The sequence below is a fragment of the Canis lupus genome, chromosome 19 (assembly GCF_003254725.2).
Source record: "Canis lupus dingo isolate Sandy chromosome 19, ASM325472v2, whole genome shotgun sequence".
NCBI classification, from domain to species: Eukaryota; Metazoa; Chordata; class Mammalia; order Carnivora; family Canidae; genus Canis; species Canis lupus.
In genome coordinates this window covers 33,962,533-34,250,890 of record NC_064261.1, presented here as the reverse complement: position 1 = coordinate 34,250,890, position 288,358 = coordinate 33,962,533, and the positions used below count along the sequence as shown (strand labels likewise).

Genomic DNA, 288,358 nt, shown 5'->3' with positions numbered 1-288,358 from the left:
GCAATCCCAATACGAATTCCGAAATTGGGGTATGTATGTGTGTGTGTATTTAAGTTGACAGTCTGAATTGCGACATTTTTATGGAAATGGAAAGGGCCGCTACTATCAAAATATATTTGAAAGAGGAAAAATGGGAGAATTTAGTAGTTGCAAAAGCTATAGTAATTAAGATGAAACAAAATTATGAAAGAACATAAATAGAAAAAAAACAGAAAAGAAACTAGAAACTGTATAAATATGACAACAAACACTTATTTAGAAAAGACAAAAAATAGAACATATAAAATTCACTAGTCTGTAGCAGTTCTAATACCTTGTTGAGCAGACATTACAAGGGATCTCATACCTTGAGATTAGTGGTTAGGAATAACCTCTTAAGATCCGAACTTGACTCCATAGATACTTACACAGTTCACACACACTCATAAATATCTTGTGTGTGTGTGTGTGTATGTGTGTGAATGTGAGTAGCCTTGACATCATCATCATAAGAAAAACTGAGGAAGGCCTGAGGCCTGAGTGTCTACCATTCTTGTAACTTGCCAAGTTAGCCTGCCACAGTTTCACAAATATTGGCAGAAAACATGAGACTCCTGTGACAGAGACAAAAATTCTTATTATCGTAGCAATGGTGCCAGCTTGGAACATCAGCATTTTCTTGTGCCTGTCCCCTGAGCCCCCGTTCCCTCAGGGAGACATAAAGAGGTTCAGATGATACTCGAACACACAGTGGGCTGCATGATAGGGAAAAACAAACAAACAAACAAACAAACAAACAAAATCCATGAACTTTGAGAACTCATATTAAAAATGAGCGGTAAGAGTACCTAATTCAGAGGGATACACTACCCTTATTATACTGGACAGTAAACATTCCACACTTTTGCCTGAATAGACATTATTTCTGTTCTCCAAAGCCGCACTATACAAACACATTTGAAAAGATTATCCAGAACAAAACCAGTAATGCTTCTGCTAGCAAGGCAGACAGAAACCTGAGAAGTCCCTGGAGAATTGTCTCCTAACACTTGCATTTTCATCCTCTTCCTTGGCCACTTCTAAAGTAGGCATTGGAGAGTAAGTTCTCCCAAGAGGGTGGGACCAGGAGTTGGGGAGATGTTTTAGCTTGTTTCCTGTTTATAAGGATTTAAGTTCCTAAGGATTTTTGCACATTTTATAGTGTCAAACATATTTTCAGTCCAGGATATTGTGTCTTTGGGAGACAAACTCTTTCAGAGCTTCTTACCTATTTGGATTTATACAGTTCCACATGTTACTAGCCATATGCGTAAATCTAGACATTTCTCTATCTTTAGATTTAAACGTGGATATGCAGAGCCTATCAGTTTAGTGGGAGAGCAGTCTCCTTACCCTGAAAAAATGTGTTTAACTGTTAAGATTCCCAGGTATCTCAACTTATTCAGCCATTTCGACCACTGATGCCTCAATTTACCCTAGATTTGCCATTTGCCATTATGCTGAGTTCTAACTGAACTTTCTTGCTCATAGCATTTCTCAATTTTATCGTTTACTGTTTAGGATTATCAATAAATTGCCATTCCCAGTTCTTCATGTCCACAATCCCTATACTCTTCATTTCCTCTAATTCCTTCTTGCAAATGGAGATTATTTTCTTAAAGCAACTCTATTAAATGCAACCTAAAAGAAGCCAATGCACACATAATATTACCATTCTATTTTTTAACATCTAGCTCTAGCTCTAAAGTCATATATGTAATAGCTGTATTATCTGCTTTTCAAATCACAGGCAGAATTATTATCTAGTTTTTTGCCTGTCCATTGCACGGATTACCATATGTCCAATTCTCAATATTAGTTTTCTCTCTGTTTGTAGCCAGTCACATATTTTAGTTTTCCTTTTTTTTTAATGATAGTACTCTAATTCTAGGAACCAGTTACTATAACACATTCTGTAACAGCTACTATAGTAGATAATCCTCAAAATTCCAAGTTGTTGAAAGCAAAGATTTCTTTCCTACGGTCACATATGTCTACTGAGTGTTTTTAGGAGTGCTCTGTTTCCAATAGTCTTTTAGCAACTTAAGCAGACAAATCAGCTAGGAATTTGAATGTTACTGGGCACTGAGTTTGAAGTAAAAAATTGGAGGTGTGGCCGGAGAGTCTTGCATTGGCAATTAAATGTTCTAACCAGAGGAATCACTAACCAAATGCTGTGATTCTTACAAGTCATGGTCATAACTGGTCACATACCTCACTCTACCACATGGGGTCATCAAGTAGGGTTGGCCCACGTATCTAAATGATGGTATTTCTGAAATATCTGGTCAGCAAAATTAATGATGGTCATAATACCCTGAAGATAGTTTTGGTTTTCACAGTGGAAGGAACTGACTAAATGTTTAGCTGAGTCCTCCTGCCAGAATATTGCTGCTTCCGCCACAGACACTAGAGGGAATATGAAGGCATGCATCACGCCCATAGGCCTGAGCAGAATCTTTAAACAGAGATGAATAATCAGATAGAGGTTTGGGAATGGAGAGAGAGAAACTGAGGTGCAAGTAGTTGATGATTGCCAGGGGGCTTAGGAGTTGATTTGTGAAAAAACAAAACAAAACAAAACAAAACAAAAAAACGTTCTGTGCCTCCTTCAAATAGGTCCCTGAGCAATTTGGGACAATGGGGAGATGGGACTGCTACAAACTCTTCTCTCCAACTGTGTGGCAGGGATAATCTCTACAACACGATTTGTCATTTGACTAGCAGTATAGCATGGCAAAAAGATGACTTTGAGATTACAAAACCCTGTACCGCAATACCAATTTTTCTGTTGACTATATACGTGACCTCAGGAAAGTAATTTAATAATATCTGAATCTTTATTTTGTCTTTATAAACTAATACTGATAACTGATATTAATATTGATATTCACATACTAGGGCTTTATACATTAAAGATTAGGAAACACATGGAATGATGCCAGCACAAAATAACTATTTAATAAATAGCAGCATCTGCCATTATTATCATTAATAGTAGTAGTAGTAGTAGTAGTAGTAGTAGTAGTAGCGGCAGCTGCCTAAATGCCTGATGTTGTTTACTAATACATTCCCTGGAGAAGTCCCTAAATTCTTTGGGTTACTGTTTGATCTGATATAGTGTGTATTTTATCCTTATCTTCACCTTGTTATTTTCTTTTCATCTACATGGTTGAAAGCAGGAGAAATAAAGAGGAAATTATACTTTTTGTAGAAGACACCACAGACAATTATTTAATTGTACAAAAGTACTCTGATGATAAAATTCAGCAGTAAGAAAACAATTGAGATACCATGACACAACTATTAGAATGGCCAAAATCCAGAACACCGACAACACCAAATATTGGCAAAGATGTGAAACAATTCGAAGTCTCAGTTGTTTTTGTGGAGATGCAAAATAATACATCTCCTTTGAAAGACACTGGCAGCTTCTTAACAAACTCTTGCCATGCAACCCAGCAGTCACAGTCTCTGGTTTTTATGTAAATGGGTTGAAAACTTCTGCCCACACAGAAATCTTTCCGCAAATGTTTTTTATAACAGCTTTATTCATAATTACCAAAAGCTTGGAAGCAACCAAGATGTTCTTCAGTAGGTAACTGTATAAATAAACTGTGGAATATTATTCAGAAGTAAAAATAAATGAACTTTCAAGCCATGAAAAGACATGGAGGAAAGTTAAATGTATATTACTAGGGAAAGCCAATCTGAGAATTCAGCACACTGTGTGATTCCAACTATGTGAAATTCTGGAACAAGCCAAACTATGTAGTAAATAAAAAGATCAGTGGTTTCCTGTGGCTAGAGAGGAAGGAGGGAAGGGATAGGCAGAGCACAGGGAATTTTTAGGGCAGAGAAAATACTCTGTATGATACCATAAAGGTAGATAAATGTCATTATACATTTGTCCAAACCTAAGAATGTAGAGCACCAAGTGCAAACCCTAATGTAAACTATGGACTTTGGATGATAATGATGTGTCAAGGTAGGTCTATAGATTGAAACAAATGTACCCCTGGTGAGGCATGCCCATAGTGGGCAAGGTTTTATATGTGTAGGAACAGGGGGTACATCAAATTCTCTGTACTTGATGCCAAGTTTTGCTAAAACTAAAACTGCTCTAAAAAAACAAAGTTTTTTAATATGAAGGAAAAAGAAGAAAAGTATTTTTGTTGAGCTGACCTGCATTTGAAAAAAAAAAAAAAAAAAAGCAAACCTAACTTATGAAAGAGTATTTGTCACCTTGATTAGTCGGATATCTTTATTGATTCTTCTGGCATGATATATAGGTTAAACTGTTCTGGTGAAGAATCACACAATACAATTAATCATAGGGAAATGAGGCAAAGATAATCTGACATTAAATTATCTGAAATGTCCTGTATTGCATAAAAGCAAGCTGAAGAACATTGACACATACTCCATCTCTCTTCATTCATTTTGTTTCTTTATAGAGAGATGTGCATAATTAAAGTGTCAGTGTTTCTAGGAACATGTGGCTAAATAAGACATTCATGTCATTTTGTCTTTCTGATAACTTGATGGGAAGTTATTCAATTAATTCGACTAACACCCCAGTATAAGGGGAGACATCTCTATGTAAGTTGTTATGAAGCAGGAGTGACTTGATCAGACTACTGGAGTTGCCTTTGAGCCAAGTTTTGACAGGATTTTTGACTTCTCTCTCTCTTTTGTATTTTCCCCCCATGGAATTTTGACTTGTTCAAAATGTGACAGTGAAACAGAATAGGCTATATTTGACTGTTTTCTAAAAAAAAAAAGAAAAAGAAAAGAAAGGAAAATATCTGGAAGTGGGATACATGCTACATCACCTAAATGCATTGCCTCTCAGTTCCAAATCTCTCTTCTTTTATTCTCCTTTGAGATACTGAAACTGTGCGCTCTAGACATTTCTCCCCTTGCTGCTGTCTCAGTGTTAGGATTTGTCACTAGAAGGAGCTGGAGGGATATTGTAAGAGGAAGGGGTTCCCTGCTTCTATGTGCTGTTTCCACGCACAGGACAGCCAGTGAATCAGCATATAGGAGGTCTGACGTACCCTCTTCAGGAACCTTCATATACTATGTATAGATGTTACTCTCCTGCAGGTTTTTCTAATCTGGCAGGCCACTCTTGCATATGAGCTCTGGCCTGCTCACTCTGGCAAATTTCTTCATCTCTGGAAGGCTGTATTCCCTGTATTCATGTAGCAGCAACATACTCTCCAAAGAGGTCTGAATTTAAGATGGGAATGGGGGGATACTCTAAGTCTGTTCCTTCCTTATTCACGTGGGTTAGTAGTAGCTGAGTTAAGCCTTATCTGCTTCTCTACACCTTATAGTTTCCTTTTATCCTTCTACCATCCATTTGATAATTTGGTACATAAAATTTACCCCCCTCGAATCCCCAGGATGATTTATGTCTTCTGAATGATATACATGTATTAAGTATGTACCTTTGCTTGGCAATAGGAAGTTCAAACATGACGGTGTGAGTCTAATCATTTTTATTAGTAAAGGCTAGGGCAAAAAGCTACTTCTTCTGTAATGTTGCTTAGTAAGAATGCAACTATTTAAATTGAGCATCCATCCCATCAGTAAGGACTAATAAAAATTTCAGTATATCCAAGATTTATCCCAGCAGTTAATGATGTGTGTGTGTGTGTGTGTGTGTGTGTATTGTTAGTATATGGTCTATGAAGATAAACCCATTAACTCTTTAATTTCTTGAAACTATTATATTTTCTGCCATACATACTTGCATAATTCTACTGCTTTTAACACTAGTATGTGAAAAAGGAGATGATTTTGGCTTAATCCAGCCACTACTGCATGCATGCATTGTTTTATAATGGTCTATTTAATTGTTTCACTTTAATTAATTAATTAATTAATATATTTATTTATTACCAGAATGAAAATTGCATTGATATAAATTGCATATCCTCTCTGTTGGACAAGATAAATTACAGAATTCAAAATACTTTTGCTGCTGCTGCTTCTAGGTATAGATCCCCCAAGGTAAAATTTGAATATTCCTTAGAAGGATTTTTGTATATTGGAACAAGTTGTCAGAAAGAAGAGAATTTTCCAAATAATTTCTGCTTTATTTACCACAGTGAAGGGAATCCAGCACCTGCCTGCTGAATGGTTTATCTTCTTGACTTAGCACTCTAAAAGGAGGATCTTAGTGACACTTCAAAATTTGAATATCCTGAATTTTACTGATTATTTCTTTTTCTCTTAAAGATTTTATTTGCTTATTCACGAGAGACAGGGAGAGACAGAGACAGAGACAGAGATAGAGGCACAGGCAGAGGGGTAAGCAGGCTTCATGCAGGGAGCCCGATGTGGGACTTGATCTCGGGACTCCAGGACCACACCCCGGGCTGAAGGCAGGTGCTAAACCACCAAGCCACCCACGGATCCCCCTCCCCTGATTTCTTATAAATTATTCCATTCTTTTATTCTTCACTTTTAATCCTCACTTTCTCATTGTACTCCACTTTAAGTCACATACTACCTGAATTAATTTCTCTGTTACTGCCCTCACCCTATGGTATTCAATGATTTTACACATTTCAGGAAGACACTGATATGAAAAAAAAATCACTTTCCCATCTTTGTGTTCTGACTGCCTCTTCATTAATATATTATCTTGATCAAGTTACTTAAATCCTCGGATCCTTTAATTAAATAATGATAATAGTATGGTCCATGTGATACTTAATTATATAATTATATTATTCAGGTTCTGCTAAGATAATACTTTGTACTAAAAAGTTCCATAATCTCAATAAGCACTTATTTATTTGTCAGAGCTCTAGAGGCCTTCTGGGACAGTTCAGCTGAGGATATAGTTCAGGTTTATGTCAGCTTCATCTATGCCACTTTGGGAACTGCAGCTACAGAGGCATAATCTTATAAGAGATGCTAAAACTGAAGAGACTGTGCTAACCCAAAGTTTATATAAACATATTTAAGTGCTCTGTTTACATTACCTCCTCTAATATTCCATTGACCAAAACAAGTCATATGACTATCCTAAAGTCAGTGAAACAAGGATGTACATTGCACATATTCTTCAAGCAAATGCTACAAAGACACACAAGAAAATATGCAGATGTATTAATCTATTATTATTATTATTATGTATTGCAGGAAGGAGGTGAAAATTTGGAAACTGCCATCCAATTTACCATAGTCTTCCTCTTGTTTACAAGCATCTGCTTCCCTGTCACATGCAAATTCCCTATTCCAAACCAGTCACATCAATGTCAGTGTTATTGAATAACTTCATGAATTTCAATATTTAAAGTCTCATGTTCTGTATCATAGGTATATGTAGTTCTTCTTTTCTTATAAACCTATGAAGTAAAAGCATAAGCTCTTTGTCCCCCAAGCCCCAAGTAAAACAGGGATAGAAAAACCATTTAGCAGTCCCATTTGGAAAGGAGCAAAGAGGAACATAGAAGACTGGTTCATAACAATTCTACAATCCTTTTGGACAAATGTTGAAAAATTTCCTACTCAAAATGGTAGGAATGTTTCTGGATTGAGCTTCTATTTTGCTTGTGAATAGGTCCTAAAACATCATCTTTAACAATTCTTGGCACTGCCCTATGATACCATGCTTGTTATATGATACAGTTTTCTATTGCATATAGATTACTTGAGGTTGCTCACTTTTACCTCCAATTTTGCAAAAGGTCTTTCCTTGATAGCAGCTTTCTTTTCTTTTCTCTTTTTTCTTTTCTTTTCTTTTCTTTTCTTTTCTTTTCTTTTCTTTTCTTTTTTTCTTTTCTTTTTTTTCTTTTCTTTTCTTCTTTTCTTTCTTTTCTTTTCTTTTTTTCTTTTCTTTTCTTTTCTTTTCTTTTCTTTTCTTTTCTTTTCTTTTCTTATTTTAAGATTTTATTTATTTATTTGACAGAGAAAGACCACAAGCAGGGGGTGTGGCAGAGAGAGAGAGAGAAATATATCCCTGCTGAACAGGGAGCCCAATGTAGGGCTTGATCCCAGGATACTGAGATCATAATCTGAGTTGAAGGCAGAAGCTTAACCAGCTGACCATCCAGGTGGCCCAAAATGTAGACCCTGTAGCAGTTTTCTTTTAGAACATTGTTGCAGGGACACCTGGGTGGCTCAGTGGTTGAGCATCTGCCTTTGGCACAGGTCATAATCTTGGGTTTCTGGAATGGAGTCCCACATCAGGTACCCCTCAGGGAGCCTGCTTCTTGATCTGCCTGTCTCTGCCTCTCTCTGTGTCTCTCATGAATAAATAAATAAAATCTTTAAAAAAGGAGCATTGTTACAAAAGAGATTGTGTGCATTCCAATAAGCCTGTGAAAATATTTACTTTCTCATAAGTCATTAGGAAAATGCAAACAAAAAAAACAAAAACAAGAAATGTGATAACACTCTCGCCTATCCATTTGTCACAAATAGTTTATATTTGGTGTTCAAGAATTTGCAGGGAAACTGTCACACAGTTGATGAGAGTTGATGTCTAAATTGGTAAACCTCAGAGAGCAATATGTTAGTATCTAGGGAAAAAGTACACATCCTTTGAATACTTGCTGGGTGTTTAGCCACTGGACACATTGTCAAAAAATGTCAAGTTATTTATGTGAAGAGTTTACTGCAGCATACTTGCAATGATAAAAATTAAATGAAATACAGAAAAGGTATTTAATTAAAAGATTTAAAAATAATCTAAATTTCCGTAAATATATCACAGTTTAAGTATAATGTACTACCTGTGTACAACAAAAGGGTCTGCAGTTATTGAAAGGATTGAGTCAGATCAGTATTTGCAGACATGAGAATATGTCTGAGATCTATTCTTAAGTGGAAAAGAAAAAATAAGCCCTATATTTGTGTTTTAATGTGTATCAAAGCACTGATTTGTTGACAGATACACCCTCCCACTCTCCCCGGCTTACCTCCCACACATGCATGCTTTTATTTCATTAGAAGAATGCAAAAGAAAAGATATAAATAAACTTTGGTCTTGAGGAGAGTGACTATGATATTTTTAATAACTTTCAAATTATTTGAATTTTCTAAAATGAATGATATTACTTAAAAAATCAAAGGAAAAGTAGAAAAATTACTTTTCCTATAAAATGATTCAGAAAATATTTGATCTGTGGCAAATGAATCTAGAGATCAAATAAATCTATAGATCCTCAGACCTTCTAAGATAGTGTAGTGGTTGTAAAATAGGATGTCATGGGGAGAGCATGCTTTATTGGCTGCTACGTGGGAAGCAGAGTGATGTATCAGGTGAAGAGATGGAGGTGGCTGTTCCATTCAATGGGCTTTCTATAAATTCACAGTTTAGCATAGTGATTGGAGGAAATATTTATGGAGTCCATCCGTGTGAGCTTAGTTCTTAGCTCTAACATTTACTGTGTGACGACCTTGGGTGTGGTTTTTAGTGTTTCTGTGACTCAGTTTCCTCATCAGTAAAACACAGTCGAAAATAATGCCTACATCTGAGAGGATTTGTGATAATTAAACAAAATACTACTTAAAAAAGCTTTTAGGATAGTGATCGGCAAATAGTAAACTGTAAGTACATGTTAAGCAATATTTTAATTAAGATTTCAAAAGTATTAATTGTGGCAAAAATAGGCGGTCTTTTGATGAGTATCACTGACATGGTAAGGTGTCTGAATGAGGCTCAGCAGAACTCTGCTGCATTTCTGGTAGTGCTTTAAACCCTTTGTTTATAGCTCTTTTCTACTCAAAAGGAGCCTTTGTTTTTTCAGATATCAAGAAAATAGAAGCTGATCACCTCTGGCTGATAGGTCAAACTTTTTTTCATGTCTTTCTAATGGAAATTCAATAAAAGCACAGGATTCTTTTGGTCTCAATAGATCTGAAGAAAAATGTAAGAATTTGGCTAACTACATCCAATGAAAGATTTTTTCTCTGAACACGGAGCTTGTTCTCTCTAGATAAGTGAATGAATTTACTCATGAGAATTACTGTGTGAAAGCCCTCCTCATCTCCAATATTAACACTAATTTGGGACAATCATCCAAGTTTTCATATATGTTGATGGCACATCATCCCGGTTCCTGTCACCTAAAATTAAGCAAAGACAAACTCAGTAAATTCAGGTTCACATCATCCCCATAATCCCTGTTATTTTCCTTATTTTTCAAAGTATATGCTTCAACAGCATTGTAAGCCACATTCTTTGCTTCTTAAAATCATTGTGGTGGTGGTGTTTGGTCATTCACTTTGTGGCACCTTGCCACAACACCAAACGGAAACTATCTTATTCTCAGATAAAAATAAAAATTTAAACATAAATAAAATATACATCTAGTTCAGATACTTCTTCACAAATCCTTTGTCAAATAAAGCAAAGCAAAAACAAATCCAGACCTGATAAGAAGGGGCCTGATATGAAAGGATTATTGGGGGGGGGGGGAGGCGCTAATGCAATAGGGAGAACATTCTGACCAAAAGGATAAGCAGGTGTCTCAAAGGTTCCACAAAAGCAGTTTTTCCTTTACAGAGAGGAGTGAACAGGGCAGGGAGGAGCCGGGTACGGGAAGTAGGACAAAGGGTGTGCAGTGACAGGCAAAAGACACACTGTTTCACTCTGAGGCCACTTCTCAGGAGGGGCTTTTGGGTCACAAGCTTCACCAACGAAGCTTTCCCAGTGCTCCAACGTTCAGTTTTAACATATGGTCTGGCCATTGTTCATTTGTATGTTGCTTCTCTCAAAGTGTTTTGTTCTGATGAATTAGTAAGGACGAAACAATTCAGCTAATCACTGATAAGAATGGGAATTCAGAGGGTGTGATTTTGGTTTGGGGCCTTGTCATAGGTAAACAAGGGGCACATCTAACGTGGTTCTTTGCAGTAAGCCATTTCCAGGAATACAAAATGTCGGGGGGATTTCTCAGCTTTGCTATTTTCCAGGACCATAGGGCTTAGGTGAAATTCAACATTCTCTGACCCTTATTTATACAGCAATATACATATGTATGTATGTAAATAGTTATGTAAGTGTTAATTATGGACCAAATATCCCATAGAAGTTAATGTAAACATCTCTAGCACATCTCTTTCTATTTATCTATGTATATCTACATATAGATATAAATATGTCTTAAAATACTAAATATTTCATATTGAATCTTTTGGTTGTGTTTGTTTTTTGAAAAAGTGATGAATCTAAATATTTGGGAGCCTGCTGAGGACTTTTCAGTGTTCCTTCCTATGATATATTAATGAGGTATTTGAGGAAATTTAGAAAATGTTCCTCACCTACTGAGGTTTCCTGCATTTTAGGTTGAGAATGCACTTCATGCCATCACAAATACAAAGACTCCTTTCTCTGTTACTGAAATTAATAGATATCTTAGCCCAAGTTGGCCGTAGATGTGATTTCCTCAGGCTTTTCTTTCCTTACCCTTAGTGATAAAGACTCAGCCACTTTTTCATTTGACTCGAGTTCCATGATTGTCCTGCCACAGACTTTTACACCTTCAGGGAATGGTGCTTGGAACAGATATAATAGACACTATACTTTAGGATCTACCAAGATTGCATTATAATTCAGAGCTAAAAAGAAATGCAGAAAAGGTTCATGCATAGGATTGTTCATTATCACTCTCATCGATTTCCTTAAATTTAACTTCACGTGTCCATAATGATTCAGTAGAAGAGCCTCAGGAAATTTGAAAGGGCTGTTTAAAACAGCTTGATTGCTTTGTTTGTGTGGACATCTCTTTGATCATCTAAAAGTGAAATAAATTAGATGGTGGCATTTCCATTGTTGCTTTCTCACTGCTTAATCTATATCAGAGCAATATACATGTTATCAACCCATTTCAATCTTAACTCGATGTGAGGCTTTTAAAATTGAGCCATAAATCATTTTGAAAAAGGAACCCAAAAAAAGAAACAAAGATTTTCATATGGGAAGCAGCATTCTAAAATTTAATTTTGTAAGAATCTTATTTAGAAATGTGAGATATAAAATGAATGGCCTGGAACAACTGGTGGAAAGCACAGGGTCATGTGAAGACAAGTATGAGACCAATGGATCAAAGATGTATGTATACTCTGGTGTCCCTAAAGGGAAAGAGACCACTAACATAATATAAATGAGAAGATGCTAGAGAAGCTCCCTGTCTCCCAAGATATGTGAACATGCCAATTCAAGTGTTAAAATATATCATATACATATTAGAAACATCAAATATAACTGGGAGAAATAACTGTAAGCATATGTGAACCTTTAGCTTTTGCAATGTGAAGAGTTGTTGTTCTTTGCTGGATCAGTATTGCTCCATAAAATAAAGAATTTTAAGACAAAGAAAATTTTATAAAATTATTGTGGTAGATGATCAAATGCAAAATATGAACATTTTTAGAATGAGATCAGGGAGGGATGAAAGTAGCAGAATGGGTGAGAGATACCTGATAAATCCCACAAAATGTCACTCTGGCTTAAGTATTAAGAAAACTTTTCTATTAGTTTTGAATCAGATTCCAGATGAAATCAAGAGTTAATTAATTAGATCATGGAAAATTTGAGAACTTTTGTAGCAAAAAAGTGAACTTCTAAGCCATGTTTTCCATGTAAACAAGAAAGGGTAAGCAGAGATGAAATAAGTGGGAGTGTGAGTAAACTTGTCCTAAATTTCCCATATAGTAAATTTGATCATAAATGTGTAGCAACTAGATTGAACTAGTGTATTCTTTACAGTGGTCCCCTCCCCCTAGAAAAGATTCAGTTGTTCAATTAAAAGCAAAACTATCATCAGTATTGTATGTGTGCCACCTGCATCCCCTTATCTTTATCAATTTGGTACATGCTCACCTGACTTCCATCGCAGAATCTGCATTCCTTTCCCTGAGATCTTTCTCTAGTTTGTAAGCAAGATTCATCAGCCCAAGCATGGGCCAATTTTGCTGAGGATGTAGGACCTCATGGGAGCAGTGATTAACCAATGACTTTATAAAAAGGGAGGTGATGCAAAGAATGCATCACTCTTCTTGTCCCTTTTGTGGGGTAACCTGGAGGCATGATCTTCACACTGGGTCCTAGGACTTCCCCAGCAGAATTAAGCTTCAGCGATCCACAATGGTAGTGGGCTTGATTATGTACCTTCACTCCTGTGTTTCACTTCCCCTACTGTTTCCTTCATCTTTTAAACAAATGTTTGCAAGAGACCCTGGTCTCAAAGTCTGCCACAGGGGAACCCAAACTCAGGCAAAGTCAACTGAGCAGTATACTTTATATACTGTAAATGTATCACTGTTAAAATCCTCTTGTTTCAAGGATGTTACCTTAAAATAACCTGTTTGGTGAATGGATCTCTGAAATCTCTGCTTAGGGAGAGAGGATGAGAGAGAGAGCGCGAGTGAGCAGGTTTGGGTGTTTCAGTGGGTATAAGAAAATGAGATTCATTCTGGTGCAGCCGTTTTCAAGAAGTAAAGGATGCTGTGAGCAGCAGCTTGTGGTTGAAGTTAGTGATGTGGGCACAACTGCCGAGGCATAGATTTGGCCTGCACTCCATATGCACTGCACAGCTGGCTAGGCTGCTGGAGGAGCCTACTGTAGAAGGACAGCCTGCTGGGCTTGAGATAAAACACACCTGCTCCTCATTGCTTCCTTCTGGGACCTTCTTTGCTAAAAGGGATCATCTCTTTTTCAATAAACACTGGGCTCCGTTATGGGAATACATCATGCAGGACTGAAAAAAAGCCAGCATCCACAGAGAAAAGTTGGTAGAACATCATTCCAGGCAAAAAGAGAGTTGTATCTTCCAATTTATATTGGTCTCATACCCACTATCATTACTGAGACATCCATAATCCTAAAAAGACTTTCAGGAGAAAAATAAGCTCAATTGTCAAAGGACCACACAGATTTACAGTTGGTTTTGGCGGTCCATTGCCAGTTACATAGCTCGACATTTGAGATCTTCCAAGCAAAAATGTTCGGAAGACCTCCTGGAAACTATAATTGCTATGTAAATACATCATCAGTCTCCTTAAAATTAAAAGTATTCTTAAGCAATATTCTGACATATGAAAAATTAATATAATATAGCTAACAGTATATCTTCTGTGGTTCAAATTCTCCCAGACCCTTTTCCCTTGTGTGTTTGGTTTGTAGACTCAAGAATCAGAAACTGCTGCTCAAGAAAGCAAAATGGTTCTTTTTTTTTTTTTTTTTAGCAAAATGGTTCTTGAATAAATATGTAAATGTTGCCTGATGTAAGAATTTCTAATGAATGCATTATTTCATGGTGTCTTAGAAGCAGCTATTGAGAGTTATTATTACTCTTATGAGCCAGATCAATCTAAGAGTTAGGAGAAAGGACAGATCCACATGCTTATGATAGCTCTGGGCTAAGTGAGTCTGTCAATCTGTCTGTCTTTCTTTTTTCTTCTCTTTTTTCTGCCAGACCACCTTTCCAAAGGCTAGCTTACTATCCCTTCCCTAGTAGAGCAGTTACTTTTCCTAAGAAATGTGTGCTGTGGGGTTTATATTTTGCAGAAGATGAAACTTGAGTTTTCTTTCTATTTCCTATAGCTATTTCTTCTTGACTCCTAGCTATCCTGATTTTCATTTGATCCCCAAGCCTGGGTTATAATGAAGAAAACAGGAAACACATTTGAATAGAACACAGTTGCAGTTTATACAAGTTGGAAAACCAAATATAAAGAGGAGAGTCTTTCACAATTTTCTCTAGGCATGCTGTGTTAGTCTTCAAGACGTTGCTACATAACAATATTCCCTCTTCCAAATACTGAAGAAGTTAAGAGCAATTGGTTGAATTCAGACCAAGGGAGAAATGATAAACTCCAATAATTAGTGATGACCTAATGAACTCTTACCATTATGTAATTATGGAGCTTTTTGTAAATGATGCCAACTTCGATTTTGCCAGTGCCATATCATAGTCCTTCTGGTGATAGCTCCAACCAGGAGTTGTTTATAAATGTCAGTGTATATGATTCGAGAAAGAAAATCCTATGGAAGGATAGTTTAGTTTCTCTCAGCCATATTCAATAGAAATATAATGCAAAACACATGTAATCTCAAATGTTCCAATTGCCACATTATTTTTTTAAATTGGTAAATTGATGATACATTTACTTCAATACATCTAAACATTTTTTTTAAAGATTTTATTTATTTATTCATGAGACACAGAGAGAGAGAGACAGAGACAGAGGCAGAGGGACAAGCAGGCTCCATGCAGGGAGCCTGACATGGGGCTTGATCTTGGGTCTCCGGGATCACGCCCTAGGCTGAAGGCGGTGCTATACCTCTGAGCCACCGGGGCTGCCCACATCTAAACATTTTTATTTCAAGATCTAATAAATATAAAAATTATTAATGATATATTTTGCTTTTTTTGGTACTACGCCTTTGAAATTTGGTATGCTATTTACAATTATAGCATATTCCAATTTAGATTGGCTGTATTTCAGACTCAATAGCCACATGTGCCTAGAGCCTACAATGTTGGATAGCCAGTCTATAAAGTATCTGGATACAAAATCCAAGACAAAAAGTGCTGATACTTTAAAACCCAATAAAATGCTGCATTGTTCTGGTGGCATTTTTGAGAGAGAAGGGAGCTTCCATAATATAATGATAAAAATTCACAGCGGATAATGCCTTTTTCCAAAATAAATTGGTTATATTTAAGAATTAAGTCTACTGCTCAGCACTGTATATTTGGAATTGTTTCAGCTCATTTTCTGACATCGGAAGGAGGATGCAATGACTTTTATTGCTTCTAGGACATGATCTGTTTAACATTTGGTAGGTAAACTATGACAAAAAATATGGAAGGTATACATATTAAGGTATGCATATTAAGGGTGGTTTACGTTGTATATCTAGGAGTTTTTAGAATGAGTGTAGTCAGTTCTTCTCTCTCTCTCTCTCTCTACTATTATTAGTTTGTTGAGATAGCATCATGGTGACAAAGATTGCTGCAAAATTGATAGGGCATCCTCTCCTGAATCAAGTTGCCTTTCTAATCAGTAGAAAATGGAATAGAGACCATTTTTAATGGTGCTGTTTTTGTTGTGGTTTTCCAATCACTGTGGGCTGCAAAAGATGCAGAAGTGCACTGGCTCTAATTTGGATGCCCTAGGCATGAAACTGTTCTGTTCTACATACTGAGAAGAGACCATTTCCAGTTAATCCTACATGGCCATGAAATATCAACAAAACATTTGAAACTAAAATGCTTTTCCTATGATGCTTATAGAAACATAAAACATTTTACTTGTCAGAGAATTAATACTACTTATATATTTATGAATATTGGCAACAAAGATATGGAGCAAATATATGCTATTAAGATATTTTTCTCTTTTTTTTATTGGAGTAATCTAGTATTTCTTTCCAACCCCTTGCGTTCCCTCTTTATATTCCTTAAAGATTTTGCTGGAAAATGCAAAATGTATTATCCTGTCCAGAATGTTCCCACAATGAAGAATATAATTAGAGTTTTCCATTTGTCAATATTTACTTCTTAGGTCAACAAGAACTGTAAGAATCAATCAATAAAATCTCAACTACAGAAAACCATTTTATGATGACAGATAGCTTATATTAAGGTATCTCAGTTTTTCACAAATGTATATAATATTTTTTGCTAAGCCCTAAGTCAAATACCAAGGGAAGTTTTAATAACTCATGAAAAGTAAAAATACAAAAGAGTAAAAAAACCTTTTCTCTGTAAGAACTCTATGAAAATAGTACAGTTTACTTTTAATTGAAACATGACACTTTAAAAATAGAATCAACTCTAGAATTTTACCTGCTTCTATCACTAGACATGAGCTTTTAAGTTATGTATAAAGTATATTCAGAAATCTTTCTCAAACTACTGGATCTGCCTTTCACAAAGTTTTGGATCTATTGGAAGAATTTCAAAGCCAGAATAAATAATGTCAAATCACCTAGGGATTGTTAGAAACTTAGAAATATGATGTGGTAAAAAAAAGAATGGGAACCGAATGTTAAAAGTCAGTAAGGAGGAGCTGTTATTGAAAAATGTCTTAAAATCATTTTTAAAAGCTGGAGAACAGTTTAACCAGAACTTATATTGACTATTGTCAATAAAAAGAGTTAGGAAAAAAATTTGTACTTTTGGAAATGCTCTGAAAACCATTAGGGAAACATTTTTTTTCCAAAATGGAAAAAGGAATTTCATATTTGGATAAAAACCCACTCCAGAAATTTACCCACTGAAAATGCATATTATATAAGGGGAAAAAATCCTCCCCTTGAAACTGGCAGTAATGAGAATGTATGAGCATAAAATAAAAATTGACCAGGGTATCACAAATTTTAAGTAATTTTTAAAAATCTGTTGTCTTTATATTTGTTGATTCTTTTTGATCCAAGTGTGTGTGCATATGTGTGGCTTCAGTAGGTTCACAGGAAATCTGTTTTCCAAATGTATTTTCCTATAAGATCGTAAGTTTTTCAAAATGATTTTTTTTGTAACCGTAGGCAGTTTTATTTACTTCAACCAATTGGTTCTGTAGTGATTACTTATTTTGCACCATAGTTTCTAGTTGTCATCCATTATAACATAAGCAACTTTTTTTTTACAAAAATATTTGTAAATATGCTCATATTCACATGAGCATCTCAAAGTTCCTACCAATACATATCTTGCTTTCCATACTATGATGCATTTAATACTCCCATATTAATCCTACCGAGAAATCAACATTCAGTCTCCATTATTTTTGCACAGATATTCCAAGTGCATTCATATTTAAATGTATCACACAGCTAATTTCTGTTGCCTAGAAGTTCTGTTTGACTCTTTAGAACTTAATCTTTAAACAGTCTCACTTTTATGCCATTGTTACCTAATAATTTATTGCCAGGAGGCTAGTATTTGATTTGTTTTTCAAGTAATTCTATATGGGAAGGAATAGAGAAAGAGATATAAATATCTTGTAAAATAGAAGTACCTTTTTTTTCTAATACAAACATGCATCTCTATTCAGAGGATCTATTTTTGTTCATTAGTTAATTGAATTTATTAGCTAATCCAATATTCACTTATTTAAAATAGTTCAATAGCTAATTATCTAGAAGCTACTATTGACAAAGCCAATGAAAAGTGTTTATGGTGTGGGTTGTAGGGTAATATAAACATGAGTAAGTTTTGTGTTATCAAGGAAAGTTTAAGCTCTTAATGAAGACAAACTATACACACATAACAACAATATAAGGAAGAAAGTAATAAGGGCCATGAGAATGGGTAGAAGAATTTTATATTCAGAAGAGGGAGAATGCACTCAGCTGTGATAATTGGATATTTCATGCATTGGTGACCTATTAGAAAAATACAAAAGAGGAATGAGATTTAAATGGAGTGCCATATTCAATGAGAGTAACAGTTCAGATTTAGAAAGGCCCATATTGTATATTGGAAATGAGGCTCACTGTGAGGAGAAGTAGATGTCCCTTGAAGTAAGGTACAAAACCATTTTCTTAAGCCCTTGGAAAGACCAAGGAGTTAGTCTTTGATTGAGGTGTTCCATTCCCAGTGTTTGGGCAGGGAAATCATATTACAAGGTAGTGAACTTGGAAGTGCATGGTACTGTGTGATTAATGGGAGGAGACTGGTAGCAATCTTGTTAGGGCAGGGGAAAGCTTGTGAAGGATGCAAAACATATTGTGAAAAACAGTCAACCAAGTGTATGTCATAAAGGAATGGGAAAAATAAAAATCCACTGTAAAAGACTGGTGAAATTATTAGAAAGGGAATAAGAAGCTGAGAGAGGAGCTACTGTGTGAGAGCAAAGACAATTTAATGACAGTCGACACAGGGGTAGGGGTGTGCAGATGTCTAATGAGCTAGAAAACAGGAGAACTGGAACACCGGAGTGATCTGGGTCATTTGAGAGGCAAATCTTTATGTAGGCACTAAATTTGATGGGTAAATATTCACTTTATGTTGGAGCATCCCTTAAATATTGGGAGGGTTGTCCATGGGCATTATGACAAATATAAGAATATGAGACATTCAGAGGCACAAATCCCATCTATACTCTGGCTGGTCATGTGCATCACAGCAAAACAGGACAAATGAATGGATGTGTTAAAAATCAGAATGAGTTCTAACTCTTTAAAAATTCACATTAATTTCCTTGTGCCTTACTTATGTTGAGTTTTGGAATACCACAGAGTTTTGTTGAATATTTGTCAAAAAGTGATGTTGTGTCACATAGAACATGGAGATCAAAATGGAGAAAGCAGAGAAAGAGCTGGATATGGTAATCATGAAATACCCAAGGGATCAGATAATATGAGAGGTGAAGGAAGTCATGGGTAAGAATCAAGGCAGCAGAGCAGCCAGGGTGGCTCAGCAGTTTAGCGCCGCCTTCAGCCCAGGGCCTGATCCCAGAGACCCGGGATCGAGTCCCACGTCGGCCTCCCTGCATGGAGCCTGCTTCTTCCTCTGCTTGTGTCTCTGCCTCTCTCTTTCTCTCTCTCTCTCTGTGTGTGTGTCTCATGAATAAATAAATAAAATCTTAAAAAAAAAAAAAAGAATCAAGGCAGCAGGCCATGGTCAGATAATGATGTGCAAGGACCAGAGAAAGCAGCGTGTCAGGATCCATTTGAGAACAAAACTTTAGAAGTTCACATATTCTGGAGGGCAGAGTTAGAATGAGAAGTTCAAAGACCAATGAAACACACATGCACCAAAGAGCAGAGGAAGCCAAAAAGAGGTGCCTGGGATGAAGTAGTTACTTAATACTCAGGCAGTGTTTAGCCGGTATAAAAAATTTAGGCATGTATAAACTAATGACTGAAGTCACTTGTAGGGTTTAATTTATTTGCTCCTATTTTATTTTGTTGTTGTTTTATGGCAGGTAAAACTTCTCACAGAATCTCTATATGTCACTGACTTTCAACTTTGGCTACTCACTTGAATGACCTGAAGAGCTTTAAATTTTACTGATGACTTGGTAACTCCCCCCACATTCCAAATTACCTTTCCTGATTGTATTTTGGGAATCTGGAGTTTTTGACCCTCCCCACATAATTCTACTTGCCCACGTTCAGAAATTCTATGTATTTAAAGCTGGCCATAATGGAATTGATCACAGGGAAGGGGAGTGGAGACTAAAGGAAGCTGTATGCCATGAATTGTCTCTATACCAATTTTATATAGGTTATGAAGTAGACTACCTAGGGGATAATTCTAAAAATACAGAATCCTCAGTCCTACCCTCTTGCCCCCCCAGCCCCCCACAATTGAATGGAATCTTAGTTTTGAAGGCAGAACATAAGTGATTCTGATACATACCCCTGTTTAAAATTCCCTGTCATGGGTCTCCCTAACATATATTCTGTAAACTACTACCGATAAAGATTTTGACTTCTGCTGAGTTTCCAAGCTTTGTATGAAAGATAATGCTGTGGCCTGCTTAGAACTCATGATTCAGTACAATTAGTTTCCATCTCTATATTAAATAATAACTAATTACTATTAATTAAGAGCTATGTAACAAGGTACTGATAGTCTCTGAAGATTCACAGAGACGAGCCATAGTCCTTGTCTTTAAGAAGCCATCCACCTAGTGGAAGAAAAACAAGTAAATCACTATGGGTGTGGGGGCTGAATACTGTGCTAAAACTGGGTGGGGCATGGAAGGCTGGCATGAGCAGGGAGGAAGCCAACAGTTCTGCATAAAGAAACCAGGTGGGAATGTTTCACTGGTAGGAGAGATCGGGAGAAGACCTGGGTAGCTGAAGACAGAAAAGAAGTATATTAGAGAGATAGGAAAAGGGACAAACTAGGAAGTAGACAACACTCTAGTGCAAATTTCAAAGTTTAACCAAGATACAGGTAGCCTTCTCTTGGAGCTTCATGATGTCTCATGCCTTCCTCTTCCCCTTTGGCATTCAGACCAATAGAATATATGCACAAAGGTCTATTAGTTTGCCACAGGACAGATGAGAGGGTTCAAAAAGCAAGTCTGTATTTTTTAGGCCAACAACTCTGCCTATTATTAAAATTGGACAAAATTAGTTTTAACCTCTGATGAATCAGGTTGGCTAACTCTCCATTTTTGGGAACTGGATTGAACACAGGTGATGAAGTAGGGGAGAGGGAGAACAGAAATTCTCCTCTTGGTCCTTCTATGACAAAGACCATTAGCTGCTTATTAATATCCATTCTCTACTTCTTCCTTAACAAATAACCCAGGTTTCGTTGGGACAGACAATGCACCCAGTCTAGAAGCAAATTTACCAGTCCCAAGTTGGGTTACTGATATCTGTGGGACAGACAAATTTCTTAATTTACTCAAACCACTTTTTGTTGTTGTTGTTGTTGGAAGGAGTGGTGCTGTCCCTGCTGCTTACAGGAATGTTATAATTTCTAACTGATACTTTCTCTCACTAGGGAAGAATTGACTGAAGTAAGTCCCTGTCTCCATAAGGCGAGATTGAAAACTTTGGCATGTAACCAGTAAAATCCACTGACTTATAAATATGTATGCGACGCCAAATTGCAGAACAAGCACTTTTTATAATCTAAAGTAAGAAATAGCCTTAACGAAATCCCCCAAATCTGAATTGGATCTCTTAATAAGAGAAACATCTCATTCTTAAACAATACTAATAAGACTAGCTTACCATTTCATGTTAAATCAATTCTTACAACTATTTTGGAGAAAACTCTTTCCAGGTTTTTCCAATTATTAGGTGAGTAATTTGCAAAAGGCTGCCCCAGGAAGTGTCCGTGAGAGGATGTGCCAGTCCCTTAAATGGAAGTGACAGCTGCTGGATAATGCTGGAGTTCTGGCTTATGCCTTCTGCTCACTCACTGTGACAGAGTTGTGATGAGTCACCTTATGCTATGAGCATAGATGCATCCCTTATGAAGAATGAAAAAAAAATACCAACAATACTTCTTTTTTAAAAATGGACTGAGCAATTGTAAGAAATCTGCACAATTATTCTCTGATCTTTTTAAGGAGTTGATCATCACTGTGGACATTTCATGCTTTTAATGGCTTTGGTTTAAAATTAATGACAATCCTCAAGCTCTAATGATAAACTTTACAATAATGTTTTCCACAAGCATTTAGGGATGCAACATTAGCCACTGATCTGACATTACTCAACAGTAACAATATCCCTCCATAGAGTTTGAATGCTCAAGGAAAACAACATCAACAGAAAGCCATTTTTATTAATAAGAAAAAGGAATTAAACCTCAGAAGAAATGTTCTTTTTCCCATTGTTTCTTGTAATAGGAAATTTCATTTTATAGTGCCTCTGGTGTTCAGGTATAGCTTTAAGTCCCAGGAATAGCTGGAGACTGTGGGCACTGGGGTTTAGGGTTCTTAAATAAAGATACTTGGGGTGGGTCTGTAGTCCAGCTGTGGGATCCCAACATCACAGGATGCAATTTTCAAAAAAAATTTTTGTTAGAGGCAAATGTGTAAATTTGAGGTTGCAGCCAACACAGAATATTTTTTTTAATTTAGTGAAAAATCATTTGGATTATCTTTCTCTATACTTTGGGGTTCATATTTTCCAGATTATTATTCAGTCTTTAAAGAGCATTGTGACTAAAATACACTACTGAGCCCACATACTGGCTAAGTCCCCCAACTGAGAAGTGCACTAAAGAATTCTACAACAGCCTCCATGATATTTTGGATTAGAAGTAGACTTAATGTGCATGGTACTTTAACTTGGAAAACCACTGGGTAAACTTTATTACTGATAAATTCAGCATAGCTGGGAGCAGAGGAAGACCAGGAGTGCCAAGACTGGTTTTCCATACTCTACTCATTTAATGGGATAATGTGGCCTTTGTTTCATGCATAATAACCATGTGAATATCAACAAAGCAGAAAACTCCAATCTGGCTCTGTCAGCCCTTCTTACTCAAATATTAATTTCTCCTACACCAAGAGGCAAATTTTTATTTTTATTTTTACCAAAGTAAGTGCAACAAAAACTCTTCTCTCTTTTGTCATTCACATCTCTTTCTGGCTTATCATGACCAGCTTTACTATGCTGGAAACTGAGACACAGAGCCAGGACCAGGGCTCAGGAAAATGCCAGTGTGTCATAGATGATTTAGCTTTTACTAAGCCCATTTTCCAGACTTCTTTGTACTTAGATATGACACATTTTTCCCTTTCCATCAACCTGATGCACATGGGCTTAGTAACCTTGGGAGTCATGTGTTCAGATCATGAAGCCATTAGATAGAAGAAAAATGAATTTCTAAGTTATCAATTGGAGCAAAGCTTGCCTGTCAATTAAGAGCAATGGTTTTGGGGTGCCTAGGTGGCTCAGTGGTTGAGTGTCTGCTTTGGCTGAGGTTGTGATACTGGGGTTCTGGGTTTGAGTTCTACATCAGGCTCCCTGCAGAGAACCTGCTTCTCCCTCTGCCTGTCTCTGCCACTCTCTCTGTGTTTCTCATAAATAAATAAATAAAATCTTTTAAAACTGGGGAGGGGCAATGATTTTACTTAACATGTTCAAGAAATGAACTGTCATACTTGAGCCTTTATATTTCGGGGGAATCTGTTACACCAGCTAAAATTACTTTAAGTAAGCAAAGAAAAGATTATTAGTATTCTTTTATCTCAGTGATACCCTGCTTATTTTGAAGGTCTCTCTAGGAAACCTATCTCTTCATTTCTTACTTGTCTGTACTAAATCTGCCCCCAACCATGTCTGCCTATGATCAGGGTTTATACATATCTTCCTATAACCCCACCCTATTTCATCTTTCAAAACTGATTATCCCTATCTCATATCTTCATGGACTTTTTCCTCAAAAAACAATGAATGAATTCACTCAAATATATAAATACCTGAATGTGATTTAAAACATTGCCTCTCAAGTACTAACACCTTTGTATTTTAAGAGATTCACAATGCACTAATTCAAATGAATGACTAACGTGAGAAACATAAGCCACAGGATCAACTTTTTTTTAAGATTTTATTTATTTATTCATGAGAGACACACAGGGACAGAGAGAGAGACACACACAGGCAGAGGGAGAAACAGGCTCCACGCAGGGAGCCCCATGAGGGACTCGATCCTGGGTCTCCAGGATCACAGCCTGGGCTGAAGGCGGCACTGAACTGCTGAGCCACCTGGGCTGCCCCAGGACCAACTTTTTGAAGACCTACTTACTAGTTTAGGAAGATTGTTGGTTCTTCCTTTCACATCTCATAATGTGTTCCCTATCTAGCAGTACACAAGACAAACCCTCAGCCTGGTAATCAGTTGGTAGCTACAGATTAGGTGCCCCCACAATATCAGTCATATCCTCATCGCTACTGTCTTCGCATCTACCCCCCTCCTCTGCCTGCCCAGTCATGAAATTTGTATTCCCTGCAGATTTTGAAACTGGTAATTCTTCCAGTGTAGCCACTTACTCCCTATCTGTCTCCTCCTCCCTTCCTGATGCCCTGATGACCCAGGAAGCAGGAAGGGCGATTTCACTGAGGAGTATGGATTGATGTTTTGTGAATTTCCCAACTGGAAAATCAGCTGGGAAATGCTAATAGCTACATCAGGATAAACTAAAGTATGTGACTTTGTGGTGATTTACCAAATAATGCCCCTGCCCTTCCTATTTTACTAAAGTGTCCTTGATTTATTAGAGAGATACTCAGTGGAGAAAGTCCGGTCCATTTAACACAGTGGGTCAAAAGTGTTAACACACCCTTCAGAAAGTTTGCCCACACAGCTGCATGCAAAGTGGCTGTCATGCAGGTGATTCATTCCACATAGATGGCTGTTCTGGATAGCACAGTCTGAACAGAAAACAGTCTATAAACCTGGAAATGCCCAATGGCCTATATTATTCTGTTTGAATGCCTGCATGACTCTAAAAACCTGGAAGCATATTGGGTTGTATTAAATGAATGTTTTCTCTCTGTCCTTCTTAGAAGGTATCATTCTGCTTCACAGCGAGCTTGTGGAAATGCAGGGGCTGGGAATGCTTGCCAAATGGCCTCCTCTCATCAGGGCCTCTGATATCCAATTCATTTGTATTTGGCCCCCATGCATTAGAGCAAATTGCTAAAAATGCCATAAAAAGAGTTATTGTAGAGTTATTGAAGTTCTGATAGGTGACTGATGCCTTAATTAGGCCTGTTAATAGTCTTCTAGTAGTATGTAGTAATAACTAAACAGTCAGGTTGGGATTTAGGGTCACTATATTAGTTTGTTGAGTGCCACTAAATGAGCTTTTCTCTTCAGAACCAAATTATAATTTTATAGCTAACTCATAAACTTAACTCCGCTCAAATACTGTTTAAAAGGCTCAGAGAGGTGCTTATTTACCAAGCTTTGAGCCACTAAGTTCTAAGCTGTAAAACTTGAAGTCTAGCTATTGGAATCTTAATCTTTATTTGATTATAACTCCTTTTTAAATAAAGTTCTACATTTTGTAAAAGCAAAAAAGGTAAATTCTACTATACTGAAGAGAAGAAGAGTTGTAATTATACAAATAGTAGTATAAAGTTACATTCACTATTTCTGTCAAAGAGAAAAATTGATAAGTGCTCTCAGTATTAAGTGTTCCCATTGGATTAAGCCTAATTCCAATCAGTGAGAGGTACTAAAAAAATCTATGTAGTTTCAAAGGCTCCATAAGAAAAACAAATTCCTTGATAGTCGAAATTTAACACGGAAGAGTCTCTTTCACTGTTTTTAAGCTGTACTTATACTGCTATTCTTTTTAATTCTATATTTGCCCACAAAGACTTCAACATTCATCACATTATTAACAAAAGAAATGTTCTTCTCTGTGTATAAAAAAGATGAGCTTGCTTAAATTCTCATCTGTGAATAATATACTTCAATATTCTGACTTTATTTTTTACTTTGCTCCTAAAAGGTATTTTCAATAAGAAAATAGGTTATATCACTTGAACCAAACAATATCTGTGGATAGGCAGGACAGGCATCACTTGCTTCATTTGAGAGAGACAGACAAAAAAAGTCCATGCTTGTCTGAGTCAGCATGCAAATCAGTTGCAGAGTGCCTATTAAATCCAGATGCCTTCATTCCATGCACTAAACCTTTCTAAAACTAATTCTCATACCATAAATATAGAGTAAGTGAGCTAAACAGGAAGATATAATTAAAAACAAAGTTTTACAAATATGGTCCCTCTGCCATGGCAATGGAGAGAAGATGAAAACTAGCCCCTACCACCACCATCCCGGCCCCCTAAGACCTTAGAGCAGATTGACTGTGGAGTTCATCATACCTGTGGAGAACATGGGTATGGCTAGAGGGCTAGCATTTAATGGTATGATTCAGAGGCTGTGCTGGCTTCAAATGTAGATGTTGAATCCAAGTCAAACAGAGATCTAGAGAAAAGTGGAGGTACATAAATATGGAGGTAGATAAAGGTAAGTTAGAAATGCAGTCAAACAAGACAGGGAAAACTAAGAGAAAGAAGTTTCAGAGTCATCGAGTGATGGAGGAGGCTCATGAGTACTCTTAAGTCTGCTGCAGAATTTTACATGCTCCTAAGACATGCTTGAAGAGATAATCATGTACTCTAGGAAGAATCCTCTGTGATAGTACATGATCCCTATCACAGGATAGTATAGACCCCTCAGTGATAGTACAGACCAAGTTGGTGCTTTCAGGACTTGATGATTCATGTACTGTAAAACCAGGATGCACATAAGAAAAACCAAAGTCGGTGGTTAGAATATTCATTTGGTCTGGTTATTTGACAAACACAGGCTCAGACTCCATCCACAGTACTGTTTACATCTATTAAGCTCATTTTTACCAGCATTTAATTTAAATCATCTGTGTGTTTAGATACTGTGAAAATCTTATGAACAACTTTGTTTTGGAGAATGACTGCTTAAGAGTTGTTCATTTCCAAAATATGTTGAATTAATTAATTAATTAATTAAGTAAGTAGTTTCTTCATTCATTCATCAACAAATCATTACTGACTGCTTACCATGTGCCAAACAAAGTAAAATAAACATGATAGCGTGGTACAGATTCACACAGCCTGCAATCCAATCTGAATCCAGCACTTACTAATGAGTTACTTAGACAATTCTGAAACACTTGGTACCTTAGTTCCCTTATCTTTAAGATGGGAACAGGGATGCCTGGGTGACTCAGTGGTTTAGCACCTGCCTTCAGCCCAGGGTATGATCCTGGAGACCAGGGATCGGGTCCCACATCGGGCTCCCCGCATGGAGCCTGCTTCTCCCTCTGCCTATGTCTCTGCCTCTCCCTCTCTGTGTGTCTCTCATAAATGAATAAATAAAATCTTAAAAAAAATAAGATGGGAACAATACTTCACAGGTTTGAACTGAAAATTGGATTTTAAAGAACATGAACTACTTAGAACCTTGCCTCATATGGTGTAAATTATCACTTCCTCCCTCACATGACTCTATCATCTCTCCATGGCTTTTCTCATATGCTATTTATCCTGATGGGAGGGTCTTCTTGTCCCAAACATAGACTCATTCATAATTTATCTCTCCCAAGAAACTTTTGCTCTTGCACCTCTAAACAGAATAAGATGTGTGCCCTTCTCTCCTTCAAACCGCTTATGTTCATATTCCTCTTAATATGTTATTGCAGTTATTTCTCTACTTTTCTATTTTCTTGCCTGAAATTCCTTGAAATTTATCTCAAGACTGTCTTCCATACCTGCCTCTTAGAAACTTAGTTCTAAACTGGCCACATAGTGCTTACTCAATAAATGTTTATAGAATGAATGAATCAGTGAATCCTTGGGAAATGTAAAATGTGAAAGTAAGTAGAACCAGATTATGAATTTGAAAGGTCCTTTAAGGCACTCCAGGGATTTGACAAGAAGACTCTCCACCCTTAAGAATATTCTTATGACTTTGAGGAAAAAAAGAATATTATCATAGGTTTGAAAAATTTTGCATTCAGAAAGATTTGGCTAAAAATCCTAGCGTAAAGTGAGTGTCTCTTTGGCCCTGGGGAACAGAGGGGCTTCTGAGGTAGAAAGTGCGCATCTATAACCACCAAAAAGTCTTCATTTAGGTATTCTGGGATTTGGGTTTTATAAATATTCTCACTCATTGCAGACTCTTCTATTGTCAGAGAGATTTTATCTTAATGACAAATGAGATCTTTTCCAAATGTAGAATCTACTGCACTGCACATCTAAGGACTCTGATTTCCAAAGTTTTTATGAACTACTCTCCTCTGGGAAAATCAGATCTATACGTAGGCAATAGCCTGATTAATTAAACTTAGAAAAAGTCGTTTTCTTTCTATTCGTCTCTTTACTTCTGGCCCAAATAATTCAGCTGCTTTTTGGTGGAATTTCCCACACAATTACTTTTCCATTTTATTTTTCTGAGGAGGCCTGATCAGCAGGAATTACTATTTTACCCATTTCCTCCACTTGAAAAAATAGATGGTTTGTAGTTAAAGCTCTTCTGGTTAGGAACAACAAGAACTCACCCAGACTGGTGGTAGAAAAAAAAAAAAAAAAAGGAGGAATTGACTTCAGGCCTGGAAAACACTCTGGAAATAAAGCTGTGTCTATGTTTTATAAATGTATTATCTTTCATTCCTATTTATATATGGGCATTTCATTAATCCTTTTCTCAGCCAAATGCTTTCTTCTGCTTGTCATATGAATATCTTCTTAGTTCAACTATTCACAGAAACTAGCTACATATCATAGATATTTCAATCCCAGTTTTAAATGCTTGAGACCAAGAACCTAATTATCCCAAATGGGTCAGCTGTCCACCTCAATCATCTATAACAATAGAATAACCATGACCGTAGACATGACAGGGTTGATCCTGGTCAAGTCTGAAGGCACATTATGCATACTTCTTAAGATAGACCTAACTGGAAGAGCTGCCTAGCACACAGAACAGTGTTTCCATCCAACAGAAATTGGTAGTTTATTTGTGGTTTAGCACTAAAATTTAGAGGCAAAACAAATCCCCCCCCCCTTTTTTTAGCCAATGCTATAGCCTATCCCACTATGGTCTACTGAATAACATAACTTGATAACCAGCAATAAAAGTTAAAAAATAAGGCACAATCTCGGTACTTCCTCAATACTTCATTTGCACATATAGTCTGGAACTCTCAAGAGAAGCTCTTTTTGTTTTCCTCTTAAACTAACTTAAAAAAAATTATTTGAATATAGTTGTCACATAATGTTACATTAGTTTCAGGTGTACAACATAGCAATTCAACTTCTCTATGCCTTATGCTATGCTCACCACAAGTGTAGCTACCATCTGTCACCATGAAACTAACAATATCACTAAACTATATCCCCTGTGCTGTGCCTTTTATTCCCATGACTTATTCATTCCATAACTGGAAGTCTGTACCTTCCGCTACCCTATACCCATTTTGCCCATCCCTGCACCGCCATGCTCTGACAACTGTCAGTTTGTTCTCTGTATTTAATAGGTCTGCTTCTACTTTTTGTTTGTTTGATAAACTAACTTTTTTTGATCCCTAGAAATATGCATGGTTCTATGCATTTTACTTATAATCAACATATTTAATTCTTATAGAAATTTGAGTTAGGTATAATTTTATACCATTTATAGATGAGCAAACAAAGGCACAGAAAGGTTAAATAATTTATTAAAATCATACAACTAGCAAGGGGGAGCCAGAATTCAAATTAGGACTGGACTTTGGAGCTCAAACTAGCACCATTGCCTATCTTTCTACCTACTTGTATTTTATTAGTCATCTTCAATTTTCTAGCATCTTAACATTACTAATGCTAATTCAGTAAGTACAGTGTGTATGTTATAATTGAAATTCATCTCCTTTAGCCATTAACTAAGTTAAATATACTTTCCATGTCTTAGCAAAATAGACTGAGTGTATTTCTCCTCGCGTTATTTGATATGTTCCTTTTTAAGTCTGTTTGAACTCACAATTTCATTACATAATTTTATTTAGTAAGATATAGACTGATTAAATAGGATAAGGAAAATAGTTCTTTCTATAAAAAGCAAAACAAGTGTTATTAAGAACTTAAGAAAGATGAACTACCACAATAATAGTCTTTCTCAATAGGCTTAGAAAAGATAATATTAAAAAATTAAAAATAATAATTCCACAGAGTAATGGGCTAAGAATAATTGGCAAGAATCTTTAATGTACTGTTCCATTTAAATTTATGACCATAAATATATAATTGTGTATTATTGATATGATTATGCAACAAAGATGGTAATTTCAGTCAGTAGAGAAACGTTTAGGGCCTGCATCAAAATTGTCAAATGTAGATTTATATGTTATACAATAAAATAAGATATTTAAAGCAGACAAATGTCTATCTATCTATCTATCTATCTATCTATCTATCTATCTATCTATCTATTCCATCCTCTCATTTGTCTTATTTTTTTCATGGAAAAACCACTATAGAACACTTTGCCTTATATACATTATCTTTTTAAAAATTCTTAAAGTTTATTTTAAAGTGTACAACTCAGTGGGTATCACTGTCAATAGTCACCATGAAGTTCAGAACATTTTTAAACACCTCTGGGAGAAATCTTATACTCATCTGCAGTCACTCCTCTTTCCTGCTTCACCTACTCCCTGAGCCATTAATCTACTTTGTTTTCCTCTAAAGATTTGTTTAATCTGGACGTATAATGTAAATTAAGTCATATAACATGTGGACTTTTGTGTATCTGACTTCATTAAATTATAATATTTTCAAGGTTCATCCATTTTGTTGCATGTATCAGCATTCCATATATTCATTATATGGATATACCACATTTATTATTCTTTTATCAGTTGATGGATGTAAGAATTGCTTCTACTTTTTTTTTTTTTTTTTTTTTTTTTGCTACTCTGGATGAGTCTACTATAAAGACTTACATACAAGTTTTTGTGTAAATATACCTTCCACTTATGTTGAATGTATAAATGGGAGAGAAATTTCACAGTCATATGGTATAATGGTTAGTTTTATAAGTCAACTTAACTATCATGTCTAATTATTCAATCCAACATTAATATAGGTGTTGCTGTTACATCTACATTTTATAGATGTGCTTAATATCTAAAATCAGTAGATTTAAAGGAGATTATGCTTGATAATGTGAGTAGTCCTCATTCAGTCAATCCTTAAGAGAAACATTGAGATTTCTATAAGAAGAAATTTTTCCTGAAGACAAAAGCATCCGCTCCTGCCCAAGAGTTTACAGCCTGCCAAATTGGTTTACTGATTCAGATTGGACAGTCCACACAATCATGAAGTCAATTTCTTTAAGTAATATACCCATATATCTAAATGGTTGTGTTTCTATGGAGAAAATTGATTTATTCAGATTTTTATATTGAAAACTGTTTTGAGGAACAGCATCTTAAGGATGAGTTTTCTGCATTGGTTCTGGGCTTTTTGGAATTACCTAATCTGATCAGATTTTAAGGCAGTAATGACTATTTCCAGTGGTAAAGAGAACACTATTTGATACTCCTAATCAAATACTTCTAAAAGATACGTTTCTGGGTGACTGTATATTTGATACCTTAGGTATTTTTGTCAAACTGATGAGTATAATGAGATTAGTTGCTTCTAAAAGTGGGGGATATAGAGGATAAGTTTGGGACTTAAAATTCCCAGCTTAAGCTTTGCATAAATGACCTGAAAATTTCTGTGAACAGCAACAACAAAACAACAAAAAACACATCTTATCTCCTGTATCTGTAGGGTGGATATTTCTGAAAAGCATATTCAGATTCTTACCTTATTAGTGACTGAATCACACCAGGAATTGAATTCCCAACCTCTAAGGATTCCTGTTAAAGTAAAGACATTGATTGGGAGAAAAATGGGGTCAGGAACAAAGTATTTCATATGGGACTACTAAGGAGAGCATCTGGATTCAGTTTTGAAGCTCAAGGAGTTAGAAGGGGCTCTAACAATTTGATTGGTTGGGTGGGTGAAACATGGAGCAAAAGGTGGCATACACTAAATGAGGTTGAAATGCCAAAACAGTCTTGGAATACTTTTGAAAAGATCCGAAGGTTTAGGGAGATTGTAGTGATAGAGTGGATTTATCATGTAAGACCTGGTCTCTCATTCTGGAAGGATCCACAAGACCATACATACTTTCACCATTTTTGTGAAAAGTAAATTTGTGAAGGGTGCCCTAGCATTCTTGAAGACTACTGTAGTTGCTCTCCTCTGTCGGTCAGAAATTACAATGGAAAGTGTTCCTTCTGATTTGGGATTATTAAATGTGGTGAGAGACTGTTAGATGCCAATGGCAGCACTTAATTGCCAAAATCATTTAAATGCCAAAGGCAAGCATGATGGCCTTAAAAGACAGACAGTCAAAGCAACAACCAAAAGTCTGATTCACAGAGACCAAAAATGTTGTCCAGTTGATCTTGATGTTTCTAGAAGAAAAACAGATTTATAATCTAAAGCAATTCGTACTTGATCTTTATAGACAGAACAGAAGTCTAACTTGAATCACCGAAACAGTCACAGACTCAGTCAGTTCCTACACTGGATCCAGTTTACAGACCCAAAGCCCCTCGAGTAAAGGTAGGGGGAGGCTGAATACACTTCAGGAAGAATCCTACTTCCCTAAAATTAATATTGATAATTTATAATCCTGATCATACTGATAATCTTCGTCTCAGCATTCCCCAAAGGGACCTGCAACCTTTAATTAGGTAGGATTACTATTCATAAGGGAAGAAGAAACTGTCAGACTTTTTTGGGGATTACTGGACACTACATCTGAACTGACATTAATTTCAGGAGACCCAGAGCATAAGTATGATCTACCAATCAGTATTGGTTATTTCCACAGTCACCGTTTGCAGAATCCCTGTGTTGTTCATAGTAGCCTCTTATGATCCTCTGTATTTCTGTGTTATCAGCTGTAGAGTCTCCTCTTTCTAATTTTATTTATTTGAGCCTTTTTTTTTTTTTTTTGGTACACTCTAGGTAAAGGTTTGTCAATTTTATTTATCTTTTAAAAATATTTGTTTTGGGGTGTCTGGGTGGCTCAGTCATTAAGCATCTGTCTTTGGGGCTCAGGTCATGATCCAGGGTCCTGGGATGGAGCCCCAATCAGCAGGTTCCTTGCTCAGTGGGAAGTCTGCTTCTCTCTTTCTCTTTCCCTCTGCCCCTCCTCCCTGCTCATTCTCTCCCTCAAATAAATAAAATCTATAAAAAAAAAGTTTGTTTTGAAATCTTTTTTCTTTCTTTCTTTTCTTTCTTTCTTTCTTTCTTTCTTTCTTTCTTTCTTTCTTTCTTTCTTTCTTTTTTCTTTCCTTCTTTTCTCTATATTTTGTTTATTTCTATTCTGATCTTTGTTATTTCTTTCCTTGTGCCAACTTTGGGTCAATGTATTCTTTTTCTGTTTCTGTGAAGTGTAAAGGTGGGTTGTTTATTTGAGATCTTTCTTTTTCCTTAAAGTCGATGTTTATTGTTATAAACTTCTCTCTTAGAACTGCTTTTGCTGTATCCTGTAGGTTTTGGTATATTGTGCTTCCATTTTTATTTATCCCACAATATTTTTTGGGTTTCCTTTTGATTTCTTCTTTGATCCATTGGGTTATTCCAGGGTCTGGTTTGTTGTTGTTGTTGTTTTTTAATTTTCATATATTGTGAGTTTTCCTCCTGTTACTGATTTCTAGTTTCATGCTATTTAATTAAAAAAATACCTTTGTTTTTAATTTATTTAATTTTACTTTTTAAAATTTTTATTTCAATTCCAGTTAACATACAGTGTATTATTGGTTTCAGGTGTACAATATAGTGATTAAAAATGATATTTGATATGATTTCAGTGTTATTAAATTTGTTAAGATTTCTTTTGTGGCTTACCACGTGACCTTTCTAGAGAATTTTCTATTTGCGCTTAGGGATGTATATTCTGCTGCTGTGGAATAGAATGTTCTCAATGTCTCCTAGGTTGGTCTGGTCCTAAGTGTAGTTCAGCTCCAATGTTTTCCTATTTATATTTTGCCTGGATAATCTATGCATTATGAAATTAGGGTTTGTAAGTCCTCTATTATTGCATCTCTGTCTCTTTCCCTCTTCAGTTAACTTTTGACTTACATTATTTAGGTTCTGTGATTGGATACTATATATTTACAATTGTAAATTAAGATATATCTACGTTTATCTTTACAATACAACTTTTCTTGTCTTTTTATAGATTTTAACTTAATATCTATTTTGTCTGATATCAGTGTAGCTAGCCCTGCTCTCTTTTGGTTTCTACTTGTATGGTTTTTATCTTTTTTTCCATTCCTTTACTTTCAGTTTCTGTGTGTTCTTTTTTTCTTATCTTTTTTTTTTTTTTTAAGATTTTATTTATTTTTGAGAGACAGAGAGGCAGAGACATAGGCAGAGGGAGAAGCAGGCTCCCTGGGAGCCTACTGTGGGCCTCTATCCCAGGGCCCCAGGATCACAACCTGAGCCAATGACAGACACTCAACCACTGAGTCACCCAGGTGTCCCTTTTCTGTGTGTTCTTAAAGATAAAGTGAATTTCAGGCAGCATGTATATATAGCAGATAGTTGGGTCATGGGGTTTTTTTGTGTGTGTGGTTTTTGTTTGTTTGTTTGTTTTTATCTTCCTGGCCACTCTGTGTGTTTCAACTGCAGAAATTTATCCATTTACATGTAAAAAAAATATTGGTAGGTAAAAATTTACTATTGCCATTTTTTAAAAATTGATTTGCAGTTCTTTTGTTCCTTTCTTCCTCTCTTGCTGTCTTCCTTTTGATTTGATAATTTTTGGAGTCATATGCTTTGATTCCTTTCTTCTCTTTTGTGTATCTCCTATAGGTTTTTGCTTTGTGGTTATGAAGCTTACAAAAAACATCCTAATGTTCTAATAGTCTGTTTTAAATTGTTAACAACTTAGTTTTAATGATATACAAACACTATATTTTTGCTCCCCCCAATATTTTGTTTTTGATATCACAATTTATAGATTTTTATATTGTTTAACTATTAACAAAATACCATAGCTATAGTTATTTTAAATCATTTTGTCTTTTAGTCTTTCTAAAAGTAATTTTTATGATATCATTATAATATCAGTATTTTGAATTTGGATATATATTTACCTGCACCATTGAGTAATATACTTTCATATATTTTCACGTTACTACCTAGCATGCAGTTGTAGGCTTCTTACAGATATTCTTCATCAGGGTGATGATTTTCCCTTTAATTTCTTTTTCTGAGAATTTTTATCATAAATAGGTATTGGATTTTTAAATTGTTTTTCCTCTTAATTAACATAATTTTCAGTTTTTTTAAAGCTTTTTTGATATAGTAGATTATATTGTACAATTTTGAAATGTTTAACCAACCTTAAAACCTAAAATAATCTTACTTTATCATGGTATATAATTCTTTATAACATTTTTATTTTATTTGCTAATATTCTGTTTGCTATCTTGCATCTAGCATCATGAGAATTATTGGTCTATAGTCTATATGTTATGGATCACAGGGGAGAGTTGCCTTTGTTTACATTTGGTACCAGAGTAATAATAGTCTAATAAAAGGAGTTGGGTAGTGTTCCCTTATCTTCTGTTTTCTGGAAGAGGATATATAAATTTAGTTAATTTTTCTTTAAATGTTTGGTAAAACATATGGCTTTTGCTCTCTGGCAAAAACATATGTGCTTAGAGATTTATGTTTTGGGAATTTTTAAATTATTAATTTAATTTCTCTGGTGGATGTAGGGCCTTTTAGATAGTTTATTTCATTTTCTTTGAGTCTTGGTAGTTTGTGGTCTTTGAGGAATTGATCCATTTCTTCTAAGTTGTCAATTTATGAGTGCAAAGTTGTGTCACATATTCCTCTTTTTAATGGCTGCAGGATCTCTAGTGATGTTCTCCATTTTATCCTGATAGTTGCAATTTTTGTCTTTTCTCTTTTTATATCTGTCAGTCATGTTAGAAATTTATCAATTTTACTGATTTATTTCAAAGGACCAGCTTTGTGTTTTATGGATCTTTCTCTGTTGTTTCACTATTTTGAATTTTATTGATTTTTGTTCTTTTTTAATAATAAATTTATTTTTTATTGGTGTTCAGTTTGCCAACATACAGAATAACACCCAGTGCTCATCCCATCAAGTACCCCCCTCAGTGCCCGCCACCCAGTCACCCGCACCCCCTGCCCTCCTCCCCTTCCACCACCCCTAGTTTGTTTCCCAGAGTTAGGAGTCTTCCATATTCTGTCTCCCTTTCTGATACTTCCTACCCATTCATTCATTTGGGGAATATAAGTAATAGGGAAAGGGAATAGAGGGGAAGGGAGAAGAAATGACTTTTGTTCTTTGTTAATTCATTCCTCCTGCTGGTTTTGAGTTTATTTTTCTTTCTCTAAAGTGCCTTGTTGTAGGGAATAAGATTATTCATTTGGTAACTTTCTTTATTTATCATGTAAATATTTCCATAAATTTATTTCTCATCACTGCTTTAGAGCATACTCTATGTTTTGGTGTGCTTTTTTTTTTCCCCCATTCAATTTTTGTATTTTTAAATTTCTTTTGAGCCCCATGGATTATTTAGAAGTGTGTGGGTTTTTTTTTTTTAAAGATTTTATTCATTTATTCATGAGAGACACAGAGAAAGGCAGAGACATAGGCGGAGGGAAAAGCAGACTCCCTTGCAGGGACCTGGGATCATGCCCTGAGCCCAAGGCAGACAGACGCTCAACCACTGAGTCACCCAGGTGCCCTAGAAATGTGTTTTTTAAAGAAATTCCTACATTCTTATATTTTCCTGTTCTCATTCTATTATTTATTTCTAGCTTGATTTTGTTATGGCCAGAGAACACACTATGTAAGATTTAAATTCTTTTGAATTGATTGAAGTCTTTTTATGACCTAGGATATAGTTTATCTTGGTGAACATTCCATGGGTCCTTGAAAAATGTGTATTCTGCTATTGTTGGTTGGTGTGTTTTTATACATCAGTCTGTTTGTTGGCTATGTTGTTCCAGTCTATATTCTTGCCAATTTTCTGTCTAATAGTTTTATTATTTGCTAAGAGGTGAGTGTTGAAGTCACCAACTGTAATCATGCCTCTTTTTCATTATAGCATTATCAGTTGTCACCTCATGTATTTTGGGTCTCCATTTTTGGGTATATACACACTTAAGATTGTTATATTTTTTTGGTGTGGGGTGGATTAATCTATTTATCTTTTTATCTTTAGTAATGCTCCTTCTCCCCCAAGGTTACTTTATTAGGTATTGATACGTCTCCCCCTGCCCTTTTTTTTTCCCCCTGCCTTTTTTTAATTAATGTTTGCATGTATATCTTTTTCCATCCTTTTAAATTTAGTCTATCTATATCTTTGAATTTGAAGTGAATTAGTTTTAAGTAACGCTGAATGTGAGATTTGTCTTTTTCCCTCAGTTTATTAGAATGATATGCGGAGACTTTTAATAGTGACAAATGGATGTGGATGTGCTTTCCCTGTCCCTCTCTGCCAAATACAACTGAAAACCCTAATAAGACTAGGCTAGTAAGTTATGTTATATTTTGTTTATCAACCCCACCAATCTTTGTTATTTAATTGGTATATTTAGAACATTTACTTTTTGGGTAATTATTGCTTAAGTCTGGTACTTGATTATTTGCTTCTTGTGGTTCTTCTTCTTCTGTTTCACTTTTCTTGCCTTTTATGGGCTATTTATGTTGTCTAAATTGTGTGAATGTTAGCTGTTTTTAGATGTAAATCTTCATATAATTTTTGTGGTGGTTGCCATCTGTATTAAAATACACATATATGACTGTTTCATGTATAATTTTATCAGTTATAGAATTTGTGACAGTTTTTATCTTTCAGCACTTAAAAAAAATCAGCTTACTTTCTCTTGGCCTCCATGATTTTATATGAGAAGTCCACTATCATTTAAATTTGTGTTCTTCTATGGGCAATGTATTGCTTCTCTCTGGTTGCTTTCAAGATTCTCCTGTCTTTAAGCTTTTAAAAGTTTAGATATGATATATCCTGGCAAATATTTCCTTTAGTTTATCTTGATTAGTGTTTATTCAGCTTCTGGGATTTATAGGTTATGTCTTCCACCAAATTTGGAGGGTTTTTTTGTTATTTCTTCAAATCAACCAGCCCCAGTCTCTTACAAAATATCATGAAAATATGAACATTAGACCTTTTGTTTTTATACCACAAGTCCTGGAGGCTCCGTCCATTTTTTTTTCCAGTCCTTATTCTCTGTGATATTCAGATTGGGTGAATCCTATTGTTTTCATTTTTAAGCTGATTGAATCTATCTTTTGTCACCTCTATTATTCAGGCCATCCAGTTAGTTTCTTTCTATATTGTATTTTTCAATTCTAAAATTACTATTTAATTCCTTTTAGAAATAATTTCTAGTTCCTTGCAGAGGAACTAGAAAATTTGTTTAAAAAGAATTGTAATGGTTGAAAGAGTTTTATTAGGGATATTTAAAAATTCTTGTCAGATAATCCCAATATTTGATTTACCTTTGTGTTCATATCATTTGGTTGTCTTTTCATATTGAAGTTGTGATTTTCTTGGTTGTTGGTATAAGATGTGATTTTTGTTTTTGCTTTATTTTGTTTTTATTTTAATTTGCCCTGGACATTTTTACGTATCATGTTAGGAGACTGGATATCATGTCTTTTATTTTGTCAGTATTCTTCTGTTTAGGTTTAACATGCTGGTGTTCATCTATTTTATGGGCTGTGGTTCAATGTCAGTTTAATTTTCAGAGTCTTAATGGTGTTATTCTGGTCTGTTTAGTTAATCTACTGCCACTTCCCCAGGTCTGGCAGCAGAATGTCTTCAGTGAAGGAGCAAGTGTGGTAGGATCTAACCACTGTCCACTCCTCTTCTCACCCTCTACTGTTCTGGTGTTTCTGGAAGAGGAAGAAGAGTTTATAACCCTCAGAGAAAAAGAGGCTTCCCAACCCAGGTTACTCTCTTCAGTTAATTCTCTCATCTGTCTTCTTTTTACATCAGTATTTCTTATAGGAAAAGGAAATGTTTCATGCCCTACAAGGGAGAGTGCCTCCACTGGTAGCTTACTTCTCCAGAGATCTCAAATAGCTCTCCTTGTTGATGGTGTTTTCCAGCTCACTTGATGTTGTCAGAGGATCTCTCTCATGTCTAGGGGAAGAATGAACTACTTTTGGTTGCTAGGTCAGACATGAGTACATGCTGGGTCTGAATGGACTTCCTCCGTTGGGTAGGAAGATGCTAGATGCCTGCCACTGTGCTATTCGTCTCATTCTGGGGTCCCAAACCAGATCACGTTCTTCTTACCACCTCTCAGAGTTCTTTTTTATTGTTTCTTGAGCCATTTACAAGATTTTCAGTTGTGCTTAGCAGAGTAGGGCAGGGAAAGCAGATGAACACCTTTTCCCCCATCAGAAGCCTCTGGATATGATTTCTAATAAACTCAAGGGTAGAGGGCAAATCTCACATTCAGTGTGAATGAGTGCAATGTAAAGGAGTCTTTAATATCAAGCTTTTCTGTGATAGGAGAAATGTTTAAAATATTTTGTGTATGGTAGGATATTATTCCTGAGATATATTTATTAAATTTTCCACTTATTGAAAGCCTAGGGTAGTTTAAACATGGCTCTGATTTCAAGATTTCCATATATGGTGATGATGTAGGCTCTGGTGTTTATACCTTCACATAGAAGAGAAATTTGTATTGTTACTCTGCCTCAGGAATGTTGTCACTCTCATGCCAGAACTTAAGGACTTTCAGTGATATAGAACAGTAATGAAATTGGAATCAAAGAAAAATTATGAGGTGACTTTTAATTAATAATTGCACATTTGTTAAGGTATTAGAGAAAGAGAATGAAGCCATACCAACACTCTAAACTTAGAGGGTGAAAACCAGCCAAAGACAGGCAGACAGAAGAAAGAAATGTGTGTGATAAGGGAGCTGCTGGATAGCAAGGCTATCCATGCCCCTGGTAGCAAGGCTTTGGGATAGAGTACCAATCACCAGTTTTTCATGTGGTAGATTTTGATCAGGGCAAACAGTGAAAAATATCTCCACAACTGTTATCATAGTTAGGGCCACAATAAACAAGGTTGACTTAAAAAAAAATAACCTCTTTGGGTTCATGGAGAGCCACCTTAAATCATAAGAAAGTCCCGACCCTGAAAAATCAGAAAATTTGTCTATTTAAAATAGTTTCTCTATAGAATCAAGAAAATAATTAGGCTATTTCTGATTTGTATACTCACACATACAAAAAAACATGTACAAAATTGGCAGTAGCCATGAAGAAGCAATAGAATGAGATTTCTAGAAATGAATAAGTAAAGCTAAGTAAAATGAAAAATAGTTTGGATACTGTAGAAAATCAAATAATAACTATAGACTCTGGATTCTGAAGGCCTAAGATGCATGCATTTGCTCCAACACTCACATGTTGACTGATGTAGAAGCAAGAAAGGCAGGCAGAAGTGGAGGGAGAGATGGAGAGGACAGGCACAGAGACAGAAAGAGATATAATTGTGGTATAAATCTTAACAGGTTGGGAGAAGTTTTGTTTTGTTTGTTACATTCTTTTCTTTTTCACCTTCTACAAATGAGCTAACCCTAACAGTTTGTTGAATTAGGGCAATGAAGGTACTTGAAAGTGCAAGAGCAGGAAGAGGGCATGCCAGGATAAGTAGAGGAGGTCCAGAAAAAAAGGCTATAGGGAAAGAGATTATTCACTGAAATAATAAAGGAGAAAGATTTTGTGTCAGTCAGGGTCTAATCAGGAAAAGAAAATCCACTTTCAAAGTTTACAGCAGATGCAGTTTACTGCAAGAGTTGGTTGCACCTATGATAGAGAAGTTAAGGAGCAAAATAGATCACACTAATAACAGACTTCCAACATCAGGAAACACAGTGCTTTCAGGCAGAGAGACGGAGCAAGAAGGTGATTTCCCAGAACCCACATACCATATAGTAGAAGATGGAACAATTGCAAGCCTGCCCAGTAGGAGGTGAAGGAACTAAGGAGAGGTAGCCACTGAAAAAGAAAGTGCTTGAATCCAAATAATATCGTGGAGCAAAGAATGGCAACATGGACTGTATTTAGCATTGGCTAAGTGATGGAAGGATTCAAGGATGCTAATGAAGGTGCTGTTAAAAATTTGTCATCATTTATTCAGACTGCATAGAGAATTGGTTGACTTAAAAAATGAAAAAAAAAGATTAAAAGAGAAAGAGAAAAAAACAGTTAATGTATACATCATATCAAATGTGACTTTGGGTATAGTTCACTGGAGTGGCTCAGATAGGAATCAGATTCCTAGAGGTTCAAGTGGGTATAGGTTGCATCATATAGGCTGTAGATGACCACCAGTTGATCCAGAAATTAGAAATAAATGCAAGATGAGAATAAAGAGTGATTGGGAGTAGTTATAGGAAAGTGAGTTATTTTTTTGTTGTTCAGTATAGTAAAAGTTGTACCTACATTCAGAAAATTAAAGGAAAGGACAAGTTTCCACTGACAGGTAATTAAGATAATTATTTATAATTCTGTTTAAAAAGTGGTTTCAGTCACCTGTCTACACACCCTTTATTTTGAATCAGCTGATTTTAAATGCTAACATCAAATTAGTAGTATCGAAATCAAGATATTTTAAGACCTTATAGAAATTTTGCATGTATAGCCTTGACAACTTTATCTTTAAACATCCCACCAAGAACATCATGCTAATCCCTGGGAACATTTCCAAGCACAGTCTTACAATAGCAATTTTGAAAACTGGGAAACAAAATTTTCTACTCACGATGACGGCAATGTGTTGTCAAAGAGGATAAAAGCAAATGATGTACAGGTGACTTTAGCATAGACAACCATCTGGGAAATAGTCCAAAGGACAGGTCCTGAAAAGACACATAGCATTGGCAATGGACTGGGTAGATAATCATGTAAGCTTTGTGGTTCTATACCACTTACAATTTAGAGCAACTCAAGGGAGAAAACTCTAACAAGGAAACCACTGCAATAATTGAGCCATAATTATTAGCATTTTAAAGAGAACATTAAAATTAAACTCAGTGTACTGTATCTGTTCTCCTTAAAAATGGGATACCCTGTGGAGAGAAAGAACTCTGAGTAAAAGTCATCCCGATTATAATGAAAACAAAGTAATATTGGAAACCTGGAGGTCAGGTGAGGTGTAGGAAGGTCATCTTACTTCAATATTTTGATACAATTTAGAAGACTGGGCTATTTCTTGTCCAGAAACTCACTCACAACATTTGGAAAGAGTGAGTCATATTTAAATTTCTTGGGATGCATTCTGTATTAGTCAGCTTGGGCTGCCATAACAGAATACCATAGACTAGTGGCATAAACAGCAAACATTTATTTCTCACACATTAGAAGGCTGGAAGTCCAAGATCAAGATGCCAGTCAGTCTGGTTCCTGGTGAGAGCTTTCTTCCTGACTCGCTGATGGCCTTCTCACATGTCCTCACATGTCAGAGATAGAGACAGAGACAGAGACAGAGAGAGAGACAGAAACCTTCTTATAAGGTCGCCAATCCTATCAGATTAGGAGTCCACCCATATCATACTACTTAACCTAATTACAACCTAAAAGCCCTATCTCCAAATTTGGGTGTTAGAGCTTCAATATACCAATTTTGGGGTGATGCAATTAATTCCGTGGCACATTCTAGTAGTTTATTTGAGTCAAAGTCCTTAGCGTAGCCTTTGGAGCGTATTATGTATGGCCTGGGCTCTAGGCCAATTCTCTAACATTTCTGTCCACTTGATATAAGCATCCTAAGCACTTGCACTTTCTTGAAATGCTAAATATAGTCTTTCCTGGGGCCTATATATGCAGTGCTTCCTCTGCCTACTTACATACTACTTCTGTGCTTGGCTTCAACTCTTCAGTCAGATCTCTGCTCAAATGTTGCCACCTTCAATTTTTTAGGTATTTATTGTATACTTTCATCAATAGATTATAAATTCAGTAAGGAGAGACACTGTTTTGTACCTATTTATTGTATGGTGAGTACTAAATAAATGTTGAATAAGTAAATGGATCTTGAACCAAGTTAAGAATTTAAAAAAGCTTGGGAACCAACTCTATTTTCATTGCATGCCAAGAAGGAACTGAATATCTAGCCTTCTTCTCATTTGTTTATAAATAAGATATCTTGGACCTCGGCAGCCCGGGTGGCTCAGCAGTTTAGTGCTGCCTTCAGCCCAGGGCATGATGCTGGGGTCCTGGGATCGAGTCCCACATCAGGCTCCCTGCATGGAGCCTTCTTCTCCCTCTGCCTGTGTCTCTGCCTCTCTATGTCTCTCATAAATAAATAAATAAATGAAGTCGTTAAAAAAAAAAAAGATATCTTGGATCTGAGAGTCACTCATGAAGAAGGGTATCCTTTCTCCCTCTCTGGTTTTCCTATTCCAGCACACATTCATGAATACACATATCTAACTCCTTTTTAGATAACCAGTGTGATCAGTGAACCATTGGGATCCACATTACTACTGACTCACATTTCCAGTCTGGAGTATGCTTTCTCAAAAGCACTATGGGATGGCATTATAAAAGGAGTCTCTCAAAGGGAGTCAACACTTACAGTCTCATCTCAGGAAATCCAAAATTTATTATAACAGTTAAAAAACAAAAACAAAATGTTAAAAACAACTCAATAATCTTGGTTGTAAGAAAGCATAATTTGATTGTAGACTTGTTTAAGTAAAAAGTAATTTACTGGAAACCTGTTAGCAAAGTTGAATCCACTGATGATCCCTCCTATCCTCTTTGAATGGTATCAATATTCTCAATGACAGCAGAGAGCAGTAAGAACAATCAAGGTAGCAGGTTAACGTATTTATAGAAGCCCCAGGCAATTCACACCAGCCCTTCTACCAAAGGAATGGCTCTGTCTTCCCCAATCCTAGCATTCGTTTCCTATGCTACGGGGGCCACCAGATAGAACATGAGGCCATATACACAGGTGACACTATGCTATTTAAAGTATCAGAATACAGTAACTATTCTCTGTGTATGTGTGTGTGTGTGTGTGAGAGAGAGAGAGAGAGAGAGAGAGAGAAGCAAGAGAGAAGCAGACTTCCTGCTGGGCAGTGAGCCCAGTGCAGGGTTGATCCCTCAAGCCCAGGACCCTCTGAGATCATTACCTGAGCCAAAGCAGACACTTAGCTGATCGAGTCACTAGGTATCCCTGAATTCAGTAACCATTCTTAACTGGCAGATTCAGCATACTAACTTTTATTTACAATCTAAAGATCATCTCTTGTCATTTCTTGCTTCTCATTCTTCAAAACACACAAACAACTTTTCACAATCTCTTAAACCTCCATAATCATGAAATACAGGCAGCTGAACCCAAACATGCTGTTTATTTCAGTTGCATGTGGCATATCTTTTTATAATATATTTGGCATGAGAAGGCAGTTATAAAAATGCTCACTTGGAATATCCTTTTTCAATTTAACCAAGTTGAGTCCCATTTGAATAGAACTGAGACATCTTATTTATCTTAAATCTGTCAGCCAGCTATGTAAACTCATTTCTTTTCCTATTAGCCAAAGTAATTTCAATAGAGCATTTTAAATCATCCAAGTACTTATGTCCATAGGATCACCTCACATAATGTTGCCAATTTTTAAACAAATGACATTAACTTTTTAATTTACAAGATGACATATAAATTTCACTAAAAATCACCTTTAATTTTTTATATAAAAGGTTTTCTTATATGTTTTATATGATCTTATGAAGGATTGTGCAACGTGCATGGGAGGCAGAGAGACCAAACTTAGAAACGCTGGGAACTTAAAATGTCCCAGAAGGATATAAAAGGAAGAAACGGCATGGCCAGGAAGTTAATACTTTGGTGATTTCAGTGTTAATCCCAGCATATTTAACAATAGAACCGTTTTTCGGTCACAAAAGTATCCCAGTTTGAATATTAAATTATATTATTAATCTTGTAATGACATCAAGAGATATCGAACTATTGAATTATTCATTAACTGGGTAAATTGCACAAGATGAAAGACCTATATGTGAGTAGAGAGTGCAGGCCACAGCTGCGAGATGCTTCATAACATCTGAGTGACGTGTTAAAACAAGTGAGTATAACTTATGAATCTCTTTATTCTTTCTTCTGCGTTTTCTCTGGGAGAGAAATACACAGAGGGTAGAAACCATTGGGAATGGAAATTGAAAGTCTATCTGAAACTCACTTGGGAGAAATGTATGTCCAAAAACATCTACAGTATGACTGATAAAATATGTGAACAGAAAAAGGTTTAAAACCATTGGAAACTAAGGAAAAAATTAATACAGAAAATCACATGAAGTCTAAAAATGCCTCAGAAAATTTAATGAATAACAACACATTTATAACTGGCCTTGCTGGTTATCAAAATCTTTATCTAAAGAAAGTATTTTTTCATCTATATGGACATATAATTCTTTCCATTGATGAAATGATCCCCAGTGTTAGACCAAACCAAGGAGATACTATTTTCTGTTTTGCTCCCACACAGATATAAGGAGAGGTAACAGAAGCCTGTCCAGCTGCTGCTTCTCCCTCCCAGGTTAGCTTCAGAATGAGAACTGCTTCTTCAAATCTGAACCAGGATACTTCAGTTATTATTTTTAGTTTCACTATTGTTGTCATTATTCTGAAAGAAATGGTAATTTTAGTTCTGCAGATCTTTGAGAAAGAAATACCCATGTGTATTGCCTGGGTTCACTGTGAACAACTCTCTAGGCAAAAGTGAGATAAAGCTGAAACAAATTAGTTCGACAACAGGAAAATATGTACAATAGAAAGGATAATTGTTTCTTTTTCTCTTTCTAGTATTCCATTAGTTAGGATTGTTCTCTTTTGTGTTAAATTTCAGATTTTTCTACCAAGGCAAGAGAGTGTTCTGCACATAAAATAGAAAAAAAAAAAAAAAAGGACTAGAATTAGGTCTTTCTTAATGCTTTGAATAGGCTGGTTTTGCTTTAATAAATTAAATATGAATCATTCTTCTTTTATCTGAAAAGCTGTGTATGACTGCCTTGATACTGGCAAACAAAAGCTTATTATATACTAACATACACAATACGTGTATTTATTAAAGTATAAAATAATACAGGTGTGCAAATTGTGGCAGCTTAGTGTGTAAAAGATGTCTTTATTTATTGAAATATTATTACCATAGAGTGTTCTGTTAGTTACAGGTGTACAATATAGTGGTTTATCAGTTCTATACATTTCTCAGTGCTCAACAAATGTACTCTTAAGCCCTTTTGTCTATTTCACTCATCCCCCTCTTCCTCTTGCTAGCCATCTCTCTGTTCTCTCTATTTAAGGATCTGTTCTTTTGTTTGTCTTTCTCTTTTTTTAAGAGATGTTATCCATAATTATGTGACTTCCTTCAGGGGTCGGGACAGGCATGAAAATATTATTATGCTATAAAGGCAGCAAAGATTTCAGAACAGTTAGGCCAGAAAAAAATGAGAGAATGGAGGAGACAGAAAGAGAAACAGACAAGGAGAGACAGACAGACAGACAGAAAGGTTAAGAAGGAAAAGGAAAATCATTGAAGTCAAGGATTTTGAAAAGTTAATAATAGCAGAAGTAGAAGGACAGTGGAAAGATAGAATTAATAAAGAAAAGAACACATTTCAAACAAATGCAGTGACAATACATAAATCCAAACATGATTTATTTCAAAAACAGGAAAATCTAACTCAGTCAGGAAAAGATAAACAAGGAAGCATAGACACAAAAGATTAGAGAGAAAAATGGAAAAGAACCAAAGATACAGAGAAAATTAAATGAATTAAATAATTTATCACTTCTTCAAATCAATTTGAAAGCTGAATATAATAAATGAGATTCTGGGAATATGAGAGTTGCAAAAATCAAAAGTTGAAGTGACAGGAAACATAAACAGACCAATTTCATGAGGGAAACTAAACATGCTCCAAAAGAAAATAACCTCCTCCTAACCACTGCATCTCTAATATCCTGCAAAAGGCCAAGAACCAGAGGTTATTATAGGTGGATTTTATCGATACTCCAAGAAATTGATCACGGTGATGCTATTTAAACTTTTCCAGAGCACTGAGAGCAAAGGAAAAGTTCAAAACTATTTTTAAAAGTCAAATATAGCCTTGATACCAAAACCAGAGAAATCAGTTCAAAGAAAGAAAACTCATTTAAAAATATTGATTTATAAGTCTCTAATAAAATAGACTCCAGCAAAAAGCTAAATTAGGAAATACCATAGAAAACTAGGTTTTCCAAAATAAAAAAAGACTTAATGTTAAGAAACATATGTATGTAAGAAATGTATGTATATAACATAGTAAGAAACATATACTAATATAAAAACGTATGCAACATAGATTAGAATTAGTACAAAAACATATAAATATAATTGCTATAAAACATCTACAAAAGCTAGATTGATGGCCAGAAGACATATGATAAAATTTAAAATGTATTTTTCATTAAAATCACTTAGCTTTCAAGAAAATAGTAATCGATGGATACTTTCAGTGTAAAGTTTAAAATGGAACACTGAAAAAAAGCATTACACTCAGAAAACATAGAGTATGTGTATCACTACCAACACTATTATTTAACATTATTCCAGAAGTAATAGTCAATATAAATACCCCAGAAATGTGCATAAAACATACATAAAACGTCTTTGTTAAGGAAGATATGAAACTATCCTTATTTAAATATGATGAAATCATACAGCTGGTTATTCAGAATATTTAAATTTAAACTCTATTAGGAACTCAAAATAAATTCATCAGTGTGGGTACAAAAGTAATATACCGATATAGAGTTCATGTTTATCAACAACAACTTCTTGGAAATTAGAGATTCCATTTATAATGTAAACAGATGTAAATTATATAAAAAATAAACTTAAGTAAGATCTGGACCTAGAGGAAGAAACTTTACATACCCATCAGTTGTTCACTACTGTGTAATTAATCACCTCAAAACTTGGGACCCCTGGGTCTCTCAGCGGGTGAGCGTCTGCCTTCGGCTCAGGACATGATCCTGGAGTCCTGGGATCAAGTCCCACATTGGGCTCCACGCATGGGGCCTGCTTCTCCCTCTGCCTTTGTCTCTGCCTCTCTCCCTCTCTCTCTCTCATTAATAAAATCATTAAAAAAGATGATCTCAAAATTTAATGTGTTAAAGCACAATTATCTATTCACTTATGTTTCTCTTGGTCAGAAGTTTGGGCTGTGCTCAGCTGAAATGAATCCTCTCTGCTGCTCGTGGTGGTGTTGGCCTTACCTGTGTCTCCATGTGTCCCTCCATGTGTTCTCTCTTCCTCTAGGAGGATAGCCTAGGTTATTCACACATGGTAACAGCCTTTCATGTGAGAATATAAGCCACAAGATTATTTTAGGCTTAAATTTAGAATTTGTAGGGATCCACTCAGAAATTGAGAGCTGGTATAAAGATTATTTTTTTTAAAGATTATTTTATGCATTTGAGATTTCACAGATGCAGAAAGAAACCTTCTGAGAACTTCTCTGATCTGACTAAAAGCAAAAACTTCGGAGAAGTGAGGACTGCAATAAATTCCCTTTCCAGGGCACCATCTATTCCCAGGAGAAAGGCTGCAAATAAACGTACTAAAAATCTCCTCTCCAGGAGTTTTATGGTCCCGAAGAAGACCACTCATACCTAAATAGACAAACCGTATCACAAGCTTTATTATCTCCCATTTGTTCTAAAAACCATTGGTCTTTCCTTAAGAGACCTATTTGTACTTCCCACAGAAGCCATTTCTTTCCTTTCCCCTACTACTTTAAGTATATAAACCTTTACCTTTAACCATTTAACAAGCTAGCTACTTCTTTTATTGGCTTCTGTGTGCCATGAATAAACATGTTTCCCCTGTTAATCTGTTTTTTGCCAGTTTAATTTGCAGGTTCCAGGTACCAAATGTAAGGGAGTAGAGAAGCTTTTTCTTCCTGGCAAAGTCAAGTTACAAGATCAGCCTGGATTCAAGCCCGACCTGGGAAAATAGATTCCATCTCTTGATAGGAAGAACTACAAAGAATTTGTGACCACTTTTAATTTTCTATATTTACAAAGGGAAATTAAATGAGACACCTAAATGGCTTGTCATTAGTCAATAAGAATAAATGTTGTGGGGCACCTGGGTGGCTCAGTGGTTGAGCAGATATCTGCCTTTGGCTCAGGTCATGATCCCGGGGTCCAGGGATAGAGTCCCACATGAGGCTCCTTACAAGGAGCCTGCTTCTCCCTTTGCCTATGCCTCTGCCTCTCTCTCTGTGTCTCTAATGAATAAATACATAAAATCTTTAAAAAAAAGAATAAATGTTTAAGCATTCCAATTCCTTCAAAGTGCGTCTATAAAGTTAATGGGATTGATTAAATTTTGGCTAATTATTTTGTTTGACACTTAACTTGATGCTAAACATAATATGTGAAAACAGGTAACAGTTGGCATAAAAAGTGACAAAAATAGTTACGGTGATGAAAAGTTATGATAACAATTTTAATTGGCAGTAATATTTCTACAGATATTAAAACATATTACAAAAAGATAGTAATAGAAACTTTTGATGTTTTCACAGAAATCAGCAGGTAGATAAATGAAATGGATTGAAGATTTCATAAATATACTAAGCATATGATAAAGCTATTATTTAAAAACAATGAGAAAACTATTAGTTAGTGAATATGGAGTTCATATATAACTGATAAACCAAGTAAAAATAAAATGCTGCATCTGTACATTTTTTACACTATGCTCTTCTTGCAAAAACTAAAGCTAGAGGACAATAGAGAGGAATTTATTTTATAATCTCAGAGAGGAAAATGTTTTACTAAATAAAAAAGAATCCAGAGTCTTTAAGATAATCCTTATTATGTAAAAGTAAAAATATATGTATGGAGGGGCACTTGGCTGGCTCAGTTTGTGGAATATGCAACACTTGATCTTGGGGTTGTGAGTTTTAGCCTCACATTCAGTACAAAGATTATTTTTAAAAATCTTTAAAAAAAAATTTAAGTATGGAAAAGGAATACCAGAAGACAAAATACGAAAAGCAAACTGATAAATACATGGAGGACAATTAAGACTCAATAAGACAGCTATCACGAACCCAATAGGAAATAGAGTAGGCAAGGGATATGGGTAAGGGGTACAGTGGTTAATTCCATTTGTCAACTTGACTGGCCTACGGGATGCTCAGACAGCTTGCAAGACATTTCTGAGTATGTCTGTGAAGATGTTTCTGGAAGAGCTTAGCATTTGGTTTAGCTGAGTAAAGCAACTTGCCCTCACCAATGTGGATGAGCATCACCTAATCTGTTGGGTGCAAAATGGGATCAAAAGGAAAAGAAAGGGCAACTTTTCTCTCTCTTCTTGAGATGGGGCTTTCATTTTCTCCTGCCTTTGGACTTCAGATAAAGATCCTGGTTTTCCAGCTTTTGGACTCCAGGATTAACTGGCTGGAAATACATGAGCGATTATTACAACAAAACAAACAAACTCTAGAAAGGTATTTTAATTAAGTGCCCAGAATTGAAACCAACATACTTTCTGTTACTGTGCTAAAGTATTAAAGAATAGAGAGTATTGTTCTTTTAAACCAACTAAACAACACAACAGTTTCTTCATCAAGGTTCATTTTCAAGACCCTTGTTTTACTTTCTTATGACCATTAATCCAAAATTATTAGTTCGTATACTTTCCCTGCCTCATCTCAACCAGTTTTCCATTTGCAATACTTACCTCAAAAATCACCAACAAAGACTAAATCCCAATTTTTCCATTTTGAGACATTATTCAGAATTGGTTACGAAGGTGATTCTCTACTGCTCAGCTCTGAATAATAGATTTTACTGGGGGGTCTTTGGGGGAGTTGATAGTTGACTACATCAAGTAATCTCAAGAAATAGGTCATTTAACCAAATGTTGAAATGAAGTGTTCTTAGGTTGGCAGTTAACCTTCTGTCAGCTTCTACTCATCTCATCACCTTTACCTAAATGATAACCCTTTGTAGAGCCACAATCATCCAGTAAGCCCCTTTCTATATATGAGTACAGAAATGGACATCTAAGAATATTACTTGAATAGTCAACATTAATGCATGGAATTAAAGATGCAGGGCTAGAATCCCTGTTTCTGAACTTTCATACTTAAATGTTCTATTAAAATAATGCCTATTGCTGAGGAAATCAACATTTTTTAAAAGTAAAGCATAAGCCTCAGAATTATTCTATTAAATTTGAGGGGATCCCTGGGTGGCTCAGCGGTTTAGTGCCTGCCTTTGGCCCAGGGCGCGATCCTGGAGTCCCAGGATCGAGTCCCACGTCGGGCTCCCAGCATGGAGCCTGCTTCTCCCTCCTCCTGTCTCACTGCCTCTCTCTCTATCTCTCAGTGTCTATCATAAATAAATAAATAAATAAATCTTTTAAAAAAAAATAAATTTGAAATGTTGGCTGAGGCACTTCCAAGATGGTACTAATAATAAGTAAACATGTTACCAAAATGTAGTTCATTTATTTTAGGGATATAAGTGGAATTTTGAAGTAGGGTTTCTCTAACTTACCTGACAATAAGAATTGCATATAATTCTTGTTGAAACTGTGGTCCTTCCTTGATCTGTTGAATATTTTTTGGAGGTGCCTGAGAATTTGCTCTTTTGTCAATTTGTTAGATGTTTCTTGACCTAAGGCAAGTGTAGGGAAATGATGCATTCTCGGCCAGTGGCTCACAAACCTGTCTGTACTTTTGAGTAACCTGGGAAAACATTTTTTAAAACACTCACAACCACCTATGTCCTAGATCAATGAAATGAAAATTTTGGGAGGAGCGATTCAAGCATGTATGTTTTTATATCTTTCCAGGTTATGCTAATGTGCACCTAGCACTGAGATATAGTGTATCAAACCAGAACTTCTCATTTATGTGCATGCAAATCTTAATAAAATGCAGATTATGATTCAGTGGATGTGGGGTCTGGTCTATGATTTTGCAGTCCTAACAAGTTTCTAAGGGAGGCTGATGTTGCTGTTCAGCAGACCACACAATGAGTAGCAAGAAATTAGAACAGTAATTCTCTAAGTCTGATCCTCAGACCAGCAGCATCAGCCTCATCTGGGAACTTGTAAGAATACAAATTCTTGGGCTCCATCCTAGACCTATTTAATCAGAAACCCTGGGGCACAGATCTTGCCTTTACAATGCACCTCCACACCCTCAAAAAATAGCAGATTCATAGTCATTTGATACATTGAGATTCCAGCAATGATTTTGCTTAAGAACAATGATTAATAAATAAAAATGGGGATGTAGGTAGATAATTAGAAGCCCCACATTTGTAGGGAAATTCTGGATTTAGAATTAGACAACCAAATTCTTACTGTAGTTCAATCTTCTCTCAGTTATGGCAGCTTGGTGAGTCAGGTAACTCTGAGCCTTCAACTTCTTAAATTAAAAAACACTAAAAATGAATACCAATATCTTCCTTCCCTGCTTTACAGGTAGATGTGAGGAACCAAGCTGTTATAGGTAGTGGAAGTCTCTACTTGGTAATAACAAGTAGGATGCATAAAGAAATATATAATTAAACTTTTAAACTTGGTTCTAGCTGCACAAACTTTATTCAGAAACAGGATCGCGCCCTGGGCCAAAGGCAGGCGCCAAACCGCTGCGCCACCCAGGGATCCCCAGAAACAAAGTTCAGCCAACACTAAAGAAAGCAAAAAGTTGCTACAAGGAGAAAAAAAAAAGTATAGTACAATTTACTGAATTCCCATTCGGTGCTTTATATATGGTAATAATTCATTTTTCCAACATCCTAATAAATTACAAGTGAGGAAATTGGGATTTGCCTTTGGAGTTACATTAATGGGCTTTTGTATCAGAAGACCGAAGTTTAGTAATACCTGTCAGTAGCTATGCAACTGTTGATTAAAATTCTCTGTCTCAGTACGTCTTTAATGAAATGGATATAATATCTGCCTAACCAAAAACTTAGTACTCATGGATTTAAAAGATATGTGAAAAAAAAAAGATATGTGAAATTGCTATAAAAATTTCAAAGATTTTTAGTGATATGAGGCATTGTTGTGTAAAATAGCATGTAAAAAGTCTTATGATAAAAACTTTAATATTTTCACATTTTCCTAAATTTACTTCAATTTCTCTGACTTATACAAATATCATAGGTAATGTTGAGTTGTAGAATATACATATATCTTCAAACTTAATTTCCATATATTTTAATTTCATAAGTTATTTTTATGAATATTATTTATTCGCTAGTCAGGAGAGGACTCTGAGTATAATCATGTTGAAAATTTTGTCTGATTGTTATGTCATTTTCATTTTACTAGAAGGGAATTCATCTACTAGTGTTGGTTTTATTGGTAACTTCTATAGTTCCATTGTACTTTATATATTTAGAGCTTTGTTGTACCAGTGTTTAGGGACAGGCTCTCTCTCTCCATCAGATCCTCACTCGCTTGTGGTTTTGCAGGTGCTTTCATAAAGCCTCCCAGGACTCCCAGTTGAGATCCTCCCATGCAGGATGCATGGCTCAGTTCCTACTCCATGGTGACTATAGGAATTGCTTTTGATTCAATGACTGAGCTGGCAGGGGTGTCTCTATCTTGTTGCTGCTTAAGAAAACAGATGGATGTGAGCTATGTTGCCAGGCAAGGGTTGGCAGAAATATTTTTCAATTTTCTTACTTTCATAAGCAAAGGTCATTATCATACTCTGCTTTTAACACAGTGACCCTGACTCTATTTCCTCATCTTTTCTGGAGAATGTTCACTTTTTATAACCCTACATGAGTCAGATTCTCAGATGCTTCTACCTGCTTTGGGGCCTGTAGCCTGGAGTGCTCATGGCTTTAGCTCTGCTTTGAGCTTTGTTTTCTGATTTTTAGAGACATTTATTTTAGTTAATTTTATAGCAGGGTCATATCTTTTTTTTTATTTGCTGTTTAGAAATTATTATTATATCTTTAGAGATTAGGAAGGGCCTCATAGTATAACTTTCCATGCCAGCTTAATAGGACACAGTGCCAATTTTATGAACTGGATGTTAGAGATATGAGGATTAGAAGAGTGGAGAAGGCATCATGGAAAATGGCCCAATAGCGCTCACACAGGCAGAATCAATCATTACAGTAATTTCTGTGTGTTTACTCCATGGGTAATGAAGCAATACCTTTCCATACTCAGTGCTGTGGAGGCTGAGCCAATCCTTTGTTCCTCTTCTACTGTTTGTCACTTCATTGCTTTTCCTCATGTGTTGGCCCCTGGCCCCTGAGGGGGAGTGAGCTTGTTTGCTCTTTACAGAGGCCTGTAAATTGGCTATTTTTCAGTTGAAAGTGCCCCTAGATGACTGTGACTAATACAGATCAACCTTTTGCAACTTGATGGATTGTCCTATACTCTATGATAAAGAAGGCTGAGAAAAGAGTAACAGAAAAGTTGTGAATTTGTAGTCTTTTCCTAAGGACACATTCACTTGTCCCATGCTCTGTTTGCAAAAGTCACCTATCCAGCACAAAGTTATAAAATACATTAAAAAAAAAAAACATCAGTTATAAGCCTTGAACAGAGTTTTTGGTCCCCTTTTCAATTGAATGGGTTATATTAGCTTTGAGCCATAGTTGGGTGAAATCATAGTTGGGTAAAATCATAGTTGGGTAAAATCAATTACCTTGCGGTGTTGTCTCAAGAAAGATACAGAACTCCTTATTATTGGGACCTTATCCTGAGTAATATCCTAAAATGGCTCTATGTGAAAAATCACAGTATATATTTTTTAAAATCGTACTGGTTTATTCTCAGAATCATTACTGAGCTTCTGAATTTATCTTTGTGAGAGTGGGAAACGTGTAGATCTAGAGATTTTTACTGTATTAAAAGTTAAAAATTGCATATAGAAATCATTGCAATATAGTTTATCTAAACATAAAGAGAATATATAGAGAAAATAAATCTAGTAGTTTGAATACTTTTTTTCATTAGGATATACTTGTTTTAACTAGCAATCTGGAAATACAGTTATCTATCATTTATGCAAGGGGTGGATCAATCAGTGTGTAGACTAACAGTGATTAAAAACAGTAATAGTTGGGGCACCTGGGTGACTCAGTGGTTTAGAATCTGCCTTTGACTCAGGTCATGATCCTGGACTCCTGGGATTGAGTCCCATATCAGGCTCCCCGCAGGGAGCCTGCTTCTCCCTCTGCCTGTGCCTCTGCCTCTCTCTCTGTGTCTCTCATGAATAAATAAATAAAATCTAAAAAAAAAAAAAACAATTCTCAATAAAATAGTAATAATGTGTGTGTGATGTCAAGGAAAGGAACAATATTAAGTTAAACTTTTTACTTAAAAATATTAACAGATGCTAGACCATCTATGAAGAAGAGGCAAGGAATTGTTAAACAAGTTTCAGAAGCCTTATTTTATTCTTCTCTTGGATAGGTTCCAGCAATGAGAAATTCCTTGGAGAATACAATCAGTATGCAGTGTGTTTCCAGAAAAGATGGAGTTGAACTGGTTCATTCCCAGCCTGTTAAATTTGGGCTTCAGCATATGAACACAGGAACTTGCATTCAGCTCATTTCTGAAATAGCGTCTGATTGCAGAATGGGAGAAATAGGCCAAAGTGGAACCAATGTGTTCTTCTACCAAGACATGAGCTAACATCTTGTTTCTCATTGTTCAGGCATCACTCTATGAAAGGATCCCATCTTTGAAGGGCCTTCACTCAGGAAGATTACGTGAGGAGCGAGATACCCTCTAGTAGAGAATGTTCCCTGAGCCTTCCAGATGTGTTTAAAAGGATGTGTAGCAACATGGGAGCTGGATGGGAGCAAAGATTGAAAAGATATACATAAACCTTAAATTTTGTGGTTTAGTGACATGAACATAAAACCTGAAGCTTCAAGTTTCTTCCCTACCATTTTCTCTTTTGGAATCTTGGGTAAGTTAGTCTCTGGTACCTTAATCTGTAAAATGATGACAAATATATAAGCCACATACTATAGCTAATGATTATCAATTCAGGGGACTCTGTAGGGATAAGAAAAGAATATGAGGGTGGGAGATGAGAAAAGGAAGCTGCCCTTCCCTTCTTCAATTGAAGGGGCTCAGGATTCATCAGCTGTGTAGGTAAGATATACCAATGAGCTTTAATTTGAAGAGGAATTGACTAAGAAAATGAAAACTGGAGATGATGAATGTAAAATATAAAGGACAGGATAAGGTTATTTTTCATTTCAAGTTTTCAATTCCAGAAAATTTAGGATCATGAAATCATAACAGGAGAGATAGACCTGGGAATATGAGGTGGTCATAACGGAAATCTCAACAAACTGCATGGCTCTCAAAATGTTGGAGGGAACCTCCACACAGTTTTCCAGAGTGGCTGCACCAGTTCACATTCCCACCAACAGTGTAAGAGGGTTCCCTTTTCTCCGCATCCTCTCCAACATTTGTTGTTTCCTGCCTTGTTAATTTTCCCCATTCTCACTGGTGTGAGGTGGTATCTCATTGTAGTTTTGATTTGTATTTCCCTGATGGCAAGTGATGCAGAGCATTTTCTCATATGCATGTTGGCCATGTCTATGTCTTCCTCTGTGAGATTTCTGTTCATGTCTTTTGCCCATTTCATGATTGGATTGTTTGTTTCTTTGGTGTTGAGTTTAATAAGTTCTTTATAGATCTTGGAAACTAGCCCTTTATCTGATATGTCATTTGCAAATATCTTCTCCCATTCTGTAGGTTGTCTTTGAGTTTTGTTGACTGTATCCTTTGCAGTTAAACAGTTAAAAATATACCTGCCCTACGACCCAGCAATTGCACTGTTGGGGATTTACCCCAAAGATACAAATGCAATGAAACGCCGGGACACCTGCACCCCGATGTTTATAGCAGCAATGGCCACGATAGCCAAACTGTGGAAGGAGCCTCGGTGTCCAACGAAAGATGAATGGATAAAGAAGATGTGGTTTATGTATACAATGGAATATTACTCAGCTATTAGAAATGACAAATACCCACCATTTGCTTCAACGTGGATGGAACTGGAGGGTATTATGCTGAGTGAAGCTGTTCCCCAGTTTCTACCCACTGCCAATCCAGGAGTCCTTTTGGCCTAAGAACCACAGTTACAACGAATACACATGAATATGTAGTAAGTATCTTTGAATTAAGGTGCGACTGTTAAAAAGTTTAATGATTAAATGGAGAAAAGTTTCTGTGCACGTGTTCTCATAAATGGAAAATCATTTATATTCAAAAAAAAAAAATGTTGGAGGGAAGCAAGAGTGGAAGCCAAGTCAGGGCAGTGCTAAAAGTAGGTGTATAGAGAAAGTGTGGTATTTATTTATTTTTTAATATTTTATTTATTTATTCATGAGAGACACAGAGAGAGAGAGAGTGGCAGATACACAGACAGAGGAAAAAGCAGGATCCATGCAGGGAGCCCGACGTGGGACTCAATCCCACATCTCCAGGATCACGCCCTGGGCAGAAGGCAGCGCTAAACTGCTAGGCTGCCCTAGTGTGGTATTTCTAAAGAGTGTGGGTTTGACGTTAGGTGAGTTTGAGAAATGGCTTGGGTAGCCTTTGGCAAATCATTTAATCATTTTGGTCTCAGAATCTCATTTAGGAACAGCACTGAAGTCAGGCCCTTCTCTTTCATCTTCTCCTTCAGATTCTGTCCTGCATCCATGTTCTACTGTTTGTCATGTCTTTGAACACAGAAAGTTCACCCATGTCTACTGCCTGTGTGCTCATTACTCTGTCTTCCCAAAGTATTCCAAGGGGGCTTTGAATTCCAGGACAGCAGGGCTTAAATCCTCCTTTAGATCTCCAGAATGTAGCACAGTCATACATAGAAAAGCATAGATACTCGAGTGTTTTTTAATGCATAAAAGAATAAAAGAAGAAAGCAAGAAGAAAGGAATGAAATAAAATGGTATAGTATTGATTCATTCATACTCAAAGACCTGCTCAGCCCTATAATTAGGGCCACACATGTACATGTCTCATTAATACAGATTTCCAAATCAGTGAGCTAAGCAGCTTGCAGCCTGAGCAGGGTGGGGATTGAGAGAAAAAGAGCAAGAAGGTATATAGGGAATTGTGAATTTTAAGGCTATGAATCCCAGCTGTGCCCTCTGAAGTAGGCGATATCCACTACCAATCATTCTATATTGACTTTTTACCTACCATCTATGGCGATGAAGGTAGAAAAGATGAGCAGGATAAATAGCAGAGCCACCCAGGCATCAAGTATGCCAGTGCTTTTCATTTCTGCTGAAATAGTTTTCAGCCAGCCAGTTTACTTTTTGGACTCTTTGGCCTGCCATCTGGGTACCAAACTCCCTGCAGCCACTAACTCAGAGCTCAGCCCAAGTGTTGGAGATAATCCAGGAAATGTTCCCTTTTACTATCACTTGTCAAAGCTACAGTCTTGCACCTAATACAAAATTGTCTCCATGATTTGATTCCACATGTAAAAAATTTAATTGGGGCCTTCATAGATTTTCCCATTGTAAATGTCACCATTCTATCAAGCTACTCCTAACTGCCCAGAGCTATATACAAACTCTCTTTGCTATTATCCTTCAGCTCAGACTTTTGGCTTTTAGCAAAGGAACTATTTGTTGGTATTATAGTTCTTAATGCAGAATTTAATGTGGAGCATCAGTGTGATAGAATAACTCTTGCAGAATGAGCTGAGACACAAAGGATTTGGGTTCTATTTTGAGGCCTTTCTTATGCCAGTTTGACATTAGCCCATTGGGAAAAGAAAACAATGGATAGTGATCAGAAAATTAGGTTCCAATTTCAGTGTGAAAAAGCAGTGTGGATTTCAACTCAGCTTACCTTTCTCACATAATTTAATATACAAAACAAGGAGATGGAACAAGATGATTTCTGTGATGCCTTTCAGTCATAAAATTATTTAGAGTGAAACAATTTATTGTACTTGGAATCTTATTCTTGATACATTAAAAATGGTTTTCCACATCAAAGATAGGAAATTATCAACAAAAAATGTGTTAAGGAGCATGGATTCATATAGCTTAATATTGCACAAAGAGGCTGTGTTATTCATTAGGGGACTGATTAGTTATTGACTGGATGTAAGAGAAAAAAGATCTATGATAAATGAAGAAATAATGTGAAAGCTACATTCTTAAATTAAAAGTTCAAGCAGATTTCCATGTGCTGATGTCATTTCTCTACTTTATTGAACACAATTTGAACAAAACATTTCATTGTTATGCCCCAGACTACTCTGCTGGCTCAAATAAATATTGAATTCCCCAGATATAAAAAGATTTTTCACCTTTCAGAGGGACTTTGCAAGGTTCCAGTGACCTGCTCCTTAGGCAAACAAAATGTCTTTTTCTGCACATAATTTTGACTTGAGAGAAGGTAAATTGAAATGACATTTTAAAATTTAAAATTAGTTTTAGTAAATCCAATATTGACAGTATACTATTTGGGGGCACCTGATACTTGAAAGATCAGAAATCAGTCCTTCCTCAGAGAAATCCTGCTTTTCTGTATCAAGAATATTTATTTATTTTAGAAACATCAAATGTGAAATTGAGCATCAAAAATAGCAAGTTGACGAAAATTATATGCTTAATTTTTCTTTTTTTACTTTTTTAAAGTACTTCCATATGACTAAATTTAATTATCATATTTTTTTTTTTTTGAGAAAGAGAATGCACATAAACAGCAGAGGAGGGACAGAGGAAGAGGGAGAGAAACAATCTTAGGTAGGCTCCATACTCAGTACAGAGCTGTACACAAGGCTCAATCTCATGACCTGAGCCTAAATCAAGAGTTGGACCTTTACCCAACTGAGCTATCCAGGTGCCCCATAATTTTTGTAGATTTTAAAAGCAAGATATAATATAAAATTAAATGTATAAATCCTGTGTGTGATTTTTTTCAAATGTATAAACATCTGTAAGTATCACCCAAATAAAGGATATTACCAATTAGCAAACATATTAGCACATCAGAAACTTTGTTTGTGTCTTCTCGCATTTAAGCCCCACCCCATAGTTTTAACTTCTGCAACATTTATAACATAAATTGATGTCTATTTCTGAACTTTCCATGAAAACTATACAGTATATGATACTTTTTTCATCTCCCTTATATTTTATGTTTTATATATTTAATTTATCTAAATTATTGCTACCAGATTTATCTGTGTTGTGTGTAGAATTTCTTTTATTTTCAGATTTTTTTATTGCTGTTATATTCCATTAATAAATATGTCACGATTTATCAAATTTAACTTTGATGATAACACTGCTATCAACACTCATGTACTTACATTTTGGAAAATATAGCTTCTGTATATGGGTGAAATTGCTTGGTATTTAGCTTAATAGTTACTACCAAAAGTTTTCCAGAGTAGTCGTTGGAATACTAATTTACATGCCCACCAGCAGTGCCAACACTAATTTCCATTAACATATTATCAGTGTTTTTTAAATTAATGTTTTCAATTCGAAAATGAGCATAGTGATATCACACTTTTTCTTCATTTTAATTTCCCTAGTATAGAGTTGTATGAATATCTTTTTGTATTGCGATTCTATTAAACTTATCTCTTGAATTCTTAAGTTCCACTAATACAGCTTCTGTTGTAAAATTTCCAAAACATGTTTTCAGTTTCTGGCTAAAAATCTGTCTTTTCTGAATATATTAAGTATAGTTATCTTAAAATTTTTCCCTGATAGTTCCAGTATCTGGATCACTTTTAGGTATTTTCTTTTATTAATTTTTACTCTTGATTTTTTGGTCATTTGATTCTATTTCTTGGCATGCCTATTAATTTTTCACTAAAAATGGGATATTCTGTGCTTTGGATGATGCTTTTTCCAGAGAAGGTTTAATTCTACTCTGGCAGGTGGATAGCATACAGGTAAATTACCTTAGTCCAGTGGAAACTTTGTTTCCAGTGTTAACAGGGCTGCTCTATTTTAGGCTGCTTTTATCCTAGGGTGTGATTTGCACTCTTACAACATAGCTTTTTCAGTGTCTCACCTGAAACCACTTCCTTCCTTCCTTCCTTCCTTCCTTCCTTCCTTCCTTCCTTCCTTCCTTCCTTCCTTCCTTCCTTCCCTCTCTCTCTACCTCCATAGCCAGGCTTGAATTCTAACTTCTTTGTAGTAAGGCTGCCAAACTATTTTCTAAGCTCTCTAGCTCCTCAGATACTGCTCTCCACTTGCTTTTTAGGAGTCTCAGCCAAAAATAAAAAAATAAAAAATAATTTAAAAAAAAAGGAGTCTCAGCCTATACACATGAAGTATACGAATTGAACAGTGCCCAAAGAGGGAATGACCTATAAATTCCAGGCTCACTCTTTTTGGTTTCCTGCCTCTGGTCTTTTGCCTCTTAAATTTTTGTCACCCTAGGCACCCCACACTCTGCTCAGTCTTCAGGCTACCATGGCGTTGGTTTCTCTAAAATGTGATTGGCAAGTTTTCCGAGGCAACAACATAAGTGAATGAATGCTTATCTTTGTGTGCTTCCCTTCTCCTGCCTGCTTTCCTATTCTTTCCTACATCTTTGGACAACTGTTTGTGTATTTTATACATCTTGTATAGTTTCTCTTAGTAGTGGGATTAATTTTTTGCATGTCCTATTTTCATGGTTGCAAGTAAGAATATTTTGTTTTTAAGCAGTGTGATAAGCTTGGTAGTACAGATTTGAAAGATAGAGAAATAAAAAATAAAAAGTAAGCATTTCCTATGATCACAGAGCAAGGCTATTGTGGACTGGGAATTAGGATTTCAGTCTCAGGAACCTGTTATCGAACTTTTTTGTTTGTTTTTTACTTTACATGCTTCAAATTTCAGGTAAACTGAATTTCTATGGCTCAATTTTAGTTAGATTATATTGAGAAGAAAAATTAACAAGCCAACAATCCCAGTTTGTAATGGAATGCAATCTTGAGTGAATCCTTATTAATACTCACTTAATTACATATTACACTCAAAGAATGGGGAGAATTTTTCTTGAATTAGCAGCTACCGATGAAGTCCACAATTAGAAAGAGTATATGGAGAACTATAGAAATAAAAGGAATTTCTAACTTCCATTTACTGGAAATCTAACGCCATAACCTTATCCAGAAGTCATAAAACAATGATATTGACATTAATCATAAATCAATGATTCATAATATCCAAACCAGTGGCTGACAAGTGGACCCTTTAAATGGAAAATGACATTCATTTTATGACATCTTACAATGCTTATAGTGATTTTCACTTACTATCTCGTAAGTATTTTACGGTGATACAATAAGGTAGCTCTGTATGTTATAAAGATGAAAGAAAATGGATGCACAGATATAGTCACAGGAATTGACCTGAGGCAATGAGGAGTTTATGACATTCTCAAACTCAGCCTCAGTCTTCTTTTGCTATACTAGAAACCTTGAATGTATTATGGATACAGCCCAAGAGCTCTTCTTTACCCTACATCTCTTGAGCTACCCTCAGGCAATTGAAAATACAAAATAAACTCCATGGGGAAAGGTTTATAAGGCTTATGATAAAAATGTTGTGGAAAGCACCTGCGATTTAAAGTATAACTAGCACATTTCTCTTTTGCTTGCTATATGCTTCCATAGGAATGCCAGTGTTCTGTACAGATCCTCTCTTGCTTTAGAAACTTAGGACATTCTCAATGAGAATTTCACATGGGCATCATTGACACCATTTACATAGATCTCAACACGAATGATGTGTTAGTGGTTTGTCAGCCTTGGGATCAAATGTCCTTCCAAGATTCTCTTTCATGTTCTACCAATGAAGTTTCAGGCATTTCCCCTCCCTTATATTTGCCACTGCTTTGCCAGACACAATAAGTCCTGAAAATGTTTTACAGCTGTTTATGACATTCTCTTCAATGTAAAATATTTATGAGCTGATTGATCCCCCAATTAGAATTTTAAATTTTTACAAAAATCAGGAGAGATTGAGTCTTTCCCCTCTGTATCACACTCTGTCAGAGAAACCCCTATGAAATCATACTTGAAATTGAATGTGAGACAAAGTTTAATGAAAAAAAAAAAAAAAAACCTTGTCTTCCCAGTGGATATTAATTTCCTGATGCTTAGGTTAGGAAATTAATACTATTGACAAAAACGATGATGTACTCACATTTCACTTCCCCTCTGATGAACAAGCCATCATTAGGTATAAAACTCTGCTCAATTGACTTTCCAGTATCATTTCAAGAAATGACTATCAGAGTAGCTCAACATTTTTAAAAGAAGCTCAGAAATATCTGAATTTCTCAATATACAATTGGAAAATCCCACTATAGAAATTATAATTGATTTCATTTACAGATGGAAGAGCCTCGGTAGAAAGCAACTGTATAAAATAAATAAATTAAAATGCTATGTCAGCTCCAAATAGCAGATCATTAGTAATGATAGAAAGAGGTATTCATGGGTGATATAGCCCTTTTTGTAACTGGACTATGGTGATCCTCATTTTCTAATTAATGATTTATCTAGAGATAACATTGTAGTTCATAAATATGAGTCATTAGTTTTTGAATGGTCATAGTAATTTCTAATTTTTAAAGAACCTAGTCACATACTGTATAGAACTTGGTGAAAATTGAGCTCTCTCTCTCTTTTTAAAAATATTTTATTTATTTATTCATGAGTGAAACAGGGAAAGAAGCAGAGATGTAGGCAGAGGGAGAAGCCAGCTCCATGTGAGGAGCTTGATGTGGGACTCGATCCTGGGAACCCAGGATCATGACCTGAGCCAAGGCAGATGCTCAACCACTAAGCCACCCAGGCACCCCTGAGGTTCTCTCTTTTAATGAAAGCTTTCTTTCTGATTCTTAGTATAGAAAAGTAGATTAAATTGTCCTAGAAAGAACTTTTACAATGGTGGCCTATGAAAAATTATTTAACATTTTCCTTGAATCATATGAGTGTTCAAAGATTACCATTTCATAGGTTTGCTAATTTCCCAAAAAAAGAATGATTCAGGTAATTGCTATGATTTCTTTCCTTAGGTGTTATCACTTGTAGTATGCTATTATTCTGTCACAGAATAAAAGGTTAAAAAAAAAGCCTTTAGCAATTTCCTGAAATGAGCCTTCTTATTTGGTGTAAGAATTCAGAAAAGATCAGGATTTAATAAAATGCATTTTGTTCAGAAATAAAAATACTTAAGAAAAGAGAGTTATGGGGGAGGGGAAGAGATGCAATTGTAGTGTTAAGTTTTACCAGCAAATGCTCAATTTCAGTTAAGTAAATATAGTTACTTTTTGAGAAATAGATGCACAAATGAGTTTGCGCTTCAGTGCCAACTGCTTTAAATCTCATTGTTACCTAATTTTGAGACCTAAATCTGTAGATTCTCTTTTGTTTTTCAGCCAAGAAAAACACTGCTGCTTGATAAAACTACAACTGTGGCAGAGTGAACTCAAAATAATAAACTATATCATCCCAGTGACCATGTTCTATGGTGACAGCTAATCATAAATAGATTATTTTATATGCATAACAGGAAATAATGTTTAGTGTGATAGACATTAGATATATCTTCTTTTTTAATAAAACCAGTTCATCTAATAATACCATAATGAGTGAGGTCAGCATTGCCCTTGAATATCCAGCATTTCAAGGAAGAAAAAATGATAGCATCAGTCAAGACAATTATGAGCTTCTTGCAACATTCAGATGTGAACTGTGGTTCCTTTAAGAAATGTTGGCATATTTTCAAACATGAAGGCAAGTATTTCTTAAAATGCAGGAAGTGTTTATTTAAATCTTTGAGTGCAAGGCTGTGGCAAGAGTTAATTTGACCCTGATTTGAGATATAGCCCAAGTAACATGAAGATAGCCATCAGATGATAAATGTCATTTTTTTAAAAAAAGATTTATTTATTTATTTTAGAGAGAGATGGAAACAGCATACAGTGAGGAGAGTCAGAGGGAGAGGGAAAGAGACTCTTAAGCAGTCTTCCTACTGAGCACCAAGCTCCACTTGTTGCTGAATCTCAGGACCCTAAGATTACAACCTGAGTCAAAACCAAGAGTCGGATGCCTAACCAACTGTACCACCCAGGCGCCCCAATGAATGGTCATTTTTAAGTACACAACAACTTTTCTCTATATTTCCTATATAATCTGGTAGTCTCTGTTTTGCATGTATAAACTTTTTTGGTTTACTATGAAATAACTGCCATGCCTCTCACTGGCTAACTGTTAGAGTACAGTCACAACCATGACCTCTGTGCTTGTGTCTCTGTATGCCATCTAGCCCTTCAGGGATTTTTTTTTTTTATTATTAATATATCCCCCATAGCTCAACTTCTTCTTTACTGACATCTCAATATTTTTGTATTTTACTTCAATTATGTTAATATTTGCCTGTGTATGAATACTCTAGTTGGAGGGTTCTTAGCCCTCTTATTGTCAGTGAGTCCCATGGAGAAATTTTTTTAAAGATTTTATTTATTTATTCATGAGAGACAGAGAGAGAGAGAGAGAAAGAGAGGGAGAGAGAGAGTCAGAGACACAGGCAGAGGAAGAAGCAGGCTCCATGCAGGGAGCCCGATGTGGGACTTGATCTCCGGACTCTGGGATCACACCCTGAGCTGAAGGCAGATGCTCAACTGCTATGCCACCCGGGTGTCCCCATGGAGGAAGATTATTTTTCCATGGTTCATCAAGCTAAAAATTAGTGGTTCAAGTCTGGAAATAATGTCTTGCTTTCTGTCCTCAGCATTAAGCTGGAAATTTATTCACAATCTTTCTTTTAGACAATATGCATCATCATATCCATGTGTGAACTAGTTGCAGTCACTTCTGTCATCTTCCATTTCTTCTTGGAACCCAGTGAGAGAATTATATATTTTTATTTAGCATCACAATTAGCCAATGTGAGAGTATCATTGGAAAGCTTATAAAATGTTATTAGTCTCATGACCCATTAGCTAATACTGCTTCAATAATACACAATTCTATTTATTCTTTTGATAGCATTGATTTGAAATCATTATCACATTGTCTCACTTAGAATTTTTCCTGTTATTTTAAGTTATGAACTCTGAAATGCATGAGTTTATCAAGATTATCTTAATTCGGGTATTGTGACCAAGTTTTGGTGATCTGTGTTGTCTAATTGTGCAAATGTCAGATATTGGGATTAGAATATTCTCTTATGTTTGTACTACCTAATACCTACAATAAAACATTCATTGTTTTCTTTTTTTTTCTTTATCCACTTTGCTCCTTGCCTTCTTTCCTTTCTTGCAGCAGTTGTTTTTCAAAGGCTTGTTGTGTACTGAGGACAGACCATCTAAAAATGTCCTAACATAAATAAGGCTCAGGCTTTCAGGAAGCTCAGAAGGCAGTGGGGGAAGCAACCTGAGTCAAATGTGTAAAGCAGTGAAGATTTCTCTGGTGAATTGGTTTAGAGAAAGTTGGTCTACTTAATTCATTAGGGAAATGGGAGAGGATTCTTTTGAAAAGATGACATTGAAAATAGGTCTTGAAAGATGAGCAAGTTTATGTAGACTAGAGGAGGTATAGGTTGTCTGCTTGGGGCTGACCAAGTGCAAAGCCATGCAGTCATGAAAGAGCACAGGGTGTTTAAAAAGTGTGAATGGACTCATATGCAGCTGTGATCTTTTTGCTCTGTTACCACAGTGAGGGAGTGATAGGGGGATGACACAGAGGGGCATGCCTGCATGGGACAAATTAATCAAAGGTTACTTTTGTAATTGTGTTCTGAAACTGGTTGGTTGAAAATTATTTTTCCTACAAGTTGCTCTAGGAATATAAAAAACCCATTTAGATTACCAAGCAAATAATTTTGAGAATAAGAATAACACAACTAGGGCAGCCCAGGTGGCCTAGCGCTTTAGCACCTCCTTTGGCCCTGGGTGTAATCCTGAAGACCGGGGATGGAGTCCCACATCGGGCTCCCTACATGGAGCCTGCTTCTCCCTCTGCCTGTGTCTCTGCCTCTCTCTCTCTGCATGTCTCTCATGAATAAATAAATAAAATCTTTTAAAAAAGAAGAATAACACAACTACAAAATATACTTTTAGAAGTGACATGCATTCTTCCTGTTGAAAGCAATTCTTTAAAAACAGTATTTAAAACCAATCACTTAAAAAGTTAGAATATGGTTCCTGAGGCCTTTTAATTGAGGAAAGATGGCTCTCTACTCAACCTACCATTGGGCAGGATCAGTTAATCATATTTATGCTGTCTTGGTGAAACATTTTTTTTTTTTTAATTGATATCCTTGGGTGCCTGGGTAGCTCAGTGGTTGAGCATCTGCCTTCAGCTCAGCATGTGATTCTGGGGTCCCAGGATCAAGTCCTGCTTCTCCTTCTGCCTATGTCTCTGCCTCTCTGTGTCTCTCATGAATAAATAAATAAATAAAATCTTTAAAAATAAATAAATAAAATTGATATCCTTTCCCTTATGGGTATTTTTCTTTACTGTCAGTGACTGTTTCTAGTCAAAACAGATTGTTAGAAAAATCTCTTTCCTTGACAGCCTGATCCCCTTAGCATACTGAAGAACCTATGGACATCATCTGCCCATTAGGATTAAAAGTTAAGGGTCATTAATGGATTGCATGGACCGGTGTACATTTTATTTTCTTCCACTCTTGGCAGTAGAATCTAATTAGAGAACATCCTTTGAGCACTAAGAGGAGATCCACAACGGTACTCACTGAGATAAGAGCCTTATGGTGCTGAAAATTCCTGTTGCTACAGCGAATAAAACACAATTTGAGATATCACAGTGAGCATATGCATGTATGCTTCTCTCACTTCGAGAAGATTTAGATCAGTGTTTCTCACACTTAGGTAGTATACTTCAACTTTCTAAAGAGAGAAATACCTGTGTGTGTGTGTTTGCACGTGCGTGTATACAAATGCATGTGCATATGTTTATAAAACTAGCACTTGAGAATAAATATATAAAACCCAGGATGAGAAACACTTTAGTAAAAGGTAAATGTTAACTTCTGTTTCTGGCCATAATAAATAACAGATACTTCAGGGATCCCTGAGCATGTGATTCTTCATCTTGGGGATGTAGGTTTGGGCCCCATGTCAAGTGTAGAGATTACTTGAAAATAAAAAAAAAAAAATCTAAAAGAAAAATATATATTTTCTCCAGCTCATGGCTTTTCTGTCCATTCTCTTAACAGTTATTTTTATAATATAGTCATTCTTAATTTTGGTGAAGTTATTTTTGTTGGTTTTGTTCTATTTTTTAAACTATGGATCATACTTTTACTCTTCAACCTAAGAAGTCTTTATTTAGGCAACACAAATTTTCTGTTTAATTCTTAATGTGGTATAATTTTAAGTTTTACATGTACACCTATAATTAATTTTGAATTAATTTTTATATATGATGTGAAGTAGGAACAGGGTTTTGTTTTGTTGGTTTTTCTTCTCTTTTTTTTTCTTTTTTGTCTAGAGTACTATTTGTTTAAAACAATCCTTTTTCCTTCAACTGTCTTAATAATCAATTGACCACATACACTTTGGTCTATTTCTAGACTCAATTCTGATACATGGATATATACATAATTTTGTTATAAAATTACCATAAAGCTGAACAGTAAGATGGTATGGTCATCCATACCATAAGATTTTCCAAATTCATTTGTCTTTTTCTATCTTTAGCTACTTTAATTATTTTTGTTTTCTCAAGATTTAAAATTGGCTTGTTGACTTCTACAAAATATATATTTTTAAGACTTTTTATTTATTTGCGAGAGAGAGAGCAGAGCAAGTGAGAACACAAGTTGGGGAGGAGGGGCAGAAGGAGAGGGAGAAGCAGGCTCGCTTCTCAGTAGTTATCTGGGCTCAATCCCAGAACCCTAGGATCATGACCTAAGTGGAAGGCAGATGCTTAACCAACTGAGCCAACCATGCACTCTGATTTCTAAGAAAGTCTTTCTGCAATTTTTTAATTGAAATTGCATATTCAACTTCGGGAAAAGTTTTATTTTAACAACATTGAGTCTCCCAAACCATGCACATAACACATCTCACCATTTATGTGTATATTTTAAACTTTCTTTCATTAGTGTTTTTATAGTGTTGCTGTTTAGGTTTTGCACAGGTGTTCTAAGATGTACACCTAAGTATTTCATGGTTTTGGTGCAGTAATAAGTGGATCTTTCCAAATTACAATTTCTGGGTTTTTTTAATTGCTATTATATAGAAATACAATTGAATTGTGTTTGTATATTGATCTTGTATCCTGTAACCTTGCTAAAATCACCTTCATAGTTCCTATAATTTTGGTAGAGTCTTTGAAATTTTCCAGGTCAAAGATCTTGTTTGTGAATAAAAGCCATTTTACTTCTTTTCCAAAGTGTGTAATTTTTAATTATTTTCCTTGCCTGATTACCCTGTCTAGGTCCTTTAGTACAATGATGAATAGGTGTGATTAAAGAAAATACCCTTGCCTTGTTACCCATCATTTGGGGAGGTCATTCAGTCTTTTATTTTTACATAGGAATAGCTGTAGTTTATTTGGTTGTTGGAAGCTTCCTTTTTTTTTTTTTTTAATCAGTTGGAGGAAGTTCCTTTCTCATGCTAATTTTTGAAAGTTTGTCACCAGTAAATTTTGAATTATGTAAAAGGTTTATCCTTCACATTTTGAGATGTTTTTCTTAGCTTGTTGACATGGTGAATTGTAATGACTGATTTTTCAATGTTAACCGAGTCTTGCGTTCCTAGGATAAATTCCATATAATTATTTTTAGATTGTCCTGAAAAGATTTTAAAAAGTCATATGTAATTCCTAGACTATAAAAATGTATATATATAGTTCTATTTTAGAAATTTTTTTCCATTTTTAAAATATTTGTATTTATTTATTTATTTAGAGAGAGCATTAGTTGTTGGAGGAGCAGAGAGAAGGACAGATTCCATGCTGAGTGTGGAGCCCAACATGGGCCTTGATCCTACAGCCCTGAGATCATGACCCTGAGATCATGACCTGAGCTGAAACCAAGAGTTGGACCTTCAACTGACTGAGCCACCTGGTGCCCCCCCCATTCTATTTTTCTTTTTAAGATTTTATTTATTTATTCACAAGAGACACAGAGAGAAAGAGAGGCAGAGACACAGGCAGAGGAAGAAGCAGGCTCCATGCAGGGAGCCCAACGTGGGACTCGATCCCGGGACTCCAGGATCACACCCTGAGCTGAAGGCAGTGCTAAACCACTGAGCCACCCGGCTTGCCCATTTTTTTTTCTATTTTATCATACTTTAGATTCTAAAATTTTCATTTACATATTTAACTGGTGTTAAATTGATTAACCAATTAAGAAGTGTTATTTTTATTTTTCATATAAGACTGAGGGAGATCTTTGTTCCAGGCATCATTGGAAATTTAAAATAATATGGGTCAATAAATATTCAACAAGGTGGAAATTAATGTTGATTGAATGCAATGCTAACAATGGCAGCAATGTAACCATATTGGAATGTGAGTATAGAAGGATATCACTGACGAATATGATGGATGGCTGGGGAATACATGACTGAAACAGCTCAGGAGAAAAAGCAATTACCTCATCTTCTTCTGGGGGATGGAAAGGGCCTATGTGGCAGGTGACTTCACCAGAGCTTACTAGAAAATTTCTGACTGACTGATTAAGACTATATTCCTGGGGAATGTTGAAACTGTAATTACATTAGATATTAAGCTCTAGTTTGGTGATGTGAACATAGCACAAATGATTTCATTTGTCACCTATGATTTTTCTGCTTTCTTTTGTTTCTGTTTTTTTTTTAATGGCAGTTATTATTATTATTTTTGTACCCATTGATATTAAAGGTTAAGTAATTTGCTATGTCACACAGCTAATATTATGGGCAGAAATCAAACTTGAATGATAGTGATCACCATGCTAGAATTTGAGCACTGAGAAGGAAGGTGGGGCACATTGTTTGAGAACACCAGAAACACCTTTGAACCTAAGCAATAGCTAACTATCTCTATAGGAGTTTGAGCTTAATGGTCTTATGTGTGAAACAATGAGACAAAAAAAAAAAAAAAAAAAAAACAACAACAACAACAACAAAAAACAACTGTGAAGTTTATGTAAATCTCACGGAAACTCACATAAACAGAGCTTCTGTAAAGTTCTAAAAGAAGGAAAATAAATTCAAATGAGGCAAAACATTAGGATATTTAGTTCCAAGTTAATTTCTACTCACCTGAAAGGTATAATATATTGCTTTGGGTTGTTCCTAAAATAAAATTGGAAAATGTTGTAGATTAACATGGATATCATGTAAAGAACAACTTTTTGAAATAGATTGGTGGAGATAAATTTGTTTGCCTATATACATGGTCCTCAAATGTAAGAGTGCTTTAGAATCACCAGGAGGCTTGTTAAAATAGATCACTGGGTTTCTTCCTCAGAGTATGTGATTCACTAGGTCTGTGGTGTGATCTACAAAGTTCCTGATGATGCTGATGCCTCTGATCCTGAGATCAATGTTGACAACCACTGGCCTACCCTAGATCATTTCAGTTGCAATTTTCTATCAAGAGCTAGGAAACAGGACATCTAATTTCTAGTCATAGTTCCTTCCCTACCTACTTTTGTGGCCATGAGAGAGTTATTTAATCTCCCTAGATCTTATTTTCTTCATATCTAAACTGTGAGTATGGACTAAGTGACTTTTCACATTCCCTACAGATTTATAGATGATTTTTTTCATTTTATTTATTTTTAATTTTTTAAAATAATTTTTATTTCATTTTTCCCCATTTTTTCATGTCTGAGTCTTTCCTGTGGTTCCTTACTATTGTCTGATTTGAGAGAATCACTTTTTCATTAATTTATAAAATACCAAGGCCTGCTTCAATGCTGGGCATTGAGTTATAAGATGAATGAATTATTCTTGTTTTCTAGAAACTACATCTAATTTTACAGATCTCCAACTTTACCATACATCAGAATCACTTAGAATTAAACGCAACAATGCCTTTCCCTGAGAGATTCTTATTCATTAGGTATAGGTAGAGCTCTGGTACCTAATTAGTCTCTAAAATGATTAAGTAAACAGTGTTAGGAATTACTGATGTAGTGGAGGACATAAGCACAGGAAAGAGGGGACCATAACGCAGTATGACCAGCACTAAGGAAAAAAAAAAAAAAAAGGGCTGCATAAGGTTAGGAAGCCAAGAAAAACAGGTTTCTTCTCTTTCTTTCTCTCAGCAATTCAGTTACCCTTTGCTGGCTATAGAATCTTGAGGAAGCTATGTTCTCAGTCAGATAATAGTGATCACAGCAAACACATTGAAAGTATAAATAAGAAATTGGAGACCTTTATGGGGCCACTACTCTGACATTATTCTCCCTAGATTCTGGGCAAATTTTTCTACCTCTAGAGTCTCAGTTCCTCCATCTGTGAAATGAGGGCATTGGAATTGGCACCATCTGAAATGCCTTTCAGCTCTCAAAGCCTGGAAGTTTAGAGCTGAGCATATAGACATTGCAGATAGTTTCTAACAGTCAGCTCCAAGACAAGTTTCTGAAGTGGGCTTCTTTCCAATAATTTTCTTATTTCTCCCATAAGTGTATTCAGAGGGAGAGCTGATCCAGTGGCTTGCAGGTCTGGTTCCTTATATCCACCCATCAGTGCTTTTATTCTTTGAGAAGATGATTGTGTATGTCTCTTCTGTGTAGTTCAGTATCATTGCTTTCATGATGTAGACTTCCTTTACAGCAGTCAGAAATAATCAAATAATCACTTTCATTGCCATGCTTCCAGAGTATCCTTTTAACTAGTAAGTAAACTAAAAACAAGAGAAGCCAGTTAAGGAGCCACTTCCTTGTGAGAGCTAAAACTCAGGATAATGTCAATTGAAATGCAAATATTTCAGCTTAAACAGCCCAACAATTGCTCCCTCATTAAAAAAAAAATAATAAAATAAAATCTAGTCTACTCCAACAGAGCTCTCTGAAATATGTATTTCTCAGAGTGATTAATATCTCTGACACACCAGTCAGCAGGCAATATGCAAGGAGCCAAGAGGCTTCAGAGAGTAATGCAATTCTATTCAGCATGATTTTTCTCTTATAAAAATGAAGTTAATGTTATGCCATCCTGTTAAGTCTTTGCATGTTTTAATGCAAAGTGGTATTTTTTAATGTTACCCTTGTCTTTAAAAAGCCAGCCCATGTGTCTAGCTTAGAAAACGCTAATGACAATGATTTAATATGGGGGTGGAGGACGGCATTGGTTATGAAAAATATGGGAAAAAAAAACCAATTTACTATATGGTTAGAATGTCCAACAGAATTTTATTTTGATATATTAAGAGGTACATGGATAAATTACTGTATTGTTAGACACAGTATTTATTATTATTAATATTATTTTCACCATTGCAAATAATGCCGTGCAAGCACATATTACATAAGAGACCAGTACAGTGTTCATGCTGCTTAACCATCCTAACAACCTAAGAAATATAAATTATTGCACTTATCTTAAAGATGAAGAGAGGGACAACTGGGTGGCTCAGCAGTTGAGTGTCTGCCTTCGGCTCAGGTCGTGATCTCGGGATCCGGGATTGAGTCCCACATCAGGCTCCTTGTGGGGAGCCTGCTTCTCCCTCTGCCTTTGTCTCTGCCTCTCTCTCTCTCTGTCTCTCATGAATCATCAATCAATCAATCAATCTTTAAAAAAAAGATGAAGAGAATGAAGCACAGATAATTTACATTCTTCATTCAAGGTCATGAAGGTTTTAAGTGGGATTCGAATTTAATTCTATCTGCAACCACTTCACTCCATGTTCTCCTCTGCTCGTTTCCTGGGAAGTCTCCATCCTAGCAACATAACCAGGAAAAGATTAAAGTGGGCAGACCAGAGATGTATCTTTTTTTGCTGGGTGGTAAATTATGACAAAAAAGAACATGAATACTTCTGCTCATGCACTGATTCCAGCTTTTACTGTAGCTGTGATACACACCTGCCATTAGCAGGAGACCTAGCCTTGGCCTTATTGACAAAGAAAATTTTGCTGGTTGCTTTTCTAAGATCCCTGTGAGAGTCTGATGACTTGAGAGATAAGTGAAGACAAATCCATACCAAGAATCCCATAAAGGCAATTAATTGTCTGAAGTTGTAAACGTAATCCATGTTCAAATGTATTGTCAAAGTCATCATCTTAACTAGTTAAGTGTTTTCAGATGTCATCTTTCCCGTTGATAAGCATCACCTTTAGCACCCACAAACAGAAAAATTATAAAGGCTGGAAACAGCTCAGCAAGTCCTCTTGGTATTTATTTCTGGTGCTGTCTCTCACATGGAATATCTGTAGGCTCTGCAGACTGGGGCAGAACTCCTTTGCACACTAGCAATGAGAGTTCTTTCTTTTGTCTTTCTTCACTTCTACATTCATGCTGTCCAAGCTAAGCTACCACATGTGTGTTATGTTAATATATGTGAGAGCTTGCTGATTTCTATGAGCATACATATTAAATGCAATATATTCACTATGGCACTTATTCTATTTTTGTGCCAGGCTAATATAGGATTCTTTCTAGCATCAGCACCACTGCTGTTCATATGCCCTCCTTTCATGCTCACTGCTGGGCTCCGTGATGAGTTTAGTCATACACAATTTGATTCTTCATCCTATTCTAATGAGTTTCCTGAAGAGCCTAAAAAAGATAGCATTAACACAACACTATGGCATGCGGGTGGAGGTGATATTTGGGAAGCACCCAGTCAGCTTTTATCAAATGATAAAATAAGTCACGTCATGTCAACCTTCCTATCAGTAGGTACCCATTGCCTAGTAAAAGTCATGATCCTATAATTAGCCCATAAGCCCTATATAAATCCTAATAGCATTCTCACCTTAGACTCCTTGTCCTCTCCCTGTGTTCACTTTGTTTTCAGCCATGCTACCCTCCTTGATGCTCCTCAGGAGTCTTTTCTGCAATCTTTACGCTTGTTATTTATATCTGAACTGTTTGTCTCCTATTAATCTACAGCAGGTGATTCTTTCCCTTCCTTTATGTCTTTGCTTATATGATATTTGCACACTGAGAAATTGCTTAATAATCCTATCTGAACAGCAACACACACATAGAGACTTCACATCCCTTTATCCTTTCATCTACTGTTTTTTAATGTGTCACTTAACTCATTCTTTTCCTCTGTCTCCTCTCTCACTCAAATCAGGTTCCTCTGGATATAGATGTAAATGGAGATGTACACATCGAAAGAGGTGTAGACATAGACACAGACATAGATATTTGCATCTATATGTATATCTCATTTCTTTGTTTGCTACTATGTTCCTTTGTTATTTACTGAGTTCCCAGGGTCTTGATCAAATACCTGGCACATGATCTCCTCAATATATAGTTATTATATAAATAAACATATTTAGGCCGTTCTCTAAGTCAACTCAACCCAGTCATTTTTCTTTGTCAGGAATGAGGAACAAGATGAAGAAGAGGAGTTTCCAACAATCTGGATTAGGAAGCAATTTTTGGGGTAAGGTTTAAGTGACTCTCACATAATAGAAATAGATTCTGTTAACTGAGAAAGTGCATAGTAACAACAAAGCTATTTTTAATTTAGCAATTTAAATCAATCTTCACTTTATTTCTTTTTAAAAGACTTTATTTATGAGAGAAAACACAGAGTGAGAGAGAGAGCATGAGAGAGGGGAGGGGCAGAGGTAGAAGCAGACTCCCTACTAAGCGGGGAGGCTGATGCAGGGCTCCATCCTAGGACCTGAGCCGAAGGCAGACGCTTAACCGACTGAGCCACCCAGGTGCCCCCCTTTCTACTTTATTAATCACAAAAACAGGACATATAATATATTCTATTTGGTTGTACAAAAGATCTTTCAGAACCTTTCTGACTCAGAGGTACAACTGTGAGGCCAACAGTTCTCAACGTCTTGAAAACAGTTGGTTTCTTGGGCAAGCATGCCTGAATTTTGGTTCTAACACCGTCACCTCTCCAAGCCTATCCATGTGAAACTAATAATTCTCATCTCTTAGGGATTTTGAAAGGATTAAACATGATGGCATTTTAAATGATGGTATTCAATAGTGGCCTGTCAGGACCTGCACCTCATAAATTGGAATTCTGTCAAGAAATAATGGCAGGAGTGAAGATCAAAAGAATAGTGAGAAAGAGTGGCTTCTCCTTGAACATAGATGTTGGTTGAGCTGCTGCAAAGCAAGAGAGATGCACCAGCATTCCCAAATTGTACTTGATACTATACATTTAAGGCCAGTCTTCATTTAAAGGTGTTAGAAAAATAAAACAGTCATTTTTTAATCCTGTGTGTTTCCACACAGAAATAACTACTGAATTAAATATTGTTTTCCCATGAAGTGTTCTGCTCAATGTTTTATCTCTGAGACAATGAACAAGTATTATACTTGTTACTTATTATGTGCCTAGCATTGTTCTAGGCAGTGACAGGAACATGGTGCAACCCCTAGGGGTCAGGCATTGGGATCATTTAGACCTGGGAGTGAGCCTGGCTTTTGGTTCCCAGCCACGCTGTCCTCCTGAGGTCACTTATGCACAACTCAGTTTTCTCATTTTGGGTATAAGCATAATTCTTCATAGGTTATTTATGAGGGTCAAAAATTGGTATAAAGCAAATTGTGAAAAAATGTAATGAAATAATTATTACATGAAAAGCAGCTAGCAGTGGAGCTCATTAAAATCCAAAGTAGTTGTATAATTAATTGTAGAAAGATTACAAAAACTTTCTAAGCCAGAATGGTAAAAGGTACTACACGTAACCTTAACCAATTAAGGAAAACATCTTCAATAGTATGTTTTAATTTTGTCTGAGACCACAGGGAAAGTCTAAAAAGCAAGAATGTTATTATATATGTCATGCAACTTGTTTTTCCCACAAAATATAATTTTCAATTTCTAAAAATAATTTTTAAGTGCTACATGACCTTCATTTTAACTAAAGATTATGTCTTTAATCTTTAAAGATTAAATTGGTCATAATAAACCCAGTTTCTATTATTAAATTCCTAGGCTGCTTTCAAATAGTTTTCATTGTTATAAGCTAACACTTGATAAACAATTTTGTGTCTGTATGTGTCTTAAGATATATAAATTATTTTGCTAGAAAAAATTTTAAGAGTAAAATATATGAATTAAATGATATTAAAAGTTTTATGGATTTTAAAATATATTCCCAAATTTCCCTTCAGAAAAAAGTAGATATAATTTCACCAAATGATGTGGAAAATTCATGTTCATAACTTACTGATATTTGTAATTCTTTTTTTTTTTTAAGATTTTATTTATTCATGAGAGACACAGAGCGAGGCAAAAACATAGGCAGAGGGAAGAGAAGCAGGCTCCATGCAGGGAGCCCGATGCGGGACTCGATTCCAGGACTAGATCCCGGGACTCCAGGATCACGTCGCAAGCTGAAGGCAGACGCTCAACCACTGAGCCACCCGGCTGCTCCTAATATTTGTAATTCTTTCCCAACTTGATAGATAAAAAATATTTTATTGTGTAGTCTTGTAAAATTAAACACTAAGCATGCACAAAAAATTAATGTATGTATATAAGTCACCCTTTATTCTCCAATGATCATTATCAATTAGATATATTTTTTTAAGATCTTATTTATGTATTTGACAGAGAGAGAGAGAGAAAGCACAAGCAGGAAGAGCAGCAGAGGGAGAGGGAGAAGCAGGCTTTCTGCTGAGCAGGGAGCCTGATGTAAGGCTTGATCCCAGGACCCTTAAATCATGACTTGGACAGAAGGCAGCCGCTTAACTGATTGAGCCACCCAGGTGCCCTAGGTAATTATTTTCTATGGAACTTGATTACTTTGTTGTACATATGTGTGCATGCGTGTGTGTGTGCGTTGATACACACATGAAGATAATTTGATATAAATTTTAACTTAACAAAATGTTTTAGAAATTGGTGTGTGATTCTGTGGTATGTGTGTGTGTGTACATTTAGAGTAAATGGTCACATTGTTTTCCATACTAGACTTGGAGCGTATTTATTTCTTCTCTAATAATATATTTTAAAGTCGATTACAATGGTCTATTATTAAAACTAATGTAGTATTTATATATATATACATATATATGTGCAAACATAATACTATTATTAGTTCTGATGTCAACCTACTCTCCAATAAAACATTATGATATTAAACTTCAAAATTAGTATATAAAATTATCAATTTTTTCACATCTTCACAATAATTAGTTCAGTTTTATTTTGCATTTTTCTTATATCAGCTGAGGATGACATCTTTTCATTCATATATTTAGGGAACTGTACATATAATGATTTTAACTTGGTACCTTTTCTGCAAGGAATTTTTAATGTTTACATAAGTTGAATGTACTGTTTTTTCCTTACAGCTTCAATATTTTTAATAATATCTTCCCTATATACCTCCTAATATATAGTTTTATCTCATTAATCTACCATTTATATTTGTTAACTTTTTTGTTATAAAGTTATAGGTTTTCCAAGAACATAGTCATATGTTGATAAGCCATTATGTGTTGAACTTAAATTCCATTGTTATCAAGTACTAAAATGCAATATGTATTATATATGTCTTATTGAAATACTAAAATATTCACCAACATCATATGTTTTAATTATTATAATAGAGTTTAATATCTAATACTAAAGTTAAGCTTTCATTTTTCACCTTCTTCAAATATTTTCTTTCACAATTCTTAATAAACTAGTGGCTTGATGGTTATTCTTTCACTTACTAATTTCACATTGATATTCATAGATACATTTTATCTCCTGTACTTGACTAGTGTTGATCTCGTAATTGTTCTAGGCTTACAGAATTGGTTGTGATTTGGTTCATGCTTTTGTGCTGTAAAAGCATTCGTTTATGAGAATAATAAACTCTTTATTGAAGATATAGTAGACATTTTTCCATTATTTATTGTCAATGCTGTAAATCTTTGACTGCCCTTCTAGTTGCTTCAGTGACTTTTAGATTTGGTTTCCATTTTTCCTGTCATTTAAGTTCTATTTTCTTAGAAATATATCCTTTTGTCAATTTAAAAACATTTGTTACCAAAGAGTTCTACAGGTTACTAAATATTTTTAAAAACATTCTCTATCTTTAAGAATGTGCTCTTTTTGTGGGGTGCCTGCCTGGCTCATTTGGGAAAGCGTGTGACTTTTGATCTCAAGATAGTGAGTTCAAGCCATATGTTGGGTGTGACGCCTACTTAAAAAAAAGAAAAAAGGAATGTACTCTTTTTCAAATTATGCTCATTTGTGCCATATTTTTCATTTTTTGGGTGGGGTACACATTATATTGACTTCTACAAATTTATCTTTTATTAAAGATGTATTTTGAAGTACACTCACTATCATAATCCTGACATTATTTTTGTCTACTTTTCCCTTGGTAAATACTCATCTGTAGAAGCACATTCTATTACACAAGGTGAAAACAACTTCATCTTTCTCATCCCAGTTTCTTTCTTTCTCTGATGATAAGTGATGTTTAGCATTTTTTCATGGCTCCATTGGCCATCAAGATGTCTTCTATGGAAAAAATGTTTGTTCATGTCTTCTGTCCATTTTTTGATTGGATTCCTTGGGTTTTCTTTGGTGTTGAGTTGTATAAGGTCTTTATATATTTTAGATACTAATCTTTCATTGACTATGTCATTTGAAAATATCTTCTCCAATTCAGTAGGTTGTCTTTTAGTTTTGTTGATGGTTTCCTTCACTGTGCAGGAACTTTTTTAAAAAAGATCTATTTATTCATGAGAGACACAGACTGAAAGAGAGAGGCAGAGACATAGGCAGAGGGAGAAGCACGCTTCTCACAGGGAGCCTGATGTGAGACTCCATCCCACATCCCGGGATCAGACTTGAACTGAAGACAAGCGCCCAACTGCTGAACCACCCAGGTGTCCCTGCAGAAACTTATTATTCTGAGGTAATCTCAATAGCTTATTTTTACTTAAGTTGCCCTCATCTCAGGAGATATATCAAAAAATAAGTTTCTATGGCAATGTCAGAGAAGTTATTGCCTGGGCTCTCTTCTAGCATTTCTATGGTTTCAGGTCTTACATTTAGGTCTTTAATCCATTTTGATTTTATTTTTGTGTATGGTGTAAGAGCATGGTCCAGTTTCATTCTTTTGCTTGTAGCTATCTGGTGTTCCCAATAACATTTGTTGAAGAGACTGTCGTTTCTCCATTTCATATTCTTGCTTCCTTTGTCAAAGATTAATTGACTATATATTCATGGATTTCTGACCTCCTTATTCTGTTCCATTGACCTATGTGTCTGTTTTTGTACTAGTATCATACTGTTTTGATTACCACAACTTTGTATTTTGTCTTGAAATCTGGGATTATGATACCCCTAGTTTAGTTCCTTTTTTTAAAGATTGTTTTGTCTATTCAGGGTCTTCTATGGCTTCATGAAAATTTTAGATTTGTTTTAGTTCCATGAAAAATGCCATTAGTATTTTGATGGGAATTGCATTAAATCTGTAGATTACTTTGTGTGGTATGGATATTTTAACAATATTTGGTCTCCCAATCTACAAGCATGGAATATCTTTCCATTTGTTTCTGTCATCTCTGATTTCTTTCATCAGTGTTTTATAGTTTTCAGAGTACATGTCTTTCACCTCCTTGGTTAAGTTTACCCCTAGGTATTTTACCTTTTTTGGTACAATTGTAAATTAGATTGTTTTCTTAATTTTTCTTTCTGCTTCATTGTTAGTGCATAGAAGTGTAATAGGATTTATCTTATTGATTCAGTATCCAGCAACATTACTTGATTCATTATCAGTTATTCATTTATCATTTATCAGTTCTAGCAATTTTTTGATGTATTACTTAGGGGTTTCTATATATAGTATCATGTCATCTTCAAATAGCAAAAATTTTACTTCTTCACTTAACTGGATTATTTTTATTAGTTTTCCTTGTCTTGTTGCTGAAGCTAGGACTTCAGTACTATGTTGAATAGAAGTAGTGAGAACGGACATCTTTGTCTTGTCCTGATCTTAGAGGAAAAGCTCTCAGTTTTTCCCCATTGAATATGTGAACATAAGTTTTTCATATAGGCCTTTATTATGTTGTATGTTTTCTCTGAATGTATTTTGTTGAGGGTTTTTATTTTGAATGGGTGTTATATTTTGTCAAATGCTTTTTCTGCATCTATTGAAAGGATCATATGGGTTTTATTCTTCCTCATGTTGATGTGATGTGTGATGTTTGTTGATTTGCAAACATTGAATCCCTCTTATATCCCAGGATTAAATCCCACTTGATCGTGATGAATAATTTTCTTAGTGTATTGTTGAACTCAATTTTTTATTATTTTCTTGATGATTTTTGCATCTATATTCATCAGAGATATTTGTCTGTAGTTTTTTTTGTTTCTTTGTTTAGTGTCTTTATCTGTGTTTAGTATCAGGGTAATGGTGGCCTGATAGAATGATTTTGAAGCTGTCCTTTCTCTTCTATTCTTTTGGAATAGTTTGAGAATTTTAAGTATTAGCTCTTCTTTAAATGTTTGATAGAATTCACCTGTGAGTTTGTTTGGTCCTGGACTTTTATTTGCTGAGAGTTTTTTGATTACTGATTCAGTTCCATTGCTGATTAATTTGTTGAGACTTGTTTTGTGGCCTAACATGTGATCTATCCTGTGTAATGTTCCATGTGCAGAATGTGTATTCTGCTGATTTAAGATGGAATGTTTTGAATAGATCTTTCAGGTCTATCTGGTCCAATGTGTCATCCAAAGCTACACTTTCCTTTTGGGTCTTCAGACTGGATGACTCATCTGTTTATGTAAGCGGGTGTTAAAGTTTCCCACTATTATTGTATTAATGTAATTTTTTTTCTTTATTAATGGTTGCCTTATGGATTCAGGTGCTCCTGTATTTGTTGCATAAATATTTATAATTGTTTTATCTTCTTGTTGGATTGTTCCCTTTATCATTTTTTAGTGTCCTTCTTTTTCTCTTGTTATAGTCTTTGTTTTAAAGTTTATTTTGTCCAGTATAACTACTGCTAACCCAGTTTTCTTTTCACTTCCGTTTGTGTGACAAATGCTTTTCCTTCCCTTCACTTTTAATCTACATGTGTCTTTACGTCTGAAATGAGTCTCACGTAGGCAGCATACAGATTTCCTTCCCCAGATTAGGGAAGTTTATAGCTATTTATTTCTTCAAGTACATTCTCTGCCCCTTTTCTGTCTTCTCCAGAGATCCCCATAATGTCAATATTATTATGCTTGATGATGTTGTTATGTTTCCTTAATTTATTTTCATTTTTTTTATTATTATCTTTGTCTTTTCTGTTGTTTTTTTTAATTGCTGTCCATTACTTTGTCTTCCAGGTCACTGATCCATTCCTATGCTTCCTGTAGTCTGCTACCCATTACATCTAGTGTATTTTTAATTTTTTTTTGCTGAGTTCTTCAACTTTGGGCCATTCTTTTTGGGTTTTATCTCTTTATTGAGGATTTTACCAAGGTTCCATACTCTTTTCTCCAGTGCAGTGAGTGTCTTTATGACCATTACTTCAAATTCTCTATTAAACATATTACTTACCTCATTTTGTTTAGTTCTATTACTTTGATTTCCTCCTATTTTTTTCCTTTAGGGAGATAGTCCTCTGTCTCCTCATTTGTCTAACTTTCAGTGTCTGTTTCTGTCTTTTAGGAAAATCAACTACATCTTCTATGCTTGAAAGTAGTGGCCTTATGGAGAATACGTCCTGTAGTACCTTGCAGTGCAGTGTCCCCTGTTCACTGTAATTCAGCAGTTCAGAAGTGCCTCCTTTGTAAGTTGTGTGCACCCTGATCTTGTGGCTGAGTCACTTCTCCCTTCAGACTGGTGGTTTGCAATGACTCTCTTTGCCTGTTGTGGGCAGGGCTTGGTCCCTGTGGTGTTAGTGGGCCAGTCTGGGGCCATCTTGGGCTTAACACAAGTCAGATTAGGTGATTGTCAGAGATGCAGTAGCACTGAGCTACAGAGTGATTTCCCTGTGTTGTCTTTCCTTGAGTAACTATCATCAGTGTACAGAGACTGTAATCAGACCAGACCTTGGCAGGTCCCAAGGTCTGCCTTGGCTGGTGGGAGGAGCTCTGCACCTGCCTGGAACTGAGGTGGGGTGGGGATAGTTGAAGGAGACTGATCTACAGAAGAGAATGGGACAGGTGTGCAGTGTTAGCAAAAACATTTTGGGGGGGGGGTCTGCCTGGGAGGACCTAGAGACAAGGCCCAGCTGTCCAGGGTTGTCCTCAGAAGAATGTGGGAGTAAGGCATGCTATTAGTAAGTTAGATGGAGAGTATTCTCCATGTGCTGGTTCCTACAGGTGTCTGTGTATTTGGATGCTGGTTGTGGCAGGAGGGAAATGGCACTCACCAGGTCCTTTGTTCCTAGAGATGTCTCCTGAGAGATGCCTGCTCCTCCAGCACATGCTCTAAGATTAATCAACAAATTCTCATCCTATTTACCCCAGGTATTTTTCAAACTGCTGCTTCTATGCTGCATCATAGTGGGGTGTTTATTTTGCCATCTCTTTAAGGGCAAGGACTCAGTTTCTTCTCACTCTCTTGGTTCTTCCAGAGCTAGGCCCATTGAGTTTCAAAGTTCCAGGTGTTAAGTCCTGCTGATTGTAAGAACTTAATAAATTCAGCCCCTCTAGTTTTATTATTTTTTAAAGGTTTTATTTATTCATGAGAGAGAGAGAGAGAGAGAGGCAGAGACATAGGCAGAGGGAGAAGCAGGCTCCGGGCAGGAAGCCTGATGTGGGACTCTATCCTGGGACTCCAGGATAATGCCCTAAGCCAAAGGTAGACGCTCAACTGCTGAGTCACCCAGGCATCCCAGGCTCCTCTAGTTTTCAAAGCCAGATGTTATAGGGATACATCTTCTTCATGTAGCCTCCCTGGTGTGAGAGTTTGCTCGCTCTCTTCTCTTTGAGCCTAGGTCATCCTTCCCTCCTGGGGACTGCCCCGAGGTTTGTAAAGCTGCCAACTACATCTATGTCCTTCCTGCTTTCTTTCATGTGTCCTCTTTCCTACATTTAGCTGTGAAGAGTCTGGTTTGCAGTCTTCAGTGGTTTTCTGGGTTATTTACACTGATGTGGGTGTAACTGTGTGATGAGGTGAGCTTAGGATCTTCCTACTACACCATCTTCCCTGGAAGTCTTATCTCCCTTATTTATTTATTTTTTATTTATTTTTATTTTTATTTTTTAAAAAGATTTATTTACTTATTCATTCAGAGAGAGCAAAGAGAGAGGCAGAGACACAGACAGAGGGAGAAGCAGGGTCCATGCAGGGAGCCTGATGCGGAACTCCATCCTGGGTCTCCAGGATCACACCCCGGGCTGCAGGTGGCGCTAAACCGCTGTGCCACCAGGGCTGCCCCCTTTTTTAATTAATAATACTCTACAAACATTTTTCTTCTCAAAAAGAAAAAAAAAAAAAAACAATTTTAATTGTATTGATCAAATCTTCTCTGTTGGGCTTTGTTAACTTTGTTCTTTATGTTAATTTTTAATTTTTAAAAGTAAATTTCACTTTTTAATTATACATGAACGAATGCTTGTTATAACAAGTGCAATAATGTACTTTAATATGTGTATTGTCAATGCTTATCATCTCCCACTCCCATGCCAGCATTCTCATTGCCGGCCCAATATGTGTTTTTTTCAAAACTCCCTTCTTATTATAAAAACTTACCTAAACATATATACACACAAAACTTCAACACTAGGCACTCTGTGTGTGTGTATAAAATGTCATCAGAATCCAATGATATGAGGTATCTACTTAGATAATATATGAATTCATTTCTTCATATGAAGATACCTTGTATTGTCAGAATAAGTCTACATTGGTTGTAGTAGGTTATAGTTGGTGGTGATGCTTTCTTGGATTGCATTTGTTAGTATTTACATATATATTTTTAAATCTGTATTTTAAGTGTTCTGAACACTTCCTATTCAACCTGTTGGTGAATAAATAATCCTCTCCCTTAAACAGTGAGATGACTTAATACACAGCACCTGATGGTATATACTCCTTGGAGGCATATAATCCTTGGAGGAAGAGGATACTATACAGCACACAGGGCTTCAAATATTTATTCCTTTTAATTTCTTTAACTTTAATATTTCTTTTTTAGTTCTTTAACTTTAATATTTCTTTTTAGTTCTAATATCCCATATCATTGTGATTATATTGTTTATTTTCTAATATCTTTTTTTTAAAGATTTTATTTATTTATTCATGAGAGACACAGAAAGAGAGGCAGAGACACAAGCAGAGGGAGAAGCAAGTTCCATGCAGGGAGCCTGACATGGGACTGGATCCTGAGCCTCCAGGACCAGGCCCTGGGCTGAAGGTGGCGCTAAACCGCTGAGCCACCTGGGCTGCCCTATTTTCTAATATCTTAAGAAAGAATCTTAATTGACTTATTTGTATCTGTGAGTTTCAATTCCCTAGATGCTGAATCCAAAATAGGAATTCTTGTGAAATGGATTTTTTGAGGGAAAAACCTCTATGGAAAAGACTTTAATATTTTACCACTAAGTATGATATTAATTTAGGATTTTGGTCTATCTCCTCCATCAGATTAAGAAAGTTTCCTTCTATTCTTTTGTATCAATTATGATCACATGTTTTATACTACATTCTGTTCAAATGGTGAATTACAATGACTGATTTTTGAATGTTGTATAAACCTTTGAATTTCTGATATAAAACCTACTTTCTCATGATATATTAATTTTTTCACATTGTGGAATTTGCATTGTGTTCTATGCTCTAACCAAAAACAGAGCCTGCTGAATACACTTTTAAGTGTCTGTAGTTTTTCTTGTTATTATGGATATCATTGCACTTATTACTTGAGGCTTTAATTACCAGATTTAAAGCTTCTTGAGGATAAAGCTTGTTTTTAGACAGAATTTTTTAAAGATTCTATTTATTTATTCATGAGAGACACAGAGAGAGGCAGAGATATAGGCAGAGAGAGAAGCAGGCTCCATGCAAGGACCCTGATGTGGGACTTGATCGCCCAACCTGGAATCACACGCTGAGCCAAAGAAAGACGCTCAACCATGGAACCACTCAGGTGACCCTTTAGATAGAATTTATTTGGTATCTTATCTTAGTGTTGGAGAAAAAGAAGTAAATTAGTACTGGCAGTTTAGCTGACCAGTTTTGTATGGATTTTTCTGGTTTTTTTTGTTTTTGTTTTTGTTTTTTTGTTTTGTTTTGTTTTGTTTTTTGTTGTTTTTTTTTCTTTTTTTTTTTTTTTTTTTGGTAGCCAGGGCTAAAGAAGAAAGGAAAATGAAAAAAAAAAAAAAGAAAATAAAAAAAAAGAAAGGAAAATGAGAAGGTGTTGCTCAATGGGTATAAAATTTCAGTTATGCAAGATGTTTCCATTTTAATTTAATCTTTTCAAGTTGCTATGAAAAGTTTTGTATTTATTGTATACTTTTTCTTCTTATCCCAAAGCTTTTGCACTTTGAACAAATAAACTTAGCAATTTCAAATATCTTATGTAAAGAAGATAAAAGTCAAAGGACTGATGATGTCTGGCATTTGAAGTTAGAGACAGTGTTTGATAGGAATAGTTTTTGTTTCATCTACGTTAATTAGCAGTAACATGTATTTATCACAGGAAAATCAAATATTCCTGCCTATTTCTTAAGGGTATTAATAAGTCATATGGAATTTTCCTAGAACCTTTTCTACCCCAAAACATGATTTTCATACACAGAAACACGCAATTACAGGATTGGTATTATATGCTATTCTATATATTTTATTCACTTTCTTAATAAATATTCAATAAAAATCTATAAACTAGATTGAATGTGTATTTACTTACTTATTAAAAGATAGCATATTCTCACTGCCAGAATGAAGATTCAAGTTTGCCAGGATCTTTTAGTTTATGATATGTACCTTCCTGCAGTAGAGAAAGGATACATTTATTATATTCAATGGCTTCAATACTTCAATGTTCCTTTCTTTTCTTTTTTTTAATCTTGATGATACTCAGGTATCAGCATTCATCTGACAATCTTTTGTTACAAAATCCAGACTGTGCTAAAAAATGTATAATTTCGGTTAAGTGAAACTTATCATTTGGATATATCATAAAACTGCCAAAAATGTGTTAATGTAAAATTTAATTTAGTAATTGAAAATCACTACCACTAAGAAATCTTTTATAAATAAATCATGACAATGTATTTCTATATAATATTTACATATAAAAAGAGGTATAAATCTCCTATTTTGTATCATAGGTCAGATCAGGCGATTTATACTCCCAGCCCCCATGTAATTTGTAATTTCATGAAGAATGATATAAGGAAGTTGAGTGCAATATAAGGCAACTTTATGTACTTTCACAAACTATTTTATTTGTTTACACTTGTGGTTTTAGCAGACTCCGGATTTTTTTTTTTTTTTTTTTTTTAAGGCAGAATCTGCTGAGAAGGTGGTGAATTGAGATGACTATACAATAGGGGCCTTTGCCTTCTAAGACCCTGAACTAGTTACTAGATAAGGAGAGTCTCAGAGTAAGCATCAGCTAAAGGCTAGTGGGGTGAACTCATTCTAAAATTTTCTGAGCCTTTTTGTACCTTGAGTATACCAGAAAAAAGGACAAGTTTTATTAAATTATTAAGACCCAGTTACATATTAAAAGAGAATCTAAACATGTTGAGGAAGGATGTTAACCTTGTATAACCTTTCTCGTGGCTCTTGACACAGTAGGTGCTAAGAAATACAACTGATTGACAATGATTATAAATCTTCTTTATTGTTCCCATTTATCCAATGTCTGTTCTGGCCCTAGGAACTCCAATTTGAATTAGTCTCCCTACCATTTTTCAGGCATCACCATTTAACACTGTTGCAGTTTTCTTGGAGCAAGACCAAAATAGAATGAATGATCCTTCTTTCACAGAAGGGATAGATGAGAATGTGGAGCGAGAACTCCTTAGGACAGATTGTAGCTGGCCAAAAGACAAAATGATACAGATTTTCATCATCAAAGAGAATTCTTGATAGGTCTCTTGATGGGTCTCATAAAAGTGTTCGTCTTTTATCTTCCTAGGCCTAGACCAGGAAGCATCTTTCTAAACTCTTTTGTCAGGATACTGTACTTTTTTTATTCTGTTTCCTTCACGATTTTTATCTTTACTTCCATTTGCTCTTCTTCATTTTTTCTGGCTAAATTATATTTGTGCAAAATGGCAAATTAATATTTAATACAACATTTCAAGTCCTGTTTAATTTTTTAAGAGTCCGTTCTTCTAGGTTTCTTGCATAAGGACAATTCTTTTCAGTAGCTATTAGTAAGCAGTAATTAGCCAGAAAGTAGCACAGTGAGTATGAATATTTTATAGTAATTAAGTCCCTGGTCCTTTTACAGCAAGAATGTATAAGCATTTATGAATGTATGAGTTGGATTTTAAAGTGCATGGACCCAGCTAGCCAAAGACAGATGGAGAAGAGAGAATGAGGAAGGTGTGCAAAGGAGAATTCCTGATTCTGAGCAGAGCTCAGGAGCTTCCAGAGGAGACATATGGAGTAAAAAGAGAAAGGGCGAATGGCTATTACAGTTGGCATCATGAATGTGACAAGCATGCAGAAAGCACTAGAGATTTAAAAGATAAATAATTTATCCAAAGGACAACATGATGCCATGAAAGAATAAATTTGATTGGTACTTTCTATAACAGAAGTTCTTGAACTGAGATCAATAAACAACAGGAAATCATTGACAGGCCTGTAAGTTATTTCCACCACCTCAGAAGCCATAACAAATCATACATTTAGCAATGCAAATACATAGGTATTAACTAAAATCCTAGATGGTTTTGCTTTTTTGGAATTTTCGGCGTGGGAAGGCATCTTATATATTACTAATCAGAATATCATTTTAGCAAATGACTAATGGTGGGAAGTAATGCAAGGGGTGGTATATAGATTATGTTTTTCAGTAATATGTTCTCCCTCCCACTGCTGCCATTCATGGGAGACTTATATTTCTTAGGTCTTTGATTTTAGATTTATTTTATGACCTGCTGAAGAAAGGATGTCATGAGATGGACATAGGAACTTAAAAATGGGCTTGTACAATTTGATATTCTCTCTCGCATCTCTGCCCTTATGAGTTCAATATGTTCTCATTGGCCTCTTGTTGGAAAAAGAAATTTTGGGAGTGTACCTGGCCTCAAATAACTGCTAAAAGCCACCTATCTATGCCCACCATTTTATCAAACAACACCAGACAACCCACATACACTTGAGGGAAAAACAATTCTTATGTTACAATGCCACTAAAAATTGGTTTCATTTTTTGTTATGCACAAAATGACAAACATAGCCAATGAATGCTAAGAGATATGGCTTCAAAAATAGACGAAGGAGCTTAGTTGCTGGATGAATATGTTTGGTGTTCATTTATGAATGATGAGTATTATTTTGTAGATTTCTAAGAACAGTGATTTGGAATTCCCATTTGAGTAGGTCATTTAGTTGTATCAGGAGAGAATAGATTTTAAATCTAGGTGGTGGTAAAAGTTTAAATAATGATAGTGATAGAAGAAAGGGTATTAATATCCAAAGTAAAGATACACTTAAAACAATATACATTTGACAGTTATTTGCACTTAAGGTATGTGTTGCCTCACAGCGCCAAATTCATCCTTTATTACCTGTTCTGTAATAATAGAGTTGGAGCCTATTCACAGTTTTCCTTTATAGTGAACATAATGTTAAGCATAGGAAGTAGAGGGGATAGGAAGGAAACTGAAAGAGGAGAGTATTTCTCTTCTGAGTTTCAGTTTGCTTCTCTTGGCTTCTTCTTTCTCCTGTCATGCAGCTGCACACCCAGAGTATACAGTCCCTTGTTAAGTTTACAGCTCCATTTCTGGCCTGGTTACCACCTTACTACAGTATTGCTAATAAGGACACTGTGCTCCCCAGGCCTTGGGCTATGTATTCAGTGTATGCTCCTGAGGCCTTGACTCTCACTATCTGTCCATCTATGTATCTTGGTCAACCTGAATCCCATAGATATGTCAAGAAACACCCAATACTGACCCCATATACCTCAGGTCTCACACTGCCCAGCCATTAATCAGCAACTAAAGCCATGACCCTTGTGGTGATTTTTTCCATGAGAATAGTCACTTGCACCCTACAGGTTTCCTGCTTGAAAATCTCAGCCACGATTCTTACCACCTAGACAGGTGTTTGCTGTTTTCGTGGAAACTGCGAAGAGCTCTGGCCCAAAAATTCAAGCCACAGAATTTTTTGACCAACTGATGAGTTGCCACCCTACCTTTTCCAACAAGGTCTGAAACTCAGTCTTTAGGAAAAAACTATTTCCAAGTTTGTTTTTTTCTTGGATATTCTCCCTCAGCCCCGTTTTTTTTTTTTTTTTTTGAGTTATCCTTGCCTTTTATTCTTCTGATATAGTTGATAATTCTTTACAGTAATGTTTCCCATTTCAAATTGCTGTGTAGTTTCTGTCTCCTGATTGGATTTTAACTAATAAAGAATGTTGATGAATCAATTTTGAGGGAGGGGGATGAGTAGTCAAGGGTAATTCTGAGATGGAGACTGATTAATGGTGGCACTCTTGACTGATGTATGAAGTAGGAGCCCAGAGGGGAAGAAAATCAATTCCATCTTGAATTGTGGACAATGTGAAGTACTTGTAGGGCATTCAGAGGTAATTGACCATCAGGCAGTGAGAGAGCATAACTGAAGCTTGGTGAGGAGAAGACAGATAGGAGATATGGATCTATGAGTCATCAGCATTCAAGAGCAAGTTGAAGTTATGAGAGAGTAGAAGTGATCACCTAAACTGCTGAAGTATGATGGATGATAAAAGCAATGACTTAAACACAGAAATCCATGGAAAACTAAGGTACGCTAATTCCCAAGAGTAACTTAGAAGCAGCCATTAGAGGAAAGTGGACACTTTTTCAAGAAGGGAGTGATTAGTGATGCCAAACATAACAGCAAATTTTATTAATATAAGGATGGAAAAATATTAGATTTGGCCATTCAATTATGTTAAGAAAAATGTCAGTTCTTTTCTAAGAATAGAAACTATCCCTATCATAAGTTGAGAAGTAAATTCAGGTGACATGACAGGGTAGTTTTTTTTCTTTGTGATGTGTAAGTGAGAAGAGAAGAGGATAAAACAATACCTTGCAGACCACATGGTATAGAAGGGAAAGGAGAATTTAGTTTTTTTGAATGAGTTTTAAGCATGACTAACAGAGGAAAGATGTCAGAGGGAGAAATTAAAGGTAAAAAACCGGTTGCAATACTAATCAATACAACTTAATCTCTGGGAGACAGAAAGTGTCAGGATTAAGGACACATGTGGAGGGACTGGCTTTCAAATGAAGGTGCTACTTGATCCTTTGTGACTGCAGGATGTTTTTAGTGTGTAAAGTATGTAACATTGAGCAGGGGAATTTAAATTTTTTTGTGCTTAATGACTTAAATCTTTTCAATGAAGTGAAGTAATCTGAGATTGATGAAGTGGAAGAAAATGTAAGGCTCTTTGGAGGAATTAAATGTACAGTATGTTGAGAAGCTTAGGTTAGGAATTTGTGACTCATTAACATAAAATAGTAACAATCAGCAGTGGAGTGTGCAGGTATGCCATTTTGTTTTTGTGTGTATGTTTGTATCCTAAAAGCGATTATTCGCTCATGTAAATAAGTGATACACTTGTGCTCTTGACAAATTGTTTCTGTATATATTTTGTATTTTCCCCAATTAACTTTTCCACTGCCAGCATATGATAGAGACTGTCTCACTGTGTAAGTAAACTTTAAGTAGGATTTTACACTGTATTCAAAATCAGTCTATTTTGGATAACTGTAGATGTAACACGGAATGGTGGAAAGAGCATAGGCTTGGTCCAAGAAAATCCTGAATTCCATTACTGACTCTTTGCCTTTTAAGCTGTAGGGTGTTGTTTCCTTCTGATCTTGACTCAACCAGAAGCTTAATAAATGTTAGTGTTATTCTTAAATGTATAAGTTCTTACATGTCTAGAAGGGTTCTCTAAAAGATTTTTTTTTTTTTTTAGCTTTCTGAGTCTGAGTTTTCTCTTGTCTAAAATCAGGATATATATATTTTATGACTCATGGCATCCACAGAGTTTAGGTCAGTGATTGAGACTTAACAGAAAAATGTAGATTTCCCTATTTACCCACTGGCTTTCTTTCTTTAGTCCAAACATCTAAAGCTATCTATCTCTCTCTCTATATATAAACTATTTTAACCACTTGATTTCTCTGGTACTGACTTTTACTCCCCAAAACCACTCTTAAATATTATGTAGGACATTAGGTTTTAATTAACAATTAATTGGCTATAGAAGCAAGAATCACCCCAAAACAAACAGAAGTCATTGAGGAGATGTTCATTGAGAAATGAGTAGACAATTTTCAAATTTGCAAATATAAATGAAGACTTCTACTTCTAAGAGTATAGATTAAATATTCTTTTGCTACAAAAATAACTAGAAATCCTGCATAAAATGCAACAAATATTCTCACGAATGCATAGCTGAGATAGCAAGAAAGTCTAAAGACCATAAATGACAGAGGAGCTGAAGCCAGCAAAGTAAACAGAAAATTATCGAGGTAAAGGCTTTTCTTACATTTGCTAACACCATAAATTTAGTGCCTCTTCAGGGGACAGAGACAAATCATTGAATTTATAGCAGGAGAAAAGTTCAATGAGATCTCTTCACAAAACTAGGTACCTCATCTCCATGAAAGGATATGCTAAAAGATACTTTGCTTTCACACAATGTTTGAGGTTTTAATTTCAATGACAATGGGAACTTGTTAGAAATACAGACTCTCACACTTTCCCAGGTCTGCTGTCAGATTCTGTTTCTTAACAAGATCCCAAAGTGATTTGCATGCACATTGCCTTAGTTTCCTATTGATGCTATAACAAATTTAGTAGAACAAAGTGTTATAAACACCAAGTTAGCGGAAAACAGCACAAATTTATTGTCTTGCTGAAAATCAGAAGTTCTTTTTTATTTTTTATTTTTATTTTTTATTTTTTTTCAGAAGTTGTAATATAAAGGTGATGGAAGGCCATATTACTACTGGAAACTCTAGGGGAGAAAACATCTCCTTGCCTCTTCAGGCTTCTAGAAGCTGCCTGCATTTCTTGGCTTGTAGCTCCTCCTTCATCTTCAAAGCCGGCAATGTAACATTTCAATCCTCTCTCATTTTCTCCTCTCTGTTTCATTCATCAAATCTCCTTCCCTTACTATGACCCTTCTGCTCTCCTCTTATAAGAACGTGTAATTACTTTGGGCCTACCTGCAAAATCTAGTATCATTAACTTAACCCCATTTGCAAAGACCCCTCTGGTATATAAGGTAGCATATGCACAGGTTCTGGCAATTAAGATATAAACATCCTTGTGTGGCTTTTATTTTACCTACTGAATACATTAAAGCCTGAGAAGCCCTGCCTTAGTGATCACAAAAGAAAACAAATATAAATATCCTCTAGGGAAAACTCAAGTTTACCCTACTTTGGAATTTTTTTCAAATAAAATCAGCTGAAATAGGAGCTCTAAAAAAGAAATTATAAGTCAATTGAAACAAGGAGAGAATCAATAGAACAGACAGCGGAAAGAATAAAATGCAGAATTAGGATTGCAGATGTTTATAAAATGTATTTAAGGAAATAATATTATAAATAAAAAAACATGAACACAACTTTGAAAAACAAGTTGGCATATTTGAAAACTAACCAATATATTACCAAGCAAATTAAAAACTTTATGAAAAAGAATTAATGTCCTGGCAAATACATATGGATAAATGACCCAGAATGTAGCACAAAGGAACAAAAAGAAGCTATTAAGAAGTTTTATGCACATTGAGAATATAATGAGAAGACCTAATATACATCTGATTGGAATCCAAGAAGAATGTAATAGTGAGAAAGGGTATGAGCACATATTTATTTGAAAAGGGTATCTGAGAATTCTCTAGTTGATGGAAGACAGTACTATTCGGGAAGCATAATTACAAGAAGGATAAATAACAAGAAATAATGTATTTAAATATATCACAGTGACTGTATAACACCAAGACAGCCAGAATGGAGGAAAAGACAGATTATTTACAAGGACAATAGCTAACTATTCAATCACAATAATGGATGCAAGAAACAATATTTTTGCGGACTGGAAGGTATAATTTAAAATCTGAAATTTTATAATTAGCTAAGAGCTAGGGTTAGGTAATTCCTTTATAATATGATACCACATATTGTACCTAAATAAATATAAATGTAATCAAAATATTAAACATGTAGCTATAACAGATTCCAATTCAGTAGAATTGTGAGCTCAAAAAGGATTGGAGGTTTTTGTGATTATGGAAATGTACACAAAGATCTTCAATTCTATTAGCATTGTTTTATTTATTAAGATAGTGGCTTGTATATATGCAGTTATAATAGCCTTCATATGTTTTTCAAACGTCTTGGAATGCACAATAAAATCAATACAATATATTTGACTTTGATTTTATCCTCCAATATGTCAAAAACAGAAGTTTTTTACTTAAGTAAATCCTCTGTGCTGGGCATGGTTTAAAAGCTGCAAAAGTCCAAATTGATGTCAACATAGAGATCTAAGTTTGCTTCTTCCCCATTTTCACACTGCTTTTTGGTAGTAGTGTAGGATATGGAAAGAGCACACATCACGGAGTCAGGCAGCCCTAAAATTGATCCTATCATGGAAACTTGACCTGTGGGTTATACTAAAACAACAACTACAGAAGATGATACTTTCCTTATGAGGTTGAGCACAGAAATAATAATGTGAATATAGAGGACCTGATGCTTAACCAGTTCATAAAGGAGAAAAATAAATACTAGTTGGTAATTATGGACCTAGAAAAAATATTAATGATATATTCATGGCCAGTTGAACATTGCTGTGAACAGTTTAGATCAACTCAGTTTGAGGCAGTTATTCTTCAAGGTTAAGATCCAGAGAAATAAAAACTGACCACATGAAGCTGTTACGTAAGCAGAGGTTTCAACATGGAAATAATGTTTAAATCAATATTATGGTGAAGATTTCCACTTATGGAAGTTGTTTTATATTTTAAGACAAGTCAAAGTGTTTTATGTGTATTGCTTCAAATATACAAAAGAATCCTGTGTATTATTTCAACCTTTCTTGTGTAGCTGTTTAGACTCAGAAGAATTTTTTTTTAAGATTTTATTTATTTATTCGAGAGAGAGAGAGAGAGAGAGAGAGAGAGAGAAGCAGGCTCCATGCAGGGAGCCTGATGTGGGACTCGATCCTGGGACTCCAGCATCACGCCCTGGGCCAAAGGCAGGTGCTAAACTGCTGAGCCACCCAGGGATCCCTAGAATCAGAAGAATTTTTTCAGAGCTATATAAGTAGAGAATGGTGAACCTGAATCAGAACCCATCTCAAAGCCAGAAAAAAAAATGCCTTAAGATATATTTTAAGTTCTGGCTACCAACATGCAGTCTTGTTTACAGTCTATTGTTATGAATTCATTCTATATAAAATATGGGCTTTAATGTATTTTACTGATAGAGGGAAATGATTCTATATTTTCAAGGAATAATTGGATGAAGGTTAGTTGGAGTTAATGATAGTGTCTTGTTGAAATAACTTTCTAGGCCGTAGATGTAGCCATTCCTGCCCAGAGTGCCAAGTCAGCAAACTGGACATTCATGTTCCTGTAAATGCGGTATAGCCAGTCAGCCAATCGCCAAATGCCAAGCCAGCTCTGGGCCTCATACTTATTTACTTGCCCCTTGATCTTTCTAAATAAGGACAGGCATGCATCCCTAGCCAGTCATGCCCTGTCTGTTCATTGCTGCTTTTAAAGCTCTGTAAAACTTGCTTGCCCAAAATTGTTAAGGAGCATGTACCATTGTTTATGCCACTGTACTCCCCCAATCCATGGATCAGCTCCCCTTGACTAAGGACCTGGAGCTTGTAACTTAATTGTTTTATTTTTGCCATTTGAGAAATTGATGCTTAGTTTGATTAAGTTTATCAAGTTTATTAAAAAATAAATCTCATCCTTGGGGCGCCTGGGTGGATCAGTCAGTTAAGTTTCCAAGTCTTGGTTTTGGCTCAGGTTGTGATCTCAGGGTCATAAGATGAAGCCCCAACTTGGGCTCCCAGTTCAATGCAGAGGCTACTCCAGATTCTCTCTCCCTCTCCCTCTCCCTCTCCCTCTCCCTCTCCCTCTGTCTCCCCCCGATCCCCTCCCCTGATTGGTGCACCAGTGTGGTCTCTCGATAGATAGATAGATAGATAGATAGATAGATAGATAGATAGATGATGGATAGATGATAGATAGAATATATAAAATCTTATCAATCAATCAATCAATCTCATCCTTAGTAGGGTGATCCAACCCAGTGGGATAAGTGGTCACATGCCAAAAGGAATTCTCAAAATAGCAAACAAATGATAGTTTGCCAAACCCCTTCATTCTAATATGAACATTTTGAAATTATCCACATTTAAAAATAACATAATATAGATGTGAGTTCCATCTGTTGCTCTACACTAAATCTCACCCGATGTTCTCTATCTGTCATACAAATAAAATCAAGTTTAGAAGAGCTATGCAATTGTATAGGACTTCAAGTGTGGTCTATGAATTGGTACTATGAAATGAATTTTTTGTTAGAGTCATGACAAGATGATACAAAACTTAAAAATGTTTTTAAAATGTTGTAGTGGGGGCAGCCCTGGTGGCCCAGCGGTTTAGTACCGCCTTCAGCCTGGGGTGTGATCCTGGAGACCTGGGATCAAGTCTCACGTCAGGCTCCCTGCATGGAGCCTGCTTCTCTCCCTCTGCCTGTGTCTCTGCCTCTTTCTCTCTCTGTCTCTCATGAATAAATAAATAAAATCTTTTAAAAAAATAAAATAAAACAAAAAATAAAATGTTTGTAGTGGGACACCTGGGTGGCTCAGTAGTTGAGCGTCAGCCTTAGGCTATGGGCATGATCCCGGAGTCCTGGGATCAAGTCCTCCATTGGGTTTCCCACAGGGAATCTGCTTCTTCCTCTGCCTATGTCTCTGCCTCTCTCTCTCTCTCTCTCTCTCTGTCTCTCATGAGTAAATAAATAAAATCTTTAAAAAAAATGTTTGAGTAATTTACCATTGCTGCAGCATTCAAAGCACTTGATCAGGGACTTGTCTCACTGAACAGGAAACAGATTTATTTAGGTATTGATGATCTTGCATGATGAATTGTAGCCGATAGTGAACTAAGCAGTACTCATGTGTTATTTTGAGGTTTTTTGTTAAATGAAACCCAAAAGAATTAAAAATATGAGAAAGCTTAATCATTTAGTTATAACTTGATTTTATAAACATCTCTTTATATCGTCTTTTTAAAACCTATGGCTATATCATATTAGCTACATTAAGAAAATATAATTTGTATTATTTATTTTTTCACCTAAATTTTTATATGGTGAAACAAATTCACATTATTTTTTTGTCAAGAATTAGTATGAATTTTTCTTCATGTAGCAGTAAGTCTAATGACAACTTTATAAGTAATGCTAAACAAATGAAAACGAAAATAATACTAAATTTACTCAAAGTATTATCCTTTAGAGACTGAGTTTACTTTTGTAGGCATGATTCATAGTGAAGTGCTAGAATAACTGTGTTATTTGAGAGGGATAAACTGGCTAGTGAAACAACAAATCTATTAAAATTTAAGTAGCATTTATATACAAAGTAAGAAGAAACACATTCAACTATAAAGAAATTTTAAAGAAAAGATGTTGAATCAAATACTCAAAAGAAGCTTATGTTCAATAATCCAAATACACACTGGTTCTTCAAGGGCTTCTTCTCTCTGATTTAGATTTATTTATTTATTTGAGAGAGAGAGAGAAAGAGCACAGAGGGAGTAGGTAGAGAGAGGGAGGGAGAAACCCAAGCCGACTCTATTCTGAGCATGGAGCCCAATGTGGGGCTGAAACCAAGAGTTGGTCCTTAATGGGCTGAGCCATCCAGGTGCCCCCACAGGTTGGTGTTTCTTTTAAAGTAGAACATCAGGTTGAAGACTACAGGATCATATAAAATTGCTGAGCCATTAGTGAAAGTCTATATTAATGATGCACTCTTGCAAATATTAGGTAAATTTATCATTTAAAGAATGGTCAAGTACCAGCTAACTGTTACAACATAATCTGACATATTTAGGAAATCGTTAATATTTAGGTTAATAATAAAGACATACCAACTCTTAGAACACATAAAATCAACAAAGATTTTTTATATTGAATCTTACCTATGCTCAGATATTGTTAAAACAATAGTTCTTCTGGTGTAATGACAGTAAGTAAGAAGGACATTTCTTTAGCTTCATTGCTAATAATCACAACTAATTCTGAAATGCATCACACTGTAGTATTACATTGCTTTGGACTTCAGTTCCAGTGATCCAGATGCAAAGATGGAGAACAATTTAGTTATACAGCGTATTAGTTATCTGTTGCTCAGAACAAATCACCCAAAATTTAATGGCTTAAATAATCAAACATTTATTTTCTAACCATTTCTGTGGGTCATGAATATGGGAGAGCTGTGTAGGTCGTTCCGCATTAGGCAACTTCTGAGGCTCTAGTCAAGCTATTGACCAGAGCTACAACCATCTGAAGACTCACAGGAGGCTGAAAGATCAGCTTCCAACCACTCACATGGTTGTTGGCAGGCCTCAGTTGTCACCAGTTTTTGACCATTTCCTTGCAGGACTGAGAGGATTGCTTCTCCCAGGATGAGTGATTAAAGAGTGAGAGAGAACATCTTCCAGACAGAAGCTGCAGTTATAATTTAACTTGAAAGTTATGTACCATCCTATTTACCACGTGCTGTTCCTCAGACAGATCAACCCTGGCACAAAGGGAACTACACAAAAGTGACGATACCAGGAGGTATGGTTCATTGGGGGCCACTTGCAGACTGGCTACCACATGCAAATTAAGAAATTTATGCTAGGCACACCTGGGTGGTTTAGTTAGTTAAGCAGCTGCCTTCAGCTCAGGTCATGATCCTAGGGTCCTGGGATGGAGCTCCAAGTTGGACTTTCCATTCAGCAGGGAGTCTGCTTGTCCCTTTCCCTCTGCACCTCTCCTTGTGCTTTCTCTCTCTCTCAAATAAATAAAATCTTAAAAAAAAGACACTTATGCTAATTGTAAATAAATGCAATGTTTCCCTCACTGAGGAAGTATTGCTACAAAAACCAAATTGAAAAATAAATAGAAAACAAAAACCTAAAAAAAAGAAGAAAAAAAGAAAACAAAAACCTTAGCTGCATTAAAGTATGTTATTAATTTAGTAAAAACTGACTCATCTAAAGAATATATGTTATATTCGAGGTTATTCTCTTTATTGTGTGACAGTATTGAAACATCATAATAAATTTATTGCATGCAGGGGTATGGTTGCTGATAAGGAGAAGAATGCCATCAATGACGTTTGAATCACGGGCAAACATTTCTTGCAAATGTTCCTATGAGGTAGGAGATGACTTTAGCCCTGATACAAACATATGCTTTGGATAGCCATACTCATTTATTTATGGTTATTAATGATTTTAACATTCTTTTTTTTTAAATTTATTTTTTATTGGTGTTCAATTTACCAACATACAGAATAACCCCCAGTGCCCGTCACCCATTCACTCCCACCCCCCGCCCTCCTCCCCTTCTACCACCCCTAGTTCGTTTCCCAGAGTTAGCAGTCTTTACATTCTGTCTCCCTTTCTGATATTTCCCACACATTTCTTCTCCCTTCCCTCTTATTCCCTTTCACTATTATTTATATTCCCCACATGAATGAGAACATATAATGTTTGTCCTTCTCCGACTGACTTACTTCACTCAGCATAATACCCTCCAGTTCCATCCACGTTGAAGCAAATGGTGGGTATTCGTCATTTCTAATGGCTGAGTAATATTCCATTGTATACATAAACCACATCTTCTTTATCCAGTCATCTGTCGATGGACACCGAGGGTCCTTCCACATTTGGCTATTGTGGACATTGCTGCTAGAAACATCGGGGTGCAGGTGTCCCGGCGTTGCATTGCATCTGAATCTTTGGGGTAAATCCCCAACAGTGCAATTGCTGGGTCGTAGGGCAGGTCTATTTTTAACTCTTTGAGGAACCTCCACACAGTTTTCCAGAGTGGCTGCACCAGTTCACATTCCCACCAACAGCGTAAGAGGGTTCCCTTTTCTCCGCATCCTCTCCAACACTTGTTGTTTCCTGCCTTGTTAATTTGCCCCATTCTCACTGGTGTGAGGTGGTATCTCATTGTGGTTTTGATTTGTATTTCCCTGATGGCAAGTGATGCAGAGCATTTTCTCATGTGCATGTTGGCCATGTCTGTGTCTTCCTCTGTGAGATTTCTCTTCATGGCTTTTGCCAATTTCATGATTGGATTGTTTGTTTCTTTGGTGTTGAGTTTAATAAGTTCTTTATAGATCTTGGAAACTAGCCCTTTATCTGATATGTCATTCGCAAATATCTTCTCCTATTCTGTAGGTTGTCTTTTAGTTTTGTTGACAGTATCCTTTGCTGTGCAAAAACTTCTTATCTTGATGAAGTCCCAATAGTTCATTTTTGCTTTTGTTTCTTTTGCCTTCGTGGATGTATCTTGCAAGAAGTTACTGTGGCCAAGTTCAAAAAGGGTGTTGCCTGTGTTCTTCTCTAGGATTTTGATGGAATCTTGTCTCACATTTAGATCTTTCATCCATTTTGAGTTTATCTTTGTGTATGGTGCAAGAGAGTGGTCTAGTTTCATTCTTCTGCATGTGGATGTCCAATTTTCCCAGCACCATTTATTGAAGAGACTGTCTTTCTTCCAGTGGATAGTCTTTCCTCCTTTATCGAATATTAGTTGACCATAAAGTTGAGGGTCCACTTCTGGATTCTCTATTCTGTTCCACTGATCTATGTGTCTGTTTTTGTGCCAGTACCACACTGTCTTCTTGATGCCCCCAGCTATGGTTTTCTTTTTTAAAATTCCCCTGGCTGTTCGGGGTCTTTTCTGATTCCACACAAATCTTAAAATAATTTGTTCTAACTCTGAAGAAAGTCCATGGTATTTTGATAGGGATTGCATTAAACGTGTATATTTTTAACATTCTCATGCAAGGAAAGGATGAATGTTTTTCAGTAGCATGTGAGATGAAAGCGGAAAAATTAAGTTGAGAACCTTGCAAGAACAGAGGTTTAAAAATTCTGATGTTTCACAATTTAAGAGAAGTTATCAGTTAAGTAGGTGATTTTGAGATTGTATATTTGAGAAAAGTTATCATCAAACACCTAAAAAATCTTGTAAAACATTTTGAATTTCATTTCCCTAAAGAGAAGATCCATGCATAGAAAGTTTATAAAAATCTGCATCTTTAGTTGAAAGACAAACTTAACTCTAAATTTATAAGATAAATTATGGGGAATAGCTCCTAACAAAAGACTGATAATGAATTTTAAAAGCAAAGCATCACCTGCTACATTTTGGAAAAAAAATAAAAGAATAATCTGAGCTCACTGAAACTGTTTTAAAATCTCTTCTATTCATCAACATGCAACTGTGACACTAGTTTTCTATTATGAGGGTTATTAAAACAAGACACTGAGTTTAGGTATACCTTTATTTTCTGTGAGTAGTGCTATTATTGATGCATCCTAGATTAGGAAAGTTAAAAAGTGAGAAGCAAGTTCATTTGTCATATTAATGTCTGTTTGTTTATATATATGATCTTCATTAAAAGTGTGTTTGCAGATATTTAACATGGAGATTCACTATAACCCTTAAAATTTCCCTTTAGTTATGACTCTAGAATATCAAAATATGTTGCGTAATATTTTCTATGTTGATTACTCATAGTTTCAGCAAGCAATGAATATATTTAGTTGATTCACCATTATGTTTGTTCTGAAAATATTAAAATGTAATAAGACCATTGACTTTAAGGGATGAAACATCTTGAGCTTATATATCATAGATCTTTATTGTTTTTTTTCTACACATCATTGTTACTGTATTTTTTAAAGTGTTAGACCATGATGGATTGAGATGTTAAATTTTTTTTAAATCAATGATGGTTTGGATTTTATAGTTTTGGATGATTTTAATCAATGCTGATCTAGTGGGTTTTTTAAATTACAAGTTTATTACAAATACTTCAGCTTGGGCTGAATAAAGCAGTAATGGATTCAGAGTTCAATATAGAAAAAATTGTGTGGGTTTGTTCACAGGAAGAATGAAAGGAAAAAATATGTTTAGATTACTAAGATAAAGTATAGAGAAACTTGATTTTCTTTTTTTGGCACCTGAAAGAAGAATGAGAAAACAAGTAGGATTTAAAAGAACACCTTCAAGTTTCTCTCATTTTGGCACGATCGCTTTGCCAATAATATTGGTAAAGAACTTTGGTTCTTTAGAAGAAGATACAGATTTTATCTGATTGCCTTAAAATATTTTCCTTCCCACTAACATTATTCAGGGACAATGTATAAAAATTGATTCTTCCATGTAAATCAGAGATAGGTATTTCTGTATACTTTGAAAACCATAACACTGATATATTTATATGTATTTGCCTAAAGAAATTTTAAAATTTCTCAAATTATCAATGAGAATACTTACCAAGTTTTTCTTTTGATGTTAATCTTATTTTTATATAAAAAGCTACTGATTCAGAAATTATTATTCATATGAATAAGTATTACAATATTTTGGGAGATACTTATGTGTTCTACATTTGTTAAACCAGTAGATGTTTTATATGTATTTTCTCTAATTTAAAAAAGAATTCTGTGGAATAGGTAGTATATCATCATTTTGCAAATGGAAAAATTGAGGCACAAGAAAGTTAAATAATATGCCTAATGCTGGGGTGCTTGTTTAAGTGTCTGCATTTGGCTCAGGCCATGATCCCAGGGTTCTGGGATCGAGCCCACAGTCAGCTGCTCCCTCTGCACCCATTGCACCCCCTGTTCCTGCTCATAATGCTCCTTCTTCTCTCAAATAAATGCTTAATGCCACACAGGCAGACTATGTTGGTGCTGAAAATTAAACTCAACTCACTCCAATTCCCTTTCTAGTTATAGTCCTTTGTCCCAACATTCATTCCCTGTCATTTCATATGTAGTGTTGCTATATCAACCTTACTACATTTATATCTACTATTACTACTACTAGTACTAGTACACTACTGTTATATCAACAGTGTTGATATCCAACAATGGGTATCAAAATATCCATAAATTGTAAAAACCAAAAAACCTACTAGGTAAAAAATTATTAAATGAAGCCAAAAAAATCTTAATTTTAAACTTTATTATTTGAAGTTTTGTATTTTTGTTTCACTGATGCTGTTATCAGATGGGTTTTTCTTCATGAAATTTTTTACATAAAACCAGATCAATGACACTACTACTTAGACAATTTGTATTTTAGTCCACAACCTTAAAACAAAATGACAGTTACAGAACTTCCCAAGTGGACATGTTTTCCAAAAGTAGTAATTTATGTGAATGATAATTATCTTTGAATTAAAATTACAGAGATATGTGATCATTCTGTGATAAATGTTTACAAAATCATTTCCCAAACTACTCATGAAACAATTCTCCTTTCCATATATCTTCTGTTTGTATGAATGATTTTTTCCACCCATAAGGTGAAATGATTGCTTGTGTAATATCTAATATATTTTTCTTTGTTTTAACAATTTGATATTTTACTTATGATTTTCTCTTTCTTTTCCCATAATGTTGACAGTAACTTAACAAGAAAGGGTGTTGATTCTTCCTTCCCACTCACCCATGACCTCCAATAAGTTATTAAGACCCACCAATTTCACCTACTGCCTCACTCTTACCTCATTCTGGCTACAGCTTATCTGCTAGGGCTGTAACCTTTTTCTTTTAAGATATTAGAGCAGGCTTTAAGTTCTGACTATCCAGTATAAGTAGCCATTAGCCACAGGACTGTTGAACTTAAATTTCTGGCTGGTACATGTAGCCCCTAGCTGAAAGCACAAACTACATACTGGAGATAAAGATCGTATTTTAAAAAAAGAAAATAGACTCTTTCATTAACAGTATTATAATGCTTTAATGTTGAAATGATAGTATTTTTACTCTGTGAGATAAACTGTATTCTTAAAATTAATTTCACTTCTTTCATTTTACCTTTTTAACATGGCTAGTATCAAATTTTAAAATGACCTCTGTGGTTCTATTATACTTCCATTTGACAGTGCTTCTCTGGTCTCTCTGGCTTCTGACTTGTTAATCTTATATTCATTCTAACACTGAGCAGCCAAAGTGGTCTATAGAAAACACAAGTCTAGCCACTAAACAGAAACCTCCAGATGGTGTGTGAAGCAGCTTCATGGAGAAATTGTAACCAGAGTGGAATAACAAGATTTTAGTTTAGAAACAGTTATGTGAGTGACGTGATAGCCCTTAAAACAGTCAAGTATGTAATTACAAGTGTGCACATTGCACAGCCTGGTAGTGACCTAAAATGAGCATGTGTAACAGGAGCTGAGAAAATGGAATGTCCTTTTACAAAGTACCACCTTCTTTCTTCACCTCAACAACATACTCTCATGTTGCCCCCAAAGTGTTTACAAATAAGAAATTTTAGCTGCAATAAAAATAAAATCCATTAAGACCATATTTTTAAAAATGACTATTTCTATGTATATTAGTATAGTTTTCCCATTCCCTGTATCTTTATAATCCCTCTTCTCTACAAAATAAAAGTATCCACTCACCAAATCACAAATTTAAATGTATTAATATCATATGATATCAACATTTTTAATAGTACAAAGTCATTACCTTGCAACTGCTTCGTTTTCTAATGTGTTTTGAGAAGAAACAAAATGCAATTTTGAGTCACGCTTATATTATTAGTGGAATATGTACATGCAAGTAGATGAAGGTTTAATAATTTTTCCCTTATATAAAATGAATCACCATAATGCCATCTTTTCCTTTATCTTTTCCTTTTCCTGTTATCTTAGTGAGGAAAAATATAATCTGGCATTTCTTTGGACAGTAGTTGGTTGGGGATAATGATGTGGACTGATGCAGCATTGAACTAAAAGTAGCAGGTCTATACAAGCATTGAACGGGTAATCAGATTTCATTATTAGTTCAGTGATTCAAGCTACTCAGCTAATTGGCTACAAACAAAATGGAAATAATTAGAGAGTGACTTTTCGAGGTAGTGGGAGGAAGTAAACATTTCTCTCTTTTGTGGATATTTGAACTTTTCTAATGAGATTATGATCAAAAGTTTAGCCATTTATTTTCATTTTGAAAATATATCACAGGGTTCTCATACCAGTTCACATGAAAACGGTGATTTCAGATCTGAAATATAAAGGAAGGCTCAAAAGATTAGAAATAAAACTGGGTTTTAGCAAATGTCTTACATAGGCTAAAAACCTGCAGAGCAGGTGTCATGACAGCAAACAGTAGTTGTTCTTTATGTATATAGCAGGTCAATTAAAACATTGTTTTAGGTGTGACCATGACTTCCAGAGGACCCACACTTTTTCTTCCTTTGAGAACACAAAGAAAATGTAGGAAACAAGTAGTATTTGAAACCTCATTTTCAACATTCTCTGCCTTTTTCATAATTATTAGTAAAGAACTTGATCTTTGAAAGTAAACAAATGCTGATTGCATTCATTTTTTACAATTGCAACATATATGAAATATCTTTTATGAAAACTGGTTTTTCTATTATATAGATGTGTATTTTTATCGCTAATACAACTATATCTTATGTGCAATTAAATTTGAGTAGATTTTAAAATGTGCTCTCAAATAACCTATATGGAACTTTACCGTTTAGTTACACTGATTTTACATACATTATCTGTAATTTATACAAGAATATAGTTGAGTAGATATATCATCATTTTCTAGATGAGAAAAATGAGGCACAGAAAAGTTAATGATTTACCAAAAAATAACACAATTTAGCTTGGATGGTGCTGGAAATTGCACCCAACTCTGATCCCAACGCCCCTTATCCTTCTACTGTATTGTTCATATCTCATATTTGAATACAATTTTTGTAAAAGAAGTATATTTTTGTGGGCGTACAATGTGCATAAATTGGAGAAAACTCCATTATATAGTAATTTGCCACGTTAAGGAAAGTCTCTAATTTATCTCTCAGTCATTTGACATCTTGCTTGTCCGTTGCATTGCCATCGTTATGGGATCAAACTGATCTTTGGAAAATTTCAAATATAAAATAAAATTAGATCGGGGCACCTTGATGGCTCAGTCAGTTAAACGTTTGACTCTTGGTTTCGGCTCAGGTGGTGATCTCGTGGGTCCTGAGATCAAGCCCCACCTGGGCTCTGTGCTCAGTGGGGATTCTACTTGAAGATTCTCTCCCTCCGCTCCTCCCCACTCATGCACATGCTCCCTCCCTCTAAAAAGTAAATAAATAAAAACCTCTTAAAAATAAAATAAAGTTAAATAAATATGCTCTATTAATATGGAGATTCATACTTTTGTTTGCTATACATATGGCAGTTAATGAAGTTTCCTCTGGGGACATACTTCAGGAAGTTGTAACTTATATGGATGAAGTATGGTTTGTGGTTGGAGATTACAGAAATAGGCAGTTGTTCTGAATCACTCAATCATTTCCAGAACTTCTAGTAATGTGCTTCTACCTCCCCTATATATTCTATGTGGGTGAGTTATTTATTTAGTTGTATAAATAAATTTGTAAAGAACTTTTAAAATGTACTTAATTTTTTTAATGTACTCGTTTGTAGAGTGTGTAGTATATTTTGTTTGCTTCAAGAACCACATAATGTCCCTCTAGCTAAATCTCCATTTCTTATTCAATAACATTGTTCTAATATTCTCATGTTAACCTTTCAAAGTGGTCTCTCTAAACACAACTTGACCTGTGATTCTCCCTTAATTATTATTCTCCAGTGATCACTCTGTCACCTAAATGATAGCATCTAAGTCCTTATTTTTTCTCACTCAGCCTTTCATAATGTATTTACTTTTCTTTTTTTTTAATTTTTTAAAGATTTTATTTATTTACTCATGAGAGACAGAGAGAGAGAGAGAGGCAGAGACACAAGCAGAGGGAGAAGCAGGCTCCATGCAGTGAGCCTGACATGGGACTCGATCCTGGGTCTCCAGGATCACAACCTGGGCCCAAGGCAGACGCTCAACCGCTGAGCCACCCAGGGATCCCTTACTTAGTTTTCTAACCTGAAACCTCACCATCCTTTCCCTTGCCTTTTATTGTCCAACAGCACTGAGCTCTTAAGCAGAGTGTTTCTGACCTTTGGCCATTTGCTCAGATTACTTATTTTCATTCATTCATTAAACACATGTATTAGATTACTACTCTGAACAAGATAACTATGCTTGGTGTTTGGAAATTTTAAAAATTAAAATATTATTTCTGCTCTTAAAAAAAAGCAGTTCATCATTTAGTAAAAGAAAAATCCTTCCAAAGAACAGAAAAAAAATCCACTATAATACAACCCAGCAGGTTCTTGGAATGAAAGAAAACATTATACTTCTTCAATGTCTCGACCCTCTTCCTTCTCTACTTGCTTTTTTTTTTTCAATCTCTAAGTGAAGAAATCAGGTCACCATCTATTTTTAAGCATCTACCATGCCATGAATCCTATTTGCAGCTATGGGAACACAGGATAAATCGAGATGGAGGAGTTTCCTCCAATAAGCATACAGTATATTTGAAGAGACTTAAATGAACCAACTGAAGTTTGATTACATCATGTAAGCAAAATTTTTCTACAAAGGACTAGATAGTAAATATTTTGGCTTTGGGATTATTATCTTTGATGCAACTACTGAAATCTATTGTTGCAGGACACAAGCAGCCACAGATACAATGATAGGCATGGCTGTATTTCACGAAAATTGTATTTATAAAAATAGCAGGCCGAATTGGGCCCAGAGACTACAATTTGCCTATTCTTTATTTAATAGATAGGAAATCAAAGGTATGGTATAAAATAATAGTCATATAAGCATTCAGAGAAAGAAAATGCATTAAGAGGCCTATTCAGGAAAGAATATCTGGCTGCAGGTAATTACTAAACAGATACTTGCAGAAAATGACCAGATGAGGCTTTTTACATAGAGCAGAATATCAAGTAGAGTATCAGTATCTTATAGACAGTTATGCAGCCACTATGGTAGACTTTAGAAAAAGAAGTCAAATAAAAATATTTACTAGAATTAGATTGCAGAGTGTAATAGGTTTCTCCATAGAAACAGAACCAATAGCAATTTGATTGTATATAGTTGATATGTAATTGATTTGATATATAAAATAAATATTTTTAATTTATTTATTCATTTATTTATTTTTAAAGATTTTATTTATTTATTAAGGAGAGATATAGAAAGAGAGGCAGAGACATAGGCAGAGGGAGAAGCAGGCTACATGCACAGAGCCCAGGATCATGACCTGAGTCAAAGGCAGACACTCAACCACTGAGTCACCCAGGTGCTCCTAAAATAAATATTTAAACATATTTAACATGTATAGTTGATATATAATTGATTTTATATGTATTTAAATATGTACTTATTATTATAAATATTAAATATATAACTTTACATATCAGGACACCTGGATGGCTCAGTCAGTTAAGCCTCTGACTTCAGGTCAGATCGTGATCTCAGGGTCCTGGGATCGAGCCTGGGGTCTGGCTCCATGCTCAGCAAGAAGTCTTCTTTTCCCTCTCCTGCCTCATCAACTGCCCCCATGCTCTCTCTTTCTCTCACTTTTTCAAACAAATAAAATATTTAAAAAATAAATGAATAACTTTAGATTTAAATATAATAAATCTGTTGATATATACGTCAGTATTCCATATACACATGCAAGTAATATACTTGCAAAATCACAAATCCATGTAATAACAGATTGTAGCATCTCTTTATACAGAGTGTGTTGCTTTGTTACCTATGTTTTTCTCTAAAGCCATGTGTGCAAAGATGATGTATGTCATTTTAATTTATTTTAGCATTTTATTAATGAACTGTTACTAGAAACTACCATAGAAGGCAATAGGTATATGCTTGTTTTTTTCTTAAACTTATGAGTAACATGCCATTATCGTGATCTACTTTTTAAAATCCTCTTTACCATAGAAAAAGAAAAAAATATTCTTTTATTTATGCAATCACTCAATTAACAAGTGTGAATATTCCATTTCTAAGTAAAGATGAATGCTGTTTAGGAATTGCTGTCTGGTATTGTCGGACATTGCTTTCTTTCGTATCCCTGTATCTCTGCCCTACCCACCACCACCCACTTCTACTCATGAAGCAAACACATTGCTTATTAGCATAAGGAACCAGTGTAGAACCTTCACTCTGATATAGGAACCTCTTAGATTGGCATACATATCTGAAACTGAACTTCCCTTGACATAACTTTTGAAATTAATTTAATTCTCAACAGCCTGGAAATTCCTCTTTGATTTTTAGATTGGTGTTTTATAAAAAGTGACTGGCATCTATCTTCTGTAATTCTTTTCTCAACAAGTAAGATACAGTTGAAGTTTGACAAAATAGCATTTCTTTATAGGATTTTTAGCAAAACAAGAACTTTATAGATTGAAACATATCTGAATTTATCAATTTTTGATCCAGTTATAACTATGTCTAATGCATTCTTCTAAGTAGACAGTGAATATCCATTTATTTTTTTCTTCTCTTTCTTCAAAACCGACGAAGTTGTCCTTAGAGCAAAGTAAAGTTTAAAGGGAAAAATATGATTTGTAATTGAGATTTTCTGTTAACCTCAGTCTATATTGCTTGTGTTCAATGCATTTATTTTTCTTCTGGAAATAACAGTAAATTAGTGTGTGTGTGACATTTCAGAAATCCCATCTCAGAGTACGCCTTAGACTCTTATATTGCATTATAAATACTGACTTGCTTTCAAGCCCCATGTGTGTGTCTCATGTAGAAACCAACTAGACAGTGGAGTCATTATTCAATTTAATTTGCAACATTTATTACCCTTGCTGGATATGCATTTGTTAGTTATATTCACAACAAATGGCCTCTGAGTTTTGAGGTATGTATAATGTTCTTTAAAAAATTACTTACATTTCACACATTTTATGTAGATTTTTTTCTTTCTTCTCTAGGCTTAATGTTGTGTTATAAAGAAAAATGTATATGAAATTGGGAATTAAGATACCATATTGGAGTTTAGCATGTGATTCTGTTCAAAAAAGGTATTGTATACATTGCTGTATTTGGGTCAACACTATAAATTTTAGTAGAAAAGGTTTTTTTTTTCTCTAAATTAATTATTAATCATGTCTTAACTTTCCCATTTCATCCTTTTGGTTTTCAAACCTTACTCATGTATGTTTCAAACCTTCCTTTCTTGTTTTTTTTTTTTTTGCCTCTTCTATTCTTTTGTCAATGTTTATTCATTACTGTCAAGAATAACACAGCTTTTCTCTTTTCTGATAAATAATTCAGTGCCCTGTTAAGGCATCCAAGTTGTTTAGTGTAAAATAAAGAGACGAATATAAAATTTCAACTTTTCCAAGGCATAAGCAGAACAGGAACTGTTTCTGTGACTGTTGAAAGTGTGGTGGATTGGAATCTGCTTGAACATTTGTTTTGGATCATTTTAGTGAGAAGATAAATATGGAACTTTTTTTTTTATTTGAGTGTATTGTATACTACTAATAAATCTATCCAGTTTTCTTTTTTGCCCCTATAGATTAGTTTCCTTTAGATGCCTGAGCAAATTTCCACAGTGGCTTAAAGCAACAGGAATATATTCTCCCACAATTCTGGAGGTCAGAAGTCTGAAATAGAAGTGTCAGTAAGGCTGTTATCTTCTAGAGCCACTGAGGGAGGATCGGTTCTTTGCCTTTCTCCTAGTTTCTGATGACTTCTGACAAAACTGGGTATTCCTGGGATTATAGCTTACATAGCATCGAACTCTCCTTTCACCTCCATGTTGTCTTCACCTCTGTGTCTCTGTATTTCTGTTGTTCTGTAGGGATACCTGTTTTTAAATTTAGAGGTAAACCCAAGATAATCTCATCTTGAGATTCTTAATTTAGTTATATCTACAAAGATCCTTTTTTCAAATAAGGTCATATTTACAACTTTCAGGTAGAAGTATCTTTTGGGGGGCTACAATTCAACACATTACAATCTGCCCTATGACCTCTAAAAATTCATATCTGTTCTAAATCTAAAATACATTTACCTCATTCTAATACTCATGAAATCCTCAACCTATCACACCATGACTCCCAAGTCCAAAATTTCATCTAAATATAAAGTCAAAAGTTCTCAGATCTCATTATCTAAATCATCTAAACCAGATATGAGTGAAACTCAGGGTTTGATCCGTCCTGGGGCAAAATTCTTTATCTGAAACTAGAAAACAAGTTATCTACTTTTGAAATACAATAGTGGGATGAGTATAGAGTAGATATTCCCCATCCAAAAGGGAGAGAAATGGAAAGAACCCAGGGGTTGTTCAAACCCCAGCAAGTTCAGAACCCATCAGGGAAAATTTCATTATGTTTCAAGGCCTGAGAATAACCCTCTGTGGCTGGAAGCTTTGCCCTCTGTGCTCCTGATGGTCCCACCAGTGTCTGAGCTCCCCTCAGAGTCTTTCTTCCTTTGTCTTGTAGGGCAGTTTATATTTACAGCTCTGTGATTCCATTCCTGACTATAGAATTTTATTTTATTTTTTTTAGAATTTAATTATGTATTTGCGAGGGAGAAACATAGGGAGAGAAAGAAAGCATGCACACACAAGCAGAGGGGGAGAGAAGCAGGCTGCCCACTGACACAGGGCTGGATCCCAGGGTCCCAGGATCATAACCTGAGACAAAGGCAGACACTTAACTGACTGAGCCATCCACCTCCTGACTATAGAATTTTAGAAATCTGACACACTATTGTCATTTTATCTTCTTTTTGTCCCTTTCAATCTAAAATGGTATTTCTGCTGATAGAATATTCTCAAAAACCATATTGGTCTCCTGTGTGTGTCTCATGGTCCATGCATAAGAGTCTTCCACAGATCTTTCCTGCATAGTCTTATGTCTATTCCTGGCTTCATATATTAAAATATTTCATTGGATCCATAGGGCACATCCCTGGTCTCTTCAGCTAAAGGTTGTCCAGACACACTTTTGGTCTTCCCTTCAGAACACACTTTCTAAACAGTGTATCTTCCAGTGTGTTCCAATATCAATTCTCTGATACCAATTGGATGTCCTACAACTCAAATTCAATGCTGACATTGACTACCCAGAATTGGTGTAGACACCACAAGTTAAGTGCAAAGTGTTTCAATTCTAATGCTAAATATCCAGAGTCATACTGATCTCACAAGATAAAGAGCAAGGTCTTCAACAAGATTGTCCTTCCTTCAGATGCAAGGTATAACAGGAGTCCACAGGCTACCTGCATTTCTGTCTGGGTTGATTACAAATGTGGATTCCTACAAACCCCCTTCAGGTGCCTGGGCCTGAAGCTGCATATCTTCAATCTCTGCCTTCATCTTCATATGGCCTTCTCCTCTGTCTTTGTACTTCCTCCTGTGCTATAAGAATGCCTGTCACTGTATTTAGGACCTACCTCAATTCCAGGAAATGTAATTACATTCACAGACTCCCTTTTCAAATAAGATCATGTTCCTAGGCTCCACCTCCATTTATCTTTTGGTGGGCTATCATTCAGTTCTCTATGCCCTCCCACCTTTCTCTCCTCTCTCTCTTCTCTCTCTATTACTTATTTCTGTTATAGAATTTTGATATAATGAAATGGTATCTTTTATACAGCTGTGATTATTCATGCCAAACTTCACTTATGATGGTAGAACCACACTAATTTTTTCAAGCTTCATTTACCACGTCTCCTATAGCTCAAACATTGATAATTTGAATTTTACCCCTTAGGTCACCTCCTTAAGACATTAAAACATTTGCTGCTCTGCTTGTTGCATTTATTAATATCCAATTTAAACTGATCACCATTTTATTATGGCTTCTTTCCACTATGCCTTAAATTAACCTTGTTCATAATGCTTTAACCTATCTGTATGTTCATATAGATAAAAATAGCTTCCATTATATAATACTATTAAATTTCAGTGGCAATCAAATTCAGTAATTGTTTGTAGAACTCCTAATGTGTGCAAGGCCAAGTTGCACTGCTTGTCAAACTATTACCCAGAAGTCTGCTGATTTAAAAGTCACTGAGGTATATGCAGCTGATGAATCACCAAATTCTACCTCTGAAGCTAATAATACACTCTATGTTAATTAAATTGAAATTAAATAAAAATTTTAAAAATATGCTTATCAAAAACAAACAAAAGGATATGAGGAAATTTATTGAAGGTGATGGGTATGTTTATTATCTTGATTGTGGTGATGGTTTCTCAAGTATATTGCATGTGTCCAAACTCATCAAATTATATTCATTTTAATATATGCAGGGTTTTTCTGTGTTTCAATTATGTCTCAATAAAGCTGTTAAACAACATATAAAAACAGGAAAAGAAAAAGTCACCAAGAGAACTTGTTAAACCAGCAGTTTATAGGCACAATTAGACCTATGGTGTGGCAAATACTCAAATAATAAAAAACAAAAAATAAGGGCTTTATTTTCTGTATTTCTTATGCATTGTGTATACAAGTATTATCATACAAATAAACGATACAATATAGTTTATCATCTTTTGTTTTGAAGAGTACTGGTAAGAGGCTCCTGGGTTATTCAGTCAGTTAAGCATCCCACTCTGATTTTTGGATCAAGTAGTAGTCTAAAGGTCATGAGACTGAGACCACATTGGGCTCCAAGCTCAGCATGAAGTCTGCTTGAGACTCTCCATCTCCTTCTACCTACACCCCTGCCTCTTAGGCTCTCTCTCTATCTCTGTCAAATAAATAAATGTTTAAAAAAAAGATTGTTAGTGACAAGGGCTTTGTCATATTTATCTCTATGTGCACATAACATATAGCTGCTCTTGTATCAGTCATCTCTGAAGACTCCATGGTATATGAATCCATAGTTCAAAGTAGGACTAATTTTGTAAAGGAATATGTATGAAGAGTTTTAAGATAGTAAGTATAATTGCCAAGATATTCTGGAGATCCAGTTTCATCAAATACTTTATATTGAGTTGGACAAATATGTCCTCATTAGTTAAAGATAAGTTATAAATTGTTTCTCTCTGAAGATTATTATGAGAAATACTTACGTAATCCATATATAGTAGAGGTCTTTATTAAATTTTGAATGAGTCAGTAAAAATATATACAAGTGTTCATAAAGAATCATGCAACATGGTTACATCATCGACTTACTATTTCTGGCCTTTCTTGTATTATGAGTCTCATTAATGTGACATTTTCCAATAACCACAATAATGATAATAACAGCAACACCAATGGTTACCATCATTTGTTATCCACAAGCTAGGTACCAGGAACTATACCAGTTTCTGCACCCATTATTTCTGATCCTCAGGATCTTCAAGAAGAATTTAAGATTGCTCAAGGTCATAGATAGTTACGTGATGGAAACAGGATGTGAACAGAACTGCATTTCTCCAAAGCTAATGTCTCTCTTTAGCATCCATATATAAGAGATCATAAAACCCTTTATTCTCTACTTGGCAACGTTACAGCTCACTTACGTATGAGTCACTTTCCATAGTATCAGATGAATTAAGTTTATAAGAGTTTTCCAGAAAGAAGCCTGTGGATGTAACAGGCAGAAATGTAGCAAGTATCATTGCGATAACGACAACATATTCCTAGGGTTCCAAATTAAAAATGTCCACCTCTGATTGGGGCATCTGGGAAGGATTAAAGATGAAGAAGCTGAAATCTGTGTTGAATAATGCCTGACTTTTCTGATGGCAGAAAAGTTATTATATGATCTTTTAAATAATCCTATGGAGTAAATTTGATGGGCTTATTATGACCACTTTAGAGATGAAGACACTGAGTCTTTGGAGGGTTATGATTTTTCCTAAGCTACTAACAAGACTATCTTCTTCAGTAAACTTTAATTAGGTTCCACTAATCCCTACAGGCCTTGAACTTCAGCATCTGTTCACCCAGTTTTAGCAAGAATCATGTTCAGTCAGAAAGAACCCCCATCCTCAATGTCTGATCAAATTCCTCATCCTCAAAAAAAATAAAAAAAATGAAAAAATAAATTCCTCATCCTCTACCACACTCCAGCTAATTACCTGGTCATCCTGGTTGGCCTTCTGCAGAATTCTATCAAGTCAATTTAGCCAGAAGTTTCCCTTTACTCCTGATATTTCCTCTTAGTAGTTTTCTATCCACTCCGTGGCTACCTATCCCTACTTACTGGCAGTATTTGGAATTATCCCAGAGTCATACTGAGATCTCTCTCCCCCTATTGACTTGCTCCTGAGTAATACCTGTTTTTACCTCATTACCTATGTCCAGTTCAGAGTTTTCTTTGACACCACTAATCTGTGAGGTACAACAAGATAGCTAGGACTTTTCCGATTTCTAATTTAGTAGTCTTCCTTCTGGCACGTATAACAGACCATATTCCTCCTCTAGGCCACAACCAATATAAGAGTGGTTTTGAAAAAAAATTAAAAAAAAATAAAAAAAAGAGTGGTTTTGCCAAAATTGAATACATACAATTATGATATTTCTGTTCAAAGTTTGGAATAGAATCTATAATGAAGTTGTGAAGGAGGTAGACAGGGTTAGTTTTTGTTAATTATTCAAAGAGAATATGTATTGTAAGTATCACTCTGGAGTACTTTCATTATTTCAAAAAATATTTACTGAGCATCCTCTTTATTTCAGGCAATCCTGCATAAAATTAGAGACATATCTGGCCTTCAATAAGTTAAAAACCTACTAGAGTAGTCACACATTAATCAAATAATCACATAGTTAAGTAAAAAAATTCATAATTATGAAACCATAACAAAGGCTGAGAAGAAGAGGTACATGATACCATCAGAGCAAATACTGGTGGAGAGGAAGGGATATAACATTGTTAGTAAAGTTAAGAAAGGTTTCTTCCAGGAGAAGTCAGGAATCTCCTTCCAGGCAGAGGCCACAGCATGAGAAACTGAGATTTTCCAAGAGCCACATGTCAGTATTAGAGACTACAAGCAAGCAAGAGCCAAGTGTCAGTATTAGAGAATACAAGCAAGCTAGCTGATGTGCATCATGTGCAGGGATCATGATGCCAAATCATAAAAGAGGTAACATTAATTTATCAGATCTTCTATTATATGCCATGGTCACCCATGTTAAGCCACTTTGTTTTCACCTGCAGAGAAAAGAAAAGACAGTGGAGAGAATTAAACATGGAGTGATAGCAGATTTGAATGGTGGAAAAATTACTGTGCTTGTTCTGGAGAAGTCAGGTTAGAAGAAGCAAATGTTAACCTTAGAAGGCAGGTCAGAAGGAAGGCAATAGTATCTTGAACTAGTGTAGGGTAATTGTGAGCCATCTGGAGGGAAAATCTACAAGCAACAGGAATGATTATACATGGGGAATGAAATATGGGAGAGACTGCAGATGAGGTAAAGCTTTTGGCCCACTTAAGTAAAGATTGGTGGAGACATTCACTGGTAGCATAAGAACAGGAGCAGATTTCAGGTGAAGATCACAAAGTTAACTTAGCTCTGGTGAATAAAAGTGCTAATATAAAATCCAAATGAAGATATCTAGTCGCAAGTTAGACATTTGGGTCTAACTCAGAGCTTGGTTTTATGTTCTTTCAATTTCTTCTTAGAATTAACAGATGATGATCATGGCCCTTCTAAACACTTGATGGCATTTTTATTTACAATATAATAGAAGAGAGAGCCATGTAGACTCCTTCTTGTGAGACATATTGTGTTATCTCTTTCTTTCTTTTGTTCGTTCGTTCATTCTTTTTTATTCCACGATGATCTGGTTCTTATTATTGCGAATAACCAAAAACCCAACTCTAACTCAAACAGAAAGGGAATTTGTTGGTGCATGGTTTGTGTAAATGAAAAGGTTCAGAAGTAGGATAGGCTCCAAGTGTAATTTGTTCAGTGCTCCAGGTATATTTTCCTGATATTTTCTTAGATCCTTTGTTCTTGTCCTTCAGACTCGGGCTTAGGCTGGTATTCCTTATGGCAGAATAAGGGCTGCAGCAGTTACAAATTTAATATCCGTACACCATGTCATCCAAAGCAATGGATGAGTACATCTCTATTATAACATTTATAAGAAGAGTCCTAAGATAAATTGTCCTAACAGTCTTAGAACATGTGTCACTTCAGGTACTGACGATGGAATCAGCTGGCCCAAAGCCACAGGGATTTCCACGATATCCTGGGAGTCACTAAGAAGGATGAATGGATGTTAGAGAGTCAACCAGTAACTATTCACAAAAATCTATCTGGCTGATGAACATTTATGTCATTTTTTAACACATTCCTTTTCCTAAATGATCTTATCAAACTTAGCTTTATTCACTTTCTCTTCAAAAGGAGTTAACAAAAGTTGTATCCAGTTACATCGTGTAGCTCTAATTTTTTAGGCTCACAGAAGTGTTGTTTATCGGGCACAGATACAGCTCCTCATAGTCTATGATTAAATGAAAATTTAAGCACTCTGATATAAATTCTAATAAAATTTACCACTTGGGGAAGGGAGATTTGAAAACCAGAAACAGTGGTCACTTATTCACAACACCTAAAATATCCTCTGGAAAATAATAGCAAAGTCTCCCTGCCTTGTTGGAGAAGTGAATCCTTCAGTCTATTGGCTGAATCCTGGTTCTGTTCTTCAGGATTGGTCCCCCACATTTCTCTCTTTTCCATGTTCATATGTATTGCCCTTTGTAGATGTTGTCTTTTAAAATAGGAAGGATTAAAAAGCAGCCTTTTTCCATGTGGTGTGCATTCAGGTTCCAGTATATTGCCCCATAGCGGAGCAGTCATAAGCCATTGGGAGTTAAGCTTGAGGTTTCATTGGCAAAACATCTTCCTTAAATACTCTCTAGGCTTCTGTTCTGTTTTAGTCATCCTACAGAGGCAGGAAAGATTCCCACCCCAAATATGGCTTGAATGTTGAGAGTAATAATTCCATATACACACCTAGAGGGTATGAAGTAGTTAGTTACTTACATCATAGGCTCTTCTAGGGAGAGCAGGGCAGACATCCCAAGCTGGTCCACAACTGTCTTGAGAGAGTATGGAAAACTACTGGCTTGAGATATTGATTGTGGCTAGGGGTGGCAGCTCTGGTGAGGTTCCCATAGAGGGTGGAGGGTCTGTGTGAATTTAATCTCTACTCACTTCATAGGAAGGACCACCAGATATCACCTTGCTCAAATGTGTGGGAAGAATGAGGGAAAAGACTTAAAAATGGTTGTAGTTAAACATAAAAAAATGGAGTCAGACTTTTTATTTGCAAAGCATGTATCTTATTCTAATACAGGTCACATTCTACAAGTCATGGAATGTTCTCCAGACAGTATTTGTGGCTAGTAATAAACTTGAACATTTCTGCCCACTCTTAAGTTCTTCTGTGTCCTTACCCCTTACTTCAAAATCTCCGTGGGTGAATTGACCCAAATGGACCTGGGAACCAAGGTAAAGGTAGATTGTCCTTTTATTGTAGGCTATATCCCAGCTCTTCCCTGCATTGAGAAGATTGTCAGCCTTGACAGAGATTCTTCTACTGGGGTTATTTGGAGAGCCTTTGGGAATCAAACTTTCCCTGTGTTGCAGTCTTAAAACCTTCCAAGATTTTACCTTTACTGTCTTTGCCAGAACTGATGTTAGTAGAAAATCTAACTCTTTCAATCCTGGTATCTTTTAAAAAACTGAAGTCTCGTCAACGTGGACTGAAGGAAAAACATCTTATAGAAAAACTGCAGATTTTCCTCTCTCCTTTCTGACCAGTTTCAAAGCAGTTTGTCCTTGTGATGAGGGAACTTACCGAAGTTACTAAAAATGACAATCGAATAATACCATCCTGAGCTTTTGACTCATGTTCCCTAATGCTGTAACTTTGCTAATCAGAAGATCCATGTTCAAACATTAGGCCACAAATTAATAATAGTTTCACTAATGTAAAACAATAACCATCAATTTCTTACTTGGGGTAGAAACATGTTCTATAAGCCCCTCCTCTCAATCTTATGGAGGACAGTCTTCTTACAAACTCTCCATTTTCATTATTAACTCCATATAAGTTGGGAAGTTCTGCTTTCAGATATAGAAAACCTAAACTAAATCAAAATATACAGGTAATTTGATTGTCTTATGTAATTGAGAGCAATTAATAGGTAGGGCAGCTTCAGACAGAATTCCAGGTCCATTTCTCTGCTGTGTTCTTAATTCTCATTTCCTTGTGGTTACTTTTTTTCGGACCCTCATATGGCTGCAGAAGCACCAGGCCTTACACACTCCAGATAAAAGAGTGTATTGTATTGTACATTGTATTGTATCATTGTATTGTATTATTTCCCGCAATATCCCCACCAAACATTCTCAGATTCACCAGGTTAGAATAATGTAGGATTTTCCTTTATGTTTTTCAGTAAAAACAACCTATCTGCATGGAGATAGACAAGACTTGTGCAAGAATATTGAATGGATGACCATAATGTCTTTCCTGTCCATTCAGGGGCATGAAAGTTGCCATACATATTATCCAGTAACATATGAAAAATCGTCTTCCCTGGTTTCCTGTGTGAAAATTTTATATTCAGTCATAACATTTGAAATCAAGCTGCTTTAATCAAATAGATTCTTCTAAGGAATTGTGCAAAGCTTTCAGTTTTATAAGGTGATGATTCAAGAAAGCTTTTTAAATAAAAATAAGAATGAATTCCTTTGAAAGTTTATGCTAAAGTGGTGTCCTTCAGAAATGGACTCTTTCTTCTCTTTACTGGTTCTCTCTGCGCTGAAATTGGAATAATTACTTTGGTTAACTTTTGCACTTCTAAATTAAAGCCAACTGGATAAAATATATTTTTCTCTTTTTGAGAGCAAAACTTATTCGTATGTAGTTTTCTTCCTGCTTCTTCATTTTGAAGTAATCTCTTTTCCACCATATCCAAGAAAACGAATGACTTCATTTTTGCTTCTCCATCCTCTCAGCTCAAGCCACTATCAGCTGTGCCCCACTTAAGCGTGTACCATATCAAGCATTATATTTCTCCACTTCAAAAATATTTTTATCCTATGTTATTTTCCTTCTGGCCTTGCTCTCTGATAGGCATTATCAGAAGAATTGACTCAAACAGAGGTATTCAAGGTTGAATCTTGAAGAAGGGAACCACCAAGAAGGCCACTTGAAGAAGCTTCTTTTCCTCATTAGCACAAAGGGACCATCTGCTCACCAAGCTATGCATTCATAGATTTTCATCTGACTAGAATGAAACATCGTTTTCAGTTTGCAGAAATGTCGTTTTTTTTTTTCCTGGAGTTTCAGGTCCAGTTGTACAATCTATTAGAGTTCCATGTAAGTTAGGGATTTTATAGCAAGCAATAAAAATTTACTCTATTTAACTTATGAAATGGAAAAGGAATGTGTTGTAAAGATATTGTGGTAGCTTATGGAACACTAAGGCTTTCAGAAGGACAGGCACCAGTGCACAGCTGTAATATCTGCCAAAGTAAAAAAAAAAAAAAAAAAAAAAAAAAAAAAAAAATATATATATATATATATATATATATATATATATATATATATATTTGGCTCCCCACAGGGAGTCTACTTCTCTCTCTGCCTACGTCTCAGAGAGAGAGAGGCAGAGACACAGGCAGAAAGAGAAGTAGGCTCTACACAAGGAGCCCGATGTGGCACTCGATCCCAGGACCCCGTGATCACGACCTGAGCCAAAGGCAGATGCTGAACCATTGAGCCACCCAGGTGTCCCTTGCATGACTATAATTTCAAGTTCTCTGAGGAGAGTATGATTGACTCAATTTGATCACATATTCATCTGTAGCCAAGGAGCAGAGGAGCAGGTTATCTTGCTTGAAAGGCTTACCAGGACTACCAGAAAGGGTTCTTTATTAAAGGGAAGAGAGACCTTGTTACCAAAAGAATGAGGAAGGAATGCCAAGTCTGTCAGAATAATATATGTCCACTTGTGATAGACATGAAGCTGTATCTCTTTCAAGATAGGGCTCAGTGCCTAGCTCTGAGGAGGATAGGTGGCCTCCAGCATTCAGCTACTATCATCTCTAGGTCCACCTCAGCTTTTGAGTTGTGGTCACTCATAAATGGCCATGACTGATGGTGGCAAGAGAAAACCTTTCCAGAGAGAAGAGTTTTAGGTGCTATGTGGGCTTCCACTTATGTGGAAGAAAGAGCGGGCTTCCACTTATGTGGAAGAAAGAGCGGCCCAGGATTAGAATATATACAGACTCATGGAAAATCATAGATGGACTGGTCAGCTTTCAGGGGCCTAGAATAAAAAGAGTGGGAGGTTAGAGACACAGGGGTCTGGGGTAGAGACATTCAGATAGACCTATGGGAATAGACATACAGTGTGAAGATCTTTGTTTCACATGTTAATACCAGCAGGGAGCATCTACCAGAGAGCTACTACCAGCTAAGTACACAAAATTACTTATTAAATGATGTGCCATCTGATGGCTACTTCTTTTTTTTAATCTATCAATGTGTTTTTTTTTTTAAGATTTTATTTATTTATTCATGAGAGACAGAGAGAGAGAGAGAGAGAGAGAGAGAGAGAGAGAGAGACAGAAGCAGGCTCCATGCAGGGAGCCTGACGTGGGACTCGATCCTGGGTCTCCAGGATCACGCCCTGGGCTGAAGGCAGCGCTAAACCGCTGAGCCACCTGGGCTGCCCTGATGGCTACTTCTGATTGGTCCTGCTTCATAGCATAGGAGGAACAGGAGTTAGCCATAAGCTCAGGATCCTCTGTTTCCTATGTACCCACTGGAAGCATCTACCTAGTACAGCATCATAAGGCCATGTTGAAGGCACTACTGAAGCATCAGCTGAGAGGCAATATTCTTTGAGCCTGGGGTACCATCTTCCAGGAATTAGAGGCATACCTATGGCATTGTTTCTCCCAATAGTAAGAATGCATAAGTCTGGGAATTAAGGGTAGAAGCAGAAGTGGTTCCAATCACTACTATTCCCAATTCTAAAGACACCCTGAGGAGACTTTGTGCTTTCCTTTTCTCAACTCTTGGTTCTGCAGGATTACAGATCCTGATCCACAGAGGGAGTACACTTTTGCCAGGAGATGCAATAAACATCCTATTGAACTAAAAGCTATGACACTACCCCTTTGCACTTTGGACTTCTGTATCCGGGGCTAGCAGCCCAGAAAAGGAGTCACAGTCTGAGCAGACCTATAAACCTTATGGGCAGGAAGAGCTAGAGCAGCTTCTTTTTAACATGGGTAGTAAGGAATATGTATGAAAAACTGGTATCCAGTTGGGTTCCTCTGATATTTTCTTGCCCAATTGTAACTATGAATGAGTAAGTGCAGGACACTGGCCTTAGAAGAATATGGTAGCCAGGAACTCAGATCCCTCAAGAAAGAGAGTTTGCGAACAACAGAAGGTAAACTACCCACTGGGACCAGCAGAGGTGATAGCTGAGGGAAATGGTGACTTGAAAGCAAGATGAAGGAAGAAAGTGATGGATTAGTACTACTTGCAGCCCTGGAATGGAAGAGGGGAAGGGAGATACAATTCCAGCCTCTACCTTCCTCCTAAAAATTCTATCCCCACAAGTAGGTGTTTTCCAGATGCATGTGGAGCAGTGAATCTACAAGGTATGGATTGTCGATAGAGAGATGTAACCCTCAAATCTCCCTTCAAGGAAGGACTTGTTGCCCAACTGTGAGGAGTATGGTTAATTGGCAGCTTCCTGCAGTTAACTTTTTCAGGTGTGCCTCAGCTTTGAGTTAGGTTCACACTCCTTGGGGTGGCCTCAGCCAGTGACTGGACAAGACTGTGATGAAAAGGTATAGCAATGTTTGCTCACAATAGAATGACTCCAATTTTCATCCGTTGCCTCCAGTGGGCTGGCAAAGATTTTGTTACATTTATACCACAGTCTCTTGACAGGTCCCGCCCAACCTTTGCTTTCCTAGATATTACTCCTCTCTCCTAACTGCATTTCCATGGCATCTTTTGTGGGACCAACTGATGTGCCACTAAAACCTTTTTATTTTTCTTTTTTAAAGTTACCAAAGGCAGCATATGAGTCCATATAAAATAATCCTGACTCCCGGAAATTTCAGGTCCTGTTTGAGTGCCACACATTCTGATCTTGTGCCTTGGTTTTTACTGTAAAATACTCCCTACAACTTTTACAGTGACTCACCCTGCTTCAGCATAGAAACCTTATGTTGATTTTAATTGTCCAGTGTATCTTCACATACCCTAGCTACCCAATAAAAATACAAAAGGATCACGTTTGTCAGCCAATATGGGCAACATTGCCAGTGCTCAAATACAATGTTTTCTTTTTTCTGGTCTTTTAAAAATACTTCTTGAGAACATTTAAAATAAATGTTCACATCCAAGCATTATTTATTGACTGATTCTGAGTTATCTGTAATAGTTTTGTTGTAGTGCAGATCACTTAGGATGAACCCTGGGTTTTGTTTTGTCTACCTAGCATGTGACTTTAGGAAAGTTACTTCATCTCCCTGTTCCCTCATTTTCTTATGTATAAGCTGGAATCATTACAATACCTATCTCAAGTTTTCCTTCTGAGGATAAGTAATGCGTATACTGCAACCAGGATATTTGGAACATAGAACTCAAACAAGAAACAGTCTTTGCAGAAGTTATTTTTTTTTTTTTGCAGAAGTTATAGTAGATAATTAGCGGCCATGATCTGAAATGGAAAGAAACCGTAGTCTATTTAGCACTTAGCAAGACTCTTGGCCTCAGTTATTTATGTTGTATACATGATCTCATTTTTTTTATCTGCGTAATAACTTTGCCAATTAACTATATACAAATTTATTTTATAACTAGGAAAATATGGGTCTCTGAAAGATAAAACAACTTGCTCAATGTGAAACGGTTCGGGGGTAGCAAGGTTGGGAAAGTTACAGAATTAGCAACAAAGTTCCAGATAAGAATTAAGTACCAGAGGTGAATGATAACAGGGATGCTAGGGTGAAATGTGCTTTCTTATCTCGTCTGCAGCCCACTGTATATGGTGAACCAGTGCTCTCACAGTGTGTGTTTTCTATGAGAAGTAGGCTGAGCTCTTAAAAGGTAACTTGCTTTTGGTTTTGAAGCTAATGCAGTGATTTATTAGAAAATATTATTGCTCCAACAAGGTTTAAAAAATTAAAAAAAGAAAAAATATAAAAAAAGAAAATATTATTGCTTTTACATACACACAAAAGGTCAAATAACATGAAAATATAAATATATTAGAGATCTTGTCGCATCGGCTTTAATGATCATGTCTAACTTTTTGCTGTTAGCGATAGCCTGTTAAAAGAAGCTGATGAGTGGATGCCGACCTGCACACTGAAGTACTTGCAGTTCCCAGATTGTGCCAAGCTCAGTCAGATCTCCCCCTCTGCATATGGCTCACATCTGTGACTTCTCCTTGGAAAGACCTTTCTCGCTTGCCTAGCTAAGACTGATTCATACTTCAACACCAGCATTAGCTCCTCTTAGAAATATTCCTTGCAACACTATTCCAGCCCGACTCTCTAAACCACTTCCTAATCATATGAATTGGGTCCAGGACTTTCTCAGAGCATATCCCTTTATGATAGCAATTAATAAATTATGTACAATTTAATGGATTGTACTGTCTGAGGACAAGGAATGTAGGAACTCAAAAGATGTTTATTAAAATGTTTGGGGAGGGTGGGAGGATGACCCATAACTACTAAAACTGGCTAAGACTGTAGTAGTGTTGATCTTGGACTACATTCTGTAGTGGACCCTGTCTTCTACCCGAATCTCTTCAGATCTGTTTCCCCTTTCTGTGTGACCCGCCCCCAGTTTACAGGCCTGCACCTGCCCCTCTTTAGGGACTATCAGAGGGCTACTTTGCCTGCATTCCCAGGGACAAAATTATGTAAAAACTGGGTTCCTCTCACCTGCCTCCAATACAACCCTTTGCAGCGATAGACTGGAAGCTGGCGTGGCATAGAAAAGCCCAGCTCCCTTGCCTGTAGTCAGGACCAGATCTTAGGGGATCAGCCCGAGATTGAGATTTGCCCTGAAATCACCTGTTTGGTGTTTTTCCTTCCTTGTCCATCTCAGACGACTGAAAAACCATCTGACACCCAAGTGCTTTCTCCCTGAAACACATCAGTAATAAATTATTTGCACTTGAAAACATGTCTCCAGGTCTGCTTATGGGAAAACTCTATCTTGAAGACATTAAATGGCTATTTAAATTTGTTTATTTTTTATCAAAGTAGCTCTCAAATAAGATAACAATAATAGAACAGTTACATAATGAAAAGCAACAGAGACCACCCCTCATTCCCCATTCCCTCCTCCTGGACACAATGACTATAACTTTGGTTTAGGCTTAACTTCATGGTGTTTTCTTTTTCACATCACAAAATAAATATTGCTCTTACTTTGTAAATCAGATTTAGGTGCTGTTTACTTCCCGAAATTAGCAAAGAGATAAGGAAATCATTCACATGTCCATATGTGACCTTCCTACACAAGGCCTTCATCCCTATTTTACCTAGAGGGTTTTGTTGTTGCTTTTGTTTGTTGTTAATTCAAGATTCATCTGGAGCTTCTATCAAGTTACTTTAACTGCCATCCCTCCATCTCCTAAAAATGTTCAAGATTTCCATTCATTGAATCCTCTTTCTTCAAGAGATATCGTCCCCAGACTCTTTAGTCTGCTCCAATATAGGCTTTCTGGCCAGCTACAGAAATCATCATAAGATTTACTTTTCTTGCTCTCTTGAGTCTATGTCTTCCTTTTAATTAGATCCATCCCTTATCTTACTAAAATATATTCTCTAGGAATTTCCTAAGTGTTGAATAAAGGTAATTCTTTCAGTCTTTTCATGATGAAAATGTCTTTATTCCATAATCTTCCCACTTTATTGTAGTCTGCTAAAGTGTTCTAAAGTTGAAAAATCTTTTTCTGTCATAATTCTAAAGGTATTTTTTCATTGTCTTCCTCCATTCATTTTTGCGAAGAAAAAGGCCAAGGCAACTCTATATTTCATACCTTTGTAATTGACCTATATTTTCATCGATTTTGATACTTTTAGGGCCTTCACTTTATCCTCAGCAATCTGCAATTTACAATCGATAGATCCAGATTTCTGATTTTATTTTCATACATCTTGCATGACATTCTCTATACTTTTCACTTGAATGCCATATCTTTCCAGATGTGGAAAATTTTCTTAAATTGTTTCTTTACTGATTTTCTTCCCCATTATTATTGTTTTTTTTTCCTATTCCTTCTGGAACTTTTATAGGTTTCTTCTCTGGTCCTCTTGTTTTTTTTTTTTTTTTTTTTTTTTTTTTTTTAATCTCTCCTCTCATTCCTTATATAATCTTTTTGTTCTATCCTCTAGAATATTTCTTGAACTTAGTTTTCTGCTTCATGTATTGTTTGTTTTATTTGACAATGGTATTTTTAATATCTAGTTCTGTGATTTTTCTATTTCATAAGATTCTGCTTTTGTCTGTCTATAAAATGTATACACTTTCCTGAAGCTATTTTCTTAAGCTTCTTTTCTTTCATTCTGTTTCATTATCAAAACCCTTTCATCGTATCAAATTCCTTGAAAGGTATGTGGGTCCTTTATTTTGGACTTATATGTATGTGTGGAGCAGAAGCAAGGCCAGTTGCTCAGTATTAATATATAGGCTGTTGATGGGCAGGCTGTGGTCCTGGGAGAGCTGTTAAGGTCAACTTAACAGTAGAGTCTCCTGAGGCCTTTGTTTGTCCCAGACATCAAATATCTGTCTGTACAGAAGGACATTTTGTCTAGACATCACACAGCAGAGTATATTCTGTATGCTCATACAGACTAAACTATTCCCACCTACTTATCTTCTATTAGACCTGTGATGTAAGCATGGGTGCTCATTCCAGCCCACATTTTAGCCTGAATTTTTAAATGTAGTCACTGAAGCTCTGCAACAGGGGGGCAACCTCTTTGGCTGTAGCCCAGTGCACATGGCCAAGTTTGGGGCTGCGTCCCTAGATGCTTCTTCATGTTCTTTTTATGGTCCAATAATTTTTTTTTAATTTTTATTTTTTATTTATTTATGATAGTCACACAGAGAGAGAGAGAGAGAGGCAGAGACACAGGCAGAGGGAGAAGCAGGCTCCATGCACCGGGAGCCCGATGTGGGATTCGATCCCGGGTCTCCAGGATCGCGCCCTGGGCCAAAGGCAGGCGCCAAACCGCTGCGCCACTCAGGGATCCCAATATGGTCCAATAATTGTTGAAATTTTCTGGCCATAGATCACTCTTTTCTAATTCTCCTTTTTACAGGTTTATGCCATTTTGTAAATTATTTTTAAATCTTTTTTGTAGAATACTGAGAAGGAGAAGAGATTATATGATGTTACTTTTATCTGCCTTCTTTTACTCTTAGAAAAATACAGCGCCTCCCATTACCATTATTACTATTATTGATTCTAATTTTGGTACTACTGTTACCATGTAATTGGATTAAATATTAGTTTACAGTACCTTGTGGCAAGCACCTGTTTTTGAGATTTGCGTATTTCATGATTTAATTTAATTATCACCTCATCTTTACAGGTATTGCTCTCTGACTACTCTCTGTCTGACTACAAAGGCCATAGTCATTTTGTTTTGTTAGTTCACAGCTACTCTGTACCTCCCTAAGGTGATGTTTATAGGTTGGTTGGTTGATTTGCAAATTTGGGGCATGGTAAAGGATATCATTTGTAAATTAATGAAGGACATATTCTGATTCAAAGTTTTTCCTAATATTACTATAGTTTTCTCTGGTGACATCACCTTTTTATATTTGACTTGGACTACATTTATATCAATTACCAACAAACTGGGAATATATTCTCTGTGGGAATCCTGCACATCTGAAATCGAAGATAAAATGCAAGGTGGAGCTACATTTAACGACTTGAATATTCCCATTATTGATAAACAGAACTCTGTAACGTGTCAGACACAAAGTATTAAGACAATTTCATGCTTTTTTTCTCATGCTGTAATCTTACCAGAACACTTGCTAATAAGTATCTTGACAAGATCCATTTTGAAAGTATCTTATGAACTTGTTTCCTAAAAACAGGAGCTTGTAGGGGTGCCTGAGTGGCTCAGTCATTTGGGCATCTGACTCTTGGTTTTGGCTCAGGTCACAATTTCAGGGGTTGTGATCCTGTGGGTCATGGGATGGAGCCCTGTGATGTGTTAGGCTCTGTGTTCAGGGAGGAATCTGCTTGAAGATTCTTTCCCTCTGCTCCCCCCGCCCAACTTGTGCACATACACCCACATGTTCTCTCTCTCTCAAATAAATAAATCTTTAAAAAAAATCATTAACTTGTATTCTAAATAACCTATTATATCAATTTACTTGTTTTAGTTGTGTTTTCTAGACTGTCCCCTTTTGGAGTCTTGTGCATATATGTGTAGTTTTATTTGCAAATATTGAATGCAAAACAAGAGAATTTCTGTCCCCCTTTCGATGGTCTAGATTTATGAGAAAGAAATAAAAGAGAAGCCTAATGGGGGCTACGCAAAATGATTTTTCTTACTGTGAAAATTAAATTTAATTCCTTCCAAATTTTCCTTTCAAATCCTTAGTTGTGACCTTGTGAAACTCCTTAATCTTAATAAATGTTCATATTTCTCATTTTTAAAATGGGAGAATTGGAATAGATCAATAGTTAAACATTTCTTTCCAAAATCTTTTTGTTAAAAAAAAAATATATACAGAAGTCTAACTTAAAAAAAAAAAAATAGACAAAAGCCCAGCTTCTCTGGCTGAAGCCCTGTGAGACGGAGCTGGGAGAAGGCTTGAGCTCAGCCTCTCCCAACCACTCAGCTCAGCTTCAAAGGGCAGCTTTAGGGTACCTCTCCTGGGCTTATAAGTGCTAGGGAAAACTGCTCCTATGTATGTTGTCTAAGTGTACTTCAATCTTGAAATTTATGTAACACTATGACACAGAATAATAAATTTGGGGGAAAAAAAGCTTACCACCAATGGAAATAAAAAAGGATGAAAGTGATTTTCTTTTTCTCTTGGAGCTTTTTGTAACTAAATCTACCTGCATTTCTTATTATTGCATATAGCCAGTCATACAAGATTTTCTAGGGCCAAGGGGTTTATTACATTTTTTTCATAATGATATGAATAATGATTTTTATACTTTTTAAAGCTATTTCAGAAAATAACTCGATGATCAGAGAAGCTCAAAGATCAGAATGCTTATCCCTCAAGAAGTCTATATATTTGGTTCTGAAATCACAGTCAAGATGAACTTCAACCCCACACCTATTTATCAGTAGGCTTTTCTAATCCACAGAAGGCTTCTAACCTCTGATTTCCTTTTGCAATTATTAATTGAGCCTACCTTAAACACACATTGCCTTATAAGACAAGGTGTTGTTTTAAACTTCTTGGTGTCAGGTATTATGACTTTCTTTTTTTTTTAAGCTTTTATTTATTTATTCATGAGAGACACAGAGAAAGAGGCAGAGACAGACAGAGGGAGAAGCAGGCTCCTCCACTGGGGAACCCGGTGTGGGACTCTCTCCCCAGACCCGAGATCACACCCTGAGCTGAAGGCAGATGCTCAACCGGGGAGCCACCCAGGTTGTCTTGGTATTATGACTTTCTTATTTGAATTTTATTCAGTATTTTAAATAATACCTTGACTTAAAATGAGCCCAATCAATTACTGTCAACTTTGGAAGAAAAGGTGAGAGGATGTCATGATTTGATAATATCGCTTCAAGGGATTCCTAACCTTTTGGCTTATACCTTGATCTGTTTTTAACTTGGCAATATGATCTGGAACACGAAAAAAAATCAGATAAATGAATCCCAGAAGTCCAATAAGAACACATTATTAATAAAATATAGTGATGAAGAATGCATTATAATAATTAAAAGTTGAACCCATCTATTTTTCTGGTGGTGTGGCCTGAGCTATGTTCACAGGTTAAGATAAGAATGGTAGTATTGTAAGCACTGTAAAAAATGAGATGATATTGTTGTTTGAAATGTAGAAATTATTTTTAAGTTCTCTTGTATGAAAATCTCTTAAGTTCACATGAGACATTTTGTAAAATAGTATTGAGTGTTTAAAAGTCGCATTTCATTGAGCATGAAAATACACATGTTTCAGTATGATATGGTAGTGTGCTGGGTTGAGTCTTTTGGGATCAAAGATCAAAGGAGGCACAAATCTGTTAAATGAAAAATGTAATAAAGCCTCAGTATAAATCTGAATCTATCTTGATACACTTCATAAGTTCTGAGTCTTTTCGGGATGTAAGAATTTTTCCAGTCTCTCAAAAATTCATGTTGCAGAAGGCAATTTTATCCAAATCATAAATCCCTACATCAACGTTTTAGAGTTCCCAATTATCCAAATATTCATTCCTCTAGAGATAATATCGTGCAGTTGGTAAATGTTCGAAAGAATCCAATTTTAAAAGTTACATCTTGGAAGGTGACAAAATACTAGGTATAACATCTAATATCAATCATATCTTGATGCCAAAACAATGATGATTCAGAGCATTATGCACACTCAAGGATGAGCATCTCAAATCATATACCATAAAATGTATCATTAAGGTTTGTATTTTTCATGAGAATGTCAGCCATTCTCTAGGTCTATATTGTCATAATAAGCTTGCCAGGGAGCTGCAAACTGAAACAGAAAATCCAGGGAAAGAAATAAGATTTTTCTATGATTTTATTTTGCTATAAATTGAAAAATAAAAATGAGAGGTTTGCTTTTTTTTTTTTTTTCTTTTCTTAGTCCCTGGGGTGTTTTCTGAAAATGCAAATAAAATGTCAGGCTTTCTGCTCTCACCTAGTATTTTACACCACCTTTCTCCACTACTAGAAGAAAGGGATCCCTGCCATCAGTGATAAAACTCGCTTCTGTTGTTTTCACTTCCAGAGAAGTAGGATGTTAGAATAATCATAAGGAGTCAGAGCTGGATTTCTCCTAAGAGAGAACAACACAAGAGGAATGCCTACCTTATCCCTCCTGTCCACACCCCACATTACAGAGTGGGAGGAAATGCAGCTGTTCTCTTAATGAGAGGTCTTTCTTTTTCACTGTGGGACTCAAGAGTTCCTGGAAAAACAAATGTTTCCTGCAAAAATACTAAGGAGTATGCCCTAGTTCCTAGGAATCATGAAAAAGCATTGTTAACAATTTGCTGCCTTAGGCATTTCTATCAATTCAGTCTATATTATGGTTTATCTATTATGTCCTGCGATTTTTGTTCTACATCTTTTCACCAGAGTCACTATTTTGTTCTGACACTAACGTGAACAGGATTCTCTCTGTCTTCCTTTATTAAGTGTTGTGAGCATTCAGAAGAGGGAAAGATTACTTCCAGAGGGAAGAAATTTCATCTTTTCAAAAAAGCAGTACTTAATCTCCTATTGTGTGTTAGACAGTTAGGGTACAAATAAGAACAAGACACGGCTTTTCCTTCAGAAACACTCAGTCTAGATGGAATTGAGGAAAGCTTAAGTATGATAGAGTATTTGGGCTGAATCTAGAAAGATGGTGTATGTTTCCTAGGGCTGCTATAAAAAAATATTATAAACCTACAGGCTAAAAACAAACAAAATGTATTGCCTCACAATTCAAGCTAGAACTCCAAAGTTAAGGTATTGCCAAAGTTGGTTCTTTCTTGGGGGCTCAGAGGGAGAATCTGCTGCATGCCTCTCTCCTACCTTCTAGTGATTTCTGGCATTCTTTGGTGTTCCTTGGCTTTTGGCAGCATGAATTCAGTTTCCACCCCAACCTGTGTCTACCTCTTTCTCTTCTCTTCTTATAAGGACACCAGTCATATTGGGTGAAGAGCCTGCCTAACTCCATTGTGACCTCATCTTAACTAATCACATCTGCCATGACACCATTTCTAAATAAGGTCACATTCTGAGGTTCTGGGAAGGATATCAGTCCTGGAGGTAAACTATTCAACCCAATATTGATGGTTAAGATTATATAACTAGAAATAAAAGAGGGAGCTTTTGTTTCATTCTTTTTCATCAAGTATTTGTGTTCTCCACTTGGTCCAGGTATAATGATAAAGTATGAAAGTAAAGAAAACAGATATGATCACCACAATCAATGAAGAAAGAAAGGGATACATTTTCCCTAGATATCTATGGAGGATGGATGGCTTTTCAGCAATGCTCCCCCACACCTGGGGGAAAGCCTTTACCCTACAGGTTAAGACTGAGTGTGGAAAAGGTTCTCAACCTCTGGGCTACACTGACCTGGAATTTAGCTCCTGTAACACAGAGCTGGATGATGAAAAAGGCTGCCGTTGGCCCTTCAAGGGAGCTACTGTAGCCTTTCAATGGGAGTTTTGCGGGGAGAGGATTAGTCTTCTTGGCCACACTTAGCCAGAGTGGAGTTTCCCCCATGCTCAGTGCAAGATTAGTAGGAAGAAGACAGCAGGTTATTATGCAAGTACCACAGATCCTCAAAGTTCTTATTGAGATTTAGATTTTCTTGAATAAATGTTTTTTTGTTCATTTGTTTTATGTCCTAAGGGCAGGTTTCACAGACTTTAAAAGGTTGATTTTTTTGTTTTGTTTTATAATATTCACTAGTTATAGTTGTTTCACTGGCAAGCATGTATGCAGAGCTCCTTACATAAGATGCCATTTAGAAGTAGAATGTCCAGATAATTGTGTATGCATTTGCATGTCTCCACTTTTACCTTACCTGGGAGTGACTGCAGTAACAAGAAACCATAATGACAAAGCAGAGTAGGTAATGTCACCAGAGAGATGCTTGGCACTCTTGAAGTGTGAAAGAAAGGTATCTCCTACAAATTCCTGAAAAAGTGATGATCTAAACTGGGATTTTATTTTATCTATATCACATATCACTCTGTTATCTGATTTATTTAGTTTTTTTTTCAGATTATTACTTCCACTATAATTTAAGCTTGTTGAGTGTTGGGACTGTCACACCAGTCAGTGCAAATGTATCTGGCACACTGTGGAAACGTGATAAATTATTATTGACTTATGACTAGCATGGATGTAATTAAAATGGGGGAAAAGTGAGCAGGTTTGAGATCTAGCTCAAACATAAATTTGAGAGAACTTGCCAATATATGTTATATGAAGAGTCAGGAAGAGAGTTGTCAAGGAAAGAAGTCAAGTGGCCATATTTATAGAAATTAGGGACACAGGCAGCCCTTCAGCCCTGTCTTGGGAGACACAGGAACTTGAGTTCAAATACATAGATCTATGTCTTTGTGCTGTACTTTCCACATACTAAAGTATAGTGACAGGACACATCCTCTTTAAGATTCCTTCAAATGTTGAGATTCTATTACTCAGTTAGTGCTTATATGTTTAAAGGAAAATGGGATCTTTGTCATTAGCTTTCTTGGATTAAACTATTTCGACAGTAAAGACAGTGGAGACACTCAGTTTAAGGTTCTACCCACTATCTTTAGTTAAATAGTGAGGAAATTAAAGAGCTTTAAGAGTCTAAATATCTCTACTTCGGATAGTCTTTATTTTGTTTGGGGGAGACATAAAAATCAAGCCTATGTAATTGGAATCTTTACTTGTCATGCTCCTTAGAATATCTCAAACCCCTTTTCATAATAATTGTTCTAAACATCCTTATTATTAGTATTTATTTATTTGAAATCAATTTAATAGACTTTTAAGAAGAAAAAAGATATCTGCCATCTTGAACTAGATGTGCATTTTATGATTACCTCAAGTTGAAAATTTTTCATGTGTAAGTTTTGTTGTAACCATGTGACAAGGAACTTTGGAAAAGCTAAATTCTTTCAGTCTTGCTTCAAAGGTTTAAATAGCTTTGTGTGATTTCTTTGTTTTTACGAAGTAATATGGGTTTTTGTTCTGTTTTGTTTTGTTTTAATTGAAAAATATTTGACACAAAGTGTTACTTTAGTTTCAGGGGTACATTCATATGATTTTTATATGCTAAATATTGCAGATGCTAATTTTCAAATGATTATCAATAATATTTTAACATCAACTGTCAGTAATGGGTATTGAAAATGTTGCAGGCTAAGCAGCCTAGTGAGCATTAAGGAGACCAGGACTAGGTAGTGGCAGTCGTATATTGTACTATTTGCTCTTCCGGTTTCTGATTATGTGACATTATAGGGAATTCACTTGTCTCTGATCCAAGTTTTCTTATCTATAAATGGAATTGGGATAGATGATTTCAGACTTTTTTCAGATCTGATATTTTATGATTTCATGGTTCTAAGATACTAGTAAATTCTAGTCAATGCTGGCCCCATAAGAAAAGCTATTCCCATACAACAAACATCCAAAATGGTTCACATTTTTGCTGATTTTCTGTGGTGAGACAAAATACTAGAGCTCTCACAGAAGGAAGATGTTAGCACCTTCTGTCTTCAAACTAGTTTTACTCTGTTATAACTCTTCTAAAATAGATATCCTTTGCATAGTTTATTACATACATTTCAAAGACCATGTAAATATATTTTTTTAAGATTTATTTATTTTTGAGAGAGTGAAAGAATGAGGGTGAGGGGAGACAAAGAAAGAGGGAGAGAAGCAGAATCCCTGCTGAGTGGTGAGACATGGGTTCAGTCCCAGGACCCAGACATCATGACCTGAGCTGAAATCAAGAATTGGTTGCTTAACCAACTGAGACACCCAGGCACCCCAAAGTCTGTGAAGATACAGAATAAAAAAAAATAAAAATAAAAATAAATTTAAAAAAAGATACAGAATAAAAACAGAAATCACTGAAGTAGATCACACAAATTAAATCCATTCTTATTTTTTCACTTTCTTATTATTCATAATAAAATCTGGATGCCCTAACATTAGATATAGAATTCTTTTTGATCACTTACAACCATATTTGTCCCATTGATTTCCTCCTTTATCATTTCATCTTGCTCATGCTGAAGCCATACTGAAATGGTTGAAATTATCCAGATTGTCTGCACTGTCAAATATGTGCCTTAGCACACACTGTTCCCTGTTATTAGTGCACTTTCCCACCATCTTAATCAGACCATTCCTTACTAAGTTTTTAAGACATTGTCCTTAGGAAATTTTCCTGCTTTTAACTCAACTCTACTATTAGCTGGACCAGGTGTCTTTCTTTTATGTTCTGTGGTATACTGCATTACTTCTATAAAAGTGCTCCATAATAACCTGTATAAAAGAGCTTAGTAAAAGCCTGAATTGTATCTGTACATCTTACATCCCCAGTATTTCCTACAAAGCCTGATCTAATATTGGATCATTAGTATATTTTTATTGCATGGATGAAAATTAAGATTTCTAGTTACCCTTCCTATTCCTTTCCCCATCTTCCTAGAGTATGACACAATGTGTAAAATAAGCAGATACTTAATAAAAGATAAATAGCTTTTTCATTTCTCTTTTCTCTTCCATTCCTAGGTTTCCATACTACTATTGCTACTACTACTACTAATAATAACAACATATTGACTGAATATTCATACTGATTAGAATTGGTGCTTGTGCTGCATTAGCACCTTCTGATTCCAAGAAGTTTCCTTTAACTTATTATATCAATCTGGTTGAGACTCTTTGTATTTCCCTTCATGGAGCAAACTCTCAATCTTTATATAAGAAAATAGACCTCATTTAAAAAAATGATTAAGGTATAACTGAAATACAATGAGTCACAAATATTTAAGGTTTATAATTTTATAAAATTAAAATAAAATTTTATTTATTTTTTTAATAAAATTTTAATTTAAAATTAAATTTTAAAAAGTTTATGTGAAGCCACCAGCAAAATTAAGGTAATAAACATATCCATCACCCCCCAAAGTAAATATATGTATATATACACATACACACACACACAAACACGTGGGATATGCTGGTGACAAATATTATTTCCATTTTAAAATATTATTAAAGAGAATAAGTTAGGTAATCTATTCAGGCATTAGCCATGATGGTTCTGATGATAGACTGCCTGGTCACACTCACTAGAAGTGTGACATAAGCAAATGACTTAATCTCTGGGAATCTGCTGCCTCAAATATAAAATCCATATAATAATTTTACTTACCTTAAGATTATAATGAAGATTAAATGAGATGTTGCATATAGAGTCTTTACCACCATAGAAAGTATTTAGCACTGTGCAAGACATTTAATGATTACCCCCAAACGTGCCAAATAATAGGATAATTGCAAAAAAGGAAACAGCCACTTAGCAGAAAACAAAGATCTCCCCAGAACAAATGGCTACTCCATTTAGGTGCTGTGGAAAAGTGTTTCCCTTTTTTTTTTTTTTTTTGGTTTATTTATTTATTTGAGAGAGAGGGATGAGGGAAGGGGAAGAAGGAGAGAGAAACTCAAGCAGACTCCATGCCTCATGTGAGTGTGGAGCTTGATGTGGGGCTTTATGTGGGGCTTTTCTCTCAACCAGGGATCACAACCTGATCCAAAACCAAGAGTTGAACGCTTAACTGTGCCACCCACGTGTCCCAAGTTGTCTCCTTTTTAACTGAGTTCCTTTTTATTAACCAAAGATGAAAACTTGATAGAGACATGATTATATTTTTGTTTTTTTTTTTTTATTTATTCTAATCATGCCTGGTACACATTGGATGGAACTTTCCTAAAATTAAAACCTGTGTCACTTTTGACACTATCTTCAATTTCCTTATTGAAAGACTTACAAGTAATATAAAAATTTAAATCCATTTGCTTCAGAATTAAGTCCTTGAGTGCAATTTTTGCTGCCACTAATGTAATGCAGTAGAATGTGTGATTTTGTATTGAATTATATACAGGAGAATTCCTCTCTTTATTTTGATGTCCATTATCTCTAGAGAGCTGTCTACAGCCTTGATGTTTATATACCAGACGGCTAAGTGGTTTCCCTGAGTTGTTTGTACCATTTTTTTCCTTGAACATTTTTGTGGGCAGTTTTCAACGGACTGCATTTAATGGTACATAAAGCTCTGAGGGAGGAGAAAGTAGTTTGATAAATAAAAAGCAATTGATGCTGTCTTTCCTCAACCCTGCTATTCACTGTCCTTCAATGTAGATGTGGTGAACAGAATTGTAAAATGACCTAAAAGACACTCTGATTTATGATGATAGGTGAGAGTGGATGTGATGAGAAGGAAAAGGAAGAATATTTTTTGAAGGAGTAGAAATTCAGGCAGGGCCATTGAAGAATGAATTGAATCCAGGGAGGGCTAGCTATGAATTGAATGTTGCCTGTACTGATTTCTTGTATTAAATATAATAGATGAGTAGATATCAAACTGTTAAACAAAAATGTATATAGATGATAAAATTATGGGTGATTTTTTTCTTACTTGGAAATTATTATATTTTCAAATTTTTTCAAAGTAAGTATATATTATGTGTGAAATCATACAAAATTAAAAATAATAGATAACCTTTTTGCTTAAAAAAAACTTAAGAACCAATTTCACACCCTATTTAACTTTAAGGTAAATCAATCCTTATTCTACAGAAAAAAAATAAATAACAGAGTTCAAAATGAAGCCCTTTCCTATTTTGTTAACTACAAGTACTTATTAGAATGCATTATCGGATAATTTCTAGTCTATAAAGGACATTGAGAGGTCATCTACTTCATTTCCTTATCATCACACAAGATCCCTTTTAAATTATCCAAGAAAGATTAGAATCCATCCTATTTTAGACCTTTTCAGAAGTTGCCATGTCTTCCCTTGCTGGTGCTTTTCAGCATTTAATAATGTTTTGCTGACAGACTATTTAAAATTTTATATTTAATGGTGGCCTTATGAAAAGTTTTGAAAGAATGTCTGCTTTGTAAAACCAGAGAATACTCATCACTGACGTGTGATCTCATAATTGTTTTTATCCTTCTCTGAAACCAAGTGACATTACTAAAGACACTAAATCATTTTTGTCTCCTTGAAACAGTCTTTCTTCCATGACTATAGTTTCTTCTCATCTGGCAGCCCTTTCTTCCACAGGATTAACATCCTCCCTGGGAGCAAGAGGAGAACCCATGTGATGAGAGCATTGCTATGCACCCAGATCATGCCAGATCCTGTACTAGGCTCTTTTGGTATGATCTTATTTAGTTCTCCAAATTATTCATATAAATAAATAAATAAATAAATAAATAAATAAATAAATAAATTTATAAAGAAATGTTTTTAACCCCACTTTAAATACTTGGTCAAGTACCAATGTGATCACAGATATTCTTTGTATGAAATGCTTCCATAGTTCTTTATAGTTAAAGGAAAGTAAAAAAAGTATTAACTCTTCAGCCTAATGTGTGAGGTCCTTTCTCAGACTTACTGATGTGTTCAAAGTACTTCTTACCTATTAGGACTTTTTCGGTTGCCACTTCTGCTCCCAGTGTTCTTCCTTATCTGAAACTTTCAAAACCTATGCATCTTTCAGCACTCAGTTAAATACCATTTCTTCTGTGGAGCCTTCACTGAATATTTCCTGCCACCCTGAAAATTCCTTCATTTGAGGCCACTTCATCAACATATAATTCTAATTTATAGTCTGTAACTTTAAACTTAGCTATTCTTTTTAAGAATGAGACTATCAAATATGTACTTATAATTTTAGGGGCATATCCATAACAGATATTTTATAGATGTTTCTTGAATAAATGACATAGAAAATAAAAACACTCCTGAGAGTTTGGGGCAGCCTGGCAGTTAGAGCAAAGCCTTGGTGTTTTTCCATTGGGTCATCCCACAGAACACCAATGTCAGACAAGGCCACTCTGATGAATCAAGATAAAAATAAGGTGTCACTCAAACCACAAAGATGGATCATTATCCCTATCCTGGCTAACATGATTCACTGATGTTTCTTTTTCATTCATTGCTTTAGCCTCTCTTTGTTCTTGCATTCTGGATAAGAATTATTAGATACCCAACATAGAATAACCCCATTTCCTGATAGCATTTTCATATAGAACTTCTTTGAATCCTTGTCAAAATCACCTTACACAAGCCCAATTCCTATTCTAAGTCCTCCCCAACACCCTGTAATTAGATGCCCCATAATTCCCCATTATTCAGTTATCTCTATTCCTGCAGATATTTGGTTGAAGACTTAAGAGGACGAGTGAATAAATGAATGAATGAACAACTCTTACTTATGTCAGGTTAAAGGTTCTGTGTATTCAGGGATGGCATCTTTTCTCTCCATCTCAAATGTCTAGAATGAAATGGTCATAAAACAAATATGGAATGATTGAAATAGTCTTGACTCTCTTGCTACCTTTTTACCCTCCTTCTCTACAGGGATCACTTTGTGGGAGATTCAATTTCTGCCATCATTGCCATCAATTCTCTCTTATCCAGCACTGAGAATCCGTATCAGTGGATACGGATGAAAAAAAAAAAAAAAAAAAGAAAATTTCTTTTTTTCTTTATCCCAAAGTCCTCTCAAGTCTATGTTACAAACCTTGCTTTATTTTGCTTTTACTTAGCCAATATCCAAGAAAGTTCTGTGGCCTCAGAATTTGTTGGTCAAGGTACACCTGTCTAAGTGTAGTTTGAAGAACTTCAGTTCTTATCTTTATGGCCGCTGAGAAGAAGATCCCCTTTCTTACTAACTGCCTCACTTAGTACTTCACATTCTTCGCAATATTGGCAAATCCTGAATATTTTTCAGGTATAGACTAAGCACCTGATTTGCTATTCATTTAGGAGATTAGTATCTAAGTCATTTAGGGAGGCATTATTGCGACAAACCATTTGGGAAAAGTATTTCAAACATAAAGTCCTCAATGGCTGCCTATCACCAATATTTTAACAGGGCATAAAAGCCCTTTGTAAATTAGCCCCTTCTATTAGTAATATAGGTATGAGAGATAAAGTTAACAAAATAAAAATTGGATGGTTAAGTTCAATTACTGTTTTTGGAAACAAAATGATTTAAATGATAAAAACCTGTTTTGAAAGGAAAGGAAAAAATATATACAAAAATACAAGTATGATGCAGCAACTATTTAGCAACCACTTAGCAACTATTGATGCCTATCAGCACAAGTCTATTTTTTTTATTTTCCTTTTTGATAATTGGATCTCAGTCTGATATGCTTTGCATGCACTTGGAGGAAAAACACAAACACGAAACAAAACTAAGATACCAAACCACGTCCTATAGCATGATGGTAGGATAATACCAAATAGTGGATATAGAAGCTTAAGAATATGAAATTGTGAATATTGAATTCCTTCTAATATACAGAATTGACTTATGAATTGCATGTACTTCTGCCTAATATGAGCCTAACTTGACTTTGATGTAGGCAGGAATGGAAGCTTCCAGATAAACACTGGGTGAGAACCTGAGTATTGTTATAAGGTGACAAAAGAAAAGAGACACTTTTTATATGAGTCTAGGCATTTTTATTTGACAACACAAGTTATACAGTAGGTCCCTGTTTCTAGTGACCTGATGGTAAATCACCAGCAGTGCTGCCTTACATACTCTTTCTATTAGTGAGAACCAACAGGGGAGCTTTAAGAGTCCAGATGCACTCTTAGTAACTACTTCAGGAAAATGCTCCCAGACCTAGACTGTCTAAGGCAAGTTCTCTAGGGTCACCCTGCTTTTCACAGGTGTTACTGCAATGACTGATCATGAGACTTGTGCTTGAAGCCTGGGATCTACTTCCTTGTCAGTCTTAGTGAGTTTAATTGGGATGGACAGAGTATGACAGCATATTACTATAACTTCATAAAAGTTGGAACATAAAAGTCCTCAAAGCTGTAGAGGGCTTTGATGCAAAATGTTTTATAAAGTACTTTATAAAAGTATGAAATATATAACTATACTGTATGGAAGTTAACATTTATGTAGCATCACTATAGCACAAAAATTTAATCAGTTCAGTGGAAAATGTGAGGGAGACTAGTTTGTTTAGAATCCCTTCAGAGGAAAAGAAAAGCTGTATAAGTAACTAAACACTTTGATTACTATTGTGTTCCAAAGCCACTGTGTCTGTAGTCTGTTGTTATTGAATTATTTTTGCCATATTTCAATAATCATATTGTGAGTATGAATTTTTGCTCCAGGTGGAAGCCAACTTTTAGCAGTGGAGTTATAGGATCAAAAATGTGTGTGCACTTCGTAAAAACTTAGTGTTAGATATTGAGAAACTGCTCAAAAAATGTTGCACAAATTTATACGACCAATTATTTTAGCTAGCACACTCAGACTGTGTGACTCGGATACCTTATACTCCCAATTTTAAAAGACCACTGATGGTAAGTTAGAATCTAAATATGTATAAAATATATCAAATCAGTCTAGCTTATTTACATTTTTACAAAGCCATACACATAAAACATAAGATTCATATTTATTTTACTATTTAATACATTTAAAATATGTTCAAGGACAGACATTTTTCCAAAGAAAACCTACATACAGCCAACAAGAACATGAAATATGCTCCACATTACTTGTCACCAGGGAAATAAAAATCAAAACCACAATGAGATACCACTTTACACCAGTGAAAATGGCTAAAATTAACAAGACAGGAAACAAGATGTTGGCAAGGATGTGGAGAAAGGGGAACCCTCTTGCACTGTTGGTGGGAATGCAAATGGTGCAGCCACTCTGGAAAACAGTATGGAGGTTCCTTAAGAAGTTAAAAATAGAGCTACCCTATGACCCAACAATTGCACTACTGGGTATTTATCCAAAAGATACAGATGTACTGAAATGATGGGGCACCTGCGCCCTAATATTCATAACAGCATAGTCTATAATAGCCCAACTGTGGAAGAAACTGAGGTGTCCTTGCACAGATGAATGGATAAAGAAGATATGTATGTATATATACACACACACAATGGAATATTACTCAGCCATCAGAAAGGATGAATATGTACCATTTACATCGACATGGATAGGACTGGAGGGAATTATGCTGAATGAAGTAAGTCCACTGGAGAAAGGTAATTATCATCTGGTTTCACTGATATGTGGAATATGAGAAAGAGTGAAAGCGATCATAAGGGAAGGGAGGAATCTGAGTGGAGAAAAATTAGAGAGGAATACAAACCATGAGAGATTCCTGACTCTGGAAAACAAACATAGGGTTATGGAAGGGGAGGTGGGGAGAGATAATATAACTAACTTAGTGATGGGCATTAAGGAGGGCAAGTGATATGATGAGCACTGGGTATTATACTATATGTTGGAAAATTGAATTTAAATAAAAAATAAAATATGTCCAATGAAAAACTGCTAATTTCAACCGTGATTTAATTCAATATAGTGATTTTTCTTTCAATCCACTTAAAATGACAAATTAGGCATTTTATGTTCAACAAATCAAAGAAAAAAATGCTCAACATGTCTTTTTCTGTAAGTATAAACTTCTGTAGCCTGGACATTCTTTGGCTTTTCAGAAACTCTCGTTGCCTTCCCTTGAGTGCTATCATTCCATAATGGCCTTAAGTGATAATCCCCATTGGTCATCATCTATAATTTTGGATTATATAACCTGGCCCTTATGATATGTATCAATAATGACACATGGCTGTTCTCCCCTGGGATTCATTAGTAAAGCAATATCATCTCTTTAGTTCAGATTTTCAGATGGGCCTTTCATTTCCTAGGTGAGGTTAACTCTGACTCTCTGTATTCTTGTAAAGTGAAGGATAATAATAAGTATAAAACTCAGTTTTATCATCCAGCATTTGAAAAATCTGAGGAGCATTTCACACTGGGAAAGCAGAGATAACTGAATGACAAGAACAATTTTAAATGACTAGGTCCATGGAGATATGGAGATAATATGAAGAAATATCCCTTAGGACACTCACTTGGAAAACATGAGTTTCCTTATTTAGACACATATTTGTAAAGTATTGATGGCTGACAGAGGTCTTTCATATCAGTGCTCTTAATCTCATCTTCATAACCCTAAGAGATGCCAGTTTCTCTCTAGTTAGACCAAGGAAGAATTTATTACATGTGTTCTTTTAGAGAGAAACAAAAGATTTATGGAAATGTTTCAATGGGACTATTAAAAGAAACCCTTAAAGACTCAGTGGACTGTTTCTTTCCTAAAATAACAAAACACCATCTGTCAGACAGAATTTGTGTGGAAAGAGAATAATAACTTCATTTACTACATACACCAGGAGAACTGATAAATCTTCTTGGGGTCATGGATGTTTTTTGGAATAGTTTCAATTTAAATTTTATTTGTGAAGATAGCTGTTAGGAAGCGTGTTGGAGGCAGTCAGTGGTGTGTCATCATGTTGCCGGCTGTTCACAGCACAATGTCATAAGAGAGAATATTGAATGTGTAAGATAAGAAAACTGGACCAGAAGCAAAGGCCAGGAAGACTGGAATTTTGACCCAATTTCCCGAAGAGCCTAATATTAGGAATTTTTTATGTAAAAGAATAGGGGAAAGAAATGAGGAGTGTTGGATATGTTAGGTTCAATTTATCTTACTCTTTGTGTTGTCTTTTAAAATCATGATACTAGCAACACTGGCAAGTACGAATTGTTGATAATTTGTTTTCAGGGAACTCATTTCCACAGGAGAGATATTGAACACATAATATAAGCAAGGCAATGGGCTAAGTAATGGTGATACTCAGATAAATTTGATATAATCTCTATTCTTGAGGTACTTACTCATAAAATAGTGTAGAAGCCAGACAACTCAAGCAGGCTATCCCAAGGAAATTTATTGCTTTAACCCATAGAATCATATGTATTATAGGAGCATTACACTTCACTCAACCCAGAACTTTAGAGAATGTTGATACCTGAACTGAATATGAAGGGCAAATGTAACTATGTAGGTATATTAGGGTTCTCCAGACAAACAGAACCAAAAGGCTATAAATACATATACATGTTTATTATAGAAATTGGCTTAGTCGAGGCCAAGAAGTGCCACAATCTGTCATCTGGAAGCTGGAAAGCCAGGAAAGGTTGATGATGAAATTCAGTCCAAGTCTGATGCCTAGGAAGCAAAGGTATTTGAATTTGAAAGCCTGAGAACTAGGAGCACCAATGTCGGAAGGCAGAAGATTGGGTATCTCAGCTCAAGCAGACAAAAGAGAATTCATCCTTCCTCTACCTCCTTCTATTCAGGCCCTCAAAGGACTAGATTATGCTACTTAAATTGGGAAGGGCCATCTTCTTACTCAATTCACCAATTCAATTGCTAATCTCTTCCTTCATAGACACACTGGGAAATAATGTTTTACCATCTACCTAGGCATCTCTTGGCCAAATAAAATTGACATAAAAAGTTGTCACAGAAGTGAATAACTGGTGTGATAGGAAGAGGCAATGCCACAAGTAGGCCACCACCTCCTTCTTATAATCATAGTCACCATGACACAAGTAATAATAATGATATTAATAATAATAATAGTTTATATTTAGCACTTACTTCTTAAGTGCTTTATAAATATTATTTCATTTAATTTTCTAAGCAAATTTGGAAGTTAGGGGCATTAATATTCCCAATGAAATATAGTGAATTTAAAGAAGTTAACTGGTTAGGATTTATTTAAATAGATTTATTTAAATCTATGCAGCTTGACTCCAGAATATGAATTCAAAAGCACTGTACTATACTGCTTTCTGTATGTATCATGTGTATGTGTGGGGATAGGTTGGGGTAGAGGAGGGTGGTTAGCAATTTGCTATAAGGTAGAGTGTGGGTGTGGTGGGAGATAGGAGTGGAGAGGTAGATAGGTCATAATGAACTTGTTGGGAAAAAAACAAAACAAAACAAACAAAACAAAAGGCAAACAGGCCCAAAATTGAGTCGTTTGCTGCCACACTAGCCAAAGGACTTCAATGAAGCTTCAACCTCTCTCAGAAATGTGCCCTTTAAATGGTCAATCTGGTGTTTCCTGAGTGGTACCGGTGATATAATCTGCATAATATGACCCCTGTCATAGTCCCCTTCTCCCAAAAGATGTTCACCTGGCCTGAAACAATCTTTTCGTTTGCTAAGAGCTTCCTTACCACACCTTCCATCTGTACAAATCTTCCATTTTGTACAACTTTTTAGAGCACTTGTTTATTTACTAAAAGGGATACTACCCAATTCATGAATCATTGAATAACACCAATTAGGTCTTCAAATTTATCCAATTGAACTTACGTTTTTTAAAAATAGATTTGGTGGCAGCAATGAGATCGAAGTGAACTTCTGTCAGCATTTGGGGACAATGAGAAGGGACACCCTGAGAAGACTTTTGAGTTCATGGTCTTTCCCACCATTTCCTGGAGCTATTGGTAAGTTCCTCTCAGTTTGAGCTTTCCTCTCTTTGGTTAAGCTCTAGGCCTAAATGGATTTCAAGTCCAGGGCTTGGTGGGTCATTCTGAGCTGGCAGATGTTCCCTTCAACAATCTGAGTTTCTAGCATTTGGTTCAGTATGGAATTCTCCAGTCTTTAGAATCCAGTCCATAGTCTCTGTTTACTAATACATGTTGGGAACTGTTGGTGTCTGGCCAGAGTTGGACTGGGTCTAATTTAAGAACTGGATTGAGTGTAGTTTAGGCTGGATAGGGTCCAGAAGGAACCTATGAATAAAATTTGTTTAAATGGGATCCTTTATATTCAAAGAGTTGAGCACTCTTCCTTTATACTAAAATAATTCACATGCCAAAGAGCACATTTGGGGGTGGCATATTTTCCTCTCCTATAGTCCAAGAAGTTTCACAGTCCAGAAGTTAACTTGGTAGATTTTTTCATTTAATAGATCAGTTAAACTCATTTCAGAAGGTGATGATGCAAAGTTAGGCTGGTGGTTCAAGTAATCACATATTAAATAAGAGACATTTCCATGGAAAAAAAAAGAAAAACGATGATTAATGATTGAAGCAAATTATAAAACAATTTCTGAGTTCTGAGCCAGTCAAGAAGATTTCTAGATGTCAGAGGCAAAGTTTTTTTTGTTTTGTTTTGTTTTTTCGTTTGAATGTCTGTGATGATGTTAACAGGTGTTCAAGTAAACTTTCTGAGTAGCCCAACAGCAGCTGGTACAAAGATTATCCATATATGAGTGTTGTGGCTATCTGTAAAATTTATGTCAAGTTGTTCATATTCAGTTTGCAGGGCTTCAAGAAAAAAAGGCAATTTTAGTTCTCTAAATCAGAAGGGTAGAAAAAAATTGAGAATGATATTTTGGAGAGTTGTATCCAAACATGGAGGGAACTAAAAGAATTCAGAATCTAGTTCAGTTTATAATGGACAATATCCACCAAGTTATGCTATTAAAACATAATTTTTTATTGTCATAATCATCCTAATTTCTATCAAAAATAGCCAAAGTAAGACTACTTTGCAAAATAAGTTTGGTTTCAATAAGTTTGGCCTGATTATTTGTATAAGTGTGGCAAAAATATTGATTGATCATATAACTCTTTTAAACCTACTTTGCTAGAGGGACACCTGGGTTAAGGTTGGCTAAGCATCAGTTAGTTAAGCATTTGCCTTGCTCAGGTCATGACCTCAGGTCCTCCCTGCTGAGCACGGAGCCTGCTTCTCCCTCTCCCTCTCCTTGCCACTCTGTCTCCATGTGATCTCTCTCTCTCTCTCTGTCAAATAAATAAATGAAATCTTTAAAAAAAAAAAAAAAAAAAAGTCGCGCAGCCCGGGTGCCTCAGTGGTTTAGCACCACCTTCAGCCCAGGGCCTGATCTTGGAGACCCAGGGTCCAGTCCCACATCGGGCTCCCTACATGGAGCCTGCTTCTCCTTCTGCCTGTGTCTCTGCTTCTTTCTCTGTGTGTTTCTCATGAATAAATAAACAAAATCTTAAAAAAAAAATCTACTTTGCTGGACCTTATTATAAGGAATCTCCAGATTGAACTTCTATCAGCCTCATAATGCTGAGAGGCCAAGCTAAATACGTGCTCAGATTTTGTCTGCAATACAAATAGATTTGGGTTAATTCCTCTCTTTTGAGGTTCCTGTACCTGCCACAAGTGACCTTATTTACTCACCTGGTAAGGCTGCTGGGAATTGTGTAAGCAAGTATCAGACCAACGTATCCAAGGAGCTTCTTTGGCCCATAAAACCAACCTTAGTTCTTTAAAGCTGTTCTGGTCATACCTGAGTACATGTACATCTCTCTCAAATACGACATTCCAGTCAAAAGTTGGTAATATCACCACTCTTTCCAATTGGATTCTTTTACAAGGATAACAGATTCTTATTGAACTTATGCAAATAAACATATTGCCATGAAAAAAAAGAATATTCAGTGACAATTTCTGGATTCTGGAGTGATCAGCTGGGGAGAGAGAGATAATTGTTTCCATTCTGCTTACAAATGTATAATTTACCAAATTGCAAGCCATAGTTGGCTTAAGAGAAAAAGTATCCTCATATATGGAAAACAAAACATTAAAAAGCAACAGTAGTGTTTCAAACAAAAAATTTTAACTTTTAAAAAAACCGTAATTTCTAGTAAGAACTAAGAAGTAAGCAATTGTGAACCGTGTATTACATTAGCACTCTTTAGGTTGGCAAATTTATAAATACATTCCATAATTTCCAGAAATGTGTTTCTTCATATACAATCTATCAGTAAAGCATAAAACATGTTTATGGACAGACCCAAATTTATCTTTAGCTTCTCTGAAATAAGGAAGCCAAAAGTGGATAAACCTATGCTCAGGAATGAATGTTAATCATTATTTTACCCTATTTGGAAATGGCCCAAGATATTCCACAAATTTTCATCATCTTAGTTAGCAAAACTCTAAGTCTCAGGTAACCAAAAAGATTTTGGAAATTATTTTAAAGTACACATACCATAAAAACATGTATTTTACTAAAAGGCTCACTTAAAAATTTTAATCACAGTTGCATTTATTTCAATTATCTATTCCCAACAACTGTGTTCAGGTTACTCACAAAAGCTTCATGAGTTATTAGACAAAATCGACCATCATTTAAGTTATTGTTTTTTTTTTTTTTTTTTACTGGAAACTTTTGCAACAGAAATAATATGAATTTATTTAAGTAATAAATCCAGGTGGAGGGATCCCTGGGTGGTGCAGCAGTTTAGCGCCTGCCTTTGGCCCAGGGCGCGATCCTGGAGACCCGGGATCGAATCCCATGTCGGGCTCCCGGTGCATGGAGCCTGCTTCTCCCTCTGCCTGTGTCTCTGCCGTTCTCTCTCTCTCTGTGTGACTATCATAAATAAATAAAAATTTAAAAAAAATCCAGGTGGAATTTTAGAAAGTGAGACATGTCTATTTTGTTTATTTATCTTAATTCTTTAAAATTTTTTATTTAATTTTTTAGAGAGAGAGAGAGCACAAGCAGAGGGGAGGGTGACAGAGAGAGGGAGAAGCAGACTCTCACTGAGGAGGGAGCCGGATCCAGGACTCAATCCCAAGACCCTGGATCATGACCTGAGCTAAGGCAGATGCTTACCCAGCTGAGCCATCCAGGCACCCCAAACATGTCTACCTGAAATTAACTTTGATATTGACTGTTTTGCCAGATCATGTGAACCTGAAATTCACTTGAACTAAATTTCTGCTTTATTTTTGAGAATGTTAGTATAAGTGCTTAATTTTCTTTAAGCCACTTAAATAGGGCTATTTTACAAAGCGATTTCGGCAATACCATCCCAAGGCAGAAAAATATATTATCTATAATGTAGATGTATGTAGAAACGAACACAGAGATCTTAGAGCTTCTGTAATACAACAATATAAAGCTCACTAATTCATAAATAACAGCTGGAATAAATAAATTCACTCAGATGGCTAAAGATTTTTTACTATTTGTGGAGAGGACTTTTAAGATTTGTTGTCCCTGGAAGTAATCTTAAGGAGGCTATAGTCTAAAGTTTGAGCAAGAGAGTCATTTTTGTAGTTTGTATTTTTTAAAAGTCCTCTTTTTTTAAAAAAATTCTTTTAGTCTCAGGTGAGTGTGGGCATTGTTTAGATACTTCTTAGGATGTTTATAATTCAAAGACATGGAAAGATTTATAGCTTTAAGGGTCAGAAAAAGAATGGAAGTTCCTGCAAGGACTTTGGTTTCCTAAGGCCAATACTTTGCAAACCTTTTGAGATAAATAAGGAAGCTTTTAGGATTGATAAGAAGGAATATATGGACTTTAGATTACTTCTAGACTTGTGTTTTTAAGTTTTGCAAGTATCTGTAAGATAAGGGAAGTTGCTTTCAAGTATTTTCTTCTTTTCTTAAATGGAGGATAACTATACTTCCAATGTCCTGATTTTTTACAGTATCTGCAAATGTCTGAAGGCAAATAGGAAAGGGTCTGAATGGACTTTGAGTTTTGTTCTAAGTCTAGTTTCTGCTCTTCTGCCTTATTAAAGGAGTACCTAAGGCTGATTGTTAAACCAATAAGAGATCGTTCAGGATGAAAGTGCTCAAATTTTTTTTTCCCCAAATATAGCCAATTTAAAGGATTCATCCTCTGGCTATTGACAGTTAGGATCTTATTAATCTTGCAAGCAACTCAAACCAATGAGATTTTATGACTTACCTGTGGACTCAGAAGGCATCCTCAAAGATTTTATGACTTACCTGTGGACTTAGAAGGCATCCTCAAAAGAGAGTGCAAATAATGGAGCCCTTACAAGATCCAGAAATCACTCCCAAAGTTAGCCTAACTAAGCAAAAGGCCTTCACTGTCAAAGGCATAAGATGCCCCGCCACAGATCCATTAACCCGTGACACTAGACAGATGCTACTGGAATGGGACTTTCCCAGCATTATCAAGACAATGAAGGTAGAAATGCCAAAGGTCCCTTATGGACCACAACTACTTATGACAACCTGCCCTGAAAACTGGAACCGTTGGACAAAGGGATACCAATAAAAAGTCCAGGTGTTCCTTATGCTTCTGACCAACAAACTTATTGGATACACAGCGTATTTAGCTGTCCACCAGACACATGCTGGTATATGCACCCTTTGGTGAAGACCAGAAAAAACATTCTCACTGGTTATAAAGCCAAGCTCTCAAGACATAGGACAAAACGAAAGAGAAACCTCATCCAGCTTTCTTTATATGAACATTAACAACTTAGCTAAGCTTTGAGTCTGTCAGAACCAAAATGACACCTAGGAAGGATGGCAATGGGTTATGGGGTTGGAAATTATGTGGTGTTTTACAGTGTAACTTATTACACGAAAATTTTCTTGACTTCAGCAGGTGATCTAGTGTTAATCTAACCCATCCTGTGACCAACTTATCCTAACATGAGAGTCTTTGGTTAGGTGGCAAATGCTCTTTCAGCTCTTAAGTGTTTCATCCATGCCCACCAATTTTGTGGCTTTTGCTTCCAAGATGCCCCTTAGCAGTAGCCTTTATCACATGTACACACTAAACCACAGAAGAGTTTGTTTAAACAGACACTGGTCTGGTGAGAACTGTGAACTAACCACTCTGTGAGGCTCAAATAGCAGACCTGTTATGGCCTATGCCTGTGTTCTATGCTATGGTTTTTCCTCCTCATGATAATACAAAAACAAAGAAAAACAGTAACCGTCTCTAGAAGGAAATGAATTAGTCAGACCAAGAGTGCTCTACCAAATTTACCAGAGCTGCAAAGCCAAGGAACTATTTCCACAGACATTTTCTCCTCCTAATCTAAATTTAGAAAAAAAGAGAAAAAAGACGGTCACCACTTTCATTTTCATTGGACCCCACAGACAGAGATTGAGAAGTTGATATGGTAAGAAATCTTACCTCCTGCCAGCTTTTATCAGATGTCCCAGTATTTCTCAGCTGCAGCAGAGTCAAAGCAATGTCCAGCCAGGAAAATTTATCCTACTGACTATACCTGTTGAGGAGGAAAAATATTCCTCTATTCTTTGTGATTCTTCTGGCTGATTTAAGAATTACATTAAGATGAAACATTACAGGAGAAAATCAAATTTAATTACATATGTATAGGAAATCCTCATAAATATGAGAGATTCTAAAGACAGGCAAAATGAGGTATATATGTCATCGTGGATTGAGAAATGGTAGGGGTCTGGGCCCAAAGGGAAGGAAGGCAATCCACAGGAAGAGTAGGAGTAAATATTTGCTAAACAAATGTTTGCTGGACCACACAGAAACAATGGGGCAGGAAGAGAAATTAGTAAACAGACATTTCTAGGTTCTTCCCTATACCACATCTAATTCATATTATAATGTGGTTATCTCTGATGATAGTTCACTTCCTAGAACATATCCTCTATCTAAATTCTTTAGTTAGCTATGGGAGAGGCAAAAAAGAAAAATATCTTAAGTCTTCTGTTTCTTAAAACAGCTCTAGTCAGATGACAGTAGTTTCCTCCTTACCCGAAATAGCCACATGCCAAAGAGACATATTTTGGGGTGGCCAGTTTTGATCCCATTAAGTAACTTTTTCAAATCCTGTGTGGATTTCAAGATTCAGCTCCAGTGTGGCCCCCTTCATGGAGTCTTCTCCAGCTGTTCATTTTTTTATTTTGCTGGTCTGGTTTTGATTAAACCAGACAGTTTAATCCTGAATGATCCTTTCATGTATTAGTTTTCATAAAAATGTGATAATGTTGTTTTTTTTTTAAATGTGATAATGTTGTACACAGGTTTCAAATATATGTAGGTTTCAAATCTCGTACAATTCAAGATTTTTTTTATTAATAGAATATATGCAATCAACAAACTATTAAATTGTAATCCTGATTGTCAAACAATGTAGAGGTTAGGGGTGCCAACCCCCTGTGCATTGGTAAATCTGCTCATAACTTTTGACTTCCCCAAAACTTAACTATTAATAGCCTACTGTTAACAGGAAACCATACTGATAACATAAATATATTAACACATATTTTGTATGTTATGTGTTATACACTATATTCTTATAATAAAGTAAGCTAGGGAAAAGAAAGTGTTATTAAGAAAATTATAAGGGAAAGTACATTTACAATACCATATGTATATTTATTTAAAAAAAATGCTATCATAGGTGGGCCAAGCCTAACTGGGACAGAAGCATACCGAGGGCTGGCTCCGGGAGGCAATGTTCTGCGGCACCGTGACCTTGGCTCAGCAATAGCAGCTGTGGAGTGGGCCTGAGGGTGGCAGTAGCAGCCAGGAAGCGCATTACACCTGTCCTAACCTCAAGGTAAGACAACAGACTGTGGCCATTGGCAGCTGCCACATGTGAGTATGCTGGCCTCTGGAGGCTGAAGGGTTGGGGTGCCCCAATGAGGATGAGTTTGTGCCTGGCCCATAGGGGCCCAAGGACGAAGGCTTGCCCAGTATAGCCCGCAAGCCAAGCACGCAAAGGAGTTGGGGAGCAGGAACACTGGGGACAGAAGGCCCCCGACACAGAACCATCCCTACCCTCCGAGCACATTCCTCTGCTTCAGCCCAGCCTCCGGCCTACCAGCCTTGGGATCTTAAGTTGGCCACCCTCTGGGCACATGGGTTACCAGGAGCCGTGTTCAGTCTAGGGACCCCAGGAGCTGTGGAAATTCCCAGTAGAACCCCCAAATACTCAAAAGGCACTGGGTGTAACCTTTGTGTTCAGTTGCCTTTGATACAGTCTGGTGGAGGCTGAGGTGGGCAGTTATAAATAAATATCTTTTGTCTTTTGCTGTCAAATCTTAAAAAACAAAAAACAACTCCATATAAGTAGACGTGCATGGTTCAAACCCATGTTGTTCAAGGGTCAGCAGTATTTCTCAGTGTCTGTTCCTTAGGAACTTCCTAAAGGATATTAATAAGCATTTCATAGCAATGAAAGAAAAACAATTCTAAAAATGAAAGCTTTTTTCATGATAGGATTTCTCAGATTGTTTAATATACTGTTGTACATTATGACTATACTAGATAGGATCAATCTGTCTAGCTAGCTAGCTATTCAATACATATTATCTTTTTACCTAGTCTAATTCATAAACTTTTTTTCCCTCAGAACATTTGGAGAGACTTTTTCTTTGGAGTACATTTGATATATGTTGAGGACTCTTTGAGGACAGTGAGCACATTTGCTATCGTTTCAGTCATTGCACTTAGGTACCCAATTAAGTTCCAAGTGATTAGGGAAGTAAGGGGACTGAGATAACATTTATTGAGTCCTAAATAGGTACAATGTTCTATGCTAAAGACTTTATATTTGTGGGTCTAGTTAATCTGTGCAACATTCCTATATTATCTTTAGTATTTACCACATTACATGGTTGAGGACACTAAATTCAAACAGTAATTTGCCCAGTGTTGCACAACTGAGAGTTGTCAAGTTTGGATATAATCACAGTTTATGAAATGTTTAGTGTACCTGCTACTTACTTCATTTCTGTTATTATTTATATTCCATAAACAGCCAGGCAGGACTTTAGGTAGTAGTTGATTTTTCATGATTTGTATATATTTTATGAGTAGCACGAGAAAGGTTAGGTTAGGTAATTAACCCACTTAAGTAAGTTAACATGGGCAAACCTCCATAGGAATTTAGTAATTGCTGCTATAACTATCAATTTTGTAATGAAAAAGAACTCATATCACTGCATTATTTTCCATTTCAATATTTAGAGGCCATAACAAGCACAAAACATTTCCTGGGGATTAATGACCATCTGAAGTTAACTGTCCTCAACTCTTTCTTAGGCCATCTACTCCTTCCTATTTGTCATTAATTCCTTAAGAACACCACACATTTGAATTGCTATTTTTGAACCAAGAGACTTGAACATGCTTTTGGGTGGACACACTACAAAGGGTCATTATTAAATCTTTTTCTTTGGCCATACACTTGTTTAGAATTCAAAGATGCCAAGTCAGTGCTGATGACTGTAAATATTTGAGAAAAATATTATTGTTGATATTTAGAACATTATATCACCCTACAGTTTTTCCCTAAACCTTTGTACTGCAGAAAAGAATATTTCAGTGATCTACTGAAATGGTCAGATGACAGTAATTTCCGTGATCTACTGAAATGGTCAGATGACAGTAATTTCCTCCTTATAAACCACACAATCTCCTCTAATAGAGATAGTAAAGAGGTTTATACCTATCCTCCAAATAATAGTGCATCTTGGAATATTTTCATAGTAAATGTTAGTATAAATTTATGTTCACAAATGCAAAAACTTTTCCAGCAACAGACAGATGCCCTTTGTGACTTAGTTGGCTTTCAATGGCAAGCCATATCTGATTTGTGGTTCTTTATCTTTCTACAAATTAGCAGAATGTGTCAGAGAGGGTTTACAGTACTCTATATACTAAGGTAGATAAGGGGACAAGAAAAATATCAAGCCAGATCATTCCTGGAAGCTGTTGACTGAGAGCTAAATATACTAATCTACTAAAAATTATAGTTTGATGAACATGTTCCTGTTTATCTTTGAAAAAGTCACTAAATAAAGAAATGTATTAAGTAGATAATTTATTTGACTTAGAGAGTTTTATCTTTCTAATCCAGTATATCCGTATCATCTTTTTTTCATTCTAAATTATTGACATACTTTCTTTTAAAATCACTACAAATATCACAAGGCACAAAAACTCTGGTGACTTCTCTAATTTTCCATGAGTGAGATGTGTTTTTATTGAAAAATAGCTAAAGTTAAAATAACCCAGTTCATTGATGTCTGTTGAGAAATACCTAAGTGACGATACCTTGCTTTTACCTTCCATTTCATTATTTATATAACCTTTAACATTTAATATGAGAAGCCTGGTGCCTCACAGAAGGGAGAGAAAAGACATCTATTCTGTCTTTAATTCCATTTTGAAATCTGCCGTTTATTGCTCCCTTTGATATTATTATTTCTTATGTAAAGTATATTCTATTACTTATCTAAATAATAGGACTGTCACTCTTAATGCAACTTGCCTTCTTGTTTGCTTTATAGTTTGCAGGGGACAAATGGGGTGATTTTGAGGTATTTAATTAGCGTGAATTCTGACTCCAATGTAAAGATGAAAAAGTAAAAGGAAAAGAATCTTGACAACACCCGTGAAAAGGGAACATTTGTTTGACACATGCTGTGTAATTAATATATTGAAACTAATATGAGGTTTTTGGAGAATTTTTCTTGGTCAGTAATGTCCTCTACACTATGAAGGGTATGACAAACACCCTGTTACATAGAATGTCTTAATATCAAGTGTTCCAATCCTTTGCTCAGATGTAGAAAGTAGAGATTTCAGGCAATGGAAATTGTCATAGTTCCTTCAAACGAACCTGCCCAAGGTATGGCCACACTCACAATTTCAGCTAGATTTGATATAATAAACAAACTTGGGATAGAAAACTGACAAGAAATAAGGAGGCAAAATCCACTGCCATTTAGAGTATAGGTTCATTGTGACAGTCAAGTGATGTACTAGGAAACTGAGGCCAATTCTTAATGACTGGGATCTCATGGCAGGGAAATAAATCGTTTTTGATGATCACCCCAGATCCCAAGACTAAATCTACTAATTAGAAAAGCAAAGACTAACGAACACTCTCCTCTTATTAGGCTCACCTAATGCAATCTACCGATAAGCTTTCATACTTAATCAAATGAGAGATCTACTCCTTTTAATGGTGTAATTGTGGGCAAGCTTACTTAACTTCTCTGGGTCTCCATTATTTAAATTTGCAAATTGGAAATGATAGTAGTATCTACCTTACAAGGTTAGTTAGTGTGAAATCAATTTGGGTAAAGTAAACCTTCAGAGTGATGCCTAGGAAATAGCAAATCCTTTGCTTTTGCTATCACCATTACATCATTCTACATGAAGCTGGCTCTTGCTAGAAGAAGATGGCAAGGAAGGACTTTGCATTGGATAATTTGGAAGATGAAAAGTAAAATGAAATAAATGAGTTCTTTTTCTCTGTGTGAAACAAGCTTTCTCTATTTTCTTGAACTAAAAAATTAGTAGATTTGTTACTGAATTGAGTCATCACTTAATTTATTCTCTCTCATACTTAGGCTTCCACCAGACCTGCTCTCTCATCCCACTTCAAAGCATCTGGCAGTAGTCCTCCTCTTGATTCCAGGGTCTTCCGGGGTGATTTCAAATCTTGAAGCATGACTTGTTAAGTTTCCCTGACCTCTCTTTAGCTCCAGTGACCTAAATCTCAACTCTACTTTAACATCCTCTCCTATAGCTACAGCTTTGCTCTTGTGATCATGGGCTTCTCCAAAACTGAAATCGTAAATGAAAACAGTTCAGTCTAGGACAGCGGCCTCATATTATTATCAGTATTCCTCTGTTTTTCTTTAACTTCACTGACACCTGTTCCTTCCTCCATTCTGCAAGACTACTTCTGACTCCATTTCCTTATGAACCTTTATCTCTGATATTGCACACCTCAGACCTCACTTGTACCTGGAGCACTCTAACAAGAGAGAGTTCTCAATTTCTACCTTTCCCTTTTTTACAGGAGCTTCTAAGCAAAGCTGAGGAAAATCTTCTAACCACTTAGCTTTGTGACCTTATAGATTCCTGCTGCCTAGTCCTACTGGACACTCAATACTATCCAGTAATTTTCCAGTTACTATTTCATATTGTCTCATCTTTTCTAGTTCCTACCCCTATTCTACTTCTACTCCTATTACACACCTACATGCAAATAACATAATTCTAAAGAGAAAAATCTCATTTACCTTCTACAGAAAAAAAATATTATACTCAGAACCATGGAAGGTATACAGTAAGCACCATATACATACTTAATGTTTTTCTTAATGTTTTTATTATCATTGTACTCATCAATATACTTTCATTGTAGGCGAAAGTCCTTCAATATTTAATACTCTGCCTCCATCTATACAATCTTCCTTGTCTTTCCCCATTGTCACAAAGGAAAATATAGAACAAACTTTTCTAAAATGTGTCTCTTCTTGTATTGTGAAATAACTGATCATTTTTTCACTCTCTTCTCAATTTTTTTTTCTCTAATGGCTCTTCCCCATCATCATTTAAACATACTTTGATCTTTCTTGTTCCTCTCTCCAACCATAAGCCTTTGATCCTATGAATCTTTTCTTCCCTCTAAGAGCTATAAAGGGAAAAAATATATCATGGGAGCTGAGCATTATTAAAACCTTTTTGATATTTTGTGTTTCTGTTTTTTTTTTTCCTTTCCCATAGAGTTCTCAACCCATTGCAGTCTAGTTTTTGCTTCACAAAACTACTGTGGCAAAGGTTATTCATGTTCAGTTTCTTCCAAAATCCTGTGGGTAACTCTAATTTTTATAATTTTTGACAATTTCATCATTCTGAAAATGTTTTGGGGGGAGTTGGTATTGAATCCAACTCCTCAGTAACACATTTATAATCTTATTCATTTGTTCTTTTTCCTTTATCTCAAATGTTAGTGTTTCCTCTGATTGTCATCTCCGTATGTGTGATTCTATTCACATCCATTGGTGAGATGTATTTGTATTTCTTTCTTCCATCAATATTTCTTTCCCTGAATTAGTTCTAGCCTGGCATAGCCAACTGCTTACTGAACAGGTGTCAAACTTAAAATATGAACTGAGAACTCATCATGTTTTACCCTCCCACCCAAAATGTATCTAAATCTTTTAATCACTTTACTAGTTAGAAACATAATCAACTTTTAAGTAAACAGTTTCCTAGTCCATGTTGGCTCTGCCTTTTATCCTTTCCCTGAGACCTAATCAATCCAATGATTTTTAAAATTATATTTCCAAAATCTCTTTATCAAGTTTATTTTAATCTTCATTACTACTGCCAATACATTCACCAAGATCCCAGTCTTTATTTGGCTGAAACCATTCTCCACACGAAATCCAAAATTATTTTGAAATACAATCATGACAACAGCAAAAACTTATGTATGTTCTCTGCCTAAGATACTTGTACATAGTAAGCATTCTGGTAACTTACTTGTTTTTTTTTTTAAATATTTTACTTTTTTATTTATGAGAAACACAGAGAGAGAGGCAGAGACATAGGCAGAGGGAGAAACGGGCTTCCCATAGGGAGCCCCATATGGGACTTAGTCCCAGGACTCTGGGATCACACCCTGAGCTGAAGGCAGATGCTCAACCGCTGAGCTACCCAGACATCCCTAGGTAACTTATTTGAATAGTATTTGGTTTTACTAACATTTTTTCCTACTTCCCTTTTAAATATCCAAATTTGTTGGTGAAAATAAAAGAGCCAAGCTACAAAGTAATTGAATTGTCATAAAAGCAACATCTCTTGTCAAAATTACATTTTTTGAACTTGAATGAACTTACAATGTCATATATTCCCCAAAGCTAAAACTAAATAATTTCATTTATTAAACACACATCAGATCCTTGTACTAATAGACATAATGTTGTATTTAGATGGTAAACTTAATGATGAGTTTATAATGTTGAAAGGAAGATTTGCTTTATCTAATTTAGCAATTTTCTTATTATCTTTAAAATCTATGATTACATGTGCCTGGGTGGTTCAGTTGGTAAACCTCTGACTCTATTTCCGGCTCAGCTCATGTTCTCAGTGTCCTAGGATGGAGCCCTGTGTAATGCTCCCCACTCAGCAGAGAGTCTGCTTGAGATTCTATTCCCCCTCTGCCCCTTTCCGTCTCTCTAAAATAAATAAATAAATAAATCTTAAAAACTCTATGTATTAAAAAATTAAGATTTGTAAAGCTGATACATTAAATTCTGACATTTGGATAATACTTTTTGTAAGTTAACTAAAAAACGTGAAGGTCTGATTATATTGAAGCTAGTCTCTTCCCAGATAAATAAATGTCTCTTATTAAAGCAGTATTTTTATTCTTTAGTTGGAGTTGTAGCTAACCAATATATACTATTTAATAAATGAGAGTTGAATGAATGTCTGGTTCCCAGAACTTTTCTCTAGGCTGGACTAAAAAAAGTTCTTTTGAGGATAACTGTTTAAATCTGCATGAGTTGTTCCTTGCCTACCACTACCATACTTTTATTTATGATCATTTCTTGCCATTAATCCATGCTTGCAATTTAATATTTATTTGTTGATATTGCACTAAAAAATTTCCTTGAGATAGATTGCAACATTTCAACATTATGTTCTAATAAATGCCCTTATACAAACATCAGAGTTTATGGGGCATACATTAGAAAACAATATTTTGTTTAGCACTATTTTAGTTTATTTGTTTTTGCCTTTTCCAGTCAAAAAATATGCTCCTCAAAATTTGATTATGGAAGAATCAAAGACCATTTCTGAACATTTTTATACCATTTTAAGTGAATCAGGTTTCTTTAGTATAATTTTAAAGACCAATTTACATAAAGCTGACTAATGTAAATTAAATCTTCAGATACTTAAATTTTGACAACTTAGTATTGGCAACCCAGTACTTTATACAGACAACTCAAATTTATTTAACTTTAATTAATTATTCCTTTATTCAAATCATTATTTAAAATTTATAACCAGTAGAAAAGTTCCATTATGACTACCATGAAACTAAGCCCTTTTTGCCTGCAGGGATACCTTCTTCAATAAAAGTACTAAAAATTATATATTACAATTGTATTGGTATGAAGATGAATGTAATCCAGAATCAAATTACTATTATATTTTCATCAGTATTACACTATTAATTTTTTCTTCTGATTTCAAAAGAAATGAAAATCAGGTCTTTCCTAGGGGTCCCTAAAATTACCTTGAGCACTGTGCCTACAGTCCCTAGTGGATAAGCCAGTAGTTCAAAATGAACAACTTTTTTGTTTTGAATTTTGTTGTTTCCTTGTCACCCACCTATTTAGAATATTGGTAGAGCATTGGATTTTGAATCACAGGTAGGAACAATTCATCGTGGTTTATTAGTTACTTATTCCTTTTAAGTGATAACTTTTTAATGATTTTGAGGTCATTTATTCAGTAAAGGCAGAGAGAAATTCTTACTAATTCTGTGTTTGGAAATAAAGTAATAGGCAAACAGGGTAGTAAACACATATGTCAATTAATGTTTAGATTGAAACCTAACAGAAACTTCCTTTGTGAATGGATGAAAGAGCTACTTCTTATATGAAATATCACTAACTGTTCTTTATGGTCAAAGTCTATAATAAAACCATTTAAGTGCTATTGGTTGGTTTGGTGTTATGATAATAAGAACAATCATAATGTGCCATTGGAATTCTGATTGAAAGGAATTAAAAACCTTAGCCCTATTAGTTTAACACCAAATATGTAACTTAAAGACCTGTTCTTTCCTAACTTATTTGCTGACATTGGCAATCTTTGGAAAACACAAAAAATGTAAAATATTCCAGAAAAATATATATTGATCTTTCTTTACTTCAGATGCTTCCTGTCAGACTGAACAGTAAATGGTTATCAATTGATCATTTTTTCATTAATATAAAATGACAATTTTTAAAAGTAAAAAAGAGTTTGATTACAATTTTCAATGGAGATATCAAGGTATATAAATGTGCACATGTTTCTGTGACTATTAAGAAACCACAAGAATAGTCTGGACTTTCTTTAGGAAAAAAAAAATTTTTTCAGGAAATTTGCATTGATATAATTGCAAATGTACTATTGAATTCCACAGTGAAAAATCAACAACTGACTGATTCATTCAGCTATGCATTTGCAACAGCTTTGAGATGAAAATTAGACGAATTTTAACAGTAAATTGTGAAGCCTAAAGTGTTTATAGCAGTCCTACAGCTATGTATCATCATATTTCAACTGATTTCATTTGTAATACTCACTGAACCTGAGCAACATGAAAAAGTTTAGTTCTTTCAGAACACATTGCTATTTATAATTGGTCTATCTCATTGTGGCTCTGCGGAAAAATATGCATTTACATTTGAGCAGTGTTTCAATTCTACTGACTAAAATGTTATATTAAAAAGAAAAAGCGATGTGGAAAGAGGATGGGCCTTTAGTTAAAACAACACTGGGCTTGCAAACTAGCTCAGCCAGTATTCAACTATAGGTGGGCTATTTGCCGAATCTGTGTTCTCAGCCATTTTTCTGTCGTGTCTTGAAAATTAAGTCAATCCCTCAACCCCTCCAAAAACAAAGCAAGTAGGAGAAGAACTTCTGGGTGCATTCTGAGTTGTTGATGGAATTTGGTAATGTGTTAAAGTTCTCTTTATCTGATTAAAAAAGTCATAGAGCATACAGCAAACATTAATTACTCCCTCATTTTCACACACACACACACACACACACACACACACACACAACGAAAAAAGGTTATCCATCATTTTTGGCAAGAGCACTTTCATTCACAATACTCAAGAATGAATTAAGGTTGAAAATATTGGGATGCCTGGGTGGCTCAGTGGTTAAACATCTGCCTTCGGATCAAGTTTCAGGATCGAGTCCCACATCAGGCTCCCTGCATGGAGCCTGCTTCTCCTTCTGCCTATGTCTCTGCCCCACTCCCCCACCCCGTGTTTTTCCTGAATAAATAAATAAAATCTTAAAAAAATAAAAATAAAGTTGAAATTATTAACTGCTGTTAATGATTCCTAAGTATCAGCTGATGGACACAATAAATTTTTATTGCTCACTTACTTAAAAAAAAAAACACAAGATATTTTTTCCTGGTTTCTTTTCAACCTTTAAAAAAATCATGTCATTCTATCTTTAACCTCTCATTACTCAATTCATTGAAAGCTGTATCGTCTTATATCCAAAAGTAAAGCATGTCAAATTAGGAAATATATAAAGAGCTTCAGGCCTCCCATTCCAAAGGGTTTTAGAGTAAATCACTTTTCTTATAGGTTTAAGACCTAGTGTTGATCAAAAATGAATTCTAGGCACTCATGGACCGAGGGGCATACAAAGGTACTGGGTGGTGAGAATCATCAATAGGAACTGCTAGCCCCAGCACAAAAGAGTATTGAATTGCTGCGCTTCCTATAAAACTTGAATGGATGAGGAGATGCTTCTTATGAATGAACAAAGAAAATGGTTTCTTGAGATGGAATCTTGGTGAAGATGCTGTGAAACTGTTGAAGTGACAACAGAAGATTTAGAGTATTACATTAACTTAGTCGATGAAGCAGCAGGGTATGAAAGGATTGACTCCAATTTTTAAAGAAGTTCTACTGTGGATAAGATGCTATCAAACTGCAAGGAATGCTATAGAGATACTGTTCTTAAAAGGAAGAGTTGATTGATATAGCAAAGTTCACTGTTGTCTTACTTTTAAAGATGGCCACAGCCACCCAACCTTCAGCATCCACCACCACCCTCAGCAGTCAGCAGCCATCAACATCAAGAGAAGACCCGCCCCACCACCAGCAAAAGGATTACAACTCCCTGAAAGCTCAGGTGATGATCAGCATTTTTTAAGAATAAAGCATTTTTAAATTATGTTAGGTACACCTTGTTAGAGATAATGTTACTGCTCATTTAGTAGACTACGGTGTAAGTATTATATGCACTAGGAAACCAAACAATTCATTTGACTTGCTTTATTTATTATGATGTTTGTTTCATTGTGGTGGTCTGGAACTGAACCCTCAAAATCTCTGAGTATGCCTGTAATTAGAAACTACATCCTGTGGGTTTTCTAAAGGTATTTTTCATTAGGTATTGGTATTTTTCATTAGGTATTTATATTTTTCATGGAATAAAAATAATGAAAAATTTTAAGAATTTTAACATGGTCATTTCCAACGTGCCAGAAAAAATATATGTTCATGTTATGTTTTAGATATTATGCATTATTTACATTTGCCTTTTTGAAAAATGTGTTTTTGAGTATAGAAAAGAAGTTGTCAGTATTGATGAGGAACATAGCTTTTTTGGAAAAATGAAATTTTCTGATAATCCAAAGATAAGATTTTCTCTAGAACTTTAATTTTTAAAAGATTTTATCTCTGTGATTTTTTTCCATCAAATCCCCATAATAAAGCTTCCTAAGGCAAAAAAAAAAAAAATATCTTAGCAAGAGATTGCATGTGGGAAAGGGCAGAGGGAGAGAGGGAATCTCAAGCAGACTTTGGAATGTGGAACCCAAGATGGGGCTCCATCTCACAACCCTAAAATCATGACCTGAGACAAAATCAAGAGTTGGCTGTTTAACCAACTGAGTCTCTCAGGCATCCCTCCAGTATTTTAAATTTTAGCCCCTATTAAACATTTCATTTATGCTTTGGGATTTTCCATTTATCTCTTGTGGAGACATAGAAATGGAAACTTCCAAAAGCCTGGCCACTAACAGAGAACAGAAAAAGCAAGTGACTGCTTTGAATCATCCAAAGATAAAATAAATTCTGATGTGACTGATCAACTCTGCTTCATTCAGTGATGATTAAACATTTTAGGAGAGGGAATTAGAGGAATAGTCTGGTGGTGCTCAGATGACAATGAAATTGCTGATCAGTAGAGTGAAGAAATTTAAATAGACAGCAGATATTTATTTTTGCTGACAGTTTAGTTAGTTAGACAGTTTAGTTAGAACATTGAGAAATAGATAGAAGACCCCTATACCTGCAGGCTAAACATATATCATGAGAGAACTTTGCTTGAATAACTTAAATTATAAACTTATATTAGTCTTTACTCATCCTTTTCTCTCAACCCAAAACAACATCCAATTCTTTCACTATTCCAAAAGTAAAACTTCATTTGTGTGATAATATTGTGATCAGTTTGAAAATTAGAATTTTCCCTAAATTTCCCTTGATTCTCAAGGGCCTTCATTTCTATCCAATTTTTTAAAAATAAATCACAGTAAGAATCTGACTGTACATGTGGAACATGGCTGGACCATAGTGCTACTGGAACTTAGACCTATATAGGAAGACCACAATGTCTATAGTAATCAGTCCATAATTGCCATGGGTTGGTCAATGATTGCCAACTTCCCTATTTTTACTCCCATATCCAATTCAGTACTAACCAGAGAAAGCTGAATAGCTTCCCCAAATCTGTCATGAAACGCATCCCACTTGCCCTTAGCCCACCTTCAGTCTCCACATGTCAAAAATCTCCAATCAGAATATACCTGAAGTCTCACTCCTCTAATTTATTGTGCTATACAATTTCCAATGTCCTGCATAGCATTTGTTTATTTTAAAGATTTATGTCTGGGATGCCTGGGTGGCTCAATGGTTGAGGGTCTGCCTTTGGCTGGGGTCATGATCCAAAGGTCCTGGGATCGAGGCCCAAATCAGGTTCCCTTCGAGGAGCCTGGTTTTCCCTCTGCCAATGTCTCTGCCTCTCTCTATATATCTCTCATGAATAAATAAATAAATAATCTTAAAAAAATAAAGATTTATTTCTTTATTTTAGAGAGAGAGAGTGTGCAGGTATGAGTATGGTGGAGGGTGGGGAGGGGCAGAGAGAAAGAGAGAGAGAAAGATTTCTTGCTGAGTGTGGAGCTTGAGCCTGATGGGGGGCTTTATCACAAGATCCTGAAATCAGGACCTAAATCAAAATCAAGAGTCAGAAGCTTAACCAACTGAGCCAACCACACACCCTAGCAAAGCGTTTGAATTTCTGCCAAACAAGTGATGGAGGCTGACTCCCTTGCTATAGCAAATTCTGAGTAGTTAGCTTCCATTTGTTCTCATTTTGGTGGACTGTGTTTATTTCTGCACATCATGTAGCTCTCTGTTTTGACCAGGTTGCCTTCTTCAACATCCCACAGATTTACCATGCTTGTGCAAGCTGGATTTTTGCTTATCTAGGAGGGTAACAGTAATTTAGGACTCATGATAGGTTTTTATTTTCTTAAACCAGTTTACTGCTATTTAGCAAAAGCTCTGTCTTTCTGAACTCTGAAGACATGGAATTTCTACAAGGGTCTATGATGATGAGAATGAAAACCTTTGAAAGGCACATTTGTAATTGTATAAATAAATGGAATAATGTATGTAAAGCTTTCAGATGCACAGAGTGAAGAATAAAATGAGGAAATTGGTGTTACACACATACACGTACACATACACACACACAGTTCCTGTCATATATTCAGTTTAGAAATTTTAATTAACACAGATCTCATTTCATTCTCCTGGAAAAACACTGTACTTCTTTTTTAGATTCTGCAGTTTACTGTTAAGAAGACAAACTGCCACTAGTTGATGGACTCTAAAGGTGTATTAAGTGTGGTTTTATTCCTCTTTTAATCTAAAGAATGATAAATTTGATAAATCCTAAGAAAGACAACTTAAAGACCTTCAAATGTCATGGTATTTGCCATTATTTTATAATCTTAAGATTACATAGCTTTAAAAGATAGTGTATAACTATGGGTTTAAGGATTTTCAGACTTCATATATGTTAATTAACTAAGCCCTTACTGTATTCATATTCAAATTATATCAACTTTATGTAGCAGTAGAGGTTCCCTTTGGACTGGCTTTTGTGTCTTTTTGCCATATTTGAATAGTCTTTGAAAGTCTCTTAGCTTCTGGCATGACTGAGTGTATCATGCTCTCCTCTGTGTCCTTCTGCCTCGGAATTGGAATGAAAAAAATAAACAGTTCTCTAGAGAATGCTATATTTTTTGTGGCAAATTTACAGAAAAATAGATATCAGTATCTGAGTATTGAGGACATTGCAGAATGGCCATTTCAGTGGGAAAACCTAGAAAAAAATAGGTTTTTATTTTTAATTCTAGTTTTGTAAAGTTATATTGATCTAAATTTATATTAATAATATACATTTTTAAAAATTTAGATACTTGATCACATTATAGTATTTTTTTCTTATTTTTAAAACACTAATTGCTAATAAAATATACAATTAATTAAAATATATAATCATGTATCTTTCCTAACTCCTGCCAGACAGTAGTTTCAAAACAATACATTTGTACCAGAAGAAAGTTATTGACTAGAGTTCAAAAAATTTCTGTGTATTTCCTCATATTTTAATAATGCATGGCACATTGGAATTTTATTCATATTACTTTGGTCTTGATAAGGAAGTATCTAATTTAGAGTTGAGTGCACTTGATTCAGGTTCCTTTTGCTTCTAGGACATTGATGCTACAGATAATTCTTTATTCTTACGGAGTAGAGTCTTTCAGTCCCTAGTCTTTTCTTGGTAGAGGGAACTCCTGGGAGAGAGGGGAAAAGAGCCAGACCCAAAGGATACATATTGTACAATTTCATTCATATGCAATAACGAGAATAGGCAATTTCTTAGACAGAAAGTAGAACTGAGCTTATTGAGAACTGGGGGAAGGGAAATGAGATGTTTTTATTTAACGGGTATAGAATTTCCATTTGGCTTGATGAAAAAACCTGGAAATGAATTGCCAGAGTTGTTTCTGTATTCTGGTTACAAGTTCTTAGATATGTATTTATGCATATATTTTTCCAATTTGCATCTTCTCTCTCAATTTACTAGATTATCTCTTTGGGCATATACAAGGTATTAATGATAGTGAAGTCCCAGTTTATCATTTTGAAATTTTATTGTTGTGCTTTCTGCTCTCACCCACCCCATCCTTCCAGAAGATGTTTGGTGACTCTAGGCTCCCAAGTCCTCTGCAATTTTTTTCTACATGTTTATACTTTCATTCTTTATTCATTCTGTATGGACGGATCTACTTCTGGAATCTTGAATATTTTTCAATTCAGCTCTGTCCTTTAGCTGATACTTTTCCATCTTAATTACTGATAATTAATCTGATAATATAAGCCAATCTTTTCCAACATCCTTTTGTATATAACCTGTATCATTTGCAGTTTTGTATTTTTCCCTTGCACTCATGCATTGCTACAAAATGTACCTGTCAGAATTTTGATGTAATAAAACTGAAATATAGGTCAATTTGGAGAACATTGAAAGCTGAACCATACTGCTTCATCTGTTTAATAGATATGATCTATCAATTTAATGGATCATCTTTAATTTTTTCAACAATGTTTTCTAGTTTTTTATTGAACAGCTTTTGTTACATTTACTCCTAAGTGTTTTATGTATATGTATACTATTGTAAATATATTGGTCTGGAATATTGGTCTCATTTCTCGGCCCTACTCTCAGCCTTCTGCAGACTCCATACACTGCATTTCTTTCACCTCTCCTGTCTACTCCGTTACTGCTGCCTGCTTCCCTGTACTCAGAATAAAGCCTCATATATGCCTCTAGACTTGAAGTTCTTTTGCCCTCCCTTCAGATTTTAAGAGGTACCATATACCTGTACTAAAGGGAGAGAGGTCTTCCTCAGGGCCTCCCTCCAGCTTCAAATGACAGCAAATTCATGCTTCACGTAAGGCTCAGATGTTTGAGTTCTCAATCCTTTCCTCAGCCTTCACCGGGGTTGCTGTGCTTGTGGTTTGGATGAGGTCTCATAGCTTTTCTACTCTCACTCTACTCTCATTACTCTCACTCGTAGCCCTACACTCAGTCTTTCTCATGAGCATGCAGTGAAGCTTCATGCAAAGAGCTGGCAAGAGAGTGCTCACTTTTTGTGTTTGGGGACTGCAAACCATTGCACCAACCCTTAAGATAGCTTTAAAAATGTGTTAAAAATGTTATCTTCTTTCTTCTTTGCCACTGTGGTTCCTTGCCATGTTCTGCTAAGAATGAAATCAGCCACGGACTGATGTGTGTGTGTGTGCCATTTACTCGTGTGTGTATGTGTGTTATGTGTGTCCCTGTCATCCCTCCCCTCAGCTCTGTGATGGATGTTAAGAAAGAAGCAAACTAATTATAATTTGTAGATTTTCTGCCCTGTTCTTATCGTCAGGACGGGATTAGTATTTTCTTACAATTTGTACATCTTAAGCTGCAACTGGATGCCCATTTTCAATCATGTCACTGCTACTCTGCCTGGAATTCAATTTCAGAGGTAATCATGATAATCTCCTTTTTCTATCCAACATTTTTTGGTGTTCATGACAATTGTTTAGCATTTAATATATGAGAAACTCAGTTAAATTTTTAAAAAGCAGTTATTTATACCTGACTACCTATGAAATGTACAGTTTATAGAGTGTAATAGATTGAGATTCTCAGAATAAAATGAAGGGAACATTGGGCATATAGAGAACTGGATTTAAATCTGGCTTGGCATTAAGCTGTGAAACTTTGAGCATATACCTTTAATTTGCTGTTTCTCAGATTTTCATCTACAAAATAGAAACTAAAACACCCACCAGAAGGAATTAATGAGAATTAAATGAGTCAGCATGTAGTGTAGAGGAGTAGTATATGGCCCATGGGTGATCTCTGTTCCTTGAATCTGAATTTAAACCTAAATATCAAATATTAGTCCAATACAGATATGGCGATTTATAATTCACCTAAAATGTAAAAGGTGATATATCCCTACAGACTGGGCTATGGTTATTTTTTGTTTACAACAAAAAATAAAGTCATCTGCAATAGACTTCCATCTTGAAAAAAAATATCTATTTCTCACTGTAGTCAAAGTTTCTTTTTTTTTTCCATGTATTGCTGATTTTTTTCAAGAGATTTTTGAATTCTGTCTGATTCATATCTACAAAGGCTAGTTTGATAGCATTAAAATTAGGTTATGTGATATGTTACAGGTTTTCTCTGCCTTATTGTTGTGACTTAGGTGATTATTTAGCATTTGATTTTTTTTTGTCTTTGTTGTAGTTTTACTTTTATATATTACCTGCCATTTTGTGCTTATTTTCATACATTTTGTATTTTCTGAGATCAGTAATGACAGTTGTTTCAACATAGGCAGGGTTGAGGGGTTTGGCCAAATTATGGATAAAGGATCTTCTTTGCTGTTGGAAGGCAGCTTCTTTAGTTTTTGGTGGTTCATTGATAGAGAGGGTTGATTTTGTGAATTTTTTATGTAGAAAACTTAATTTTGACTACTATATCCTTCTTTACCTTCATTACTAAAGTTCTGAGGGAAACTTTTGCCATCTAAGTCACCTCCCTCCTCCCAAAAGTTGTGCCCCTTCTTATCAATTTTCCTGTGGCCATTGATCTGACCAACTTAGCCTCAGCTTGAAATAATTTTTTCCTTTAGAGTAGGACTTTCCTTTTCCTGAGAAATCTCCATTAAATCCTGATTCTGCATTGCAGATGCAACTGACTGTGGAATAAAATGAGATGTTTATATCATCACTCACATAATTTGGAGCTGTAGTATTCTCTCTCTCTTACTCATTTCAGGCAAAGGTTATGGATGGTTTTCTGTTTCCTCTATTGATCTGGATGGTTTGCGGGTCATGTATGGAGATACTCAGATTCAGGAAGCTCCCATTAATTTTCAGGAAATGTCATATCATAGGAGGTGTCAGTTTATATGAAAGAAATGAAACTGTCTTTAAAGTTGTAGCTCCTTGATATTTTTGATCTCATTCATAAAAAAAGGCAGTGATAAGAAAAAGTCTACTTTTTATAGTTTTACTTAAGTATAAATCATCTCAAATAGTTTCCTTTTCTAGCGCTTTTGAAATCCCATGTAAACTTTAGAATCAGCTTGACAATTTCCATACAAGTCTGTTAAAAATTTAATTGGAATGGTAATGACTCTATAGATATAGTAGGGGACAGTTGGCTCTTAATAATTTTAATTATTAAATTTATGTGTCAATCTTACTAGACTAAAGGATGTCCAGATACCTGGTAAAACATTATTTCTGGACATGTCTGTGAGTGTGTTTGTGAAAAAGGTTAACATCTGAGTCAGTACAATGAGTAAAGAACATTGTCCTTTCCAATGGGAGTGTGCACCATTCAATTCGTTGATGGTCTGAATAGAACAAAAAGAAGGAGAAAGGGCAAGTTTGCTCTATTTGCTTCAGTTGGGACATTTACTTTCTTTTGCCCTTGGACATTGGCACTCCTGATATTTGGGCCTTTCTATTTGGACTGGAACAATACCAGCTCCCCTGATTCTCAGGCCTTAGGATCAAACTAAATTACACAACCAGCTTCCCGGTTTTGAAGTTTGCAGTTATTGTGGGACTTCTCAGCCTCTACAATCATGTGAACTAAGTCCTATAATAAATCTCTCTCTCTCTCTCTAAAATCTCCTGTTGCTCCTTTTTCTCTGGAGAACCCTAACACAAAAATGTGTCTTTAAGGAATCAGCTTAATATATCTCTGCATTCATTTAGATATTAATCCATTTTATTTATTTTAGGTCAGAGATCTTTTATATATTTTGTTCAATTCATTTATGAAATGTATTTTTTAGGTTATTTGATTTCCAATGATTGATTACCAGTATATAGAAATGCAATTTATATTTGCATTTTGATTTCATATCTTCCAACCTTTCCAGACATACTTACTAGTTATAATATATTTTTTTGTAAATTCTTAGAATTTTCTACATAGATAATCATGTCATCTATGAATAAAGACATTTAATTATTGCTTTCAAATCTATGGTTTTATTTTCCCTACTTTCACTATACTAGTTAAATCTTCAATACAACTTTTAATAGAAGAGATAAGAACAAATATCTTTTCCTTATTTCTAAGTCATCTGACACAGGAGTTTTGTGTAAAAATTGTATCTAACATATCAGTCTTTTTCATAGACAAACAAATATTTAAGTTGTATATTACTTGTTGAATGAGATTGGTAGTTTGTGTCATTCAAGGTATTTGTCCATTTCATCTTTACTTTTTTTTAATAAATTTATTTTTTATTGGTGTTCAATTTGCCAACATATAGAATAACACCCAGTGCTCATCCCATCAAGTGCCCCCCTCAGTGCCCGTCATCCAGTCACGCCCACCCCCTGCCCACCTCCCTTTCTACCACCCCTAGTTCGTTTCCCAGAGTTAGGAGTCTCTTCATCTTTACTTTTGAATACACTGACCTATAGATCCTCATACCATTCCTTTATCAACTTGTTAAAGTCAGAAGTTTCACAATGATGTCCCCTCCTTTTTTCTTGACATTGATAACTTATGTTTTTTCTCATATTTTGTGATTAGCCTGGCAGGAAGTTTGTGAATTTTATTGATCTTCCCAAAGAAAAATCTTTTTGCTGCATTAGTATTCTCTATTAGTTTTCTGGTTTCTATTTCATTGTTTTCTGCCTTTATATTTATTGTTTCTCTTCTTTTGTTTAATTTTAGTTTGTTTTTTCTCTCTTTTTTCTTTTTTTCTAGCTTCCTAAGGTAGTTAGGTCATTAATATGAATGCTCTCTATCTCTCTTTTTTAAATGAATGTGCTCAATTCTACGCTTTTTCCTCTAAGCATTGCTTTAGCTGAACCTTAGAAATTGATTTCTTTCTGTTAATATATGAGGGAATTTCCAGAAAGCTTCTTGCTATTAATTACCAATTTAGTTCCGGTTTAGGCAGATAATATATGTTGCGTGATTTAAATCCAATGAAAATATTGAGACTCCTTTTATAGTGTAGAATATGCCCTGTCTCATTATGTGTTCAGTATGTACTTGAAAAGTGTTTCTGCTATTGTTTGGGTAGTGTGTCTTATAAATATCAATGAGCTTATTTTAGGGGCACCTGGGTGGCTCAGTTGTTGAGCATCGTCTGCCTTTGGCTCAGAGCATGATCAGGGGATGGAGCCCCACATCGGACTCCTGTAGGGAGCAGGCTTTTCCTGCTGCCCGTTTCTCTGCCTCTCTGTCTGTGTCTCTCATGAATAAATATGTAAAATCTTTTTTTAAAAATTAGCTTATTTTAGCTTTTTAATGGTTTTAAAGTTATTTTTAATTCTGAATTTTTGCAGATGCAGCTTTTCCTCAAATAGTAAGATTTGACTATATTCTATATTTAGGTCTTAGATTTACATTAAGCTGGAATTCACAGAAAATGAAATTCTTATTACACTTATGCCTTTTTGTTGTATTTTCTAAAAATGTTGGAAAAGCAACATTATACTTTTTTCTTTTCTGAAATTGAGATTTCTTTAAATAATACTGCTACATGTGAGGAAAGAATGTTAAATCAGAAAAAAATGTTTACTTCTCAAATTTTAGCCACATATTTTTACTGTATTTCAACTTTAAAGATCAATAGAACATGTAAGCCCACAAAGATAGATTAAGAATAAAGGTTATACAATAATTTTTTAAATGATGTCATGACAGACAAATGTTGGTGAAATTTGGCAAATTTGGAAGCTCTTTCTAAACATTTATTTATTTATTTATTCATTATTTTTTATTGGCAAAATAGTAAATGATTGTTTAAAAATTTCAAATAGAGAACACCAGGGTGGCTCAGTTGTTAAAGCGTCTGCCTTCCGCTTAGGTAATAGTCCCAGAGTCATCATATCTGCCCCATGTCAGGCTTCTTGCTCAGCAGGGAGTCTACTTTTCCCTCTCTTCTGATCATTCTCTCTCTTACTCACTCTCCCTCTCTCTCTCAATTAAATAAATAAAATCTTTAAAAAATAATAATATAAACACAAAAATTTCAAATAGGTATGACAAAATAGTTAATAATTTCATCTCAAATATCTCATTCATCATTACCTGAAGTGGATAAAAAATATAATTTGCTATGTATCAGTCTACTCTGATCTGTTTTGGTATATATTAGTCTACTGTGATCTGTTTTACATGTTTCTTCTGAGTTTCTCTCTCTTGACTTATAGTAGCAACAGAATAATCTCAATTTATTATTTAAAATTTTGATACTGTCTGTCACTGAAAACTAAATCACTAGACTCATCTAACATTTTATTTGCATTAGTCAGGATTCTCCAGAGAAAGAACCAATTGGATGTATACACAGAGAGACTAAGAGGTTTATCACAAAGAATTATCTCTTGTGACTGTGGAGGCTGTCAAATCCAAGATCTGTAGCATGGATCAACAAGATCAAGACCCAGTACAGAGCCAATGGCTTAAGTTCTAGAATGATAAGTGGCAGGCTTTGAGACTCAGGAATAGCTGAGCTGATATGTCAGTTTGACTCTGAAGGGAGAATAAAGCTCATGTCCCAGAGTAAAAACTATCTTTCTTAGGGAAAGTTCAGCCCTTTTTTCTATTCAGGCTTTTAACTAACTGAATTAGGCTCACCCACATTATGAAGGTCAATCTGTGATTTAAATATTAATCTCATCCCGAACATCCTCATAAAAATACCCAGAATAATTTTTTATCAAGTATCTGGGCATCCCATGATCCAATCAAGCTGACATGTAGAATTAACCATCATCCACACTTTGGGGAAGTGACTGATCAAAGAATTATGTGGTATATACTTAAAGGATATTTTGCATTCAATGACCTTTTACAAATAAAAACACCAGTTGAGAAAGTATATATATATATATATATATCAAATAAAAGTTGGCCAAGTAGTTGTTCTGGTTGGACCCCCTTCAAATCTCTAACTCTAGGTAGTTATATGAAGTGGTCTTTAGAGTAAGTATATTGCCCTAACATTTAAATTATAGTTGCAAGACAATACACATGGTAGCATTAAAGCACATACAAACAGCAGAGGAAATAAAATCTGGAATTTAGGTATGTATGCATTTGTATAAAACTGAATTGTAGAATCACTGTGTGAACTATAGGCCAACAGAGAGGCATGGGTTTTATTAAAGATGTTTCTCTGATGCCTTTTTGTAGAAAAAAATCCTTCAAATGTCAATCATAGGCAAGGCAGCCATAATTTTATACATCTGATTCACAATGGGAGTAGTGAATATCATTTCTTGGTGCACAAATATCTGCTTCTTGTCAGGTAGTTTCCTCACATTTCATCTCTTCGTCCTTGACAAGTTGGAATTAGAGTCCTCAGTTTCAAAGTGATTGATGTAAAATGTTATGATAAAAGCTGCTAGGATACCAAGAAAACCAAAACCAGAAGCAAAACATAACATAAAGAATCCATAACAACACAACTCAATGCAGAAATATTTTCAAAGCACACACACACTCACTTATTCAATGTTTTTTGTCATTTGCACTGCATAAAAAAGATGGTAATTTTCCTTTCAATAACTTCTGAATATTCTCCTAAACTTACATTTCTTCTGAAATCTTATTAAAATTTCTATTCCCAGTATGTAGAGATTTGTGGGACCTCAATCTTCCACAAAATAGGCTGTCCATGATAGGCACCCCACAATTGGAGCCAATGTCCCACTATGAATAGGAATCAGGCTTGTCTTGTACTTCCCTGATGCTACTTGGATGGATGTCTTCACTTTCTCACCTTCTACCAGAATATCACATATAAGTGGCTCTTTCTTATTCTGATGCAAATTAAATCCATAGTCAAATGAATTTAGAGAAACTCCAGTTCGGGAAGGGAACTGAATGGAATAGTCTGCATAACTCAAGAGAAGGTGATGAGAAGGATGTGGTTTTGAAAATCAATTTAAGTGAATGGCTTCTTGCCAGAAATGGGACTCCATTTTTCACATTCTTCATCTAATTAGGTCTAATGTACTGTTTTCCATGGTTTTCTATTGTTGAGTTAACAGTAAAAAAGTGGTTTGTCAAAGTCATTGGAACATATTGATAGGTAATTTTTTTCCTTAAAATGGTGATAGGTACTTACTTTTACTCTAGCATTTTGGACATAGCTCCATTGAATCAACATTAAAACTACTAATAGTACTAACATATATACATATTATAGTGAAAATGAGTTATATATTATCTATATATAAAATATATATATTTAATATAATTTTTAGATTTGTTAGACAATGTTTTTATATGTGACCTATAAAAGGAAAGCTTATTTTTTTTAAAAAGAAAGCTTAATATTTGATAAGTGATATTTTTATTTCATGAAATTTAATCTATAACCAGATGATAGCAACTTTATATCTCCTCTAATCCTTCTATTTTAAAATGAGTTTATTTAAGGAGACATCTCAAAAAGATTAGAATTTATAACACAATGATATTTAATGTACTCACCAACCAGTTGGAGTACATCTAATGTATGAAATTTTCACAAATCATATATGTATATATAGGCTTTTTAAAAAAGATTTTATTTATTTATTCATGAGAGACACACAGAAAGAGGCAGAGACCTAGGCAGGGGAAGAAGCAGTCTTCCTTTGTGGAGGCCAATGAGGCACTTGATCCCAGGATCTCAGGATCACGAACTGAGCCGGAGGTAGGCGCTCAACGACTGAGCCACCCAGGTACCCCTATAGTTTTAATGCCTCTCTTCCTCGCTAGAGGAAATCACCACAAGAAATTTGGATTTTATAACACATGCATACTTTCCATTATATATGCATTCTCATATACATTTTATATAATATTTGACTTTTAATAAATAAGAGCTAATATATATGCATTTTTCTGAATCTGTTTTTTTTTACATTATATTTTGAAACATTCATGTTAATATGTCATCTAGTTCATTCACTTTAAGTACTTTATATTGCTATTTCACAAATTATATATCCATTTTATTTCTGAAGGTCATTTATGTTTCCAATTTCTTGAACTGTGCTACAATAAATATTCCTATAATTATGTACTTTGCATATAGATTATTTGGAATATAGCTAGCTAAGGGTGGAATTTCTGATACATTGTCACAGTTTGTGAATATTCTTATTTTTTTTCATCCTTGACAATATTTTGTAATCATAGACTTTTAAAATTTTAGTGTAAATATTCTGAATATTCTGCTTTAGGTGGGATTAAGTACCTGTGCTTTAGGTGGGTACTGAAAAAAGCAGGTAAGCAATCTTAACTTATGTGAAAAACACCCTTCATTTACTGTCCCATGGCTTTTGCTGCTAACCCTGATCAATTCAAAATAAGAGATTCATCTAATTGGCCATATGTATTTCCTAATTACTTGCTTATCTCATTTTTTAAATTATGTTTCTTACTATTTTTCTTTTGATCTGTAATGTCGTTCAGATATCTTGAATGCTAATCCTCTCTTTGTATATTGAAAAAACCTTGAGTTTTGTTTTTTTTGTTTATGCGAAAATATTAATTGCGATATAGACAATATCCTCAATATTTAATTTTGTGTTTTACTCTTTTTTGAGTGCTTTTCAAGAAATCATTCCCTCTCCCAAATATCAAATATTCATATAAAAGGCTTAAAATTAGATTAATGGCATAAAATTAAAAAGTATAATTTGCAGTTGGTTTATATGTGTCATGTATTATGGGGCATCTACCTATCTGCCTATTTTTACCTGCTTAATAAGTTATCCTAATGTCATATTGTATAGATTTAAGATAGTTTTCAGGAAGGCATGATATCATTATTTGAAATGGATGAAGAAAAAAAGGCATAATTTTGTATATATCACTCTACTCTGATCTATTTTATAAGTTGTTTTCCCAGATTTTGACAGTCTTCTCCTAAATGTACAACCATCAGAGGTATTACTAAGAGTTTTCAAATGCCTCAAGTGTACTTATTAATCAGGGCTTTTTTTTTTTTTTTTTTGCCACACATAGAATTTCCATGCATGAGACATTGCTTTCATGCCAGTCATCACAGCATTTCATGTGGTATTTACCATGAAAGTGCTAACATTTAGAACAGGATGCTGTGTATTTAGACTCCCCAGATCAAAGTCGTTATAATTTCATAGTGGTTCAATGCAATAGTAGAGAAAGTGGCCTCTCTTTAATTCTTTCAAAACATTGGCGTCTGGACCTTTTGCCCTCTTTTCTGTGTACCAGATATTCATCTTTTTTTTTTTTTAATTTTTATTTTATTTATGATAGTCACACAGAGAGAGAGAGAGAGGCAGAGACATAGGCAGAGAGAGAAGCAGGCTCCATGCACCGGGAGCCCGATGTGGGATTCGATCCTGGGTCCCCAGGATCGCGCCCTGGGCCAAAGGCAGGCGCTAAACCGCTGCGCCACCCAGGGATCCCCCAGATATTCATCTTATATTAAAAATACTGTTTATGTTCAAATCTTTTACAGAATTTATGCTGAATGACCTTAAGCTGGTTGATAAATGAAGAATATCTGAAATTAAGCACTTTATACCCAAGCAACAATTAGAACAGAACAATTTAGAACTCTACCAAAGATAATTTGTATTGTTATCTAATTGCCTATGAGTGTAATAAGATTTCTTGTACAAATCCTAAAGTATAAATTGCTAGGGCATAGAGGTAGTAACTCTCTTCTTCGTGTTTAAGAGTTCATAGCATGTTGTGGCTTTAGGTAGATTTTCACTAATTTACCAAATTATTTATTTCCACTAATAAAAGATGCTCTATAAATTGCATGGAGTTTATAGTTGTACAGACATATATTTAAATCTTACTCAAAAGCTTCATTGTATAAAAATGTTTTCCGGGATCCCTGGGTGGCGCAGCGGTTTGGTGCCTGCCTGCCTTTGGCCCAGGGCGCGATCCTGGAGACCCGGGATCGAATCCCACATCGGGCTCCCGGTGCATGGAGCCTGCTTCTCCCTCTGCCTGTGTCTCTGCCTCTCTCTCTCTCTGTGACTATCATAAATAAATAAAAATTAAAAAATAAATAAATAAATAAATAAAAATGTTTTCCATACAACATTTTATTATCTATAAAAGGGGATAGCACTGCACAGATTATAGTACATTTATATGAACTATGTAGAATAAAAATACAAAAATTGCTCTGCCAAATACATATAAAAAGTAATCATCATAAATTCCCAAACCAATCATACTGCATGCTATTGTAAACATAGTACCTGTGCTTTCAGTTTTAATTAATATATTTTTAACTGCAAGATTGATACACTGTGTTTTCAGAGAATCTTGATATTTCAATATATATATATTTACAAATATATATAATATGACCATATATATTATATATATTATATGTATATATGCAATACGACCATATATATTTATATTATATAATATATATTTTATATATATATATATTACCTTTCTTTCAGTGGCTGAAATATTTACACATATAATTTGATTTTTTTCACAACTTATTCTTTGAGGTCAAAAATAATTATTCCCAGCCGGTGTCTTGTAGGAGCCAGATCACCCATTATTTAAATAATTTGAGTAGAAACCAAAATATCAGGAACTTTTAAAAATGCATTCAAGAGAGCCCTAGAGTTTTAATGAAGAATAGTGGTTCTCAAAACTGTGACTATAGTGGGTTGAGTGAAACACTTTAGTTATAAAATGTAAGAGGAACTCACCCTAGTCACTGTCCTATGGTTCTCAAAATTTAGCAATAATACATTGAGGTTCTTTGGACTAATTTGGGTTTAATAACCATCCTGAATCATTGTAGTGAAAAATAAAGAAATAAACTAGTGGCCCAAACCTGGACCATATGCCTACCTTTGGACCAAATGAGAACTGTAATGGAACTAGAGAAAATAAAAATAAAATATGAAAAGTAATAATTTCTCCACCTAGGATTACAATTGTACAACTATACCTTTTAGCCTTTTAAGCATTTAAATGGGGCTATATTACTAAAGAGTAGTAAATTTCCTGTTAGCAGAAATTACATGTGCCACTACTAGATTTGGCCTATAAGAAACTGGCAATAATCATCTCTCTCCCAGTGAATCCTGAGGCTCCAGTAGAATGTTTCAAGGGCTAAAGTAATAGCAGAGGCACAAGATGTAAATTGCTGGGGCCTCTGACTTAATAAGAGAATCAGAAGTTCCATCCAACATGCTTCCCTTTTTTGATTATACCCTCCTAGGTAAGAATACACAAAACAGAGATACAAAGAGGTGTGCAAAAGATTATGTATAGTTTAAGGAATATTAATTAATGTAAAATATATAAATATCTCTAGCTATAAAAATAAAAAAAAAATCAGGCACCTGGGTGGCTCAGTGGGTGAGCATCTGCCTTCGGCTTAGTTTGTGATCCTGAGGTCCTGGGATGGAGTCCTGCATCGGGGTCCCTGCAGAGAGCCTGCTTCTCCCTCTGCCTATGTCTCTGCCTCTCTTTCTGTGTGTCTCTCATGAATAAATAAATAAAATCCTTAAAAAATAAAAAAAAAATATCTGGGACACTAAAAGTATTGACCATGTGCCTCTAAAGGCAATTATAATGCTGTAAAAAGGCTTGAATCCATAATATATAAAGAGCTCTTACAAGTCCAAAATAAGAAAGCGATTTAGTACTAATTAGGCACCATATTGACCAGTTCACAACAGGAGAAGACTAGCAAGCACATGAAAATATGTTGAATATCATTAGTCATCACATTAACACTTAGATTAGAAGCATAATGAGTTACTATTACAAATTCATTAGATTGGAAACACCAAAAATATTGACATAGCCAAGTGTTGGTGTGATGGTTAATTTTATGTGTCAACTTGGTGGACCAAGGGCAAAACTGGCAAAACGCTATTTCTGCATGTGTTTATGAAACTGTTTCTGAGAGATTAACATTTGAATCGTCAGCTTTGGCATTTGAAGATCACCTTTACCAGTGTGCTTGTGTATCATCTAATCCATTGATGGCCTGATTAGAACAAAGAGGGCAAAAGAAGGGTAGATTTACTCTCTTGAAGCGTTGCTTGAGTTGGTTATATCCATTTTCTCCTTCCCTTGAACATTGGCACTTTCCTTCCCTTGAACATTGGCACTTCTTGTTCTCAGGCCTTGGCTTTGACACCGTTGAATCCCTGTTCTTGAGTCTTCAGACTTAGACTAGGACTTACATTATGTCTACCCCAGTTCTCAGGCCTTCGGGTTTGGAATGGAGCTACAAGAACAGTTTTCTTGGGGCTACAGCTTGCAGATAGCAGATGAGATTTTCGGCCTCTCCGTGAACTTCATGTGAGCCAATAATCATAAGAAAGATCTATTTCTTTTTAAATACCTATACGTATCCTATTGTTTCTGTTGCCACCCTGACTGATGCAGTTGGCAAATAATTCGAACTGGAATATCCAAATTTTACTGGTAAGAATGCAAAGTGATATACCACTTTGAAAAGCTATTTGGCAATTACCTATAAAATTAAATGTATACTTTCATGCTGAGGAATTTACCTAAGAGAAATAAAAGAAATAAAAGCATAAGCCATAATACAAATATTTATAGTAGATTTTTAAATTTTTTTTAAAGATTTATTTATTTGAGAGAGTGAGAAAGAGAGACTAAGGAGGGGGAAGGGCAGAGGGAATATGAGAGTATCAAGCGGACTCCTGGCTGAATGCATAGCATGTGTGGGACTCGATCACACAGATCATGACTTGAGCCAAAACCAGGAGTCAGACACTCAACCAGCTGAACCACCCAGGTGCCCCTCAGCTTTGTTCATAATAGCATCAAACTGGAAAAGGTCCAAATGTCCATTCATAGGAGACTGGCTATACAAATCTCACACAAAGGAATACTATCCTGCAACAAAAATAAATGCACTAATGATAAGTTGAACAACATGAATGAATCTCAGAAACACTATACTGAATGAAAGGAGCCTGAAGAAAGAGTATATGCTGTGGGATTTTATTTATGTGAAATTCTAGAAAAGGTAGAACTTAATGTAGAGTGAAAGAAAGCTGATATCTGATTGCCTGAGCACAGGGGAAGAGTTGATGTCAAAGGAGCACAAAGGAGCTTTTAGAGGTGATCATTATATCTCTAAATCTCTCTCTATTATATGCCTAAAATATATATATTTTAAAAAATATATATAGTGTGTATATATATATATATATAGCCTAAACTTATAGAACTCTGGATTAGATTTATTGATTTATTATCCATCCAGCAGCTCTTTGAAATCTTTGTCTTAATGTTGGTTATATACTTTTAATTTCTTTTGGAACATTTACATACATAGTCACATAATCTATATATTTAATGGAAATTTTGTTTTTCTCTATTCCACCTATTCTTGCCTTACTCTACAGGATAGCATTGTCAGTACCCTGAATAAAGATGGTAATACTGAACTTCTTTCCAATTAAAAAAAGACTTCTAAATATAAATATATATTAGTATTTATTAAATACACAGACATATCATGCATTCATAGACATACACATGTTGATAAGTTTATGTTATATATAAATGATTAAAGTGCTGACATATACCTAATATTATACTACCTATGTATATATACATAGACACATTTTAATCAGATTAAGTGAATATTCCTCTATTCCTAGTTCTCTAAGATTTTATATCATGATGATTTTGCATCTATGGAATGATCATATAAATTATCTTTTTAAATATGCTAATATGCTGACTAGCATTGATTAATTTTGTAACTGTTGAAACAACTTTACATTCCTGGGAAAATCTAACCTGTTCACAGTGTGTTATCTTTCCATGCATTGTTAAATACTTTTGCTAATATTTTAAATCTATATTTATGAGTAAGATGAGCCTGTAATTAGTCATTTTCACATTTTCCTTGCCATCTTTCAACATCGAAGTTCTGTGAGCCTTGTAAAGTGATCTAAGTAGTAGTTTCTTTTTTATACTATCTGGGAAGACTTTAGGTCTACATGAAATCACAGGTTTCTGAAATATTCAGTGGAACCTATTGATGAGGCCATCTGCACCTGATGTTTACTTTGTGAAAATATTTTTGGCTACTGATTGATTTTCTTTAATAACGCAATTCAAATTTTATATTTTTTCCTATATCAATTTGTAGCACTTATTTTTCTAACAATTATCCACATTGTCTAAATTTTCAAGTACATTGATACAGTTTTGTATATGTTACTGCCTTAGCAGAATCAGCTGTAATGATGTTCCAATTTTCATTCCTGATTCTGGCTGTATGTGCCACGTTTCTTTCTTCTTGAATACCGTCACCAAAGGCTGTTCAACTTTATTCTTTGAAAGAACTACATTTTAACACGTCTTTGTATTTATTTGTTTTTTTAATTTATAAATTAATTTCAAACTCTTACAAGTTCACTATGAGAAATGGAAATTGTGGGCAATCTCAGTGGCACAGATGTAAAAATTCGGGAAAAATTAATAAACAAAATTGAATGCGGAGTAGAAAAGGTAATGTATTTTGAACAAGTTGGATTTCTTCCGGAGATAAAAGTTTGTTTCAGTATTAGAAGACTTTGCTAATATATCATATTACTAGATGTAAGAGGAAATCTCATGCTCATCAAAGCTGCAGAAATATCACTTAATAAAAAATATATTGATTTATAATGAAGTTCATGTGCAGTTAGAAACAGAAATTAAAATATCCCTTACCTTCATGAAGGGTTTATGTCCAACATTAATATGAAATTAAATGTCAAAACACTAAAGCATTTCTTTTAAGTATGAAATAAAGCTACATTGCAGTAGAGGGTAGCAACAGTGCCATAAAGATCGAAAGGGATGCAGAGTTCCAAATTCTACCAAAATACTACACATGTTCTATATATAAGCAGTAGCATTTAGAAAGCCATTTAATAATTAGCTCCTGATATTCAATATACAAGAAAAATCTTCAAATGAATCATTAATCTAAATACAAAAATTGTACTGTATTATTTCTGGAAGAAAGCATATGTGGATTTCTCTATTAAAAAAAAGAAAAGTCTGGATTCACAAAGGTATTACTGTGAGTAATTTAAGTCTTCCACAGTGTGTTCTACAAGGCATGGATTGTCAAGGAAAACTAGCATTTTTTCAAGGTGTTATGTGTGAGCTTTGAACTTAATAATAAATGTTAATTCGAGTACTCTATTGTGGTAAGTTTCAATTAGTAATAAGCTTTTGTCCATACTTATATGGACAAAATCCATGAGTTCTTTGTCTATGTCGGTATCTTTAATAGTTTATATCAGTAAAAAAATAAATGTGGAACTATTCTTCAATTATAATGCCATAAAGATAGAAAAAACTTTAGAGGGGCACCAGAATCTTTAAAGATTCAGTTGGTTCAACATCCAACTCTTCATTTCTGTTCAGGTCATGATCTTAGTGTTGTGAGACTGAGCCTCAGGTCAGGCCGCATTGATAATGGGGAGTCTACTTCTCTCCCTTTCCCTGTGCCCCTCCCCATCCCCATCCTCCACCAATAAATAGCTCTTTAAAAGAAAGAAATAACTATAGAAGAAGTTTAAGTATATAAGATTTGTGTAGATTTCTCTCTTTAAAGAAATAAAATGATAGATAATTTTGCATCTCAATTGTGTCCTGGTAAAGCTCTTCTTTCAGCATCTAAATGTTTATAAGGATTTTTGGAGCAACTGTCTTTTTCTATATTGGCAAGTTGGACAAGAAGGTGTACATACACTCACACACACACACACACACACACACACACACACATTTATTTACTTACATCAGCAATGGTGGGGGGCCTAGGTGGCTCAGTTGGTTGAGGACCTGACTCTTGATTTCAGCTCAGGTCATGATCTCAGAGTCATGAGATTGAGCACTGTGTGGGGCTATGTGCCCAGAAGGGTGTCTCTCTCTCTCTCTCTCCCCCCATTCACACACACACTCTCTCTTTCTTTCTAAAATAAATAAACAAATCTTTTAAAAAATGGTGATTTTAGGACCATGTATTGAAAGGTATGCCTCATTTACGTTGTTAAAAATATCTGTCAGGTAAGCCAGCCTATGGATAAATATCCTTTCTTTAAAAGATAGGGGAAGGAGGGAAGGAAGGAAGGAAGGAAGGAAGGAAGGAAGGAAGGAAGGAAGGAAGGAAAGAAGGAAGGAAAGAAGGAAGGAAGGGGAGAGAGAAAAGAAAAGAAAGGAAAAGAAAAGAAAGAAAAAGAGAAAGGAAGGAAGAAAAAAGAAAAGAAAGTACTTGACTGTGGTTGAAGAAAGATTTAGGCTTGAACTTTAGTTGAAATAATCCTTGTCTTCTTGAGAGCCAGCAAACTTCTTTGTGGTAGTGAAGCACTTTTGTATTCTATCTCCATGTCTTGACAAAGTAGTTTTTTAATGATAAAGCTGATGATTTTTATGGTGGTTGACAAAACTTTCAGGGTTGTTGGAAGAATCTTTAGTGCCAATGCATGTCTCTGTAAAAAGCAACATATGACAACTGTATGAGAAGCTTGCTTTTCTGCTAAAGTAGAAAAAACAGAGGCCTTTTCAAGTATGTCAGGAGCTTTATTTGTGGCAAGAGGATGAGGTTTTTATTTCCAGTGAAAGTTATCTTTTTGGGCAAAAAAGAAAACCAAGAAATATCTTTTAGCCATTTTCAAGATTTTTTAAATGTTGACTGTCTTAGTAGCTTTTAAAATGGACATGCCAACAAGTGAATTTTTCTTCCTTGGCATAAGCATACACCGAAAGAATAATAACTATACATATATGTGTGTGTTTATATGTATATAAAATCTTTAAATATATAAAAATATGTATATAAAAGGAGATGGTAGCTGTGGATGTTTTACCCAATTTCATATTGAAGGAAAGTAGTGAGGCTGCCAATACTATCCAAAAGTTAAAAGACATATCAATTGAATATAGAATACATTTAGAATTATATAAATATATATAAATATATATATAAATATAGAACTTCTATAAAACAATAGATAGATAGATGATAGATAATTCATAATAAATAGTACATATTTGGAACATAGAAAATCATTTAGAAAGGGAATCTCTTTAAAGCCTTTCCCTCATGTCTAGAGAAAAGCTTGTTTGAAAATTTTCTGTGAGAAACACGGCATCATTTAAATCTCTGTAATACTACTGTTGAGCTTTTTGTTATTGTTTGGCAATCGAATAAGTAACTGTACTGGATGTTTCAAGAAAAGATTTTAAGGAGTGCTAACCCTACTTAATCTTGGAAGTGTCCCATTGGAAAGTGTAGAATTCTCATTTGAATCAGTTCCATTTTATAAAAATTAAAAATTAAAAAGAATACAATTAACTTCTTTCCAAATCTTGATCAATGCACAGTTATAAACAGAGAACACTGAACTAAATGTAGCTAGCAGGGTCACCAATATGACCATATGCAGCTTTACCTTATGGTAGTTAAATGGCTCCTAGAGGGTTCACGTGAGGCCAATTATATCATAGATGTGTCTGAACATACATTAACTATGATCATATGACTTCTGACAGAGAGTCCAGTAATTACTGTAATTTTGAAGAAGTCAAGAATACAACTAATGTTCTTAAATATTTGGAACAACTATAAATGACTATGAAAATATACTTAATTTTTATTGGTGACTAAACTATAGGAACTGCTAATACTAATTTTCTTTATTTTAATTTTTTCTATGTTCATAATTGAAGAAAATGTGAAATTTTGGCTAGAGATTAGTAAAAATAAAGATGTAAATTTTCCTCCTTGCAAGTTTAAAGACATTAAAAATCTATTCATACACATCTTTCATTATATATCCCTGCTTTATATATCATTATATAAATTTTACTGTATTTTTAAGCTATACAGTAGACATTTATTTTTATTATTTTTAAAGTATACATGTATGTTATATGAATTATTGTATATATATACCATCTACAACAATAAAATATGAATATAGTTATCATATTTTGGGTTATTTTATTATTTGGACATTGATTGATTAAGTGTTCTCACTTGCATAAATGTCAGTCATTTCCAGTGGTGAGGTAAAAATTGCCAGTACTTTCCCACTTTGGATATATATTACCTCATGATTTTCAGGATGTATATAAACAACTTCATTTTCTGGAAACATTGTTTGTTTGTCTTTCCCTACATTCATGAGGAAGTGGATATGTGATCTCATACAGGTATGTTCAAAGCTCAACATATATACAACTCCAATGAAAGGATTAATTTGAGAACTTTTTAAAATGATCCTTTATTACTGTTTATTCCTTCTTGCATTTTTTTCACAATTTTTTTTATTTTAATATGATTGCTTAACTCTACTTTGGAAAGCAATATGCAATACATTAGAAAAAAATTTAATATATAGGAAAAGAAAAATGACTCTAGAACGGTGAAGTCAATCTAGATATGCTATACCTCACTAAATATTGTATATGCAATCAGATAATTTCTTCCTCATCCATTTGTGGCTTTCAAAAAACAGGCAATACATAATACACGTAAATATTTCTGTGAAATGGAAATTTAAGCATAATAATAAAGTTACAACTTTATCAGTTATCAAAGACACATTTCCAGGCCACTCTGCAATTGTCAAATGAGACTGAATAGAGCAATGCAAAGAAATTGCTCTGGGCGGATATGTAAATAATATTCCTAGGTGATACCTTAATTTATAAAGTATATGGAAATGCTACTGATCTATGAATTGGCCATTATCTTAAATTGCTTTATCTAGTTGTGATGATGAATTAAATTAAGCCAGTTACAATCTCTCTTTTCCATATGTTAAGAAGAAGAGAGATAAGGAACAGCCTTAGATCAAGAGATAATCATACAGGGAGTGAGGCCTCAGGAAATGGCAGAGTGAGGTGGTTAAATAACAGGTCCCTCCACTGAAACAATCATTGACTGGCAATACTGACAGATCAAACTTTTGCATAACTCTGGAACTTAATCTAATCCAATATTTATAACAACCAGAGGACTACTTAATGAAGAAAAGGACAGCTGAGCTTTGGTAGAGGCATTGGAACATTTCATTCATATAATTACCATATGCAACTCCCCCAGCATAGCAGGAATGGCAGCCATGGGGATGGTAGCCCACATACCTGGTGCAGCTTGATAGAGCTGGGTGCTAATAGGGATCTTATTTTTAAAATACTATGGTTGTATATTTTGACCTATCCAGTTGTCATAGTCAGTTTGGCCTACTGTAACAGAATACCATAGACAGGGTGGCTTATAATCAATAGAAATTTATGTCTCACAGTTTTAGAGACTGGAAGTCTGAGATCAATGTGCCAGCATGGTCAAGTTCTGATGAGGACTCTCTGCTGGGTTACAGACTGCTGTCTTCTTGTTGCATCCTCACATGGTAAATGAACAAGGGAACTTTATGGGGCCTCTTTTATAAGACCACTAATCCTATTTTTATAAAAGTTAACACCTTCATTATCTAATCATTTCCCAAATATGCCACTTCTAGAAACCACCATATTAAGGATTAGGTTTCAACATATAAATTTTGGGAGGACACAAACATCATTGTATAGCACTGGTGGTTTTCTTAGGGACCAGGGCTGAGGCTAACATTTATTTTTCTGCTGTTTACCCACCAACCCCCCATCAGGCTGGATTGGCTTTCTGAGTAGTAGCAGCAACCATCAAAAGATTTAAAGACATACACTATGCCTACCTGAGGCAAGATACAGTGAATGGGACAAACAGCAGACAGTTCTAACACCTGGGAAAGATGTAGGTCAAGAAGAAGTTTCTTGAAGAAATTAAAGTTCAGAAGAATCTGTTTTCACTGGACAATATGAAATTCAGTGTACATGCTCAGGGCTTGAAGCAGTCTCAGAATAGACTTAAGAAGATGCTAGGCATACATGTTTGAAGAATTTGTGGGATCTTCAAAAGCAAGAGATGAAGGCTAAGACAGAGTTCTAAGTGGCCTGGATTAGCATTGAAGAGATGCCTCAGCTCAGAACTGATCCAAAAAAAAATCTAGACGGCTAGTTTTTTTCTCTTTTTGACTCCAGGTATTTAAAGAAGTCTTTGTCAGGTTGAGTATTGACTGCTAAGAAAATAGAATGTAGAATTCAGTGACCATGAAGCAGAAGGAATGGAGTCTTTGCATAATTGTTTTTGAATTTATCAAACAATCCCTAAATAATTAATATTAGCAAATTCTGGGGAAGAAGTTGACTTCTTGGAGAATTTAATTTCCAGAATTACTACATAAAAATATTCAAAAGTATTCAGTACTCAAAGAAAGAACCATAGGCATAAAAAGGAATAGGAAAGTATGGCTCATTCACATGACAATAATAAAGTGACAGAAACTGCTTCAGAAGAAGCACACACACTGTACTTACTAGACAAAACCTTTAAATCAGATGTATTAAATGTATTCCGAAGGCTAACAGAAACCATGGATAAAGAAATAAAGGAAACCAGGAAAGCAATGTATTAACAAAGTAAGAATCAATAAATAGTACTAATAGATCCAAATAGAAATTCTGGAGCTTTAAGGTTTAATGACCGAAATAAAAATTTCTCTAGAGGAAAAAAAAAAAATCACTAAAGGAATTCACCAGGAGGTTTGAGAATGCAGAAGAAAGAATCAGCAATCTTGAAAATAAGGACAATTGGAGTTATCAAGTCTGGGGGGCAGAAAGAAAAAAACAATGAGGAAAAGTGAATAGAACCTGAGGGAGCTCTAGAACAATATCCAAAAGATCCAGGATCAAGGAGTCTCAAGTAGAGTGAGAGAAAAGGGGGGGGGGGGGGGGAAATAGTATTTGAAGATATAATTAAGGAAAATATCTTAAACTGTTGAAAGATTGGAACCTACACATCCAAAAAACTAAAAAACAACTTGACACATTATAATCAAACTGTTGGAAACAAAGATGAGAGAACCTTGAAAACAGCATGAGAGTAGCATATACAATTATATGTATATACGAATATTTCTTTATTCATTCATCTATTGATGGACTCTTAAGTTGCTTAAACCTCTTAGCCATCCTGAATAACCCTGCATTGAACATTGGTATGCAAATATCTTTTCAAGATCCTGCTGTGTAATCCTTTCTGTATATATCAAGAAGTAGGATTGAGGAATTATATAGTAATTATATATATATATATTTTAAAATTTTTTGAAGAACCTCTATACTGTCTCCCATAATGGCTACACCATTTTATTTTTTTTCTTAGAAGATTTTATTAAAATTCAAATTAGCTAACATATAGTGTAGTATTAGTTTCAAGAGTAGAATTAAGTGATTTATCATTTACATATTACACCCAGCACATTTGAGCACTTGTGCTCATCACAAGTGCCCTTCTTAATGCCCATTATCCATTTAGCCCATCCCCCCACTCTTCTCCCCTCCAGTAAGCCTCAGTTTGTTTTCTATAGTCAAGAGTCTCTTATGGTTTTCCTCACTCTCTGTTTTTTATCTTATTTTATTTTTCCTTCTCTCTCTTCCCATATGTTCATCTGTTTTGTTTCTTAAATTCCACTTATGAGTGAAATAATAAAGTATTTGTCTCTCTCTGACTAACTTATTTCACTTGGCATAATACTTTGCCATGTTGCAAATGGCAAGATTTGGTTCTTTTGATGGCTGAGTAATATTCCATGGTTTATCAGTCTTTAGCCATTGATCAGTCAATAGAGATTTGGGATCCTCCCATAGTTGAACTATTTTTGACAGTGCTATTATAAAAATTGGGGTGCATGTGCCCCTTTGATCAGTATTTTGCTACCCTTTGGATAAATACCTATTAGTGTAATTTTCTGGGTCATAAGGTAGTTCTATTTTTAACTTTTTGAGGAACTTCCATAATGTTTTCCAGAAGGCTGCATCAGCTTGCATTTCCAGCAACAGTGTAAGAGGGTTCCCCTTTCTCCACATCCTTGCCAACATCTGTTGTTTCCTGAGTTGTTCATCTTATCCTGAGTTGTCCATTCTGACAGATGTGAGAGGTGGTATCCCATTGTGGTTTTGATTTATATTTCCCTGATGATGAGGGATGTTGAACATTTTTTCATGTGTCTATTATGTCTGCACAATTTTATATTCACACCAACAATGCACAAGGGTTCTAATTTTTCTGCATCCTTGGCATGCTTGTTATTTTCTATTCTTTTGATAGTGGCCATCTGAACAGGTGTAAAGTAATATCCCATTGTGGTTTTGATTTGCATTTTATGAAAGTTTAGTAATGTTAAAAACTTTTTGTGTGATTGCAGGCCATTTATATATCTTCTTTTGAGAATTATCTATTTATGACTTTTGCCCATTTTAAAATCAGGTTATTTGTTTTGATGTTATTGAGTTGCTGAAGTTACTTACATATTCTGGATATTAACTCCTTATCAAATATCAAGTTACTTACGTATTCTGGATATTAACTCCTATATCAAATATAATATGATTTTTGCAAATATAAGTTTGTAAACAGTTTCTCTGATTCTTATTCTGTGGATTTCTTTTTCATTGTATTGATAGTTTCCTTTGCTGCACAGAATTTTTTTAGTTTAATGTAGTTCCATTTATCTAATTTTACTTTTGGTGCCTGTCTTATGGTGCCATCCAAAAGTAATTGCCAAATCCAATGCCCTGACATTGTCCCCTATGTTTTCTTACAGGATTTTGATAGGTTTAAATCTTATGTTTAGGTTTTTAATCCATTTTGAATTATTTTTTGCATATGGTGTAAGGTACAAATTCATTCTTTTGCATGTGGATGTCCAGTTTTCCTAAGCTTGTATGTTGAAAAGAAGACTGTCATTTTCCCATTATGTAGTCTTGGTACCCTTGTCAAAGATCAGTTACCCATATACTTAAGAGTTTATTTCTCAGCTCTCTATTTTGTTTCTGTGCCAGAACCACATTATCTTAATTAATATTGCTGGTATTATTTTTTGAAATCAGAAAGTGTGAGACCTCCAATTTTGTTCTCTTTTTTCAAGGTTGTTTTGAATATTAATAATCCCTTGAGATTCTGTATAAATTTTAGGACTTCTTTTTACTGTTTATGCAAAGAATGCCACTGGGGTTTTGATTGGAATTGCATCAAGTCTGTGGATTGCTTTGGGTAATATGGACATTTTAACAATATTAAGTCGTTCTGTCCATGAACATGATATTTATTTCCATTTATTTGATTTCTTTTAGCAATATTTTATAATTTTCAGCATATAAGTCTTTCACCTTCTTAGTTAAATTTATTCCAAAGTATTTTATACTTTTCATAATATGGGAAGTGGAATTGTCCTTTTCAGATCCTCAATGTTAGTGCACAGAAACACAGTAGGTTTTTGTATGTTGATTTTGGATTCTGCAATTTGCTAAAATCATTTATTAGCTTCAACATTTTAGGGGGAATCTTTAACTTCTTTACATGTAAGATCATGTCAATTATGAACATAGATAATTTTTCTCCTTCATTTCCAATTTGATTGCTTCTATTCCATCTATCTATCTATCTATCTATCTATCTATCTATCTGTCACTTATTTGTTTCAGCTAGGACATCTAGTACTATATTGAATAGTAGTGGCAAGAGTGGGCATCTTTGCTTTGATCTTGATTTTAGATGGAAAATTTTCATGTTAGTTGTAGCCTTTTTTGTTAGTGGAGATTATTATTTTGAAGTATATATTTCTTCTATTCCTGAGGGTAAGAGTGTCTTTATTATGAAAAGATGTTAAATTTTGTCAAATGCTTTTTCTTTGTCAGTTGAGATCATTATGTGTTTCTTGTCCTTCATTCTGTTAACATGGTGTATTGGATTGATTTGGTATGTTGAACCGTCCTTTATTGCTATAAATATCCTGGTCAGGGATCCCTGGGTGGCGCAGCGGTTTGGCGCCTGCCTTTGGCCCAGGGCGCGATCCTGGAGACCCGGGATCGAATCCCACATCGGGCTTCCGATGCATGGAGCCTGCTTCTCTCTCTGTCTGTGTCTCTTCCCCTCTCTCTCTCTCTCTGTGACTATCATGAATAAATAAATAAAATCTAAAAAAAAAAAAAAAATCCTGGTCATGGTATATAATCCTTTCAATGTGCTTTTGAAATTGTTTGGCTTGCATTTTGTTGATGTTTTGCAACAAGATTCAAAAGAGATATTGGCCTATAATGATCTTTTCTTGTATCTTTGATATCTTATTCAGTGATTTTGGCCTTAAGAAATGAGTTTGAAACTTTTTTTTTTTTTAATTGGTGTTCAATTTACTAACATACATTCAGTATGCTAGCTGCAGGTTTGTGGCCTTTATTTTGTTGAGTACATTCACTCTGTACCCACTTGGTTGACAGTTTTTATTATAAAATGTATGCTAAATATGGTCAAATGTTTTTTTGTTTCTATTGAGATGATCATATGATTTTAATCCATTTTGTTTTCCTTCATTTTATTAATATGGTGTATCATGTCGATTTGTGGATACTGTGTAATCTTTGTATCTCTGGAATAAATTCACTTGATCATTGTGAAAAAAAAAAAAAAGAAATGAGTTTGGAAGTGTTTCCTTCTACTAAATTTAAAAAAATATGTTTAAGGCAGATTGTTCTTAATTCTTTAAATGTTGGGTGAAATTTTCCAGCAAAATCATCTGGTCTTGGGTTTTTTTATTTGGGGCAAGGGGAGGTTTCTGATTATTTCAATCTCCTTTTAGGTTATATGTCTCTTTAGGTTTTTAAAAATTCTTTATGATTCAGTCTTGGTAGGTTTTATGTTTCTAAGAATTTATGTATTTTGTTTCTCAATTACCTAATTATTGGAGTAATTGTCATTATAGTTTCTTATCATCCTTTTCATTCCTGGAGTATAAGCTGTAATGTCCCCTCTTTCAGTTTGAATTGTAGCTACTTGAGCATTCTCTCTTATTTTCTTAGTCTAAGTATTTATCAATTTTGTTGATCTTTTCAAAAAGCCAACAACTTTATTATGTTTTCTATTATTTTTATATATTTCATTTATATCTACTCTAATCTTTTATTATTTCCTTCCTTCTGGTAACTTTTGTTTGTTTGTTCCTTTTCTAGTTCCCTGAGGTGTTTTGCTAGGTTGATGATGTGAGAACTTTGTTCTTTTTTATATATGTGTTTATTACCATAAACTTCTCTGTACCATTTTAGCTGCATTTTAGGGTTTGAGATGCTGTAATTTCATTTACATTTGTCTGCATATCTTTCTAATTGCCCTTATATATTTTTGACCCATATGTTATTGAAGTGTGAAGTGTTTTAATTTCTATGTATTTATGAATTTTCTTAATTTCTTCCTGCTATTAATTTTTAGTTTCATTCTGTTGTGTTCAGGGAAAATACTTTGGATGATTTCAATTTTCTTGAATTTGTTAAGGCTTATATTGTGGCTTAACATATGTGTATCTTAGGGCATGTTCCATGTGCACTTTAGAAATACATGCATATACGTCAGGTTTGATTCAAATCTCCTATTTCCTTATTGATTATTCTGGTTTTTCTATCCATATCTGAAAGTAGAGTATTGAAGTATTCTATTATTTTTATGTCACTTCCTTTCAGTTCTGTCAATGTTTGCTTTATGTGTTTGAGTATTTTTATGTTAAGTGTGTATATATTTATTATTACTATATCTTCCTGGAGAATTGACCATTTTATCATTATATACTGCCTTTTTTGTGTCTGGGGACAATTTCTATTATAAAGTCTATTTTGTGTCATATGAACATGACCATTCCTGTTCTGTCCTTTCACTTTCAGCTTCTATGTTTTTTTAAAGACATATGAGTGAGTCTCTCGTAGCAGTGTATTGTTGTATCTTATTTTTTTAATCTACTCATTCACTCCATATCTCTTAATTGGGGTATTTAATCCATTCCATTTAAAGTAATTATTGATAAAGAATGAATTACAATTGCCGTTTTGTTGTTTTCTGTAGGGCTTGTTTTGCTTCTTTTTCTTTTCTTTTATTGACTATTTTTAGTGACATGTTTTGGTTCTTATTTCTTTTGTGTATATTCTATAGATGTTTTCTTTTTGGTTACCGTTATAATTACATTAAACATCTTAAAGTTAAGATAGTGCGTTTTAATCTGGCATCAATTTCAATCACAGACATTAAAGGGTTTTTTAAATGGCAGCCCCAGGTTGCTCAGCGGTTTAACACCACCTTTGGCCTGGGGTGTGATCCTGGAGACCCGGGATTGAGTCCCACATCAGGCTCCCTGCATGGAGCCTGCTTCTCCCTCTGCCTGTGCCTCTGCCTTTTTCTCTCTCTCTCTCTCTCTCTCTCTGTCTCTCACGAATAAATAAATAATCTCTTAAAAAAAGTTTTTTAAAAAGTCAATAATAGATGAAAGAAAGTCATTTGATTGATAACTATACCTCTTCCATTTTCTTCAGGTTGTCAGTCACATCGTTAATTCTTTTTCCTCTGCCTTAGATCATAGAAGATTTTGTAGTGGCTTGTAGTTAATACTAAAAATATGTTAGCAAAATATAAATAACACATCAATATTTTTTAAGGAACAATAGGTCAGACAACACAGGAGAAATAAAATGTCAAGATATGTAAAAATATTTCAGCACTGTGCCTTTATCTACTAATCTGTTTAGTCATAGGTATATTTAGGCATCAATCACTCAGCAATATGGTTAGATTATAGTTATTTTCCCCTATTTTGATAATTTTGATCTTTTCCATATAAAATATATTTTATTAATTTGTTTGTTCAATACACTAACATAATTACTACATGCCAGGCATGGTGCTAAGAACTAGAAATATAGTAGTGAAGGAGAGTTATTTTTCTTCTATCATAGTGCTTACATTCTATTGGAGAAGGGCAAATGAGAAATAAACAAATAATGGAAACAAATATTTTCATATAGCTATAATTGCCTTAAAATAAAATAGAGGTATGTAATAAAATGACTGCAGGTACAGTTCTTTTCATAGGGTGATGAGAAGCTTTTTCGTAGACATTTGTACTGAGACCTAAGGAGATAGTCATGCAAATGTGTGCAAGGATAAGCTTACAGGTTTAGGAAACACAAACTTCAAAGACCCTAAGGCACAGGGAAAAAAAGGCCATTGATCCTGAGGATAGTAGGAGATGAGAAAATAGGAAGAGAAAAGTCAAAGAGATAAGCAGGGCCGACCGTGTAGGAATTTATAGGTCAATGAAATGCTTTGGACTTTAGATTAGTGATGAAAAATCTCAGATATATTTTATAGAGAGAAATAATATAATTTATTTTTGAAAAATATTACTATTGCTGGTGTGTTGAAATCAGTGGAAAGTAAATAAGCCTGAATGTTGGAGACCACCTCCATAGATATTGAAGTAACCTGAGTTTGATATATGGAGTCTTGAACTAGAGAGGTAGCATTGCAAATGGTGGCATATGGATATATGCTCATTACAGAGCCAAGAGGAGTTAGCAATAAATTATATTAGGGGATGAAAAGAATGATACATTTCCATTAGCAGAGGTGAAAATCAAGAGTTCTGCTTTTATCAAGTTAAGTTTAAATGGCTTCATATGCTAAAGTACTTGTCACTTGATTACATGATCCTGGAGTCTACAGTAAAGGTAAAAGCTGGACATCTACATTTTGAAATAATTGGTCAAGAAATGATTTATAAAACCATGAAACTTGGTAAGATCACCTAGAGATCTTACAGATATAAAACAATAGATAGAATAGACAGCCCAAATCCCTAGGACTCATTAATACTTAGAGATGAGCAGAGGATATAGAAAAGGAAAACATGTGAAAGAGAAAAAAAATGGCAAAGATGGTGTCCTACAAGACAAAGAAAAATAATGTTTTGAGAAGAAAGTGAAATACGGTGCTGCAAAAAAGATTATTTAAGATGAAAGATAATTCAAATGGAGGAAATACAATATAGTTACTACCCAAAAAGCACATATATTATTGTTCAGTGTTTACATAGGAAACTATGCATCTCTTAGAGATTTGTGTTCAAAAACCCTAAGAATGATTTCTAGAATATTGGTTTTCAAAGAGTGTACTCAAAGGTATTAATTTCAAAATTCAATTCAATTATCTACTAATCTGTTCATTCAACATGTACCTACTGAGTACCTACTATGGTTAGTCACTGTGCTGTAAACAGTTTTTGAGATGGATGATATCCAAGGGAGTAGTGAACAAAACTGAAGAGGTCTTACACACTTGCTAACAAATAATGTCCTTTTTTGTGAATAAAGATGAAATACGGAAATTGTCTTAAGCATGTACCTTATTCTTTTGCTAGTCATTAGGTATGTGTTTTACTTAGTATGAAAACTTACTTTTTTTTTTTGTTTAATCCCACTAACCTTCAGAGATTCTAAATGATAAATATTCCCCACTTCTAGGTTATAGATACTTTACCACTTTTTTTTTCTTTGATACTTCACTACTTTTAAGCAATTAGGGCCCAATCCTACTTATGCTGACCTCTGCCTACACCTACTTTCCAGCTCACTTGGTTCATATTCTCCATTATAGATTTGTTTGCTGTAACAATTTCAAACCATTATCATTTACATGTGAGTAGATTTATTGTTTTTGGTTAAAACAATCCATGGTACAATAGGAATGTTATATTTATATATATAAATAGCCGTTTGAAAGACCATAGCTACTTGATGGATTATTCAGGTCTCTCTAAGCACTCTATCTTTTATCACTGCACAATATTAATGAGTTTAATCATGGGGTTGCATTGCTTATAGAGGTGGCAGGCAGTTGATATCAGTCTTAGAAGTGTGTTTATTAGAGTGAGTCTTTGTGGAACTGTGACTAGTTGGATGGATTTTAGAGGCATGTTCACTGAAGTGAAATGTTATTGATGTCAGGTTTAAAACTGGTTCTGGTCTCCCCTAGTTACTATAGTTATTAAACTGAAGGTCATTTTCTAAGAATGGGTGATGTTTTTATTATCATGTGTAATGATTTCCTGACTTTGCTACTTATAAGTTTGTCTACCCCTGAAATGTAATTTTTCATTGATATAAATTACATCTTGTTGCCATCTTCTTGAGGTCCTTCAGTGTTTCCCATAGTTCTCTGCATAAAATGTAAATAAGGTCTTTAAAAATACCTAAAATTAAATCTGCAAGACCATATAGGATCAGCATACCCCAAATTTTCCTATGTCATTTCTAACTTGGGCACAACTTTCCTGCCAACTCTTTCCATTTCTTAAACATCCAGGCTCTTTTCTTTCTCAGATTTTTGGTCTTTCATCTGGGTAGAACTAGGTTTCTTCTAAATTTTCAGTAATCTAAGAAGATGATAGGGGTGGAGAGAGTTTATCTGAAGTGGGGTGCAGTTTTTAATAGAATACAGGAGTTCCTCCCTCACTCCTGATGTTCTGTGAATGCCACATATGAGGGTTGGACACAGAGGGGAGAGGGGTCTGCTACATGGAGTATTTAGCCCCAGGCTTCATATCAATTCCCAAAACAGCATGTAGCCCTGGAAACTTCACTGAAAAAAAAAAAAGAAAGAAAGAAAGAAAGAAAGAAAGAAAGAAAGAAAGAAAGAAAGAAAGATAAAAGAAACTTCATCGCATTCACTGAGGCTGAGATAACTCTTTTTTTCTTTTTTCATTGCTCATGAATTGTAGTTAATGTAGCCTAACATGATAAACATTTGAAAATTGTAAAAATTGTAAATTGCTCAAATACAGTAAAATATGTCTTTTTTAAGTTGTTTTTTCCCTTCATTTTACCATACTGAATAAAGATGTTACAGAGATGGCCCCTAATCTATGTAATCTTTCTGAAACTTGGTCTAGAAGAAGCTTTCCCAACTTCAACCTGTAGTTTGTTGAATTTTTTCTCGTGATTGCCTCCCCCTCTCTATAGCCTGGCATGGAAACAAGGGAGGTTTCTAAGAGCCTGGACTAGAATAATCCAAGTCAGTTCCACTCATGCTCCCTTGGATGGTACTCAGTCTCACAGCTGTGCATCCTACAAGGGATGCCAGAAAATGTGGCAAAGCCATTAACAAGAAGAGGAAGACACAATGTATTTTCTGCTATACCTGTTTCACCTGTCTCCTTTTTAGCCCATGTCACTTCTCTTCTGTCATAGGAAAGGTTGAAAAGTCCCTGCTAAAGGATTTGAGACTAGAGGTAACTGAGTGGCTCAGTGGTTGAACATTTTGCCTTTGGCTCAGGGCATGATCCCAGGGTCCTAGGATAGAATCCCACATGAGGCTCTCCCTGGAGAGCCTGCTTCTCCCTCCGCCTATGCCTATGCCTCTCTCTGTGTATCTCTTATGAGTAAATTAAAAAATAATAATAATAAAAAAAAGATTTGGGACTATTAGCAAAAGTTCTTAGGATTTGGAATTGTAGGATACCAGTTTGCCTTCTAAGGGGAAAGAACAGAAGCAAGTATGTTGATATGCTGTGATTTACTACTCTAGAATCCTATATTTTGTTCTTTGATCTTGAGTTTTGTGTTTTTGATGTTTTTGCTCTTAAACGGTCTGTTTTTGTTTATTTTCTAGGGGTCACTGTTTTGGGAGCAGTTATACTTTATCCAGTTGAATAAGTATTAGTGGAATGATATTCTGTATGGTGGTTTTACCTTTACCCAGGTAGTAGGCTATATACCTATACTACCCATTTCATCTTTACAAAATTATATTGAAGCACATACAGTTACTATCATCCCCATTTTGCAGAGGAGCAAACCAGATAACTGAGAGATTCAATCACTAGGCTAAAGTCAAACCATAAGTAAAAGAGCCAGGATTTGATCAAGGCAGTTTGGTTCTAGAGTCCAAACACATGACCATTATCCTAGACCATTTCCTGGCCAAATGAAAAATAAAACTCAGGTAAATAGAGGAAAAATTCTTCATAATTTTGGAAGTATAGATCAATAAACTAATAATTTCAATCTAATAAAAAAATTTACAAAGAGAAGATGAGAAAAAAATGAGATAAGAAAGAATAAAAAGAGAAGCTAGACATAAGGCAACAATAGGAAACATCAGTAAGAGCAATAAGAACATGATGAAAAAGGAGCAGAATTAAAGATTAAAGTATAAATTAAAAGAATTGATGTATCTTCTGAAGAATCCAATTACTGACAGAAAATAAAGCTATAGTTAATTCCAGTGGATACAGGTGACAAAGACAACCAAAAGAAAGTCAAAATTAATCAAACAAAAACATGAATTGTCTTCTAATGTAGAGAAATAAACAAACGGAATAGAAAAACATATTAAAAGATACAATGAGATAAACTTTCCCTGAAGTGGAGAAAGGATCTGCATATTAAAGAACATATGTTCTTGAAAACTGTAACAATTGCTACTGAAACATCGCCTAATTAAAATAAAGATATTTTTTAAAATGAATTAAGATAAAGTCAGATAGAAAAAAATTCAGGGACTAGAAGAAAAGAAATCAGGTTGGCCTCACATTTCTCTAGAACTTTGAGTATCAGAGATAATATAGGAAGAGTAGTGTATGTCAACTTGAGAATGAACAAATATTCCACTCACACCAAGTGACCATTTTAAATAGGATATAAAGACCAGGTGTATTCTCTTAATATGAATAAATGTAGGAAATAGAGAACATTGTTTCATGTTGGAAACAATGATGGTACAAAAATAATGATGTAATTGATAATAAGCAAAATAGCAAACATAAAGGAATTCATGGAGTAAAAGCGGGAAGAGAATCAGATGCTAATAGCCTTGACTTTCATAGCAGAGAGTCAATAATACTGCCTAAAATTGAAATTATTGATGAAAAACTATTTCAACAGTTAATGTTTTTCATAATGTTTTCATATTAGAGAAAGCTTTAGGGATGTAATAACTTTTGTAAGGCAATGTTTAACTGTTCTATAATTTCTTTAGTTTCCTTTTATTTTACTTTTCTTTTTTACTTGGGTGAAATTGAAGTAAATTTAATTGAATGTTCTATCTGTATTTGTGTATAGAAAAATGATGTCTGGAATTGATAGTAATTTATAGTTAGTGATGTAATATGGGACAGTTTTCATTCTTTTGCCCCTTCATGTTATAAATGCTTTGTAATAAGCAACACTATTTTTAAAACAAAACAAAACAAAAAGCACTTTTTAGTGTGTTCTTAACACTTGATTGATTTAGTGTGTTAACACTTAACACTAAAAAGTGTGTTAAGTGCAGCCACTCTGGAAAACTGTGTGGAGGTTCCTCAAAGAGTTAAAAATAGATCTGCCCTACGACCCAGCAATTGCACTGCTGGGGATTTACCCCAAAGATACAGATGCAATGAAATGCCGGGACACCTGCACCCCGATGTTTCTAGCAGCAATGGCCACAATAGCCGAATTGTGGAAGGAGCCTCGGTGTCCATCGAAAGATGAATGGATAAAGAAGATGTGGTCTATGTATACAATGGAATATTACTCAGCCATTAGAAACAACAAATACCCACCATTTGCTTCGACGTGGGTGGAACTGGAGGGTATTATGCTGAGTGAAATAAGTCAATTGGAGAAGGACAAACATTATATATGGTCTCATTCATTTGGGGAATATAAAAAATAGTGAAAGGGAATAAAGGGGAAAGGAGAGAAAATGAGTGGGAAATATCAGAGAGGGAGACAGAACATGAGAGATTCCTAACTGGGAAATGAACAAGGAGCGGTGGAAAGGGAGGTGGGGGGGGGGTGAGGGGGGTGAGGGGGTGGTGGTGGTGGTGACTGGGTGACCAACACTGATGGGAGCACTTGATGGGATGAGCACTGGGTGTTTTGCTATATGTTGGCAAATTGAACTCCAATAAATAAATAAATAAATAAATAAATAAATAAATAAATAAATAAAAAAAACTAAAAAAAAAGTGTGTTAAGAACAGAAGAAGAAGAAAAGAAAGTTCCAATGGATTATGTGCATATATTCATGTAGATTTTTCCTGAGGCTGTCCCTTGTTCACCACTCTCCTTGATAATATAAATCATTGGACTGGATGACCTTACCTAAGTGCTGTTCAAACCCTTCTTGATTGTTTTTCCTTTTCACCCAGCTCTAAGTGGCCATCATTTTGTATCACCCAAAAAACTTAGACCTAAATGTTGACACTGAAGAAGTGGAAGGAAAGAGAAAGATTTACTTTACATCATTTTTATGATCTGAAAGGCAAATACAGTTAGTTAATTTAGTAACATATTTGGAGCTTCTACTATGTCCCAAGTGCTGTATTAGGTGAATGGGATATAAAAATGAATTTTATGTATTTTTTCTCTGACACAATATCTAAACTATTGTAGGAGACAAATACATATTATAACACAATAACTATCCATTTTCTTATTTTTTCACTTAGCAAATAGCCATTCAATGTTTATTGTATGGGAAGTAAATGTATGTACAGCAGGCTTTTGAGCCTCACACTGGAGAGGTCACTAACAGACGTGGGTGACGGGTTAGGGAAATGTTAGATACATAGGACCATGTAGTAAAAGACACAATCTGACCTATTCCAAAGCTCTTACAGGTATATTCAAGAGTAAGGTGGAAAGGAGATTAATCAGAGTTTTTAGGGTCAAGGAGATTCATATTGGTAAGTCCATTGAAAGAACAGGTGAAGGAAAGCAAATAGCCAACGAGTTTTATTCTATTAGTAATTCTGAAATAGAAAATGCACATGAATTATTCCCACATTTTATAATTCCAGAACAAAGGTCATGATCACTCCATTACTTGGCGGTCAAGATTAGGTGAGTCAAAAATAATGACTCAAGGGAGTGGGGACTAAAAATAGGAGGTCAAAGTTTTCCCCAAGGGAGTGGGGACTAAAAATAGGAGGTCAAAGTTTCAAAGTATGAGCTGAACATGATCTAGGGCAAAATTCACAGGGATTGAAACTGTCATTTTTCATGGAGGAAAGACTTTTTAGCAAGTAGGTATTGTTCTAAGATGCAAGACTATTTTAATATAGTGACAAGCAAAAACTTCTCAAATGCCATACATGTAGTTTTGCATCAGGAAATCTCCATCTATGTCCTCTATGATGTTGTAGGTAATAAAAATATTGTGAATATTGAGATCATTAATAATAATTTTCAGGTTATTGGAAAGCAGGAACAATTACATAATTCAGCTTGGCTAAGATAGAAGATTTAAAAAATAAAGAAAGACACCAAATCAATAGAAAGGGATACTCTATCAGATATTATTGCTACCACCAAAATGATATTCAGTCAGTTTTAAAGTTTTAGGTGATAATAGAATCAGATATATGTCATAAAATGGTCAACTTCCATTATCTGTCAGAGCAGGGAAGAACGGAAATGAAAAAAAAGAACTGAAATAAAAAAAAATTTTTTTGAAAAAATAAGTGTATTTCTTATTTAGCCACCTAGGATTCATTGTGAAGCTTTATAAACCAGAAAATGGTCAGCATTATTTGCAGTGTTACAAAGTGCCATTTTTTCAGCCTTTTTTGAATAAGTTAATGAACCAAAAACATACTGATATTCTGTTCAAAGCTAGCTTTTCATTTGAAATTTGCTAATTATTATGGGATATTGATAGCTATAGACAAAAAATGTATTTCAAGTATATGTTACATTTTGGAATCAATTATTTATCTTATGTCTTATCTCATTCTATATTGGATTTGAGGCAACAAACAAAACTAATGTGTAATAACTGATTAAAATAAAACAGGAATAATTAATGTGTACTAGTAATTTATATTTATATATAAATATATAAATTAATCATGATACTCGATGATAATAGCTATTATTTATAGGCTTCCTGTCCAAAGCAACATTTTAGTAGTGTGCGTGTACAATTATCACATTTAATTTTTACAACAGCTATGTATCTTGTGACCATTGTCTTCATTTTGCAGATAGAAGAGTGAGGCCTAGTGAGGATAAGAATCATGCTCCAAACTGAACAGTTTGGTAAGAACTAATATGAAATCAAACTGGGAATTTTTTTCCTCATTATTCAATATTCAGTATCAAAAGAATATAGATATTTAAATATTAAAGTGAATATAATGTGATTGTGATAGCTAATTTCAAATTCAATTTATAGCCTCCTACATCATATGAGTACCATCATCAAAATATTAATTTTGCAATAATTTCAGAGTAAAGAAATCACAGAAGAATTCAGAAAATTGTAAAAAAAATTATTGGCATCAATAAATTTTAATATGTACTTGGCATTTTCTAGAGCCTGATAAAAATTTAACAATTCTCTGAGATTTTGTACCAATATAAAGTATTGTTATTTTTTTAATTATTTATTTATTCATGAGAGACACAGAGAGAGAGGGAGAGAGAGAAAGAGCAGAGACACAAGCAGAGGGAGAAGCAGCTCCGTGCAGGGAGCCCGACATGGGACTCAATCTCTGGTTCCCAGGATCAGGCCCTGGGCTGAAGGTGGCGCTAAACCGCTGAGCCACCCGGGCTGCCCTGGTCCACTGCTTTTATAACCTTTCAGAGTCTTCTGATAGTTGATTTATGTATTTAAGCCAAGGCTTTAAATTGTAGCCAGTGAGAAAGATAGAGTTGAATGTGCTTACTGCCTTTTGTCTGGAACCAGACATTCCAAACCTCTAGCATGGGTAGACTCTAGTTGCTGACTTCATTTCTTTTCCACTCACTGTTCAATGCACTCCAAGCAACATTTAGTCTCATATCCCCACCAAATCTTTCACCAAGATATCTAGGATTTCCATAGTGCTAAAGTCAACCAGATTTAATCTTTCAGTAGAATTTGTCATTCTTAAACAATGTCTCCCTGGTTTTTGTGACACAGTAATCTATAGTTTTTTTTTTTTCTAGTTATTTTTTTAAGTATAAAATATGCACCATCTTTAAGTGAAAAAAAGATTTATCATAAAATAGGCTCAAATTCTATTATTCTCATTTAAAATGAGTAACTTGTTCTTTTGAGCATATTATCTTTTTAGTTTATTCAATGAAAAATACCATATATTGCAAAGATTTATATATATACATAAAATTATCAAATAAAAGTAATTTCATTTGTATTTATGACATTCTTTACAATTTCCATAGACCCCTTTAATCAAATGCGTACTTAATTCTAAGTTTTTACAAAGGTAAGTTTCATTTTGAAATAATTAATGGTAATTCAATGAATAGAAAACAAAATTTTTCTTCTAGGCCTTTTTTTGCTACTGGTTAATTTTCTTTGCTTCATAAGATAATGTGGATATTCTTATCATCGTGATAAGCCAATAATTATAAGTTTATAAAGAAGTGTTCCTATATCGAGTCTAAATAACAAATTTGATGTATATACACACATTTATATATACATATGTATACACAAACATATGTATGATATGTATGTATAAATATGTATATGCCTATGTGTAAACATTTTAATTTTTGCTCACATAGTTAAAAAGGCTTGAAAAGGGCAGCTTGGGTGGCTCAGTGGTTTAGCGCTGCCTTTGGCCCATGCTGTGTCCCACGTTGGGCTCCCTGCATGGAGCCTGCTTCTCCCTCTGCCTGTGTCTCTGCGTCTCTCTGTCTTTCATGAGTAAATAAATAAAATCTTAAAAAAAAAACAAGGCATGACAAAAAGCCTTAATTTCTCTTTCAAATTTGTTCATACCTTTAATTTTTTGACTTGCTATATCTGGAACCTTGGCAATTCGAGGTCTACATGCTGGGGGAAATGAATAATCCCTTTTTTTGGTGCATGGACTGATTGGTGTGCTTTCCTGTTGAGTTAATCTATAAATGTAGTAAATTGAGAATAGTATTGAAATTAGAATACATTAATTAGACTCTTGTTTCTATCATTTACATATGTCTTAAGTTATTAATCTTCGTGACACAATTTTCTCCTTTTGTATATGGGGATTTAACACCTATATTTCAGGGCTAATATGTAGTGTAAATGAGCTGCTCTTTATAAAACATGACACATGGTGCAACATGATGTTTTGGTGACATTTTAATAGAAGCAGTAGTTGTGGTTGATTTAAATAATAGTGGTAATAAGTTTGGACCAGGACAAATCCAGAAGTCAGAACCAAAGCAGGTTCTGGGAATGACACGGAGGTTGTGGGGAGAAGAGGAAGTCTCAGAATTACATCATGTTCTTATTATTTCATTTGGTTTAAAGGGAAAGACATTGACTTCTGTAAAGGTAGCTTAGAGTAGGCAAGACCAGACAGAGATTTAGAAGTCCAGACCCGAAGAAACCAGAGAACAGGAGGTCAGTGACATTAATGAGCAGGAAATAGTGAGGTTGACCCAAAGTCTCAGAAAAAGAACACTTTACTCTGAGTTCTCTTTTATATACTCTTCTTGTCATGAGTTCTCTTTGACACATAGGTATTCAGTATAACCAGAAGGATGTCAGAGGACTGAAAGTCAACTGTTAAAATTGCAGGCAGACAGATGGGTCACTAGCAGATTCTTCTAACTCTGCTGAGAGGATAAGATGTTTTAAAAATGAATGGAAAAGTACAAAAAGAGAAAATTAAATATTTGAGGTTTGCTGACTTACAATAAAAAATGCACAACCAAACCATTTGTAAAAAAAAAAAAATAAAGAGAACTGAAGAATTGGCACATTTGCAAATACTCTAATTTAGAAAAACAAAAACAAAGCAAATGAGCAAGACAGGTTGCAATGCATAGCATAATTCAGGCCCCTTTGAAATCTATTGCATGTGTAGTTAAATTAAAGATTGTCTTTTCAGGAATCAAATCAAATTCTGTTTAATATTCAAAACCATGAACACTTAAGAGAAGCCATTTAATAAGGGTCTGAGTAGCAAAGATTTCCATATATTTCCTTTCTCAGATTGACTTTTCTGTAGCCAATTTCATTGAGGAACCAATTCTGATGACTCATTTCTCATTAGAATTGCCAATATTGCCAAGTCTTCAATCCTTAAATTAATAAAGCTTTTGATTGTGGTTGACCATACTTCTGTGTCTTTTCATGCATTTGCATATCCAATATACTGAGAAACATGCATTAGCTTCCCCTGTTAACATACTTGTTTGGTAAACCATAATAATAAGCTATCAGCCTCACTGGATTATGTGTTACAAAACCTATTTTATACTGTAAGGTTTTATATATGCAGGGGAGCCTCTACCTATCAACAGCTTAGGTCTCCATAGGCTATAAGTCCATTAATTTGAAATTCCCAAGTCTCAAGTTATTATTGATCACTAATGCCATCTCATGTCAGCAAGCCAAGAAGATAGACATTCTTCACATCTAGGACTGCTTACAAGCTATTGTGAAATAAATTCTACAGCTGTTTTAGTTCAATGATCTGCGTGGATATTTGTGAATTTAATTATTTTTACTTTAGAATATATTTCATTCTGTGGTGGGAAAAAGTCAGCCATCCTGTTTTTATTTTTTATCTACAAACTTCTTTTTTTTTAAGATTTTATTTATTTATTCACGAGAGACATAGAGAGAAAGAGAGGCAGAGGCACAGACAGAAGGAGAAGGAGGCTCCATGCAGGGACCCTGACATGGGACTCAGTCCTGGGTCTCCAGGATGACACCCTGGGCCAGAGGTGGCGCTAAACTGCTGAGCCACCCGGGCTGCCCTCATCTACAACCTTCTGTTTACTTTTTCAAATGAAGCTTTGAAAAATTTATATCAGCTTCTAGAAAAGAATCTTAGTATAGTTTTTACAAGAATTATAATATACACGTACATGGTCAATTCCATGTATTTAAAAATGTTTCATTAATGAAAATTTCACTTTCTCAATTTATCCTTAATAATAACCAACAGATTTTTGGAATATGGTAGAAAAAGAATAAATACATTACCAGTTTGGCATTCAAATTGTAAGCTTTTCTGGTACAGCTGCTGGATACTGGTTCTATATCCATTTACCTAAGCTAAACACTTTTTAGTGAAGCTCAATTCAGAAAAGATAATCCTAAATATTTGTCAAGTCCTATAATGTCATATCCACCTCCTTATTTTACTTTCCTTGGTTCTACCCTGATTATTTCCATCTAACAAAATAATCTTTATTCATTCTAGGAAATAGCCTCTGAGCTTCCTTTGCTTTATTTATTCAATGACATGAGCAGACTTTATACTATTACATGAGCAGAGTTTATACTACTATCCTGTCATTGGAACAGTTCCTGTAAGAAAATAATGAGATAAAAGTTCCATTTCTCATTGATCTTTTGACTACCTGAATATTTAGTAGACACTGTGTGTCTCCTTCCCACCTAAACCCCAACTGAGCATTAGCTGTTCCAATCCCATTTGTACCACATAACTCCCCCACCAACAGGGCCTCCAGCACTTGGATATTACTAAATCTTTCCTTTTAATTCAGCAAGAGTTGGAAAGTTATTTTCTTTTACAATTTACATTAAAATAAGTTTTCCATAGAAATGTCATTTATTACTGAGCAAATTCACCTTAGGATATTTTGGAAGTCATCTTTGTTTTGGGAGTGAAACTTTTTTTTAAGACTTATTTTCAGAGAAAGAGAGAGAGAGTCGAGGGAGGAGCAGAAGACACAAATCTTCAAACAGACTCCCCACTGAGTGCTGAGCCTGACATGGCGCTGGATCCCATGAACCATGAGATCATGACCTGACCTGAAAGTAAGAGCCAGGCATATGACTGACTGAGCCACCCACATGCCCCCTTTAATTACTATTAGGAAATAATTTGCAGAAAATATCATGTTTTATTTATGTATCTCCTTATGCCAAAAGTACTATTTTTTCTGTTTTTCCTAAGAACCCCAGTGTAGGTAATAGAGCATAGGGAAAATATTTTCCAAATATTCTTCTTTAGTTATTTACCTCTGATATTTTTAATAAAGAAAACTTGTAGATAAAGAGAAAACAATAGTTATAGAATAAAAATACTCAGAGACTTCACAGTGGGGAGGAATACAAATGTTCTTTTTGATATTTGGTAACAAAATATGCTGTTTTCCCTCTTGTAATTACTTTGAGAGTCCTTATGATTTCTAAGGTCATATTTATATTTGGATGTTGCCATTAACTAGCCCTTGGTCAAAGTTTAAGCTAAATAATTATTATTTGTATAATAAATTATTTCTTTCAACCTAGATTTTTTAATTTTCTAAGGATGTATCTGTTGGATTATGGGGCTTATAGAGACAGACATTAATAGACTCCATTTCAGAGAGGAGAAACTAAGATGGAAGTATTTACTTAATGCTATGTAGATAGTTGGTAGCACAGCCAAGACCAAATCCCTGATTCTTATATTTGGAATGGTCTATGAAGTTTATTAAGTCTAAAAACAAAAATAATTACTTTTTTTCACTTTCATTGCTGTAACTAATATCCTTTGAGTATTTGATATATTCTGGGCACCATCTTAGGCAAGAGGAATAAGAGAGAACTTCTTTCTATTCTGAATATATTACGTGGTTGAAAATTCTGATATATAAAAGCATTTAACTAATAATAACCAGCAATATCCATTGATGTCACTGCCAAAGAAGTTTAAAAGTATGACTAGAATATTTTCTTCTGAATTGACCAAGAAAGCTTCATGGACAGGACGAAATTAAAATCGTGTATAGAAGGATGAGCAGAATCTGGATAGGCAGAGGAAAGAGTGAATTCTAGAGAAATGGTATGAGTAAGGATATATTACTTATATGAGTTTAGGGAAATAAAATAAACTTGCTCCAGAGATATTACTGAAACCAACATTACAGAGTCAGACTGGGGCCAAATTACGTAGAAGATAAAATATTGGACCAAGTTTTATAAAATGTTCTGTAGAGAATTGAGAGCCAAGAAAAGTTATGGCACAAAGAATGTTGTTATATTTATGCCTTTTATGATGAAAATTACTACAAGGAGTACAGCTTATAATCTCACCACTGGAGATTTAATACTTTTTAAAATATTTGCTGTGTTGTTATTTTTGCTTTTTGTCAGGCGGGTCAGTGTATGGAAGGAAAATGCTCTGAAATAGTCAATTATCAAAAAGGAGCAATTACAATACTTCAGCACCATTGATAGGAAGGAAGTAGATATAAAAATAATCACCAGTAGGGATCCCTGGGTGGCGCAGCTGTTTGGCGCCTGCCTTTGGCCCAGGGCACGATCCTGGAGACCCGGGATCGAATCCCACATCGGGCTCCCAGTGCATGGAGCCTGCTTCTCCCTCTGCCTGTGTCTCTGCCTCTCTCTCTCTCTCTGTGACTATCATAAATAAATAAAAAATAAAAAAAATAAAAAAAAAACCCATTTAAAAAAAAATAATAATCACCAGTAGAGACGATTTCCATTCGAGGATATCTTTATAGTAGAAATAATTTTCATGTCGGTCAAAAAGGGGAAGAGAACTTACAGTTAATGATTTCTATTGTGGGAAGAATAAGCATAGAGAATTTTTCTTTTGTGGGACCAAGTATTCCAGAAGGGACAAGGGGAAGATATGGAAAGACAAGAAGATATGGAATATGGATAATATTAGAGAATACAGAATGCCATATTTTACAGAATAGAGAAAGAGACAACCCTTGCTGAATTTTTTTGTGAAGCTAGCGTAACTGATACCAACTCTCATGTATGATACAAGAAAAATAATGAAAATGATTATCTCCATTAACATAAATGTAAATAACCTGAATAAAAGTATTATCAAAACAAATACTGGGGATTTCCAGGTGATTCAGTGGTTTAGCACCTGCCTTCGGCCCAAGGCATGATCCTGGAGTCCTGGGATCGAGTCCCACATTGTGCTCCCTGCATGGAGCCTGCTTCTCCCTCTGCCTCTCTCTCTCCCTCTCTTCTCTCTCTCTGTCTCTCATGAATAAATAAATAAAATCTTAAAAAAACACTTAGACATAGAATAAAAAAATATTATGCTGCATGACAGAGTAGTTCTTTAACATTCAAAAAAATCAACATAATCATCACATTAACAGATAAAGAAAAACTATAATATTACCTCAACAGATGCAGAGGAAAGTACTTGAAAAAAATTAATCACCTACATACAACAAAATTTCAGTAAGTTGGAAATAGAAGGAAATACCATTATTCTTATAAAGAATAATTGTAAAAAAAAGCCTTACATAATATTAAATGAAAAATTTAATGTTTTTTTTCCCGGAAGTCAGGAATAAGGGCATTTATCCTATGACTTTCTTTTTACATTTTACTAAAGGTAAGTTCAATAAAGAAGACTGTAATGAAATAAAAAAAAAATTAAAAATGTTTATTCACAGATAAACAGATGATTTGGTAAGTGTGAAATCCAAAATAGCACATTAAGTAATTGTTAGCACAAATAAGAAGATTTCACCAAATTGTATCATACAGAATCAATACTCTCAAATTTATTGTACTACTGTAAAGACACAAGGAACAATGGGGAAATGAAATTTTAAACCCACACCACTTACAATATAGAAGAAAAAATTGAGCACTTAGCCATAAATTTAATAAAAATGTTGCTAAAGGAAATTTAAAAAGACTTAAATGGGGAAGTAAAAGTGTGCAAGACTCAATATTGTTAGGGTGGAAATTTTCTGTAAACTTTTCAATTTTTTTGGTGGAAACTGACAAGATGGATTTTAAATATTATTGGAAATGGAAAGGAACTAGAACAGCCAAAACAATCTTAATGGGGAATAACAATTTGGAAGAATAATAGTGCCATATTTCAGGACTTATTAGAAAACTATAGTAATAAAACCAACTGTGTTGGCATAAAAATAGGTAAATAGATCCGTAAGACAGACTAGATTCCAGAAAAACATCTACACACATAAGCAACTTCATTTATATCTTATGTTTCTTGAATTCTGTTGGAGGATGGATTATCTTTTAATAAAAGGTACTGTAGCATCATACAACGGAATCATTTTGTTGTAAAATAGAAAGACAAAAGACTAAAAATTAGGAAAATATTCTCATGACCTTGTGATAATTCTTAGATAACATAAAAATGAAGCCTTAAAGAAAAAAATAATTAAATGAATTTTATTAAAATGAAAAACTTCTAGTTTTTAAAAGAATCAAAAAGGGAGCCACAAATGAGAAGACAATGAAGATATTTGCACCCCAAAAATTTAAAAAATGACTATAATTTGGCAAAAAATATGAACAACACATTTAAACAAAATGAGAAAATTCTTAAATAAATATTACATGAAGTTAAATAAGCCCAAACATAGAGGTTCAGGATTATCAGTTACCAGATGTAAATTATGACCCTAGTGAGGAGTTCCACATCCTGCAGGACAGCAATAAGTGCTCTGCAGACCCACTCTCCAGTAAGATTATTCTTAAAAAAATGATTTTTAAAATAAATGCAGTTATCTCCCTTCCCTCAAATGCACACAATCCTTCACATTCCTTGTAAGGGCATATCATTGAATTGGAGGACTGGGTGTAGACAACAGAGGAGGAACATGAATTTTACATCCACCTTTGCTATTTGAAAACAGTGTGGAATTGGGACATCTGGGTGGCTCAGCGGTTAAGTGTCAGCCTTCGGCTCAGGATGTGATTCTGGAGTTCTGGGATTGAGTCCCACTTTGGGCTCCCTGCAGGGAGCCTGCTTCTCCCTCTGCTTGTGTATCTGCTTCTCTCTCTCTCTCTCTGTCTCTCATGAATAAATAAATAAAATCTTAAAAAAAAAAAAGAGAGAACAGTGAGGAATTGAATGTAATAATATAATGTATTCCTTAACTGTCTTATACCATTTCATTATCTACAGTTTTTTTGTCATTACTCCTTAAAATTCTTTTTCTTCCCTCATTACTCCTTAACATGTCTTTCATTCACACACACACACACACACACACACACACACACAGTTTTAAAGAGAGAGTGAGAGTGAGCAGGGGGGAAGGGCAGAGGGAGAGGGTGAGAGAATTTTAAGCAGACTCCAATCCCACTGCAGAACCCAATGTGGGGCTTTGTTTCATGACCCTGAGATCATGACCTGAGCCAAAATCAAGAGTTGAATGCTCAACCTGGGTGAGTCACCCAGGCGCCCCTTTTCCGATGTATATTTGAAGATTCTTCTCAAAGCTAAAAAAGAAAAGTCTCTTTTTAAAAAATGACTTTCCCCTACACACTTTCCTTATTGCATTCCTCTTGACTGGTTGAGTGCTAAGAGCAGTATATTTGTTATATATTGCCATGTAACAAATTATGCTCATATTTTCCAGATTAAAACAACATGCACTTATTATTTCACCTTTTCTCTTGGTTAGAAGTCCAGTTATTGACTTAGCTGGTTCTGCTGCTTCAGAATTTCTCATAAAGTTTTGCTCAAGAGATATTGGCTTGGGTTGCAGTCATATCAAGGTTTTACTAGGAAAAAAATCTGTTTCAGATTCATTTTGTGGTTGGTGGCAGGACTCAGTACTTCATGGGCTACTGGACTGTGACTCTTTACTGGCTGTTGGCCAGAGGCTGCTCTCAATTTATTGACATGTGGTCCTGTCCAATATGGCAGCTTCATCCAAGTCAAGATCTGAGAGAGAGAGAACTGGCTAGCAAGATTAAAGTCACAGTCTCTTGTAGCCAAATTTCAAAATTGCAATACTGCACTGGTTTGGATTATCCATCCTGACCTAGACGGGGTAATTGCATTTTAAATACATAATAAGAGTAGGGGTCAGCAAGTCTGGAATACAAAGCATACCCTGGAAAACCTCCTGGTTGCTGCTGAGGTTAAAGTTGATAAGTACTGGATACAAATTCTAGTTGGTATTTATGGATTCCTTTTTGTCTTCAGTCATGCAGTTTGTCCTGCTTTACTTCCATCTTTTCTTCCTGACTGCTAGCTCTACTGATCTATACTGATTTCTGGTACACCAACACTAACTTTCTATGAATATCTTCACCAGCTTCCATGATTTTCTGTATCTAATCCCCACGATGAATCCCTTTTTCATGACACTTATTATAGTTTTTCTGTTTTAATCATACACTAATGGATAGAGAATTAGCAAAAGAAAGAAGGTAGGACAGAAAAAAGAAAAGGAAGGAATTGGGGAGTGGGAGAGAAGAGACAGGAAAGGAGGCAGGAAAGGAAACAGTGAGAGGCAGAAAGAGAGGGAAAGAAGGAGGAGTGAAGGAGGGAAGGAGGGAGGTAAAACAAAAGAAAAATTCCAGATGCTGAATATGAAAAATGATTAATAATATTAAAAGTTGTAACATATTTGCTGAACATCTGCTACATGATAGGCAGTGTGATGTAAACTTTTCAATGGACTATCAAATTTAATCATAAAAATAGCTAGTTAGTGTGTAATTGCCTATTATAATATTCTTTAGTGTTATACCTATACTGACACACTTGAAACTTACACTTGTGAGTTTGGTACTACTGTCAGTTTGATTTTACAGATAAGCAAATTGTCAATTAGAGCAGTTATATAAATTGCCCTGGATCACAGAACTAAAAACTAAGAAGTGTCAGATTCAAATCCTGGCAATCCAGTTCTAGAGTTCATGCTTTTAAATAACTTCTAGAGTTCACACTTTTAAATAGAGTTAGCATGTCTACCATCAAGATTACAACATTGAAAGTGATGCTATCAAGGCTCAATATTAAAAAGAAACAAAAAAGAACAAAAGGCTCAATATTAAGGTAATTCTCTAAAGCACAAATTGGAAATACTGGCTGAGCTAGGATCATTCTGTCTGACACCAATATTTAACCAATATCATGTTATAAACTGTAAGACAATTAGATTAGTATATTTCTAAAAGTAAGAAATGTGATTAAAGCTATATTCAAAGTTTCATCATAATTTGATGTTCAATGTATTATGTAAGAATGAATGAAAGCAAGCAGGGTATATATTCAACACTATTTAGAAAAAAAAAACTGTAAAACTTGGAAAGTTAGAAGAAATATACAAATAAAACAAAAAATATAGTTATTTAAAATACAGAAGAACCATAGATTTAATAAAATCACCCAAAATTATTGTTCTGAAGAAACCAAAATAATAAATAAGCTTTGGAGTCTGATCAAGAAAAAAATGAAAAAACAAAAACATACAAAAATGAATGCATACATAAAGACAAGTACATATTAAAATCAATAAATAACAGGGATGTAAAGTACAGCATAGGGATTATAGTGAAAAATAAATGAACACATGGACAGATAGAAGATAGATAGATAGATAGATAAATAGATGATAGATATAGATAGATAGATAGATAGATAGATAGATAGATAAAGCAGATGTAAAGAAGACTCAGTTCATGAAATGAAGATTTAATAGAAAAATATGAGTTTGAAAGAATTATAGAAATAAATCTTCATAAGATAAAATTCAAAAATTAGAATTTCAGAAAAAAATGTCATCTGGGTGTGGAATAATTTGGGGGACAGTTATATTTGGTATATTTTATATCATACTACTCAAGAAAGGGCTTAATATGTTTACCCTGACTACTGTGTCTGGAACCTTATACTAATTAAGCTTTGCCTACAGCATGGGCTAGACAAAAGAATCTGCATTCTCATCTCCATGACCTTCAATGATTCATGTTAGCTGCCTTCAGTTTATCATCTTTGAAATAAAGAGGTGGGACCTCATGATGTCTAAGATTCCTTTCAGTTGTATGATTATGTGAAGCATCCACTTTCTCTTTGGTAGGATGATAATTTAAATTTTATTGCTAACAAGACATGTTCCTTTGAGGTGTAATTTCACTTTATTATTATCCTTCACATGAAGAGGAGGTTTATTTTTCACAGCAAATGCTTCCTTTATATGCAATTCAATCTTTAAAAGCATAGAGGAAGTGGGGGGGAAAATCACTGTAATATTTTAAAACAAATATTTAAATGTTCACATTGCCCCTGTCTCCATATTGCTGTTTTGGCTCTGGTACAAAAGCTATAATTTGATCAATTGTCAGAAAAATTATACAGTACCCTAGTTACTCAGAATCACATTCCTTTGTGCATAAATGGCATGTGAGAAGTCATGGCCACTGAAGCATAGTAAAGAGCCAAATTGCCTCCATCTTTGTTCATCCAAAGCTCTTAAATTTGAGCTACTTTTTCCAGTGGAAGAATTCCTGGAAATGAAGCAATTCCAAAAGATTTCATAGAATCGTAACTCTCAATAGTGCCTTTGCAGTAATTAACCTTATTTTGGCAGAAATGGGACAAAGGCATGGAAGGTTAACAGATGTACTGAAATGCACCCTGTTAGAGCCAAAGCTTCATCCAAGGCTTGTTTTTGCCAACCACTAACCTCACCTAAGCCCAGTTAATCCTCAGTAGCCTCCAAAAGTATTATCCCACTTGCTGTTATTTTCTTTATTAGAGCATTATTGAAATAAAAAAAAAATCTAGAGTTGGACACCAATCAATAAATGTAGAGGAAATAAATGGTGGAGTTGGAAGGTCAACTTTTTGCAACTGTTAAAGTAACAAAGAATCACCAGTGGATATTACAACTAGTAGGTGAGCATTTACTGAGGAACAGAATGTTTACATAACATTAAAATATCTCCCTACTGCACTATTAACTATTACTAAAGGGGAAAATAATAACTTGATGGTAGAGAAATCTAGCAGGCAGCATTTTAACCAAAGGATCAAAGTTAACTCCATAAGTGTCACTTTCCTGACAAAAAAGTGCATAGCCGGCATTTGTCATGATGAAACATAAGACAAATCAAGTTCTAGAACTTTCTACAAAAATGGCCTGTACTCTTCAAAAATACCAGTGTCTTGAAAGACAAAGAGAAATGAGACCTGTTCTATATCATCAGAGACTACTTGGATATGGCATTTAATGTAAATTAGAGATCCTGGATCAGATCTTGGATAGAGAAACATACTGTGAAAGATAAAACTGGAGAAATTGGTAAATTTTGAATATGGGCCATGTGTAGGTAATCCCCTTGTCTCAATGTTAAATTTTCTGATTTTTATCATTGCAGATATATAAGAAGGCAATTTGTTCCTAGGAAATATGTGTATGTGTGTGCACATGTGCATTCAAATGTACATACAGAGCATTTATACTGTCAAATTATTAACAATTTTGCAGATTTTGCAAATTACAATTTTGCAAATTACATTTTGCATATTACAACAATTAACAACTTGCAGACTCATTGTGAGTTTAGAATTATTTTAAGATAAAAATGAGCAAAAACTCTGATTGAAACATGCTCTTTCTGTGACAAAGGAAATCTTTCAAAAATGTATAAAGAGAAATTTGTTCAATTTTCCCACTCTGTTTCCCACCATTCTTTTACTTCTGAGCTAATAGATGTAAGCAGGAAAATTTCATCACTCCACATCTTACTACAGCATGTCTGTCTAAATTTATACCTAGGCATTTACATGAATCCACCCATATAAGATTTGTTTACACAAATAATTTATTGTTGCACATTATTTTGTAACTTGGATCAATACATAAAGAATGTCTGTTCAGTTTAATACATATAGAATTAGCTCATTTTTTTTCTAGTTTCTCCAGTTTATTCAACCATTTCTTCAGTTGTTCAAAATTTAGGTTGCTAATCCTTTTCTGCTACAAACAATGCTGCAATAAATTCCATTATATATATATATATATACATACACACACAAACATATATATGTGTATATATTTATATGTGTGTCTGCGTATAAAGTGGACTATAGAATATATAGTATATATTCTATTCTATTATTATATATTTATGTATTATAAAACTGTATATTATATATGATTATACAGATTATAAAAGTATGTTAAATATATATGTATACATCTTATATTTCTTTAATTCGAATAACAAAGCTTCCCAAATATGATATGACTTGGTGAAAGTGCATATTTATACAAGTATTACCATTTTACTTTCTAAAATTATTGCATGTGTTCACAAATTCTATCTAAAATACATGAGAGTTTGGATTTTTGCACCCTTAAAAATATTAGAGATTTTCAGACTTTTTATTTTTCCCATATATTTCTTTATAAAATTGGGATTTCATTTCCTTTTTTGTGTGTTAACCTGATTTATACTTCTAAGAACTTTAAAAAAATTACAGAATAATACATGCCTAATACAGAAGAAAACGGCATAAAAATCACATACAATACCTGCACTTATAATCTTAGATATGTATTTTCAGTGTTCATTAATGTAATAATTTATCTTGTTTAAAAGGTTCATGTGTCTACTATTCCAAGATCTACAAGCTGCCCTAAATAAATTTAGGATGGAACAGTCCTTATATATCTTTCTATGCTTTTTCTTTTCTTTTTTTCCTTTTTAAAAAAATTTCCGTAATTCACCTTCCCTTTCTCACTTTGCTAACCCACATAAGTTACATCACAAACTTGTGCACTCATAATTTGTGGATGCTTCTCAGCACCTAGGAAGCTAGCCTGGCCTTTGGAACTTGATTCCATCACTAATTCTCTTAATTAGGATTTTACTAATTCAAACCTTAGCTAAATTTCAACCATGTCTGAGATTTGGTTTCCACAAGTATAAGCAGAGAGGTGTTTTTTCTTATTGTTTACTGTCTGTTTTTGGTCACATAGAAAAGACCTACCTCATAAACTTGAAACAAAAGCTTTAGGGGTACTCACATGTATTATTATGTATATTATATATAGTTACTCATGTTACTTGTGAAAATACTTTGAAAATAATTTTACTTTTGAAAATACTTTGTCATGAGGTTGGAAGAAACACAACTGGTTTGACATTTGAGTGACTAACTCATTATTAGTCATTATTATGTCATTATTTCCAAAATGACTTGTGCTGTGTTATGCCTTACACCTATAGCCACTATTATATAATTCATTTTTTAATTCATGAACACATTCTTATAGATCCTCGACTTAAGAGTAAAGGGAACCTTTGTTTTCTTAGGTTAAGTGTTATACTGTAAGGCTTCACAAGTTTTGTGTACCCGAAGATAATTTTTGGTTTTCTTTTTAATTTTTAAGTTTACAACTCATGACAGACCAAACAATACATTGTTCACACTACATGTGATTGAGCACATACGTTCAACAACATTACCTTAACAGACCTAGAACTGGTCTATAAAAAGGAAGATTTATTCAGATGTTGCTGCAATGTGTTTCTAAAGGCAGACTCTCAATTTCTGTATCTTCTCCTTGTTGACATTTAGCAATTTCTGGGGCCACAGACCACACTGAGAGGAGTCAGAGTGTGGGAGGGATGAAACACACAAGTATTTGTTAACTTTAAACCCTTCTACTTACTCCCGATGCCTATTCTTCTTGTCCTTGCCTACTATATATATTTCCTATACTTATTACATCTCTACACACATAATGGAACTATACACAATTATATTTAAAGTGAAAATGAGAAGATAATATAGAAAATCAGAGTAGAAACCAGTAGCAACTATCTAGCCTTGGAAATTGTACCCTAAACCAGTCCCCTTGACTGATGTAGGTGAGGTGTTGAGTATTCTCTGGCTAGACATATGAATGAAACTGATTCCAAAAGCTGAAAATATTCAATAATTAATGCATATAATTGGTTTGTCAGAACTATAGAGACCAGGGATAATTGAAAGGGATTCACGTCTGCCAGCTTTCACATCTACCTTTTAGAATTACATTTTTTTAATAGAAGCTGATTCTCTTGGTAAGACACTTGTATGACAAAGACACTCAAAGGGAAAATAGGGAATGCAGAAACATTGTAGGACATTAGCCTTTCTCCACGATAATTGTAAAATCTAGCTGCGCAAAATACTTGGCTTACATGGTGATGTTCTCAGTATAGGTATTAATTTTCTTTCTTTCACTCCCTTATTTTAAAATCTTATTTAAATGCTTATTTAAGAGAGAGAGAGAGGGAAAGAACAAGGAGAGAGAGGGAGAGAAATAAGTAGACTCCCTGCTGAGCAGGGGGCCCAGTTTGGGCTCCATCCCAGGACCCTGGATCATGACCTACACCAATGGCAGATGCTTAAGCAACGGAGTCAGCCACGTACCCCCCGAAATCCCTTGTTATCAAAACCCTGATTGTGTTGAGATAATCACCTGTCAGAGAAAGTACTCAATCCTGGAAAGTATCTATTCATACTTAATTTATGAGAGGGCCTGTGAGCTATAAAATGTAAGAAAAAGAGACATTGTTTGAGGGAATTTCTAAGAAATATTAACTCTTAAAAAGGGACACCTCAGAAAAACCAGGTCATTTGTCCACTTAATATTGTCATGTCTGCAAGTGATGCTTAGAAATAAAATAGCAGTTTTACCCATGAAAAAATCCAACACATTAAGCATGACAGAGAAAGGTGGAAGGAAAAGCTGGGTTCTTGATGACTTCATTTTGCTGATGAACAACTCTAGAGCCGCTTTATCTCTGGACTCTGGCTAAGTGAATTAATTTTCCATATAGCTTTGGTCATTTTTAGTTAGATTGGAACTGAAATCATTTACACTCATCACTGTATTAGGTGCCAGTGATTAGTATTCGAAGCAGATCTGGCTGTTCTGTTTCTCAGTACCTTCAGAATTAGGAAGAATTCATACTTCTAGGTTATTAATCCTGAATTAAAGATTTAGATCTAGCTGTGATTAGGAGTAAAGTAAGTTATATGAAAAGGGTTTATGTTTTTAAACTATAAGTTTGGCCACGTTCATTCTTTCCTAGGCCTATAGCTTGGTCATAAAACATCACATTTCATTAAACAGTTTGTTGCCCAAAGAGAGGGACCCGGGAACAGATTTAGACTCCTTTCTGATGAATGTTGGCTATGTGAACTGAGGATGGTTTGCATTCATACGTAAATGACCTAGGACCTTAATGGATTCAGAAATAGTCACAGGTAAATAACTGCTGTTGAAAGTCTTTTGGAAATGCTCAGTCTGCTACATTGAAGTTGCACTTTGGTAGAGGTTAACTTATAATATCCTACAATATGAGGGCATAAATTAAAATAAATTGAAAGGTCCTACTGTGCAGTTAGCATTAATCAAATGTAACATATTACAAAAAGCATAATCCACTCCATGCACTGGGGAATAATTTGAGGATTCTAAATCTCTAAAGCCATGGATGGAAAGAAAAGTTAAAAAAAGTTTACAAGTTTTTATGTGTTTGTTTTTTTTTAATGTGGCTTTTAGACATATAAATGGTGGGTGCCCAAGCCTGAGCGATATTACTGGTAAATGTGTTATGTTGGGAGTTTGTGGTTACAAATATTCTGGATCACTGATTAGGAAGTTTGCCAGTAAATGCACAGTATAAAATATCAGGGTAGGTAAGAAAGTTGCCACTGTATTTTGCTTTTTTAAAAAGAGCATAACTTTTTAAAAACATGAAACACTACAAACATTAAACAGATGTGGTATGAAATAAAAATTTTGATGAGATTCCTCCCAGGTAATTAGAATCATGGTATATTGTCAGGTGATACAGCTTCCCTGGTCTCAAAACACGTAGAAAAATCTGTTATTTCAGATAAGCTCCCTAAGCAAAATTATATCACAGTGTTTAATTAACAGAAAATACGCTTTGTTACACATACAGTTTCAAACTGAGACAATTTGGAATGCACTGTTATTGCGTACTTCTGGTAACTATAGATGGTAAACAATATTTGCTCCTGTGTAAGACTAGTTTCTCCCCCATAAGCTTCTTTGATAGATGATAACAAAATTGTCAGACCCAAATTCTACTTACACTTTTTAACAAAACCGGGAAAACCCAATTTTACAACCATTGTGTAAATTCAGTGATCTCCAATCTCAATCTTTTTAGAATTCCAAAACACCCTGCATGTAAGAATGACCCTAGATAATTACAACAGCGTTCTAGAGCCAGTTCTAGAGTGACCAGTAGTCAGATGGAGGCAAGTAAGAGATTCTTCAAGTAGGTGGCTCAACACAGGGTCATTATAAATCAAGTCAAGTAGACAAAGTTGAAGAGGCTAGAGGACTCACAAGTCCTGTTCAAATAAAGTCAGAATGTCTATAAACTCTCTTAAATCGTCATTGTATCTGGAAATCCTAACAGTTTTAAGCTATTTAGTAAGGTATATATTCCCTAATTAAGACTTTTTCCTCCTAATCTTTACTGAATTAATAAGAAAGGTTTCTGGTATTGACATGTGTATAAAAAGAAAAGATATCCCCAATACAGTCTGGAAATTCTTGGGGCTATGACTCACAACTTTCTTCTGAAAAGAAATTATCATTCCTGATGAAAATAAGTGATTTTTTGAAGAACTTTATTGCCAATAAGATTGTTTTGAAAATAATGGAGTAATTGTTTATACTCCTACTGAGCTGTCAGTCAAGATATAGTAACTTTCACCAGATTTTCTTTTATTCCTTTCTAGCTAACAATGATTATTTCCCCTATAAAAATGTCCTAACAAGAACGGATATTTTTGGTAGCCTATCAGGGGTCTTTTCTCTTTCAAAATAATATTGTAATAAAAATGTAACACATGCTCATAAATAAATTGTCAAGAGATTTTCTTTACCAGAGATGATGATAGCTACAGCACTATCACACTATATTATATTCTATTGTGTTCTATTATACTATACTATACTATACTATACTATACTATACTATACTATTATACTATATTAGCTGCCCCTAGAGAGTTGTCTCTTCATTAGCATACTGCTACTGGATTATCTGCTGCTGATTAGAACAACCGATTGTCCTGATTATGTTGCTTAATCTAGCTACTAAGTAGGTGCTATTTTGATGTCTATGTAAAAATAGTTAAATATAAATGATATAGACTTCTGATTCCAGAAAAAAATAGAACAGTCATAATTTTTTCCATATTTCCAGATAAGCACTAGAAACCTAGGACATCATATATAAACCAAAATAATGAAACCCTAAGAAGTGGAGAGAAGAAAACCAGGCTAATCAGGGATCCCAGAATGGAAAGAATGATGGTAGTGAATTTGCTTCTTCTCTTTACCTAATATAACTCAGAGATGGTGCCTTAGAAGCCAACAGCCTAGAAACACCAATAGGCACTAAACCAAAACTGTGCTAAAGCACTCGTGCTCTCTCTAGCCAAAGTATTAAGAAAAGTGTAGCCTACGAGGACTCAAAGCATTCACAAAATAATGGCTCCAATCCAACAAACACCACACACACACACACACACACACACACACACACATACGCCCACACATCAGTGGCCTCACTATATTACCTCACCAGCAAAGACTGACTGGGAGCCCAAATTTCTACTTTCATCAATTTATACAAGGCACATGGTGTATCAGTGAAGGACGAGTAGGGAGTATGAACATTCATCCCTGCTGAGCAGTAATGAAGCCCTATCCTGTGGTGTCAGCCAGATAGAGAATCTGAATTTCTACCTCTACCTAGCAGTAAGGAGCCCCACTGTCTTGCTACTATCTATCTTTCTTTCTTTTTCTTTCTTTCTTTCTTTCTTTCTTTCTTTCTTTCTTTCTTTCTTTCTTTCTTTCTTCTTTCTTTCTTTCTTTCTTTCTTTCTTTCTTTCTTTCTTTCTTTCTTCTTTTTTCTTTCTTTCTTTCTTTCTTTCTTTCTTTCTTTCTTTCTTTCTTTCTTTCTTTCTTTTTCTTTCTTTCTTTCTTTCTTTCTTTCTTTCTTTCTTTCTTTCTTTCTTTCTTTCTTTCTTTCTTTTTCTTTTAGAAGAGGCCTAGTTGAGAGTGAGGACATTCATCACCTCCAACAGTTATAAGGACATCAGCCACATCCCTGTTAGTAAATCAACATGGGAAACAATAACAAAGTCCTTTCCTACTCTTCCAGCTGGTTAAAAATAGAATTCCCACATCCATTCAGCAGTAAAAAGAAATCCAAGACCTTAGTAATGATGGGGATCAAACAGGGAACCCAGACTTCTACCCCTATTTGACAGTAGTGAGAGTATGAAGGCACACTCCCCTGATCTGTCAGAATGATGACAGAGAAAGCCACTAAAACTAAGTTTACATAAGATTCAAATACACAAAAGATCATAATACACAAAATGTTCAGGTTTCGACTGGAAAGTATTTGTCACATTAAGAACCAAGAAGAGATGGGGATCCCGGGGTGGCTCAGTGGTTTAGCACCTGCCTTTGGCCCAGGGCGTGATCCTGAAGTCAGGGATCGAGCCCCACATCAGGCTCCCTGCATGGAGCCTGCTTCTCCCTCTGCCAGTGTCTCTGCCTCTCTCTCTCTTTCTCTCTCTCTGTATTTCATAAATAAAAATAAAATCTTAAAAAAAGAACCAGGAAGTTTTCAAAATGAGTATAAAAAAGAATCAAATAGGGATCCCTGGGTGGCAAAGTAGTTTGGCACCAGCCTTTGGCCCAGGGCGTGATCCTGGAGACCCGGGATCAAATCCCACGTCGGGCTCCCGGTGCATGGAGCCTGCTTCTCCCTCTGTCTGTGTCTCTGCCTTTCTCTTTCTCTCTCTGTGTGTTACTATCATAAATAAATAAAAATTTAAAAAAAGAATCAAATATGCCAACATTAAGATATTACTTGATAAAGAATTTATAGTAGCCATCATTAGAAAGACACCATAGGTATATCAAAATGGAATTCCTATAAAATGCTCAGGTAAGCCAAAGAAAGGAATCATTGCTTTATTGCTTCTGTGCTTGGAATCACAGAGCATACTGAAATCTGCAGTATATACAGATGATGATCCAATTTATAAGGAATCATTATTTAGACATCTTAATTCACTAATGCTACTACACTTTAATTTCCAGTGAAGGCAAGCAGTGTGTCTTCACGAGTGGAAAAACACATGGCTACACTTGGGTTAGTGAACAGGACTACAGTCACAATTACCTGGGAACTACAATTCAACTACAAGTCCTGAGCAACAGGACTTTCTGAATTTTCACCAAGCAACTAAAGGAAAGTTATGAGAAGAGGAATATAGAGGATATATTGACACTTCTTATGGGGGATATGCGAGAGTTGCTTAATGTCTCTGTGCTTGGATTTCTTCTCTACAATTTGGGGGATATTTTTGAGAATGAAGTGAGTTCATCCCAATCATATCAATCATGATGATATGACAACAATGATGATGACGATGGTGTTCTATTATCATAATTTTCCTGTGTATAGCATTTTGAAGTGTTAGAAAATCCATACTCTTTATTTCCTTCCCATTGTAGAATGGCAGCATATTGGGAAAGTAAGACATTCAGAGGGTGAAGGGCAATGGATGAGAAGAATTAGAAGAGCCTAGTTTTAAATCTACCCTCTGTGATATCACTCTGTCCTTTTATCTGCTTATGTCCCTACCCCTATCTACCAATCCATTCATTCTTACATAGCTCTTTAGGGACCAATTCTGAAATCCATATTTATAATGATATGAACACTACAAATCCTGTGTACCTCATAGGTTGTTTTTAATTATAAGTGAAAGGTAGCATAATAAAGTGGATAAAAAAAAACTCTTGCTTGACAGATGGTTGGAAAGAGACATTGAGAGAAGGATAAAATATGTGATAAAGTAAATATAATAAAAAATTTACTGCACAATTAGTTTGTGGTTTATGGCTATACACCATACAATGGCTCTTCGCATGACTTATTTAACTTTAAACTTAACTATAGTTTACAATTCATTGTAGGGTAGCTTTCTTCCAAGACAAAAAAAAAAAAAAAGTAAAATAAAGAAGAAATAAGAGTCTGTTGGGAATAAGATATTATGATAAGCTAGGTGAACAAGTTGTTCTCTTTTTACTTGATTCAAATAACAGATTTGTCATATTTCCCTGATGAGATTAATCCTAAAATTTGCACCTTTCACTTGATGGAATATTAATGGAGTTGAATTATAATAAAAGACTCAATTCATTAAACTTATTAGTTTTTCCTTTGCTCTTATTATTATTTCATGCCTTTAGATATTTAGGGATAAGATGAAGGTTAAAAACAGTTTTTGTGAATAATAACTAGATACATCAAAATGGAATTATTAATAATAATTGTAATATAATTTTGAAAGATGTTACTATTGAAAGAAATTGGGTAAAGGGTACATGGGATCTCTGTATTTTTTCTTACAACAGCAAATGAATCTACACTTACCTCAAAATAAATAATAAAATTAAACCCCATAACACACACCAAATGTTGTGTCTAAATTGGTGTAAATACAGATAAATCGCAACAGACTTTAGTCTAAAAATACACTTACTCCACTCATGAGTAGTGATAGTTTCATCTTCTTCCTTTTGGCTTCCTTAGAACAGTGCCTTTTTACTCAACAATATTGATAATTATTAATTTGTCAATTGCGTTCATATTCTGACATATTTGAAACACTGACACAATTTACTTTGATGTTTACCCTTCTAGCTACTTCTGGTCAACGTCAGAATTGAATAGGGATTCCTCACTAGCTCTTCTAATTCTCTTTATATGAGAAGAGCTGTTTGTTTTGTTGATTTATTTTAGACTTTATTTATTCGATAGAGAGGGCACGACTGGGTAAGGGTTAGAGGGAGAGGGACAAGCAAACTCCCTACTGAGCATGAAGCCCAATGCAGGGCTCAATCACAGGACCCCGAGACCATTACCTAAGCCAAAATCAGATGAGCCACCCAGGTGTCCCCAGGAAAAGCTGGTCTTAAACAATCTTATTTATTCTTTTTAAGACTTTTTTTTAAAAAGATCAGTTTCAGGTTTACTACAAAATTGAGAGGAATATACAGAAATTGCCCATATAATCTCTAGCCTGACACATTCAGAACTTCCCCCATTGTCACCATTAATATCACTCACCAAAATAGCACATTTTTTACCAAGGATTGATTAATTTGCATTAGCCCATCATAGTCACCCAAAGTCTACAGTTTATCTTAGAGTTCACTGTTATTGTTGTATATTCTATGGATTTTGACAAATGTATAATGACATATGCATCATTGTAATATCATACAGAATATTTTTACTGCCCTGAAAATTCTCTGTGCTGCACCAATTCAGTTGTACCTTCTACCCCTGTCAACTACTGACTTTGTAGTCGATAGTTTTGCCTTTTCCAAAAGGTCATATTGTTGGAAATATATAGTATGTAGCTTTTTAGTAATGTGCATTTTATGTCCCTCCATTTCTCTTCATAGCTTAAATTGCTCGCTTCTTTTTAATGCTAAATAAAATATTCCATTATCTAGATGTACCACGGTTTATTCATTTACCTACTGTAGGACATCTTGGTTATTTCCAAGTTTACACACTTATGAATAAAGCTGCTGTGAACATCCTTGTGCAGATTTTTATATGGACAAAAGTTTTGAGATCTTTGAGGTTAATGGCAAGAATTGTGATTACTAGTTTGTATGGTAAGAGTATGTTTAATTTTATAAGAAACTGCCATATTGTTTTTCAGATTGGCTGTCCCATTTTGCATTCCCATAAGAAATGTATGAGTTTCTTTAAAAAATATATTTTATTTATTTATGAGACAGAGAAAGAGGGGCAGAGGCACAGGCAGAGGGAGAAGCAGGCTCCATGTAGGGAGCCCAACGTGGGACTCGATCCCAGGACTCCAGGATCAGGCGCTGGGCTGAACGCGGTGCTAAACCGCTGAGCCACCCAGGCTGCCCTGTCTGAGAGTTTCTATTGCTCCATATCCTTGTTAGCATTTGTGGTTGTATTAGTGTTCTGAATTGTGGCCATTCTAATAGATGTATAGTGGTATTTCGTTGTTCTTTTAGTTTTCATTGCCATAATGACATTTGTTATGGAACCTCTTTTTATATACATTTTTGCCATCCATATAACATCTTTAGTGAGTTGTTTGTTAAATTCACTGACATCATTTTTAAATATGGTTTCTTTTCTTGAGTTTTAAGTGTTCTTTGTATATTTTGTATAACAGCCCTTTATCAGATGTGTTTTTGAAAATATTTTCTCCTGGTCCATGACTTGTATTCTCTTGACATTGTCTTTCATGGTGCAGAAGTCAGAAGTTTTTAATTTTAATGAAGTCCAGTTTATCAATTATTCTTTCATGGATCATGTCTTTGGTGTTATATTTGAAAAGTCATTCACATACCCAAGTTCATCTAGGGTTTCTTTTATGTTGTCTTCTAAATTTTACATTTTACATTTAAGCCTACAATCCATTTTGAGTTAATTTTTGTGAAGAGTCTATGTTCTTCATTTAGATTATTATTTATTTAATTTGGCATGTCAATATTCAGTTGTTCCAGTCCCATTCGTCAAAGAAAATATCTTTGCTCCATTGTATTGCTTTTGTTCCTCTGTCAAAGATCAGTTGACTTTATTTATGGTAGTCTTTTTCTGGGCTTTCCATTCTGTTCTGTTGATATGTGTGTCTGTTCTCTCACCAATAGTATCTCAATTACTATAGCTTAAAGTAAATCTAGAAGTTTTATAGTTTCAGTTCTCCAGCTTTGTTCTTCTTCATAATATTAAAATTTTATGTTGGCTATTCTGAGTCTTTTGCTTACCATATAAAATTTAGAATTAGTTTGTCAATATCCACAAAATATCTAGCTGGAATTTTGATTGGGGTTGCATTGAATCTGTATGTCAATTTGGGAAGAGCTGATATCTTGACAATATTGAATCTTCCTATCCATGAAATGGAATATCTCTGCATTTATTGATTTTCTTTGATTTTGTTCATCAGAGTTTTATTTTATACTGCATACAGATCTTGCACATTTTTTTTAGATTTATACTTCAGAATTTTATCTGGGGGTGCTAATATGAATGGTATATTTTTAAATTTTCAATTCCAGTTGTTCACTGTTGGCATATAGGAGAGCATTGACTTTTGTATATTAACCTTGTAATTTCCAAACTTGGTATGATCAAGTATTAATTTCAGGAAGTTTTTGTCAGTTGTTTTGGATTTTCTTCATAGATGGTCATGTCATTTTTAAATAAAAGCAGCTTTATATTTTCTTTCTCAATCTATGTACTTTTCTCTCCTTTTCTTGACTTGTGGTATTAACAAGGACTTTGAGCATGATGTTGAAAACAAATGGTTGGAGGGAAAACCCTGGCCTTATATGTGATCTTAATGGAAAACCTTCAAGTTTCTCACCATTTTTTAAAAGATTTTATTTATTTATTCATGAGAGACCCAGAGAGAGAAGCAGAGACACAGGCAGAGGGAGAAGGAGGCTACATGCAGGGAGCCTGATGTGGGACTCCATCCTGGGACTCCAGGATCACGCTCTGGGAAGAAGGCAGATACTCAACTGCTGAGCCACCCAGGCACCCCAAGTTTCTCACCATTAAATATGATATTAACTGTGGATTTTTTATAGATATCCTTTATTTGTGGGAAAGGAATTCTTCTGTATGCCTAATTTACTGAGAGTTTTTTATTGTGAATGGGTATTAAATTTTACAAAATGCTTTTTCTGCATCTATTGACATGATTATGTGATTTTTCCTTTTAGCCTGTTGATTTTTGTGGATTATATTAATTTATTTTTTATTTTTTATTTTTTTTTTATTAATTTATTTTCAAAGTTGAACTGGCCATGTATACCTGAGATAAATTCTACTTGGCCAAAGTGTACAATTCTCTTAATTTTTTATACATTATTGAATTCAATTTGTTAGTATTTTGTTAAGGTTTTTACATCTATGATTATGAGAGATATCGGTCTTTAGTTTTCTTGTGATGTTTTTGTCTGGTTTTGGTATTAGAATAATGTTAGTCTCATAGAATGAGTAAGGAAGTATTTCCTATGCTTCTATCCTTTGAAAGAAATTGTAGATATTTCTCCCTTAAATTTTTGGTAGAATTCATCAGTGAACCCATCTGGGCCCGGTGGCTTTTTTTTTTTCTTTCTATTTTGGAAGTTTAATAATGATAGATTCAATTTATTTAATACACATGAGCTTACTAAGCTTGTGTATTTCCTCTTGTATGAGTTTTTGCAGATTGTGTCTTTCAAGAAATTGGTCCATTTTATCTAGGTTATCAGATTTATGGGGAGCTGTTCATAGTGTTCCTTATTATCGTTTAATTTACATGGGATATGTAGTGATGTCCTCTCTTTCATTTCTGATATTAGTAATTTGTGTCTCCTCTCTTTTTTTTCTCTTAGCCAAAATATTTATAATTTTTTTATCTTTTTGAAGAATCACCTGTTGTCTTCATTGATTTTTTTCTATTATTTTCCTGTTTTCAATTTTGCTGATTTCTGCTCTAATTTTTATTATTTCTTTTATTCTGCTTTCTTTGGACTTAATTTGCTTTTTAAACTTTCCTTTTTTTTTAATTGTTTTCCTTTTTTTTTTTTTTTTTTGCTTTTTAAACTTTCTTAAGACAGAAACCTATAATACCTATGTTAGATCTTTTTTTCTAATATGTGCATTCAATGCTGTAAATTTCCCTCTAAGTACTCCTTTTACTGCTTCTCATATATTTATATGTTGCATTTTTGTTTTTATTTATTTGAAAGTATTTTAAAATTTTTCTTGAGATTACTTCTTCAATCCCTATGTCATTTTGAAGTATGCTGTTTAGTCTTCACATTTTCCAGTTACCTTTCTGTTAGTGGTTTCTGGTTTAATTCAATTGTACTAGAGCACACACTGTATGATTTCCTTTCTTTTAAATTTATTGAGGAGTGCACATGATGTGATGAGCACTTGGCATTATACTATATGTCAGCAAGTTGAAATTACATTTTAAAAAAATATTAAGGTTTGTTTTGTGGCCCAGAATGTGATCCATGTAAGCTTGTGAAAAGTGTGGATCCTCAGTTGGATGCTGTATACTACAGGGACAGTCCTTAATGTGTATACACCAGATAACAGAGCATCAAACTATATGAGCTAAAAACTTGTAGAATCACAAGGAGAAATAGACAAGTTCACTATCAGTTGGAGATTTCACTTCCCCTCTTTCAGAAATGGACAGATCCAGCAGGCAGAAAATCATTAAGAACATAGTTGAACTCAACAACATTATCAATCATCTGGACATAATTGACATCTATAAAATACATTATCCAGCACTTTTGAGGAGAAATAAAAATTGAGGCACTTTATTGACCCGCCTTGCAAGAAATGTTAATTTTTTTAGAGAGAATCAAGACGATACAGGTCAGTAACTTGAACATACATAAATAATAGAAGTGCATCAAAGAGGGAATAAATATGGGTAAAATGAAAATGTTTATCTTATTCTTATTTGATCTAACAGATGACAGTTTATGCAGAATACTAACAAGTTATTTGATTATTTAAGCTATGTGTATATCTTATGCATACATGTACAATATATATAAGTGAAATGACAGGAAAAATGTAAGGGACAGAAAGGAAGAAATAGAATTATTTCATTATTTATGGTACTCACACTACCTGTGGAGTGGTATAGCATTATTAAAAAATGGACTTGGATTAGTTGTAAATGTATATTGCAAACTTGATAGGGCAATCATTAAAACAAACAAACAAAAACAGAAATGTAATTGATAGGATAAAATAGAAGAAAAAATGGAATCATATAAAATGCTCAGTTAAACCACACACACACACACACACACACACACAAATAGAAAAGACACAAACAACAAAAATAGGTACCAAGAACAAGGTCACCCAATAGAAAATAGTAACATATATAATAGATATTAATTCAGCTATCTCAATAACCACTTTGAAAGTCAATGGTCCAATGCACCAAGTAAAAGAAAGTCTCAAAAGGAATTGAAAAGCACCATCCAACTCTGTGTTGTCTACAATTAACCATTTTAAACATAAAGACACATTTAGATTATAAGTAAATGAAGGAAGAAAATATATTATGCTAACACTAATGAAAAGAAAGCAAGAGAAGCTATTTTAATTTCAGACAAAGCAGACTTGAAAATGAAGAATTAATTAAGAATAAGAGAAATAAAAATGTACTTTGGGTTTCCTAGCTATCTGACATTAATTTGGGGGAAAATCTTAGTCCTTATAGTTTCAAATATTTCTTCTGATCCTTTCTCTCTCCCTTCTGGTGTTCTTATTAAGAGTGTATGTTATATATTTTGTAGTTGTTCCATGGTCCTTGGACATTTTGTTCTGTACTGGATAAAAAGACCTTTTACCACTCTAAATAGGCCTTTAGTAATGTGGTGGTGAGATGTATACGTGTGATGGGGGAAGCATTCTGTAACCTGAGATGAAGTCTCACTATCTTTGTGAGTTTATACCCCTGGACTGGGAACTTGACAACTATTTCCCAATTTCTTTTTCTCCTCCCCTTATGATGGAGAGGACAGGTGGAGTGGACTGCAATTGGGTATTTCCCTTCCCCAAGTCAATTAGGCTCAGATAATACTTTAGCAGATTAGGCTCTGCTTAACCAGATTCCTGTGAAAAAGAACAGAGCGCTCTAGTATATTTCAAAAATGGCTTCTTTCCCTCCCCCTCCTGCAAGCCCCAAAGGCTTCTTCTCTCATATTTACTGAGAAAACCTGGCTGATGTCCTGGTGGTACCACATTGTGAGTTAAGAGGCTCTACTTCCAGTGGTTCACACTGAGCTTCCAGAAATTTATCAATTACAGTTCAGGTTTCTCTACCCCAGCTCTGGTTCCTGCATGGTTTCTGCTTGTGAGTCTTTGCTCTAGTAAGCCTCAACTTTCTGTATTTACCTGTCTCTCCAACACTGGGGGCAGTGGTTTGCACTATGCCCTCTCTCTTAAGAGTCTAAGAAGAGTTGTTGATATTTCCACCTGTTCAGCTTTTTACTTGTTAGGACAGTGGTGACTTCCAACCTCATGATATGCGGAACTGGAAACCAGAAAAGTCCTATTTATTCTTACTAATTTAATATAAGACCTTGCCTGAGAAGGGCAGCTAAGAATATGAGTATGAACACTAAAGCTAATTCATCTCAATATTTTCCATCTACCTGAAGGAAAAGACAAAAATATCATTGTTCATGTGCTCTGAGTTCATTGTTCAGAGTTCAGTTGTTACAGGTAAGAATGCTGAATATCTATTTATTCAAAGAGAGGCCGCATAATCTCCTGAGTATTCACGAAGCAGAATTATTTGATTATATATTTAACTAAGTCCTATTAGGAGCATATTAAAATACATGCTTTGTTTATTACTGCATTCAAACTAGTTTTTGACCCCCCAAACCTAGTGACTTAACCTGACAATTTATTGTCTTCTTTCACTGTCCTGGAGGCTGACAATCACAGTTAGCTAGGGTTGTTTGTTGAATAACTGAATGACTTTAATCAGTCCAGTAAATCACCTATTGATTATTTCTTTCTTTGCATTTAATGGCAGTGGTTTGGCTAGCATTTTGTTGAATGAATGATACATGAATGCACTTGAGGATAAATGTCTGATGAAGTAAAACAACCTTTCTACCATACACTATCTCTGTGTTAGTCATAGCTCACAAGTGAACTGAAGATACAAACGTTAAAATTGCCTGCTAGTGTAAAAGCCACAGAGTTATGCCTAACAAAAATATTTCTGTGCTATAATTAGATTGAATAGGCTGTACCATCCAAAGGAAAAACAGAAATTTCATTACCTTTATCTATAACTGTTAGCAAGAAAAAAATTAATCTCCGAGAAGTGAGATTAATTCTCTAAATTTAAGGTAATAAGTATCTTTAACAAAACAGTGTACAAAATTGCCAGTTTTTCTTATGTATGTATGTATTCTTGCTGTATGTAGAGCACCAATTAATCTTTTCACCCTCAACATCAAATCCAGTGAGAAATTGCCATAAAATCACAAATCCTGATAAAATTATACCAAACAAAAACCATAAAAAATCCATCATCAAAGAGCAATAGAAATGTTGTCTGACTTTCAAGTGCATGGTCAGAAATTCTCCAATTACTTTTATCTTCACATGAAACATTTGTTAATTTAAAATTTGAATTTTAACATGAAGGACATTGTTTCCTCCAGGCTTTCTAAACCAAATTAGTATGTGTGATTTCAATCTTTCTTCACCTTCTAATCTTTTAAAATCTAATCAGGAAAATGGTTTTGTCCCAATATTGTATTATCACATCAAAGATATCTTATTGCCAGTTCTTCTACTATTCTAAGTTCAGTGACTTTTAAGCATTTTGCTTAAGCAAAATGTTATTTGCATGAGCAATTTTTACTTTCTAATATCCCGAAAGTACATTTAAGATCTGTTTTGTAAAATGAAATAAATTATGAGGTATCACTCCCTGAAATAACATCCAGTATATTAATTGCAAATTGATTCATTAAGAAAATGTTTAATGTATACTCTCTCTTCTATGATTTTCAGACTCCTTCTGAGAAACCACTTGTTACTTACACATACTTCATTATCTTGGAAAAAAATATTTTAAAGTTAGGATTTGAAAATGAATGATTCAGCAAGGACCATCCTTTTACTTGCAGAAAGGGAAGCCATAGGAAATGACTTCTAAGTATAATACTGTAAACTACCAATTTATAGAAGATATATTTTAGCAGATTCCAAAAAGCTTATGGAAATTATCTGTATATATTTAAAATTGAATAAATATTATTTATAGTCTGTGTTTTATAAACTGAATAAATGCTATTTATAATTCTGTTTTTATCAAATGATGCTATATAATAAGCAAGGGCCATATGAATGTAAGTATCTATGAATTCACAAATAGTTTTATGAAATGTAGATAGATTTGATAAAGTAATAATGACATTTGAAATGTCAGGGAAGTTTGTTTTCCCATTAACACAATTTTTGTTCCTGGTTTTCAGTGTTATGGGACCTAGCAACAATCATAAATTAGGAATAAAAACTATAAATGGATATCTGAATTCATTTCTTTCTATTTCACTGAAATTTTTCCCCTATATTTCATTCAAATTTTGCCCAATGCTCACTCTTCTATCCTCCTGTCTTCAGTTCCAAACACCCTGTATCTATCCCTGTCCCAAAGATTTGTTTCCACATCTCATCAGCTTCTACTGTATTCCTTCTCATCTCTTCCTTTAAGAATTATTTTAAGATAATCTCGGGTCTGCAGCCCTCAGTTCTACCTCATGTTGCTGGAAAAAACCTGACCGTGCTCTCAGTAGGTTGTAGGATGACAAGGAATTTACACATGGAAATTTTACCTGCAGAAAATATAAATATAAACTGAAAGAAAACATGAAAAAGTAGTCAGTCTTCATGACTAGGGGCTGAAGTTTTTAAGAAATATCAAGAGAAGATTAAGAAATCCAATATTTTTATAACTGTGATTATTTATTAGATGCTTATATATGATAGATAAGTGAGGGATTAAGCAATATATAAAAGTGACCTTCTATAACTCAAAGTAAGACTGATTAAAATATTGCTGCCTCTATTTTATAAATGAGAAACCCAAGACTCAGAGAGATTAAGAAATATCCCTAAAGTTACACAGGTATTATAAGTGGCTGTACCAAGAGTTAGATCCAGGTTAGCTAGATTTTTAAACCTGGAATCTTGTCCACTCTTCTTCATGAAGAGTTATGTAATGAAAGGATGTGATTTAAATTAAGAGGGATAAGCAGACACTGAGACCCTTTGAGGCTACACCAAAATTAGATGTGCTGTTCAGTATGTTCTTCTTTTCAAATTTCATGTATTTTTATAGCAAGAAAAAATGATTAAGTACTTGTAATAGTTTGCTAAAAGCTATGATTATAGCAAGAAACTGCCTTTGTTTAATTTGGTGTGATTCTGTTTAAAAATAGGTACTTTCATTGTCTTTTAAAAATGAACAAAAGCACCTCCTTAGCTATCTCTCAAGTGCAAGACAATAATCATTAAAACTAGACTTACAATCTAGAGTGGTGGAAAACCCTTCAGATTTCTAGTGCTCAATATGTAAAGTATTGCAGCAACTACTATTTAAGTTATATTTGTGTTTAGGTTTTTGAATTTAGTATTCATTTAGGTGACAATAATAATATAAATTGTGAATCAGTTTATGGCAAAATTCTCAATATTTACAATTCTATGGGAGGGACTGTAGATTTTAACTTTAGCTGTGACCCACAAATATCAGAGATTCACATTCTAGAAGCCTATCTGCATGGCTTGATGTCTTTAATTTATTTTACATTAAATAAAATTACACATTGAGTGAAATTAATGCATTAACCTTCATCATATCTGGCACCAAAAGTATTTTAAACTTCAGGATATAATTGTTAAATTTTGAAATTATACCTTGAACAGTTCATACTTTAACAGGACAACATAAAATTTCTTGATTAAAATAATTGAAAAATCCCAAACTCTTAAACACACAATTCTTAAAATGATTAAAAAGACCCTCCAGGATATGACCCATGTTTCCTCTACAGCCTCATGTTCCTGGTATCTCTAATCTAACTATACACATTTTATTTAATTACATGAACTATTCAAGCACTTTCTTGCCTCAAGGTCCTTGTGCATATAATTTCTCTGATTAAAGTATTCTTTACTATCTAACTCCTCCTTAGCTGAAATTCCCAACCCCAAGATAACAGTCTCATATAAAATTTAATTTCTGGATGTTTCCTTCCTTATATCACAATCATGTGCAAAATGAGTGCCTGATATGAGCCAAATACGGTCAATAGAGTGGAGATACAGCAGTGAAAGCAACTGTGCAATCCCTTCTTCATAGGCTCATTCATAGTTATTATATTCATTCACAGCAGCAAGCTCCATGATAATGAGGTGGTAGGCTGATTTTACTTTCTTGGAGGTTTTCATCGAATTCCCACAAGAGTTTTGTTTACTAAACATCTCACCCATAATAGAAGAATTTTACTGAGTGTAATTGACTTTTGTATAATTTATTGTATTACTAATATCCTTCAAAGCAAAGATTATTTCGTCTTGAAAAAGTGCTCTGATCAATTTTGTAATTCCTGATGTCTGGAGAAAAGGGTGAAATCTGTGGAATGCCCCATCCCTAGCATTTTCCTCTCTTAGTCATACCTTCATACCTGTGCAGTTTAGGTTACCAGACCCTCTATGAACTTTCATTTTGTGTATTTCCTTTAGCTATATTGTATTTAATTATTAAGGTAGTTATCTTTACAATTAGCCTTATAATTCATTCTAAAAACTATTTTTATGATTGTACTTATAAATTACTATTAACGCTTACTGTTACGATATTTTTCATAGTGTCACAGAAGAGTCATTACATTTTACAACCTTTTATTAAAACTACTTGCATACACCATCCCTGTGAAACTCTGGGGATAATTAGTTCTATAAACTCATTGACAATTTTATCTGTCTTTAAAGTCTCTCCTTCGTGCTTCTAAAGTGCATATGTATGAATGTTAATGGAGATTGGTAAAGCAGAGATTCGATTGCTAATTCAGTGTTCTGACATTTGATTAACAAGTTTAGGCTCATATTCACTCAATCTATCAATTTCATGAAATGATAGATTTTAAACTGATTCTATTAAACTTTTACAATTGTTGATCTAAAGAAGATAACACTTTTAGTTTATATGCATGTAAATTCTTCACTTTACTCATATATACCTCTATTCAAGTATGTTAACTATATGCCAAACGTACATTAATTAATTAAGCCATTTGTTTATTCAACAAATATTAATCGAATATAATTATGCACTTGGCCCTAGGGATCCAAACTCACAGAAAATGCCTTCAAAGAATTTGTGTCTCATAGAGTAATCAAAGAAGGAAACAAACAGATGAAACCTAAAAATGCCTCAATACATGGAAATCCAGTGTGTTATGAAAACATGGTGATATGATGAAATGATGCTTTGTCCAGGATTATTAGAAAGGTTTTCTGTAACAGTGAACAACTGAGTTGAGTTTTGTAGAGTGAACAAGAATCGACCATATGGGGATGCCTGGGTAGCTCAGGAGGTTAAACTTCTGCCTCTGGCTCAAATTATCATCTGAGGGTCCTGGGACCCAGCCCCACATAAGGCCCTCTGCTCAACGGGGAGTCTGCTTCTTCTCCTTCTTTGCTCTCTCTCATAAATAAGAATAAAATCTTAAAAAAAAAAAAGAAAAGAATTGACTATATGAAGACATGAGGAAGTGTTTTAGGCAGAAGGGAGAGCATGATCAAAGAAGATATGCTCACATGGTCCACTTATCATAAAATGTATATTGTAACTGAATCAGAGAGTTGTGTAATGGGTTAGTTAATGGGGAGCTGAAAAGGAAGGATAGGTAAAAATCATAGACTTGTTAAACTACGTTAAGGAACTTGAACTTAATATATTTCTGTGATAAAATTCTACAGATGTATGCTTAAATTCTGGGGGTTAATCCCAATTTTCTATAAAGTCAGGAATCATTACTCAGGAACACTGACAATTTCCTGTCACCAAAAAACAACAAATATCTATTTTCAGTACCATTGTGTGCTATTTCTTTTTTTTTTTTATAACGAGAAGTGCCATAGCCTCTGCCCAAGTTAATCCTCTTATTGGACTCTGATTTACATTCTTTCATAATTCTTCAGCAATTTGTTTCCTTAATCTTTCCTTGCTTTTATATTTCTATCCTTTTCCAACTACTAGATCATTCCCATCTCATCAAATTCATTAATTAAGAAAAGTAAACAAACAAGTAAATAAATGTTTGAGAGCAGTCACCCTTGACAAAGAGGTCTGGGAAAGAGATGTGAATGGACTTACTGGAATGTGTGCATGGGAAAATATTTATGTGACCCTATTTTCTGCTTATTGGCATGACAAAGACATGAAAACTTCTTAACAAACCTCAAAAGGCAGAAATACACAATCCAAATTACAAAACTATAGAAATTATGGCAAAAATTAATGTCTGAGATAATTAATAAAAACTTATCCTAGCTGAACTGAACCAAAAATCTGATTTATCTGTAGCATTATACCTCAAACCATAGAGTGGTGCCTAAGCTGCACTTGGAATAAAATTCAAAGGCATAATTATTAAATAAGAAAAAGTACAGTTTCAACTCACTGGTTAAAATTAAGAAAAGCACGAGAGGTAAATTTATTAAAGCTTAAGTAGGATGCAAGTGAATTCAGAAACAACAATAAATAAAAGGTAAGATTACCTTAAAGTGAATTGTTTTCAAGAAAGATAGAGGAGAAAGAAAAATTTCCTCAATTCTCTCACAGTCCCTGGCTGGGCCTGAAAATTAAACTGACAAAGACAGATGAACTGGAGAAAAGTATACAAATTTTACTGAATTTTTATATGTACATGGGAAACTTTACAAGAGAATGAACACCCAAGAAGTGGGCAGAACCAGAAGCTTTTATACCTTTTAGACAAAGAAAAAATAATATTGTGAATAATTGCTAAGACAAGGGGGTCAAGGTTAAGGCTAGATGGTGGTGAAGAATTCACCACCGTTAGAACATAAGGGTTGTTAGTTTAATAAAGCCAAATTTCCCATCTCTGACAATGAGAATGTCTTCCTTCTGGTACAGGGAGGGTACCTTTTGCAGGAGAATATTATCCTGTATGAGGGAAGAGTGTGAGGTAGGTGAGGTCAGAGTGACAAACAGCAAAAAACAGAAAAATAAAATGTTATTCAGAATTTGAAAGAACACAGAGTCAAAATACAGGAAAAAAATTAATAGAAGACAATGTTAGGTGCAAATTTCTGTCATTATATATGAAATCAAATTCCATTGTATGATTCTGGGATGATAAAAATTACTAAACCTGGTGAAAAAGAAGTGTAAATTTAAAAAACCAACACCCATGAAATGCTTGCATTTTTCAAAAAACTATATCCAAAAACAGCAGTGGGCTCAGATGGTTTTTAAAGAAACTAGTTCTAAAAGTTCTCTTTGTGATTTTCCTAAACTTTCAGTTGTGATAAAAAAAAAAAAAAATGCAAAGCTGGTTTGAGCTCAAAAGTGGAGAAATTTTTCAGAGCAGATGGTTTTCCTCTCTTAGGAAATGAAACCAAAGTCCAAGAATGGAATTGTGAGTAAGTATTCAATATGTTTCACAGACTAGGAGAACTTTATAATAGCCAAAGGCCCAGCTCAGAAATTTTTTTTTAAGATTTTATTTATTCATGAGAGACATAGAGGGAGAGGCAGAGACAGGCAGAAGGAGAAGCAGGCTCCCTGCGGGGAATCCAATGCAAAACTCGCTCCCAGGACCCCGAGATCATGATCTGAGCCAAAGGCAGATGTTCAACTACTGAGCCACCCAGGTGTCCCCCATATTAGAACATTTTAATATCAGACTCATCTCCTTTACTAATATGAAGGGTTTGAGAAAATAGTGGTTAAATATCTCCATTTCTGTCATGGGTTCAGAGAAAAAAAAAAAAAAAAGACAGGGAAATAACATTGTCAAATTTTTGAAATTTAAAAAAATAATGACGTTAAGATCTTTGACACTCCTATAACATTTTTAGCTTTGACTGAGAGAAAAATTCAATCAAAAGAGAAGAAACGAAAAAAAAAAAAAAAAAAAACAAAAGAGAAGAAACGAAGAGAAACACAATTTGCCCAATTAAAAAAGTATATGTAAAAAGTAAGCCTTGCAATGATTTTCTTATAATGAATTTATGGTGGTAATTATTAATATAAACACATATATACAGTATTTCGTTAAAAATATGTTTACCCTTTTAGCAGTTTTTTTAAAAAAAATATTTTATTTATTTATTCATGAAAGAGACAGAGAGAGAGAGGCAGAGACACAGGCAGAGGGAGAAGCAGGCTCCATGCAGGGAGCCCGATGTGGGACTCGATCCCGGGTCTCCAGGATCACGCCCTGGGCTGAAGGCGGTGCTAAACCACTGAACCACCCAGGCTGCCCCTTTTAGCAGTTTTTAACTGTACTGTACAGTATTGTTTATACTCGTTGTTGTATAACAGATCTCTAAAACCCTTTTATCTACGAGTAAAACTTTATATACTCTGTGAACAACGATGCCTCTTCCTCCCTCCACCCAATCCCTGGCAACTACCATTCTGTTTTCTATTTCTATGAGCTTGATTATTTTATTATTTTATTTTTATTTATTTTATTATTATTTTATTCACTTTATGTAAGTGGCATCATGAAATATGGTGTTTTCATGATTTACTTAGTTCTCTTAGCATAACGTGTTCAAGTTTTATCCACATTGTAGTATTTGCCAGAATTTCCTTCTTTTTTAAAGCTGAATAATATTCAATTGTTTGTATACAGGTCTGCACCACATTTTCTTTTTTTCCTGAAGTATAATTAATACGAAGAGTAGATTAGTTTCTGGTGTACAATATAAGGATTCAAAAATTCTATACATTACTCAGCGCTCACTATGATCTGTATAGTCACCATCTGTCACCAAGAAAAATTGGTAGCATCTTAATGATTATATTCCCCATGCTGTACTTGTGACCACAATTTCTTTAGCCCTTCATCTGTCAGTGGACATTTAGCTTGCTTCCATTTCTTGGCTATTGTGGATAATGCCAAGGTGCATAGGAGTGCAAAAAGCTCTTTTAAAAGGATCCTATTTTCGATACTTTTGGCTATAGACCCAGAATTGGGATTGCTAAATCACACATTAATCCTATTTTGCATTTTTTGAAGAAAAAAACTATTTCTTTACTTTTTAATGCAGTTTTCATACTATTTTCCATACTAGCGACACCATTTTACAACCTCACCAACAGTGGGCAAAGAGTTACAATTTCTCTTCATCCTTGTCCCATTCATTATTTTTAAAATTAAAAAAATATAGTAGCTATTTTAGTGAATGTAAGGTGATATCTCATGGTTGTTTCAATTTACATTTCTGTGATGATTAGTGATTTTGAGCATCTTTTCATATGCTTGTTGGACAGTTCTATGTCTTTTTTCTTTTCTTTTCTTTCTTTCTATTTTTTTTTTTTTTTTGAGAAATACCTATTATTTTTCCATGTCCATTGTGGAGCCCAATCTGGGGCTTGAACCCAAGGCCCTGAGATCAAGATCTGAGCCAAGGCCAAGAGTCAGATGCTTAATAGACTGAGTCTCTCAGGCACCCCTAGAAATACATAGTCATTCTTTACTGGGTTACTTATTTAATTATTTATTTATTAAGATTTTATTTATTTATTCACAAGAGACACAGAGCAAGAGAGAGGCAGAGACACAGGCGGAGGGAGAAGCAGGCTCCATGCAGGGAGCCTGACGCGGGACTGGATCCTGGGTCTCCAGGATCACACCCCGGGCTGAAGGTGGCGCTAAACCGCTGAGCCAGCGGGGCTGCCCGGGTTATTTATTTTTTATATTGAGCTGTAGAAGTTCTTAATACATTCTGGATGTTAATCCTTTATCCAATATATTGTTTGGAAATATTTTCTCTCATTGCCTTTTTAATCTGTTACTTTGTTTTCTTTGCTGCACAAAAGTTTAAGTTTGAGTACATCCATTTGTTTATTTTTACTCTTGTTCCTTGTTTGGTGTCCTATCCAAGAAAATATTGCCCGTTCCAATATTATGAAGATTATCAGCTATGTATTTTGGGGGGACTTTTATAGTTTCAGGACTTATAATTAAGTCTTCAATCAATTTCAATTTAATTTTTATATATGAGATAAGGATCCATCTTCATTCTTTTCCATATGGATATCAAATTTTCCAAACACTAATTGTTGAAGATACTATACATTCCCCATTTTGTGGTCTTGAGATCCTTGTGTATCATTTGACCATATACATGAGGATTTATTTGGGGCTTTCTAGTTCTGCCTCATTAGTCTCTGTATCTGTCTTTATGCCACTACCATACTACTTTGTAGTATGTAGCTTTATATGTGTTTCAAAATCAAGAGTTGTGAGGCCTACAGCTTTGTTCTTCTTTCATAGGATTGTTTTGGCTATTTGAGGTCCATTTTGAGTTCACTCTAGTTGTCTTTTAAGCTTCCAATTCAGATAACTATTTTCTTCCTCAAATTTGGAATGGTTTTGGCCATTATTTCTTCAAACAAGAAATAATGTCCTTTTCCTTTTCCTTCTCTCTTGGGACTTTTATAGTGTGTCTATTGGTCCACTTTATGGTATCACATAAGCCCTCAGGTTCTCTTTGCCTTTTTTGAAGATTTATTTATTCATGAGAGACACACAGAGAGAGAGAGGCAGCAACACAGACAGAGGGAGAGCAGGTTCCATGCAGGGAGCCCGATATAGGACTTGATCCCGGGACTCCAGGATCATGCCCTGGGCCGAAGGCAGGCACTCAACTGCTGAGCCACTCAGGTGTCCTGTCTTTGCTTTTCTTCATTATTTTAATTTCACTCTTTTGGCACAATAATTTTAGATGACCTATCTTTGCGTTCTGATTCTTTCTTCTACTTGATTATATCTGCTATTGAACTTCTCTAGTGAAGTTTCCAATTCAGTTATTGCATTCTTCAGCTCCAAAATTTCTGGATTTCTCTTTTTTTGTGGTTTTTATCTCTTTGTTAATACCGTTTGTCCATTGTTTTCTTGATTTTGTTAGTTTTATGTTCTCTTGTAGATCACTGAATTTCTTTAAGAAAATTATTTTGAATATTTTGTTAGGTGATTCATAGATCTCTGTTTTGTAGAGATGATTTCTGAAGGTTTATTTTATTCTTTTGACTATGTGTCTCTGTTTCTTTATATGCCTTTCAAATTTTGGCTAAGTTTTATGTACTTGAAAAAATAGCCACCATTCCAATCATTAGAGGCTGCCTTTGTACATGGCAATAATTTCACCAGTCACCCTACCTACTGATTCTGGGGCCTCCAAACATCTTTTGGGGGTGAGAATTTTCTGGGTTTCTGTGTGTAATTTCCCAATTAAGGAGGTTTGCAGATTTCTTTTTCGGAAGTTCATAATCTCTTGCTCCCTCTGGTGTCTGTCCAAAATACAACAGAGGTATTGTGCCACAGCCAAGCTTTTTTGCTTTTATTTTTATTTTTATATTTTTCCTCAGTGGCCCAGGCATACTGTTAGCACCCTGAGTCAGGTGAGTCGAAAATCAGTACCTTGGGCAGCATTGCATAAAACCAGAATCTCAGATGCACACTCTACTCCTTTCCCTTCCTTACAAGGGAGAAGCCATGAGCAGGGCTTTTCTCCAGAGATACTGAGCTGTGTCAGCCTGGGGATGTGGTGATCAAGGGTAAAGTAAAATGGCTCTTCTTACCTGTTTCAATGTGCCTGTTCTTGGCTTGCTCACAACTGTCTGTGACATCTTACATGGTTTCTGCAGTTTTTATCAAGATATTTTGATCCATACAGGCATACTTCATTATGTGTTTTACTTTATTGTACTTTGCAATGTTGTGATCTTTACAAATTGAAGGTTTGCAGCAACTCTGCACTGACCAAGTATTTAGGTGCCATTTTTCCAACAACAGTTGCTCATTTCATGGCTCTGTCACATCGTGGTAATTCTTGCAATAATGCAAAATTTTTCATCATTGTTATATTTATTATGGTGGTCTGTGTGATCAATGATCTTTGATGTTACTATCGTAATTGTCTTGGGGTGCCACAAACCATGCCCGTATAAGACAGCAAACTTAACAGATAAGTGCATGTGTTCTGACTGCAGATTTGGTGGAAATAGCAAGAGAACTAGAATTAGAAGTAGAGCCTGAAGATGGAACTGAATTGTTGCATTCTCATGATAAAACTTTAACGGATGAGGAGATGCTTCTTATGGATGAGCGAAGAAAGTGGTTTCTTAAGATGGAATCTACTCCTGGTGAAGATGCTGTGAAATTGTTGAAATGACAACAAAGGATTTGAGATGGTACATACACTTAGTTGATAAAGCAATGGCAAGATTTTGAGAGGATGGACTCCAATTTTGAAAGAAGTTCAACTGTGGACAAAATGCTATCAAACAGCATCGCATACTACGGAGAAGTCACTTGTGAAAGGAATACTCAACCAACGTGGTAGACTTCACTGTTATCTTATTTTTAAAAAATTGCCACAGCCACCCCAGGCTTCAGCAACCATTCCCCCTCTGGTCAGTCAGCAACTATCAGCATCCACCAGCAAAAAGAAATTGATTTACTGAAAGCCCAGATGATGGTTAACATTTTTTAGCAAGAAAATATTTTTAATATAAGTATGTACACAGTTTTTCTTAGACATAACACTATTGCACACTTAACAGACTGTCGTATTTGTAAACATACGTTTAATATGCACTGGGAAACACAGGAAACTTATCTGACTTGCTTTATTATAGTATTTGCTTTATGTGGTGGTCTGGAACCAAACGCACAGTCTATCGTTAAGTTGGTGTCTCCGCGGGGTTAAGGAGGTTTAAGAATTCCTATTCTAACATGTTTCTGAATCACTTTTACTTCCTTAGCAACATTTGTACTGATACAGAAAAGTTATTTAATGTTTTAGTGTTTAATTTAGGAAAAAATAAATATCTATACATATGAAAAAAAAAAAAAAGAAATGAGTTGATCCTAAATTTGAGCACTTTTAGTCTATAAACGTGGCTCTGCCAAGATAGCACAGGTGTGCTTTGCCTTAGCAGAGCAGAGGGGATTATCAGTGAACTTTATGTCTCCCAAAGTTCCTACATATCTCTTTTTATGTTTAGAAATGTTAATATAGGGATGCCCGGGTGGCTCAGTGGCTGAGCATCTGCCTTCGGCTCCAGGCATGATCCTGGGTTGGTCTAGTTGTAGTAGAGTCCTATTTGAAAACAGGGATAGGAGGCACAGAATATGTAGCTTAACCAACTGTGCAAGCACTAACTTATTCCAATCATTGTGGATTTGTGCTGAAAGCCCCCAGAGAAGCTGAACCCCTGAGGTGTAAATGCTGAGCGCCAAGTCAGCCATACTCAGCCGTTGTGGTCACATTTCCTCTGCCCCTTTTTGATTCTCTTCCTGCATTGGGCTCCCCACATGGAGCCTGCTTCTCCCTCTGCCTTTGTCTCTGCCTGTCTCTCTGTATCTTTCACAAATAAATAAATAACATCTTTAAAAAAAAAAGAAATGTTAATCCTTAGAAAATGATGATAAAGCCTTGGGAAATAACTGGACCTGGTCTTAGAGCTCCAAGAAATTTGGGTATCCATGTTAAGCACTAAAATTGCATCTCAGATTTGTGAGTATGACCATTCAGCTGAATTTTTAGTTTCCGATTTGTTATCATTTTTTAAAAGATTTTATTTATTTATTCATGAGAGACACATAGAGAGAGAGAGAGAGAGAGAGGCAGAGACACAGGCAGAGGGAGAAGCAGGCTCCATGCAGGAAGCCTGATGCGGGACTCGATCCCAGGTCTCCAGGATCACGCCCTGGGCTGAAGGTGGGGCTAAACCGCTGAGCCACAGGGCTGCCCGATTTGTTATTATTTTGATTAAAATGCATACCAATCGTACACCTGGCTGCAAAGATACTTTTAGATGATGATTCTTTAATCAGATCTACAAAGCAAAAAATTATTTTTAGTAACATGAGTAGAGCTGACTATAAAGCTGATTCTTTGGGAGGCCTGGGTGGCTCAGTGGTTGACTGAGCACCTGCCTTTGGCCCAGGGCATGATCCTGGATTCCTGGGATCAAGTCCCACATTGGGCTCTGTGTGTGTGTCTCTCATGAATAAATAAATAAAATCTTTAAAAAAATAAAGCTGATTCTTTTTAAATAATTAATATACTAGAACTCATATATCAGATCCTATTAAAAAATAGTCATGAAAAAACTGAACACCTATTGCTACAGCAGAGGGGCAGGAGTTTGGGAGTAACTTTGGCCTGAGTTTAGATCCTACATCTGTCCTTTTCTCATTATGGAACTTCAGTGAGCCAATGCAACTCTTTTTAGCCTCAGTTTCTACATTTGCCAAAAAGAATAATGTTTCCATCACATTATTATGAGAAGTAAAATCAGATAAAATGGCCTTTGTAAAATAGGTAATAGAATGCTCTACATTTAATCTAAATTTAAAATTGCAGCTATTATAATGACAAAAAAAAAATTGTCCTTGAACTCATCATTCGAAAGTCATTTCTTCCATGGAATGTTCTTCAGAGCCTGTGGAATGTGGTGTAGAATAATGATAAAGATTCACTAAGGCACACTAACTAGAATAGGATTTGCTTAAAAAAGAAATGCAGACATTTTCTGAATGTTATTTAAAACAGTTTTTTCAATTTTTTCATGAAGATGCTATTAAGAGCATAATGATATCTGAAATTATCATATATTTTTAAAGAAACCCTTTTATTTCCAAGCATCATATCATCTTAGTTATTTAGAAAATTCTTTTTTATATTGTATTTCTCCAGAACCTTCATGGCTAGTAGAAGTATTTTTTGCTATCTATGATTTCTCCATATTTTAAATTATATACTGTAATACTAAAATTGATATTAATAAAAGCATAGTGTAATCATAAGCCTATCATCTATATCGATAATTATTGTGAGGAACTTCCAGCATCGATGCTTATACTTATATTAAATTTTGTTGGTATAGAAAAGTGTTACTTCATGACAGGCTAATAAAAACACAGAGAAGCTGCCTTTTGTATAAAAATCCACTCAAACTAATTGAAGGATAAATGATATCTTGGAACACTATAAAGGCTATAAACACTATAAAGACTTAACTATAGATCAGATGGAAGAAAGTGGTGGGACGATTGACATAACCTGGTGTATTCCTGTTGTACTGGAATTCTGAATGCAATAGAAAGTGAATGTCAGCTGTCAGGACTCTATGTGTGTTCCTGTATTTATTCTTAAATATTACTGAGCTCCTATTAGGCAGCAGTTTCATTTCAGCAAAATAATAACATAGATTTTTTTGAATTATTCTTAGTAATTTAAATATAAGCGTTGATAGTTTTATTTGTAGGGTTTTTTAGCTGTCTAAGAGTTATAAAGATTGTAAAGAGAAGGAGTTTACATTTATATGTTCGAGCAACATTAAAGTAAAAATGGTTCAAAGCAATAATTTTTTCTCATCCTTAAAAATGTACTGAACATACTCGAGTCTGAGAAACACTGATGGAGTACGTGATGCTACCACAGTTGTGATTCAGTTTCTGATGAACTCACAAGTTTTTCACCTCCAAAGACACAGTTTGTACCTCAACTCTTTCTAGGGGTGTTACATGAGAAAGAAGCTATAGAGAGGAGGAAGTTTTTGACTCATAATATATACATCTTGAAGTGATTAGCACTGTTGTTAGAGAGATATTATTATCACTTTACTCATAAGGAAATGGAGGCTGAGATTCAATTTTCAATAAGCATTACAAAGACAATAAGCAGGTGGGGATGAAAAACATGGTTTATCTGATTCCAAAGTTTCTCTAATAATAAATACTGAAAACTGAAAATAAATCATAAAATATTCCCCATCATAACTGAAGTTTCTTATTCAAGATTTCCATTTGGTGAACAAAAGAATTTTTCCCAAAAAATAAAAATAGAAAAACATAGACTAATGTGTTAACATCAAGATACAACATTAATATCAAAGGAGAATTTTTAAATTCCACAAGGAATGATGTAGAAAATGTCAATTCATACTTGTCAATATGTCAAAGCATATTTACTATGAATTTTTACTTGTACATTGAAATAATTGAAACTAATCAGGCTAGAAAGCATATGGATCCTTCTTCTAGCTTTATGATCCTATCATGTTCTTGAAGCAACAATCTAGAGAAACACACACTTTTAATACTTAGAATGCATTCTGCTTTCTACTGCAGTAAAATTTCCTATGTACCAAACCAGCCAGTTTCTGAGCAAGACATAAAAGATTTGCTACACTATCTGGCTCCCATCTCCCTTCCCAGTGTTGTTTCCTAACACTTCCCCTGGGTGCCATATGGACTGGCCATGCCCTTCTTGTTATTATTCCCTCAAGACAGCAGGCACTTTCATGTTGCCACTTCACTGCATGTGCTGTTTCTTTTGCCAGGACTGTATTCTCCACTCACTTTATTCTTGATGAATTCTTACTCTTCCTTCAAGACTTTGCTCAATTTTAAATTCTTCTGGAAGATGATGACACTAATCCCACTTTTTATGTATTCACAAGAATAGCTCACAACTTTTGCCTCACGCTTCAAATCACATGCAGCATTATGCTCTATTAGCAGTTACTGCAAAGTGACTTTTAATATCATATTTCTATTCTAAGCATTTATCCATGGCAAAAAACATGTCTTCACTCCCTTATGTCTTTAGCACCCAGTTAGGTTATCACAAAATGGGTCCTAAGAAGTCAGTACCAATGAGTTGATGTGGTTTGTGTGAAGTAACTATAATCAAGTCATCAGTACAGAAGACAAATCACAATTTTCTTGTTATCAAGAGAAGAAAAAAAGTTTGATTGAAAAATATCAACTCAGGGGTGCCTGGGTGGCTTAGTCAGTTAAGCATCCAACTCTTGTCTTTGGTTCAGGCCTGATCTTGGGATCCTGGGATTGAGCCCTGCGTCCCGCTCCAAGCTCAGTGGAGAGTCTGCTTCAGATTCTCGCCCCCTCTTCTTCGCCCTCTGCCCTCCCCACCTCCACAGACATGTTCTCTCTCTCTCTAAAATAAAATAAAATAAAATAAAATAAATAAATAAATAAATAAATAAGTCTTTTTAATAAAATGTATCACTTCATAGTTGGAGCACTTGCCAAAGAAATGGAATTGTATCTTTTTTTTTTTTTTTGGAATTGTATCTTAAAATGAGGAAAGTAGAAGTTAATATACAAAACAAGGAGTTTTCATTTTAAATAAATGCAATCTGAATTTTGTCAGTGTCATTCCAAATAATTGATATGGATGTTTATATTTGATCCATTTGCTTTTAGAATATGTTGGTTTTATTATAAAATTGACAATGTATATTTTACAAAACATGTAGAAATCAGATAATGATTAAGAGTACATCAATAACATACTACACAGACTTATCTAATGTTAACTTTGGGGTGAATTTCTTTTCATGCACAAAAATGTCAGGATATCATTTTAAAAAATACATTATGTAAGCATCTGTTAGCCACTTAATATACTCCATGAAAAGCCCTGGGAGACTCAATGGTGAGCAATATTTGCCAAACTCCTTGTCATGGTTAAACTAAATTAATTTTAGATATTATTCAAATCTAAAAAATACATGTATAATTACAAATAACGTAATGTTATAAAGGAAAGGTATATAGTATCATGATAGGATATGTCAGGGGTTTATGAGACCCAGATGAGATTAAAGGAAATTTTTCTGAGGCAGAAACAGATAACTTGAGATCTGAATATTGAAATTTGATGATTGATTTTAATGTTTTGTAAAAATGCTGTAAAAATGTCAAATTAAAAAACATCTGTTTATGTCACTTTCCCTGGATAAACAAAGTCCTTTGGATTTTGATTTTATCACAACAGAAATGGGAAACCATTGAAGAGTTTTGTACATAGAATTCAACAGATAATGGTCTAAGTTGTTTGATTTTTTAAAAAAATTAGCCACAAAACCTTATTTGCAAAGCAAGTTATACTTCAGTCTTAAATAGAGGGGAAAAACATGCCTTGGAGACCAAATGGATAATATGGGAGAAGCAGCAGCAAGGTTCACATTTTCACTTAGTTTCATGGGTGCCAAACAATTATCATTCCTTCCAAAAAATGTTTATTTTACAGGCAACCAAACACAAGTATGCTCTACTTTTATGAGAGTCTCTTCAAACCTAAACCCAAACATAAAAATAATTGATTTTCTGTTGATGGAAGAATTTACAACAGACTTTCCTTATATGAAGAGCTCCTGTCATGTATTCTACGTGTAGTCTATAGATGTATATTTATATTCAATTTCTTTTTCAGAAATAAATTTTCTGAAAAAGGCATTCTCTTTTTACCTTGAATCAAGCAAGTCTGAAATTCAACTTAGTCTTTTCTGATCCTGATCAAATAACTAGAAAGGAAAAGAAAATGTAAAAATCTCTGTCATTTTTATTTTGTATTTCAGTGGTATAATAATGTATGATAGTGTCCTGTTTGGGTAAAACAAAACAAAAAGTGATTCATGAAAACAGGGACTGATTTTGTAAAGTATAAAAATATATATTTATGCTTGTCTCAAGTACATTTCTGCAGTCCTCATCATATGTCTTTAAACCAGTGCAAATACAGATCATTTGGCAGTTCTTGTCATTACTTGTATGAAAACACATAGAGCCAGTTTAGGACCAGTGGGCTTCAAACTATAAGCACTAATGAATGCCTTGCAGTCTGAAATTCTCATTAGATGCCTTTCTGCATGTTAAGGCCACCATTTTAATAGTAGACAGACATAGTTTTGCATCTTGTTTTTGCTACCTATTTACTATGTTAATTCAGACAATTACTTAACCTCTCTGATCTGCAAAATGAGGATGGTAACATATACCTGACAGGACCATGGTTGGGAGAAGATAAGGTGTTGCAGATAAAATGCTTGGCATAATGAGGCTTGGAAGGACTGTGTCATAGTAAGGAGACAGATTGTAAATCAAAGGATACAACAAAGTTTGCCTAAACATATCTGAATAAGTTATGTATAGATTTATGTGGCTAATACGTGTGTATGTGTTAAACATCTACATACACACATATATATTCAATTTATATTACAAATATATATATGCATATGTATATATGTAGTATATACATATATATATACAGTGCTAGATTGCCTTAATAATGGCACTCTGAAATCACAGATTTACTATGAAGAACTGTTGTGTCCAAAGATATTTAGGCACTAGTGTCACAGATGCTTCAACAGTTGGGCAATAGTATCCGAAGAACAGATATCATACAAAAATTGTGAAATGGTATACAGAAATAAATCCTGATGGTCTGACAGGAAAATATAAATGAAGTACAAGATATTTGTTTTTCCGTTTTTAAGTTTAGAAAATGTATGGCTCTTCTCACTATCATTTTTTCATGTTCCTTCTTTCTGTTCTTTCAGATTCTTACAGTCATCTGGTTTCATTTGACTCTTTTATTTTGGTTAAAATGATTTTCCTTTGTCTATTGGATGATTGACTGAACATCTTTTTGGCCCACTCAAATGACCCAACCTCAGTACGGAGACCTACCTTTATATTCCTCAATATGTATGAAGCACCAGTACAATTTAGAGGGGAGCACAGGTAGGAATTGTTCTCAAGTAGGATGCGTTTTCTCTTCATACACCCAGACACCCAGACACCCAGACACATGTGCACACTTGTAATATCTACTTTTGAGGTGTCCTTTTTTGCTTCTCTGTATTTATGACAGCATGAATAAGATATTTTAATAATCTCTTTTTGTTGGTATGATCTAAAGTACATATTTTAGTGTACGCACTCAACTGGGTAGCAATGTGATAACTTAAAGTCACAAAATGTGTTGAGTAAAGCAATAGTGAAGATGAGAAAGGTGTGTATGGATGCAGGGATGCAGCACCATCAATGCAGGCTTATAATTTCTTATGCAAAATGAGGATTCACATCTTTTTATTTTCTCTTCTTACTGTCAAATATGCTCATTTTAAAGTTTATAATTAAAAAAGACAGCAGATGGTGAAGGCAAAGATAAAAGGAATAGGTCACTTAAATGACTGAGTATCCTCCTCTCAAAATTCCTATAAAAATATGCATTCCTGCATTATTTCACAAGATGCTCTCCAGAATAAAATACATAAAACAATTAAACATGTTTTTACTGATTCAAAAATATTTCATGCTATTTGTGTAAAATCTAAGTTATTTCTGTTTCCTATCTTTTACAATATCATTTAGGATGTAATTTGTATTAGTAATTAATATTCTGACAATTAAAATTTTTACTTTTAATATGAATTTTATATTTATCTATTTTTCTACCTTTACATTAATCATACTTAGAAAACTATTAGTATGAATATTAATTTTAAAATTAACATTAGAACATACTATAAATATCTTAATACAAAAGCTTTATCATATAACAAAAAGAGAAGAAATTTTTTGTTAGCATCTCCTGAAAGTGATTCATCATACATTTCTTATACTGATTTTACCAAAACAAATGAAAGTAAAATATATTTATGATTACAGCAATTGTTTGGCTTCAAAATAATTTAAGAATCCCAATATCTTGCTCTCACAGTTTTTAGTATATTTATATCAAGAGCGGTGGATAATTATTTAGACAAAAAAAATCATTTTGAATCTCAATATAGCATTAGAAGAGAGAGAATGTCTTTCCTCAGAATTTAATTAACAGCATCACTAAATCTTTTTTTTTTTTTTACAATGGTGACAAAAGTCTTTGCTTTACGAGATATAGTGGCAGTTAGTTCTGTCTCTCTCTTTTTGCTTTTCTTTCTTAATGTGTGAATTATATACTGTTCCTTAAAACCTGCAGTTCCAAATATGATCCCTGAAGTGACTATAATTTCTATGGACTCTATGGCTTAAGTTAAAATTTAACATAAGAAAATTGTTAAATGTCTGAACAACTTATATTTGATTATATTGATGACTTTGTTATGAAGAATTATATAATCAATAATTTTCTTGGGATCCCTGGGTGGCGCAGCGGTTTGGCGCCTGCCTTTGACCCAGGGCGCGATCCTGGAGACCTGGGATCGAATCCCACATCGGGCTCCCAGTGATGGAGCCTGCTTCTCCCTCTGCCTATGTCTCTGCCTCTCTCTCTCTCTCTGTGACTATCATAAATAAATAAAAATTAAAAAATAAAAATAAAAAAAAATAATTTTCTTAACATTTCACCTGACTGAATTTTATCAACAGCAAAATTCTTGCAAATATAAAATAAAATACTACCAAAAACAAAATTTAGTGAAATTTGGTTGCAAAATGTTTTTATAGAGAAACTAGATTTATGTCCTTCAGAACAATTATTTTATCTTGTGTCTGTAGGTAATTCAGATTGAGTTCAAAGTCTCCTGAATTTTGAATAAATGTGTAGATTTGAGAAAAATTGAAATACAGCACAAGGACACCCCACATGGATAGGAAAAGATATTAGTTGAAACTTTCGAAGGTAAGGAAAAAAAAAAAAGCAAACCTTGGAAGTTTGATAAAATTCCACTGTTTTAAGTGAAATTCAAGCAGAGCCTTTGGCTTGTATAAAAACAGAATCTGGGGATCCCTGGGTGGCTCAATGGTTTAGCGCCTGTCTTTGGCCCAGTGTGTGATCCTGGAGTCCCAGCATTGAGTCCCACATCAGGCTCCCTGCATGGAGCCTGCTTCTCCCTCTGCCTGTGTCTCCGCCCCCCTCTCTCTCTCTTTCTCTCTGTGTCTCTCATAAATAAATAAATAAAGATCTTTGAAAAAAAACAGAATGTGAAATGAATTTTCAGCTAATACTGATGACAGGAGAGAACCATGTAATTGGCAAACACAGTTTAGAAGGTGGTTAAGTGCAGTGTCTTTAAAAACTTTTCTCCCACCCTCTTGTTTGACATTCACATACTGTTAAATTTGGGAATATTTCAATAAAATGGTATGCAACTCTGTTGGGAACCAAGAGACCCAGCATTGCCATAAAACAATTAATTTTTACAGCCTTGATATATTTAGTTGAAAATTGGAATTATAGAACTTGAGTCATTTTTATCAGTAATTACCAAATTTAATGTATTTAATAGCACAGATTTAAGACCAGATTGCCTGGATTCAAATCCAAACTCTCAATTATGAGCTATATGACTATAGAAAAGTAATTAACATCTCTGTGTGCAATTCCTCATCTGTAAATGAATTGTTATAAGAATAAGATGGTCTAACCTTTGCAAAGCGCTTAGGATAGTGTCTAACACATAATAAGTGTCTAACACATAATAAGCATGCTATAAATGTTTGGCATAAAGTAGTAATTATTATAATTATTAAATATTGAAATAATTATCATTTAAATTATTAAAAATTATTACTATGTGATAAAAATTTGGCTTCCAATTTAGAAGTTTTGGTTTAGAACTTTAGCCAGAGAGTCAGACCACTTTTATAGATAAAATAAGACTAGATTTCTGAGGCTTCAAGTCCAAGGCCACACTCAGGATTGTGATACATTATCCAAATAATGAATGCCAACCTAGATACATATTTGGTGTTGACCTACTAAGCCATTATGGTGATACTTGACTTGCCTTCTGGAATTGAAACTTCAGTCATTGGTACATGTTAGAGATGTGGAAAGCACAAAGGTAAAAGCCACACTTTGAAAGAGCTGAGGTGAAAAGCTGAGATTTGACAATAGTGCTCTGACTCTGAAGCCTGAGTCATGCCTGTCTAACCTTTCTAACAATTTATTATGGATTATGAAATTTAAATATCTGTGATAAAAGACATTATAATGCGCTGAACCCCCATATGCCCATCACTCAGCTTCTGCAGCTGTCAGTTCACATCCAACTTTGTTTCTTTTTCATCCTTATCTATTTCCCCTGGTCTTAAAATATTTTGAGCAAATTCTTATATTTTATTTTATCCATTGATATGAAGATTAAAAAACACTTAAAGTAACACATCTAAATTAGTAACAATAATTTATTAATAAAATCCATTATCCAGTTTGTGCTTAAATTTCCAAGTGTCTTATACATGAAATAATGACATATTTTAATTTTCTCTGTTTGAAATTACTGACAAGACTTTTAGAATCTTTTTCAGGTTAGAATTTCCTACACCGTCTCTTTTCCTTCCATCCTATAGCTTCCCACAGACCGGATTTTGATACAGGGTAGTTGAATATGTTACTCTTTCCTCTGATTTCCTAAAAACTGATCATTAGATCCAAATTTAGTGTTTTGTTTAATTTTTTCAGAACTTTTTAGGTAGTTGATTTTTTAAAAGCTTTTCTTCGAAGTAGTAATTTCTGAATCAGTCTCTCTCTCTCTTTCTGTCTCAGTTATTTATGATAGTGTCTAGATTATTCAAAAAGAGTTTGAAATAGTAATATATCCATTATATTATTTCTTCTTCACTTTTTCTTGAAATAATTATTTAATCATAAGCTTCCCTTCATCTACTATTTGGCTATTCAGAGATTTAGTTTGTATAGAAAAGATAGGATAAGTATTTATTTTTCCCTTTATTTACTAGTTTTCAAATAAGAAGTTGGTTCTCAAATCTCTTCCAAGAAAGACAAATTAGTTTTATTATTTCTGTTTCAATATGAATTAATACAATTAAACATTTCTCTTTTGTTTTTTAACATATTTAATATTATATTTTAAATATTTTCAACATTATATAATAAAACTGTGTAAACTTAAAATTTGAAAAACTGAATAGTGTACAGTCATGTAACTGTCAACTAATTTCACAATTAACTTTTTAATATATTTATCATATGTCATATATCCATTTATCACATATTTTTACATCCATTTATCTATATTTCTATACCATCAGTGAAGCCTGAGTTTTATTATACAACTGTACATTTATCATTAAAAATATTTTATGAGGGCACTGGATGGCTCAGCGGTTGAATGTCTGTCTGCCTTTTGGCTCAGGTCATGATCCCAGGGTTCTGGGCTCCAGTCCCACATCAGGTTCCCCGCAAAGAGCCTGCTTCTCCCTCTGCCTATGTCTCTACCTCTCTGTGTGTCTCTCATGAATAAATAAATAAAAGCTTTTAAAATGTTTTATGAGGTACACAGGATTCTTTGTATCTTCAGCCTCATAAACATGGCATTCAGGTTGGTCTCTAAATAGTTATGTAAGGTGAATGGATGGATAGATGGTTTGACAGATGGAAGGATGGATGAATGGATGGTTGACTGGTTGGTTGGATGGGTGGATGAATGGATGCCTGAAAAGCTAAAAAGACAGAATGCAACTGAGAGGGTTGAAATTAAAGCAAAGCTCTTCTGTCTCTTCTTACCCATTCTCTTTCATTCTATGAATTTCTTACCTTGCCAGTTTGTTGCAATTCTAAAATGGAAAAAAAAAAGGCAATGTATTTTCCAATACTTAAAAATGCAATACATAGGCAAATTATGGTATACAACATCATTATGTTCATGATTATCATTGATAAGATTGAGCAATTAACTCACTTAATCCTCACAAATATTTCCCAAATTGTACAGGAGGAAATCAAAGCACAAAGACATTAGGTAATTTGTATATCTCACTTAAGAAATGTGTATATACTCCTCTTCTGATAACCTCCTTTAGTCTCTTCATGAAAATTGTAGAAATCACTACTGCTCAGGAATTACAGTCCCTAAAGCGGTTATGCCCATACCCTTTTCACGGACACAGCATTGCCATGATTTTTTTTTTCTTTTTGTGAAGACACACAACTTTTTCTTGGAAATTAAACTTCAGTAATATTACTAAGTTAAGATGCCCACTGATAGTTCCTTGAAAATTGGATCATCTAAAATTACTGCCGATTTCAGCATACTCTGTATTTCCAAGCACAAATCTTCATGCAGCATGGCAATAGCTCCTGGAGTGGCTTATTTAACCCTAAACTTTACCTATGGCTCAAAACTCATTGCAGAGTAACTTTCTTCCAAGAAAAAAAAAATTAAAAGAAAAGAAGTAGAGAGTAAGTGGGGAATAAGAAATTATAATGTCGTATGTGAATAAGTTGTTCTCTTTTCTTTTGAATCAAAGAACAGATTTGTCATGTTTCCCTGAGGAAATTAGTCTTAAATTGTGTACCTTTCACTTGCCAGAATATTAACAGAGCTGAATTATAATAAAAGGCTCAATTCCTTGAACTCAGTAGTTCTTACTCTTTTCATTTCCTGTCTTCAGATATTTAAGAATAAAATGGAGAGAGAAAAGGAGTTTATGTTAATTAGCAAGTAGTGAGAAAAGCCTAAAATGTGAATTACATAGTGAGTCTCTTCAAGGCTTTATTCTTTCTAGACCAATTTGGCCAATTTGTATTGATGGTTTCCATATTTGAATTAGTAAAATATAGAGGAGAGAGTTCTTTATTAATAAACAGGCTAGAACTCTGGATTTATTGCATATCTAACAAAAAGCATGAACTAAGTTTGAAGTGAGGTGGGATGAAGTTGAATATATTCATGTTGTTTTTGAATTGAGTATATACATAACATAATGGGGAAGTCATGGTCAGTAATTCCTCTCTGACTTCTTGGGAAGATTGACTTATAGTCATCCCCTTAACTCTTTCTAGTTTTTTCTCTTCAGTTTCTTTCACTTATAGTCCTAATGGAGCGCTTCTTCCTTATCTATCCCTCCTATCCTTGTAACTTAGCTAATAATATTTTCTCCCTAGAAAGACTGTCTTACTCATGTCAAGAACACCTGCTTATCAGCACAATTAAGTTAAAAGTCTACTTCATCTTATCAGCAGGTCCTAAAAATCCCTATTTTATAGCACTGATTAAGTATCCTGCTTTGGGACTTCTTCCTGCTTTTCCCATGACACCTAGTGATTGGTAGGGTCAAACTTCTGAATTGTTGCCAATCTGGTGGGTATAAAATGGTGTGCCTTAGTTGCTACTTTTTTTTTTCCCTCTTCCTCTCTTGAAGAGTGCATATATTTCCTATCATGATTATCATTCTGATTATTATTATGATAACAGTAATTGCATTATACTTTGATTTTTACCTTCTTATTTATTCAAACATTGTGTACTCCCTGAGGACTCAAATTCATTCATTTTTCTCTTTATCATTAATATCTGGCATTGAGCTATTCCTTTTTAAGACATTCTATCAACTAGTAAAAGATAATCGCTAGCTGTCACCCTATAGTCTGTGTATTCAGATTACTGAACATTATTGAAATCTAAGTATTTAAAATATTTCTTTTTTTTTATTTTTTTTTATTTATTTATGATAGTCACAGAGAGAGAGAGAGGCAGAGACACAGGCAGAGGGAGAAGCAGGCTCCATGCACCGGGAGCCCGATGTGGGATTCGATCCCGGGTCTCCAGGATCGCGCCCTGGGCCAAAGGCAGGCGCCAAACCGCTGCGCCACCCAGGGATCCCAGTATTTAAAATATTTCAAGGGACATTTATTTCCCATATTTATATGTAATTTGCTTTAATCTATAAACTTTTTTTTCATATGGCATGTTGTACTCTACTAAAATATAAATAGAGGTTGGCAAGTTCCAATATCATTGGTATACATTCATACTACCAGCCTGTCAACCAAAATGCTTTTGGTTTCTTAAATTTTTTTGAGGGAAGGTATCTATTTGTGGAGTTTTGTTTCTTTGTTTATATTCTTATTTTCCCTTCAACAAAACTGTCCACATGAACCCAAATCACTGTGTTCTAAACAACTGAAATTACAGAGAACATATTTGTTTTTCCCAGCCCATATGATTAAAAATATGATAATAATAAAGCTATCTCTAACATTAGGTAAAAAAAATATTTTTAAGTCTATTTTAGTTGAATGGGACAATAATTAAACTAGTCAATTCTCTCCCATTATTCAATCTCTATTCCTAAAAGAGAGAATTTTCACAATCTGGGGATCTTATCTCATAGGGATATGGCTATCTAGATGTATAATGTAAATAACTGCTTGCCTCCCTCCTTGCACCTTAGATTGAGTTGGCTTTCATTTAGCTTCAATTTTTGGTTACTTCACTTATTCACATGGGGAGAAGATGATAAGGTTTCGATTGAAATCCAAAGTCATGTGAATAAACAGCTATTCAGAGGCCTCACTCATGGCTGAGTCTCAGCTCTGGCCCCACCTCCACTCTACCTAGCTCCACTGGTTTGGGATGCTCATAAATTTGAGATGTTCTGACCCTTGTTCTCTAAAACTACTATGTTACAAGTAAGGAGATTTTCCCTCACTGGTTACCGATAAGAATAACTGAGAGGAATTAATTACAATTGTCTAACTATTTTATCTTAATTTGGGAGATAAGATATGTTAAAGTAAGAATAAAATTATTTTACACAGTTCATGCTAGACAACACAAAGTTGTCTCTGATTTAGTGTATTATTTTTAGCAAAAACATGTACAGATTATGAATCGTGAAGATAAATCTGCTCTTCTCTTTTCCAAGAGGAAAAAAGTCACACCAACAGAGAAAATTTCTCAATGTACAACCGGGCTTCTTGTTTCTTTTTTTGTTTATTCCATAAAATGTTAGAACTCCTAAAATAAACTTATAAAATGCACTCTGTGTCTTGGTGGATACAGAGTGCTTCACACAGGTTGTAGCATACACATTTAGAAAGTTAGAAGCTCAGCCCTCCACTTCTGTGTAATTGATATTTATAAAGTAAATGGTGAATATGATCATACATTTGGCAAATGGTAATAATGGGAACAGGAGAGAGTAATGGACTTCTCATGGTTGATGGTATAATTGAGAGTGATAGAATTAGAACAATAGTATCTTCTAGAACAATACTGATCAGGGATAATTTTTGTCCAAATTTTTTTCAGATTTTATTTATTTATTTGAGAGGGAGGGCAGGAGCACAGAGGAGAGGCAGAGGGAGAGGGAGAAGCAGACTACGAGGGAGAAGCAGACTACTCACTGAGCAGGGAGACCAATGCTGGGCTTAATCCCAGGATCCTGTGATCATGACCTGAGCCGAAGGCAGCTGCTTAACCAAATAAGCCACCCAGGTACCCCAGGGATCTGTATTTTAGAAGTAGAGTTTGTTTTTAAGAAAGTATTTAAGGAAGTATTACTGAAATGTATCCACTATAGCCTTGGAAGTTAAATAATGTAACTGGCCACATCCTTTGTTTCTTCATTACAAATACTGAAGATTTTTACTTTGAAAGATATGCTCCATAAAAACAAAAATCATGTCTGATTTGTCCTTGACTGTGGACTCCATTGCCATTGAAATCTTCTTCAAAGTAGAAAATTCAAACATACTGTATTAATGAATTTGTGTAGGAACATGAAATGTTTAACTCTCTTTAAACCATATCTACATGTATCTATACCACATATTCTATCAACAAATATCTTTTACTTCTCTGTATACAAACACACACAGTAGAATGAGCTACTTTTATTCATTCAACTAAACTTTGTTGTGTATTTCTATATATGTGGTCAGGTGCTGGAGACTAAGAAGGACAAAAACAGAAAGGATTTTTGCTTCATGGAATTTATAATTTCTCAGTGATAGATATCAGATAGCTATACAAAAGAATATTTTAGTCTGACACAATTGCTGTTGTGTCATACAATATATATACATGTAATATACAACATGCATAATATATGCACCTGATCTAGAGTGAAGAAAACATCTTCTAGCTAAGAACAAATATATGTAAGCTTCTTTTAGAATGTAGGACCTAAGAAGAAAAGTCAAGATTCATGTTTATTTTCTGCTGAGTCTCCACCATTGGGTATAGTGAATTGCATGTTGTGAGCACTTGATAAATATTGACTATGAATGAAAAAATGAACCAAGACTTGGACTCTGAAAAGTCAATAGAAAAGGGAGAACAGAATTTCATACAAAGTCTTGTGCAAAAGCTATGTGTAATAGTATTTGCCATTACCAAACTTGACACTTTCAGGAATAAAGGACAGTTTCATGTAACTAAAGTATCAAGAAGGAGGAACTTGCTGTGAGAGCTTGCACTACAAAGGGCCTGGCTACCCAAGTCCTGTTGTCCAAATTAAAGAATATAGCCAATATTCTCAAATTAATGTAGAACCATCAATGGATTACAATATGACTAAAATAGTCTTTTGTAGGAACATCAGTCTGGTTAAAATAAACAGCTATATGGAAGTTAAGAATAGACATTGTAGATGAATAGAGAGGATATAAATTAGGAGATTGGCTTCAGTTGCACAGACAGAAGATAACACTTATTTATACTAGACAGGCTGGGGTTAGTTGAATAATGCCGTCCTCCAAAGACATCCACATCCTACCCCTCAGAACCTGTAAATATGTTATCTTACACACACAAGGAATTTGTAAATATGGTTAAATTAATGATCTTGAAATAAGTAAATTATCCTGTATTATTTGGGTAGGCCCAATGTAATCACATGATTTTTTTATTAGAGGAAGATAGAAGGATCAGAGCCAGAGAGACAGATGAGAAGCTGCCGTGCCAGTGGGCATTGAAGATGGAGGATGTGATCATGAGCCAAAGAATGCAGGCAAACTGCAGAATCCATAAAATTAGCATAGGCACATGTGCTGATGGTGAGAAATACAAGAATTCAAGGGAAATTGATGAAATCAATAATGATAACTTGGACTTGGTATGTATATAGTGGTGAGACAAAGGGGATTATCAAGAATGGCTCCTATGCAACTTTCAGGAGAGATCCTTTTTTTTGAAGTTGGGAACAGTGGAAGAAGACCAGATTTGAAGCAGGAAGATAATGTTTTTCTCTTTGGACCTACTGTGAATGAGTTGTCTTTTAAGACATACAAAAAGAAGGTCAAGTAGGCCATGGGGATTATGCTTCTGAATCTCAAAGCTAGAGGACCTATAAGAGATGAAAACTAATCACAGACTTCAATAAGAATGAAGTTCTGATTGGAGCTGTTTGGAATGAGATATGGGGCAGAAGCCAGACTGAAGTGGAAGTGAGACGAGGGTTACAGATGAACAAGTGGCATTAACTGACATAAATACTTTTCTCAAGTTCTTTGTGAAGTGGAGAAGAGAGAATTCTGGGAAGATAGGAGGTCAAGGAAGTTTAGAACTTTTTTTGAGTTTTCATTTGTTTAATATTTGAGAGCTTACATTCTCAAGTAAAGAATTTTTAAAGAGGGAAATATTAAATATACAGAAGGAAGCATAATGAACATTTCAGGTTTTTGGTTTCTAAAGATGAGAGGGAAAAAAAAAGATGAGAGACATGCAGAGATATTGTCTGTAGATAAGGGAATGACCAGTATGTATATTATAATAAGAGAGAAGTGAGGAAAGGATCATTATGGATGCAAGTGAGTTAGAGTTTTCATAGCAAAAGGTTAAGAGAATTTGTGATTAATGGAATGTGTGATGTGTGTGTGTACGCACACATATGTATATAAGCTAACATACACACACAAGCATATATAAATGGTTTTTACATATATATGTGAAAAGCATTAACCAATATTGAACTGGAGAGAGAGATTGAGAGCAGGGGGGCAGGGAGGGAGAGGAGAGATGGAAAGGAGATCTTATCATCCTCTAAGAGTGAAGCTGGATGGAGAAAATATTGGTGAGAGAGTGAAGGTGGCTTAGATTTTGAGTCATAGAATTTTGGGTGTATATCTCTGCACCTTCAGTATCTTGCAAATGCCTGACAAGTAAGGAGAAAACAACAAGTTTAACTACTTTCCTCTTTTTTTCTCTATAGATTTTTCTTACCATGATCACTGCTCATAGATTATTGTTAATATCCCTACTGTTTAAGTAAATAAACTCTCCTATAGATCATTCTTTGAGCTTTTCACTAGAAATGGCTCACCGATCCCTATGTTCGTATTTATCCATTAATATTATTTTAAAATTTATTTATATATTAAAGAGAGAGATTATGAGCCCTGGCTCATAGGGAGGGGAAGGGCAGAGGGAAAGAATCTCAAGCAGACTCCTCACTGAGCATGGAGCCCGACAGACACAGGACTCGATCTCAGATCTCACGACCCCAAGATCATGAATTGATCCAAAAATCAAGAGTCAGCAGCCTAGCCAACTGAGTCACCCAGGCCCCCCCCCATTACTATTATGAATCACTACCCCCATATTTCATAAATTGAGGACCATCCCTCAGGTGCTTTGCTTGCTACATACTGTATGAAATAGAAAGAAGATAAGTAAAGGAGAGAAGTAGAGTGAGGAAGATAAATTTCCTTGAGATTAGATTTGAAAGCATAGAATTGATAAAAATGTACAATGCTAACTCAGATAGACAAAGACAGTAACAGTGACTGGTGGTTACAGAACATAAAAGTGAATATTTAACTAAATAAATACTGATAAAAGTAGATGACACAATGATGATAAAAATGGAGGAAAGAGGGTACAAGTTCCTTTCTCTCACATCCCATTCCCTTTATCTTAACTCAATAGCTGCAGCTCATCCAGAACTTTAAGGGTGAAATAGGTAAAAATTACTTCATTTTTGAATAGGAAATGAAGTAAAATTATTATGCATGAATAGCTTCTTTGTGGTATGCATTATTCTTGGTATTTTCAGGAAAAGAAAAAAAAAAGAGAGATAAGAGTATGATTCAGGTGACTGCAGAGGACATCCACCTTCACAATATTTAAGGGCTCTTGCCTCCTTTAGTTAATTTTAACTGCATATTTTAAAATTTAATTGACAGTTAACAATACTATTTAGCATTCATCCATGACTGTCATCGTTTTATGTCTGCTGAATCTATATTCTTATTCTTTAAGAAAGTAAGAAATGGTACCAAAAATGGCATATAATATTCTTTAAAATATGCAGGCTAGGCCAACATATTACATATTTATAGGTCTAGCTACACTTGATTATATTGCATTCAGTTTCTTGGAAGAGAGCAAGGTAATTGATTATGTTATTGTTTAAATAAAATGCCAGTGAAAATAATATTTTAAAAACCAGTTTGAACCACCCCTACAATGTTGTACATAAAAAGACAATCCAAGAAGAAATCAATATCATTGAGTAAAAAGACAAATTTCTGTTGCCAGCAACCATATAAATCACACCCATTGCACGCTGCTTGCCATTATTAACTACAGTCGTATCTGCCTCTCTGTAGCCAAATATGGAAGCAGGTGTGCATACAAATATTAAGCTAATCAGGAAACTGCTTTTCTCTATTTCTAAGGTAATATGGCTTATATGTTTCTTTCTATCAGGGTTGCCTTCTTAAAGCAAATGAGTTTTGAACTGAGTATCGAAAGAAATGCTGACCTTAAGGAGAAGAGACGGGAATCTATTCTAAGAGTAGATTGAGCAATAGCCTGGAAAAGTAGTAAGTGGGAACTGAGAGAGAAATTAAGGATGCTGAACGAACCAAAAGGATGTGTTACTGGCACTCAATGAAAAATAAAATTAGAAAAGCATTTGGCTTGGAAGAAAGAAGAAGAGAAAGAAAGAGATTTTCAGCTTACAGTGTGCTATAACACTCTGTAGAGTCAGGTACCATTTTCCCATCTCTAAGCAGAAAGTTTTATTGGTGATGCTGAGCTAACACTTGTCTACTTCATTGGCTTGTGCTTAAGTCCCAAAGGAATTTGCCTTAAAGCTTAGCATGCCTAATGTTTAAAAGTGTTAAGCCATGAATGATTGAGGTATTGTGTCTTATTTGAGCCGGCCAGATCAAATGCACTCTTGAAATGGGGTAGCATCCAGCTATATTCATACTGATAATATAGTATCATGACAAAACTGCAAAATAGTCACATGGATTAGAATGGTTTAAGAACGATAACCACAGCCATTTGGAAGATAAGACAAAGTACGTTGATTACAAAAGCTAGCATAAGACATTCCTCCAGTAAAATTGGCTTAAAAATAAATAAAACTGTTTACATTAGGGAGAAAAATTGCGTCTACTGAATATATTATCGGGAATGGAGCACAGATTATTGCTAAAGTTTAACTTGTAAAGAATCTTATATTTTTAAATCATGATTATTAGAGTTTAAGGAATAGTTTCTCTGCAACTACACTTATTGAACCTTTCTCATGGGATTTTTATGGAAGTATCTAAGATAATATACACACACAAATGCTGTGTCATTATGTATCAAATATCTCAGTGGAATCAGAAAAATTCAGTTAGATTTATGTGTATGGCCTTTGGGATATAAAATATGTGAATAAAATAGTTGAAAGTTTCACTTAATTTTCAGGCTGTAGTGGTGGCAGATAAATAGCTGTAAACTTCAGGGTAATAATTACAACTGAATGGTTCTCAAGGAAATACATATCTAAAAGCCTTTCTTTATTCTAGCTCTTAACCTTATTTTGTACTGTACATCTAAAATATCAAACATAGGGAAGCCTGGGTTGCTCAGCGGTTGAGCATCTGCTCAAGGTGTGATCCCAGAGTCCGGGGATGGAGTTTCACATTGGGCTCCCTTGCAAGGAGCCTGACTGTCCCTTTGCCTATGTCTCCGCCTCTCTCTCTGTGTCTCTCATAAATAAATAAAATCTTTAAAAAAAACAAAATATCAAACATAAATTCATAACTCTGGGAACTAAGTGAATTATTTTACAATCTTTCATTGAACCATTCATATAATTATAGATCTTAGTAACTATTGTTAATATAGGAGAGAAATGGTAGAAAGAAATGATGGAGGTGACTCATGTAGAGGGATTTGAGTTCAGATGACAAATGAATTATATAGATTTAAGATCAATTTGGGCATGTGTGTCACCCCTATATACTCAATACATTTCTATATTACTAGTTCACATAGATTTGTTTCCTTTTATCTATTACCTACCAAATTCTATTTGATTTTTTTAAGATTTTATTTATTTATTCATGAGAGACAGACAGAGAGAGAGAGAGAGAGAGGCAGAGACACAGGCAGAGGGAGAAGCAGGCTCCAGGCAGGGAGCCTGATGTGGGACTCTATCCTGGGACTCCAGGATCACACCCTGGGCCGAAGGCAGGTGCTAAACCACTGAGCCACCCAGGCTGTCCTATCTATTTGATTTTTAATTTATCTTTGAAATCCAAAAAGATGAACTCTAAGAATTCGACATGGATACTGGTAGAGGTAAAGTGATACAATGATAACCATGACATGTTTATACTAGTCAGATCCTTTTTTAATTGCATGTGAATAAAATTATAATCACTTTGAAGTTTAAGGATCCAATACATAATATAAGCATTAATATAACATAGTTGGGGCTAAGGAGAAAATGTTAAAAAGAAAACAAACACCCAAAACAGAAGTCACTCTCTGAATTCCAGGTAGAAAGAGTTTAATATAGGGACCATTAGGGTGAGAGAAGTCACCATGGAAGATCAGAAGGTATTTCAGTCCAGATTTAATCAGAAGAGCAGAATCACTACCAGTGATATAGAATAATGATTAGGATTTGACCTTACACAATGCAGGACCTAGCTAAACAGTTTATGTCAGCTATTGCTCCTGTGCTGGGCGCTAGACTGGCATCAGCAGGCCAGGTGGTCAAGAAAAGATGAGTATGGAATGCAAGAGAACAAGGACAAACTAGATGCTTATGGGAGATCTAGAACCTCTGAGGGAGAGCTGACACCTGCGTGGGCATCTCATGACTTCTAACCTTGCTTTCTATGGTAAGAGCACCTGAAGTAGAACCTGGTGACCTTCTGGCTTCCTGAGTGGTACAATTGTTTGAGTGTCTAACCCTTGGTTTCAGCTCAGGTCATGGTCTCAGGGTCGTGAGATTGAGCCCTGTGTCAGGCTCCACACTCAGCACAGAACCTCCTTGAGCTTCTCTCTCCCTCTCTTCCTCCCTTTCCTCTCTCTCTAAAATAAAATAAAAAAAAATCTTAATAAAAAAAGGAAGCCTGTGACCTTCATTACAGAGTTAAATATGCATCTGTTTGTGGAGTCAGAGAAGCTAAAGTAAGAGAGATACTGAAGAAGCTGTAAGAGCTATAAGCTGGGTTGCTGTTTCATACCCACAAAGTGAATCAGTGAACCCATCACAACACAACATTCAGAACCTGAATCAACCCTGACTTGTCTAGAATATCCATGAGTCTGCCTCACTCTTACGTTATGAATTTCACTAAATATCTCTCAAGGCCAGCTTCATTCCAGAACCCAAGAGAGGAAAGAATTCTGGAAATACAGTTCCAGTTTTGCTGATACAGAAACATAACAGAGAGACTGATAAAGGTTACTACAAATCAACTGGAAAGTACAGCAGGTCATCATCAAAAGCTCACTGACAAGCAGCTAAGGAATCTCTAAGAAACTCTCATTAACACTCTCTCCGCAACAGCAAATGGCTGGTTCTTAGAAGCTCATTGGGAAGCCACTGAGTCTTATGTCTTCCTCATATATAGGAGTACAACTGTACTAAGAGTATAATGACACTTCTTTCTTTTTTGACCCTCCAGATTTCCAAAGTGTTTCTCTTATTGAAACAAAGCGAGAACCATAAAGGGAAGAAGATTCTGGGAAAGGAAGTTCCTGGCTTCTCTCATAGAGTGCAGTAAAGCCCTTGAAAGAAGAAGTTCTGGGGTTGCTGAATTGTTAAGAGACAGTCCAGAAAATATAAATGGTCAATGTGTGTCCCTACCCAGGGAAGGATCATGTAACATGTCCTAAAAGGATCAGGAAACAGAAGAATTGGTATTTAAGCTGACTCTTAAGGAGAAATAGAAATGTTCAGGCAGTGAATGTAGAGGAAGTAAAGTAAGAAAGGTGGGGTGAGCAGACAGCTTGTGCACAGGCAAGAGTAGGCAGGAACACATGGCGTGGGTAGGTGGGAGCACAGACATGGGTAGGTGGGAGCACATGGCATGTGTAGGTGGGAGCACATGGCATATACCAAGAGCTGTAATAGCTGAGGAGGATTGTGGTCTGCAATGCAGCATGGGAGAGGAATGGAGGAAGAGGAGTCTGGAAAGGTCGCATAAGAAGCTTAAAGGCAATAGTGCGCCTCATGAGGGAATAACATGGGTAAATTTGCCTTTTAAGCAACAGAGAGTAGTCAGGCAACAATGAAGGAGAACAACTCTAAACAGTGCAACTGGTTCCCCTTTAAGAAAGTGTACATGAGAAATGATGGAAAGTGACTGATATCTGAAAACTTGAACATTGAACTAAAAATATGACCAGATTAATGAGTTTGATAAGTTGGGAAGGTGTCCTGGGGTCCTGACTTGGGTAGCTAGTGTTTCATCCATTGCACTTAAAGACACAGGAAGCTAGGAAAACTGAGGAAAATTATGAATTTGGTTTTAAAGCATTTGGAGTTGGCAACCTGTGAACTATTCACATAATACTGTTCAGTGTACAGTTGTGAATATGAGTGTCAAACTCAAGGAAGAAGCCTTGGTGGAAATGTGTTTGTGAGTAATTATTGAAGCATGGTTGAGATACAGGCGTGGATGAATGTTTGTTGAAAAAACAAGCCATGTCATGAATAATAAACCTCTTATTAAGTAGTTAATGAGAGCTTGGCATTATGCTTCAACTGTGGTTTTTTTAATAAGTAGATAATAATTTGTTCCTGCCCACACAGCAATAAGTAAATATCTCGGCATGTGTGTAGTTCAGATTCTAAACTTAACGAAGTAGGGCAGCCCGGGTGGCTCAAGGTTTAGCGCCGCCTTTGGCCCAGGGCCTGATCCTGGAGACCCGGGATCGAGTCCCACATCAGGCTCCCTGCATGGAGCCTGCTTCTCCCTCTGCCTGTGTCTTTGCCTCTTTCTCTCTCTCTGTGTTTCTCGTGAATGAATGAATAAAATCTTTTTAAAAAATTTAAAAAATTTAAACTTAAGGAAGTATAAGTAATATACTCACAAGGAACTGGACATAAATAGTAAAAATTGTGCATATTTTACAACTAGATTTTTTGCTGGACTCTCAGTGACAAATCTCACAACCTTCAGGATGTTGGCCTCATTTTCTTTGCGTAGTGCTATGGGGAAAATGGAAACTAGAAAAGCATATAGAGTAAGTCTTTGCCATAAAATTGAAATTCCATAGAAGTGATAAAAATAGCTGTGATTATATGTATCAAAGTTAAAAGTTTAAAAGAAACATTTAGATATTCAGTCATCTTAATGTTTATAAATGTCCTGCAGTGAGTTAGACCAGACATCCTCATAATTAACTCTATGTTCCTGTTTTGATGCAGATTTCAGTTTTCTGGGGTAACAATATCTACACTAAATAAGCATATATTCTGTTCATGCTTAATTGTCCGTTATTTTCAGTAATAGAATACTTATTATTTGGGAGGAAAAATAGCAATTGAAGTTTCATATTGTAATAATAAACAAATTAAGATATCATTACTACTTTTCACAATGCTCTGTCTTAAAGCACTGTTTGATTTGGAAGTGCATTAGCTTTTCCCCAAGGCCTGAAACACTAATAATGAATTTCAGGGGAAGAGTGAATACATAATAGAGACCTATAAACAGATATAATCATGTCTTCTAACATGTTAAGAGGTCTCTGAGTGTCATACTTTCCTCCTCTATGCTTTGTATTCAATCTCTCTCTCTTTTTTTTTTTTTTTTTTAACATGGGCAACAAAGCAAGGTTTATGAGCGATAACAAAGTGACAGGGCAAAACTCCTGAGGAGGAAGGGGACCTGAGAGGTTTGCCTCGGGTTTCCAAGTCTAGGGGGTTTTATGGGCTTGTTAGTGGCCTGTTTTAATTTGATTAACCTTCCCTGAGTCTGTCATCCAATCAGAGTTTTCTCATCTATCCATCAGATGGGAAAGGTCTGCATTCACTCTTAAAGAGAAAAGCATGGACATAAATCATGGACAAAATGTTGTTCTTGTGGACACATAATTAGATAAATTTACTTCTGGGGAAGAGGAAGCTTTTCCTAGAACATATGTTAAGATAAAAGTTCTGTTTCCTTCTAGTGATCTTCCTTTATTTCTTTCCTTCCTTTCTTTCTTCATGTGGCTAGATCATATGTGGAAGGTTGAGGAATATCACTGTGGCTTGTGGGGAGCCTAACTGAAATGACACATACATCAGAACTGCCAAGGACTTGTCACTTGATTTACAAATTAAGAAATGTGTTCTCATTTACAAATGTGCTAATGGTGAATGATAGGAGATGTGTGTTAATGGACAAGTAGTTCCTTTTATGTTTTCCATAGTTTAAGTCAGGGATGAAAATCTTTTTTGTGAATGGTCAGGTAGTACAGATTTAGGCTCTGAAAGTTACGAGGTCTTTGCTGAGGCTGTTCAACTCTGCTGTTGCACATGAAAGCAACCGTAAAAGATTTATAGAGGAGTGAGGAGATGAGGTTAAAGAACAGTACTATAGAAGGAGTGCTGAGTAAAAATATTTAAAAAGCATTCCTAAAGTTAAAAAAAATCTTGTTCTTGATCATGTCCTTCAGCTGCTCGATGGACCAACCACAGCACCACCCTGCCTCTTGACTTCTGTTAGGTAAGACAATATGTCTCCTCTTCTATAAGCCTTTTGTAGCTGCTTTATTTTTGCTGTTACTTGTAGCCTAATTCATCTTGAATTAATTCCCTTCAGCCAAATAAATATTAAAACATTCAACCTCACCACATCATGCCTTAATACATAGGTCATTTGTGGATATTAGGTACAATATTAACTGAGTAGTTAATGATAATTGAGTTAAATTGTAGGTTTGATGCTCATGGGGTCAGTTCAATTGTTCTATTTTATAATTGTGGTCTTCTATTTTCTACAGTTCAATAAGTTGAAAGAGGATGGTGGAGTAACATTTTATTCATTCATTCTACAATATTTATTGGTCAACTTCCAGGTGCAGGCACTGAGCTTGCTACTAGAGATTTAATGGTAAGTAAAATAGGTTTGATTTTGATTATAGGCAGCATGCATTCTTGTAGGTGAGGAAGACATTAATCAGATAATCACGAAGTTATGTCTTTACAAACTGTGACAAGTGCTACAGGGGGCAAGTACGGAGAGTCATGTGAGTCATAACAATGAGATATGGCCTAATCTGGGGATTAGAGAAGATTTTCATGAAGAAACAATGCTTGAGTTGGGAGGTGAAGGGTGTTCAGGAAGGAGAGAGAATTGCTTAAGGCCAGGGGAGAACATTCCCAGCAGAACTCCGAGGTTGTGTGGCATTCACAAACTGAAGGAAAGACAGTGTAACAGAACCTCTGAGAGCCTGGGGATCTTGGTGTGAGAAGAGTCTAGGAAGCAGGAAGTGGTGGATCCTTCAGGGGTTTGGAACTTTGGTTAGGGGCAAAGTCAAAGTAATGCAGGTGAACTACTTACCACCTCTTTCCACAGATAAAGACATTAAACCATTCAAAATAAAAGTGGCTGTAATTCTTAAACTTCCAAGTTGCAGCAGCAACTTTTGCAGGATTTCCAGGTCCCATACACAATCTCAGATTCAGTAGATGTGGTCTGGGGCCTGAGAATCTGCATTATTAACGATGTCACAAGGGATGCTGATGTTCTGGTTCAGGGACCAACCCTGAGAACCACTCGTACGTGACTTAACAAAGCCAACATTTTTCTTTCTATACTTGTATCATGAAAAGCTGAATATGAAAAGCACTCTAGATTGAGAATCAAGAAAGATGCCATTAATTGTATATCTGTCCTCAACTATGTAGGATTCAAGGTCCTTCTCTTGTTCAGTATTTTACATGAACATGTTTGCTCAGAGTAACTGAATTGGTCCTTAAAACACCTTCCTGAATGAGGTAGACCTGAGATGGTTATGACTTCTCCTGATCATTTAACCATCATTAACTGGTTTCTCCACAGATACCAGATTAAAATGGGGCTGAAGGCAGGGCTTCATGGTGACCTCTCCACTCCACATGCCCTACTCTTTCCATTATACAGCATTTAAATAAACATTATGGACATTATTCTTCCTTCCAACACTAACATTTACTGTTACTATTAACTGCCTGATAAATTGTTTTAACAGTCATGGCCCCACACTATTAACTGAAAATTAAAACTCGAGTGGTTTGTTATCCTGTCATTATTCTGAAAAGTAAGTCAAGTTTATACCACTTGATGTCCTCGGCAAATGACTTCAGTGTGGTTCTCTTCAACACAGAGACTGGAATCCGTTATGTAGTGAATATGATTCTATAGGAAGCAAACAAAGAAAAACCAATAATACTATAATTTTTTCAGAGGATGACAGTAGGGGTAAGCATTCAAGCATTTAATTCAACAAAGATAGCAATTCAAATGAGAATGTGTGTGTGTGTGTGTGTGTGTGTGTGTGAAGTACTGAGGACTATCCTTGTGGATTTATTTAGTCTCTGGTTTGTTTTCAATAAAATGTCTTCAAAATTTCTCCCTTTTATATAACCTAAGAAAACACTATTACTTCATTTCCCATTTGAATATAGTAGTTGATAAAGATGTTTTGTCTCACGCTTTCTGATGTTTGTCATTATGGACTTTATTATGGACTTAGCACTAATGAGACACTAATCCCTAGTTGCTTTTCATTCATATTTTAGAGTTTTCTAACAATATTTGTGTATTATTTTCAGTTCTTAAATAATTGTTCTCGTTGTGGAAAATGAGGTGAAATTTAATTATATTTACTAACGTGAATAAACTTTGTTAACCTAGTGATGGGAAAGGTTGTCAAGAGATAAATCATTCTTCTTGTCAACACTACCAAAGAATGTTTTTTGTGTCACTATTTTTTCCAATATCAATTTCAACATGAATAATACAATATCAACTTTAGAGAGAAAAATGTACATTAAAATCATCATGAATAAATATAATCAAATAGGAAAAATAATTAAATTATTGATTTCTTAGTATACTGCTATTAGCACATTGATTGCCTGTAATGCTTCAATGAATTTTTATTTTTTATTTGTTTTTTATTTTTATTTTTATTTTTTTATTTTTAAAATATATTTTTATTGGAGTTCGATTTGCCAACGTATAATATAACACCCAGTGCTCATCCCATCAAGTGCCCCACCTCAGTGCCCATCACCCAGTCACCCCATCCCCCCGCCCACCTCCCCTTCCACTATCCCTTGTTCGTTTCCCAGAGTTAGGAGTCTCATATTCTGTCGCAGTCACCCAGCCGCTAATCCATCCTCAACGAATTTTTAAAAAGTAAAGGCTTTCTTTGGAAGTTCAATAGAAATATCACCTTTTTATTCATTAATTCATCCATCCATCCCCCCTTTCATTCATTCACTGAGGATCTTCTATATAGCAAGTAAAGTTCTAGGCATTAGGGATATTTAATAAAACAGATGAAAAATCCTTATTTCAAAGAATTTCATTCTATGGGACAAATTAAGATAGATAAATAGATTATTAGTTGACAATAAATTCTATGGAGAAAAATAAAGCTAGGAATTCAGAGAGTCAGAAAGGCTGTTCTAATTTTAAATAAAGTAGTGAGGTGATCTTAACAAAGAAAGTGACACTTGAGGGAAGACCCAAATAAAATGAGGGAGTGATCCCTGCAGTTGATTACCTAGGCAAACAATATCCCAAACAGAGGGATGGAGGGCAGATGGAAATCAGTAGAAGCTATTTGGAAACTTGTTGAAAGTTAACCGTAAAATAAGAGTACAAAAAGTACCACAAATGACTTCAAACTACACAAGTCAAGTATTTCATTTCTAACAAGTTCCAAGGCTCCTGGTCCATGGACCACACTTCAAGTAGCACAGGTGTGTACACATGGAGACCTTCCAAGTCTTGAAGGCTAGTATAAAGATAGAAGACAAAATGATCCTTGAGATGAGAAATTGTAGGAAAAAACAAAGAGTAGCTGCAACCACCAGACTTGCTAAACTTGTAAATCCTTGAGAAATAGAAGAGTTGTGTCTATAAACTATTTAAGCTACTGGGACATTAGCAGCCCAAGGCCACACGAATAAGCAGTAACAGGTGAGAGTTGATCTTCTTCCTATCCTTCTACCCCTAGAAATGACTGCCAGATCGTCAGTGACAAGACAGGACCAAGTCACTCCTGCAGAGGCAGTGCCATGTTGAAGGGGGCCCTCTGCTGGACTGAAGAAAACATATTCGTTTTTGCCACATTACTGCATTGAATAAACTTCAGGCTTCTTGGACTAAACAAAAGAAGGAAGAATTAAAGACAAATCTCCATTTTCATCAGGATTGGGGCAGGATGTGAGATTTCAAATCTTACCTTGAAGAAGTAGAACATATTGGTCACATATAATTATTTGTATTTGCATTTATATGTTTGCATCTTTACCTCATCTATATAGAGTAGAAGTTCCAGGAGGCACAGGACAAGGGAGGCAGAGACTTTGACTTTTGTATTTCCGTAGAGCACAGTCCCAGGCACAGAGAAATTATCCAATGTATGTTGTGCTCAAATACTCAAATAATGATAACTGATTGTAAGTGTGTACTCATGCATTTTTGCCTAATATCAAAATAGGCAAACAAAAATGTTAAAATGATCATTTGCCCAGGGTTCTTGGGAGATATCATTTTGCCTTTTGCAGCTGCACAATTTACATTAATTATCTCAAAGCCATTCTTTGTTGCTTTTCACTAGTGTTCATTGTTTAAGGACCATTGTATCTTGTGCCTTTATATCAACCCTCAGGACTGAGAGATCCTCAATGTCTGTGCACCTCTACTACTCAAACTGCAGTCCATGGACCAGAAGCATCAGTATCAACTAGGAAGTTGTTAAAAATGAAATTTGGACCCCATTCCAAACCTGCTGAATCCCAGGCAAGTGATCTGTGTTGGGTACCTCTGGTGCACATTGATTTCTTAGCTGGTAGTATCATACTGTTTTATTTTGTTACGGGTTGTTTTTTTCTTTTTTTTTCCCCCTGCTTTTCTATATTCATGTTATGCTCTCAGGCAATCATCTTTCACAAATCCCTCTTGATTATTCTTTTCCTTCCTTTACTTTAGATCCCATGTCCTCTGAAAGAGGGGAAAAAATGTGCCTTAGGCCCTCATACAGGATGATGTCAGTGATTGTATACAAAGTATACCATTACAAGATGCTTTCATTGAAATGAGCTCAGGGAACTACAAATGATTTTAGTGACACTGATTTTTAGAGAAGTAAAGGATAACTACACTTGAGAATGTGCTTACCTCTTTCGTGGGGAATCCTGTTAGTTGCCCTAGTATTTCATTATTTTGTCCTTAATCAAAACCAAGGAATGTTAGAAAAGATAAATTTTATATAGAGAGACATATATATGTAATGTATGTTATGTATACACATAAAATATATAAAGCATATAGACATGTATGAATGTATATAATTTTATCAGAGCACTTATGAGTTAAAACAAAATCAATGCTACACTGTCACTTCTCTCTCTGCCACCCGCCCCCCCAACACAGTCCATTAGCCTGAGAAGAAATCCTATGCAAATAGTATAGAAGAAATACTATGCAAATGTGCTAATGGTCCACAGTGTCTTCTTTCAAGAAACACACTGGATATGTATCATTTTTTAAGTGTAAAGGACAAAGTGAAAGCCATATATGTATCCATGTCTAATCTGTCTCAAAAATTTTGAAATACATACCCCCTATCACTTTCTTTGGCTCTCATGACTTAATGTATTTAGGATCATAAACCTGCAGTTGAGAGACAGGTGCACTTTTGAAGGGATACTTTTTTTACCAGATTTCTCATTCCAAACTAGTCATGGATAGTCATAGTTTAATAATAACACATGTTAGGTAAACAAGTAATTGATAAGTACATTGACACCATGTACAATGAAGGGAATACAAAAACATTGTAGGGTTCTAAGCATGGGGAAATTGCATGGAAAATCATAACTGCCATAGAAAGAACACTAAATTAGGAATCTGGACACCTAACTCCTCTTCAGACCTCATGAATATGTGATGTTGGAACAACAATTTCATATATTACATTTTTTCTTACCCTTTGGAATACATTATATATAAGTTTCTCTTGACCTATGATTTAATTTTATAGTCTTACCTATAATGCTTCATTTTACTGTGTCTTAGTTGTACCCCAATCGATTTAGTTGTGTAATAACAAACAATGACTACATTTAGCCCATATGATCAGACATATTTATATAGGCACAGTATAATAATAGAAATGCTGTTGGACTTTGGCTAACGTTTTTACTCATTGTGGTCACGCCGTTTTGCCTCTATGTGGACTTCCTGACTTCATTGTACCTTCCCTCCTCTTTTCTGCATCCCCTATCTCAAAAAAAAAAAATCATCTTATAGATGACATCCCCTTAGCCAATAGTGATAAATATATCAGTATTCATGTATCAGAATGAGTAATAACTCATGACAGCCTGTATTTGTCAGAAAGCTTGGGTTCTAAGGACTAAACATTAAGAAATGAAGCTCTGATAGCATTATCCCATTATTCTTAATAACATCTCATCTAGTAGACAGACTAATGTGATTTTCATTGCTTTTAATGTGAAGTCCATCAGATTACATGCACCAATAAAAAGGTCTGGCATCAGTGTCTGCACAAGCTTGAAAGAAACAGAATCTTCTGTAATGAAATCCCATGCAAGGCTTATCAGTTACTAACACCAGGTAAAATGCTAAGGAACACCCAGTCAGGAAATCAATACCTATTCATGTAGAATTTTTTCTGCTGCAATAGAAAGATAACATTAACATTCTGACATATTAAAACATTGTGTTTGCATGGCTTCAGGTACCGGACTACATAATAAAGATGTTTCAATCTCCAAAGATTTACAGGATCTTTCTGATTCATTGAAGCCACATGAAGTCAGAATACTTATCTGAGTGTACACAGCACAGACTTTGGAGATTTGTTCCTTTCACTTGCTGTTTGTTCCAGTCCCTTTTCTCCTTTCCTCTCCTTTGATTCCATGCTGTGATATTTTGGGAAACATTAAGCCCTTGTATGGCTTTTGCCATTCCCATATTTAGGCAGAAAAATGATTCCTCTACCAAGAATTGTTTTTCTTGGCTTGGAGCTGATATTCACACATTTGGATTTGTTTGGTTTATAATATCTTAGGAGGCCCTTGTTGGAGCAAAAACATAATATTTTAAAAGGGATGCCTTATTAAGTTATATTCATGCAAAATTTATCATGGGTTGCAGTTATTAGATTAGCTAGTATTTTGTCAAGGCTTTAAGCCAATGGATTCTAGCACTCTTTGGTTATATAATATCTTTGTCCAGGGAAAATACATGTCATCATAGATCCTGGCCTGAGAAACTGGAATCCAGGGATTTCTGTTTCTCTTGTTAGCCTTTTTTATGACCTGCAGTAGTAACAATAAGTACCATTATTCATCTCTTTTCTCCAAGGAAAATGGTTTCCAGCCATCCTAGAAATTAAACTTATTATCAACATATTCATCCTGAAGTTACTTATCTAGCAAGCTCATCCTCCCAGAAGATGACTGATGTGTGTGTGTGTGTGTGTGTGTTCACCTGGATGTATATGTTCATACAAGCAGAGTAGGAACTCTTAAGCGAGACAATGGAAAATTGAACTTTTTATTGTATAATGTGCACGAATACTTCCCATATTGAGAAAGTAAAAACAAATCTGTATTGACTGCGTTCTCTATCACATTGTTTGAAAAACACTAGAGAACTATAAAAATATATTACTATTGACATATAACTTCTGGCAAATTATTGACTATGCCTCATAACTGACAGAGGCCGCAGAGTAAGCACTCTGAGTTGGAGAAGACAGTTATGGAGAGTAGGTGCCATGAATCATCCTTGCTAGGACAGAAAGTTGAGTGAAGATAGAGGACTAAAGTGACTGTACACATCAATTAGGGAATTGTTAAAGATGCTAAAAAGTATCAATGCCTTAAAAATATATCTTCACATGATTTTTATATTGTAACTACCTCCAATTTCTCTCCTCAGCCTAAATAACAATAGTACAAGCTATGTGATAACTTGGACAAATTCAGTATTTAGCTATATTCTCTTCTCCCAGACAATTTTCAAATAATCTATAAATCCATCCTGGTTGTCATTTGTTTTTTGCACTGTTTAGTTCTGGGGCAACAACTTCACTTTCCAGTCTTGCCATACTATATAATCTATTTTGTCAAGTAGTGAATACTGTCATTCCTATCTCTCTATAGGCTCCACCCATCCATGAAGAGCCACTTGGTTGTTCCTTATACCATAATATTCTTCTCCACAACTCAGCCTATTCCCCCACACAGCATGTTTTCTCCATAGAGGGTACAAACTAATCTACTTTGAGGCCAAATGTCAAAATACTTTATTTCCTTTTTCACTTATTTTAGTCTAATTTTCTCCTCAGTAACAGGATTTCTAAGAACATAACTCTTTTCAGTGAAGAGAAACTTACATACTATAATGAATAGCATTTTACTGCTTGATTTTTTTTTTATAATTTATCAATTCCGAAGACAGGATCCCATTTATATTTAAGTAGCTAAATAGCCAATTGAAATATTTGATTCCAAACCATGGAGACATGTGCTCCAAGTAGTATATTCTGATTCTCTTGTTAGAAAAATGAAAGTCAATGGCAGTAGCAAGACCAATAAAATAACACAAATATTGACAAATATGTCAATTAATCTCTTCCCTCTTTTTTTTTCTTCAGAGAAAAAAAGCTGCAATACTTTTCAGTTCAACTGGAAAAAAGAATTCCTAAAGATAAAAGAAACATTTAAAGATTATCCAGTGGAGACTATTTTTGTTTTGGAAGGCCACTCCAAAGCACAGTGTACAGATTAGAGGTTGAAAGGGAAATGGAAAAATCATTTTTCACAGTGACATCGCAAATGCAGACTTTTGACAACATCTGGTTAATTGAATGATTTTTAAATTAGTTAAATGAATGCCTGGGACTCTCTCCTTTCCCATTTCCACAGTCTTTTATTCAGATGGAAACACAGCTGTGGGTATATGGCCTATTCATTGTTTCAGTTTTTGGAAACAAGATAAAGCACATATGTAAATCTACATTGTAGACTTGAAAGGACTTGGAGTGCATTTTCTTAGGTAAAGTTAATGGTTTTGTGTGGTCTTGTGTTTAGTGAATTCTGACAAACATAATTAGTACTCCCTTTTTGTGATTTCTAAGACAGGGAAAGACATGTTTCAACCTGCTTGTTAATTGCAATGTCCATTTCATAATTTATTTTATAACTTCATATAGATATGTAGATATACCTAGATATATCTTATATCATAAGAGATAATGCAGCATAGACAATGGAAGGGAATCAGACTGATTTGACCTTGTATCCTAGACTTAAAACTAAGTATATGGCCTTGAGTCAGTTATTTAAGATCTTTGCACTTTCTACATCTAAATGGAAATAATGATGCGAATTTTCAGATTTATTATTGATATTATAGATAGTGAATACAAAGCTCATAAAATATCTATTTATCTATGTAATCTAGCCAATTATCTATATAATCAAGGCAATATTTCCTTAAAGGAAGGCCATCTTTGTAATTGAACAAAATAGAGAACTTATCAAAATAAGATGTGAGATGTGACTTATATGATGTATTTTTAACTAGAGAAGGGGAAGAATTACCAAGAAGTCACTAAATGATTTCCAAAATTCAATCAATAATTTGAAATATTTTTTTAACTTCTAAACTTGTGCTCTTTTGCAACATAGGCTAACATTTTGCCGTTTCAGCCCACTGTTTCAGTATTGTGGGGCTGAATATTAACTTCAAATGAACAACAACAACAAACCAACAAAATGTTACAATTCTAGGAGAGCTAGTTTATTTATTAACAAGACAATCAAATATTCAAACTTTCTAACAACATCTGTGTTTAATTTATTATTATCTCACTGCCACCATTGGGAACTTAAAAAGAAGCATAATTGCTCACAGAAACAATCTGTCATTAAGAGTATCTGTATCTACTTCTACAGTGTTTCAGGAACGTGTGATATTGATCAGAGTAGATATAGATTTGCCATTACCCTTCCAAACGTGAAATGGATACAAAAGGCTTAATGGTCGAAGGGTCAATGAGCACTCATTTCTACCTAGACAGAGACCATTCAGATGAATTATTCTGAGGTGTCACTATCATTCCAACAATTAAAGTCAAGAAAATGCAGTTGAGTGATTACAGGTGCCTAGCAATGTGCAATGCATGTTGGATATAACAAAAGCAATATGTCAGTAATGCTCTGAAGAACATCTCAGTTTAATAGTTAAAACAGATTGTAAGCAATCTTTAGTATGATAGGTGCTATGATAGATATGGCAAAGTGATAGCACAAAGACAGGAGAAATAATTAACCTGGGGACATTAGGAGATTCATAACATGTGAAACATTACCTCAAAAAAAGAATGTTTGATCCATTAGTAATCAAGCCTATTAGGTAAGCCTAAAACCTGACCCTGTATGTGTTGGATTTTTCTTAATATAGATTTTATTGCATTGAGACCCAATCTATTTTGAATCAGACACAATAAAAAAGTAAAACAAAAATTCCATCATTTGAAGTTAGTCCAAAAAAATCAACAAACCTAGAAATGACCAAAACATTCTCTGCTTATTTTGTCACTAAAGCAGAATAAAATCATAGATTTTAATTTAACCGAAATGCATACCATTGTATATGGAACCAATCCTTATTTTACTTGTCATGTTTATACCATTAAACTGTCAGGATAATGATAAAATTCTAAATACATCAAAGGCTTTGGCATGTTAATTGCTCTTTGTTAACATCCTGGAGTAGATGGCCATAGTTTAATTCACTCTTCAGAATGGTTGATGAGTTCTTGAGTTGTCTGTGTTTATAATATAGAGTTCTATAGAGATATCTTTATTATTTTTATTTGATACTATATCCTCTCTTTTGAAACAAAGCCCTACTGTGTTGACAATGCCTCAGAAGGATTGGATATTACTAAATACTTTCTTTTTTGAGTTTAGTATGATGCGGTCATCTCAATAATCCAAAGAACCCAATCTTATCTCTGGGAGAAGCCTTCCTTCACTTTGTAGCTTTTTTCAAAATATAACTAAACCTTCTTATTATAAAGGCAAAGTCTCTTGGGAGCAATACAACCCTGAATATATAAAAATGTGAGAATTACATCCATTTGCAGGATTCTGAGATGCTATCCCAGACCCAACTCCATTTTGATCAGGTACATTTTTTTCACGAAAACCTATTTGAATATGAACATTTTAGTTTCATCTTTTCTCGTTTCCTACTTCTGTCTTGAACATGAACACACTACTATCTGTTATCTGCTGGACCTGTTTAAAACTTCTGAGTGTTGGGATGCCTGGGTGGTTCTGCAGTTGAGTGTCTGCCTTTGCCTCAAGCTATGATCCTGGATTCCTAGGGATTGAGTCCCACATGGGACTCCTTGCACAGAGCCTTCTCCCTTTGCCTGTGTTTCTGCCTCTCTTTCTGTGTCTCTTATGAATAAATAAAAAAATATTTATTTAAAAAAATGAGTGTTAATCAGATTTATTCAACATATGATTTACACGTTCTCTTCATCTTGCTTTGTTCTCTGAGCATCTATTTTAAATTACTCATTGAGATTTCAAATCCTACTTCTCTTATTTTTGTTTTTTATTTAACATACAGAATTTATTCTCTACACCTTCTGTTTAGAGATAATATCAATGTCAAAACAAATATCACCTGCAGTGGGGAGAAATCAATAAGAAAAAACCCCCAAAAGGGAAACATGTATGAAGAGGCCATTTATATAAACATACAAAAAAATCAGTAAGCAGGCATCTGGGTGGTTTAGCAGTTGAGCATCTGCCTTTGGCTCAGGTCATGATCCCAGGGTCTTGGGATTGAGTCCCACATCAGGCTTCCTGCAGGGAGCCTGCTTCTGCCTTTGCCTATGTCTCTGCCCCTCTGTGTCTCTCATGAATAAATAAATAAAGTCATTTTCAAAAAATCAGTGAGCATATGTAAAGTTTGAAAGTGCATATTTTGGCAAGCTTGAGGGAAATAGGCAGTCATACTATAGGTGGGAATAAAATTTGTACTTTTTGGAGAGTAAGTTGGCAATAACCATCAAGATAAAAATGTACATGCTTTTCCTTCCAGTTTTATTGAGATATACAATTATATCTACAGCAAAGGTATACAATGATTTAACTTAAATATATTGCAAAATGGTTACCACAAAAGGTTACAGTAACATCCATCATTTTGTATAGATAGGAAAGAAAATAAGAGGAAATAATGTTTTTTTTCCATATGATAAGAACTCTTTAAGATTTACTCTCTCAACAACTTTCATATATACCATGTAGCAGTGTTAACTGGATTCATCATGTTGAACATTACATGTGGTGCCTTTATCTTATAACCAAGTTTGTACTCTTTGACCGTCTTCGTCCAATTCCCTGTCCCTAACCTCCTGCCTTTGGTAATCACAAATCTAATCTCCTTTCCTTTGAGTTTGGTGTTTTCTGTTTTAGATCCCATATATAATTGAGATCATTCAGTCTTTCCCTTTCTTTGACTGACTCACCTCACCTAGCATAATACCTTCAAGGTCCATCCATGTTGTCACAAAAGGCAAGGTCTTTACTTTTTAAATGACTGAATTATATTTTATATATACACATTACTTCTTCTACTTATTCATCTATCAGTCGACATTTAGGCTGTTTCCATGTCTTGGCTATTGTCAGTAATGCTGCAATAACCATGAGGGTGCAGATATCTCTTCAGCATATTGTTTTTGTTTCTTTTGGGTATATCCCCAGAAGTGAAATTGCTGAATCATATGGTAATTCTATTTTTAATATTTTAAGGACCCCTTTTTTCTGTTTTCCATGCTGCCTGTAGCCTTTCCTTTTTCATTTGACCTGGATTTTGGATCAATGACCTCAGTTTCAAATTTGAGACTAACAGAGTGACATTGGCTCTCTTAAATGTGTGTTATATTGTCTCTTAATTCCTGAGCTTATTTTCAGTGTGTATTTGGGGATACTTGATCAGAAGAGGGTAAATAAATAACCACAATGGAAAGTGGAAGATGGATTCATTTATTTCTTTGACTTGTTTCCCATAAAGTTAATTCTGTGCACCAAGGCACTATGCTACACTTGGATGACAAAATAAACGTTATAAGTACTATGCAATGTTGAAAATTTAACAAAAATTATAAAATTCTAGAATTAGATGAAAATAAATTCAGGAAAATTCTACATTTAAATGGTCCTAGAAACTACTGCCTAATTATTTCTCAAGGGTGGGAACACTTACATCTGCTTCAGTGAAGAACTTAAGAGATCCCATATTTGAATAGTCAGGAAGTTCTTTTGCAATTTGCTGTATTAAAATGCAAATGAATTTCCTTTCATTCTGTTGAATATCCTTTAGTCCATAATCCACTTTTATGGCAGAATAGACAAATACATATTTTCCTAGATTCAATTTAAGCCTTATGAATGCCCAATGTATGCTCAGAGCTTTTATTCATTGTAAAAGACATAATTTTTAGATTTTGAAGGAAATTAGAATATTTATTTAATAAGCACATGAAACAATTATAAATTGCATTTGTTGGTTCTTATTTTACATAAGTATATATAAGTGTTTTTCCGTGGTCAAATGTTTCTCTCTATGGTTACCGTATGTGGTAGAGGCAGTCCCTACTCAACAAGTATTTCCTGTGTTTGCCTCCATTTCCTTGCAGTCCATTTAGGTTATGTGGCCAATTCTGATCCCTGCCCTAGGAGTCAGTGTGTCCTTTATCGTTTCTCTTCTCCATCCTGCTCATATTGAGGGCAAGCGTTTAGATGGAGTTAACTGAAAAATAGAAAATGAACACCTGGCCTGTATTAGACATTATTTATGTTTTTTACATTTGTTTTTATTTAAGTTCAATTTGCCAACATATAGTATAACACCCAGTGCTCATTCCATTGAGTGCCCTCCACAGTGCCCCATCCCTCCACCCACCTCCCTTTCTGCAACCCTTTGTTTGTTTCCCAGAGTTAGGAGTCTCTCACAGTTTGTCTCCCTCTCTAATTTTTCCCACTCAATTCCCTTCCTTTCCCTTATAATCCCTTTCACTATTTCTTATATTCCACGTATGAGTGAAACCATATGATGATTGTCCTTCTCTGATTGACTTATTTTACTCAGTCACGCATTATTTAATAACAAATAGACCTTTATTGCACTAAGTCACTCAGACTTTGAGGTTTCAGTCTTACAGCAAACAATTAATTACCTTAACTAATACTACATTTGTATAATATTCAGGTCACTTAATAGGTGGACTTTTCCCAAAAATTGTTCTATATATCATGGGATACTAAAAAGGGTTCTCATGGATTGTTTCACAGTTGAGCAAGCTAATAAATGATTGATAGGATTGGATTCTAATCTGATTCCTATTTCTATATAAATCCTAGATCTGGGAACAAGTTTTATAATATCTTGAGACATAATATGCTTCTTTTTTTTTTTTTTTTTTTTTACATAATATGCTTCTATGACTGGAAAAAGCATCTGCCTTCCTATATTATTATGAAGATTAAATAGTATAGTGTAGATGAAGTATATAGTGCAGACACTGGCACTTACCATAAGATAAATAAATAGAAATTTAATTCTTAGGTTAATCTGTTTCATTTTTCCATTTAGCCATATACTCAACATTTCCAAGTGAGAAAAATCTACCCAGTTTTCATAATTTTGCTTGTATTTTTAGTATGTTCATTTAGACTTTTTCTGAAACCTTTCAATGGAAGAATATCCCTTTAATAATGATAGTGATAAAGAGAAAGACATTGAGGCAAATTTGCATAGTATTCCCAGGGTAAAATATTACATGGTTAGATCAAAACAGATAGATATGGAAGGCAAATTATCATCCTCATACATATAAATGACCCACGTTCAGCGGGGTCATCGGGTGTTGGAAAGTGTGATAAAGTTTTACAATTGTTCTCATTTTTTGCTGACTTCCCTCTAAAAAGATTAAACATCCTTCCCCCATCTCATCAGCCGTGGATATGTGACTTGCCCACATGCTTAAACGTGAGTAGAAATGAAGTGTGCTACTTCTGCATAGAATCTTTCAGAGCCAGGTGTGGTTCCAATACTTCTCTTTCACTCCTGCATAAGAAAAGCAATGCCCCAGTTAGGGGTGTTATCTCATACTGGAACACAGCCATAGATAATCTATAATTTACATGTATCATGAGAAATAAATATTTGTTGTGGTAAACCATTGAGAATTTGGGAGCTGCTTAATCCTATGGCACAATCTAGCAAAAGTTGAGTAAATAAATACTGAAATAGGACTTTTAGCTATACATCTTTTCCTACTCAGTGAAGGAAAATTTATAAGCTAAGTAATTAAGTAATTTATCTCTTTTCTGATTCCGATGGGTCAAATGAATAAGTGTACTCAGAGCTGTTCTAAGAGTCTACTTCTATAGCCATAAAAACACATTGTGATTATTTTTGTTTTAATAATCACTTTATTTCAAAGAATTTAAATATTTTTTCAAATGTACTTATATTTATCCTTGTCATTACCAATTCCAGCACTCTGCTTCTCATTTTGTAGATTTAGATTTTTCTTCATTATTTTCTTTCAGCCTAACGGATTTTCTTCAAAATCTTTTAGTTTCAATCTACTGGCAATGAATTCTTTCAGCTTTGTGTATCTCAAAATATCTTCATCCCTCCTTCATTTTTGAAAACTTTCTTTTCTGGGGATAAATTTTTAGTTGACATCTAGTTTCCTCTTATACTTTAAAGATGTTGCTATATTGGTTTTTACCTTGAGTTGTGCCCAAATATAAAGTATTCTTTTTATTTATCAGCACTTGATTTGTATTTTTTTTTTTTGCCTGGTTTAAAGATTTGTGTCCTTAAAAACTGGATTATGATGTAATGTTCTTCATGTTTCTTGTGCTTTAGGTTAATTGTGATTTGGGGATCTGTGGGTTTAGAGCTTTCATCAAATTTGAACATAAAATGACTCATTTTCTTTAAATATTTTTTTTTTACATATTTAAAATCTTCTAGAAGTTTTTTGGCTTCCTGGAGTTGAAGTTGTGTTCAGAGTCCCCTCCTCTCTCTCTCTCTTTCTCTCTCTCTGTTTTATTTTGGATGTTTCTATTGCCATGTCTCCAACTTTACTAAACTTTTCTTCTGCAATATCTAATGTCCTGTTAATCCCAATTTGTTTGTTTTTCATTTCAACCATTTTAGCTTTTAACTCAAGAATGTTTATGTATCTCTTTTTATATTCCATGTCTCTACTTACCAAGCTTAATCTTTGCTTTATTTGAACACACAGATTATAGTTATATTAGTGTTTTGATGGGTCTGTTAGTTCAGACATTTGTGCCATTCTCAATTAGTTTTTATTTATCTCTCATTTAGAATATATTTTCTTTCTTTCTTGTATGCCTAGTAACTTTTTTATTGAATGCTAGGCATTCTGAATTTTATTTTATTTAGTTCTGGATATTTTTGAACTTCTATAAATAATTTTGAGCCCTGTTTCATGATACAGTTAAGGACTGGGAAGCAATTTGGTCTTGTCTTGCTATTAAATTGTTCTTTTCCTTAGGTGGAACCAGACCAGTATATTGACTAAGGCTAATTTTTTATCCAATACTGATGTAGAATTCATCTCATTTCTCTATCCAATATCCAATGAAATATGAGATTTTCTACTGTGACTGGTGGGAACAGGAACTATTCATAGCCCTGTATCAGCATGAGATAATCCTTTCGGGTGACCCTTTCCCTTCTTTAGCTAGTTTTTTTTTTTTTAATTTTTATTTATTTATGATAGTCACAGAGATAGAGAGAGGCAGAGACACAGGCAGGCTCCTAGCACCGGAAGCCCGACGTGGGATTCGATCCCGGGTCTCCAGGATCACGCCCTGGGCCAAAGGCAGGCGCCAAACCGCTGCGCCACCCAGGGATCCCCTTTAGCTAGTTTTAGCACATACTTATACTGATAAATATTCAGCTTAAGTCTGGAGGAGGACCTTATGCAAATCTATAGAGTTGTACCCATGTGCAACGATCTCCTCTGTGTTAGTCTTCCCTGCTTTCTCTTGTTATCTTGGCCTCCCTAGGCTCTCAGCATCATCTCATCAAGTCAGGTTACTGCCAGGCTCCACCTGGGATCTCCATCACTGAGACATGATCTAAGAATTCTCTCAGGTTGTTAGGTTGGGCTATCTTAAAAACATTGTCCTGCATGTTTTGCATAATTTTGTAGTTGTTTCATACAGAAGGGTATATCCCATCTCTGTTGATTGGTGGTAGCCTAAAGAAAAAAATCCCCATTACAGTGGGTTTATTTTTATAAAGGCCATTTCTCTATAAGGTATTTCCTACATACAATACTCTTTTTCTTAACCTGTGTATATAAATTAGTCTTTTTATTATGATAAGTGTTGTTTTTGTTGTTTTGTTCATTATCATATCTCAAGATTGACAGTTTCTCCAATTCCATAAAGTCACTATGTATGAATTTAAATATAATCTCCTCTTCTTCTTCTCTTTTGTCCTTTTAAAGACCACATGTGGCATGAAGTTTTCTTCTATAGACACCAAACAAATATTCAGTCATTCTTTGCTATGACACTTTTATTTTCAATGACACAGTCTTTTCTATATTAGAGAAGATTCAATAAAAAAAGGCTCTTGCTATTGTAAATTGAAACATGTTACCCAGTGACATTCAGACACTGGTTTTAGTTTTGCCCTTTAGAGTTACAAAAAAATAACTCTTATTTCCTTTTCTAGGTGACAGCCACTCCACAATGTAAAGACACTTAGCATGTGTCTCTCATACTCTCTCATTTGCTTTAATGGTTCTTTCTGAAATATCTTTCTAAATGCCTTATTATCTTAGGTATTTTTCATTGTTTTCAAGCTTTTCAGTGGCACTTTATAATGTGGTTACCAGAAATGAATAAGGGACAGCGAGTGTAATCTCAACAGGACAGAATACAGAAGAGCTTTTGTTTTCTGTGATCCATACTCTACCAATCCATTAAAAACATATAAAGGTTGTGTTAGGTTCTGAAAATGCTACATTACTTCGTAGTGTGAAACTCACATTTGGCCTCTGCAGAACTGAAATTATCAGATAATTTTAGTAACTTTAAAAATATATTTGATACATTTATTTTGATATACCTTCAACAGTCCATGACTTTTAGATATTTTATTTTAACATTTCAAACCCTGCCAAATTTCCATAAAATAAAAAATATATATTTTAAGGTGCATGGATGCACACACGCAAAAAAAGGTTTAACAAAATTCCCTAAGTAGGAGATCATCTATAACAATTGTCATTGTCAGCTAATATATGTTCACATTTTTATACTTTAAAACGTTACCTAATATCAGAGAATACAAATATTAATCTTAAGTTAACATTTATTTTCAAATATCTTGCCACAAGACTAACTTCCTCTAGGGTATGAATCCCATCTTGTTTATTTTTGTTTATTCCAGAATATCTGATCCTATCCTTGTAACAAAACAAGTATTCAATTCCTAGGTGCTAAAAGAGCAGGTACTCTTTAGCTTTCACAGCAAAAATGTGGGCATATTACAGGGAAGCTGACACTGGTTCTGTATAATAAAAGATTTTATAAAATTGAAACTACCCTGAAGAGCTCTGCTTTGAAAAGCTAGTGTTCTTCACCTGAACTATTCAAGCAGATAGCTGGTGACAAGCTGTCAATGTACGTATAGAACAGTAACGTACTG

General features: G+C 34.9%; 4 long non-coding RNA genes across 21 annotated transcripts; 1 reads left to right on the top strand and 3 right to left on the bottom strand.

The window, feature by feature from the left end:
* Positions 1–14,893: 14,893 nt before the first annotated feature.
* On the bottom strand, positions 14,894–43,227 carry LOC112649883 (uncharacterized). The gene is made up of 4 exons (XR_003129762.3): positions 42,467–43,227; positions 41,875–41,971; positions 31,826–31,878; positions 14,894–15,031 (listed from the first exon to the last, which is right to left on the bottom strand). It is a non-coding gene; the product is annotated as an uncharacterized LOC112649883 (long non-coding RNA).
* Positions 43,228–82,917: 39,690 nt separating this feature from the next.
* On the top strand, positions 82,918–274,321 carry LOC112648220 (uncharacterized). Of its 16 annotated transcripts, none has more exons than XR_007403907.1 (12): positions 82,918–83,043; positions 145,799–145,917; positions 152,612–152,770; positions 162,787–162,906; positions 187,251–187,355; positions 201,699–201,741; positions 202,884–202,938; positions 266,999–268,562; positions 269,982–270,031; positions 270,309–270,418; positions 273,537–273,745; positions 274,194–274,321. It is a non-coding gene; the product is annotated as an uncharacterized LOC112648220 (long non-coding RNA). The 16 variants fall into 16 exon arrangements; XR_003128834.3 differs by lacking the exon at positions 82,918–83,043 and adding an exon at positions 132,486–132,576; XR_003128867.3 differs by lacking the exons at positions 82,918–83,043; positions 187,251–187,355 and adding an exon at positions 132,486–132,576.
* Positions 113,771–132,483, bottom strand: LOC112648277 (uncharacterized). Of its 2 annotated transcripts, none has more exons than XR_007403911.1 (3): positions 132,340–132,483; positions 125,655–125,726; positions 113,771–113,924 (listed from the first exon to the last, which is right to left on the bottom strand). It is a non-coding gene; the product is annotated as an uncharacterized LOC112648277 (long non-coding RNA). The 2 variants fall into 2 exon arrangements; XR_003128887.3 differs by lacking the exon at positions 113,771–113,924 and adding an exon at positions 124,188–124,288.
* LOC112648269 (uncharacterized) lies at positions 183,945–220,797 on the bottom strand. 2 transcript variants are annotated; one of them, XR_003128881.3, is made up of 5 exons: positions 220,709–220,797; positions 204,632–204,753; positions 201,001–201,102; positions 194,374–194,466; positions 183,945–184,427 (listed from the first exon to the last, which is right to left on the bottom strand). It is a non-coding gene; the product is annotated as an uncharacterized LOC112648269 (long non-coding RNA). The 2 variants fall into 2 exon arrangements; XR_003128880.3 differs by lacking the exon at positions 204,632–204,753 and having other exon boundaries at positions 220,709–220,796.
* Positions 274,322–288,358: the final 14,037 nt, after the last annotated feature.